The following is a 278,063-nucleotide window of genomic DNA, read 5'->3' as shown; positions in this document are numbered from 1 at the left end:
ATATATACAAATATTAAACTTCACTATAAGACGCACCTAGGTTTTTGAGGAGGAAAATAAGAAAAAAATATTTTTAACCAAAAGTTGTGCTTTTGGTGGGCTTTGAATTAATGGTGGTCTGTGCATGACACTATTATGGGGGATCTGTGGATGACGCACTGTCATGTGGGGGATCGGTGGATGGCACTGTTATGGGGGACCTGTGGATGGCACTGTTATGGGGGATCTCTGGATGGCACTGTTATGGGGGATCTGTGGATGACACTATTATGGGGGATCTGTGGATGGCACTGTTATGGGGGACCTGTGGATGGCACTGTTATGGGGGATCTGTGGATGGCACTGTTATGGGGGATCTATGGATGGCACTGTTATGGGGGATCTGTGGATGACACTGTTATGGGGGATCTGTGGATGACACTGTTATGGGGGATCTGTGGATGGCACTGTTATGGGGGATCTGTGGATGGCACTGTTATGGGGGATCTGTGGATGGCACTGTTATGGGGGATCTGTGGATGACACTGTTATGGGGGATCTATGGATGGCACTGTTATGGGGGATCTGTGGATGACACTGTTATGGGGGATCTGTGGATTACACTGTTATGGGGGATCTGTGGATGGCACTGTTATGGGGGATCTGTGGATGGCACTGTTATGGGAGATCTGTGGATGGTGCTGTTATGGGGGATCTGTGGATGGCACTGTTATGGGGATCTGTGGATGGCACTGTTATGGGGATCTGTGGATGGTACTGCTATGGGGTGGGATATCTGTGGATGGCATTGTTATGGGGTGGGGGGATCTGTGGATGGCATTGTTATGGGGTGGGGGATCTGTGGATGGTGCTGTTATGGGGAATCTGTGGATGGCATTGTTATGAGGTGGGGGATCTGTGGATGGAACTGTTATGGGGTGGGATATCTGTGGATGGTACTGCTATGCGGTGGGATATCTGTGGATGGCATTGTTATGAGGTGGGGGGATCTGTGGATGGAACTGTTATGGGGGGGATCTGTGGATGACACTGCTATATGTCATCCACAGATCCCCCTCATAACAGTGTCCCCCAATACACCGGCCCTCTGCTCACCTAAGTATTTATAAACGTGAATCCTTATCCTGTTATTAAGTTGAACTAACGCTGCGCTCTCCCATGTTCCCCTGAATCCCCACAGCACTTACGAACACGCTTCCATAGCAGGCAGAGCGGACGGCACCAGTAACGTCACTCACTGACATCGCGCGTCTGCTCCGCCTGCTTCATTCATAAAGTGGGCGGAGCAGGCGCTCGACGTCAGTGAGTGACGTTACTGCTGCCGTCCGCTCTGCCTGCTATTGAAGCTTAAGTAAGTGCTATGGGGATACAGGGGAACATGGGAACATGGGAGAGCGCAGCATTAGTTCAACTTAATAACAGGATAAGGATTCACGTTTATAAATACTTTGGTGAGCGGCGGGGCCCGGTGTAAGAGTACAGTGACTGCACCGGGCCCCGCCCCTAGTTACGGAGTCCAGCCCCTCCTCTCTCCCGGCTCATACATAGCAGTCTGCGATGCTGCATCTTTGCCGGGCCGCAAAGATATTCATTGCGGGCCGCATGCGGCCCGCGGGCCGCATGTTTGACACCCATGCTTTAAAGTAATGTCAGCCTCAATCTTGGCAAATCTTTGTAATTTCTGTGCAGAAAATGGAATTTTAAAATATTGCTCCGTGTATGAATGTGTCTTCTGTCCTTAGTGATGATCAACTTACATCCTGTGTGGATGCGAAGCTAGTGTACTAAGATATCCTCTTAAACGTATGTTAGATGTCTCTATATTTGGGTTATTAATGGGTTTGTCCAGCAGGACAATTATTATTTAGAAAAGGGACATGGAATGGGTTAAAAAAAAAAACTATAAAAGAAGTGCTGCTCACTTTACCAATCACCACTGATGTCCCAACACTTATCGGGTCCCCGCTGATCTTTCTCTTCCTGTTCTGATAGACATAAAAAGCAAGAAATGCCCATTCTCCCAACCATGTGTGTCGACATATGACCAGGAAACCGAGACCAATGAGCTCCTGGTAGGCATTGGAATGGGAGCGGTGGGGGATCGACGAGGAGAATATCACTTCTTTTGTTTTGTCTTTTTTTTTTTTTTAATACCTTTCTGGCCTTTTAACCATTTACACATTAAATTGTAGACTCTTCCTTTTCGTTTGCTTCTTGACCACCCCAAGAGAAATTTCTGGGCATGCCCCGGTCTTCAGAATAAATCTTGTCTTAGCTACAGAGACCAGACTCTTCAGAGGGAATGGATCATTGTTGTACAAAGTACAAAAGGTGCAAGTATTGCCAAGCACCTTTTTGCTCCAAAACTTGCAACTTTTTCTCCACCCCCTCGCCACTTTTGAAAAATGGGTATGGAAGTAGGTACAGTTAGCCAATGTTAATTTGTTTCTTTCCAGATTTATCACCGCAACTTTTTTAAAAGTTACAAAAAAGTCAAAAAATACAAAACTATTGTCATGTACTTAGGCTAGTTTCACACTAGCGTTAAAGAGATCAGATGCAACCTGAATGCCTGCCGGCCCCGTTGGCTATATTGGGGACCGGCCGCGGACCACCAAGTATAAAGAGAATCAGCCAATTCTCTGCATATTTTCTAGGTTGAGACCAGATCTCCACCGATCCCCATTACAGTTAATAGGGCTGGCGGGCATTCAGGTAGCATCCAGCAATGCTGGATCCAGAGAGCTCCGGCAAGGAATAGCCTACTGGTTCTCTTTAACACTAGTCGATGCTCCGGCGGCGAGCCCGGCCTCTCTGTTGCAGCTAGGGTCATTCCATTGCAATAGCAACCAGCCCCGGTGACAGTCGGGCTGGTCGGCCTGTCAGGGAGCAAGGACACCAGACCAATCAAGCTCAATGCAGGCATCACATGCAGCTGATGGCAACTGTGATTGGTCTTCTTTGCTTCACTAGCGTGTATTGGACTATTGTTTGGATTCCTGAGATTCTGACTTTTGGATTGTCCCTGACCTTGCTCCTGACCGCTGATTATTCCTTTGACATGATTTCCTGCCACTGATCCAGTCTGGTATTTGACTCTGTGTTTGTATCTTGTGTTAGGTCTGACTTATCTCTCTGGTTTGGACTCTAGCCTGATTTTGAATTCGTTTTTGGATTCTGATCCAGTCCTTGTTTTGCCTGTTTTGACCTCTTTCTAACTACTTTTTTACCCCATTAGGTTTAGGACCCTGCGTTTTGTCAAGTCAGGGACTGTTGTGGTGTGCCATTTAGGGCGGATTGTGCAGTAGGTAGGAACAGTGGGGCAGGCGGAGTCCAGGGCTGCACTGCTCCCTAAACTTTGTGACTTTACAAGCATTTTGTCACGACTGTGACTGATCCAGACAGGTCTGGGAGGAGAAGGTCGCAGCGACTTGCTACTCGCGATAGCTTGTGAGTTTGCTCCGTGGTTCAGGGTATGTCATCTGGGTTTTGCCTTGTAAACCTTTTTGTCCTGACTGGGAGTTTGTAGGCATCCTTCTCAGGTGAGTCCTGTCTGCCACTCCCAGCTACTATATTAGTTTCACTTTCACTTGCAGTCCTTGCCAGATATAGTCCTTACTTCCAGTTCTATTCTGAAGTTTGTAGGAGATCGTTTGATGGTGTTGCTGTGGAGCTCTTGTCCGGCGTGGACTGTCGTGATTGGGATCGCCTTCTCTGCTAGTGACTGGATAAGTCTATCTCTGATATAGTTTGTTTGTTGCTGTCTTCCCCTGCTGTTCTCCTAGACATGAGTGATGGTGACTAGTGCTCCCATCGGCCTTTCCCCACTCTAGGCTTTAGGGTGACTGAGGGTTTAGGCATACTGCTCGCCGCACGGGTTCACACCCCGTCTAGGGTATCAGGGCAGACAGGTGCCAGCTTAGGGTTAGTCAGGGGTGGCCATACTATTCCTATCCGTAGATAAGGGTCCCCCTTCCCCTCCGTCTGGTGCGACACGACTGCTGCTGGGGTAGCGGTCGTGACAGTATATCTGGCCTTTAAAAAAAAAAAAAAAAGTGACATTTCTTTTTTTTTTTTTGCTTGCTGTTTTGCTTTGTATTTTTCTGTTCCACTATGGATCCGGTTACGGTTTTGGCGAAACAATTACAGGGATTATCCCTTGAAGTGGCAGGATTAAAAGCAACAGTGCTGCAGCAGCAGCAGCAGCCATCCTTGGGTTCCACCGTTGCTACGGGAAACCAAGGTACTCCTGAGCCAAAAGTGGCTTTACCTGATAGGTTCTCAGGAGGGAGAGACCAATTTGTAACCTTCAGAGAAGCTTGCAAATTGTTCTTCAGGTTACGCCCTAGATCCTCCGGCGGTGAGGAACAACGGGTGGGTATTGTAATTTCTCTCCTGCAAGGAGATCCGCAGGCTTGGGCTTTCTCCCTACCATCTGACTCTCTGGCCTTACGATCAGAGGAGGAGTTTTTTGAAGCCCTGGGTCTCGTATATGATGACCCGGACAGAGTCTAAGCTACGTGGACTTCGGCAGGAGAACCGGTCTGCTGAACTATATTGTTCCGAATTCCGTAGGTGGGCTACTGATACGTTATGGAACGACTCGGCCCTTAGGAGTCAGTTCTGCCAGGGGTTGTCTGAAAAATTAAAAGACGCGCTGGCGGTATACGAGGTCCCTGGGTCTCTGGAGGCTGCTATGTCTCTGTCCATAAGAATCGACAGACGACTCAGGGAGAGACTATTACATTTTACGGAGGCCTCTATAGGGCAGGGATCGGTTTGTTATGATCCAGTCGAACCAATGCAAATAGGGGGCGCCACTAGACGGGTGAATCCTCCTAAGTTCCGCTGTAGGTCAGAGGTTTGTTTTCGTTGTGGGGGGAGGGGTCATTTTGTAAAGGTTTGTCCCTCAGAACCGAAGAGACCACAAACAAAGGAGCCGACGGGAAAACTAGAGTCCCCAGATTGTGCGGAGGATAACAGTCTGGGCGTATTTGTTTCCTCCATACGCATGTCTCAGTTTTTGTTGTCCGCTACCGTTGAGGCGAGCAATAAGACTGAGATCTGTTCCGTCTTTTTGGACAGTGGGGCGGGGGTCAACTTGGTGGATTCACGGTTCGCTCAGGCTCTGGGTTTTACTCCAGATCCGATACGCAGAACTATTCCTGTTTTTGCCATCGACTCCTCCCCTCTTACTCAGAAAGAGTTAACTCAGATCATTCATAATATCCATCTGCAGGTAGGGGACCTCCATAAAGAGCATATCTCGTGTTATGTCCTGGACGGTCTTCCGGCTCCTATGGTATTGGGGCTTCCCTGGCTGGTGACTCACAATCCAGTGGTGGATTGGCAGGCCGGGGAGATTGTGGAGTGGAGTGAACATTGTAAGGACAACTGCTTGAGTAGTAGGTGCTCTACACTCTCTGTAACATCTTTACCTGCCTTTCTGTCAGATTTTATGGATGTGTTCTCTGAGAAGGGTTGTCAGGGGTTACCACCTCATCGTCCATATGATTGCCCGATTAATCTACTACCTGGGGCCAAACTACCTAAAACCCGGTTATACAATCTTTCCGGCCCGGAGAGGAAGGCTATGAAAGATTATATTTCGGAGAGTTTGGCTAAGGGACACATCAGACCCTCTTCTTCACCTGTGACTGCAGGGTTCTTTTTCGTTAAAAAGAAAGATGGGGGCCTACGTCCTTGCCTGGATTTCCGGGAATTAAACCGGATAACTATCCGAGATCCCTATCCTCTTCCTCTCATTCCCGACCTCTTTAATCAGGTTGCTGGTGCTAAATGGTTCTCCAAAATGGATCTCAGAGGAGCCTATAACCTGGTTCGCATCAAAGAGGGGGATGAGTGGAAGACGGCTTTTAATATTCCGGAAGGGCATTATGAAAATCTGGTCATGCCATTTGGTCTTACTAATGCGCCTGCGGTATTCCAACATTTTGTCAACGATATTTTTAGTCACCTTATCGGGAGATTTGTTGTGATATATCTTGATGACATCCTGGTCTATTCCCCGGATCTGGATACACATAAGATCCATGTGAGACAAGTGCTGCAGATATTAAGGGCCAACAAATTGTTTGCTAAGTTAGAAAAATGTGTGTTCGCCGTAAAAGAACTGCCATTTCTGGGTTATGTGTTGTCAGATTCAGGTTTCCGCATGGATCCAGAGAAAGTCCGGGCGATTATAGACTGGGATCTGCCTGAGAACCTGAAGGCATTGCAACGCTTCCTGGGGTTTGCCAATTTTTATAGAAAGTTTATAAAAAATTATTCCTTGGTGGTCAAACCACTGACGGACATGACCCGAAAGGGATCCGATTTTTCCAAATGGTCACATGCAGCCAAAACTGCCTTTGCATCTTTGAAGGAGAGATTCACCTCGGCCCCTATTCTCGTACAGCCAGATGTCTTGCTTCCTTTTATTGTAGAGGTTGACGCATCAGAGGTGGGGGTGGGAGCGGTACTATCTCAGGGCCCGTCCCCTGGTGAATGGCGTCCGTGTGCTTTCTTTTCGAAGAAATTGTCTACTGCAGAAAGGAACTATGATATTGGCAACAGGGAACTTTTGGCTATTAAGTTGGCTTTTGAGGAGTGGCGTCATTTTTTGGAGGGGGCGGTTCATCCCGTCACGGTGATTACTGATCACAAAAACTTATTATATCTGGAGTCTGCTAAACGTCTCACCCCTAGACAGGCTCGGTGGTCGTTATTTTTTACTAGGTTTAATTTTGTAATAACCTATCGCCCGGGGGCAAAAAATGCATTGTCTCTAAGTTTTCCTGGAGGGGGTGATGTTGAGCTACCAGAGCCCATTTTGCAAAAGGGGGTGGTGGTCTCTGCATTACACTCAGGTTTGGAGGGGAGGGTGTTGGAAGCTCAGGGGGACGCCCCGGCCTCCTGCCCCTCGGGTAAACTGTTTGTGCCAGAAAATTTACGACTGGAGATACTAAAAGAACACCATAACTCCACACTGGCAGGACACCCAGGTAGTAGGGCAACCTCTGAGTTAGTGTCGGTTCTGGTGGCCTAAATGGCGCCAGGAGGTGTTGAATTTTGTGTCTGCATGTGCTACCTGTGCTCGTTCTAAGGTAGATCATACTCGTCCGGCAGGGCGTCTTTTACCTCTGGCCATCCCCAACAGGCCTTGGACGCACCTGTCAATGGATTTCATTACGGATCTACCAGTATCAGCGGGGAAGACTGTTATCCTTGTAGTTGTTGACAGATTCAGTAAAATGGTGCACTTTATTGCTCTTGCCGCATTGCCTAATGCTAACACACTGGCTCAGGTTTTTATTGACCACATCGTGAAGCTTCACGGGGTCCCTTCCGATATTGTTTCGGATCGTGGTACCCAATTCGTTTCTAAATTTTGGAAAGCTTTTTGTTCTCGTTTAGGGGTTCATCTGTCGTTTTCTTCATCTTTCCATCCACAGTCCAACGGTCAGACTGAACGTACCAATCAAAACCTAGAGACATATTTGAGATGCTTTGTTTCCGAAAATCAGGAGGAATGGTCATCTTATTTACCGTTAGCCGAGTTTGTCATTAATAATCGTCGTCAAGAATCCACCGATAAGTCACCATTTTTTGGTGCGTATGGTTTCCATCCTCAGTTTTGTACGTTTAGTGAGGGGGGGCCGTCTGGGATTCCCGAGGAGGAACGATTTGCGTCTTCACTTTCTTCAGTGTGGCAGAGTGTGCAAGAAAGTTTGAAGAGAATTGGTGGTAGATACAAACGTGCGGCTGATAGGAAGCGCTCTGAAGGTCCGGACCTTGGGGTGAATGACTTGGTGTGGTTGTCTACCAGAAATATCAAGTTGAAGGTTCCCTCGTGGAAATTTGGTCCGAGATTTATTGGTCCTTATAGGGTAATTAAGATCATTAACCCGGTGGCTTTTCGTCTGGAGCTACCTCAGACTCTAAGGATCCATAATGTCTTCCACAGATCTCTGCTTAAGAGATATGTAGAACCTCCTGAACCATTGCCACTACCGCCTCCACCGGTGGTTGTTGATGGCAATCTTGAGTTTCAGGTAGAAAAGATTGTTGATTCACGATATGTTCGCCGCTCTCTTCAGTACCTGGTGCACTGGAAAGGTTATGGTTCCGAAGAGAGAATGTGGGTTCCAGCATCAGAGATAAAAGCGGACAGACTCATTCGGGCTTTTCATAGCTCCCATCCGGAGAGGCCTGGTCTTGAGGGTCCAGGGGCCCCTCGTAGAAAGGGGGGTACTGTCACGACTGTGACTGATCCAGACAGGTCTGGGAGGAGAAGGTCGCAGCGACTTGCTACTCGCGATAGCTTGTGAGTTTGCTCCGTGGTTCGGGGTATGTCATCTGGGTTTTGCCTTGTGAACCTTTTTGTCCTGACTGGGAGTTTGTAGGCATCCTTCTCAGGTGAGTCCTGTCTGCCACTCCCAGCTACTATATTAGTTTCACTTTCACTTGCAGTCATTGCCAGATATAGTCCTTACTTCCAGTTCTATTCTGAAGTTTGTAGGAGATCGTTTGATGGTGTTGCTGTGGAGCTCTTGTCCGGCGTGGACTGTCGTGATTGGCATCGCCTTCTCTGCTCGTGACTGGATAAGTCTATCTCTGATATAGTTTGTTTGTTGCTGTCTTCCCCTGCTGTTCTCCTAGACATGAGTGATGGTGACTAGTGCTCCCATAGGCCTTTTCCCCACTCTAGGCTTTAGGGTGACTGAGGGTTTAGGCATCCTGCTCGCCGCACGGGTTCACACCCCGTCTAGGGTATCAGGGGAGACAGGTGCCAGCTTAGGGTTAGTCAGGGGTGGCCATACTATTGCTATCCGTAGATAAGGGTCCCCCTTCCCCTCCGTCTGGTGCGACACGACTGCTGCTGGGGTAGCGGTCGTGACACATTTCTAGACAGCAGTGTTAGGCTTAAAGAAGCACTAAATTTATCAAACACCGTGTGCTATTTGATACATTTGGCATATGTTTCACCAACACAGGGTCAAAGCAAAACTGACTTCAAAAAGACCCATCATCGTACCTTCTGCCCTTAGTGGTGATGTAAGCGGCTGCATGTCTAGGCATCTTGTCTTATTTTTTGGGAGCCGCAGTTGACTGGGGGCATTACAGAAGAAAAGATATTAAAAGGCACAAAGCATTCTGCTTCAATTCCCATCTATAAAATGAATTATAAATCATACACATACATGGGATTCATAGTGAAAGACTCGCAGATGCTTCTTCTTGCTTTTATTTGCATTAGTAATTTGATTTGGTCACAGGACAGCACAAATAAATACATGTAGCAGTGTAGTACGCGCGCACTCTCTCTGGCAGGGTAGAAAGGTATCTTCTCGAGCAGAAAACGCTGAGAGGTTCTACTTCTTGGGGGCAGCACCGATGGCCGACTTCTCTTCACGGGTGATGGGGATGGAGCGTTCAGGAACGTCAGACAGCTTCCTTGGTCCAGTCACGGTCAGAACTCCATCTGGGGACAAAGTTGAGTTGATGGAGAGGGGATCAACATCCAATGGGATTTTATATCTGCGCTGGAAGTCTCTGGAAACATAGCCATGTTCATCCTGGGAAGTGAGAGAATAACCAATGTTAATGGAAATAACATTTCCTAGAGTAAGGATATGTCATCGTGGTGGGATGGCTGATTATTCAGGCAGAAAATCTTCAGTGGAATTCAGTAGCAGCAAATGGGTTAGATTTTAAAGGAGTTTTCCGGGAGCACAATATTGATGGCCTATCCACAGCATGCATGTGGAACCTGCACCCCCTGAATTTTTTGGTAGCCGTCATGGCACAGAACAGGTAGAATTTAGTGTTAGGTTCCCGTCTTACGGAGATCGCCTTGACATGGCGATGGGCCCAAATAATTTTGTACAAAATGTATTTGCCAAGAATCTAAAATTTATTTAGTAAGGATAGCATTAGCATTTGAATACTTTTGTGTACTTTATTTGCTGTTGCATTGTATTTTTTTCTTTGTGTTTTCAGCCATAGAAACATGTACCTGCGCATTGGGATGTGCTGACTGACCCCCCCCCCCTTTTTTTTTTTTGCACTATCCACAGGATAGATCATCAATATCAGATTGGTAGTGGTCCAACTCCTGCCACCCACCGCCAATCACTGCGGCGCTCCAGTAAGTGCTGCGGCCTCCTCACAGCTTGGCAAACACAGTGCCCTGCATTGTATAGTGGCTGTGCTTGGTATTGCAGCCCAGGCCCCATTCACGTGACTAATGAACGTGACACCACTGGCCTATGAAGAGGCCGCAGCACCCACTGGAGCGGGAGTCGGACATGATATTGATGACCTTTCCTGTTTGACTTTTCTAGGGTCCCTGTGTTTTTTTTGTCTCTTGTCCTCCAGTAAAGCCAATCGCACATTACAACGGTCACTTGGGTTAACATGTCATCAATGGAGGCCGGAAAACAGAGGGGAACCATGCGAACGTCACCACGAGAGCACCGATGGATCTGTAGTTGAATACACATTTTTTAACTGATATGATTTTCTGCCTAAGGGAAATTTGCAGCTTTTAAAGGGATTGTCTGCTCTGGTGGTCTCACTCTATCAGCAGTTCCCCTGGTGAAATGCAGATTGCAGGGGGTCTTGTTTGAAGAGTCTCCCTCCTCTGTCTTTGGGCGCCTTCACACGTGGCAGATTTTGTGGCAGAAAATTCTGCGACTGAAAATCTGTTCCATTCACCTTAATGGGGCTTGCAGAAATCCATGTGCTCGCCGCCCCATTCCCCAAAATCTGCTGCGTGTGAAGGCGCCCTTAATGTGGCCATCAACCTTTGGCAAACTTCCTAATGTGTATGCGGGTGTGTATGTGTGTATGTGTGTGGGTGTCTTCACTTTCCTTCAATGGCAGATGTGGAAAAAAAGGATCGAGCTGTTGGACTTCAACATGCCCAATCCTTTCTTTCTCAAGGCTCACTCACACATCAGTTTTTTGGTCGGTGATTTCCATCAGTGATTCTGAGCCAAAACCAGGACTGGAGCCTCCATAGACATAAGGTATAAGGGAAAGATCTGTACTTGTTCTGTGTTTAGAGCCGCACCTGGTTTTGGATCACAATCACTGATGGAAATCACTGACCAAACACTGACGTGTGAATGAGGATTCAGGGAGCCTCCACCAGAGGTATCTGACAGTGACCTACTCTCCACCCCCCATTCTGAACACATGCACTCTCAGCCAGATCAAGCATATACAGTATGTGTATAGAGGGATCAAGCGCAATTGGGGCCAGCTGAGCAGGGCCTCATTGACATTTATCTAAAGTGTATGACCCCTTTAGGATCCATTCACACATCTGCAAATAGTGGACCCGCAAAACACGGACACACATGCCATGTGCGTTCCGCATTTTCCAGATCGCACATGGCCGGCACTATGATAGAAATGCCTTTTCTTGTCCGATTGAAAATGAATGGGTCCGCACCTGTTCCGCAAATTGCGGAACGGATGCGGACCTATTTTGCGGATGTGTGAATGGACCTTTAGGCTCTGTCCACACCAGCATCATGGCTTCTGTTCATAACAAAGCCCTGACTGCTCTGTAAGATGCATTTGTAATGGATCCAAATGAAAACCGGTCTAGAGTCTTGGCATTAATCACAGCTGTCAGGGTCCCGCTACGTTTGATGGCAGGAATAGCGGTATTATTGGCATCAAAGATACCAGAAAGCTTGACAGAGCCTCCCCTAGAATCCCAAAGCACAAGTGTGAACAAAGCCTAAGGCCTCTTGCACACGAATGTTGTGCATCCGTTGTGCGGCGGCCGGGACGGATCGAGACCCATTCAACTTGAATGGGTCCGTGATCCGTCCGCACCACAAAAAAATAGAACAAGTTCTATTTTTTTGCAGTGCGGAGGCATGAACAGAAACACCACAGAAGCACTCCGTAGTACTTCTGTGGGGTTCCGATCCGTGCTTCTGTTCCGCATCTCCGTGATTGCGGACCCACTCAAGTGAATGGGCCCGCATCCGTGATGCGGAGTGTACACCGGCCGGTGCCCGTGTATTGCGGACCCGCCGTTTGCGGGCCGCAATACCGCCACGGGCACACAACGTTCGTGTGCAAGAGGCCTTATAGAGAAGGTTCTAATTAGGGATCTCAACTATTCTAAGCTCCTGAAGATGGAAGAAGGGCTTTCTGTGCCAGGTCACAAGTCATTACCTGACGCTCCTCGTGTTTTCCTTGGATTTCAATGAAATCTCCCATCACTTTCACTTTTAGTTCTTCTGGGGAGAAATGTTTCACATCAAGGTTAACGGAGAACTTGTCCTTTTCCAGCCTGAGCTGTGGAAGACAAGGGAATGTGTCAAATAAAAGTAGACGTCATGGAACTTATCACCATAGTGCATTTATCTAGATTCTAGGCGATGCCCCTTTGGGATTTTTGTGGCTTCTAAAAAACACCCTGAAATTCTGCCACTTTTCAGTCACACATTTTTAAGACCTTTTTTTCCGATAGTGAAATGTATGTAAAAAGCATAAATAGCACAACCAGAGCAGGCGGCCAAGGGAGCAATAAACACCAGTATAAAACATACTGTAAAAGTAAAAAAGAAAAACAGTTTGTGGAGTGTTTTCTGTTATTCAGCATGTAACATCTGGTCATAGTGTTTTTTTTTGCAAAAAAAAAAAACCACCCTAAAATCACGTAGTATGCAATCACCCTAAGGTGTTGTTCACAAGGAGTCTTACGCCAAAATTATATAGCGCCCACGTGGTGTCTGCCTCTCATTGTTTTCAAGGGGGGGTGCTGCAGTTTAAAGCCGCGACCGAGCCATGAAGGGACGTGTCACTTCTTAGCCCATTGTCAGGGCGGATGCCACTTGAAGCCGCTTATAGTCTGCTTATAATTCTGGTGTCAAAAGCTTTTCGAAAACCAGAACCATATAAGTGGAGTATGGATTTTAAGTTATTTTCGATTTTTTTCAATAAAATATTCTTATAACTCAGTTGCAGAGAGAGGAGAACCTCTAGGTGTAATGGTAACGCCCCCGTTGCTCCTAGAGGCTCATTTGCATATATTTAAACATCATTTTTCTCAGCAATGCGGACACATATGAACATGGGACCAACACAGATGCCTTCAGCTGCCAAGCGCACATGTAACAGGTCAGCCAGTGTCATAGGTACAAATCTGCTGAGAGATGAACTTTAAATGGGGGTAATCATCTTCCTGCACTCTTGCTGGGAGATGATTATTAGGCTTCAGTTTGCTGCCCCAGCCCGTCCCAAGGCAAAGTGGCTTGGTGGTTCCCCTTGGTCCTCAGCATTTGTCAGTCAGTGGTAGGATGGACCCTTCGATTGTGACTTAAAGGCTATTGTCCAGCAGTTATCAGAGGTTTATTGTTTACACGGCGGCCGTGTGGTGACCGATGACTTCGCTTGGTACTGATTACATGACTGGCAGAATAGAGATCTTACATCATCCCATCTAATACATTTCATATCATGTGAGGACGGCCCATGACTTATAGTTTACACTTCACTGGCCACAAGAGAATACGAGAACATTTTCAAAGTTCTCTGTTTTTCTGGCATCCCATAAGGGGGTCATTTATCAAACTGGTGTAAAGTAGGACTGGCTTAGTTGCTCATAGCAACCAATCAGATTCCACCTTTCATTTTTCAAAGGAGCTGTGATAAATGAAAGGTGGAATCTGATTGGTTGTTATGGGCAACTAAGCCAGTTCTACTTTATACACTTTGATAAATGACCCCTTTAATATCATGTGCAACACTGGGACAGATTTACTAATCCTGTTTAATATATAGTCAGTCTAAAGATGTACCAGATTTACTAAAGCTGCCGATGCTGGGGATACATTTGCTGCATCGTTAGACACTTTTGTCTAATTTCACAGGTTCTATTGGTTGGCTTACTTTGTGGTGAGATTTTGATGCAATCTTGGTGCCTTTTATCATATGCCCCAAACCGTTCCTAATAAACCACACCCAGTTGTCCATAAACCACACCCAGTTGTCCATACACCACACCCAGTTGCCCCTAAACCACACCCAGTAGCCCATAAACCACATCCCTTTCACACAAAGTCATGCCCCCTGATGAATGAGGCACAAAGGGTGTCTAAAACACATAATAAATGTGGAGCAATGCATGTTCATGATTTTTTGGGGGGCACACATTCTGGGGCATTTAGATATCAATGGTGTAGGCGCAATAATATGTCAGGACAGATAATCCCGAGGTACAGGCATTTATAGGGAAATGTATAACTATAAGGGGTGGTGCTAGCACCCAGATCTTAAAGTTGGCCCAAAAGGTCCCTCTGCCTCATATAAGGAGGTGCGCGGGAGCCCCTGAAGCTTCACGTAAGGCCTTGTCCATAAAATGATTTCACTATCGAAACTGGGGTAACAGATTTGGGCTATATTTACACTGCTTTGGAGTGTGGCACATAGGATAAACATGTCCATAGGTCCCTGTTTCATGGCAGAGCCCATGGGGAGTCCTTTTATCCTCTCTTAGGCTGGTTTTGATCGATATACCTTTTTTTCTCCTGTATGGTATCACCTGCTGCGCTATTTCATACAGAGCCGCCATGTAGAGACGCACAATGTATGTTTTTAACATGGTAGCCTAAAGGTTCCCATACTTATGGGGAGCGCTCGGCTCTCCTCTGACAGAAAAATTCAGTTCCCCCCATCCTTTTTGTTCTCCCACAAGATAAGCGTTTCCTCTCTCCCCATTGACAAGACATGTACACTCAGCTGAAGCAAACATATATGGGTGAGTCGGGCGACATAGATAATTTGGCTGACGGGTGCTTGTGGGGGCAATTTGTTTTTATTATTGCATTGCACTTATTTTGAGCTAAAAAATAATTTTTTCAATTCGTCTTTATTAAAAATATGGCATCCTTTTTTGAGTACAGAGCTGACATGCTATAGTAGCACCCTGTGGATTTTCTATCTTTTCCGTCAGACCAGGAGCTGACGGACTCCTTATCTCTGCTTTCTGACATTATGAACACTCATTAATGATCAATCCTTATCTTACTATTAAAGGGGTTATCCGAGACTAACAAATGCTCCCCCAGATGCCGGACCCCTCACGCTGAATCTACTTACCTCGCTCCCCGCTCCCTGCACCACTCCTGGTCTCCGCACCGCCGCTGCTGCTTCTCACCGTGCGCGGATGAAAACATCCAGTGTTGGGGGGGGAGCAGCCAATGGCAAGCGGTGATGGGGACTATCCTCCCTAATCGGATGTTTTCATCTGTGTTCAGGGAGAAGCAGCAGCGGCGGTGTGGAGACCAGGAGCGGTGCGGGGAGCCAGGTAAGTAGAATCAGCGTGGGGGGCCTTGCATATGGGGGAGCATATTTTAGTCTCAGATAACCCCTTTAAGAACCTGACTTAAAGGGAACCTGTCACCGGGATTTTGTGTATAGAGCTGAGGACATGGGTTGCTAGATGGCCGCTAGCACATACGCAATACCCAGTCCCCATAGCTCTGTGTGCTTTTATTGTGTAAAAAAAACGATTTGATACATATGCAAATAAACCTTAGATGAGTCCTGTATTGCAGATGAGTCAGGGACAGGGCTCATCTCAGGTTAATTTGCATATGTATCAAATTGTTTTTTTACACAATAAAAGCACACAGAGCTATGGGGACTGGGTATTGCGGATGTGCTAGCGGCCATCTAGCAGCCAATGTCCTCAGCTCTACACCCAAAATCCAGGTGACAGGTTCCCTTTAAATAAGTGTTTATGACCTCTTAGTAGTTTAGAGATAAGGGTTATTAGATGACCGGCACAAAGTGAAAGTGAAAGTACCAGTCACACAGCTAGAAAAACAGAGTACTTTCACACTAGCGTTTTTGCTGGATCCGTCATGGTTCAGCAAAACGCTTCCGTTACTGATAATACAACTATCTGCATCCGTTATGAACGGCGGCCGCAGGTGTCCTCTTGAATACAACTGTATTGCCATCCTCAGGACTATGATAGTTACGTACTGTTGGGCGGGAGGCAATATTTTGTGCTGCACTGTTGTATCTGGTTCTGCTGGGGTGGTATTTTGTTCTGCACTTACAGTATTGCTGTTCCCGCCTACTTCTGTTGTGCCGCCTTGTGTCAAAGGTCATTATTATTATTATTATTAACTCAGCAGTCCAAAATGAAAGGTGGAATCTGATTGGTTGCTATGGGCCCCCTTAGTACACACTTATGATCCTAATCATACCTCCTGCCACAAAGAGGAAATACACAGACCTGAAAGCAAACATTACTGCTTAATACAATATCCCGTCAGATTATGTTTCTTTGCTTCATCAGGAAAACTAATTGACGGTATATTTTCGGGTGTGTGGTTGACTTCTAGTCTGAGGTTATGTGTGCTCGCCAATATGCTGTAATGGGATACGTGCGTATTAATAAAGGGTCTTCTATGTGACAACTGATTTATTACCTCAGGATTAGAATGTACTTGTGCGCCCACACTGGGACCAGAACAAGCCTCCATTTATTATCTCAGTGAATCTAAGTTTTTTTAATTTATTATACAGTGTGTGAATAGGGCAAATGGGAAGCCACCCGAAACTAGTTCAAAGTCCTAAATGGATAGGTAGAACCTACAGTATTAGGGTATGTTCACACAGAGTTTCTTCTGAACCCCAAAAAACCTGACGCGTAATCTGCTTTAGATTTTTTCAGATACAATTTTTATTCTGATGTGGTCTTTCACGCATTTTTAAGCAGCTTGTATGTGTTTTTTCATTCCTGTCCATGTCAATGGGAACTCTGGATGCGGATTCCACGCAGAATGGCGTGTTCTTGACGTGTTTTTTTGTTTTTGCTGTGGATTCTGCACCATAAGTTCATCGTGTGAACAGAGAGAAGGTGCCTAAAATGTGCTTGTGAATAAGGGTCCATTCACACGTCCGAAGTTCAGGGTACGCATCCGTTCTGCAATGTTGCGGACCCATTCATTTCAATGGGGCCACAAAAGATGTGGACGGCACACCGCTTGCTGTCTGCATCCGTAGTTCTGTTGCGTGGTCCCGCAAAAAAAAAAAATAGAACAAGTCCTATTCTTGTCCGCAAACCGGTAAATGATACTCAGAAGGTTCACTTTGCTCCTAGTGTTCCTTTATCTAGGGGGCACTTACAGTAAGTATGGTAAGTCGAAATCCTGCCTAATAAAAGCAGCAGGTGAAAAGCTAGAACATGGACGTGGATAAGGAAGGTTAATCTGCCACAGCATAGACCTGAGAGTGATTTTCGACTATGGGTGGAGCAGGGGGTGGTCGCTGCTTGTTTACAAACAGTCCATAGACGTATCCTATTTCCATAGGGATGTATATATGGACGACCAAGTAATTCCCCCACCGCCACATAGCAAAAAGCAGAAAGGTAAGTATTTATAAGCTGTAATCACTCTGTATGTCCGCCAATGTCCCTTTATTACAAGATATATTGCTATTTTGCAAGGGTAATTAGGGGCTATTCACATAATGCAGTTAAGGTGCGGTTCTTGCCAACCAAGCGAGAACTGCGCAAAAAACTGTAAAAAAAATAAAACATGTATTTTTACCACAAATGTCGACTGTTTTGTGATTTTAATGAGCAACATACGTGTTAGATGGCGAACCACAGCACTTCACGGTAAAACGGTATGCAGTTCTTGGCCGCGCAGCCAAGGGAGAAAAATACGCACTGATATCACCCATTAGGCTATGGCTGTGACCCTGGGACTTAAATAGTTAAAAACCTCATCGACTGATTGTCGATTGAAATTACTATTCTCCCGAATGGAATTTAACTTGGTTCTGACCACAAAAATAAACAGCACCGTATCCTAGATCTGCAAAACTACCCATCTTTGTTTTTCGGGGCATACTGGGAGTTGTAGTTTTACTACAGCTAGGCAGCCACCAATGGGAGACCACTCTGGAGGTCAGACTGCATGGAACTGATCATCTAAAGCAGATGGAGCAAACGAGTAGTCACTTACCTCCGACATGCCACTTTCTATCCAAGATGGAAGTCTGAGGAAAGGATATTTGAAGTAAAAAGGGGACAACACCGTTGGAAACAGATCAGCCTCCTGGAGGTGATCCCCAAAACTCTGTTCAAAGATCCTGTTTGGTCCAAAGAAGGAGTAAAATTGGCGGCGGAACCAGGGGTGTTGGATAGTCACATCCATGTTCCTCAGGCTTCTAGTGGTAGCTGCAGGGAGAACTGTTCAGTGTTTGAGGCACCCAACAAACCTAATGGCCTTATATACAGAGCGGTGGATCTGGTGCTCCTCCCCAGCACCCCAACATTGAACTTTCTGGAAAAGTGCTGTCAGATGGTTTCATTCTTCCACACGCTTGTCTGCTCCCATTCACTAGACAGATGAGGATATGAGCAGTGACACATCTTCTGTTCTCTCGGCAGTCCATTGGGTCAGCAAACAGAGGTGCTGATTGTCTCTCTCTGGTCTGTGCACATTGGATTAGCAGACAGAAGGATCATTTCAGCTACGGGACTGCAACATGACATGGGATGAGTTCATCCTGAGATCTGACCGCTGATAATGTGATCCCAGCCTTTAGCAGAGAGAGAGTAGCTTATTATTTCTGAATAGTCCAGCTCTGGCCCCCTCTGCGGGGTCACCGTATATAAAGTGGGATGGAGAAAAATGCATTGTGTCCTCTCCGTCATCTCCGTTTAGTCTGCATGTGTCACCTTCTTATGTGACATTGATATTACAAAACTGCTCTTCACGTACACATTATAGTGTAGAGAAAAGAAGACAATGCAGCAGCACCCTGCATACCAGATAAAGTACAATAATGCCATAGTCACAAAAAATATTATAGTGCTAATGCTACGCTTATTTCTAAAGTGAGATGCCTGGCAAATGCATTTTGTACAAAACCATCTGAGCTCGTCAGCCGAACGTCAAGGCGATCTCTGTTAGACGGGTCCTAACACTAAATACTACCTGTTATGCGCCATGATGGCCGCCATAAAGTTCAGGAAGTGTTGGATCCACATGCATGCTGGGTCCACTCTGCCTTTTACCATTTTTGGTGCCAAACTGGCCTCCTTTACTTACAAGGGATGCAGGTACCAACCTGCATGCCGAGCCCACTCCATACCTTTCCTTGTGCCAGACAGCTTCCAATGAATGTAGTGAGAGCAGGCCACAGCTTTATACTGAGACTAATTAAAATCAGTCTATGGGGCAGACAGGCTAATCAGGAGTGCACGACTCGCTGGAGTGCTACATCTCCAGCACTGTAAATCTGCAAAGAAGAGGGAGTTAGTCAGCACATCCCAGTGCACGCTGCCATGGCCAAAAACAGAGAAAAAAAGACAATGCAACAGCACCTTGCATACCAGATAAAGTACAATAATGCCATAGTCACAAAAAAAATTATAGTGCTAATACTACGCTTATTTATAAAGTGAGATGCTTGGCAAATTAACTTTATGGCGGCCATTATGGCGCATAACAAGTAGTATTTAGTGTTAGGACCCGTCTTACAGAGATCGCCTTGACGTTCGGCAGACGGGCTCAGATGGTTTTGTACAAAATGCATCTCACTTTATAAATAAGCGTAGCATTAGCACTATAATATTTTTTGTGACTATGGCATTATTGTACTTTATCTGGTATGCAGGGTGCTGCTGCATTGTCTTTTTTCTCTATGTTTTCAGCCATGGCAGCGTGCACCAGCGCATTGGGATGTGCGGATTAACCCCCTCTTTTCTTTGCACATTATAATGTGAGATTTCCTCATCTGTGGGTGATCGAATGTTTGTTACTGTTCACCCTTTCAAATACCAAGATACTGTATGTACTCAGTCCAGGTCGGTGAATACACATTGTTCATCAAAAAGATTGACAGGGCTGGACATCTCGCCTTTCCCTGACCTGACAATATCACACCTGCACCACTTCTCTGAGGAGCAGCACAAGTGCAGAGGTTATGCTGCTGCTACCAAAGCAGTGACTGTGTATGCATTTAGGCATTTTGTAGCCATTGTACTGGACAACATAATGGAGCACGCTGTGATATTTTGCACCATCGTTTTGACAGAATTTGAACACGGCCTTTCAGCTGTACAGATGCTGGCAGACATGAGGAGATGCGGCTGTAGGCTCTGCTCCTCAATAGGCAGACATGAGTAAATGCAGCTATAGGCTCTGCTCCTCAATAGGCAGACATGAGGAGATGCGGCTGTAGGCTATGCTCCTCAATAGGCAGACATGAGGAGATGCAGCTGTAGGCTCTGCTCCTTAATAGGCAGACATGAGGAGATGCAGCTATAGGCTCTGCTCCTCAATAGGCAGACATGAGGAGATGCGGCTGTAGGCTCTACTCCTCAATAGTCAGACATAAGGAGATGCAGCTGTAGGCTCTGCTCCTCAATAGGCAGACATGAGGAGATGCGGCTGTGGGCACTATTCCTCAATAGGCAGACATGAGGAGATGCGGCTGTAGGCTCTGCTCCTCAATAGGCAGACATGAGGAGATGCGACTGTAGGCTCTGCTCCTCAATAGGCAGACATGAGGAGATGCGGCTGTAGGCTCTGCTCCTCAATAGGCAGACATGAGGAGATGCGGCTGTAGGCTCTGCTCCTCAATAGGCAGACATGAGGAGATGCGGCTGTAGGCTCTGCTCCTCAATAGGTAGACATAAGGAGATGATGATGTAGGCTATGCTTCTCAATAGGCAAAAATGAGGAGATGCAGCTGTAGGCTCTGCTCCTCAATAGGCAGACATGAGGAGATGCAGCTGTAGGCTCTGCTCCTCAATAGGCAGACATGAGGAGATGCGGCTGTAGGCTCTACTCCTCAATAGTCAGACATAAGGAGATGCAGCTGTAGGCTCTGCTCCTCAATAGGCAGACATGAGGAGATGTGGCTGTGGGCACTATTCCTCAATAGGCAGACATGAGGAGATGCGGCTGTAGGCTCTGCTCCTCAATAGGCAGACATGAGGAGATGCGGCTGTAGGCGCTACTCCTCAATAGGCAGACATGAGGAGATGCGGATGTAGGTTCTGCTCCTCAATAGGCAGACATGAGGAGATGCGGCTATGGGCACTATTCCTCAATAGGCAGACATTAGGAGATGCGGCTGTAGGTTCAGCTCCTCAATAGGCAGACATTATTATTATTTATTATTAAAGCACCATTCATTCCATAGCGCTGTACATATTAAAAGGGGTATACATACATAATAAAGACAATTGCACTAATCATAAACAAGACGAGTTACAAACTGGTACAGAAGGAGAGAGGGCCCTACCCGTGAGGGCTTACAATCTACATGGTATGGGAGAAGGACACAGTAGGTGCGGGTGAAGTTGGTCATGGCGGTATAGAGACAGCAGGGTCACTGGTTGTAGGCTTGTCTGAAGAGGTGGGTTTTCAGGTTTCTTTTGAAGGATTTCACTGTAGGTGAGAGTCTGATATGTTGGGGTAGCGAGTTCCAGAGTGTGAGGGATGCACCGGAGAAATCTTGGAGGCGATTGGGGAAAGAGGTGATAAGAGGAGAGGAGAAAAGGAGGTCTTGTGAGGATCGGAGAGTGTGTGTGGGGATGTATCGGGAAAGTAGCTCAGAGATGTAGGGAGGGGACAGGTTGTGAACGGCCTTGTATGTATTTGTTAGCATTTTGAACTGAATTCGCTGGGCAATGGGGTTCCAGGGAAGGGATTGGCAGAAGGGAGAGGCAGAGGAGTAACAGGGTGGGAGATGTATTAGTCGGGCAGCAGAGTTGAGGATAGATTGGAGGGGTGCGAGAGTGCTAGATGGAAGGCCACAGAGGAGAATGTTGCAGTAGTCTAGGCGGGAGATGATGAGGGCATGTACAAGCATTTTCACAGATTCAAAGTTAAGGAAAGCGCCGATGCGGGAGATGTTTTTGAGTTGGAGGCGGCAGGTGGTGGAAAGGGCTTGGATGTGCGGTCGGAAGGAGAGGGCAGAATCCAAGGTCACTCCAAGGCAGCGGACTTAGTTGACAGGGGAGAGTGTGCAGCCATTGATCGTGATAGATAGGTCTGTTGGGGGAGGGGTTGAGCAAGATGGGGGAAAGATGATGAATTCTGTTTTATCTATGTTAAGTTTTAGAAAGTGAAAGAAGAAGAAGGATGATATAGAAGATAGACATTGTGGGATTCTGGATAGTAAGGTGGTGAGGTCTGGACCAGAGAGGTAGATCTGTGTGTCGTCAGCATAAGAGTGATACTAAAAGCCATGGGACTCTATGAGGCCAAAAGTGTAGATGGAAAAGATCAGGGGTCTTAGGACAGAGCCTTGTGGGACACCAACAGAGAGGGAATGAGACGAGGAGGTAGTGCGAGAGTGGGAGATGCTAAACGTCCAGTCTGTGAGGTATGATGTGATCCAGGAGAGGGCCAGGTCAGTGATGCCAAGAGAAAAGAGAGTTTGCAACAGAAGGGAGTGGTCAACAGTGTCAAAGGCAGAGGACACGTCAAGGAGAAGGAGGACAGAGTAATGTTTTTTGGTTTTGGCTGTTAGTAGGTCATTGGTGACTTTGGTAAGGGCAGTCTCAGTCGAGTGGTGGGGTTGGAAGCCAGATTGTAGGCGGTCAAAGAGGGAGCAGGAGGAGAGGTGAGAGGACAGTTCAGAATGGACATGTTGTTCAAGTATCTTTGAGGCATACGGAGGAAGTGATATGGGGCGATAACTGGACAAAGAAGATGGGTCAAGTAAAGGCTTTTTGAGGATGGCTGTAAGGGTAGCATGTTTAAAAGCAGGGGAAGACACCAGAGGTTAGTGATAGGTTGAAGAGATAAGTTAGGGCTTAGGTGGGATGGGATTGGGTCAAATGCACAAGTGGTGAGATGTGATCTGGAGAGTAGAGTGGAGAGTTTTTCTTCTGTAATGGTGGAAAAGCGGGTTTTGGGAGAAGAGGACTGAGCAGTTGTGTAGAGGGTCTGTGGGGACTGTGTACTGAAGCTATCTCTGATGTTGACTATCTTTTGTTTGAAGTATTTGGCAAAGTCCTCAGCTGAGAGGAGAGGGTGGGGGCACTGGGGGACGGAGAAGGAAGTTAAAAGTGTTAAAAAGTTGTTTAGGGCTGTGGGCCAGGGAAGATATGAGAGATGAGAAGTAGGCCTGTTTTGCATCAGCGAGTGAGGATTTGAATATGAGGAGGGATTGCTTGTATGCGGTGAATTGATTTTTAGAATGTGATTTCTTCCATCGCCGCTCAGCAGCCCTGGAAGCTTGTCTGAGTTTTTTGGTCAGGTTGGTGTGCCAGGGTTGTCTGTTGATTTTTCGGGTTTTGTTGTGTGTGAGGGGGCAACAGTGTCCAGAGGTGTACTTATGGTGGTGTTATATAGGGTGGTGGCAGCATCTGGGTCTTGGAGGGAACAGATGGTAGAGAGTGGGAGAAGAGAGTCAGAAAGCAAGCAAAAGTCGAGATGTTTAAGGTTCCTGCGGGGTTGTGCTAGTGTGTGGAATGGGGGAGCAGTAGAAGAGACCAATGAAGAGAAGGTAAGTAGGTTGTGGTCGGATAGGGGGAGAGGCGAATTAGAAAGGTTATATAGGGAGCAGAGGCGGGTAAAGATTAGATCCAGAGTGTGACCATCTCTGTGGGTGGGAGCTAAAGACTACTGTGATAGGCCGAAGGAGGAAGAGAGTGATAGGAGTTTAGAAGTGGCCGAGTGGCAAGTGTCAATAGGGATGTTGAAGTCACCCATCATAATAGTGGGGATGTCGGCAGAAAGAAAGTGTAGTTGCCAGGTGTTAAAGTAGTCAAGAAAGATGGTGGCTGGGCCTGGGGGGCAGTAAATAACAGCTACTTAAAGGTTGGAGGGAGAGTAGATGTGAACAGAGTGTAGTTCAAATGAGGTGAGCGTAATGGAGGGTGGCAGTGGAGTTGGGCTGTAGGAGCAGGTGTCTGATAGGAGAAGACCAACTCCTCCACCATGTTTGCAGCCGGGGCGGGGGGTGTGAGTGAATTGAAATCCACTATATGAGAGTGCAGCAGGGGAGGAGGTGTCAGAGGGTGTCAGCCATGTTTCTGTGAGACCCAGAAAGGAAAGTTTTTGAGAGATGAAAAGTTCATGAATGTAGGACAGTTTGTTACAGACAGAGCGTGCATTCCATAATGCTCCTGCAAGAGGAACCAAAGGAGCAGAGGTCAGAGAAATGGTTATTAGGTTTAAGGGGGTTACAGAAATTTGTAGAAGGAGATTTGTAGTGGGACATGAAGGTGGTAATGGGGATTTGCTGAGGGGGGCCTGGATTTGGAGAGATATCACCAGCGATAAGGAGAAGTAGAAAAAGTGTTAATAGATGAGAATAAGAGAGGGCAGGAGGTATCTGTGTGTGTTGGGGAAGGAAGTGTTTTATGTTGCCAAACAGGTTTGTGCAAGCTGTCAGATGAGAAGGTAAGATGGAGGAAGAGATGAATAGTTCCTTGCTGGGTGAATGAATGTGGGGGTATTTCAGGAGGTTTTGGAAAAGTGGGAAGAGTAAGATAAAAAAGTGAAACATTGTTTGCATTAAATATTTCTGTAATTATCTGTGGTCCCCTTCTGGTGCCATTCTGGTATAATTTGGTATGTGCACTTAAAGAGCTGCACTTGAAAGATGTTGCATTGAAAAGACCAAGGTCTGAAAAGACCTAAGGACTAAGGGTACTTTCACACTAGCGGTGTCCATTAGGTTAGCCCATCAGAATCATTAATATGGAATAATATGTGGGCTGTATCATGTCTTTTTTCTAGACAGGGGCCTACTGCCTGATATAAGAAAGGTATGTGTGCAGAATTTCAAATACATTTCAAATACATTTATATTAGAAAAATTTATTGTTTCCTAATCTATAAACCAATAAATAAATAAAAAACGTACAAAATAGACAACACCTAAGGGGTTTTACGGAACTTAGATATTCGGATTAGATGTTCAATATAAGATTTGTATGGGTCTGACACCCGACATCCCCACCGATCAGCTGTTTCCAGGGGCAGATTGGCCATAGACCTTACAGGGAAATTTCCCAGGGGGCCCTCCAAGCCCCCCTCTCTGCCGCTGACCGGGTACATAATGAGCTCTCAACAGTAATTAACGCTGTGAGAATCAGGTACTCATGTACCCAGCCAGTTACCGCACATGCCCTCCTGAATTCAACTGCTGTGGCCCGCACCTCACTTCCTAAGCCCCCTGCTCCAAATCCTAATCAAAGACAACTGGAGCAGGGTCGCCAACCACCCACAAATTTCTGGACTTTTTTCTTCTGTCCGTGAACAGAAATGGAGGTGTCTGTGATTTTTTTTCAGGCTGTTAGTACTTGACTAGATTATTTTGGTGGTAATTATCGTCATTTTACAGCTCACAGTAAATGCTGATAATGAGTTCTGATCAGTATATTGAGATATAGACGTGTATTGCTTATAATATTTATCCTTTATTATGGTTTTCCAATTTGTCGATAAAAAAATGTTGGCCGCCCGGCAATGTCGGGTCCGGAGAGCTTCTGCAGGCTGTTCTCTACCGCAGCAGCCTGCCAGAACTACAAACAGAAGAGTGATATAAACCATTTGTCCATATGCCCACTTGTCCTGCTGACTGCAAGGACAGGAACTACCCATTCAGGGTTATGGTTGGTAAAGTCTGTCCTATTGGGAGGAAAATAAGTATTAAATCCAATTTGACCATAAGGAATTGACCATCGATGTCTCTGGTGGTGAGAGGTCCACAGTATCCCTGTAACCTTGTCATTTCAGCGAGCTTTGTTATATGGAGACTGTAGGTGTCTTGTTTATGGAAATGGCACGTGTTAACAAATAGACAAGTAAATATATCATATGACACTGAGATTTCTTTCCGCCAGGAATGTGCTGCGTGTACAGAAATAAACACGTGAACAGAGAGCGACATTGTTTCCTGGCACAATCTTGTTTTGTCAAAAAGCCATTCTAGTTGATCTTGTGCTGTACTTCAGGTTTATCAATAGCTTTAACCTTTTCAGGACCTTGCGATTTTCAATTTTTGCGTTTTCATTCTTTACTCCTGGCCTTCCCGGAGCCAGAACTTTGAATTTTTCTGTTAATATGGCTGTATGCGGGCTTGTTTTATGCAGGACAAGTTGTACTTTCTATTGGAATCATTTCATATTTCATACAATGTTGTGGGAAGCTGGAAACAAATCCAAATGGGGTAGAATTGGGAAAAATAACCTTAAATCTGCCACAGTTTTATGAGTTTTGTTTTTACGGCGTTCCCTATGCAGTAAAACTGACCTGTTACCTACATTCTGTTGTTCAGTATTATTATAACTATACCACATTTATATAGTTTTAGTACTGAAAAAAACCTAAAAACTTTGGAAAATATAAATCATTAGATTGCCACTTGGATTCTGTCATAAATGTCTATCCATTACAGAATACAGAATTCAATATATTCCAATGTAGTGCTGCCACCTGCAGGCCGGCATTGGAATATACTAGTAGTCTGCCTGGAAGCATTGTACAGGCTCAGGCCTATTACTACTATGAAATGCCTTCCACGATCTCAGCCAGGGGAAGTCGTCCTGGGCCAAGAATTTTAGTTCTCTCAGATGAGGTGGCCACATTTGATAATGCTGATCTCAGACATTTACCCCCTGTATCTGTTGTTTAAAACAACAGAAACCCAGTGATTATGTTGTCTGCTGGCACCATCCTTAAAGACCAGACTTGTACGGTGGAGGTGCAGAAGGTATTAAAGGGATATTGCAGGATTACTACAGTTTTTTACCATTAGGCTAATGTAGTTGCTTACCTCATGTACATCTTTCCCATACTTTTTCTTTTACAATTTGGACTCTCCTAACCTGTTTTCACCATGGCTGGATTGATGTAGTAGTTGTGGTCCTCACGGTTCTGATGCTCCCTGGGCCGGCATGAAGTGATGGGAAGGACGTACCTTTTTTACCTTAGAGGCACTCTCTGGTTCTTTGGGTTGTCCTGCCTGATGACGGTTGACGTGTCCTTTGTGGTGAAGGTTTTGCAGTGTAAGGCAGGCAGGGGCAGATTGGCCATGGACCTTATAGGGAAATTTCCTGGTGAGCTGATCCGCAGGGGGCCGCCCAAGCCCCCCATCTCTGCCGCTGGCCAGGTACAGAATAAGCTATCAGTAGTAATTAACTCTGTGAGAATCAGTTACTGATGTACCCGGCCAGCGACATGCGCTCCTGAATTCAACTATGTCCCGCATCTCATCTCCTAAGCCCCCTGCTCCATATCTTAATCAGAAACAATGGGAAGAAGAGTAGAGAAAATGGCCGCTATTGATGGCCAACTCGGAGGGATAGCTTTTAGGGCAAGATATTGTGCTGCACTTTGCTATGTGGTATTTTGCTCTATGGAATTGCTGACCCTCCTACTTTTGTTGCCCCGTCTCCTGTCAATTTAGACCCTCCTACCATATGTGGCCTCTTTTAGGTATTTTTTCCAGGGCCACTTTAGGTTCCCAATCCGCCCCTGAAGGCAGGGTCCCAACATTTTGCAGTGTAGTAGTGCAGGAAGCAATGAGGAGGCCAGATTAGTTGCAACAACTTCACTGTACTTTACTGCAGCAGGCAGTGAATTAGTCACTCAGGCTCCTTACAAGTCAAATGCAGTTTCTACAGTCAGCATATTCAATTCTCTTTCCTTTTCTGGCCTAAGAAGTGCAATCTCTCTTTCTTTGGTTGTGCTTAGATGCCCCAGTATCCTCAGTGGAATACAGTCTCTGGATAGTGGATCCTTTCTGTCCTGTAATATATGGTGGTAAGCTGGAAGTTTGCTATTCTCCCACCACATGCAGAGATGTCTGTAGCCTTAATATAAGTGCATTTACATTTTTCTGACCAAATGTTCCTCAATCCTCCTGTGTGTGGCCACTAAACCTTCTGAAAAGTCTCTTTATTTCCAAGCATTGGCACATAAATTGTCATTTTTTTCTTTTGCAATCCACAGAGTAGGAAGATTCCCTGGGTTTCTGTTCCACACTGCCTTCCTAGCTGCACACATCTGTATCTCACACTATACATAAGCTTCACTTCCTCCTAGAGAGGAAACGATGGAGCCAGCTCTGCCTAGCCAACACTCCCTATATAGTCAAGTGCAGCAAGCCCAGGAGTAGATGTAGCAGAGGACGAGAGTGGTAGTGGTTTTAGCTGTAACAGTCAATCACACTGGCTTTCCTCACACCATTGCTCCCCAGGGCCGTTTAGTGAAAAGAGGGGGCACCCTTTCCTCCTGTAGGGCACACCCTAGTTCTGGGGCTCTTGCCTGATGGTAGATGGTGTGCCCATGATCCTCCAACTGTACACATTGCAATTCTTCCCAGATAGCGATGTATGGATTTAGGCAAAGATGGGAGTTATAGCCCTCTTGAGCAAATGCGTTTGTTCCATAAACTAGATGTTTGACTGAAAATGATTTGAAAATATAACAAGTCAATCGATGTTTGTTTGAATAGCCTTTACATAGGTTGATACCATCTGCCCGGGGAATGAATGATCGTGGCGATGATCATTCATCCTCATACTGTTTGTTTATTGCTCCCAACACATCCACTGTTTACATGGGGTGATGTGCGGTTAACAAACTATAATAGTTTGCCCCTGCACTTGCTGAATACCAGGTTTGCAGTTCTTTCAGAAATAATGGGTGGAGAATAGATGCCATCCACTGCACACACAAAGTAGAGGAGAATCTCCTTCCTAACAGTCTCACAGTCACTAAGAAGCAGCCCCAGGATAATGGAGGACATTGCAGATAAGTACTCACCTGTATTTATGTGACTGAAGCACTTGTGGTGAGCTATAACCTTTTTAGCTCTTGTCTGTACCTATCTCCTCAGCTCCTGCTCACTCCCCACTCCCCTCTCCATAGACTTACACTGACATTGGCAATGCCATCATAAGAAATGCCAGTCTTAATTTATTCCTTCCCAAGGATAGGACACAAGTAATAGTAGGGGAAGAGACAGGTAAGCCAGCCAAGAGGCGGTGCAAGGAAAAGCGTCTGACACGGCAAGGTGCGCCAAATATCACACCTCGTGCACCACTGTGATAAATCTGGTGCAGTTTACACCGGTCCCTATAGTTTAATGTTAGCTAAATTTAGTATAGTCATAATAAATCTGTCTTATTCAGTATTATGAATAGGTTTTATAGTTCATGTACTCTCCATCATTGTATTATGTAACCTTCAGATTATATAATAGTTCTAAGAGTATGTTCACTTTATTGGAGATACAAAAAATGTGGTCACCGTTCCAGCCGCTGGCTTCAGACACTGGACTTTCTGCCAGTTCTAACTTTAAAGAGGCTGGAATGTTGTTTTCTGCTGATTGCACTTTATTTATAGCTGTGGGAAATCAGCCATACACCTGGATTTCTAATTTAACTTAAAATAGACTGGGATAAAATGGTGTCACTTTTAACATCTGCCGCAGCATCATTTGTTGACACAGCCTGCTAGCTAAATTTTCCTGAAACCGAAGGCAGTACGCCTCCGCCTGTGAGGCGTATAACTTTCCGCTACTTGAAGAAAAAAAATACAATGCAACAGCACTCTGCAAACCAAAAAAAGTACAATAGTGCCATAATTATAGAAAATATTCAGGTGCTAATGCTATGCTTATATTGTAAATTTCTGATTCTTGGCAAATACATTTCATACAAACATCAAGGCGATCTCTGTAAGGCTACTTTCACAATAGCGTTTTTTGCGGATCCGTCATGGATCTGCAAAAACGCTTCCGTTACAATAATACAACCATCTGCATCCGTCATGAACAGATCTGGTTGTATTATGTCTTCTATAGCCATGACTTATAGCCATCCCCATTCACTTACATTGTGTGTCAGGACGGATCCGTCTTGCTCCGTACCACACCGCGGACAGAAAAACGCTGCTTGCAGCGTTATACTATCTGTGATGGGAGCACGACCAAACGAAACGGAATGCATTTTGGTGCATTCCATTTCGTTCAGTTCAGTTTTGTCCCCATTGACAATGAATGGGGACAAAACTGAAGCGTTTTCCCCCTGCTATTGAGATCCTATGACAGATCTCAATAGCGGAAAGGGAAAATACTAATGTGAAAGTAGCCTAAGACGGGTACCTAACATTAAATACTACCTGTTACTGTATGTGCCATAATGGCCACCAAAAAATTCAGGGAGTGCGGGTTCCACATGCCTGCAGGGCCCACTCTGCCTTTTACCCCTTTTTCTTGCAGTTGTACTGAGCTGGAGGAGTGGCGGACTCCTGTTGGTCTTGCACTCCTGACTAGCCTGTCTGCCCTATAGGCTGATTATAATCAGTGTAAGTATAAAGCTGTAGCATGCTCTCATTGCATTTATTGGAAGCCATCTGGCACCAGAAGAGGTATAGAGTGGGCTCATCATGCATGTTGGTACCTGCATTCCCTGGATTTAATGGAGGCCATTATGGCACGAAAAATGGTAAAAGGCAGAGTGGGCCCAGCATGCATGTGGAACCTGCACTTCCTGAATTTTTTGGCGGCCGTTATGGCACATAACAGGTAGTATTTAGTGCTAGGTTCCTGTCTTATAGAGATCGCCTTGACGTTTGGCAGACGGGCCCAAATAATTTTGTCCAAAATTATTTGCCAAGAATCTCAAATTTACAAAATAAGTGTAGCATTAGCACCAGAATATTTTCTATAATTATGGCATTATTGTACTTGTATTTGGTTTGCAGAGTGCTGTTGCATTGTATTTTTTTTCTTCGTGTTTCTAGCCATGGCGATGTGCACTTGCGCATTGGGATGTGCTGACTGACCCCCTTTTTCTTGCATTTGAACTTTCAGCTACTGTATCCAATAATCCTGAACAAGTCTGTAAACCCTATTAAAGGAGCCTGTCACCTCTAAAACCAGTTTCAAAGTAGGCATACCACCATGTAGGGTAGGTGCCCCAAAACATAACCATAACTTTCTGAGAAATGCCCCTTTTTATTTTTATTCAAATAAGGTTTTTGGCACATCATGGGCGGGGCTGCTCTGTTCAGTGCATCGCGTTTTCCCTGTGCTACCTCTACCAGCTCAGAAATCTAAGGGATTGTCAATCAAATATGATTCTATATTCTAACATCTTAAATTAGATGTTTGGTAATAAGATATGTTCTGTCCTTGACAATTTCATAAAGAAAGTTCTGTAACTTTTTGATATACTTTGGCCCACGTGTACTATGATTAGTGCACCACTTTTATTATTTAGATGAGTCATGAAGAATAACTTTTTCCAACCAACATCATCGACATTTCCTGGTCTTAAAGGCTGTGCATTTTTTTTTTATGATTGAATTTTACTCATTTTTGGCTAAAGATCATTTTTTTAATTGGCCTTTATTCAAAATATTGAACTGTTCTGTCACAAAGGGTTTACTGTTTTTCTAACTATGTGACTGGTACTTTTACTTTCACTTTGTGCCGTCATCTAATAAACCTTTAAGAGGTCATAAACACTTATTTAAACCACATTATTTTCAATAAGAATAGAATTGATCTATAATGAGTGTTTATAATGTCAGAGAGCAGAGATAAGGAGTCTGTCAACTCCTGGTCTGATGGAAAAGAAAATCCAAAGGGTGCTACTAGACCATGTCAGGAACCTGGATTTTGACATGAAGATAGAAGTATGGTGTGGAGACAATTTTACAGCATTAGGACAGATTTTTAGGGCAGGTGGACACATTTTATCATTTATCATTTTATCATTTATCTTCGTGACTTTTTCCCTGCTGTACTCTTTTGGAGTACAGACTGAGAGAGCCTTAGTAATAAATATGATTAGACTTTAGACTGAAGAATCCATAGGATTGACTTGGGATCTTTTGTCAATTTGTCACAGAACAGTCACTTTGCATTGCTGCAATCATTCCCTCCATGGCGCGTGTTGTGTCATAAGTTACCGTGTAGCCCAAACCCATCATCATTAGAGAGAAAACTATTCCAAAATTCTATTCGGCTGTTTTGTAAAATTTTACAAACAAATTAGCTTTGTGACGAATTACTTTATCACAAAGCACATTTCTTTGTAAGTAGTAGGTGCAATGACAGGGAGCTGCGATTGCCCATCATTGTACCCCTCAGATGCTGTGTTCATACATGATCGCTGCATCTGACAGTAATAACAGTGTAAAATAAAAAATAAAAAATCATACTTACCTCATTCATTTGCTCGCAATGGGCTGTCCGTTGCCATCTGGCGCGAAATATCGCGTGATGTCATACATCACCGTGCACGGGATTTTGTGTGAGATCTTCAAGCAAGATGGCGGCGGCTGGCCCATCGCCAGCAAATGGATAAGTATGATTTTTTTTGTTGCTTTTTACACCATTTCAAGGAAAATCGATTTGCTACCACGAAGCACAAGGTAATTCAGCTTTGCAGCAAATCAAATTTTTCCTGAAATTCGGATCGAAGTTGATTTCGTGGACTTCTATTCGCTAAACACTAGTTATCATGTTGTCACCCCTACGAGGCTTGTTAACCTGCTATACAATCACATGTATCCTTAAAGGGAACCTGTCACCAGTTTTATGGTGTCCTAACTAAGGGCAACATAAATAAGTGACTGATTCTCTTAGCACAATGCTGGGTCACTTTCTTTAATTGACCCAGTCAATCTGCCAACATTTTGTATTGAAAAGCTCCAGCTGATAATGATGAGTCATGAATATTCATGAGCTCCTAACTCTCCCCGCCCACCTGCTGCTGAATGACAGTTTTTTTTCCATATGAATCAGCAGCAGGTGGGCAGGGGAGTGGCTATAGCTCTGAATTAAATATACGCTGGACTCAATGACATCACGCCGGACTCCAATCAGCTCATTAGCATGCGGCATCTTTGTGTGTATATTATGAGATAACCATCTGTCACACCAGTAAGTGAATACATCTAAGGTACTTTTTAGTAGTTAATGATTGTATATAATTAGTTAGATTATAATCAAATATCCACATGACAGGTTCCCTTTAAGCTGGATATAAAATATTATACATTTCAATCTGTTATTGGAGCAATTATTTATTCAAAATGGGTTTTGAAAAACGTTTTTATTTCCCTATAAAGCATTTTTTTTTACTTTGTTCCCTTTACATAAATTAGACACAACTAATTGCATATTGGACCTGGTGACTGCTGCGTGCAGGGTATAAATAGTCCGGCAGCTGTTTGGGCTCTGATCATCCTCTGACATGGACGGGCCCAGGGCAATGACATTTTATAGAGATGACTTTGCATTCTTTAAGTACAGTATGACCCACACAGAACACTAGTGACATTAGAGCAATCCTGTATCTGTAAACGGGAACCCCCCCCCCCCGCCCCCCATATCTTCTATAGGATCCTGGTCTAAACTTGTGCACTGAAAAACAACTGCAAATATGAAGGAAGATGTCTCTCGCTGTGCAGACTGTAAACCTGAAAACCTAGGCTTTTCAAGATGGAGCCCCTCTCTTTTAGGGTGCATACATTCAGCGCAGGTGCAGACACAGGACATCCTGGCCAGTGTGGGGGATTAGCTCTTTTCCAGGGTCATTCTCACAGATACCTTAGCAGACAACAGATTCTCGTGTCCAAACAGTGTTTTTATTTTAACACCAGCACACACAAAACAATACAAATGAACACCTGACCGTCTAGGCCAGGGATCCTCAAACTTTTTAAACAGGGGGCCAGTTCACTGTCCCTCCAACCGTTGGAGGGCCGGACTATAGTTTAAAGGGGTATTCCCATCTTGGACAATGGGGGCATATAGTTAGGTGCGGGTCCCACCGCTGGGACTCGAACCTATATAGAGAACGGAGCCCCGAAAGTGAATGGGAGCGTACCGCGCATGCACTGCCCATGCTCCCATTCATTTCTATGAGGCCGACGGAAATAGCCGAGCCAGCACTCGGCTATTTTTGGCAGCCCCATAGAAATGAATGGAGGGCAGCTGCGCATGCTATATATAGGCTCCGTTCTCTATATAGGTGCGAGTCCCAGCGGTGGGACCCGCACCTATAGGACAATGGGGGCATATCCTAGCGATATGCCCCCATTGTCCAAGATGGGAAAACCCCTTTAACTATGAACAAATTCCTATGCACACTGCACATATCTTATTTTGAAGTGAAAAAACATATTTCCCTACCCCTGAACGTCTCCTTCTCCTTTCTTCTTCTCCAGACTTCCAGTGACGCAGCTACACATGAGGTTCACAGGTCTGGAAGGAGGTGCGCCTGCGCGGCACGACGAATAGAACCAGTGGCGGATCCAGAGCGCCCCAATACTACTGTATACTGCAGAAACAGATAATACCACTGATAATATTAGTGCTACACAGAGCCCCCCATATAAAATACCCCTTCTTTGTGGCCTCAGTAAATGTCCCCATAGTGCCCCCCAATAATGTGCCAGTAAGAGGTGCCCCCATAGATGCCCCCCAATCATGTGCTAGTGAAAAGTGCCTCTCCCCACCACTCATGTACCAGTAATTAGTGCTACTCTCCTCTCTCCCCCACTCATGTGCCAGTCTCCTCTATGCTGCCACCCCCCCATGTGCCAGTAAAAAGTGCCAATTCTCCCCCCCACCCATCATGTGCCAGTCTCCTCTCTGCTGCCACCCCCGATGTGCCATTAATAAGTGCCAATTCTCCCCCCCATCATGTGCCAGTCTCCTCTCTGCTGCCACCCCCCATGTGCCAGTAATAAGTGCCAATTCCCCCCCCCCATCATGTGCCAGTCTTCTCTCTACTGCCACCCCCCATGTGCCATTAATAAGTGCCAATTCTCCCCCCCATCATGTGCCAGTCTCCTCTCTGCTGCCACCCCCCATGTGCCAGTAATAAGTGCCAATTCCCCCCCCCCCATCATGTGCCAGTCTCCTCTCTGCTGCCACCCCCTCATGTGCCAGTAATAATTGCCAATTCTCCCCCCATCATGTGCCAGTCTCCTCTCTGCTGCCACCCCCCCATGTGCCAGTAATAAGTGCCAATTGCTGCCCCCCCCATGTGCCAGTAATAAGTGCCAATTGCTGCCCCCCCATGTGCCAGTAATAAGTGCCAATTGCCCCCCCCCCCCCCCGTGCCAGTAATAAGTGTGGCAGAAAAAATGGCTGATTTAATAAAATAAAAAAACCACTCATATCTGCGATGCGGTGCGATGCAGGCCTCTTCTGGCCTGTGTCCCGCTCTGTACTGCTCAAGCGGCGCGATGACGTCATCGCGCCGCCTGCACTGGCCTCTGATAGGCTGCAGGCCTTGTGCCGGCAGCCTATCAGAGGAAGGGAAAGGGACACGCCTCTCCCTCCCCTGCCACAGCACAGCAATCTGTATCTCTGTCCTGAGGGAAAGCTTATCAAGAGAATGCCAAGAGTGTGCAAAGCAGTAATCAAAGCAAAAGGTGGCTACTTTGAAGAACCTAGAATATGACATATTTTCAGTTGTTTCACACTTGTTTGTTATGTATATAATTCCTCATGTGTTAATTCATAGTTTTGATGCCTTCATAGTCATAAAAATAAAGAAAACTCTTTGAATGAGAAGGTGTGTCCAAACTTTTGGTCTGTACTGTATATGAAAGCTACTGCTTCAGACTAGGCTTTTGGAGTATAAAAGTCTTAGGCTGATATTAACTCTCGCCTTATTCTAACCCGAATTAAAGGTGGTTTTCAGAATCCTTGAACCTCTATTTCCAGTGCTTTTTTGACAGTTGGCCTAACTGTCCTCAGGATTTAAACTGGAGGTGTGGATGCCGGAAGCTGTGTCCTACACCTGATTGCAAAGGTTCCTGGGAAGCCTTTGAGTACGGCCGTTTGCTATCCTTTGACTTGAATAAAATATACTAATCCACTTGAATACTTGCTGTTTGCAGCTTGTCACTGGTCACCCAGGAGTAGCGAGCTGTAGAAGTAGATTTCTCACCTCTGGGCTGAATCTTGTGGCTTTAACCCTGGACTGTAGAGCCAACAGGGAGAGAGCAGAGAGGCAGGAGGCCTCCCTCCAGCAGGAAGCTACATCATGGCTGCTCACTGACTAAACTAGTCTAAAATTGCCTAACTTGGACCTGAGCTTAGCTATATATACACTGTAACACTAGTGTAGTGCGCCCTAACTAGGCCTGTATAAAGGATCTTACACATAGAATCACATAGTGACATGGGAGAATATGACATGAGATGAAGTACAGCATACAGGCATAATATATGACAAAACACAATTAAACTAGTTTGCGGTTCCCACGATCACAAGTGGGACACTGCACATCTTCGAAAGACTGTGGATGCCAGAGCCTATTTACATCATTACCAAATGGGCAACCAGGGGGGATCAGGATAACGCCATGCAGACTAGCTACTTTCACACTAGCGTTTCTAAAAAGCTCCAAAAAGCATTCCGTTCCGTTTGGTTGCGCTCCCATACTGGAGAGCAAACCACAGCATGCAGTGGTTTTCTTTCCGTCATGGGATGCGAAGACTGAGCCGTCATGACCCACAATGCAAGTCAATGGGGACGGATCCATTTAATTCTGACACAATAGAAAACAGATCCGTCCCCAATTGACTTTCAATGGAGTTCATGACGGATCAGTTCATAACGGATGCAGATGGTTGTATTATCAGTAACGGAAGCGTTTTTTGCTGAGCCCTCCCCGGATCCAGCAAAAACACTAGTGTGAAAGTAGCCTAAAGTAAGCCCAGAGGCGACTAGTGTATGGCCTTACTGAAATTTATGTACATACAAAATGGACAACCCCTTTAAGTGTGTTCCATTGCAGTAGCTGATGGGTGTGACTACAGTTAGTAGGTTCCTGTCCTGTAGAGATCGACCTTGGCACTGGCGGACAGGCACAAATAATTTTGTACAAATTTTTTTTGTCAAGAATCTCATATTTATAAAATGAGCGTAGCAGTAGCACCAAAATATTTTCTATAATTATGGCATTATTGTACTTTATTTCTGTTTGCAGAGGGTTGTTGCATTTATTTATTTTTTTTGTCTTTGTGACTACAGTTGGGGTGGATTCACATGTAACATTGCGCCGTTGTTCCCCTGTGTACCGCCGCAATCCCGGGCGCCGGGGTCAGTGGTGATCTGCGGCCGGTGCTTCCCATTCACCGCTGCAGTCCTGGGCTCTGTCTGTGTGGGTGCCGTTGTTCTGGGATATGCTCCACAGTTTGCTCTTAGCCCTGGCCACAGTATGCTTGCTGTTTGTTTCCTGCAGCACTTCCTTAAGGGCCAGCGCGCGTCACTTCCTGGGCTTTATGGGTTAGGCCATGTGACCTCACTTACCTATCCTAGCCCTCCTGCGCATATATTAGTGGCTCAGCCCCCTTTCCAGATGCCTCAGTGTCAAGGTCCTTGTGTCCTGCTAAAGGTTCCTGGTTTCCGCTAATGTTCCTGTGTTCCTGACTCGTATCTGTATTCCTGGACTCTGCTACCTGTTAGATCCCTGTCTGCTTGCCTTGACTCTCCTGTTGCCGAGCTGGATTGCCTGACCTGTACCCGTGCCGCCTGCCATGACCTTTTGCCTGTCTGACTACGCCTTTGCCTCATCCTTCAGTCCTGCACCTCTGGTACCTTTATCAGGTACCTCCTGGTCCACCTGGACCAGCTGCCTTGTGTGCCTATCCTCCTTAAGAGGTAGCGACCTGTTGTTCCCCTCGAGAAAGTCTATCACCACCATCAGGGGTACTGTGAAGATCCAGCGGTTCACTTAGACAACGCCCTTAGAGGAGATAGGACACGTGGCACAGTGGGTTCACACCTGCTGGTTCGTGACAGACATCATTTTACTCCACAGACAAATCTGGCACAACATTGCATTGCAAGGAGTAAAAGCAGACACAAGTCTGCATCAAAATACGAATGGTATAATGAGACCCAGTGACCTCTCTGCTACATAACATCACTGTGTGCTATAAATGACGTGTGATGGGGGGCCGGTTACAGGTATCGCTGGGGGGTTAGGAGTAATCATCTTTGGTACAATTCTGATCAGCAAATGTAATGGAGACAGGACCAGCACTGCATGGATCCCTGAATGGTTATGAGTACAGCAGAGCTGTGTATTCTGCCTTGTTTACAGGAAAGTAATAATTTATTGTAGTGCCCAGGAGCAATGTGTCACGGACGTTCCCGCGACAGGTGGCAGGAGATCGGTGAGACTGGCAACACGTGGTTTGATCTGACATGTTTTCTGTTTGGATCAAATGACGTCTGTGTTGTTTCTGGTGCTTGCCAGACCTTCTTTCCCCAGGTGTGGCTATTAGGGTAATTTAACCTTCTCTATTTATAGTTGCTTCTCCCACAATGCTGTGCGGTTTATAGCTTCAGTTTGGACCTTTTGATAGATTGTGGTTGGATCTCGGCTGAGTTCCTGGTGCTTCCATTGCTCCTTTGAAGTTAAGTCTTTCCTTTCCCTTTTGTATTTCGTTTGGGTTCTGTGTGTTGCATTTAACCATTGTTTGTATTAGACCTGAAGGAGACTCCAGTTCGTCTTTCCTTTAGGAGGAACAGGTAGTCTCATCCCTGCCATTAGTACCAGGGTCCTATAGGGCTTTATAGGACTCTAGGTATTCCTGCGTATGAACTCACCTACCTTTGGGGTCTGTTCATACTGGTAGTCAGTCAGGATTTAGGTTAGGGGTTTTACAAAGAGGTGTCCATTTTCCTTACCTAGTTCTCAGGCCTGATTCCCTGTCCCCCCTTCCCTCCTATGCTCGGTGTGGTGTTTCCCTCCCACACTGAAGCATGACACAATGGTACTTTGGAATATGGATGTTTGTGGATATTTGCTACTATGCAAAGGCATCAACACTACTTTAGTGAACTTGGTAGGGTTAACTTTAACTTTCATTTATCCCACTGTTTACACTTATGTTGTTTTATATTGCTGAACTGCTGAAAAAATACACGCTGGGCTTTTGACTGTCTGGTTTAGCTCATTATGTCTGAAGATTTTTTTATGTATGGAGAAACTGCCTAGTCATTCCCATAGATCTGTACTGAAACTCTATACAAGTCTATGACAGACTAAAACTGTTTAGGCTGTGCTTCTTTGCACTTTACCCCTCCCAATAGAAGGTTCTAGTTCAGTTAGAAACTCTATATAAAGAGAGCAGTCAGGGCCCCTATTTTTCTACAGTTACTATGTTGTTGTGCTGCCCATGACCCGTGGAGGTTGTGCTGGTCTACTGCCTCATAGGCTTCAGGCCTAGCAGTGTAGGATGGGAGCCAGATGCTTCCATGCCCCGTTGAAAACTCCTGCCCCCCTCATCTTGCCTGCAGGAGTAGTGGACCCACTGCATCGCTAACAGATTTGGCTCAGGGCTAAATCACAGAGCGGAGTTTAAGGGATTTCTTCATCCTTAACCCCTGCAGGGGGTATGGACTTTTCCATAAAAAATCTTAAGATCTGTACCCCAGGAGTATTCTCCTGACACAAAGATAGACCGAAGCCACCAATTTGCAGTACCAAGACGGGTCAGTAATCGTAGTCAGAAGGGGCACAGATCAAGACAGGTAGAGTTCTGTCATGAGCAGTAGATAGGCAGAGGTCAGGACAGACAGCAGACAAGAAGGCATGGTCAAAAACACAAGCGGGGTCAAGGAACAAACACACATGCAAATACAGGACCTAAAAGCTCTTGCACAGAGCAATGAGGAAAGGGTCGCTAAGAAGCAGTGGCGTGCTAAGGTGGGGCAGGGGGTGGCGCCCCGCACTGGGTGTCCGCTCTCAGGGGGGTGCCAGAGCCCGGAAGCAATGAGCGTTTCCATCAATACAGATAGAAGCGTTCTTTGCTGGAGAGCCAGGAGCTGCGGTCCTGTCACTCAGCTTCCTGCACTCCGTCTCTCCCACACTGAATGGTAAAGCAGGAGGCCTTCTGCTCCATTCATCCTGCTGGCACAGATCGCGCTGCCGGCCTATGTGGGAGGAGCCTGTAGCCCAGGAATCTGTCTGTGCTCCTCCCATACAGTGCTGCAGAGCGATCTGTGTCTGCAGGGGAGACCTGGATGTGATCATCAGGAAAGGGACAAGGTGAGTAAGTACTGTGTTTATTTTTGTTGTTGTTTTTTAACAGAGGAGGGGCATTTCTACCATGGAGGGGGCACAGAGGGCATTACTACTACAAAGGGGGCACAGAGGGCAATACTACTACAAAGGGAGCACAAAGGGTTTTACTAATGTGAAGGGGGCACAGAGGGCATTACTACTACAAAGGGGCACAGAGGGCATTACTACTACAAAGGGGGCACAGAGGGCAACACTACTACAAAAGGGGGCACAGAGGGCAATACTACTATGAAGGGGCACAGAGGGCAATACTACTACAAAGGTGGCACAGAGGGCATTACTACTACAAAGGGGGCACAGAGGGTTTTATTACTGTGAAGGGGGCACAATGGGCATTACTACAATGGGGGTACAATGGGCATTACCACTATAAATGGGATACAATGGGCATTACTACTGTATAGGGGGCCCAATGGGTATTACTACTGTGAAAGGGGCACAATGGGCATTACTACTATGAAGGGAGCACATGGGGCATTACTATCATGAAGGGGGCACAATGGGCATTACTATTATGAAAGGGGCACAGAGGGCATTACTACTGTGAAGGGGGCACAGACAGCATTACTTCTGTGAAGGGGGTTGACATAACTGTTATGGGGCACAGAGTGGGCATTATTACTGTGAAGAGGGCACAATGGCCATCACTACTGTGAAGGGGCACAGAGGGCATTATTACTGTTATGGGAGCACAGTGAGTGCATTACTACTGTGAAAGGGGCACAGAGAGGGCATAAATACTGTGAGGGGAGCACAATGTGGGTATAACTACTTGAAAGTTGTACAGTGAGGGCATAAATACTGTGAGGGGGCACAGTGTGGGCATAACTACCACGAGGGTGCACATATCTGGACAAAACTACTGTGAAGGTTGTACAATGAGGGAAATACTACTGTGAGGGGGTAAAATTGGGGCGGGGGTGCCAGAGAAAGGACACCCCCCAAGTGCCAAACACCCTAGGTACATCATTGCTAAGAAGTCTTGGGCACATGGGTATTGGATGGAGTCAAGCTTGACCAACACAGCTGGCACATGTGTGCAACTCTTGGGCAGAGCAGCACAGCGCTGGAGCAGAGGGGTGACCTGGAAGAAGATCCTGGACATCTGTAGGGGGTGACAGCATAGTATTATTTGGGCGTGCCTGCCCACTGCCCACTCTCATTACATGATGATTAACTGGCTCATCTTTTGAATGCATGACAGAAGTGAGCTACAGTAAGCAAATATCTTTGCTTAAAGGGGTTTACTGGGTTTTATATGCTGCAATAGATTTTGGACTGTTTAGTAGTTACTGTGGAATAAAGGGAAAAACCTTGTATTTTTCATTGGTAATGTAAAGGACATTTGGTTAAATGGTTAATTTGGTTAAATTACATTAAAGGGTTGTTGTGGTGAGTGCCTGTTTTGCTTCTTTTTCTTTATCTACAACAATTTCTGTGACGAGGTGAGTCACACATTACAGAGCCCCCTTACCAAGTTTGGAAAGGAGGGAGAGCCACTACACATTGTATTTAATTAAAGGGGTTGTGCCATGAAAAATATTCTACATTTTTCAAACCAGCACTTGGGTCTGAATATTTTTGTATTTGGATGTAATTAAAAATGTAGTCTAGCTGGTGAGTTATTAAATAAAATGTGTTTTCCTTATTTCTTGTTCACCTCACTCAGGTGGTCGCACGCGCTCAGTTTAAATCCTCAACTGTCACTGACTATATCTTCATTTAGAAGCTGTGGCATTTACAGGGAAAGATCTACAGCAGAAGGTACATGCACCCTGAGAAAGGACACGCCCTACGAGCTGCCAGGCTGTGATAAATCTAGCAGGTGAATTGGAGCAATGAATGTGGAGATCTCTGGATCCATGTGAGGTACACGGCTGGTTCTAGCTTTGTTAGAAAGAGGTTGTTATGTAATATATGATGTCTGATTTTCATTTTATATATTAATCATAGGATAATCCCTTTAAAGGGAACCTGTCTTCATGAAGATGCTGTCCGGTCTACTGGCATCATGTTATAGAGCAGGAGGAGCTGAGCAGATTGACATATAGTTGTATAGTGAAAAAAATCTGTATAACTTGTATGTTATCCATTTAAAGGGGTTAGCCCATGAGTAATGTAAAAAATTAAAATCATACACAATCTGTGTCCAGAGGTCTCCCCATTTATTGCTTGAATAGATCTGCTAGATTTATTTCAAGCAGTCAGCTTATGGGGTGTGTCCTTTCTGAGTGGTGTTTCCTTTCTACTGCAACTAGTGGCAGTTGAAGGATGGAAATGACCATGTGTGGCCTTCTCGATGAGCAGGGCAGAGAAATTAGGAAAAAAGCAAACAGCAGGTGGCGCTATACAGATAGATTTCATTAAATTACTCTATAGCTATAATACATTTTTAATTACATGCAATTACAAAAGTGTTCAGATCCAGGTGCTGGTTTGAAAACTGTAGAATATTTTTCATGGGACAATCCCTTTAAATCTCTTCTCCTTTTGGGCTTAGGAGTCCAGTAGGCGGTCTTATCAGCGACTGTCAGGTTACCCTGTATGAAATAGCTGTTAATCACTGAGTAGGACTGCCCACTGGACTCCTAGACCTGAATGACCGGAGATTTAAATGTATGAAATTCAAGTTTTTTTTTAAATTAATATTTTCCCACAAAACTATATATCAGTCTGCTCAGCTCCTCCTGCATAGGTTCCCTATACTATATAATCTGTAGCCTTTCCAAAACTACTTGACAGATAAAACATAGTCCTGCTATACACTGGATATTGCCAAAAATATGAAAGAAAGGCTAATGGGGAGATTCGGCGGACTCGCTGGGAACACGGATGTAAGCTATTACTAGGGGGCTGCCTATTCTCCCAGTTACTGCTTTACCTTCCAATATTGCAGCACTTATGCAGCTAATGAATTGGGTTATGTTATTCAATATTACAGCCGTTCATCAAAGAAAGTGTCAGGTCCGAAACTATGTGCGCCCATGAGGCCGACCTCTGTGCCCCCGTGCCATGCTTTCTAAGCAGAAAATATAATTGACTGAGCACGATAACGATCCAGACCTGAGCCCCTCTTTTCTTCTGTAAGATGTAGGAATGCAGGTGTCGGGCCAAAATGTCCGGGTTCCCTGCCAGAGTTTATAGTCTTTTTTTGTCTCTGGTGCTGCTAAAGCAAACGCCTTGATCTGCCTTTGTTGTGCATTTTCTGGCTCTGATGGTGGGACCCACAGATCTCCCAATTTCTCATTTGTATCACCAGACACCAAAACACACACAGGCTGTGGGAAGCCAGGAGATGCCAGTCCCCAGCACAGGTGCATATATATTATACATTTTATTACCATGCAGGGGCACACCACTGATGTATCTAATGGCAGCTTCCTTAGGCCCCTTTCACATGGGCGAGTATTTCGCGCGGGTGCAATGCGTGAGTTGAACGCATTGCACCCGCACTGAATCCGGACCCATTCATTTCTATGGGGCTGTGCACATGAGCTGTGATTTTCACACATCACTTGTGCTTTTGCGTGAAAATCTCAGCAAGCTCTAAATTCTGCGTTTTTCACGCAACGCAGGCTCCATAGAAGTGAATGGGGCCGTGTGAAAATCGTAAGCATCCGTATACTGCATCTCCTGGAGCCTCAGGGCTTAATGCCCGTGTCTGACACTATTAAATCTCTACTCAAGCCCCAACCTTGTGACCTTACTCTTATTCCGCTTATTAATACTTTCATTCGGAAAAATAATTCAAAAGGTGAGTTTTTGCGGCCTCTCACCTGGTTTGAAGCCTTAATAATAAATCCAAATCCTCCAAAAAAAACAATTTCACTTATATATAATAAATTGAGATCTCCTCCCCTAACCTCCAAACCGGCTTTCATTCACTATTGGGAGAAAGAGACGGGCCTGGATATTCCTTTCCAGACCCTTCCTTCATTATTTGAAACCCCCCACAAATCATCCAGATGCGTAAGGGCTCAGGAAAACGGTTACAAGATACTATCACAATGGTACATAACACCTATTAAATCAGCACGTTTCACCAGACCCTCTTCTAATAAATGCTGGAGATGTCAAGATGAACCAGGCACTTTCCTCCATATATGGTGGTCGTGCCCCCCCATAAACAAATGGTGGAAAGAGATCTTTCAATTATGCAATCAAATTTGCTCCTCCGACATGTCTGCTTCTCCATATGGGGCTTTACTTACTCTTTTCGACAATAAAGCTTCCTTAGCTCCTTCTTACCTCTTTAAACAGCTCTTGCTAGCGGCCCGTTTGTTAATTCCCAAATATTGGCTGCAAACAATTGTTCCCACAATGGAACAATGGAGGCTCAAGGTAGACCAAATATACAGGTTCGAAGAACTAGCATCATGGGAGTCAAGAACACACTTGATATTTATGAAGAGATGGGCCCCATGGACAAAATATAGATTCCCTTCTCCTGTTTTAAATTCAGCTTAGATAAAAGATTCTAAACGCACGAGATCACACTGAATTTCCCCTCTAACCTCTAGACATGTCTATATGAAATACTAAGTATTGAGATCCACATCATAACCTACTCCCTTCATGAAGATCCGTAGTGTTAGTCCTTATGGAATCCTGAACCTTCTTTCTCTTCTTCTTCGCTATGTATTGCTTGAGAAATATTGAGCATTTAGGCTGTGTTTTTTGCATACTGAAATGTAACAGTCCTTTGTCTAACTCTGCACAGTCTAAACTATTAATGCTTTGTATCTGTCCGGTACCACTTTACACCACTGTTGGTGTTGTTCAAGTTGTATTTTCCTCAACTGAAAATAAAGCTTTTAAAAACAAAAAAAAAAACAAAAAAAAAAAAAAAATCGTAAGCATCCGCAAGCAAGTGCGGATGCGGTGCGATTTTCACGCATGGTTGCAAGGTGACGATCGGGCTGGGGACCCGATCTGTATTATTTTCCCTTATAACATGGTTATAAAGGAAAATAATAGCATTCTGAATACAGAATGCAAAGTAAAATAGTGATGGAGGGGTTAAAAATAAATAAAAAATAACTCACCGAGTCCACTTGATCGCGTAGTTGCGGATCTCTGTCTTCTTCTGTAATGTTGAGCTGCCGGCTAAGGACCTGTGGTGACGTCACATCACATGATCCAATCACATGGTCCCTCACCATGGTGATGAACCATGTGATTGGACCATGTGATGAGCACAGTGGCGTCATCAAAGGTCCTATTCCTGTGCACAGCTAAGATGAAGACAGAAGAGAAGGCAGGGTGCGCGATCAAGTGGATTAAGGTGAGTTAAATTATTATTATTTATTTTTTTAACCCCTCCAGCGCTATTTTACTAAGCATTCTGTATTAAGAATGCTATTATTTTCCCTTATAACCATGTTATAAGGGAAAATAATACAATCTACAGAACACCGATCCCAAGCCCGAACTTCTGTAAAGAAGTTCCGGTTTGGGTACCAAACATGCCAATTTTTCTCACGCGCGTGCAAAACGCATTACAACGCTTTGCACTCACGTGGAAAAATCGTGCATTTTCCCGCAACGCACCTGCATCTTATCCGGGCAAAAAACATGATGCCCGTGTGAAAGAGGCCTTAAGGCGCCTGTACACGATGCAGATTCTCGTGCAGAAAGACCACAACGTAACACAGTACCAGCAAAGTGTACGGGATTTCACAAACCTCATACACACTTTGCTTTTTCTTCCACGTGGAAATTCATCTGCTGTGTGGATTTTGAAAGTCAATTCTTTTGTGCAGCTTTCACCCTTTTCAATGGAAGGGTGAGATCTGCGGCAATACCACATCAAATCCGCGACAAAAACAGCAAGTAACCCATGGGGTTTTTGATGCAGTTTTGGTGTAGAAAGGCACAGAAAACCATGCGAAAATCTGTGCGGATTTTCTGTTATTACACTTGCAGCCGTGTATAGGTACCCTTAAATGGGTTATCTAAAGTGTTGTCATGCCTTGCTCTGACTATGTGCGGAGGTCGGCCAGAATAGCAGCACGTGTTTAGTTTTCTGTTTTGTTTTGGAGTCGTGCTGGATCCGCCTGTTTTGGGTGGGGTCATTGGTTTTAATCTCACTCTATCCCAGTGTTCTGTGCGGGTTATAGAAATCAGTCTGGCCTTGGAAGCAAGGAAGGAAGGATTGTCTGTTCCAGCTCAGATAAGATAAGTTTGGTTTCTGTTTTTGTTGTTTGCTGTCTAGGTTGTTTGTGTGTCATTTGTCCCCTCCAGGTTCTGAGGGAGCAGGCTGCTCCTATTCCCCTTTTCACCATCTCAGGGATTCTAGAGTATTTTAGCCCAGGCACGAGGACACATTATTCCTACCATCAAGGTCTGAATGTGGGCTTAGCAGTGTAGGGAGAGAAGTCAGGGATTTGCTAGGAGGTGACCCTTCCCCTGCTTCTCGTCTAGAAACTGGTTTGTTGGTTTATCTGTGTATCTGAGATCCCGTCCGCCGTGACAAGTGTAAAACATGCCCCCCAATGCCCGGGCCCCTCATATAGATTTTACTTATATCAGTACCCACGTCGCTCCTGACCCCCGCACGGCAGCCGCTGCATCTCTCCGTCGAGCAGATGTCTGGAGTGTAATGGGGCAGCCAAAAGAACACATCGAAGGGGACGAGCCTCACTAGCATCACAGGTGATCCTATCGCCATATCTTGATCTGCCTGATGGGGAAATGCAGCGGCGGCTGTGCAGGGATCAGGAGCAACGCAGGTGCCAGGGAGCAGGGTAAGTATAATCTATATGAGTGGCCCAGGCATTGGGGGGCATGTTTTACACTTTGGATAACCCCTTTAAGGGTACCTGTACACGGCTGAAAGTGTAATAACAGAAAATCCGCACAAATTTCAGTGTGGTTTTCTGTGCCTTTCTACACCAAAACTGCACCCAAAACCGCATGTGTTACTTGCAGTTTTTGTTGCAGATTTGATGCGGTTTGGCCGCAGATCTCCAATACCGTGGCTCCCGGTGGCCCCTGCTGGACCAGAGGTGACAGGACCTTCTCTTGGTCACAAGACCGCTGAAGCCAATCAATAGCCTCAACAGTTGCATGTGTTAGAACAGCACATCGCTTTCACATTAATGAAATAGAAAGGTTAGAAAGTAAGTATAGTTGAAGAAAGACATATGTTCTCCCGGTTTAAAGGGGTTGTCCGGGATTGGGGACATTGTTGTATATGTACAATAGTCCCCTAAATATTACATTCATGCCTGTCCTACCTTTAACAGACATTTCTGATGCCCCTTTTGCAATGCACAAAATCTCAGCTGGAAGTGCCGTTCTTCTAAGAGTCAGTGACGTACCGGGTCCCTTTCTGCAGAGCGAAGCCTCTTCTTCCGCTTCGCAAGGAGCCCGGTGACGTCACCGTCAGCCAAAGTAATTATTCACAGCGCATGGATTGGCGGTAGCTAGGCGGCAACAAACCGCGCTAAGCCACGCCCCTCTGGTCCGGTGACGTCACCGGGCAGGGCGCTTTATTATCAGTGCAGGAGGCAGAGTTTAGGGGCGTAACTAAGGGTGAGGAATATGTGCGGCAGGAGGCAGCATATGAATCAGGGGGGCGGATGCACGGAGGAGCAGACAGACACCAGAAACCACGCGATGCTGCTCTGCGCTTGGATCCAGAAGCTAGTGCAGCAGGAAGTTACCGCACACATAAACATAGATGTCAACAATCAGTGGGGGACTGTCGGAGCACTGCGGATGTCGAAAAATACATAAAAACATCTGGGGGGACCTTGAAACAGCTATTAATAGTGAGTAAACTGTTTTGTAAAAAATATTTTGATCCCGGACAACCCCTTTAAGTGACTGGAGTGCTGCTTATGATTTGGCCTCTCGTTGAGCAGCCGCTCTGTGGTAAAGCTGACCGTTGTTGCAGCACCCATTACCTCTGTGCCATGAATTCGGGACTTGATAGAACTTACATTGCATGGGAACAGGACCGGCCCTTCAGGCGCCTGACCACGACTACACAGTATTGTCTCACATGTTGTCGATGCTGAAGACTCATCACTGGATCCTGGAGATCAATCATGACCAGCTATGGTGACATCACTAGGAAGAACATATCACTGCAGTTCATGCTCCAGGGTAAAACCAGACACAGGGGCCTGCAGAGCCTCGCGGCTGGAGTGGAAGGAACCTGAAAGAGAAAGTATACTGAAGATCCCAGAATCCCCTTTTCATGTAAGCTTCATTCTTTTGTTCTTATACATGAATATACATAGGTCATACTGTGCCCAGGTGAAAGCATCAAATGGGAGTCAATTCCAGTTCCTGTGATGAAGTAACGCATGGCCTTCTCTGCATAGGAGCGTAACTAAAATCTCATGAGCCCAGGGCGAGGCTGGAAGGGGACCTAAAATCAGCCCTGGCATTTTTAAGCACACAGCCCCATCTTTATATGTAGCCACCAGTGTCGGATGGGGTACATGGGACCCACCTTTTAGGTACAAAAAAACATTTAGGAAATTAATAAAAACCGGTATAAAATGAAAAACGAACAAAAACTGCATTTATTTTCTAGAGGGTCTTTAACCCTACGCTAGTTCTCGTAACTCTCCCATGTTTTACATTAAATCCAATATTCTAACTTTTGCATTGCCCGACAGGGTTGCCAACCAGAATTTTCCAGGACAACTTATCCCAAAATCACGGACAGCCAATATATTTTACCGACAAATTGGAAATCTATAATGAAATATAAAAATTATGCGTAATACATGTCTACAGCTCAATATACAGATAAGACTTCATTGCCAGCATTTACAGTGAGCTGTAAAATGACGATAATTAACACTAAAATAGTCTAGTCAAGTACCAGCAGCTTCCAAAAAATCATAGACACATCCAGGGCCGGCGTTAGGGGGGGCAAACTGGGCAATTGCCTAGGGCCCCCATTTTCTAAGGGGCCCCCTACTTTAGTGTTCAGCTGAACATCTGAGGAAGCAATGCAGTGTAAGGTCCCCTCCCTCACATATAAGGCTACTTTCACACTGACATTTTGGCTTTCCGTTTGTGAGATCCGTTCAGGGCTCTCAGAAGCGGTCCAAAACGGATCAGTTTTGCCCTAATGCATTCTGAATGGATAAGGATCTGCTCAGAATGCATCAGTTTGCCTCATTTTGCCTTCGTTCCGTCTCCATTCCGCTTTGGAGACGGACACCAAAACTCTGCTTGCAGCGTTTTGTTGTCCGTCTGACGAAACTGAGCCAAACGGATCCGTCCTGACACACAATGTAAGTCAATGGGGACGGATCCGTGTTCTCTGACACAATCTGGCACAATAGAAAACTGATCCATCCCCCATTGACTTTCAATGGTGTTCAAGACGGATCCGTCTTGGCTATGTTACAGATAATACAAACGGATCAGCGATAATGTCAGATGCAGGAGGCGGAGCTCAGCAGAGAAGAGGGGATGAAGGACCTGCGATGACCTCACCATCATATGACCAGAACAGGAGGCGGAGCTCAGCAGTGCAGTAAAGTAAGGCTACTTTCACACTAGCGTTTTGAGCGGATCCATCATGGATGGATCCATTCAGATAATACAACTGTCTTCCTCCGTTCAGAACAGATCAGTTTGTATTATCTTTAACATAGCCAAGACGGATCCGTCTTGAACACCATTGAAAGTCAATTGAGGACGGATCCGTTTTCTATTGTGCCAGATTGTGTCAGAGAAAACGGATCCCCATTGACTTACATTGTGTGCCAGAACGGATCCGTTTGGCTCAGTTTCGTCAGATGGACACCAAGCGCTGCAAGCAGAGTTTTGGTGTCCGTCTCAAAAGCGGAATGGAGACTGAACGGAGGCAAACTGATGCATTCTGAGCGGATCCTTTTCTATTCAGAATCAATTAGAATGCAAACTGATCCGTTTTGGACCGATTGTGAGAGCCCTGAATGGATCTCACAAACGGAAACCAAAATGCCAGTGTGAAAGTTTTCTAATAAAGAAGAAGACCAGCCATGCATGTGAAGAACTATAGATTCAACGTAAGTGCCAGGGAAATGCTGGGAGTTGTAGTCCTCTCCTATTATACTTCATGTTATGTAATATCAGAGTACATTACAAGAGGAGGTATGAGGAGAGGACTAAAACTCCCAGCATGTCCAGGCCATTATTATATAATATCAGGGTACATTACAACACCCTGGATATGCTGGGAGTTGTATACCTCCTCTTAAAATGTACTCTGATATTACATAACTTCTTGGACATGCTGGGAGTTGTAGTCTTCTCTTATGCCTCCTGTTGTAATGTACTCTAATATTACATAATAACGTCTTGGACATGAGGGCAGTTGTAGTCCCATCCTCTTATACGTCCCCCTGTAATGTTCTCTGATATTAAATAATAATGGCTTAGACATGTTGGGAATTATAGTCTTCTTCTGTTATACCACCTACAGTAATGTGCTCTGAATTAGGCCTCATGCACACGGCAGTTGTGTGGCCGTATTGTGGCCCGCAAACATCGGGTCCGCAATATGCGGGCACTGGGCGTGTGATCCCTGCATCACGGATGCGGACCCATTCACTTGAATGGGTCCGCAATCCGGAGCGGCGGTGCAGAGCGGAGGCATGGAACCCCGCGGAAGCACTACGGAGTTCTTCCGTGGTGTTTCTGTCCGTGCCTCCGCACCGCAAAAAAATAGAACATGTTCTATTTTTTTGCAGTGCGGATGGATTACAGACCCATTCAAGTTGAATTGGTCTCAATCCGTCCCAGCCGCCGCACGGACATCCCCCGTGCATTTGGGACCACAAATTGCGGTCCCCAATGCACGGAACGGCTGTGTGCATGAGGCCTTAGGGCCAGGACGATGGATAGGGGAGGGTAGTCATCCACCTAGGGTGCCACTTCGCTACCCATAAAGGGGGGCGCACTCCCAGCAGTCCAAATTCACAAGCCTCAGGCCGCTAGGCCTCAAGCATGTGAGGCATTAGAACAGAGCAAGAAGCCGCAATGACATCACTGCAACCTCCTGTTCTGGGTCTCGCATGATGACGTCATCACTTAAGACCCGGAGCAGGAGTGGTGATGTCATTGGGACTGCATGCATCAGGACGAAGCAACACAATCCACAGATAAAACTGTGGTCAAGCGTTTGGAGAAGCTCATGACTTCCTCTTCTGTGCCTTTGCCCAAGGGGTAGGCCACCGCCTTAGAGCCATTTAGCTACCCATAGTGATCGTGCTATTTTCAGACTTTGGTGCAGAGAAGTGAATACAGGATAAAGCCACCCTTCCATTTTCGGGCATTTCATTACACAATGGTGGGATGCTGGAGCTGCCTGGGACTTACCACTTGTCCTACCTGGGTACCTAGGATACATGACACCAGAAGTAGGCCATTAGTATTAAGCGTCCGCAGAGGCAGTCCGTTTAAAGAGAACAGAGGTGTAAGGCAAGGCACGCAGAAGCAATTTCACAAAAAGTGCATAAAGGTCTATAAGGGATGGTTTACTTTTAGGGGGTTGCCATCACAGATTACTTCACCAGACAAGGGTAGAATGTCCAAACTCGTGTTTTATTCCGGACGTTTCAGCAAAACAGGTTATGAAGTCGCAGCTTCAACTCATCGCGCGTGACAGACACTTGCCCGTCTAGGCTCTAACTAAACATATGATGTGTCTCTCTGACTCACCTATACATCACAGTTCACACACTGTTTCAGGTGCAGCTTTCTCAGCCAAATAGTCCAGCAGCCTCCAGGCTGTAGCAAATACAAGTCCCTTTGGGGGATTGTGGTCCAGCAGTCCTACCGACTCTGGCCTTGTGCCGCAGGCGTCACTGCATCCCCCAAATTACAGGCTGTCACTTAGCCTCGTGGTCCCTCAGCCTAGCCCGGCTGAGACCACACACGCAGAGACTTAACAGGCCTCTGTTTCCGGATAACACCCTCCCCAGAGTGAGACACACTCAGGGTTAAATAGGATCCCTGGATTAAATAGCAGGATTAAATAGGATCCCTGGACATGAGCATGCCTCAAGTCCCGGACTGGAACCTGGGGAACAGGCACCCACCCAACACATTGCCTGTTGCCAGTAAAAGCCCGCCCTGAACTAGCTGAACCAGCTACACTATCAATATGGTGTCCCCCAACTATTTTAGTGGACACCTGAACTAGGGCTTTTACTCCACCAAGGCCGGGTCCCTTGGTGACACGCTCCCGATGCACACAACACCCCTTTTATCCTGCTTCCCCTGGACTTTACTGCACACCTCAATGTTCACATTGCCACAGGTCACATTGCGGCACCTAGAGAAGAATACACACATCGGGCATATGATGCTTGAACGTTGCATAACCTGTAAACATATTGGGAGAAACAGTGCAAAAACATTATGCATTTATTAGTGCAATCAATATTATCATAATATGCTCAAATATGACGTGAGCCCATTTTCTTGAAGTGCTTGAAGTAGAATCCTCTGGAAACAAAAGTCACTTGTAATCCACGGGAAACAATAGACTTAATTGTAATCCAATAGGAGGTATATTTGTAATCCAAGGAACATTATAAAAACACATATCAAATAGCAGCATGATGAGAACCATAGTTCCATGAGGTTCTCAAGTAACCTGAAAAAGGGGGTAAAACAATATGCAACCTGGAGTGTAAAAGGTTATTGAAGATGGGGGGAGTCCTTACAAGAGTGGCCATCCAGCTGAGGCTCTAACTAGCGGCAACGGAGACAACAAAACTGGCCCTCAGATTTCAGGACCAGTCCACACTGTGACTTCCATAAGTTCTTTATTTTTAAAGATAAAGAGGTATTTAAAGAAGGACTTGCAGGTCCACCTTACTACTTGAGCTGCTAAAGCTCATCAGGGGGCGCTCCTGCTTTTGGTAATTAAAAGTCGCAGCAGTTGTGGTGCGCCACTGCCCTCTCTGGTTTTTTTTTGTACTGACTGTGCAGTCAGCCTGGTGAATGCTGTGGTGACCTGCTGCAACCCGGAATCCCTAGTCGGTGCAGAGGTGGACAAAACCTCCGGCTGGTGAAACTCTGGAAGGCAAACTGAGGGTGCCTGTGGGAGCTTCCATGGCAGGATGTACGGTTGCACCCTGGGATTAAAGATTAATACAGAGTTATTGATCTGGCCCACCCGTAGTGTTGGGGGTGCAGCCAGGTCAGGGATAAGGGGCTCTGGCTCAGGTTGTGCCCGTTTCATGAATCTTAATTGGCCATCTGGGGTCTCTTGCAAACAACGGACCCTCCCTGCAGAGCCTGGGTCTTCCTGCCAGGACGGGTAAATGCAGGGCATAGTGGCTTGGCCAGGAGGGTCACTCCTGCGGCAAAGGGGCCTTGAATTGACCTGGTCCCCCACATACAAGTTGTGTAGTTATCCTGGAGAAACCCGACGCCTCTCTCTACTGAGAACCAGAGTACAGTTCCCATGCGTCTGGTAAGTTTGGGGTCAGTGGCGTTGCTAAGGCTGGTGTCACCCGGTGCGGTAGAAAATGGTGTCACCCCCCCAGGATGAGTCACGTAGGGGACGTCCTTCAAGCTCCGCCGCGGTGCCGCTGACACCCCTTACGTCCTTCACTGAGCCTGCCGACTGACCCAAGCGGTAATGCGGGGGGGGGGGGGAGGGTTTGGATAGTAAACAGACCGCTGACGTGGGAGGGGGGGGGGCTAAGCAGACAGATTGCCAACAGGAAGGGGGGTTTGGGGTGCTAGCAGGCAGATCGACAACTGGGGGGGGTCGGATTAAAATTTTTGAGAACAGGTTCCCTACTACGGCGGGCGCGTGGCGTCGGGACACGTACACCATATATATCCAACACACATACATATAAATACACCATATACATGGTACACATACATAAATACACTATACTATACAGCAGCACATACCTCTCACATCCAGGGCCTCCCAGGTGACGTCTCCTTCGATGTAGATCTTCTCTGTCATCATCTTCTCCGTTTGGTCCAGACACTTCTTTCAGCCGCGTCTCGTCTCTGCAGAGTGTGAAACACGGACATCTTAGTGTCCTCACTTTTCTATCTTCATCCCCCAACCTGGAGTCCCCACAGTGTTATCCTGCTGCTCGCTGTGCTCCCCAATACCTCCAAATACTATCCTGAAGAAATAATAGTGCCCCCATAGTAATTGTCCTCCTCATAATCCCACCCATAGTAATTCCCTTCTAGAGTTCCATAATTAGTAATACTGCCCCCTACACTGCCCCACATTAAGTAATATGCCCCCCACACTGCCCCACATTAAAGGGGTTCTGCACTTTTTTTTTAACTGATGATCTATCCTCTGGATAGATCATGAGCATCTGATCAGCGAGGGTCCGACACCCGGGACCCCTGCCTTTCAGCTGTTTGAGAAGGCAGCGGCGCTATAGCAGCGCCGCGGCTTTCTCACTGTTTACCGCTGGTCCAGTGACGTCATGACTAGTATCACTGGCCTGGGCGGGGCTAAGCTCTGTTCACTTGAATACAGCTTAGCCCCGCCCAGGCCAGTTGATACTAGTCGTGATGTCACTGGGCCAGCGGTAAACAGTGAGAAAGCCGCGGCACTGCTATAGCGCCGCTGCCTTCTCAAACAGCTGAACGGCGGGGGTCCCGGGTGTCGGACCCTCGCTGATCAGATGCTCATGATCTATCCAGAGGATAGATCATCAGTTAAAACAAAGTGCAGAATCCCTTTAACCCCTTAAGGACACAGCCTTTTTACACCTTAGGACCAGGCCATTTTTTGCAAATCTGACCAGAGTCCCTTTAAGTGCTGATAACTTTAAAACACTTTGACTTATCCAGGCCGTTCTGAGATTGTTTTTTCGTCACATATTGTACTTCATGACAGTGGTAAAATGAAGTCAAAAAATTATTTTTTTTTGCACCAAAAAATACCTAATTTAACAAAAATTTGGAAAAATTTAGCAAATTTCAAAGTTTCAGTTTCTCTACTTCTGTAATACATAGTAATACCCCCAAAAATTCTGATGACTTTACATTCCCCATATGTCTACTTCATGTTAGAATTGTTTTGGGAATGATATTTTATTTTTTGGGGATGTTATAAGGCTTAGAAGTTTAGAAGCAAATCTTGAAATTTTTCAGAAATTTACAAAAACTAAATTTTTAGGGACCAGTTCAGGTCTGAAGTCACTTTGCGAGGCTTACATAATAGAAACCACCCAAAAATCACCCCATCTAAGAAACTACACCCCTCAAGGTATTCAAAACTGATTTTACATACGTCGTTAACCCTTTAGGTGTTGCACAAGAGTTATTGGCAAATGGGGATGAAATTTGAGAATTTCATTTTTTTGTCTAATTTTCCATTTTAACCCATTTTTCCACTAACAAAGCAAGGGTTAACAGCCAAACAAGACTGTATCTTTATTGCCCTGACTCTGCCGTTTACAGAAACACCCAATATGTGGCCGTAAACTACTGTACGGCCACACAGCGGGGCGTAGAGGGAAAGGTGCGCCGTTTGGTTTTTGGAGGGCTGATTTTTATGGACTGGTTTATTTACACCATGTCCCATTTGAAGCCCCCTGATGCACCCCTAGAGTAGAAACTCCCTAAAAGTGACCCCATCTAAGAAACTACACCCCTCAAGGTATTCAAAACTGATTTTACATACGTCGTTAACCCTTTAGGTGTTGCACAAGAGTTATTGGCAAATGGGGATGAAATTTGAGAATTTCATTTTTTTGTCTAATTTTCCATTTTAACCCATTTTTTCCACTAACAAAGCAAGGGTTAACAGCCAAACAAGACTGTATCTTTATTGCCCTGACTCTGCCGTTTACAGAAACACCCAATATGTGGCCGTAAACTACTGTACGGCCACACAGCGGGGCGTAGAGGGAAAGGTGCGCCGTTTGGTTTTTGGAGGGCTGATTTTTATGGACTGGTTTATTTACACCATGTCCCATTTGAAGCCCCCTGATGCACCCCTAGAGTAGAAACTCCCTAAAAGTGACCCCATCTAAGAAACTACACCCCTCAAGGTATTCAAAACTGATTTTACATACGTCGTTAACCCTTTAGGTGTTGCACAAGAGTTATTGGCAAATGGGGATGAAATTTGAAAATTTCATTTTTTTGCCTTATTTTCCATTTTAACCCATTTTTTCCACTAACAAAGCAAGGGTTAACAGCCAAACAAGACTGTATCTTTATTGCCCTGACTCTGCCGTTTACAGAAACACCAAATATGTGGCCGTAAACTACTGTACGGCCACACAGCGGGGCGTAGAGTGAAAGGTGCGCCGTTTGGTTTTTGGAGGGCTGATTTTTATGGACTGGTTTATTTACACCATGTCCCATTTGAAGCCCCCCTGATGCACCCCTAGAGTAGAAACTCCCTAAAAGTGACCCCATCTAAGAAACTACACCCCTCAAGGTATTCAAAACTGATTTTACATACGTCGTTAACCCTTTAGGTGTTGCACAAGAGTTATTGGCAAATGGGGATGAAATTTGAAAATTTCATTTTTTTGCCTTATTTTCCATTTTAACCCATTTTTTCCACTAACAAAGCAAGGGTTAACAGCCAAACAAGACTGTATCTTTATTGCCCTGACTCTGCCGTTTACAGAAACACCCAATATGTGGCCGTAAACTAATGTACGGCCACACAGCGGGGCGTAGAGTGAAAGGTGCGCCGTTTGGTTTTTGGAGGGCTGATTTTTATGGACCGGTTTATTTACACTGTGTCCTGTTTCAACCCCTCTGATGCACCCCTGGAGTAGAAACTCCCTAAAAGTGACCCCATTTTGGAAACTACGGGATAAGGTGGCATTTTTTTGAGGACTATTTTTAGGGTAAATATGATTTTTGGTTGCTCTATATTACATTTTTGTGAGGCAAGGTTACCAAAAATTTTTATTCTGAAATTTCATCTCCATTTGCCATTAACTGTTGAGGAACACCTAAAGGGTTAATAAAGTTTGTATAATCAGTTTTGAATACCTTGAGGGGTGTAGTTTCTTAGATGGGGTCAGTTTTGGGGAGTTTTTACTCTAGAGTGCATCAGGGGGGCTTCAAAAGGGACATGGTGTCAATAAAAAAGGCCATCAAAATCGGCCTTCCAGAAACCATGTCGGTCCTTTCCTTTTGCGGCCTCCCTTTTACTGATACAGCAGTTTACGACCACAAATGTGGTGTTTCTGTAAACTGCAGTATCAGGGTAATAAATATTAAGTTTTGTTTGGTTGTTAACCCTTGTTTTGTTACCGGAAAAAACGGATTGAAATGGAAAAGTGCCAAAAATAGCGGTTTTGGCACCGTTTTTTTTTTTTTTTTAACCGTGTTAATCTGGGGGGTTAGGTCATGGGATATTTTTATAGAGGAGATTCTTACGGACGCGGCAATACCTAATAAGTCTACTTTTTTTACAATTATTTAGGTTTTTGACTATATTATCTTTTTTGATACAAATCTTTTTTTTTGGGTATCTCTAAAGTCTAAGGGTCATTTTATTTTTATTTTTTTTATCCAATTATCTCATGTGGGGGCTCATTTTTTGCGGGAGGAGCGGACGGTTTTATTGGCACTATTTTGGGGGCTATATGACTTTTTGATCGCTTGATATTAAACTTTTTATTATGTAAGGTGACAAAAAAAAAACTTTTTTTGCACCTTTTTTTTTTTTTTTTTCTTGACCGTGTTAATCTGGGGGGGTTGGTCATGGGGTAGTTTTATAGAGGAGATTATTACCGACGCGGCGATACCTAATATGTCTACTTTTAATAAATTATTTTAGTTTTTTTGGGTGTCTCAGGTCTGAGAACCATTTTTTTTTATCCGATGTCAGTGCTAAATTGGGATATAAATTTAGTACTCCATGGAAGTGTGATACTCCCTGAAGCAACCGTCAATGCAGAGGCCCGGATGATCGGGGCACGTGTCGCACTGAGTAGTCGTGTCCTTCCGTATCCCCCTCCTGCGACACACTCTGCACTTTTTTTGGGTTCGTCCCTTCTTTCCAGTATGGGGGACCACACCTGGAAAGTGTTGGCCAGGGACGATCCGGGCACCTACAGTTCCCGAGGTACTCCGGCCTGCTCTTTCCCGGTCCGAAAAGATCAGGGCCTTGAGGACTGCCTCATAGAACTGGAGGAATGTCCCTGTGCTGCCAGCGCTTCGGGATAGTACAAAAGAGTTGTACATGGCAACCTGCACCAAGTAGACCGCAACTTTTTTGTACCATGCCCGGGTTTTGCGCATGGCATTATATGGCTTGAGGACTTGATCCGAGAGATCAACTCCTCCCATATACCGATTGTAGGCGACGATACAATCGGGCTTGAGGACCGTTGCCGCGGTACCTCGCACAGGGACAGGGGTGATGCCGTTACCATGAATTGTGGACAGCATAAGGACATCCCTCTTGTCCTTATACCTGACCAGCAACAGGTTTCCAGTGGTAAGGGCACGGGTCTCACCCCTGGGGATAGGTACCTGGAGGGGGTGGGCAGGGAGGCCGCGTTGATTTTTCCGCACGGTCCCACAAGCGGACGTGGATCTGGCGGCAAGGGACTGGAACAAGGGGATACTGGTATAAAAGTTATCCACGTAAAGGTGGTAACCCTTATCCAGCAGTGGGTACATAAGGTCCCACACAAGTTTCCCGGTAACACCCAGAGTGGGGGGACATTCTGGGGGTTGAATCCGGGAATCTCGCCCCTCGTACACACGAAATTTGTAAGTGTACCCTGAGGTACTCTCACAAATTTTGTATAGCTTCACGCCATACCTCGCCCGCTTGGAGGGCACATACTGGCGGAAAATGAGTCTCCCCTTGAACGCAATGAGAGACTCATCAACCGCGACCTCCCTTCCAGGTACATAGGCCTCCATGAATTTGGCCCCAAAGTGATCGATGACCGGCCGTATCTTATACAGACGGTCATGGGCAGGATCACCTCGGGGGGGACATGCTGCATTATCGGAATAATGCAGACATTTCCGGATGGCCTCAAACCGGGAGCGTGTCATGGCTGTACTGTAAAGTGGGGCCTGGTATAGGACGTCCCCACTCCAGTACAGCCTGACACTGGGTTTTTTGACCAGGCCCATATGCAGCACGAGGCCCCAAAATATCCTCATTTCGGCTGCACTGACCGGCGTCCAGCCACCGGGCCTGGCCAAAAAGGAGCCCGGGTGTTGAGCGACGAACTGTTGGGCGTACAGATTCGTCTGCTCCACCATCAGATTTACCAGTGGGTCACTGAAAAAATGACAAAAAAAGTCATATTCAGTGTAGCCCACTGTGGAAATCTGGATTCCTGATTGGCCTACAAAATCAGGAATCACGGGCTCGTATCGCTCTGGGCTACACCAGACAAGTTCACCGGAAGGGGGCTCCGGTGGATTTAACTGGTGGGCCGGGAAACCAGTACGAGCCCCAGAGCTGCTCGTACTAGTGTGGGCCACAGGGTCCCTAACATGGCGGTCCCCTTGCTCCGCCTGGCGGCGTCTCCGCCGCCTTGGGGGCTCATCATCATCGCTAGATGATGAGGAGGATGCGGATGACAACAGGAATGTGGGGTCATCCTCATCCTCACTGGGACTCTCGGAGTCGGAGGCAAGCTGGGCGTATGCCTCCTCGGCCGAGAACGTCCGGCGGGCCATAGGGGAGTGTGTGTCTGCGTGTATATGTGCGTGTGTGTAACTCTTTATTTTGTGTGCGTGTGTGTGGGGGCACGGGTGTTCACGAACTCACCCTAAAACTAACAGAAAAAAAATAAAATAAACTAACTAAAAAAAGGGCAAAAAATGTGGGGGAAAAAAATCAAAACCGCTGATCAACTGTCCGAAGTTGATCAGCGGTGGGGTGTGCGATGCGCTAACAGTGGCCGGACACTAAGTGCCGGCCACAATCAGCGTACAAAAAAAAAAAAAAAAAAATGCACCCCAAAAAAGGTGGGGGGGGGGAGGGGGTGGGGGGGGGGACAAGTGGCAGCACCCCTGGGGGGGTCTAGGGTCACACAGCTGTGCTGTGGACCCCAGACACCCTAACTTAGGGTGATGCAATCAAAGTAAGAAAAGTTCAGAAACTAACTTTCCCTTTTTTTTCCCTGCCTAAAACAAACTTTCCCTATGCTGTCCCTATGTACCTGATGGGGGGTGCTGGGGCACAGATCGGGTCCTGGGGGCACAGATCGGGTCCTGGGGGTGCTGGCAACGATGGTGGGCACACGTGCAGGCAGCTCCTCTCTCCTCCGGCTCCGGAACACAAAAGGAGGAGGAGAGGAGCGCCTGCCTCTTTTGAATTTGGCGCCGGACCGCCCACAGACCAATCGGAAAGCGATCCTAAGTGGTGATGTCACCATCACCACTCAGGATCGCTGGATGGTGATTGGTGGGGTGAAATCACACCACCATCACCATCCTGTTCCGGGTTATCGGGTCTTCAGAGACCCGAACAACCCGGAAACGCAGAAAACCGCAGGTCTGAATTGACCTGCGGTTTTCTGCGATCGCATACATGGGGGGGTCACCGGACCCCCCGGCGCATTTGCCCCAAGTGCCTGCTCAATGATTTGAGCAGGCACGGGGTTCCGATCACCGCCCGCCGCCCGGCGGTGATCGAAAATACACAGGGCGTACATGTACGCCCTGTGTCCCTAAGTACCAGGGCACAAGGGCGTACCTGTACGCCCTATGTCCTTAAGAGGTTAAGTAATATGCCCCCCCACACTGCCTCACATTAAGTAATTTGCCCCCCACACTGCCCTCCATTATGTAATTTGCCCCCCCACTAAATAATTTGCCCCCCCCCCACTGCCCTCCATTATGTAATTTGCCCCCCCCCACTAAGTAATTTGCCCCCACACTGCCCTCCATTATGTAGTTTGCTGCATTTCCAGGAAATGCACTTTAATGCTCCATGAGTCATAGAGCATTAAAGTGCATTTCCACCTTCTGTTTAAGCTTTAACCTGGCTGGACCTGGAGGCCCCAACCCCCTGCCCCCCCCCTAAATTTAATAAATACTATAATGGGGTATTAAATGAAATCATCTAAATATAAAGTCAATATGTGCTCTCTGCGCTACCTACCACACCTCCTCCTCCCTCAGGCGCGGCAGTGGCAGGTCTGGCTGGCTGTGTGAGTGAGTCACTGCTGTCACGTGACTCACCACCCAATCCATTAGCTCCAGACTCGAGTCCTAGGCCTGCTGGCTGCTCCTGCAGTGCATCCGCCGCGGCGCCACTCATCAGGCAGTCACACCCCCTTCACCACGTGACGGCCGGGCAGACGTGCTTGCGAGTAAGTAAGGAGAACAACGGCGGCCAGCGGGTGACACCCCATCAGACTGGTGTCACCCGGTGCGGCCCGCACCCCCCGCAACGCCACTGTTTGGGGTCCCTTGGCCGGGGGTCATCCTGGACCTGTTTCACCCACTCCTCAACGGCTGTCTTATACTGCCACTGGCTTTGGGCATGACAGATGATTTCTAATGGGATGTCGGGATTGAGGTGACTGGGCCTGGGTTCACTCTTGTTGGGCAGCGGAGTGGAAACTCCTACCGTCTTCGCCGCGGGGCCTCTATGGGTTTAGCAGAGATGTCGGGGACCACCGGGTGCAGTGCAGGGGCAGCTACGGGCTGGACCGGTGCCTCAGGGAGCGGGATGGCAACAACCTGTTGCGGCCGGGTGGCCGGTACAGGTGCCTCCTGCTGGTGCTCCGCGGTGGTCGCGGCTGTCTCTGGAGCTGGGACGTCGGTCACTGGAGGCATAGATGCAGTCTGCGATGCAGAGGCCTCTGAGGCCTGGACAGCTTTGTGGCTGGTGGCTTCCGCGGGAGCAGGCTTGTCGTCGGCGGCCATCTTGGAGGACGTCTGGTCTGCGTGTTCAGCCGTCGCAGAGGGATCCACAGCCTCCGGGGTCTGGACTGTAGTCTCAACGTCATCTTCCGAGGGAGCGGGTTCAGGAACGGCGGCCATCTTTACTTGAGCAGCGGCGGCCGTCTCACCACCAGTTGAGGAATCCACAGCATCCGGGGACACTCTGAAGGTGCTGCGGCCAGTTGGGAAACTCGGATCTCCAGTGGGTGAGTCGCATAAACTGGTTCTCCTTGCACAGACATTTGGTCCCACTTGGGTTGTGGGAGCGCCATCTTCCTCGGCTGCTCGGTCAGGATCCATGCAGGAAGTGAGGGTGGAGCCCATGGGGAGGAGTCTTTGCTCCCTTGGCTCACATTACAGAGTTCTTGGTGGGCAGTCTTTAGTTTTCCTGCTTCCAGGAGGGCGTAGTCATCATTTTCGTGCTCTTGAGAGGGCGTTCCTGTGTTTTCCCGCGTCCAAAGGGCATGAAGAAGCGGCGCCATTACAAAAATATGGTGAATTAACCCTTGGAGTGCTGGTGCGCACGGTTTAAAAAAAAATATTTACAATTGGCCACTCGGACCATCAGTGTCCCTTGGTTTACACATGTTACTAATTCTAAAAAATAACTTTTATTACTTGTCCTTAAAATATTTGCTTAGAACTCTATATTATCTTATGATTAAAATTGTCAGCGTAGCCTGCCTGCCTATTATTGTGCTCACAGTCGGGTCAGTGATTATCGAGTTCGTCCACTAGGTGGCTCTGTACATTTACAATAGCTTATTGCATATGTGCTTTATTGTGCAGACGTCTCTCTGTTTGTCTATTGCACGCTGTTATTCTCACAGCGTCTGATTACTGTGCCACCTTCTTGGACTAACCGCCTATCCTAATATCTTTCTTGATACATAATTTTGGGCTAGGCTACCGCTGGCTAAAATACTAGGTTCGCTATCTGCCCCCCGACATGTTTCGCCAACCAGGCGTCTTCAGGGGTTCGGGCAGAGAACTGAATGTTGGGGGCGGAGCCAGGTTTATAAGACCTCCCTTGTCTGCGTCATAGCCGTGTTGCCCAATGAACTTCTTCCTAACTGTGGGCCTTTTCCTTTTTGACCACTCATAGCGCCTCTACTGAATAATCCCAGGTATTAGCTCCTCCCATGTCATTCTGACTGGCTGTCCTTTGAACTGCGCACGGTTTAGCGCTGACTGGCACCGCAATAAAGGCAATAAAGTAAATTTTCAGGGTTTTTAACACAGTTCTTAGGCTTTGTAATAGTGATAGGCACACAATTCGATCCTATTGTAGCAGGGATAGGCACACAATCCGTTCCTGTTCGGGGACGCCACTTAACGCAATGGCCAGGACTGGGCTGTTAATGTTCTGTATTTGTCGTGACTCCAACTGCAGCGTGCGCAGGGTACTACCCCAGGGCCCTTCCAAGGAATTATAAAGCTCGTCCCAGATTAGTTATGCCAGAGTGGTGTAATGGCCTATAATGTCTCTATAGGGTAGTGGTAATTGTGTCAACAGTGTCTCCTACCTGGGTACGGCTGGACTCCTGGAACCTGGCTCACTTGCAATAAATTTGAGTGTAGTGATAGTAGGAGTAATAGAGGAATTTTGCAGAAGAAATGAGGTCCAGACCTTTAGATGAAGTTCAAACGTTTCTTTACTGAAGATAATTTGTATCCAAGCAGTATACAGCTTTGGTCTCTGGTCCCAGCAGGTTTTAGCAATGATTGGCAGGAAATGATGGCTTCTGCTCTTTAATGTGAGTTTGCAGGATAAGTCGTCTGCTTGGTAGCCCTGTAATTGTGGCAGGAATTAATCTTCTGCACTTTTATGTAACTTCTGCTTTGTGGGGACAGACTAGCTGAGGAGGAATGGCTTCTCCTAGGTCTCTGGACTTAACTCACAGATGATTCTCAGGGGATGCTTTCTTCCTGGAACCCTGGACGTTGTCTGTGGTTTTCTGCTTCTTTTTCATCCAGCTGAGCTGAAGGTGCTCAGGCTGGGTATTTAATGAAGTCTCAGCCGAGACTTGGTCCTTGCTGTCTTCCCAATACAGGGGTAAAACTAAACTGGTTTTTCCCTCCCTTGCTGCAGGAAGATGGAATCCTCCACTTCTTTTCAGCAGGGGGGCAGAATAGAACAGGATCATTCCACTCTGAACGGCCATAACATTAAAACTATCTATACCAATAATGCTGCCACCTGCTGGTATACCAGGAAAATGACTTGCACAATTGCATTTAACATAGATTTATGCACATTTGTGGAGGACATAAGCAAAATCACATTTGATGACAGTATAAAGCTCTTAGAAGATAGTAGCGGGGTAGAGGCGTGTAGTAACACAACTCTGGGGTGTTACAGACGGGCCCAAATAATTTTGTACATAATGATTTGCCAAGCATCTCAAATTTATTAGCGTAGCATTTGCACCAGAATACTTTCTAATATTTTGGCATTATTGTACTTTATTTGGTTTGCAGAGTGCTGTTGCATTGTATATTTTTTTGCCTTTGTGCTTTCTGCCATGGCAACGCGCACCTGCGCACTGGATGTGCTGACTGACCCTCAATTTGTCTTTGCTATCTTTAGGATAGGTCATTAATAATAGATTGGCGGGGGTCTGACACCCGTCACACCCAACGATCAGCTGTTTGAGGAGACGGTGTGCGCTGTGTGGACGTGCCCTCTCCCTTCTCTCTTCCTGCTCTGCCGCTGTATTTCTATGGGACAGCAACAGTGAACAGCACGCACCATCTCCTCAAACAGCTGATCGGCGGGGTGTGTTTTTAGCACATTATTACAAGATGTGGACCCCCTCTTTTGATTTTGCCCAGGTCCACATTTTGTCTAAAATCAGCCCTGGACACATCAATTTTTTTTCATGGACATAGGAAAAAAGTTGGCTATTTTTACGCACTGTCCAGAAATTTCCGGACAGTTGGCAACCCTGCTGCGCAACCAAAGTGCACTGAGGACAGCAGTGGAGCAGAACCAAGCGGCGGGAGTTCTGGACAACTCCTTTGAACCTCTTTCTGTTGGTCAGCTCTCTAACCTTCCAGTCTCTGCTACGTACATAAGCCCATCCATCTGACCCAGGCAGAAGAAATAAACCTCTGGTGCTTCACTCACCAGAATCGCACCTTGCAAGGACTGGTTGATGAGTCTCTTTTTCTGCAGCTGTGCCCTTGTACCAAGCCTCGCATCGACAAGGCTCATTTAACCAGGGCTAAGCTTCATTTCTATAGGCAGGACAGAGAATGGTTCTCCTTTTCTCCATTGATAAGCTGGGCAGTTATACAGAAAACAAGTCTTGTGCTGTTGGACTGAGGCTCGGCTAACCAGCGCGATCCTTGATTTTGGCACTGCTCCATGGTCTTATTGCACACAGTACACAGCACAGCATCTCCTGGTAAGATGCAGTTTTGAACACCAGGGGGCAGCAGCGACTCTGATGTGGAAGCTTCAGCCCACCATTGTCTGATTTCTGATTGTCCATCTTGGGCCCTGGGAAACATCTGGACCCAGGTCCCACAAATTTTAATAAATTGCAGATGCAGTTGAATTTACCGTAGAACTCGTCCGGCTTTCGCTCTGGGCCTGGTCGAGGTCGCACCCGCTGCTCCTGCCATAGTCACATCCCTGGTTTTGGATGGCATGAAATAAATCTGGCTCATTCTGCAAATGTACTTTTTATGACCTATTCTATTTGTACAAAAAAGACTATCAGGATAATTTCAATACCTCAGGCGTTCAAAGAGGAACAGGTTAATGTTTCTTTTAATATGTTACCCATGAAGCATTGCTGGAATTCCTGTGGCTGCAATTAATGTACAAAAACAGTGAGATTGGATTAACTTCACTTCTCAGTAAAATCCTCTTGCATCTGTCCAGCCGTCAGTTCTCATAACCTTCAGGGTTACATAAAAAGAGGTTTCTTGTAGAAAAAAAGATACTTCTGAAAATCAATAGTTGAAATCAAGTAGATGAAGATCTCATGTAATAGAACTAATCTTCTCCAGAAAAGCGCATTAGAAGGTTATGGTGGTCATTTTATGGGATGCCTCGAAGAAGAACTAAGCTGCCCGAAGGGGCAACAACCCTGCCCTCCTGCATTATCCCTCTTGCCAGGCAGTAGACTTTTACACACATACCTAGGGTTTAGTCAATGTCATCTCTGAATTTATTGCACCAGACTTTTTTTTTGCCACAATGTTCGTGAAAAATTATTAAAGGCGTTGTCTTATTTCATCAAATGACATTTATCATGTAGAGAAAGTAAATACAAGACACTTACTAATGTATTGTGATTGTCCCCATTGCCTCCTTTGCTGGCTGGATTGATTCATTTTTCCATCCCATTTTACACGGTTAATTTCCAGAGGTTACGACCACCCTGTAATTCAGCAGCGGTGGACATGCATGCACACTATAGGAAAAAGCTCCGGCCTATGTGCACTCCCACACTCCCAGCCACCAGAAAGACCTTTTCCTACAGTGTGCAAGCACGACCACCGCAGCTGGATTACAGGGTGGTCGTAACCCCTGAATATGAGAAGTGTATAATGTGATGGAAAATCGAATCAAGCCAGCAAAAGAGGCAATGTGGACAATCACAATACATTAGTAAGTGGCTTGTATTAACTTTATCTACATGATAAATCTCATTAGCTGAAGTGAGACAACCCCTTTAAGTTGCAAATCCAGGGGCATAACTAGAAAAAGTTGGGCCACATAGGACATTTTTGAAGCTATGTGACATCCTTTCCGTTCATTCTCCACCCGAATATGGCAGCTGTTAGCCACCTCACCAGGCAAGAACATGGGAACTCTGGGACCTGTGCCTACAAGACATTTACTGAATGTCATCTGTGGATATTCCATAATTGTCTGCGTTGGGAACAAACTTTTAATTGCTCTATAGAGCTTAGTATTATGTACAGATGTTGACATTTTACTCTTAAAACTGTCTACAAAGTTTAAAGATGTTGGGCAAGTCATCACCGCAAAGATACTGGTGGGGAGCACCAAGAGGACAGAGTTGCATTGTCGGGGGATAGGACTAGTAATTAAGGATGGTTTCGTTATTCTTTAACACTCCTTGGCAGCATCGGGCTGGCCCACCAAAATAGTAGAGGATCCTCCAGTGGGCCCAGACTCCAATATCATAGTGGGCCCCAAAGGTAACATAGTAACAAAGTACACAGTAACATAGTACATAAGGCCGAAAAAAGACATTTGTCCATCCAGTTCGGCCTGTCATCCTGCAAGTTGATCCAGAGGAAGGCAAAAAAAAAACCCTGTGAGGTAGAAGCCAATTTCCCGACTCCAATCAGGCAATCAGAATAACTCCCTGGATCAACGACCCCTCTCTAGTAGCTATATCCTGTAATATTATTACACTCCAGAAATACAAACCGGATTCCAAAAAAGTTGGGAATCTATACAAATCGTGAATAAAAACTGAATGCAATGATGTGGAGGTGCCAACTTCTAATATTTTATTCACAATCACAGAGGGTCATATAATATTCTGAAAAGCTATCATCAATACGTCACAGAAATTATAAGCTATTCATTTAAAATTTAACTTTTAATAGATAATATTAAGAGAGGTAGAATTTTCCAAAAATTTCTTGATATATAATCACTTGATATATTATCAATTGCCAGAATAAAGGTAGAATCAAGACCCACCGTGGACTTCAGTGCAGTAGGTCATATGATAAGAGGGTAAGAGGTGTAGCACTTACAGTTAGATGTTTCATAGGTGAAATCCGGTGAGGTCAGGAGGAAAAAGTATCCCTATTGATACCCTAAGGTGTCTACCCCTGCCTACAGGCAGAGCACCTGCCCCGAAAGGGGCGACCCCACCTCTCGGTGGCTAAACCCTTTGCTTACCCTCACGTGACCCTGGATGTTACCTCACGGTGGGTTCAAGGTTCTCCTCTGTTGATTTAGAACAAGGATGTCAGTCCTAAATGATGGAAACTTGTAATTGTCCCGACGCGTTTCCCCAAGTCAGTCCTTGGTTCCTCACGGGACCATGATGGTGATATTCACGTAGCCGAAGGATGGTGGCTATATGCTGGCAGTGGCTGATGATGCGCAGCCTCTATGTCTAAAGAGCAGGGTTTAAATAGCAGAGTTTGGCGCCGGATAAGCGGTGCCGCCCCTTTTGATTAGGGAGTGATTGATGTCTGTGAAGGCCAATCGTTAATGATGCCCCATTAGATTAGTTAAGTCATTGGTCTAAGGTCGGTATTATGGGGTAATGACATACCTGTCAGCCAGTCCCGCTTGCTCACTTGCTCCGAGAGCGCCGGTAACCCTATGCGTCATCTCCGGTCATGTGATCGGGAGCTCAGCCTCACATGATCACTACTTCCTCTCTGTGGAGCGCAAGCTTAACCGGCTGTGGAACGCAACATGCGTTACTTATATTAGTTACTGTAGTCAGTCTGATTTCACCATTGGCACTATAATCCCTGCAGTTATATACAGAAGCTAAATTGGAATAATTATGATAATCATTAGATATCTCGAATTGATATATAATATAGGAGGATATATAAGACTCATGAACCTATTACGGTTCAGATATGCTCTGGAGTCCTGGTCTTATTAATACATTTACGGATCCTGTGTTCAATAATTAATTTGACCAGAGACATAATTAGAACAGAGGGGAGGGGGGAGGGAGAGGGAAAGGAGGGGGAAAGAAAAGGAAGGGGGGAGGGGGAAGAAGGGAAGGGAAAAGGGGGAGGGGGGGAGGGGAAATGGAAAATCACATTAAATAAAGCATGTGTAGGAAATTTGGTCATTGAGTCCCTGGGGGTAGACTGTCTTCAGTCTATGGATCCACTGGGCTTCTTTTCTAAGAATTTTGTTATCCCAGTCGCCACCCCTGGGTGACTGTCTCACTACCTCAACCACCTGAAACTTAAGTATTTTTGCATCCCCACCATGATATTCGTTGATATGGCGTGCTATCGGTTTGTCCCTTTTGTTCCTTATATCACCTAGGTGTTCGCCTACTCTACGCCTAAATTCACGTTTGGTTTTACCAATATAGTTTAATGGGCAGTCACATGAGCACATATATATAACTCCTTGAGTGCGACAGTTGGCAAAATCATAATTTCGATATGTGATACCTGTACTGCTGCTACTAAAGGAGTTAGATTTTAGTATATGTGGGCAACAGACACAGTCATTGCCACATTTGTATGTGCCTGGAGGTTTATTCCCAAGCCAGGTGGGATCACTTCGTGGTCTTTGATAATGGCTGTGTATTAGTCTATCCCGTAATGATCTGCCACGTCTATACGTGATGGTGGGTGTAGTTGGTAGGAATTCCGCTATGTCAGGGTCAGAAAGTAAGATACCCCAGTTGTTACTCAGGATATCTCTCACTTTTTGACTTTGTTTGTCAAAGGTACCGATAATTCTTGTAACCGTTTCAGTTTGATTAGAGGGGGCATTTGTAACAAGAAGAGAATGACGGTCTCTCTTGTTAGCATGTTGAAATGCCTCCCTTAGTACCTGATCCGGATACCCCCGCTGTAAAAACCTATGTCGTAAATCAGCAGATTGTTTGTAGAATGCAGAGTGGGATGAGCAGTTCCTCTTCATGCGTAAATACTGCCCCCTGGGGATACCTCGTTTGAGGCTTACTGGATGGTAGCTATCCCACTGAAGTAAACTATTGGTGGAGGTGGGCTTCCTCTAGGTTTCAGTATATAGTTGACCCAGATGTTTCGATATGCGAACATCAAGGAATGCCAGGGTTTTCTCGCTAATTTCAGATGTGAATTTAAGGCCAATCTCATTGATGTTTAGATGTTCCACGAAGTGAGAGAATTCTTTTTCATTACCATCCCATAAAATGAACACGTCATCGATGTAGCGACCCCAATATATAATATTGGGGGCCCATCGATGACATGATTTATTGAATACCAACGTATCTTCCCACCAGCCCAGGAACAAATTAGCGTAACTGGGCGCACATGGGCTACCCATCGCTGTGCCCCTGAGCTGGTGGTAGAAGCGCGTTTCAAATAAGAAATAATTGTGCGACAATATAAATTCCAGGATTTTGATGATAAACTCTGAATGACATTGGTATTGAGTACCACGAGTGCTTAGATAGTACTTAATTGCAGAGATTCCACAGGAGTGGGGTATGCTGGTATATAGTGCCTCAACATCTATAGAGGCCAGATGGACGGTATCTGCAACTTCAATATTCTCAATTTTGAGCAATAAGTCTGTGGTATCTCTAATATGGGATGGCAGAGAAAGAACAAAAGGTCTCAACACTTTGTCAATATATGTGCTGACGCCATGTGTCAGGGAATCCACACCAGAGACTATTGGACGTCCCTTCAATGGTGGGTATCCCTTGTGGATTTTGGGAAGCGCATAGAAGGTTGGGATTTGTGGGTGACAGGATAACATAAAGCCCATTTCTTCCTTAGATATTAATCTCTCGTCAAGTGCTTGGACCAATATGGTCTCAAGTTCATCATTAAACTTGACCGTAGGGTTTGAGGGTAAGATGGCATAACATGTGGTCTCATTAAGTAAGCTTAGGCACATATCCCTATACATATTGTGATTCATAATGACGACGTTGCCGCCTTTGTCAGATGGTTTCAATATAATTGTAGGGTCTTTTTCAAATTTAATTAGGGCCTGCATTTCATCTTTACTCAGGTTGCTGTCCTGGATCTTTTGTGACCTCTCTAATTTATTCAATTGGTCTGTTACCAATTTGACAAATAGATCTATGACTAGCGTATCCTGAGGGGGTGGGGTCCTTCTACTTTTCATTTTCAGGTCGGTGAAAGGACCTTGACCACATGTTAATCCATCCTCCTCTAATAGGGAACTTAGAACTCGTACCCCTTCTAAATCGGATCTGGAGATACCAAGTTTATTACATTCATCCTCATCATGATTTTTAAAGAACTTACGCCATTTAATCTTACGGATGAACAGATTTATGTCTTTAATCCATTCAAATGAATTAAAGTTAGTTGCTGGAACAAACGAGAGGCCCCTGCCCAGGAGATCAATCTCCCGTTCCGTTAAAGGTCTATCCGTGAGATTAATAATTTGATTCTGAGAAGGCGTTACTTGGTTCTGTTTGTTCGTTGTGAGGATGCCTGTTCCCTGTCTCTTAGTTGGTATGGAAACTGGTTCCCCCCGCTTGCCATGTCTAAAAAAGTGGTGGTATTCTGCATGGACTGTGGGATTTGGGAGCCAGAAGATGTTGGTAAGGGCAAGGAGGAGCAAGCTTGTGATGAGAGTGGTTGGTCCAGTGTTCCTGTTTGTTGATACCGATAGGGGGCCCGTGTATATACACGATTTAGCTTTGGTGGCCATTTCTTGTTTCTACCCCTTCCTCTATTGTTACCTCTGCCCCGAGATGATGTTACCCCTCTCTCCGTGTCAGAGGATTCAGGGTCAGTCGAGGACACGTCAGTTTGTGCAGAGTCCTGGGGGTTTGTTTGTAGGATATTAAAGGCCCGTTTGTCACGGAACTCCCCTAGGTCACAAACAAATTGTCTATGTTTGCGGTCTTCAAGAACAATTTGGTATCTCTCAATGTTTATTCTAAGTGTACTCTCACGTCGGCCGAACTCTGGATCTGTTTTAAAGTTCAGAGCAGATTCAATTAATGAGTTAAGATGATTGGAGGCTTTCTCTAAAATTATGCGTTCTTCCTCCAATAAAATTTCCATGAATCTGATTGAACTTGAAATGAGTTCATTCTCCCATTTTTCCAAGAGTTTGGCCGATCGTGACCGTTCTGCTGGTACTACGTTAACCCTAAGTCCCTTAGGTACTATTTTATTTTTAATGTAATTTTCCAGCGATTGACACTCCCACCACGATTTAAGATGATCCCTATAAGCCTCATAGAGATCCTTAAATATGGTTTTCAGTGATGGAGTTTTGTCTGCACTCTCGTCCCCCTCTTTTTCTGAAAATGCCTCTAGTGCATCACTTAACCAATTGTTAGTGTCCACAGGTCCTGTCAGGAAGCCAGCCATAACAATATAGAACACAATAGTTTGTTCCCCTCTTATCATATGACCTACTGCACTGAAGTCCACGGTGGGTCTTGATTCTACCTTTATTCTGGCAATTGATAATATATCAAGTGATTATATATCAAGAAATTTTTGGAAAATTATACCTCTCTTAATATTATCTATTAAAAGTTAAATTTTAAATGAATCGCTTATAATTTCTGTGACGTAATATTTTATTCAGAATAGAACATAAATCACGGAACAAAAGTTTAAACTGAGAAAATGTACCATTTTAAGGTAAAAATATGTTGAATCAGAATTTGATGGTGTCAACAAATCCCCAAAAAGTTGGGACAAGGCTATTTTCACCACTGTGTGGCGTCTCCCCTTCTTCTTACAACACTCAACAGACGTCTGGGGACCAAGGAGACCAGTTTCTCAAGTTTAGAAATAGGAATGCTCTCCCATTCTTGTCTAATACAGGCCTCTAACTGTTCAATCGTCTTGGGCCTTCTTTGTTGCACCTTCCTCTTTATGATGCGCCAAATGTTCTCTATAGGTGAAAGATCTGGACTGCAGACTGGCCATTTCTGTACCCGGATCCTTCTCCTACGTAGCCATGATGTTGTGATTGATGCAGAATGTGGTCTGGCATTATCTTGTTGAAAAATGCAGGGTCTTCCCTGAAAGAGAGGACGTCTGGATGGGAGCATATGTTGTTCTAGAACCTTAATATATATTTTTCTGCATTGATGGTGCCTTTCCAGACATGCAAGCTGCCCATACCACACGCACTCATGCAACCCCATACCATCAGAGATGCAGGCTTCTGAACTGAGCATTGATAACAACTTGGGTTGTCCTTGTCCTCTTTGGTCCGGATGACATGGCGTCCCAGATTTCCAAAAAGAACTTCGAATCGTGACTCGTCTGACCACAGAACAGTCTTCCATTTTGCCACACTCCATTTTAAATGATCCCTGGACCAGTGAAAACGCCTGAGCTTGTGGATCTTGCTTAGAAATGGCTTCTTCTTTGCACTGTAGAGTTTCAGCTGGCAACGGCGGATGGCACGGTGGATTGTGTTCACTGACAATGGTTTCTGGAAGTATTCCTGAGCCCATTCTGTGATTTCCTTTACAGTAGCATTCCTGTTTGTGGTGCAGTGTCGTTTAAGGGCCCGAAGATCACGGGCATCCAGTATGGTTTTACGGCCTTGACCCTTACGCACAGAGATTGTTCCAGATTCTCTGAATCTTCGGATGATGTTATGCACAGTTGATGATGATAGATGCAAAGTCTTTGCAATTTTTCGCTGGGTAACACCTTTCTGATATTGCTCCACTATCTTTCTGCGCAACATTGTGGGAATTGGTGATCCTCTACCCATCTTGGCTTCTGAGAGACACTGCCACTCTGAGAAGCTCTTTTTATACCCAATCATGTTGCCAATTGACCTAATTAGTGTTAATTGGTCTTCCAGCTCTTCGTTATGCTCAAATTTACTTTTTCCAGCCTCTTATTGCTACTTGTCCCAACTTTTCTGGGATTTGTTGACACCGTGAAAATTGGAATCAACGTATTTTTCCTTTAAAATAATACATTTACTCGGATTAAACGTTTGATCTGTCATCTACGTTCTATTACAAATAAAATATTGACATTTGCCAACTCCACATCATTGCATTCAGTTTTTATTCACAATTTGTTTAGTGTCCCAACTTTTTTGGAATCCGGTTTGTACATCCAAGCCCCTCTTGAATTCCTTTATTGTACTCACCATCACCACCTCCTCAGGCAGAGAGTTCCATAGTCTCACTGCTCTTACCGTAAAGAATCCTCTTCTATGTTTGTGTACAAACCTTCTATCCTCCAGACGCAGAGGATGTCCCCTCGTCACAGTCACAGTCCTGGGAATAAATAGATGATGGGATAGATCTCTGTACTGACCCCTGATATATTTATACATAGTTATTAGATCTCCCCTCAGTCGTCTTTTTTCTAAAGTGAATAACCCTAATTTTGATAATCTTTCTGGGTACTGTAGTTGCCCCATTCCAGTTATTACTTTAATTGCCCTCCTCTGGACCTTCTCCAGCTCTGCTATGTCTGCATTGTTCACAGGAGCCCAGAACTGTACACAGTACTCCATGTGTGGTCTGACTAGCAATTTGTAAAGTGGTAGGACTATGTTCTTATCACGGGCATCTATGCCCCTTTTGATGCAACCCATTATCTTATTGGCCTTGGCAGCAGCTGCCTGACACTGGTTTTTGCAGCTTAGTTTGCTGTTTATTAAAATTCCTAGATCCTTATCCATGTCAGTGTTACCGAGTGTTTTACCATTCAGTATGTACGGGTGACTTGCATTATTCCTTCCCATGTGCATAACTTTACATTTGTCAGTGTTAAACCTCATCTGCCACTTATCTGCCCAAGCCTCCAATCTATCCAGATCCCTCTGTAGTAGTATACTGTCCTCTTCAGTGTTAATTACTTTACACAGTTTAGTGTCATCTGCGAAAATTTATACTTTACTATGCAAGCCTTCTACAAGATCATTAATAAATATATTGAAGAGAATAGGGTCCAGGAGAACAAAAAAAATTGGCGCTGCCTTTGGAGCCAATCATTTGCCACTAGGGTCTATTTCTTTGAATCAAAACCTATTAGACTTTATTGATGATAAAAGGGTTGGGCCCTAAGAATAATTTCCTCTGGTGGGCTCAAGGAGCTCCCATCTGACACTGCTCCCTGTGTTTACTTTTTTTTGTGGGATCTTGAAAAATCCCTTTATGGCCTCTTTCACACGGGCGTCGCCTGTGAGGGCCGGATAGGATGCGGGTGCATTGCGGAGAAATCGTGTGATTTTGCCTGCGAGTGGGGTGAGTTTTGTATGCGATTGCTTTGCGTTCAGTTTTTTCGGCGCGAGTGCAATGCATTTTGCATGCACGTGAGAAAAAACTGAATGTGGTACCCAGACCCGAACCCGAACTTCTTCACTGAAGTTCGGGTTAGGTATTCTGTAGATTTTAATATTTTCCCTTATAACATGGTTATAAGGGAAAATAATGGCATTCTTAATACAGAATGCTTAGTAAAATGTAGATTGAGGTGTTAAAAAACTAAAAAAATTTACTTACCTGTTCCAATTGATCGCGCAGCTGGCATCCTCTTCTTGCTTCTTTCAGGATCTGCAAAAGGACCTTTGGTGACGTAATCGCGCTCACCAAATTTAATAAATCTAAATTGGTTTTAAGTCTTAATATATTAATTATTGATACATATGATTATTTATTTTGATGGCAACATACATTAGTCTCTGTACAGCATAAGGCAAAAAAGTTTTGATGAAAAATGTTGATGTTTAAAAAGATGGATCGAAAATATAAAGAAGGAAAAAAAAATCGCATATGCGGTTCTCTGCGACTTATATAATATATGAGGGAAATATACTGAAAGTATGGAAATCGCATATGCGTCTCTCTACAAGCACACATCTGAACTGTTGTAAATTCGAATTTCATATCCAGGTCTTCTAAGTCCCTCACTGTCCCAGCATGCAATTTACCAATTAATGATAATATAAAAAGGACATTTGGTCATCACTGTCGGTAGCACTGAGGAAGGGGCTCCTTTACCCCGAAACGCGTATGGTAAAAAGACAGTGAGGGACGATAAAAGGAAGAGACTTAAATCTACATTTGGACGCTAAACAAATTTGAAAACCCCGCCTGGAACTGAAAATCACCTGACCATCCAGCAAACCACGTGGGACGCCACAAACAGGTCCTGGAAGGCCAAAGCGGCAAGATCGCTGCAAACGAATACCCAGGAACACGGGGGATCTCCACAGATAGACCTGATTCACAGGTCCTTGCAGCTCATAATAGAGCGTTACATTGCAATATCTTCGGAGCACAAGCGGCCCATAGGAGCAGTAAAGTACCCTGCAAATATTAGAGAAATATTATCGACTTTTTTATCATTTATGTGACGCACAGTCACTATGCAAGTTTCTGATGATTACTACCTATGCCTCTGAACTAAACTGTTGAGGACAATTGATAACAGTTAGGCCCACCAGGGCCTCAGAGACTCAGTGCCACTGATTTTTGTCATTTTAGGTGAAGTTTTAGATACGTGATATTTTAGTGTGTATTGTTTTTACCTTAATGATTTTTATGCAACATGTTGTGAAAATTTTAAAGTGTGATATATATAAATAATTTTCAGACATCACCCTATTTTGTCTATTTGATTGCCTGATATTGAGTGACGCCCAACCTTACTCAAATTCAAAGTAAAATGTAGATTGAGGTGTTAAAAAAATAAAAAAAATTAACTTACCTGTTCCAATTGATCGCGCAGCCGGCATCCTCTTCTTGCTTCTTTCAGGATCTGCAAAAGGACCTTTGGTGACGTAATCGCGCTCACCACGTGGTGAGCGCGGTGACTTTAGCGCAGGTCCTGCTGAATGAAGATAGATTTCTCATCTGTGTGATCATGAGTGATGCTCATCTGAACAGCCCCATTGAAGTGAATGGGTCCGGATTCAGTGCAGGTGCAATGCGTTCACCTCACGCATTGCACCCGCGCGGAATTCTCGCCCGTGTAAAAGGGGCCTAAGGCCTCTTGCACACGACCGTATGTATTTTGCGGTCCGCAAAAAATGGATCTACAAAAAAAATGGATGACATCCGTGTGCATTCCGTATTTTGCAGAACGGAATAGCTGGCCCTTCATAGAACAGTCCTATCCTTGTCCGTAATGCGGACAATAATAGGACATGTTCTATTTTTTTGCGGAACGGAAATATGGACATACGGAAACGGAATGCACATGGAGTAACTTCTGTTTTTTTTGCGGACCCATTGAAGTGAATAGTTCCGCATACGGTCTGCAAAAAAAACAGAACGGACACAGAAAGAAAATACGTTCATGTGCAAGAGGCCTAAGAAGCATTAAAACATGTGAGCAATACTCCTTCAGTCATTTATTCACCCAGTTACAAATTCCCACATAATGATGCCACATACTATATGTGACACCTTCCTATCTAAGAGGCTTTCTAATGGCTTCTGCCGTTATGCTTCACCATCAACCATTTAGATGGGGTATACTGGTTTACCCTATTTTATGTTATAATATATGTTATATTACATGTTACAATTTGTAATACTTGTGTTCTGAGCCCCCCCCCCCCCTCCTTTCCCTCTGCCTTCCCTCCCCCTTCCTTTCCTCACCTTCCCCATACTATGGCTGTCATGCTTTAACATACCTATTTATGTATCCATACAGATCCAAGAATGACCCGCCTTAATATTGTCTCTTATAATGTGAGAGGCCTCAACTCTCCATCCAAGAGAGGTCAGGTGATTTACTTCCTTAAAAAAAATAAGGTCGACATATGCTTATTACAAGAAACACATTTTAAGAAAACAAACATCCCTTCCGTGAATAGACAGTATTTTTCCACTTGGTACCATTCGGGTTCAGACAGCGGTGCGTCGAAAGGCGTCAGTATCGGCATTAGCAAAAATGAGCAAAATAGGCAACTCCATGTTTACGCTAGGTAACCTATACACTCCTATCAAAAATCTGATCCCCTGGCTTCTCAAGGCCCTTATAAAGCTTTCCAAGTTTTCAGAGGGTACTCTAGTTCTGGGTGGGGACTTTAATGTGGCTATGAACCCATTAATTGATACATCTACCTGTAGATCCTCCTTACGATTTCAAGCCCTGGCAAAACTAAAATGTCTTCTCTGCTCATTACAACTGACTGACGTCTGGAGGGCCCTACACCCATCCAATAAAGATTACACACACTACTCCACACCTCGTAACTCATATCAGAGAATTGATGATATATTTGTCCCTATCTCCCATATACAACATTGCCTCTCCTCCTCCATGAAATCCCAGGTTCTTTCTGATTATTCTCCAGTAGAACTTATATACACAATTCCCTTCTCCCCCTCTACCTCCAGATGTTGGAGATTAAACTATATACTACTGAAACCCCCTATAATGTTGAAAAACTTAAGAAGCGACTAACAGAGTTCTTTGAGACTAATGACAACGGTGAGGTTTCCATGCAGACACTCTGGGAAGCCCATAAGGCAGGGGTCCTCAAACTTTTTAAACCGGGGGCCACTTCACTGTCCCTCAAACCATTGGAGGGCCGGACTATATTTTTTAAAGGGGTAATCCCATCTTGGACAATAGGGGAATATCGTTAGGTGCAGGTCCCACCGCTGGGACCCGCACCTATATAGAGAACGGAGCCCCGAAAGTGAATGGGAGTGTACTGCGCATGCACTGCCCATGCTCCCATTCATTTCTATGAGGCTGGCGGAAATAGCCTATTTTCGGCAGCCCCATAGAAATGAATGGACGGCGGCTGCTTATGCGCAGTGCGCCCTCCTTCGCTTTCGGGGCTCCATTCTCTATATCAGTGCGGGTCTCAGTGGTTTGGAATGGCTATATAAGCAGGAAGATCCTTTCCATGGGACAACCATGACACTAAAATAGGATCTTCCTGCTTATATAGCCATTCCAAACCAGAACCCCCACTTACAGGCCTCTGCCCCCCGACGTGGACACTTACCTCTTGCAGGCTTTTCTATGCAGACCAGACGGACGGGGTTCTCCCTATATAACGGGCCTGAAAGGAAATGCGTATATAAGTAGGATGCTATTTTATTATCATAAAATTGCCCCATGGAAAGAAAACTGGCAGTTGGCTGGATTGGCATGCTCTCAATTTTTTCCCAAAGAGACTTGGATAATGAAATATCAGGCTGCAAGTCTGCATTTCAATAGGTCAGATTCTGATTTATTCAATTGCAGACCGGCACCCTGATATTTCATTATCCATTTGTCACTCTGACTGACCTGTTGACAGTCTCTTTGAGTATGAAATGAGAGCATGCCAACCCAGCTAACTGCCCGTTTTCCCACTGTCACAGTGGCCACCATTTTCATTTGCCCCACAGACAAGTGGCTGCCATTTTAATGTCCCCCGCATCGGCCCCGCCACCCCCCCATTGTAAAAAATGCCCACCACACACTGTCTCCCCATTGTTGAAATTCAAATGCCACACTGACGCACCCACAGTTGTTCCGGCTGTTCTTCTCTCTGCTCCGGGCGGTGATGTGAGAAGCTGGCGGGCGGCGGCGGCGCTAACTCACTCACTGTAGGTCACGCGCCGGGGTAGCCTGCGTCACCTGAGAGAAGGCGCGTGACGTCAGTGACGTACCGCCGGAGCAGAGCTGACATCGGAGGGAGGGAGCAGATGTGCGTAGGCCTAATGTTAACTGTTAAAGACCCGGTGGGCCGGATCAGAGTCCTCGGCGGGCCGCATGTGGCCCGCGGGCCGTAGTTTGAGGACCCCTGCCATAAGGCCTCCTGCACACGACCGTTGTGTGCACCCGTGGCCGTTGTGCCGTTTTCCTTTTTTTTTTACGGACCCATTGACTTTCAATGGGTCCGTGGAAAAAACTAAAAATGCACCGTTTTGCAGCCGCATCCGAGATCCGTGTTTCCTGGCCGTGAAAAAAATATGACCTGTCCTATTTTTTTCACGGCCAACGGTTCACGGACCCATTCAAGTCAATGGGTCCGTGAAAGAACACGGATGCACACAAGATTGGCATCCGTGTCCGTGATCCGTGGCCGTAGGTTACTTTTTATACAGACGGATCCGAAGATCCGTCTACATAAAAGCTTTTTCTTAGCTGAGTTTTCACTTCGTGAAAACTCAGAACCGACAGTATATTCTAACACAGAGGCGTCCCCATGGTGATGGGGACGCTTCTAGTTAGAATACACTACAAACTGTGTACAAGACTGCCCCCTGCTGCCTGGCAGCACCCGATCTCTTACAGGGGGCCGTGATCAGCACAATTAACCCCTTCAGGTGCGGCACCTGAAGGGGTTAATTGTACTATCATATCCCCCTGTAAAGGATCAGGGCTGCCAGGCAGCAGGGGGCAGACCCTCCCCCCCTCCCCAGTTTGAATATCATTGGTGGCCAGTGCGGCCCCCCCCTCTATTGTAATAATAGGTTGGTGGCCAGTGCGGCCCCCCCTCCCTCTATTGTAATTATTTGTTGGTGGCACAGTGTGCGCCCCCCCCTCCCTCCCTCTATTGTAATAATTCGTTGGTGGCACAGTGTGCGCCCCCCATCGGCCCCCCCCTCCCTCTATAGCATTAACAACATTGGTGGCCAGTGTGCGGCCTCCCATCTCTCCCCCCCCCCATCATTGGTGGCAGCGGAGTTCCGATCGGAGTCCCAGTTTAATCGCTGGGGCTCCGATCGGTAACCATGGCAACCAGGACGCTACTACAGTCCTGGTTGCCATGGTTACTTAGCAATAGTACAATAGTAGAAGATTCATACTTACCTGCTGGTGGCTGCTGCGATGTTCGTGTCCGGCCGGGAGCTTCACCTACTGGTAAGTGACAGGTCTGTGCGGCGCATTGCTAAATGAACTGTCACTTACCAGTAGGAGGAGCTCCCGGCCGGACACAGACATCGCAGCTCCCAGGTAAGTATGAATCTTTTACTATTGTACTATTGCTAGTAACCCGCTGCCACCAATGATCGGGGGGGGGGAGATGGAAGGCCGCACACTGGCCACCAATGTTGTTAATGCTATAGAGGGAGGGGGGGCCGAAGGGGGGCGCACACTGTGCCACCAACGATTTATTACAATAGAGGGAGGAAGGGGGGGGGCGCACACTGTGCCACCAACAAATTATTACAATAGAGGGAGGAAGGGGGGGGGGGGCGCACACTGTGCCACCAACAAATTATTACAATAGAGGGAGGAAGGGGAGGGGGCGCACACTGTGCCACCAACAAATTATTACAATAGAGGGAGGAAGGGGGGGGGGCCGCACTGGCCACCAATGATATTCAAACTGGGGAGGGGGGGGGGGTCTGCCCCCTGCTGCCTGGCAGCCCGGATCTCTTACAAGGGGATATGATAGTACAATTAACCCCTTCAGGTGCGGCACCTGAGGGGTTAATTGTGCTGATCACGGCCCCCTGTAAGAGATCGGATGCTGCTAGGCAGCAGGGGGCAGTCTTGTACACAGTTTGTAGTACATTCTAACTAGAAGCGTCCCCATCACCATGGGAACGCCTCTGTGTTAGAATATACTGTCGGAAATGAGGTTTCACGATCTAACTCATATCCGACAGTATATTCTAACATAGAGGCGTTCCCATGGTGATGGGGACGCTTCAAGTTAAAATATACCATCGGATTGGAGAAAACTCCGATCCGATGGTATAAAGGGACTCCAGACTTTACATTGAAAGTCAATGGGGACGGATCCGTTTGAAATGGCACCATATTGTGTCAACGTCAAACGGATCCGTCCCCATTGACTTGCATTGTAATTCAGGACGGATCCGTTTGGCTCCGCACGGCCAGGCGGACACCAAAACGACTTTTTTTTCATGTCCGTGGATCCTCCAAAAATCAAGGAAGACCCACGGACAAAAAAACGGTCACGGATCACGGAAAAACGGGACCCGTTTTTGCGGACCGCAAAAAAATACGTTCGTGTGCAGGAGGCCTAAAGCTCATGTCAGAGGGGAATTAATATCCCTCACAGCATATGCCCATAAAAATAGGAAGATTTCTGACCTTCAATAGAAGATCTCGCGCCTAGAGTGTCTACACAAGAGATCTCTACTAGCTTCACATCTTGCTGAGCTGTTGACCCTCCGAGAAGAACTTAAAAACACCCTTTACCTTAGCTCGCAAAATACAAACATTATGCACATGGAGATAAACCAACTAGATTTATACTGTCACAGATAAAAAACAGGAAAGCTGTCTTTTATTATTGAGCTTAAGGACTCTGCTGGTAATTTGCTTCATACAACAGAAGACATAGCTAAAGAATTTAGCACCTTTTACACTCGACTATATAACCTACAATCAGCCCAGGCAGATTCTGGTCCTCAGGGACACACAAACCTAACATCTGACTTTCTATCTTCCCTCTCACTCCCACAAGTAACCCCTTCCCAATCTCAGAAGCTCTGCTCACTTATCTCAGATCAGGAGATTAAAGAGGCAATAAAATCTTCGCCAAAAATAAATGTCCTGGTCCTGATGGCCTTTTCTCTTTTTCTATTATTCCACTTGCTTAGAAACCTTACTCCCATACCTCGGCAAACTTTATAATTCAGCTTTATCTGGAACCCCATTCCATAGACAAACACTTGCGGCACAGATCTCAATTATTCATAAAGAAGGCAAAGACCCAATGTACTGCGATAACTACAGGCCCATCTCTTTATTAAATGTAGACCTCAAGTTCTTTGCAAAGATTTTAGCCCAAAGACTACAAAAGATTCTTCCCTTCCTTATCTCTCCAGACCAAGTGGGATTTGTGCCTGGTAGGGAAGGGAAAGATAATATATATAGAGTCATTTAGCTCACCACCTATGTAAAATCTGCGGCTAAACCTTTAATATTGTTAAGCACAGATGCCGAAAAGGCTTTCGACCGAGTGAACTGGAGTTATCTAAAAGCCTCACTAGCGGCCTTCGGAATCCCGCACATATTCATAGACGCTATCTTCACAATGTACACAGACCCCACCGCTAGAGTAATGGTCAATGATACGCTGTCATCTGTGTTCCCCATCTCAAATGGTACCCGCCAAAAATGTCCTCTATCCCCTCTATTTTTCGTGCTCACAATGGAAACATTGTTACAAAACATTCGAGTAGATAAACGTATACAGGGTTTTTACTGTGGCGGAAGGGAACACAAGGCTGCGGCGTATGCAGACAACCTTCTGTTGATGTTGACCAACCCTTCTGTCTCTCTCCCCATCATAGAAACTTTTTCAAGAATTTGGTCAGATCTCAAACTTCAAAGTGAATATGAGTAAATCGCAAGTTCTTAACATCTCCCTACTCAAACATATTAGCACTACTCTTTCCTCTAATTCCCCCTTTGACTGGTCCCAACCCACAATAAAATTCTTAGGGAATAAAATCTCCTCGGACCCTGCCCATCTATATAAAAATAACTTCCCTCCACTCTTACAGAAAATCACCAAAATCCTATCCTCGTGGCCTACCCCGTATATTTCATGGTTCGGACCTAAAAACATAGCTAAATGCCTTATTTGGCCTAAAATAACATATATCTTACAAACTCTTCCCATACATATACCCAAAGTCTTCTTCTAATAAGATCTTTTCTAAATACATTTGGGACCACAAGAAACCCAGATTTAATATTCAACGCTCCAAATTCCATCTAAATTTGGAGAAATCGATTTACCCGCTCCGCAGACGTTTGTTAGAGCAGTTCACCTACACTGAATTGTAGACTGGATTAGGCGCCTACCTCACAAGCTCTGGGTTCACATAGAAGAGGAACTGGCAGGATACCCGCTCAGATCCTTTGTGTTCTCTGACCACCCCAGGTTGGTAACTATTAAAACACACAACCCGCTCACAACTGAGACTAGACGAATCTGGAATCTCTGAGGTTTGTTTAAAATGTTCCCCCTTCCCATCTCCGTTACCAGAAGTCAAAGACTTTCTGTTTTGCTCTGACCGAACCCGCAATAATACCATTCCGATTGAAATCAAAAATGACATCTCGACTATCAATTTCTTAATCTCAGCTGGACTAATCACTTCCCTAGACACACTCTCTAAACTGCTTAAATGCGCAGCACTTTCACAGCTACTGTATAATAAGTTCATTCACTCCTTCAAACAGATACTTTCATCAAAAGACGTAAACAGACCAGTAACGCAGTTTGAATCCTTTCTCACTAAATCAAAAACACTTAAGTGATCTCGACTTTATGCAAACTGCTTCTCTCCCCATCCTCAGACATTGAGCATTCTTTCATTAAAGCCTGGGAACGTGATCTTGAGAAGACATTCTCAAAAGATGATTTACAAAAAATATTCCTCATACCCAGGCAGACCTCTAGATGCGTGAAGATGCAGGAAAGCGGTTATAAAATTTTGACCAGGTGGCATCTCACCCCAGTACTACTGCACAAATATAATCCTAATTATGACCCTATCTGCTGGAGATGCAAACAACATCCAGGCAATTACTTTCACCTATGGTGGACTTGTCCCAGCATTATCCCATATTGGAGGTCTGTTCTATCTCAGATCAATTTAGTCACTGGCCTACACCTGCCTCTGACCCGGAGCTCTGCCTATTACATTTATTCCCGAACAAAATCCCCAAATGTAAGCTAAAGCTAGCTACTGTAGACACCTCCTAGCAGCTGCTAGAATAATGACCCCCACATTCTGGAAGTCGGACTCTCCACCTACACTTCCGCAGTGGACAGAGAAAGTTGACTCCTTATATCGTCTAGAAGAACTGGCCGGTTGGGAATCACGATCCCATACCATCTTTCAGATTACTTGTTTCCCCTGGGCAAAATATAGACATTTTGAATCCTAGAAGCTTCCATTGTATACACTTATAGGCATATATATGGGGTCCCGTCTTCTCATTTTATTTTAATGCTTTGGCCCTCTCACGCTTACCTCTGTTGTGGAAATTTTATTAGTCGGACATTTTATCTTAGGATGTGTTTGTGTTTTTATAGATTGTCATCTGTCTCCCTGTGTCGGATTTAGCCAAAGAACGCTCTAGCAGAGGGTACTTGGGTTGAATCGGGACCAGTGGTAAAACTTTGAAAAGAAAAAGAAAAGAGCCATTACTCTTCTCACTCAGAAATTTGGGACTAGTCATAGTCCACCCAAAAAAATCTACAACTGTTAACTTACCTCAGAGACAGTAGAAACGTGTTCAACATCTGGCTGTTTCTAGAGTAGATGGAAAAAGGAATATCTTACTCTTCTTCAAGGATGAAGAAAATGTCACGCCAAGCTGAACATACAGGTAGAAGATCTTGTTTTCATGAAAGACCAGAAAGTTGCATTGCCCATGGGACTTATGTCTATGATCTTTTTCCATGAAGACGGCAAGATATGCAAAGTGGGAGTTACCACTGCAAAACAAGGTGACTCCAAATCTTTCATCAGGCCTATATCCAAGGTTGTCTTGCTCTTATCTGTTGAGGAGTAAATTGCTGTCAAGTTAGAAGGACCCTTCAAAGAACTTTCAGTGTTCATCCTTGGATATTTACCCCACCCTTGACCACTGGACAATGACTAGCCTAGTGTAGCTTCTTCAATATTCAGAGGTAGTGTTGATCGCAAATATTCTAATCGCGAAATTCTATCGCGAATATTGGCACTTTGAGAATTTGTGAATGTCTAGAATATAGTGCTATATCTTTAATCGCAAATATTCAAGTTTTTTTTTTTTCATCAGTACCCATAATCCCCCACTGCTTCTTGTTTGTGGGCCAATGAGAAGGCTGCAATATCTTTGACTTTAGGAGTAGTGTTGATCGTGAATTCTTGTATCGCAAATTTTTATCGCAAATTTTCCGATTGACGATTTTCGCAATCAAGAAAATAATGACTGGAGATAACGAATTCGCAAATATATGATGAATATTCACCCAAATATTCGCGAAATATTGCGAATTCGATTATTGCCCCTGCCGCTCATCACTGATTCAGAGGTGCAGCTAGCCTTTTGCTGCCTGAGGCAAAAAAAATTATGACTCCCCTTGCCAAATTCTCAATCCAACCCCTCCCCCTAGCCCTACTTTTAAGACATATGGAGATGGACATTACATACAGCTCTACGAAACATATGTAATGACCCAGAGTGCCATTACCACTCTTTTTCACCTTCTACTGTCTCTAATATGCTAACTTATGTCACCAGAATGTTTTTTGTATCATCCCTGAATTAGGCTACTTTCACACCTGCGTTCAGGTGTCCGCTCGTGAGCTCCGTTTGAAGGGGCTCACGAGCGGTCCCGAACGCAGCCGTCCAGCCCTGATGCATTCTCAATGGAGGCGGATCCACTGAGAATGCATCCGCCTGCCAGCGCTCAGCCTCCGCTCCGCTCAGTGAGCGGACACCTGAACGCTGCTTGCAGCGTTCGGGTGTCCGCCTGGCCGTGCGGAGGCGAACGGATCCGTCCAGACTTATAATGGAAGTCAATGGGGACGGATCCGTTTGAAGATGACACAGTATGGCTCAATTTTCAAACGGATCCGTCCCCCATTGACTTTCAATGTAAAGTCAAAACGGATCCGTTTGCGTTATCATGAACAAAAAAAAAAAAAAAAAAAACTTGCTATATTTTACTTTTCTACTGGTCCTGAGGGTGGGACCTGGGGGTGAGCACCTGTTCCGTATAGAGAGAGGGTGAGCCGCTGTATTCTTCTTTTTTTGTTCATGGTTATGCAAACGGATCCGTTCTGAACGGATGCAAGCGTTTGCATTATAGGAGCGGATCCGTCTGTGCAGACACCAGACGGATCCGCTCCTAACGCAAGTGTGAAAGTAGCCTAATGTGCATATTTATTCTTGTGTAACTGTTCATGTTCAGGCAATTGCCTGGTTCACCAGCAGGTGGCAGCAACATTGGCAGTGTGATAGTTTCTCTGGAGAGTAACCTTCCTGTTCCTTCTAGCCCTCTCTAGAGAGGGAGGAGTTTAGCTAGTGCAAGGCAGTCTAATCTACCCTCCTAAGGCAGTGGTGGGCAAACTTTTTTGTCAACTGAGCCAAATATCGCCAAAACCACGATTGAAATTTCTTTCGAGAGCCACATTTTTAAAACCTAAAATATTGCATCAACAGTACCAGTGAGGACTATTAGGGCTCATACACACGACCGTGTGCCCGCCGTTGCCATATTGCAGGCCGCATACGGCGGGTCCGCAATACACGGGCACTGGCTGTGTGCAGCCCGCATCAAGGACCCATTGACACTACTTTTTTGCGGTGCGGAGGCACAGCCAGAGGCACCACAGAAGCACACTGTAGCACTCCTATCCCGGATCCTGGACCCATTGAAGTGAATGGGTCCATGATGCGGGCTGCACACGGCCGTGTGCAGCCCGCATCATGGACCCATTCACTTCAGCATGCGCTACTTTTTTGCGGTGCGGGCAGTCGGATGCGGATCGCGAACCCCATTCAAGTGAATGGGTCTGCGATCCTCATGCAGCTGCCCCATGGTCTGTGTCCGTGCATTGCGGACCGCTATTTGCGGTCCGCAGCACAGGCACGGCGCCCTTACATTCATGGGCATGAGCCCAGAATGTGTTTTTACATAATTTTATATGTACTTTCTTTTATTTGGATGTTGATTATTATTTCATTTTATCTTTATCATTTTTTACTTTTATTAAACTTGTCTGCAGATGTGGATGTAATGTGGATGACGCACTTATGGGGGATATCTGTGGATGACGCACTTATGGGGGATATCTGTGGAGGGCACTTATGGGGGATATCTGTGGAGGGCACTTATGAGGGATATCTGTGGATGACGCACTTATGGGGGATATCTGTGGATGACGCACTTATGGGGGATATCTGTGGATGACGCACTTATGGGGGATATCTGTGAATGACGCACTTATGGGGGATATCTGTGGATGACATAAGATGCTATATATGTGTCATCCACAGATATCCCCCATAAGTGCCCTCCACAGATATCCCCCATAAGTGCCCTCCACAGATATCCCCCATAAGTGCCCTCCACAGATATCCCCCATAAGTGCCCTCCACAGATATCCCCCATAAGTGCCCTCCACAGATATCCCCCATAAGTGCCCTCCACAGATATCCCCCATAAGTGCCTCCACAGATATCCCCCATAAGTGCCCTCCACAGATATCCCCCATAAGTGCCTTCCAGTAAGTAAAGTAATGTATTAGTGGGGGGAAGGGAGGAGGCAGGGACACTTGCGGCGGGGCCGGTGCAGTGCCCGGTGCTGTGCACACACCGGGAGCAGCTCCTACCTTTCTGCTGCAGGACATTTCGCTCCTCCTGAGCGGCGGCCTCTTCACCACTCGTCACATGGCCAGCAGTGGGCAGCCGAACTAGAGCGCCGCTGCCCGCGGCCGCCCTTCTGCTGCTGTGCGCAGCGTGACATCTCTCCCTCCGTCATGCGCCTCCTGCCCCTCCTGCCTGCTTCATTCATAAAGTGGAAGGAGCAGACAGATGGGGCAGGAGGCGCATGACGGACATTTTGCAAGCAGCTTGAGCGGCGCGATATGGCTGCGCGGCCGCCCACCCGCCAGCCTGCACCAAAGAGCCGCATTGAAGGATCTAAAGAGCCGCTTGTGGCTCGCGAGCCGCACTTTGCCGACCACTGTCCTAAGGGAAAGGCCCTGCCTGCAACTGCTACATGGTTGCTTGTCCTCTCCTGGGCTTGCATTGCCTATAACCCCAAGCCAAGTAAGCTTGAAGCCAGGAAGAAGTGCCTAGGATTAAAGTAAGAGACATACTACTCAAAGCTAAGTTCCAGCAGAAGAGGAAAAGTTCCTATTTACTCCAGCATAGCAGAGTTGAGAAAGCTAGAGCATAGCAGAGCTGAGATTGTTGCAGAAGTGTTTGTCTGCCAGAGTTAAGCCAATACCTGCTGATGACCAAGATAAAGTCTGGAAACTGTTAGGATTACCGTTTATGCCAAGTAAAGCTGTGTTCAACGTTAATACCAAGTCTGGACTCCGTTTATTCTACTCCCTTCATCATCCAAGTTATTCTTCCCCTTTTTTGCAGTGCTTTATCCAACCACATCTGGGATCCAAGGATATCCAGGTAGGAGCACCATGACACGTGCTTATAACATCTACAGGGACATTGTAGGCCCACCTACACCACTCTGGCAATCCTACCTTGGGTACTGACACTACCATCCACAAAGGGGACTCCATGTCCTCGTTGCTTAATTGCAACTGGCGTCACGACTACTTGCTCTATAAGAGGGACATATTTCGTAGAAACCTCCTAAGGGGCAAGGGATACCCCAGATGCTTGAAAGTAGGCCGTTGCACATACAGGTTAATGCAGCACCACTTACCTCTTACATCGAGCGATGTCTCCTCTGATGTAGATGTTTTCTTTCCAACTCTTCTTCATTAGGATGAAGTTTGGCACACAGATATCTTAGGTTCCTCAATTTTTCATCACCCTTATTCCTGATGTCCCAACATTGTTATCCTGCTGCTACTACCCCCACTACTGTGCCTGTTGTGCACCCCAATGCCCCTAAATACTATACTGCAGAAATAACAGTGCCATACAAATAGTCCCCAAAGTGCTCCCAAAAGTCCCACCAATAGTAATAATTCTATCCCAGATTGCCTTCACTAGTAGTAGTGCCCCCTACAGTGCCCCCATTAGTGATAATGATCTCCAAGAGTTCCCCCATTAGTAGCAATACCCTCCATAATATGCCCAATATTAATGCCCCCATAGTACCCTAGTAGTATTGATCCAGTTATAATGCCCCCTGTACTGACCCCAGTTTCTAAAATACCCCAGTAGTGCCACCAATATTTAATGCCTCCTTGTAGTGCTTTTAGTGTGTTTAACTTCACCAAGCAGTACCCCTGTATTTATGTCACCCCAGTAGTGCCCCTCTGTTTTTATAATGTCCCCCTGCAGGGCCCTCTTTTTTTTATAATACCCCCATTTGTACCCAGCAGTTCCTTCGCTATTTATACTGCCTCCCGGTTGTGCTCCCTTTTTTATTTATAAAGTCCTCTCCTCGGTTCTGCCCCCAGTATGGCTATAATATCCTCAGGAGTGCCCCCTTTATTGTCCTCCCCTCTTTACTGTGTTCCGAAGTGCCAAGTGAAAAAAAAATAAAAATGTACTCATCTCACTCCGACTCCCTATAGTCATCTAAGACGTTTCACATGTGTCCCAGGGCAGGTGACGCGATGATGTTATCACATCAGCTTGCGCTAGGATGCAGGCCGACTACGTCATGCACAATCTAAGACCCGGGGCAGGAGGTCGCGTTGACTGCGATCACCTGCGCCTCTGTACTGCCTCATAGGCTTCAGGCCTGAGAACTACAAAGTGAACAGTGGGGACGGGAGCTCCTGTGTCCTGCGGAAAGATGAGGCACTATCTGACTCGTCTGTACAGGGGCTCGGAGAGGCCCCATGGCAGGCGGGGGGCCCAAGCAATTGGGTGGTTTGCATAGTGTTCAAGACCGCCACTGCATATGTATAATGTCCCATTATAGTGATAAAATATATAATGCTCTACTCCCCTGTAGTCCCCCCAGTAGTTCCAACATGGCCTGAGTTGCCACTTCCCAGTACAGTCGTTTGCGATGACATCACTGTGACCTCCTGTGCCATTCTACTACCTCATAGGCTTGAGGCCTAGTAGCCTGCAGCATGTGAGGCTGGGCGGCAGGAATGGGAGCTATAGGCTACCGTTCCCCGCTGTAAACTGTCGCCCCCTCAGAGGCAGGTTGTTGCTCTGGTTGTTCTGGCCAGGCTCTATTTACCTGTCTGCAGGGAAGACGTCAGGCCAGCAACATGTGACCACTGCAGCCAATCATCGGCCTCAGCAGTGCACTCGAAGAGGCCTGCAGACAAGTGACAGCTGATTTCTGTAATTCTGTCTCTACTTTATGTGGCCCTCAGTGAGTCCTTAGAAAACGGGAGCGTTGCCCAGTGTGCTAATTTACAGAGTACAATACCCCATACATAACTACCAGCCTATTGTCATCAGTGGCGACGGCGTACCTTCAATGGAAGCTGACCATGCAACACTACATTTTATGCAGCCACCACTAGGGGGAGCTCAGTGCAAAGAGATGATTAAAGGGTTTCTGTCACCCCATTAAACCGTTTTTTTTTTTTCTTTACTAATATTCCCTATAGTGCGATCTCATGATACATAAGCAAATTAATCATTTTGGTTCAGTAGAATTTGCTAAAAATCGATTTTTAAAATATGCTAATTACCTTGCTACCAACAAGTAGGGCGTCTACTTGCTGGTAGCAGCCGCATCCTCCTCTGGTAATGACGCCCCCTCGGCATGCTGATTGACAGGGCCAGGGAAGGGAATCGTTCTCTGCTGGCGCTGTTAGAATTTGAAATCTCGCGCCTGCGCCGTACCTGTCTTCAATCGGCGCAGGCGCACTGAGAGACGGCCGCTCGCTCGACCGCTCCATCCTCAATGCGCCTGCGTCGATGACGTCATCAAGTACACCCGGAAGAGAAGACGCCGGCATCGCTGGAAGGAGGCGGAGAGTCTGGTGACGTCGCTGGATGCTCGAATCAGGTAAGTATGTACATAATAAGCATGCTGCCACAAAAACCACCAATGAAATGGGAATAAATAATTTTATAAAAATGACAGTTATTAACACTATACCACCAACGATTATTAATAATAAATCTCTTCCGGGTGTACTTGATGACGTCATCGACGCAGGCGCATTGAGGATGGAGCGGTCGAGAGAGCGGCCGCCTCTCAGTGTGCCTGCGCCGATTGAAGACAGGTACGGCACAGGCGCGAGATTTCAAATTCTAACAGCGCCAGCAGAGAAGGATTCCCTTCCCTGGCCCTGTCAATCAGCATGCCGAGGGGGCGTCATTACCATCGGAGGATGCGGCTGCTACCAGCAAGTAGCCGCCCTACTTGCTGGTAGCAAGGTAATTAGCATATTTTAAAAATCGATTTTTAGCAAATTCTACTGAACCAAAATGATTAATTTGCTTATGTATCATGAGATCGCACTATAGGGAATATTAGTAAAGAAAAAAAAAAAAAAACGGTTTAATGGGGTGACAGAAACCCTTTAAAGCTTCCATTTCATTTAATAGTAACTGCGTAAATTCCTATGTACTGAGCTCCCCCTAGTGGTGGCTGCAGCCAGCCAGCTTTGTAATAGACGATGAGCAGGAGATTTGTCCATGTATTTATGGTTGTCTGGTGTGAATCAGGCAGAAATATAGGGGTCAGCCTGAGCGCTGTATTTATGAAATTTTATTTACATTTAGTCAGATGACTAAATAACATGGAGCAGGGACTTCATAAATACAGTTTTTTTTTACAGTCTACAATACCCTGCACTTGTAGAGGCACTTTTACTTTAAAAACATTTAGTCAGATGACTATTGGTTGCCTGCTCTTGACAAGTGCATTTGTTAGTCTCGGCTTGCTTAATTAAAATTTAGCTTTTATTAATGATTTTTTTAAAACAAAAAAACTAGTGAATGAATTTTTAGTCCTAACCTACTATGTTTTAAAACTTTCATCAGTCGGCCAGTAGTGTGCTGTGCTTGACTTATATTTGTTCCTTGATATTCTCTATTTGTATCAAGGAACAAATATAAGTCAAGCACACTACTGGCCGACTGATGAAAGTTTTAAAACATAGTAGGTTAGGACTAAAAATTCATTCACTAGTTTTTTTGTTTTAAAAAAATCATTAATAAAAGCTAAATTTTAATTAAGCAAGCCGAGACTAACAAATGCACTTGTCAAGAGCAGGCAACCAATAGTCATCTGACTAAATGTTTTTAAAGTAAAAGTGCCTCTACAAGTGCAGGGTATTGTAGACTGAAGCAGAGGGTGGCTTTTTTAATTACAATTTTATTATGTAAATTTATTAGGAATAGGGTGCATTGTGCTTTACATTCTGCATTGCTTGGAGTAAGGTATGCTATGAGGCTCTAAGAAATCTGTGTTGGCACCAAGCTCTGTACTGTACATCCTGTTATTGGTTGCACATTTAGTCAGTTACTGTGGCCAGCGCTGTGTATCTAGGTGACAGTACACACACAGCCGGCTTCTCCCCGTTATCAGTACTTAAAACGTTTCTTCCTTAACATTTGCATATCCCCGCCCATAACCACCTGACACCCCGCTCCTCACAATCACATAGCGGCAGAAAGTAGTGTATTTGCATATCCTCACCCACAGCCACCTGACAGGTCCCGCCCCCTACTAATCTTATAGCGGCAGAAAGTCGTGTATTTGCGTATCTCCGCCCACAGCCACCTGACCCCCGCCCCTTCGCAATCACTTTGCCTCACAGTGAGGGGCATCTGCCTGGCAGGCCACGCCCACTCCGCCTCCCGTACCAAGCGCCGCACAGACCAGGAAGCCGCTGGCGCTCCATGGAGGTGGCCGGGACGAGATGGGGAACAGCAGCGGCAGTAAACACTTCTGGCCCCCGTCGTAAGTAACGCACCGCAGCCTGCGCGGGGGGGGGATTGTGCATGGAGTATGCGGGTATACATGGTGTGGGCGCGCTGCTGCAGCTCTGGGCTTCTTACTTCTGCACCTGTTGTCCTTCCCGGAACGAGCATTTGTTATAATGGGAGAGTCTGAGAACTTCTCCCACTGCGGAGGCTGGAGACCTACAGCAAGTATACAGGACTCTACACATTAAACCCTTCAGGGCTGAGCTTATTTTTAAGGATTGCAGGAATTTTAGTTTTTTGCTTTATTGACTTGATTTTTCCACTGACAGCTGTATGGCGGTTGTGTTTTTTTTTCAGTGGCGCTATTATGGGGTACATATCAGTTTACTGATTGACTTTTCTGAACTTTTTGTAAAGTTTGCGATAGTTCCATGCAGTGTTATTACGTGGGGCGGCATATACAGGTAGGATGTTCTGCAAGAGGTGGGCGCTCACGCAGGGCGTCTCTCCATTCACTTCTAGGGGTGTTCCTGCGCAATTTCAGGTGGAGGGGAAAACAAAACAAAAAAAAGAGTAAAGTGCACCTTCTTTACACAGAATCCGTGGCGGGGTGCCTGCATGTGGATTAGTATAATTAACCCCTTCCGTCCATCCGGGTGGATGTTGGATCTTTAAAGGGAACCTGTCATCAACTTTGTGCTGTCCGTACTAATGGGATCATAAAGTACAGACAGGTGAGTTGGTTTCAGGGGTCTGTCATTTATAAGTTAAAAGTAAGTGATTGCCGAGAACCAACATCGCAATAATTGCAGACTGGGCCTGGAAAAGAGTCCCGGCCACCTGAGAAGAGTCCTGATTATACATGACTTCCTGCTCTCCTGCCCACCTGCTGATGACTGACAGTCTTCTACCTAGTTTTCTCCCTTTCTCTCTAGCAGAGAACTGCCAATCATCAGCAGATGGGTGAGAGAGCAGGAGATTATAATAACCAGGACTCTTCTCAGGTAGATTTGACTCTTCTCAGGCCTGGGCTGCAATGATTATGATGCTGGTTCTCAGCAGCCACTTACTTTTAGCTCATGTGTGACACACCGCTGACATCAGCATTTCTGTCACTAATTTATGCTGCCATCAGTGAGGTCAGCATAAAGTTGATAACAGGTACCCTTTAAAGGAGTTTTCAGACTTTTTTTTTATATTGATCACCCATCCTGTGGATAAGTCATCAATATTGGATTGGTGGGGGCCCGACCCCTGGGACCCCTGCCAGTCAGATGTTTGAGGAGAGTGCCGCTGCCTACTCGCAGCAAGCGCAGTGCTGTATATTGTATAGCGGCTGTGCTTGGCATATTGGACAGAGCTGCTCCTAGGCCACGTGACCAACACGGTGGCCAGCTGATCGGCAGGGGCCCCAGATGTCAGGCAAAGTCCATGATCAGCGATAACGCCAATCACAGACAAACCCGTCAGATGCCATGGCACCTCAGAGGTGTTTTTCTGGGATCGTAGCACTTCAAGGCACCAAACAGCTTCCCTTTGTGGAGATCGGGCGAGAATTCCGCGCTGGTGCAATGCGTTAGGTGAACGCATTGCACCCGCACTGAATCCGGACCCATTCACTTCAATGGGGCTGTGCAGATGAGCAGTGATTTTCACGCATCACTTGTGCGCATCGCAGCAGGTTCTATATTCTGCGTTTTTCACGCAACGCATTCCCCATAGAAATGAATGGGGCTGCGTGAAAATCGCAAGCAAGTGCGGATGCAATGCGATTTTCACGCATGGTTGCTAGGAGATGATGTTAGTAAATTGATTAAAGTCTATTCACTGTATTATTTTCCCTTATAACATGGTTATAAAGGAAAATAATAGCATTCTGAATACAGAATACTTACTAAAATGTTGCTTGAGGGGTTAAAAAATAAAAAAAATTAACTCTCCTCATCCACTTGATCAGGCAGCCGGCATCGTCTTTTTGCTTCTTCTTTGAGGACCTGGAAAAGGACCTGGGCTGACGTAATCGCGCTCTCCGCGTGGTGACATCAGCGCAGGTCCTGCTGAATGAAGATAGAAGGATCTTCTATCTTCATTCAGAAGGACCTGCGCTGACTATGGTGAGCGCGATTACGTCATCAAAGGTCCTTTTCCAGGTCCTCAAAGAAGACGATGCCGGCTGCCCGATCAAGCGGATGAGGCGAGTTAATTTTTTTACATTTTTTAACCCCTCAAGCAACATTTTACTAAGCATTCTGTATTAAGAATGCTATTATTTTCCTTTATAACCATGTTATAAGGGAAAATAATAACATCTACACAACACAGAACCCAAATCCGAACTTCAGTGAAGAAGTTTGGGTCTGGGTACCACATTCAGTTTTTTATCATGCGCATTGCACCCGCTCGATAAAAACTGAACAACGCAATCAAAACTGACTGAAATTGTGTTAGCACTCGCGCAGGTTTCTCGCAATGCACCCGGAGCAAATCCGGGACGCCCATCTGAAAGATGCCTTACTATGGCAGCCTCAGGCCCTCTGAAGGATCCAAGGTCTGCCATAGTGAATTTCCTATGGATCTGATGATTACATGTTTAAATTCCCTAAGAGGACTTAAAAAAAAAAAGTGTAAAAACATAAAAAAGTTAAAGAAAATAAATAAAAATTCTAATTACCCCCTTTCCCAATATTAAAAGTAAAAATAAATAATGAAAAAATAATGTCTGTACTATTAAAATATAAATGTATTTATCCCGTACGGTGAACACCATAATGAAGAAAAAAAATCTGGCCGATTTTCTGTTTTTACTTTTTGGGGGCCTTCTCAGATGCCGTGTTCTCATTTGATCACAACATCTGAAGGGTTTTGTAACGGAACGCCTAGCACCCCGACCGGGTACCTCCGTCGATAGTTGCTCCTAGTGCTTCCAGAGGACTCCAAGCACTCCACTTGACACCGTCAGCGCTGCAGACCCCACGAACCGCCGAAGCTTGGTGGAGGTCTCGCCGTCTCCTACCCACCCTGGACCTATGACAAGGCTCCAGGCTCCAGTGGGTGAACCTCTCCTAAATCCAGAGACAGGAACCAGGAGCAAGCTCTTACAAGAGCTTATACTCAGGGGAGTATTGTGATATAGCAATCCCCAAGAGTGTAGTTATCCCATGAGCCAAACATGAGCCAAGACTTCATGAAGGTATAAAACAGGAACTCTCTATTGAGGGCTACCCGTCCGTATTTATGCAGGTCCCTATCTGGTGGACACGCCCCTAGTGGACCAGAAGGAAGACTGCGACACAGGACAGATATGCAGCAACTCAGGATACACAGACACAACACATCCCCACAATGCATCATGTTTTCCTCCTCTCTGCCCTGGAGACACCCGAGGAGTAATCCAATTATCTCTCAAGACAAAGGGAAATCGCCAATACACATATGGGGACAACCGGACAGAAATCACCACCCAAACACCCAATGTCACACCCCCACAGCAAACACAGACATTTAACATATACCCAGATAGCTCAAGTCTGAGTGCATATCATTAGGTGAATGGCACTCAGAATACACAAATACAATACAATTAGCTATCTGGGTACCCTCACATAACAAAATACAATTCCAAAGACAGATTTAAGCTGTGCGGCCGGTCTGTCTTCTCCTTTAAAGTTAGTATGGGCCATAATCCTGAGGCAAGAGGCTGATAAACAGCCCCCTCCAAAACCCAGTGGCGAGGTTGGTTTCGCCACAGGTTTAATGTCTGTGACTTGTGTTATCAACGATTGCAGACATTGGAGGAAATTTATCAAACTGGTGTAAAGGAAAACTGGTTTAGTTGCCCATAGCAACCAATCAGAGTCCACCTTTTGGTTTCCAAAGGAGCTGAAAAATGAAAGGTGGTATCTGATTGGTTGCTATGGCTGCCACTCTACTCAAGAACCGGAGCCATCTTTAAAGACCCAAAAAAGGGTTAATTACAAAAGCTACCATTAAGGAATTTTAAAGGGGTTTTCCTGGAATTACTTAAAATTGCTGCCATCCATGTGTCCCAGAATAAGAGCAGGACTGGTTGCCACCACTTGCAGAGCTGCTTAGGGTGCCTCACTACACACTATGCCCTGGCACTTGCATATACTACATATTGGTAAGTGTTCCTGTCAGGCTGCTCAGCCATGATGGCATATCATAGGCAGGATCACATAATTAACCTTTATTGTATAGTGAGTCCTCGTCCCCTCACCCCCACTAGGCAGCTCTGCAAGTGGAGGCAACCAGTCCTGCTCACGTTCTAGGACATGTTGCTGGTGGCCATTTTAAATCAGTCCCAGAGGACCCCTTTAAAGGGGGATGGCCACTTTCTGGTTATTTTTGAGCAATGTGCACTTACTAATATAGCCTTTATTTAAATTCTGCACAATTTTCTATATTTAATAAGGTATGCCCCCTGGTTTACAAAGTCTTTTGTGCCGACCACACAGAGCTCCTGTCCATAAGATGGCTGCTGATGGAGGGTCATGAGACCACACAGAGCTCCTGTCCATAAGATGGCTTATGATGGAGGGTCATGAGACCACACAGAGCTCCTGTCCATAAGATGGCTTATGATGGAGGGTCATGAGACCACACAGAGCTCCTGTCCATAAGATGGCTTATGATGGAGGGTCATGAGACCACACAGAGCTCCTGTCCATAAGATGGCTTATGATGGAGGGTCATGAGACCACACAGAGCTCCTGTCCATAAGATGGCTTATGATGGAGGGTCATGAGACCACACAGAGCTCCTGTCCATAAGATGGCTTATGATGGAGGGTCATGAGACCACACAGAGCTCCTGTCCATAAGATGGCTGCTGATGGAGGGTCATGAGACCACACAGAGCTCCTGTCCATAAGATGGCTGCTGATGGAGGGTCATGAGACCACACAGAGCTCCTGTCCATAAGATGGCTGCTGATGGAGGGTCATGAGACCACACAGAGCTCCTGTCCATAAGATGGCTGCTGATGGAGGGTCATGTGACCACACAGAGCTCCTGTCCATAAGATGGCTGCTGATGGAGGGTCATGTGCGCATGTGCTCTGCTGCTCTTTTCAATCTCTGTGGGACTTCTGGAGATGGCTGAGATCAGGGTGCATGCTCGGCCTGTCCCTCCGTCAGAATGGGTACATAAGGCCCCCGTTCTCAGGATCGGTGTGGATCCCAACTAGGGATGAGCGAATTGACTTCTGATGCTTCATCTGAAGTCTATTCGCATAAAACTTTGTTTGAACACTGTACGGAGCAAGTGCTCAGTACAGTGTTAGAATGTATTGGCTCTGATAAATTAGATGTAGTAATAGAGTAATGAGCGAGCACTCATACACTTGGCAACCAGATTGACATATGCAGAAAATATTTATTATATCCCCATAAAATACAAGTAATAAAATTTATAAGAACAATGTAGCAATAATATACAACATTACAATCACATATATTGTGGTAGATATGATCAACACTATATTCATATGACTCAATAGTGTCGATAAATTCAATAATATATATCACACCAAGAAACTTCAAGTATATGCTGTTATTTGGGAAAGAGGGGGTATTATCTTCTAGCGCTCTATCCCAATTTGGGAAACTGAATGTCACTGAAAATGTTGTAGGTGTATTCACTGGGAGCGCAATATGTTCATAAAGTGTCCACAGGAATCCTGATAATGTGAAAAGTCTCTTATAGCATATCCTTTTAAGCTCGATATGAGCTTTGGATTGGAGAAAACTTTAAATCGATGTTTGGCTTACCGTCTAGCGTCTGCTGTCTCCCTATTGCTTCAATGGAGCTTTAAATATTTGCCGGCTTATTCAGTCGCTCCATACAGCAAGCTGGTTTAAATTTCGCAGGAGTTCCAAAGATCGCAGGAGTTACCACTCTGTTCCGCAATTTCCTTTGGTGCAGCTTTCGACGATAAGAATAGTTAATCCTTTACTGTAGAGATTTTCTTCTGTATGGCCATACAGTATTATCGGAGGCTTTTCAATGCAGGTACATCACTTGTTTCACCATACGCGTTACGGGTAGATTCACTCTCCCTTCCTCAGTGGTGACCACTGAGGAAGGGAGAGTGAATCTACCCGTAACGCGTATGGTGAAACAAGTGATGTACCTGCATTGAAAAGCCTCCGATAATATTGTATGGCCATACAGAAGAAAATCTCTACAGTAAAGGATTAACTATTCTTATCGTCGAAAGCTGCACCAAAGGAAATTGCGGAACAGAGTGGTAACTCCTGCGATCTTTGGAACTCCTGCGAAATTTAAACCAGCTTGCTGTATGGAGCGACTGAATAAGCCGGCAAATATTTAAAGCTCCATTGAAGCAATAGGGAGACAGCAGACGCTAGACGGTAAGCCAAACATCGATTTAAAGTTTTCTCCAATCCAAAGCTCATATCGAGCTTAAAAGGATATGCTATAAGAGACTTTTCACATTATCAGGATTCCTGTGGACACTTTATGAACATATTGCGCTCCCAGTGAATACACCTACAACATTTTCAGTGACATTTAGTTTCCCAAATTGGGATAGATCGCTAGAAGATAGCGCCCCCTCTTTCCCAAATAACAGCATATACTTGAAGTTTCTTGGTGTGATATATATTATTGAATTTATCGACACTATTGAGTCATATGAATATAGTGTTGATCATATCTACCACAATATGTGACTGTAATGTTGTATATTATTGCTACATTGTTCTTATAAATTTTATTACTTGTATTTTATGGGGATATAATAAATATTTTCTGCACATGTCAATTTGGTTGCCAAGTGTATGAGTGCTCGCTCATTACTCTATTACTACATTTGCCTTTAAGAGAGGGTGGGGTGATTCCCTCTATATGAGCTTGCAGCACCATACCTTAACTACTTGCTAGTGAGCCACCACAACCTACCACTTTTTTCTGATAAATTAGAGTTATTACTTCCCAAAGTCTCGCGAGACTTTGTGTAATAATTTCGGAACTTAATTTCTACTGTAAAAAACTCGGTTCTGTAGCAAAGTTTTTTTTACAGTAGAAATTAATTTGCATCCGAAGTCGATTCGCTCATCCCTAATCCCAACGATCGACTAGTTATCCGCCATCATGTTGAAGCATGACATGGCGGTTGAAGCATGACATGGCGGCTAGGGCTGCAGTTAACGATTATTTTAGAAATCGAGTATTCTATCAATTATTTTTACGATTAATCGAGTAATCTAATAAGAAAAAATGAATTAATAGACTGTTTTCCTTTATAAAAACTCATCAGACCACCTGCCATCAGTCCCCAACACCCTTTGTTCCCCCCTGTGTGATCAGCCCAAGTGCTTCAGTTCCCCCCCGGTGCCATCAGCTCCACTATCCCCCAGTGCCATCAGCTCTGTTCCCCCAGAGCCGTCAGCTCCCCCTCTCCCCCCACCCCGGAGCCGTCAGCTCCCCCTCTCCCCCCCCACCCCAGAGCCGTCAGCTCAGGTCACGGCGTGCGTACGTCAGGAGGTCAGTGCAACACGGGACCATGGATGTGCTGTGGAGTGTCCGGAGGCCCCCTGCTGGAAAGGTGAGTATTGCGGGCCAGCGGGAGACCACGGAGCGGGAGTAATAGCAAGCGCTTTACTCCCGCTCCGTGGTCACGTGACACACACTAATCTTCGATGCGAAAAATTTGCATCGAGGATTTTTTTGTGTCGAATTGCTCGATTCAATCTAGTAATCGTTGCGGCCATTCAGAACGACTGAAGTCCACCACGTCCTGAGCTACTCGTACAAGCTGCCGTCCGTTCTGGGTCATAGGCGGGGGTTTAAAGCAGGGGACCACCTTCTATGATGTTTATATGTTGTCCTAATGAAGCAACCCCTTTAATTGACTGGGGAAAATCCCTTCAAAGCCTCATGCACACGTCCGTGAAACACGGACCGTGTGATACCGGCCTGGATTTCTTCTGAGTGCAGGAGCGCACGGCGTCATTGGTTGCTATGACGCCGTGCGCTTCCTGCTGCCGCCGCAGTACAGTGATATGATTTTATACCTGTGTATTACTGTACTGCGGCGGCAGCAGGAAGCGCACGGCGTCATAGCAACCAATAACGCCGTGCGCTCCTGCACTCAGAAGAAATCCAGGCCGGTATCACACGGTCCGTGTTCCACGGACGTGTGCATGATGATGAGGCTAAAGAAAGGAGGATTGGTTATACGACACTTCTGTGGTTTCGGCAGGTTCAGGTAACGCCTAAAAAACAAACCTTGCTTTGAGTGCTGTTTCTTTGTGAGGTTTCCTCATGTGGGTGTGAATACTTTTGCTTGCAGCTCAGTTATCTCCAGTGAATTATGTCTGTAGATTTCTTATCTGCGTATTTCTTTTAGCTGACTTTTTTTTCCTGGGTAGAATAGTGAAATGTTTTCACACGTTGGTAAGGGTACCTGCATGCTGGCCATTCTAATGCAACTAAAGGGGTCAGTCATCAATATCTGATCGGGGTAGAAGGGGTCCGACACCCCGCACCCCTGCCAATTAGCTGTCTAGCAGTAGCTCTGGCACCAGAAGTCTGCACAATTATAGAACATGCCCTATTCTTTTCCTCATTACGGACAAGGATAGGACTGTTCTATTATGGGCCGGACGTTCAGTTCCGCAAAATGCAGAACGCACATGGCCTGTATTCGAGTTGCAGACTGCAAAACAGCCAATGGTCGTGTGCATAAGGCCTAATTAGTATACACATAAAATTGTGGCACAAGTGAGCTGAAATTAGGCACGTCTCCATGAAAGTGCGACTCCGTAGGCAAAATGTTCCGCAGCTCAACTCTCAAAACACACAGAAACGTATGCCAGCCCTGGAGTGGAGCAGAAATTAGACTGCAAAATAAGGTGCACCTACATAAATAGGTCAGAAAATAGGCAAAAAAGTTAGAAAACCTCTGAATTAGTCTAAAAAAATATATCAAAATACGCAAACGGGTCGCAAATGTCTCCAAAACAGGCGCATTTTTACAGTTTTAAACAGTTGCAGAATGCAGATACTATAGTGAATGTGCCCCATTATGTGTGGTTGATACAGCTGGTTACTGCAGCGCTGCTCCCCTTCCTTCAGTGGTAACCTGCCCCCTACAGCACCAACTCCTGGTGTCAGACTTAGGCCTCTTTCACGCAAACGATACGAATTGTGTCAGGATGCGTTCAGGGTGCATTCAGTGAAACTCGCACCATTTTGCAAGCAAGTTCAGTCAGTTTTGTTCCGCGCGGATGCGATGCGGGAGGTGAACGCATTGCACCCGCACTGAATACTGACCCATTAATTTCTAAGGGGCTGTGCACACGAGCGGTGATTTTCGCGCATCACTTTTGCGTTGCGTGAAAATCGCAGCATGCTCCTCTTTGTGCGTTTTTCACGTAACGCAGGCCCCATAGAAATGAATGGGGTTGCGTGAAAATCGCAAGCATCCGCAAGCAAGTGCGGATGCGGTGCGATTTTCACGCACGGTTGCTAGGAGACGATCGGGATGGAGACCCTAACCTTATTATTTTCCCTTATAACATGGTTATAAGGGAAAATAATAGCATTCTGAATACAGAATGCATAGTAAAACAGGGCTGGAGGGGTTAAAAAAAATAAAAAATCATTTAACTCGCCTTAATCCACTTGCTCGCGATGCCCGTCATCTCCGTCTGACTCTTTTACTGTATAGGACCTGTGGAGAGCATTAACTATAGTTTAAGGACCTGGGATGACGTCACTCCGGTCATCACATGGTACGTCACATGATCTTTTACCATGGTGATTCACCATGGTAAAAGATCATGTGACGTACCATGTGATGACCAAAGTGACGTCATCCCAGGTCCTTAAACTATAGTTAATGCTCTTCACAGGTCCTTTACAGTAAAAGAGTCAGACGGAGATGACGGGCATCGCGAGCAAGTGGATTAAGGTGAGTTAAATGATTTTTATTTTTTTTAACCCCTCCAGCCCTGTTTTACTTAGCATTCTGTATTCAGAATGCTATTATTTTCCCTTATAACCATGTTATAAGGGAAAATAATACTATTTACAGAACACCGATCCCAAGCCCGAACTTCTGTGAAGAAGTTCGGGTTTGGGTACCAAACACGCGCGATTTTTCTCACGCGAGTGCAAAACGCATTACAATGTTTTTCACTCGCGCGGAAAAATCGCGGGTGTTCCCGCAACGCACCCGCACATTTTTCCGCAACGCCCGTGTGAAAGAGGCCTTACAAGCAACATCTTCTAGCAACCATCAGTGAAAAACGCATTGCACCCGGACTGCATCCGGATTACACCCGGGTGCAATGCGTTTTTCACTGAAGCCCCATTCACTTCTATGGGGCCAGGGCTGCGTGAAAAACACAGAATATAGAACATGTTGCGTTTTTCACGCAACGCAGAACTGATGCGTGAAAAAAAAAAATGCTCATGTACACAGACCCATTGACATTAATGTGTCAGGATTCAGTGCGGGTGCGATGCGTTCTTTTCACGCTTCACACGCGCACGGAAAACCTGCTCGTGTGAAAGCGGCCTTAGGCCCCTTTCAGATGAGCAGGTGTCATGCTGCGGACTCGAAATGCTGCACCCATCCTGACTTCCCAGCACTGACGGGGTTGCATAGCATTATATTGATTTATTATTCTATGTAACCCTTATAGTTCTGGAATGTATTAGTTAACACTGACAGCATTATGTCAGTGTCATCTAATACATTCCAGAACTGAAAGGGTTACATAGCATCATAAATCGGTGTAATGCTATGCGACCCCGTCAGTACTGGGCGGTCAGGACGGAGCTGTCTGATACTCCCTGCTAGTCTGGAGCGTGACACTCGCTCGTGTGAAACCAGCCTAACAATTCAAGTGTAACATTAACATAAGGGACAGAGGCGTCTGTTATGTTGCTAAAGTTTCCTGTAATTGTTGTAAAAAAAATAATATATAAAATGCCAAGAATTTCAGAATTTTATTTTAAAAATCATTTTGGTGGCTTTTTTTATTATCATTTTATTGATATATTCTTTTTGTTGCCTTTGGAACATGCATTTATTTCTGTTTTTGAAAGCGGATCTGTCACATCCTCCAGCAATGTCAGCTGTCCGTTTGCCTACAGCTGCACTATGCACTGGAAGGTGACTTTGGCATAGGAATTCCCTCAGAAACCAAAGAAAATATTTGCTGTGAAAGTTGAGAAATGCATAACTGCGTTGATATTTTACAATTTTCGTCTGGAAACTCTCATTGATTCCAACCTGTCCTGTCTACTTTCACCATCATATGAAGCAGCTTTGTAACAAATGTTAATTAAAAACTTCTGCCTAGGAGCTGTGGAAACAAAAGAATGTGTGTCTCCATGGTAACAGACAACAAACAAACTGTGTAGTCTGATCCTGTATGGGGGCACATTTATGAAGACTAGCCGGTCACCCAGGCAGCCCCCCTGATGTTGGCATTGGGGCATCTCATGCTCCGATGCGCTCCGTTGCCCTGCGCTAGATTGCGCAGGGCACGGGCTCTTTTGTTTATCATAACACACTGCCGGGCGGAAGCTTCCCGCCCGGCAGTGTGTTTGGTGACGTCAGCGGCTCTGATGGGCGGGCTTTAGCGCTTCCCTAGCCGTTTTACTGGCTAGGGCAGTGCTAAAGCCCGCCCATCAGTGCCAGTGACTTCACCGGGATTCCTGGCAGTCCTGTGGAAAACCCTGTTACGTCACCGGAACTCCTAAAAATGCCTTTGCCCTGCGCTATTTAGCGCACGGCAAAGGAGAGCATTGGAGCATGAACTGCTCCGATGCTCAAGTCAGGGGGGCTGCCTGGGTGAAAATGGAGGTATGTCCGGGTTCAGCTCTGAACCTGGACAACCCCTTTAATAAGCCGTGTACCTGGCGGTGGATCTGCCAGAGTTATGAAGAGGCGCCTCGTCTCCATAACTTTACCAGATCCTCCGCTAGTTCTAAATGTAAGAGAGTTTCCGAGCTGTCTTACATTTAGACCATTTTCTACGCCTAAAACACTTTTTTTTTTACCTGGCGTGAGCGGGGAGAAGTCGCAGATTGCGGCGCAAAGGATCTTTGCGCCGCAATCTGTGCCAGAAATACACTTAATTTAGGCGTATTTCTGTTTATTAAATGACCCCCATGGTCACTCTCTGTCCTCTACTAGAGGCTACACTACCGTATGTATGCTAGCACAAAGTAGGGGGAAGAGTGGGTTAGATTATAAGAAAAGGATTACATGACCCAGAATTTGCGCCGAATTGGTTTGCCGTCTTCCACCTAGGAGGCGTATAGGAGACGGATCTGTTCTTGCAATGCATTTGTATGACGGATCCGGATCTGTCTACAAATGCTGATCCGGCGACGGAACTGCTTGTCGGATCAATCTGCCGCAAGTGTGAAAGTAGCCTAACATGAGACACTTCATAAATGTGACATAAAGTACAAGAACACAGACTGAAGCAAAACTGACTTCAAATATTCCCCTCCTAATAAAGTCCCCGCCACAAAATAAGAATCAAAATCTACTGCAAAGTTGCTTTATTTTTAGATTTGGTTGTGTTGGAAGGTGTAAGTAGTGTTTTTAATATAAAAACGGTGACAAGCGACACTAATTGTCTCCTGGGTTAAGAAGTGAGAACCCAATGGAGGAGCGTGTCCGGTTTGTCTCGGCTTCTTGCTCTGCAAACTGTAAATTTCCAAGATTTTAAACCTGAATGCAGGTTCTTGTCCTGCTGTAGATGAGATCTGATGAGCACACAAGCCTTAGCCATTCATTGCCATGCAGGGGGAATAGTCCCTGATCCCTTTATACGGAAGTGACCTGTCTGCTGAATGTCCTACATCTATTTGGTTTATTACTTGTATTATTACCGTACATTAATGTATACGCCAAAAATATAACCTTCATATGGAGGGGGCGATCACGTCGCATTCATACCTGGTTAAACCAGTCCTGTGTCCATTAATATTAACAGTCTTTACAGAATATCTGATAAGATGGCAGTCCTATGTCATTGTGCAATGTCACATGCAGATCATTAGTGAATTCTGGTGTAATTGCTCTATGACTTTTCTCACTTCTCCTTCCTTTTCCTGCTGTTAAACCTTGATTAGGTGACTGCTCTTTTCTTACGCTTTGTCAGGGTGTCCCTGTTACCTGCATCATTAGAGAGTTACTGTACTTTCACTCAATTTCATTGAATACAGTATGGTGTAATTTGCAAATTTCTAAATCACTTCATTTAAAAAATCTGCTTGCATCCACCTGAAATAAAAGCTGTAAAGTCCTGGCCACTAGTGGTCTCATTTCCACCTAATTTACAGTCCACTGGCAAGAGCCATCACTAGTAATAGAGACACAGAAGACAGCTCACAGGAAGTGGGGGCATGCCAGAGCTAGCTGGGTGCCTGACCCTGATAATAGAACTGCTTCTGAATTCACAGGAGCCTCCTGCCTTTCTGTAAGTGGGATTTCACCCTCCTTATCTGTTCTGTGAGCTCCGACGCTGAAAACAAGCATAGTGGGAAGTAAGGAAAAGGACGTCACAGCAGTACAGTGCTGACAGATTTCACAGAAGGTAGACATGCCCTGCTTGTGGGAGAAATGCATCCAGCTGTGCAATTGAAAGATGAATCGGGGAAGCGCAAAAAAACACCTATTCTTTCACGGTTATGATCGTACAAAGAAGCACAGCCATTATGCAGACTTTGTTTTGAAAACTTGGGTACGCTTTAAAGAGAGTCTGTCACATTGTACGTGTTATCTGATCTGCGGGCAGCATGTTATAGAGCAGGTTGATAAGGAGTTTTGTACAAAATATTTCCGTACATGTCATTTATTCATATCAATCTACTCAGCTCCTCCTGCTCGATACCGTGATAGGTTCCCTTTGAAGGGGATTTCTGCTTACTATTGATGGCCTGTCCTCAGGAAAGCCCATCATATCTGAACGGTGGTGGTTAGACTCTGGACCTCGACCAATGAACTGTTCTGCAGTAGCTCTGGTGTTGGAACTACACAGCTCCATCCACTGTGTAGTGGATAGAACTGGTTAATGCAGCGCTGCTTCCTTTGAAGAGAATGGGATCCATTCTGCAGTAACCAGCCCCATCCACTGCACAATGGACATAGCTATGTAGTTCCGGAGCTACTGCCGAACAGCTGATCAGCAGGGGTGCCGGGAGTGTGACCACCGCCGATCAGATATCGATGGGTTATTCAGATAATAGGCCATCAATATTAAAACCGTGCACAATCCCTGTGAAGGGGAAAATACTGTACTTGAAGTGTACCTGAGTTTAAAAAAAAAAGTTTGCATAATGGCTTCCCTAAAGTCTCTTTCAGCTACATAATTCCCTGTTTCAACTGCACAGGTAGATGCCTTTCTCTCAGAAGCAGGATGTCTCCCTTCCCCCAGTACTGTATGCAGTGATCTTACTTCCCACTATGTTTTTTCTTCTAGTGAGCTGAGAAAGCTGATAAGGGAGTAACACACTTAGGGCTCATGGACACGACCGTATCTATTTTGCGATCCGCAAAAAATACAGATAACATCCATGTGCATTCCGTATTTTGCAGAACGGAACAGCTGGCCCCTAATAGAACAGTACTATCCTTGCCCATAATGCGGACAATAATAGGACATTGTTCTATTTTTATGCGGATCGGAAATATGGAAACGGAATGCACATGGAGTACCATCATTTTTTTTTTTGCGGACCCATTGAAATGAATGATTCTGCATACGGTGCGCGAAAAAAAGCTGAACGGACATGGAAAGAAAATACGTTTGTGCGCATGAACCTTTACAGAAAGGCAGGAGGCTCCTGAGATGTTCAAAAGCAGTTTTTCTATCAGGCTCAGGAGTACAAAAATCAGGTTTTTACACAAGAGGTGTTTTATACAAATATTGTATTCATCTGTCATCTTCCTCCTTGTCAGAGCATTGATAAGGTCGTAGACCCGGACGCATCTGTTCTAATGACGAGTCAACTTCACAAAGTTGCCGCTCCATAGAAATATGTGGGAGGTACAGAAGCCATAGAGAAGCTACCTGTCCTTCACATTGTCTCTGGTCGTGATCTAACCTCCTGTAATCTGATACATTCATAACCAGGTACACAATAGGAAAGTCTAAAAATCTCAGCGCGCAGTAACCTCGTACTACCTGTTTACTACTCCAACAGCCGGGGAGAGTCAGTGCCTCGCTGAGCGTACTGTGCCATCAAAGGAGCATTTATTGTCTTGTGTCATTAATTTAGGAGCAAATAAGCCCCCCTTCAGATGTAAACAAACCTACCGTTCATCTCAAGAGACCTTTCATGCCCCAATACATGTAATTCCGTTGATGAATGACGGCTATGAGCCGAGTTTCATAAAGGGATCTTTATTCTATTTCAACGGTTATTCTAAGCTGAATGTACCTGCGCTCGTCAGATCGCAGAAGAGAAGCAGCTTAAGGCTGGGCAAGTACCAGCTTGGGCGACTGGTTGGAAATCCCTGGTTCCATTGACTTAGCTACTAGAGAGGGGTTGTTGATCCAGGGAGTTAGGCCTCCTGCACACGACCGTATGGCTTTTTCAGTGTTTTGCGGTCCGTTTTTCACGGATCCGTTGTTCCATTTTTTGTTTCCGTTTCTGTTCCGTTTTTCTGTTCCGTTTTTCCGTATGGCATATACAGTATACAGTAATTACATAGATACAATTGGGCTGGGCATAACATTTTCAATAGATGGTTCCGCAAAAAACGCATTTCCGTATGTGTTCCGTTTTTTTGCGGACCCATTGACTTGAATGGAGCCACGGAACGTGATTTGCGGGCAATAATAGGACATGTTCTATCTTTAAACGGAACGGAAATACGGAAACGGAATGCATACGGAGTACATTCCGTTTTTTTTGTAGAACCATTGAAATGAATGGTTCCGTATACGGACTGTATATGGAACGCAAAAAACGGCCAGTAAACGGGGGGGGGGGGGACGACGACGACGACTGTCGTGTGCAGATGGCCTTAGTCTGATTGCCTGATTGGAGTCGGGAAGGAATTTTTTATTCCCCTAAAGTGGGGAAAATTGGCTTCTACCTCACAGGGTTTTTTGCCTTCCTCTGGATCAACTTGCAGGATAACAGGCCGAACTGGATGGACAAATGTCTTTTTTCGGCCTTATGTACTATGTTACTATGTAAATTAGTGAGGAATATATAAAAGGCGTTCCCTCATATCCGGGAAATCCTACAACAGGTGCATCTTATGGGTTACTCAATGCAAGCTAGATAAGTGAAGATGTGTGTAAGGCCTCATGCACACGCCCGTATTTTCTGTTCACATCCGATCTGCATTTTTTTGCAGGTCGCTCGCGGACCCGTGAAAAATGAAGACCGTACACAGATGTCATCCATGTGCTGTCCACATCCGTGTCGCAAATTATGGACCATGTCCGATTTGGCGCAACTTGCTCCAGCGGGCTTTTGACTAAGTCTGGGTATCCTAATCAGCGATTGGCTGCCTACCCTGCACAACTATGTACAGAGACAGTTAGTTGTCAATCACTAATAGGACACCGCCCACTGGACTCCTAGACTCAAAATGGGCACGGATTTAACCACCTCAGCCCCCAGTGCTTAAACACCCTGAAAGACCAGGCCACTTTTTACACTTCTGACCTACACTACTTTCACCGTTTATTGCTCGGTCATGCAACTTACCACCCAAATGAATTTTACCTCCTTTTCTTCTCACTAATAGAGCTTTCATTTGGTGGTATTTCATTGCTGCTGACATTTTTACTTTTTTTGTTATTAATCGAAATTTAACGATTTTTTTTGCAAAAAAATGACATTTTTCACTTTCAGTTGTAAAATTTTGCAAAAAAAACGACATCCATATAGAAATTTTGCTCTAAATTTATAGTTCTACATGTCTTTGATAAAAAAAAAATGTTTGGGTAAAAAAAAAATGGTTTGGGTAAAAGTTATAGCGTTTACAAACTATGGTACAAAAATGTGAATTTCCGCTTTTTGAAGCAGCTCTGACTTTCTGAGCACCTGTCATGTTTCCTGAGGTTCTACAATGCCCAGACAGTACAAACACCCCACAAATGACCCCATTTCTGAAAGTACACACCCTAAGGTATTCGCTGATGGGCATAGTGAGTTCATAGAACTTTTTATTTTTTGTCACAAGTTAGTGGAAAATGATGATTTTTTTTTTTTTTTTTTTTTTCATACAAAGTCTCATATTCCACTAACTTGTGACAAAAAATAAGAACTTCCATGAACTCACTATGCCCATCAGCGAATACCTTGGGGTCTCTTCTTTCCAAAATGGGGTCACTTGTGGGGTAGTTATACTGCCCTGGCATTCTAGGGGCCCAAATGTGTGGTAAGGAGTTTGAAATCAAATTCTGTAAAAAATGACGAGTGAAATCCGAAAGGTGCTCTTTGGAATATGGGCCCCTTTGCCCACCTAGGCTGCAAAAAAGTGTCACACATCTGGTATCCCCGTACTCAGGAGAAGTTGAGGAATGTGTTTTGGGGTGTCTTTTTACATATACCCATGCTGGGTGAGATAAATATCTTGGTCAAATGACAACTTTGTATAAAAAAATGGGAAAAGTTGTCTTTTGCCAAGATATTTCTCTCACCCAGCATGGGTATATATAAAATGACACCCCAAAACACATTCCCCACCTTCTCCTGAGTACGGAGATACCAGATGTGTGACACTTTTTTGCAGCCTAGGTGGGCAAAGGGGCCCATATTCCAAAGAGCACCTTTCGGATTTCACAGGTCATTTTTTGCTGAATTTGATTTCAAACTCCTTACCACACATTTGGGCCCCTAGAATGCCAGGGCAGTATAACTACCCCACAAGTGACCCCATTTTGGAAAGAAGAGACCCCAAGGTATTCGCTGATGGGCATAGTGAGTTCATGAAAATTTTTTTTTTTTGGCACAAGTTAGTGGAATATGAGACTTTGTATGAAAAAAAAAATAAATAAAAAAATCATCATTTTCCACTAACTTGTGACAAAAAATAAAAAATTCTAGGAACTTGCCATGCCCCTCACGGAATACCTTGGGGTGTCTTCTTTCCAAAATGGGGTCACTTGTGGGGCAGTTATACTGCCCTGGCATTTTCCAGGGGCCCTAATGTCTGGTAAGTAGGTAAATGACCTGTGAAATCTGAAAGGTGCTCTTTGGAATGTGGGCCCCTTTGCCCACCTAGGCTGCAAAAAAGTGTCACACATCTGGTATCTCCGTACTCAGGAGAAGGTAAGGAATGTGTTTTGGGGTGTCATTTTACATATACCCATGCTGGGTGAGAGAAATATCTTGGCAAAAGACAACTTTTCCCATTTTTTTTATACAAAGTTGGCATTTGACCAAGATATTTATCTCACCCAGCATGGGTATATGTAAAATGACACCCCAAAACATATTCCCCAACTTCTGCTGAATACGGAGATACCACATGTGTGACACTTTTTTGCAGCCTAGGTGGGCAAAGGGGCCCAAATTCCTTTTAGGAGGGCATTTTTAGACATTTGGATACCAGACTTCTTCTCACGCTTTGGGGCCCCTAAAATGCCAGGGCAGTATAAATACCCCACATGTGACCCCATTTTGGAAAGAAGACACCCCAAGGTATTCAATGAGGGGCATGGCGAGTTCATTGAAAAAAAAAAATTTTGGAACAAGTTAGCGGAAATTGATTTTTTGGATTTTGTTCTCACAAAGTCTCCCTTTCCGCTAACTTGGGACAAAAATTTCAATCTTTCATGGACTCAATATGCCCCTCAGCGAATACCTTGGGGTGTCTTCTTTCCAAAATGGTGTTATTTGTGGGGTGTTTGTACTGCCCTGGCATTTGAGGGTCTCCGCAATCATTACATGTATGCCCAGCATTAGGAGTTTCTGCTATTCTCCTTATATTGAGCATACGGGTAATGAGATTTTTTTTTTCCGTTCAGCCTCTGGGCTGAAAGAAAAAAATGAACGGCACAGATTTCTTCATTCGCATCGATCAATGTGGATGAAAAAATCTCTGCCAAAAAAAGAAAAAGGAGGGGAAAGGCGTCTGCCAGGACATAGGAGCTCCGCCCAACATCCATACCCACTTCAGCTCGTATGCCCTGGCAAACCAGATTTCTCCATTCACATCAATCGATGTGGATGAATAAATCATTGCCGGGATTTTTTTTTTTATATATACAAAGTGTTTGCCAAAGTATATGAACACCGCCACCTCCTCAGCTCATATGCCTCGGCAAACATATCTTTTACTGCTGAGGAGAAATCTCGTCTTGCAGCGCCGCATACACCGACTTGCGTGTAATCTGACAGCAGCACAATGCTTCTGTCCGAATGCACATCAGTGCTGCAGCTGGTCGATCGGTTGGTCCACCTGGAAGGTAAAAAAAACAAAACAAAAAAGAAAAAACCAGGCCGCAAAGCAATAACTTTATTAACTTTAGAACAGAACATATTAACTTTTTTAAACTTTTTTAACTTTTTTACTTACCGGTAATTTTTTTTTTGTTTAGTTTTTTTTACCTTTATAGAACAAACCTCTCCTTCCCCATGGGACAATGTGCAAAGCGCAAATCGCCCAAAGATGTGGCGAAGTACGTTATGCACTTTATCCCAGGTGAAAGGAGAGGTTTGCAGCAGCTGAGAGTAAAAGGGCCCTAATAGCCCTGTGTGCCTGTCCTGTGAGATGCAATCCCTATGCTAGGTGTACCTGTGTGTGGTACTTCCGGAAACACTCTCCATAGCATAGGGCAGGGTGGTCAGCACAGTCAGGACAGAAATAGCGGGTGTCACGCCTTATTCCACTCCTGCTACAGACACGACATCTTTTTCGGGGTGACGGTTGGGTTGAGGTACCAGGAACGACACTGGGGAAATGTCGCTCGTGTAGACGGCTAACTACACTGGGGGATGGGGCCACGGAACCTCCTGGGTAAAGGAGGTTCTCGATGATCTCTTCCTGGAATTTGAGGAAAGATCGTGTTCTCCCAGCCTTACTGTAGAGAACAAAACTATTGTACAGCGCCAATTGAATTAAATATACAGACACCTTCTTATACCAGCGTCTGGTTCTGCGGGAAACTAAATACGGAGACAACATCTGGTCATTGAAGTCCACCCCTCCCATGAGCGCATTATAGTCGTGGACACAGAGGGGCTTTTCAATGACACGGGTTGCTCGCTCAATTTGGATTGTCGTGTCTGCGTGAATGGAGGAGAGCATGTAAACGTCACGCTTGTCTCTCCATTTCACCGCGAGCAGTTCTTCGTTACACAAGGCAGCCCTCTCCCCCCTTGCAAGACGGGTGGTTACAAGCCGTTGGGGGAAGCCCACGCGACTAGTTCGCGCGGTGCCACAGGCGCAAATCCGTTCTAGAAACAAATGCCTAAAGAGGGCCACACTTGTGTAAAAATTGTCCACATAACGATGGTACCCCTTGCCGAATAAGGGTGACACCAAGTCCCAGACTGTCTTCCCACTGCTCCCCAGGTAGTCAGGGCAACCGACCGGCTCCAGGGTCTGATCTTTTCCCTCATAGACACGAAATTTGTGGGTATAGCCTGTGGCCCTTTCACAGAGCTTATACAATTTGACCCCATACCGGGCACGCTTGCTTGGGATGTACTGTTTGAAGCCAAGGCGCCCGGTAAAATGTATTAGGGACTCGTCTACGCAGATGTTTTGCTCGGGGGTATACAAATCTGCAAATTTCTGGTTGAAATGGTCTATGAGGGGCCGAATTTTGTGGAGCCGGTCAAAAGCTGGGTGGCCTCTGGGACGGGAGGTGGTGTTGTCGCTAAAATGCAGGAAACGGAGGATGGCCTCAAATCGTGCCCTGGACATAGCAGCAGAGAACATGGGCATGTGATGAATCGGGTGCGTTGACCAATATGACCGCAATTCATGCTTTTTTGTCAGGCCCATGTTGAGGAGAAGGCCCAAAAAAAATTTAATTTCGGAAACTTGGACTGGTTTCCACCGGAAAGGCTGGGCATAAAAGCTTCCCGGGTTGGCGGATATAAATTGTGTGGCATACTGGTTGGTCTCTGCCACGACTAAGTCCAAGAGCTCCGCAGTCAAGAACAGCTCAAAAAATCCCAGGGCCGAACCGATTTGAGCCGTCTCAACCCGAACTCCAGACTGGGCGGTGAAAGGGGGAACTACAGGTGCGGCTGAAGTTGGTGACTGCCAATCAGGGTTTGCCAGCACCTCAGGGATTCTAGGGGCTCTACGGGCCTGTCTTTGCGGTGGCTGCGACGGGGTAACTAGTGCACGTGCCACCGTACCAGCTTCAACTGCCCTTCTGGTGCTCGCCACGTCACCATGTTGTACGGCAGTGCTGGTACTAGGTCCAGGGAGGGCTGCGCTGCTGGTGTATGCCTCACCACGTGATCCGGCAGCGACAGCCCCACTCTGCTGCTCTTGAAGCGGATCCTGCATAACCTGTGGTCTAGCGACATGGGGCCGGGTACGCCTGGTGCTGCCAGGGACCTCCACCTCCTCGTCCGAACTTTGGGTCAGAGAGCCACTGCTTTCCACAGGTTCATATTCTGACCCGCTAGATTCGTCAGATGAGGGTTCCCACTCCTCATCCGACTGGGTCAGAATCCTGTAGGCCTCTTCAGAAGAATACCCCCTGTTTGACATTTTGGACTACTAAATTTAGGGGTATTCCCTGAGACTACCCAAGAAAAAAAGCAAACCTGTCTTACAAAGGGGAGGCTAGCGAAGTACCGGAGGCTGCTGCGGTTGATAAAAAATATCAAAACTGATTTTTTCATCGCCGCAGTGCGTGTAAAATGAATGTGCAGTGATCAAAAAATATATTTTTTTTGTCACTGCGGTGGGGCGGGCGTGGGTGAACGCACGTGTGGGCGACCGATCAGGCCTGATCGGGCAAACACTGCGTTTTGGGTGGAGGGCGAACTAAAGTGACACTAATACTATTATAGATCTGACCGTGATCAGTTTTGATCACTTACAGATACTATAAAAGTACAAATGCTGATTAGCGATACGCTATTCAGCGAATAAAAGTGACTGCGGTGCGGTGGGGTGGGCGCTAACTGACGCTAACTACCTAACCAAGGGGCCTAAACTATTCCTAAAACCTAACAGCCAATACTAGTGAAAAAAAAAAAGTGACAGTTTACACTGATCACTTTTTTTCCTTTCACTGGTGATTGACAGGGGCGATCAAAGGGGTGATCAAAGGGTTAATTGGGGTGCAGGGGGGTGATCTGGGGCTAAGGTGTAGTGTTGGTGCTACTCACAGTTCAGTCTGCTCCTGTGCTGGATCCAACCGACGAAAAGGACCAGCACAGGAGCAGAGAAGCCATATAACAGATCATATTTACTAATATGATCTGTTATATGACTTGTGATTGGATTTTTTAAAAATCGCCAGCCTGCCAGCCAATGATCGTTGCTGGCAGGCTGGTGACGAACTTGTTCTTTAACTTTTGCCGGCCCGCGATGCGCATGCGCGGGCCGGCTTGGAGCGAAATCTCGCGTCTCGCGAGATGACGCGTATATGCGTGACTGTGCGCAGCGCTGCCACCTCCGGAACGCGAATCTGCGTTAGGCGGTCCGGAGGTGGTTAAATGAATGAAGTACAGGTTATACCTAGTCTTCTCCCACAAAACTATATATCAATCTGCTCATCTCTTCTTGCTCATGACCGTATCCGTCTTTAGGTTCGCAAACTGTGGATCCAGTACGTGTGCATCAATCAATTTTCGCAGGATGCACTGGAAAAAAAATTGTCTATTCCTGTCCACAAAAAGTACAAGAATAGGACAGGTTCTATAATTTGCGATGGGTGACATCAGTGTGCTGTCCCTTCTTTTTCCGGACCCATAGAAATGAATGGGTCCGTGTGCGATCCTCAAAAAATGCAGATCAGACACAGATCAGAACTACGGTTGTGTGCATGAGGCCTAACATGCTGTCTGCTGAGCGGACTGCATTTTCATGGGGACTGGTTCGCCCCTAGTGAAAATCCGAACTTCCCAAACCACAAACTTCTTATTGAAAACTATTTTCCTGCAGACATTCTACTTCGAGCCCCAACTCTGGGATTACCCCCCTTATTTGGAAGTGAGCCTTCATTATTTAGCTGCCAGGCTGGTTGCCTAGTCTACAAATACCATTTGGAAGCCGGACTGTGTAAGTTGGCAGGAGCTGCAGAGTTGCGGTCATGCTTTTCTCCTTGAATCTGGGTGACAAGTTCAAGTTGCAGTGAGCGCCAACATAGCTGAGTGTCTAGAACTGCTGCCCATGGTGAAGAATCAGGCCAGCATTTGTCTTCGGTTACTGGGTTTTTTTCTTTTTTCTTCCCTGTACCGCTCTTGTGTATTATTGCTTGACGTGAATTCTAAAGTAGAACCCTACCTAATCCCCGTGAATTCAACACCCTGATCTAAAATGCATTCTGTCACCGAATTAAAATGCTATGGAGTGCTCGGCGAACCTTCATCATCATTGCACACTTTAGCCCCGAGGATATTACGGAGTTGGTCAAACCCTTCCAGTATACCTCCTGGTACCTTAAATCATCTTTATGTGACACCTTGGGTCCCCTGGCAGTGTAGCCCTGCCCTTTCTTTTCCCCATGACCCCCTCTCCCTGCCCTTTCTTTTCCCCTTCCCGATTCTTGATCACTGTTTTATTTCTAAAAAAAAAAATGCAGTCAGATACGCGTGTGTAAGGCTCATGATCCTTTAAATTCCGTACTGACTCCTTTGTTCTCGTAGTGGGAACATGGGGGATACATTGTTGTATGATTTGTATGTACATGACCCTTGTTCTTGTCATTTTGCGGATCTGCTTTCAATAAACAGAATTAAAAAAATGCTATGCACATAGGAAGTGTCAATTATACTCAAGCCCTTCCTACAGCAAAATACAATGCATGTGAATGGAATTTTACAAAACCTGTTCACACACACATACCTATTTTGTTCTGAAATTACAAAGACACAGATCTATGTCAAAGGCCATATGCCAAACAAGTGCATTTTGGGCAAATGCTTAACAGGTTATCATTTGTGTTACACACAGTCGCATCAGTGTTTTGCGTCCAGTTGTGAATACAACTTTTTAGTGAGAAAAAAGGATGATATAAAATCTTGATAAAAACATTTCTTTTGTGGAATTCCCTTTAGGAGCCAAGGAGATAAGAGATATGCTACTACCCACTCCATCTCAGGCTGTATAGCAGCTAGACGTATGAAATCACAGTTATTATTTTCAAGGGGGGACTGATAACATGCATAGAAGTTCATGTTATACCTCCCCTGATTTTATTTTTATTTTTTTCTTTCCCCTGGCTATCATGAACAGATCTGTAGTTCTCCTTCTCTCCTGGCAGCACCATCTCCAGCTAGGCAGTGAGGGAACAATGGCCTGTTAACCATAGATGCCATAGTTCTGATGACCCAACCAGGACCATCCAAGTAACTGGCGACTATTTCCAGGGACACTTTTGGCTCCGCTGCTAGGTCTAAGGTTCCATACTGTTTGTGAGAACGATGAAGTACTGCGTTGGTTGATTTGGATGCATAACGTTGTAATATGGTGCTTCATGGAGGACCCTACATGATGTGCCTACTGCTCCATAGTATAGAGCCTCTTGGACACAGCATGTCATGGCACTACTGTGTGCACTTCAGAACTGACATGTCAGGCAGGTCGCTTTTGGTTTGTGAATATTTTCAGGTGAAGTTGTTTGCTTTCTTTCAATCGAAACTGTGCAGTCTACTTCCTCCCTGAGCTGTCAGGATCCTCAGAGCCTGGATGTGTGACAGGAGGAGAGGCCGAGGTCAAAGCGTTCCATTGTAAGGACTAAACCAGGCAGAAGATATCAGACATACCCTCAGCGCACTTATGTAAAAATGTGTGAGCCAAACCAAAGAGCAATTACTAGCCAAAGTCCTATTGTAGTCAGCAGGTTTGCCAGATTTGGACCTTATCAAAAGTGTACCTGTACTTAAACAAAACTTTTTGGTATGTCAAAGCAACATAGTAATGGTTTTGATCGGTGGAGGTCTGAGCGCTGAGACCCCCACCGATCTCTAGAACGAGGAGAGAGAAAGCACTCACACAGTGTTCTCTCTCCTTACTTCAGGAGACTGAATCAGTTTTATGCCTTTTTTGGGTGTAAAATTGTCGCACTACCCATATTTTGCAATATTATTTACGCCTCATTCAACACATAGGATTGGCGGGGGTCGGGGCCAGGACTCTGGTATCATCAAATTTACTAATTTTACCCCAGGAAAAAGCTGTAAACGTTACTGGAAAGCTATGCCAGCCCCGGCAGGGGAAAGCACTACCAGAGATGCGCCTGATTTCTGATGAGCACACCCCGTCATCAATTGGGCGACTCTCCCAGCAGCAACGCTGGTATAAAAAACACAAAAAAGACTGTAAAAAAAATAAAATAAATAATGGTCTTAATAAATGAACCTCATAAACTTTCTGTTGAGTCTGTCTCCTGCAGTCAGGAGAGAGACAGCGATATCAGAGCGTTTCTCTCCTTATTCTAGGAAGCTATGAAAATCGCAGCACTTCACTGATCAAAAGTATGACATATCAAAAGTTTTTTCTAAGTACAGGGACACTTTAAAACCGTTTAGTCCCATTATTATGACTACGTCCTACGTTCAATGTCGTCATCCTGTAGCTCACAAATGAAGTCATGTGGTGAGCTGGCTTGGTGGGTATATATGGTGTGGTGAGCTGGCTTGGTGGGTATATATGGTGTGGTGAGCTGGCTTGGTGGGTATATATGGTGTGGTGAGCTGGCTTGGTGGGTATATATGGTGTGGTGAGCTGGCTTGGTGGGTATATATGGTGTGGTGAGCTGGCTTGGTGGGTATATATGGTGTGGTGAGCTGGCTTGGTGGGTATATATGGTGTGGTGAGCTGGCTTGGTGGGTATATATGGTGTGGTGAGCTGGCTTGGTGGGTATATATGGTGTGGTGAGCTGGCTTGGTGGGTATATATGGTGTGGTGAGCTGGCTTGGTGGGTATATATGGTGTGGTGAGCTGGCTTGATGGGTATATATGGTGTGGTGAGCTGGCTTGGTGGGTTTATAAGGTGTGGTGAGCTGGCTTGATGGGTATATATGGTGTGGTGAGCTGGCTTGGTGGGTTTATAAGGCTACTTTCACACTACCGTTCAGAGCGGATCTGTCTGATGTCTGCCCAGACGGATCCGCTCATATAATGCAGACTTGGGATCCGTTCAGAACGGATCCGTCTGCATTATATTGTAAAAAAAATTCTAAGTGTGAAAGTAGCTTCAGACGGATCCGTCCAGACTTTACATTGAAAGTCAATGGGGGACGGATCCGTTTGAAGATTGAGCCATATTGTGTCAACTTCAAACGGATCCGTCCCCATTGACTTACATTGTAAGTCTGGACGGATCCGTTTGCCTCTGCACGGCCAGGCAAGCAGCATTCAGGTGTCCGCTTGCTGAGCGGAGCGGAGCGGAGGCTGAACGCGCCAGACTGATGCATTCTGAGCAGATACGCCTCCACTCAGAATGCATTAGGGCAGTACGGATGCGTTCGGGGCCGCTTGTGACCCCCTTCAAACGGAGCCCACAAGCGGACACCCGAACGCTAGTGTGAAAGTAGCCTAAGGTGTGTGATAGGTTGTCTGCACCCATATCCCTCGTTACTGTTATGGGTAAAATTTATCAGAGTTGCAAAAAGGATGATTATTGGCTTTCGGGCCAAAGGCGGCCGAATTTCTGAAACTGCGCAGTGTGAACTGTTCTTGTGCTGCTGTGGTGAAAGTGTATGGTGAGAGGACAAATGGTACCATAGCCAATAAGTAATGTGGAAACTGCGGAGCACCATGTTCCGTCGATGTGAGAGGTGAATGTTGGCTACGAAGGTGCACAATGTCCGGCCAACAGACACTCTACAGTGGAGCAACTTACTGCCAAAATGAAGCAGGATGTCTAAAACAACAGTTCAGACTCTACTGCGTATGAGGCTCTAAAGCAGACACATGGTCACTGCAACTATGCTGACGAAGTTGTATCAGCAGAAAATATTATTTTTGCGCGAGTATCGGAATCGGACCTCCACTGACTGGCAGAGTGACGTTTTCGGCTTAGAGTGGATGGATGTTGGCGTGTCAGGCGAGAAACATCAGAGAACAAACCTCCTGCAACCATTGCTGGAAGAACACAGGCTGGTGGTGGCAGCTTTATGGCCTGGGGGATGTGACATTCTCTGGGCCCACCCATCCATGTGGAAGGCACCCTCAACAGATTTGGGTATGAATCCATCCTTGCAGATCACGTACACCCGTACATGCTGATTGTCTTCCCTGGGGCTGATGGGATCTTCCAGTAAGAAAATGTCACATGGCTAGAAATGTCCAACATTGGTTGGAAGAGCATGACCAAGACTTCAAGTCCTACCCTGGAGCGCCAATTTCCAAGACTTGAATCCAATTGAGTGTCTGTAGGACCACCCGTATCGTCGTGTTCGCTCCCCAATGCACCCTCCAGCAGCTGTGAGATGCACTGCAGTCAGCATGGCTCCACATACCTGTGACCACCTACCAGGACCTTATTGAGTCACTCTCTGCCCGTCTAGCTGCTGTCGTACCTTTTTAACGCCACCATTTAATGTCATACAATGTAGTAGGAAGTGGGAAAAAATTCCAAGTGTGCTGGAATTGGAAAAAGAATGCAATTCCTCCACCATTTTACAGTTTTTTTTTTTCCCCCACAGCGAATATGTATAGGTTTTTATGTCTACACAGTGAAAAAATAAATGTAAACTTTGAGAAAAAAATAAAAATTTGTAATTTTTTTTTTACATCACCATATTCTGTCCCCCCCCCCCCCCCCAACTTTTTATTTATAGTTATATCTACTGAGCTGTGGATAAACTTTTTTGCGGGACATTGATTGATACCACTTTGGAGTGTCTGTGACTTTTTGATCACATTTTATAACATTTTTTTGGGTAAGAGAAGTCATGAAAAAATGGCTTCTTTTTTTTTTTATGATTTTGAGGCTCGTATTTGAGCCTACAAAATCCAATAAAAAAAAAAATTCTGAACAATTATGGATTTTTTAACATCCATTTATTGTTCAGAATTGCTCATTTCTTATGTTGGCCTGCCACCTGCTGGCCAAAATAAGAATTGCTGCTTTAATGACCTGGGTCTCTTCAGTGAGACCCAGTGCATTAAAATCAATTACCGTCATCCTCATTGGCTGCAGAGGATGACCGCGATCAACATTATTGCTGGTCGTGGTCATTAGCCGCGGGTCTCTGCTGTTTGAAACAATGGAGACCCGCTGGCCATGACGCCGGCTGCACGCACGAGCGGGCGCCATGTTTGCTCATCTTAGCCAAAGGGTTAATATCTGAGTCATGTCTCAAGGCCTATGTAAAGGGTTGAACGTTGACTTATAGGATAGCTGCCTTACATCTGGTGGCATCAGAGGCAGAGCTTGTTAAGAGCTCATTTGCATCCCTTTCCTCCCAGAATTCCAGAGGAGCCTGTATGGCCTATAAGTCTCCTCATGCCGATTAAGGCGCTCTCTCCCCAAGGAGAGATAGTACCCTCCACGAACAGTACACAGAGGGAGACCGATTAGTAATGAGTTGCAGTAGTCAAGACGAGAATGAATCAAAGCAACAACAAGAGTTTTTGCCGTTTCCACTGTAAGAAAAGGGCGGATTCTTGATGATAATAGCTGAAAGCTGTGGCAGCTGCTGTAGATTTCAGTTTGGCGTGTAAATGACATGTCTCCTTCGGCAGCGTAGGCCTCATCATGACCGGCGCTTGGGTCGTAGTGCGAAACAACCCCTAAAGGGGTTCTCCTGGACTTTTATATTGGTGGCCACTCCTTACGATGGGTCATCAATATCAGATCGGCGGGGGTCCGAGTCCTCTGCAGTAGCTCCAAAGCTAGAAGTACACAGCGCCATCCTCTATGTAGTGGACGGAGTTGGTTACTGCAGCGCTGCACCCATTCAATTGGACTCAATAATAAGTGTGGGGGGGGGGGGGGGGGGGGGGTTATATACTTTTGGCTATACACCCTGTACAGAATTATTAGGCAAATGAGTATTTTGACCACATCATCCTCTTTATGCATGTTGTCTTACTCCAAGCTGTATAGGCTCGAAAGCCTACTACCAATTAAGCATATTAGGTGATGTGCATCTCTGTAATGAGAAGGGGTGTGGTCTAATGACATCAACACCCTATATCAGGTGTACATAATTATTAGGCAACTTCCTTTCTTTTGGCAAAATGGGTCAAAAGAAGGACTTGACAGGCTCAGAAAAGTCAAAAATAGTGAGATATCTTGCAGAGGGATGCAACACTCTTAAAATTGCAAAGCTTCTGAAGCGTGATCATCGAACAATCAAGCGTTTCATTCAAAATAGTCAACAGGGTCGCAAGAAGCGTGTGGAAAAACCAAGGCGCAAAATAACTGCCCATGAACTGAGAAAAGTCAAGCGTGCAGCTGCCAAGATGCCACTTGCCACCAGTTTGGCCATATTTCAGAGCTGCAACATCACTGGAGTGCCCAAAAGCACAAGGTGTGCAATACTCAGAGACATGGCCAAGGTAAGAAAGGCTGAAAGACGACCACCACTGAACAAGACACACAAGCTAAAACGTCAAGGCTGGGCCAAGAAATATCTCAAGACTGATTTTTCTAAGGTTTTATGGACTGATGAAATGAGAGTGAGTCTTGATGGGCCAGATAGATGGGCCCGTGGCTGGATTGGTAAAGGGCAGAGAGCTCCAGTCCGACTCAGACGCCAGCAAGGTGGAGGTGGAGTACTGGTTTGGGCTGGTATCATCAAAGATGAGCTTGTGGGGCCTTTTCGGGTTGAGGATGGAGTCAAGCTCAACTCCCAGTCCTACTACCAGTTTCTGGAAGACACCTTCTTCAAGCAGTGGTACAGGAAGAAGTCTGCATCCTTCAAGAAAAACATGATTTTCATGCAGGACAATGCTCCATCACACGCGTCCAAGTACTCCACAGCGTGGCTGGCAAAAAAGGGTATAAAAGAAGAAAATCTAATGACATGACCTCCTTGTTCACCTGATCTGAACCCCATTGAGAACCTGTGGTCCATCATCAAATGTGAGATTTACAAGGAGGGAAAACAGTACACCTCTCTGAACAGTGTCTGGGAGGCTGTGGTTGCTGCTGCACGCAATGTTGATGGTGAACAGATCAAAACACTGACAGAATCCATGGATGGCAGGCTTTCGAGTGTCCTTGCAAAGAAAGGTGGCTATATTGGTCACTGATTTGTTTTTGTTTTGTTTTTGAATGTCAGAAATGTATATTTGTGAATGTTGAGATGTTATATTGGTTTCACTGGTAAAAATAAATAATTGAAATGGGTATATATTTGTTTTTTGTTAAGTTGCATAATAATTATGCACAGTAATAGTCACCTGCACACACAGATATCCCCCTAAAATAGCTAAAACTAAAAACAAACTAAAAACTACTTCCAAAAATATTCAGCTTTGATAGTAATGAGTTTTTTGGGTTCATTGAGAACATGGTTCTTGTTCAATAATAAAATTAATCCTCAAAAATACAACTTGCCTAATAATTCTGCACTCCCTGTATATTTCAGCTATGCATGTATATCAGTGTAGTCCTTAAAGAGGACCTTTCACCAGGATACATGTATTGTAGGGCTGCAGTAAACGATTATTTTAGTAATCGAGTATTCTATCGATTATTTTTTACGATTAATCGAGTAATCTAATAAGAAAAAAATAATAGACTGTTTTCCTTTATAAAAACTCAGACCCCCTGCCATTAGTCCCCAACACCCTTTGTTCCCCACTGTGCCATCAGCTCTCCCCACCCAGTGCCATCAGCTCTCCCCACCCAGTGCCATCAGCTCTCCCCACCCAGTGCCATCAGCTCTCCCCACCCAGTGCCATCAGCTCTCCCTCACCCCAGTGCCATCAGCTCTCCCTCACCCCAGTGCCATCAGCTCTCCCTCACCCCAGTGCCATCAGCTCTCCCTCACCCCAGTGCCATCAGCTCTCCCTCACCCCAGTGCCATTAGCACTCCCTCACCCCAGTGCCATCAGCTCTCCCTCACCCCAGTGCCATCAGCTCTGCCCCCTTGTGCCATCAGCTCTCCCTCACCCCAGTGCCATCAGCTCTCCCTCACCCCAGTGCCATCAGCTCTGCCCCCTTGTGCCATCAGCTCTGCCCCCATTGTGCCATCAGCTCTGCCCCCATTGTGCCATCAGCTCTGCCCCCATTGTGCCATCAGCTCTGCCCCCATTGTGCCATCAGCTCTGCCCCCATTGTGCCATCAGCTCTGCCCCCATTGTGCCATCAGCTCTGCCCCCATTGTGCCATCAGCTCTGCCCCCATTGTGCCATCAGCTCTGCCCCCATTGTGCCATCAGCTCTGCCCCCATTGTGCCATCAGCTCTGCCCCCATTGTGCCATCAGCTCTGCCCCCATTGTGCCATCAGCTCTGCCCCCATTGTGCCATCAGCTCTGCCCCCTTGTGCCATCAGCTCTGCCCCCTTGTGCCATCAGCTCTGCCCCCCTTGTGCCATCAGCTCTGCCCCCCTTGTGCCATCAGCTCTGCCCCCCTTGTGCCATCAGCTCTGCCCCCATTGTGCCATCAGCTCTGCCCCCATTGTGCCATCAGCTCTGCCCCCATTGTGCCATCAGCTCTGCCCCCATTGTGCCATCAGCTCTGCCCCCATTGTGCCATCAGCTCTGCCCCCATTGTGCCATCAGCTCTGCCCCCATTGTGCCATCAGCTCTGCCCCCATTGTGCCATCAGCTCTGCCCCCATTGTGCCATCAGCTCTGCCCCCATTGTGCCATCAGCTCTGCCCCCATTGTGCCATCAGCTCTGCCGCCATTGTGCCATCAGCTCTGCCGCCATTGTGCCATCAGCTCTGCTGCCATGCTCCTCCTGACACCCGGATTGCACAGCGTCACTGGTTTCTATGACGCTGTGCACTCCAGGCGCCTGGCCTTAGTTGCGCCCCCACCCCCTCGGTTTCACCAACTTACCTTTCCCGCAGGGGTGCTGCCGACACTCCATCGTTCTGCGCTGCTCTGCTCCTGACGTCACACAGTGCGTCAGGTCACGGCGTGCGTACGTCAGGAGGTCAGAGCAGCGCGGGACCATGGACGTACTGTGGAGTGTCTGGAGGCCGCCTGCTGGAAAGGTAAGTATTCCAAGCGCCGCGGGAGACCACGGAGCGGGAGTAATAGCAAGCGCTTCACTCTCGCTCCGTGGTCACATGACACAAACGAATCTTCGATGCAAAAAATTAGCATCGAGGATTTTTTTTGTGTCGAATTACTTGATTTAATCGAGTAATCGTTTCAGCCCTAATGTATTGAAATAGTTATATTACCTTACAGTGCGGCCCCCAGTGATGTCTTTCCCCTCCTTCTTTTTTTAATTTTTTTTCACAGGAGAACCCCCCTTCCTTTCGTCCGCTGTGGTACCCGTTTGTTTTGGCGCCTCTTATGCTAATGAGGCGATTCGGTTCAACTAGGCGGGGACTTGAATTTGTCCTGAGCGCGGTTATCTTCTCCCTGGCTGCGAGCGCTCCGCTCTTAGCCAGGGAGAAGGAGCTCAAGTTCTCGCGAGAGTTCTCCCATATGAGCATCTGAGGCGCCAAAACAAACGGAGACCACAGTGGATGAAAGGGGGGTCCTTTTGAAATAATTTTTTTTTTTAAAAAAGCGGAATGACATCACTGGGGGCCACACTGTAAGGTAATATAACTATTTCAATACATGTATCCTGGTGAAAGGTTTTTGTCTTAAACCCTTTATTATTTAGGCCCAGGACTGTGTTGTACCAAAAATAAAAAATGCGTTTTCCTGGTCGCCACTGCTCCATTTCACAATGCTTCCGGTCCCCGGCATGTAATCTTCCTGATGGGCTCGCGTGTGCCTTTGCAGCTATTTATTGGCTTCAGCGGTGGCTTGTCCCCAAGCGGTCACTGCTGGGTCACTCACGTCATGAGCTTTTTTGATTGCATGCTGCTGAGGGTGGCCCCGTGGCTCCTTACACCCCGGAGCATGTAGTTACCAAACACAATAAAAATGGGCTGATTGTGCACTTTTGTGTCTAAGCGCAACGTACAATACGCTGTATAATAGACAAAAGGCCATAAATTCCTAGGGACAATCCAGACCTGCGCTGAACCCCTGCTAAAATCTGCCAAAAATACATGACACTAAAACTTACCTGGATTTTATATTTTTAAGGCGGGTTTAGCGATTAGTCAGACGGGTTTCACCGTCACAGGTTGCTTAATCCTCGGCTTACTTCCTCATTCTTCTTATAACCTCAGATACCATTCCGAGATTCCCCTAACTAGAGGTCTCTGCACAGTGCTCTGGGGGATGCCTCAGGGCCGTGCCCAAGGGGAAGGCGCCCCCCGCCCCGAAAAATAAAAAAGTACTGCAAAAATAGAAAACCAGTGAAAATATTACTTGAAAATCCACAGAATCTCTCACCTCTCCTGACATGCCTGTTTTAGTTGTTTCCCCCATATTATAACAGTTGTCGAGCTCTGTTCCTCTATTACGCCTACTATAGATTTATGAATAAATTGCCAGGGAAGGCGTGTCACTGCGCACTCTCAGATCGTCCAATCCATGTTGCCAGAGCCAGACTGTGCAGATTCGCCCCTCTGGTAAAGAAAATGTATACCGTACGTTTCTAGGAGGAATAAGAAAGGAACTGCATAACCGAGAGTTATAAATATAAGATATTCCAGAATTGTAAGTTTTACGGGGAAAGCGCATATTTACTAAAAACAGACATGGCAGGAGAGGCGACAGGTTCTCTTTAAATCTAGTTCTGGAGAGGGGCTACCAATACAGCTCCCATAATAGCTAGTCTTCAGCCCTCCTATAGTCCGCTTTCACACACTCAGGTATTTGGTCAGTATTTTTTATCCGTTTTCGTGCATAGCTCTGTACTTTTAGCAGTAGCTGTGCCTGACATTACAGATTATGCAAATAGATGAAGCTGTAAAATGAGGCACGGCCGCTACCGAAAGTACAAAAGTGTGTCTGTTACACGGGGAAGGGGACGCAGGGCTCACAGGAGTGATGTGGGTGACTCTCCAGTTAGGATAGGCCAATCATTTTAAAGCACTGAAAAACATGCTGCTAATGTAAACCTTTTACATTTTCAATACACAGTTTGGACAGTAGAGGGCAGCAGAGCAGTTGTCATTTGCTTTGTTATAGCGTGATTTTTTTTAAAATTTTTTTAAATTTTAGTATTAAAGAGATTCTGTCACCTCTTTTTAGCCTATAGAGATGCGGACATGCACGGCTAGATCGCCGCTAGCATGTCCGCAATATACCTGTCCCATATCTCTGAGTGGTTTTATTGAGTGTAAAAAATGATTTTATATATATATGTAAATCCGCCAGCACAGGGAAGGAACACTATGCCGGCACTGCGCATGGGCAAGCTCGTGCACCGCTAGATTACGGCGATCTGACTTTGTGAGCAAGGAGGAGATTCCTGGGTGCAGGCGGTGCGGACTCCTTCACAGGGGTGTGTGGCTGGGCTCCAGAACGGTTAGTGCAGCCCCTTGGGCTCCTTACAAGGCTGATTTACATATATATAAAATCATTTTTTACACTCGATAAAACCACTCAGAGATATGGGACAGGTATATTGCGGACATGCTAGCGGCGATCTAGCCGTGCATGTCCGCATCTCTATAGGGTAAAAAAAGGTGACAGAATCCCTTTAAGGATATGTATAAATCTTTCAGTTTATCCTCCGTTTATTCCCAAATTATGTTTGCATATAAGGGTACTTTCACACTTGCGTTAATGTTTTCCGGTATTGAGTTCCGTCCTAGGGGCTTAATACCGGAAAAGAACTGATCAGTTTTATCCTAATGCATTCTGAATGGAGAGCAATCCGTTCAGTATGCATCAGGATGTCTTCAGTTCAGTCATTCTTACAGTATTTGGCCGGAGAAAATACCGCAGCATGCTGCTGTATTTTCTCCGTCCAAAATTCCGGAATACTTGCCGGCATTATTTTCCATTGAAATGCATTAATGCCGAGTGTTCCAGCAAAAGGGATCCGGTTTCCCAGTCTGCGCATATATAAATACCGGATCCGTTTTTCTGGATGTTGCTGGAGAGACTGTTCCGGCGTTTCAATGCATTTGTTAGACGGATCCGGATCCGTCTACAAATGCTATCCGTTTGCACACGACGGAACTGCCTGCCGGATCTTCACAACGCGAGTGTGAAAGTACCCTAAATTTGGAAGAACAGTATAGCCCCTGAGCAGACTATGGGTGCTGTATGTGGAGCCATACAACAAGGACCCAGAACACAGTGGTGGCCTAAGGCCCAGATGCTGGTGTGCACGTCTGCTGTGTTGGTGTGATATAATAAATATGATAACTAGAGGGGTCAAATAAGCATCAGGACTAACCTTGCCAAAAATTTGTTTTGCCCTGAAGTCTTGTGGTGAGCATTATAGTAGGTTTGGAAATGGAATCTGACCAGGACATCTTCCAGGACAGGTACTAATGTAAAGATTTTCTGTGGAGGACAGATAAATATGCTGATGTTATGTAATCCTGGGAATATAATAATTTGGACACTGAGGTTTATTGAAAAATAAGTTTTGTTCTTTTACCAGTAGAGGGCGAGAAGTTCCATGTTTTACCAATGTCTTATCCATGATATGGAACTTAGGACTCATGCACAAGACCGTGGTCGGCCCGGGAAGCACAGTCCGTGTATCGGCCGGAGCTCCCCTGACCAGAACTGTGTTATAGTAATTTATGATACAGCCAGTCTCTATCTGAATTATAAATGACTATGATACAGTCAGTTCAGGACAGGGAGCTGCGGTCAGCACACGGTCATGTGCATGAGCTCTTATACTACGATTAGTTTCCTATGATATTGGACCAGTGTTGCATACGGATACCTGAGAGCCTCATTAGAGGCAAGGACTCATGTGAGGGCATCGTCTGCAGAACATGTTGGTGTTATATCATTAAAAAATTTTTTTAAGAAGTCAAAGATAAATTCTGTCTGGTCGGTTCTGCACCTTTTGTGGCAGGAAATTTCTGCTGTGAATAATGCTGTGATTTAAGTTAGTAGGATGCAGCCTGATAACTTGTTTTTCACAGGAACAATTCACAGCTCCAGATTATGTGGTGTTGACTCAATATTTTCTTCATTTCTTTACAGAAAACTGTTTAAAAGGGAGAGTAAGCACAAAGGTAATTTCAATTGTGCATGCTGTAGATATGGCCATAGACACATCTTCAAAATATGAAATGTTCCTCATATGGTATAATTATTTATTTTACAGTGCCATTAATTTAATTTCAAGGCGCTGTGCATATGAAAAACCCCTTTGCTGCCAAGAAAGTATGTCCTATGTCCTTGGAGGGTGGCACGTCAGTAGGCAAAGACATATGAAATACCTTCTTGCTATTAAGAGGTATCTCTCCCAGGCTATATCGCAGCCTGATATCGGGGGATGATAACATGCACAGAAGTCCATGTTACCCCTACTCCTGGGGTCATGTACGGTCATGCAGGCAGAGGAAGATCTGTGCCTCTACTCCACTCCCTGCAGTCTGTCAGTACATCCCCCACTAATCCTCCTCCTCCAAGCTGGCTGAGATCATAGCTCGCTGAAGCGAGGGGCTGCTTGAACCTGGACTGTCTCAGGCTGTACAGCAGCTAGAGATATGAACTAAAAACTGATGCTTTAAAACCTGACCAGGATCACGATTCTAGCCATGATACAGTGTGGTGAAGTGGGAACTGCATATACCTGCAGCTTTCACTCCCATATCTCATTTTCTGTTGAGATTTAGAAAGTGGGAGAATAAGGAGAACATGGCGGCTTTCTTCAAGTGTTTCTTCAATATTTGTGGCATATCACAAATGTCAGATAGCTGCCATGGGACGTCCTCCTATCTCCAGAATGGGCCCCCTACAGTGAAGGAAGGTGTGTGCTGCGTCCTCTCCATTCACTGCTGTGGTACCTCCGAAAATAGCCGGCTGTTTTCGCAAGTCCCACAGCAGTGAAAGGAGTGCAAGCTGCACAAGCGCGGCCACCTCTCCATTCAAAAGATAGAGGGATTTATCTTTAGACTTCCTGGTACCAAATGTGCAGAGGTGCTGGTCTGCAAAACTGATATGGCCGTGTGAATGCCCCCTAAGGTAGTAGAAATACCCCCTAAATAGCCTCATCAAAAGTCCCTTTATAACCTTTGCCTGTATAGAAAGGCAATCAGAAATATTAATTTTGTGATTTTTTTTTTTTCTGTAGATTTAAAGAACAGGAAATCAAAGCCCAAAAGAGTAAATGTAAGTGCATCTGTAAATCATAGACATGTGAAGATACTGAGAACTATGGCAATGCAGTCAGGTGGAAAGACCAAAGAGATTCTGTGCTGCAACGGGAAGGAGCGTTCTAAAGACTTGGCCGCATTTTATGTTGTGCTGCGGCACAAAACCGGATCACAATCACAAGGCCGAATGTACTAAACAAGGACTAGTTACACAGGGCTCAGAAAAAGTGGCACATGGGCTTCATAAATAAGACCATCGGTCTGTATGGCCTGGTTTTCTATATGTATGTATATGATAATCTGCCCCAATGGTTTGAGTCTAAGGACCTCAGGATAGGTCATTAATAAAAATTGCGACTCCTGGGACGCCCTCCAATCAGCTTTTTGAAAAGGCTGCGGCCTCTTCCTAGGCCAGTGTTGTCACATTCATTGGTCAAATCACCTAGGAGCAGCTTAGTCCCATTCAAGCGAATGGGCCCGAGCTGCAATACCAAGCACAGCCACTATACAATGTTTGGCGCTGTGCTTGGTAAGCTGTGAAGAGGCTCCAGCAATCACGCCTTCAAACAGCTGATCGATGGGGGTATTGGGAGTTGGACCCCCACCGATCAATCAGATACGGATGACCCATCCTGAGGATAGGCCATCATAATCTCAGACATCCCCTTTAATGTGTTACCACAGCTTTCCCACTACGCAGCCCGAATGTCAGTGTTTTTCTGTTCTTGTCTCTTAGAGCGCTCCTCCTGTAGCCCCAATGTACGACACCGTAGCGGATGTGCCCGTCTATTCAGTCGTGGACAAGAACCGGAAAAGAAACATCAAAGTCGAAGATGACGTGCAGTATGCAGAAATAGAGGTGGTGAGACGACCAACAGCGAGAAAATCTCAGAAGAAGCCTGTCAACTGGCAGACGCCAGAAACGTCAGAATACGCCACCATAAGCTTTAACCCACGGGAAAACCGTACAAGCAAAAATATTTACGTCTATCCGCCGAGCTCTGTCCACCACAGCAGTTCTGCCCGTCCGATGAAGGCTTCTCGGAGATACAATTCTGTTAATGGTACCTTGGTGTAGAGAAGTCCACCCGGAATCTACCGGACTGAATTGCAGAGCACGGAGCGGAAAGACTCGTAGTCCCCTTTTATAATGGTTACATATCAGCGCGTATGTGGGCGTTCTCTGCAGAGGACAGTGGACGTGGCGATCTTTGAACAAATACTTTTGTATTAGACTTTATAGATTAGGTCACGAGTCAGTTATGTCGTCCTTTCATCTACAATACAGCCAAGGTCCGGTCGCGCCATGGGGGTAGATGAATGAATTTGGCGCATCTTTAGACTGTCTTTAAAGTGGCTCATGCTGGATGATAAATGTTGTATAACTTTACACCACCCATTAGTCAGCTTGCGGTAAATCATAAGCCACTCCCCGTATCCCATGACCCTATAACGAGCCACATAAAGGGTCCACAACACCTAATCAATGTAGCGCAAAGCATGTCCACCAGTTGTGGGGGGGGAGGGGGGCAAATGAAGCCACAGCTCTTGCGCATTTTACCTAGTAGGGTCTTATTCACATTACCGTCTTTGATGAGAGACTGTTGGGTCCCATTCACACAAACCACAGGTCCGCAAAACACAAGCACCAGCCGTGTGCATTCCGCACCTTGTTCTCTCTTTTGTGGTGCGGAGGCACAGTCCAGGAAGGGCTTCCACGTTCTTCCAGGTCTGTGCCTCCACGGTGCAGAAGATGGAACATTTCCTGTCTTTCTCAGCATCTTGCTTATCGTGGACCCCTTGAAGTCAGCGAGTCGGCACTGCGATGCCGAGTGCACACGGTTGTGTGAATGCAGCCTTATGCAAAAGCAGGAGCAGATCTGCTTCTGGATGACCATCACTGATGTGTGCACGAGGCCTAGATGTGCCCCATGGTTTCTCAGAAGCTCCATTTGGGGTTGCACAGTTGGACATTTATCAAACTCCACAAAAAAAGGGAAGGTGTGGCCCTTAGCAATCGCTCCATTCACGGGCGTCCTACTGAGGCGGTGTTTACACGGCTATTAGCCTGGTTGATACTCATTCACACGTCTGTGTCCATGCTTAAATCCATGAAAAGGTGGTCAGGGATGCGTCCGTGAAGATGTCCACGATGGGTCTGTGTGTCAGTTTTTTTGCTGTCCATGTGTCATCCGTGTTTCTCGGACACTGCACAACTGAAAAATAATTTTTAATGCATCTCTTCGTAATGATCCGTGAAAAACGGATGGCATCAGTGTTTTTTACGGACCCATAGACTATAATGGGCGTGATGGATCCGTGAACGGACAAAATAGAGCATGCCATCCGTGCTAAAAACACGGACCCACAGACAGTGGTAAAAAAAAATACAGATGTGTGAATACACACATTAAAATGAATGGGGATGTGTGCTGTCTGTGGAGAACACGTACAGCACACGTATGTGAAACACTGACGTGTGAATGAGGCTTTATCCAGTTTATTAGACTGGTTGGTTGATACCCCCTTATCTCATCTATTTTAATTGACAACTTGGTGGACTGACTAGGGAGAGACCCTTATGACAAATTCCTAAATTTCCAGGAGGAATAACAGAGCAATACCCATATTTATTGCTGATTTTAAGTTTTTATAAAAAATAAAAAAAAGTATATAAATTCCCTAAGACTGAGTGTTCCAGATCTTTCTCCTTTGGTCTAGGCTGTTGATTTCCGCAGGCTGTATACCGGTACAGAACAACCTACCTTTATGGACACTAACTTAAATTACCTGCTGATCAAAATGTTGTTTTGACAAATGTGTATAAACTGAGCACAAAGAACAAGATTCACAGTAATTTTAAAAGGGTTGTCCCATTGCAGCAACTTAACCCCCATCCAAGTGTCTGATTGGCGGGGTTCCGACCTCCGGGGCCCCCATCGATCATGAGAACGAGGGATCTGAGTCCCCCCGTTTTAATGGAGTGGCAGACATGCATGTGTGGCGCTGCTTTATTGAACTGTATGGCACTGCTGGAGATAGTTGAGTACAAGCACTTGGCCATCTCCGGCAGCCCATAGAGCTGAATGGAGTGTCCGCCGCTCCATTCAAATGGGGGAACACAGTCCTCCATGATCGGCAGGGGCCACAGAGGTCAAACCCCACCGATCAGACACTTATTCCCTATTTTGTCAATAGGGGATATGTTGTAGTGGGACAACCCCTTTAAGGCTACTTTCACAGCTGCGTTAGGTGTGGATCCGTCTGGTATCTGCACAGACGGATCCGCACCTATAATGCAAACGCTTAGATCCGTTCAGAACGGATCCGTTTGTATTACCATGAACAAAAAAAATAAATATTTATTTATTTATTTATTTTTGTTCATGATAATGCAAACGGATCCGTTTTGACTTTACATTGAAAGTCAATGGGGGACGGATCCGTTTGAAAATTGAGCCATATTGTGTCAAATTCAAACGGATCCGTCCCCATTGACTTACATTGTAAGTCTGGACGGATCCGTTTGCCTCCGCACGGCCAGGCGGACACCCGAACGCTGCAAGCTGCGTTCAGGGGTCCGCCTGCTGAGCGGAGCGGAGGACAAACGGAGCCAGACTGATGCATTCTGAGCAGATCCGCATCCACTCAGAATGCATTAGGGCTGGACGGATCCGTTCGGGGCCGCTTGTGAGAGCCTTCAAACTGAACTCACAAGCGGAGCCCCGAACGCTAGTGTGAAAGTAGCCTAACGCTGTAATTCTGTGTACTCTATTGTTAGCTGTTACTCTCATTTCACTCACTTAAAGGGGTCCTCTCACTTCAGCAGATGGCATTTATCATGTAGAGAAAGTTAATACAAGGCACTTACTAATGTATTGTGATTGTCCATATTGCCTCCTTTGCTGGCTGGATTCATTTTTCCATCACATTATACACTGCTCGTATCCAGGGGTTATGACCACCCTGCAATCCATCAGTGGTGGCCGCGCTTGCACACTATAGGAAAAAGCACAAGCCCACCTCCCACGGTCTGGCGCTTTTTCCTGTAGTGTGCAAGCACGGCCACCACTGATGGATTGCAGGGTGGTCATAACCCCTGGATACGAGCAGTGTCTAATGTGATGGGAAAATGAATCCAGCCAGCAAAGGGGGCAATGTGGACAATCACACTACATTAGTAAGTGCCTTGTATTAACTTTCTCTACATGATAAATGCTATTTCCTGAAGTGAGACGACCCCTTTGTCACCATATGTTCGACCAGAGCTCACTCTGCAACGTTACATTTGGATCCTTCTTGAGCATTTCATATATAGATATTATATTTTATACATTGTCTGTAAAGCCATCTAAGAGTGCATCCACGTGTAGACTTGACTGTGGATAGGTGCATCCATCTGCCCCTCTTGTTCTATAAGGAGGTGTTTGGAGAGGGACTAGATTTAGGATTTATAATCCACCCGCTCTCACATAATTACCATTGCTTTATAGCTAATTAATTAAAGGGGTTGTCCAGAATTTTAATACTGATGGCCTATCCTCAGGATGGTCCATCAATATCAGATCGGCGGAAGTGGACGGAGTTGAAAACCACAGCACCACTCCCACTGAAGTGCATGGGAGTAGTGCTGCAGCTACAAGCTCCATCCAGTACACAATAGATGGCGCTGTGGAGCTCTGGAGCTGACTTTTAGCCGATCATCGTGATAAAGGGTGTTGAACCCCCGACGATCATATACCAATGGGCTATTCTGATGATAGGACATCAATGTTAAAATCTTTAACCCCTTGAGGACCGGGCTCATTTTCACCTTAACCACTTCCCATCTGGGCCCTTTGCCCCCTTCCTGACCAGGCCTAATTTTGCAAAACTGACATATCTCACTTTATGTGGTAATAACTTTGGAACGCCTTTATTTATCCAAGTCATTCAGAGATTGTTTTCTCGTGACACATTGTACTTCATGACAGTCATAAATTTGAGTCAATATATTTCACCTTTATTTATGAAAAAATCCCAAATTTACCCAAAAATTTGAAAAATTCGCAATTTTCTAAATTTCTATTTCTCTGCTTTTAAAACAGAAAGTGATACCTCATAAAATATTTATTACGTAGCATTCCCCATATGTCTACTTTATGTTGGCATCATTTTGGAAATGTCATTTTATTTTTTTAGGACGTTAGAAGGCTTAGAAGTTTAGAAGCAAATCTTCTTCAAATTTTTAAGAAAATTGCCAAAACCCACTTTTTAAGGACCAGTTCAGGTCTGAAGTCACTTTGTGGGGCCTACATAGTGGATACCCCCATAAATGACCCCATTCTAGAAACTACACCCCTCAAGGTATTCAAAACCGATTTTACAAACTTTGTTAACCCTTTATGCGTTCCACAAGGAAAATGGAGATCAAATTTTAAAATTTCACTTTTTGGGCAGATTTTCCATTTTAATCCAATTTTTTCTTTAACACATCGATGGTTAACAGCCAAACAAAACTCAATATTTATTACCCAGATTCTGCAGTTTACAGAAACACCCCACATGTGGTCGTAAACTGCTGTATGGGCACACAGCAGGGCGCAGAAGAAAAGGAACTCCACATGGTTTTTAGATGGATTTGAAGCCCCCTGATGCACCCTTACAGTAGAAACTCCCAAGAAGTGACCCCATTTTGGAAACTAGGGGATAAGGTGCCAGTTTTATTAGTACTATTTTTGGGTACATAGGATTTTTTGATCATTCATTATAACACTTTATGGGGCAAATTGGTTGTTTTAGCACAGTTTCTATTTATTTTTACAGCGTTCATCTGAGGGGTTCAGTCAAGTGACATTTTTATAGAGCAGATTGTTACGGCCGTAGCGATACCGAATATGTATACTTTTTCTCATTTATTAAAGTTTTACACAATAATAGCATTTTTGAATGTGAACTTTTGTGATGCAAGGTGACAAAAATTGCTTGTTTTGACAGTTTTTTTTATTATTTTTTTACGGTGTTCATCTGAGGGGTTAGCTCATGTGATATTTTTATAGAGCTGGTTTTTACGGACGCGGCAATACCTAATATGTATACTTTTTTTTATTTGTTTCACTTTAACACAATAATAGCATTTTTGAAACCAAAAAAATGATGTTTTAGTGTCTCCATGTTCTAAGAGCTATATTTTTTTTTATTTTTTGAGAGATTTTCTTATGTAGGGGCTCATTTTTTGCGGGATGAGGTGACTGTTTTATTGGTACCATTTTGTGGGACATACGCGTTTTTGATCACTTGGTGTTGCACCTTTTGTGATGCAAGGTGACAATTGCTTGTTTTGAGACTTTTTTTTTTTTTTTTTACGGTGTTCATCTGAGGGGTTAGGTCATGTGATATTTTTATAGAGCTGGTTTTTACGGACGCGGCAATATGTCTATTTTATTTTTTCTATTTTTCTATTTTTTGTTTTTTATTCCTTACTTGGGGACTTTTTTTTTTTTACATGTGAAACTTTTTTTTATTTTATTTTTTTCCACCCTTTATTTATATATTATTTTTTTTTTACACTTTTCGTCCCCCATAAGGTCATACAAGACCTCTGGGGGACATTTGCTTCACTTTTTCTTTTTTTTTTCACTGTTGATTTCTCCTGTAACAGGGGCTGACATAGTAGCCCCAGTTACAGAAGAAATGCACCCCCCAGAGAGGCTGTACAGCATAATACTGCGCTGTACAGCCTCAGACCGCCGGGCCGGAACAGGAAGCACATAACGGTGAGCGCTGTGTATACAGCGATCCAGAAGGCAGGGACACCTGGGAACTGTCCCTGCCTTCTCTCTGGGTTGCCCTGCTGTCACTGACAGCGGGCAACCCGATCAGCAGCTGCACGATTAGCGTGCAGCTGCGATTTCTGAAAGGACGTTTTAAAACGTGCTTTCAGAAATAGAGGTCCACCCATAGGACGTTTATATCCTATGGGCGGACGTAAAGTGGTTAAGGACCAGGCCATTTTTTGCAAATCTGACCAGTGTCACTTTATGTGGTGATAACTTTAAAACGCTTTTACTTATCCAGGCCATTCTGAGACAGTTTTCTCGTCACGTATTGTACTTCATGACAGTGGTAAATTTGAGTAAATAATTAGCTAATTTCCAAATTTCTATTTCTCTTCTTTTATAATAGATAGTAATTCCTCCAAAAATAGTTATTACTTTACATTCCCCATATGTCCACTTCATGTTTGGATCATTTTGTGAATGCCATTTTATTTTTTGGGGACGTTAGAAGGCTTAGAAGTTTAGAAGCAAAACCCACTTTTTCAGGGCCAGTTCAGGTCTGAAGTCACTTTGTGAGGCTTACATAATAGAAACCACCCAAAAATGACCCCATTTTACAAACTACACCCCTCAAGGTATTCAAAACTGATTTTACAAACTTTAACCCTTTAGGTGTTCCACAAGAATTAATGGAAAATAAAGAAAAGTTTCACTTTTTTGGCAGATTTTCCATTTGAATACATTTTTTCCAATTACAAAGCAAGGGTTAACAGCCAAACAAAACTCAATATTTATGGCCCCGATTCTGTAGTTTACAGAAACACCCCACATGTGGTCGTAAACTGCTGTACGGGCACACGGCAGGGTGCAGAAGGAAAGGAATGCCATACGGTTTTTGGCCCATTTGAAGCCCCCCTGATGCACCCCTAGAGTAGAAACTCCAAAAAAGTTTTAGAAACTACGGGATAGGGTGGCCGTTTTGTTGGTACTATTTTAGGGTACATATGATTTTTGGTTGCTCTATATTATACTTTTTGTAAGGCAAGGTAACAAGAAATAGCTGTTTTGGCACCGTTTTTATTTTTTTGTTATTTACAACATTCATCTGACCGGTTCGATCAGTGGTATTTTTATAGAGCAGGTTGTCACGGACGCGACAATACCAAATATGACAACTTTTTTTTGGTTGTTTGTTTGACATAAAGCATTAAAAAAAAAGATTCTTTAGTGTCTCCACATTCTGAAAGCCGTGGTTTTATTTTATTTCTTTGGGCGACTGTCTTGTGTAGGGGCTCATTTTTTTCGGGATCAGATGACTGGCACTATTTTGGGGTGCGTATGACTTTTTGATTGCTTGCTATTACACTTTTTGTGATGTAAGGTGACAAAAAATGTTTTTACACCGTTTTTATTCTTCCATGCCATCGGGTCCCCATTACAGCAGCACGGGGACCCTATGGCAGCGCCGATCCCCGCCGTAATGACCCGTAAACGCTGCAAACCGCAGGTCTGAATTGACAGGACCCCCCGCGGCATTGTTGCAGAGTGCCTGCTGAATGATTTCGATCAGACATTGGGGGCATATCCTAGTAATGTCCAAGATGGGACAACCCCTTTAAGGTACGATCACATCTATAGCATCCCGGATCTGGCAGGCTGTTATCTGGACCCGGCATACCCAGATATTGCAGCGCACCGCCGGACCCCGATCCGGCCACTTTTGGGTGAAATGCTGGCTTTTGGCTGGAAAAAAAACCCGTTGCATACACCCATGCTGGGAAGCGGCCGAATCCAATTATAGTCTGAGGGTCCAGGGGTGCGTGGCACTATCTGGCTAAGCCGGATCCAAATAACAGGCTATTCTCTGTGGCACAGCTTGCCAGATCTGGGATGTCAAGGGAAGCATACTTACCTGCTCCCTGACACTCCTTTTTGTCTCTATTGGTTCACTACTGTCTTCACTGTGATTTGATTCCCACGTGTAGGCTTCCGATATAGACGAAAGTCATGTGACACATCACTGCTGCAACCAGCTATTGGCTGCAGAGGCGCACGTGACCACCGTCCATTCCGGAAATCTACATACAAGGACCAAAGCACAGTGAAGACAGCAGTGGACCGACAGAGCCGGAACCAAGTGTTGAGGAGCAGGTACGTATGCTTTAGTTGACAGGTCCCGCTGGGTGGGTAGGTTATTTAAAATAAACATAGAAGTTGGACAGCCAATTTAATCTGCTTTAGATCAAACTGATCAAGAGCCATGTAAATATATGTACTGTATATCCATCAAAAGGATTTGGCAGATAATGGGGGCAACCTACGTAACAGGGTTATCCCATGATTAATGTAAAAAGTAAAAACCAGACATCATATAGTACATGAAAATCTCTTTCTAAGAAAGCTAGAACCAGCCCTGTACCTCACATGGACCCAGAGATCTCTCCATTCATTGCTCTGCTAGATTTATATCAAGCTGACGGCTCAGGGGCAAGCCCTGTAACTGTTACAGCTTCTAATAGAAGATATGGCTAGTGGCAGTTAAAGGATGGAACTGAGCATGTGTGACCACCTCTGTGAGGTGGACAGAGAGATGAGGAAAAGAAGAAACAGCAGGTGGCGCTATACAGTTTACTGAATAACTCAGTTGCTATACTAGATTTTTAATCACATGCAATAAGAAAAGTATTCAGATTCAGACATTCATTTGAAAAATGTAGAATATTTTTTGTGGAACAACCCCTTTAATATCTTGTAACCTTACTAGATCATTGACCAATTGCAATGTCTTCAGACATAATGTGAGTAGCAGAACTAGTTAAGGCATTGACCAGGTCTCCTGTTGCCAGTTCTGCATTTGGTACAAATCTTTCTGCACTAGTTCAGTGTGAGCGTCACCGCGGTATCTGCCCAGCTCCATATCTATTAATTCAAGGTTACTATGTTTTTTTTTTTTTTTTGATCCTTTGAATTTTCTAATAAACTTTCGTTCCTCAATTATTAATCTCAGTGTAAACCGCACTTTATCGAAGAGCAAAGACCGCCATTTACATTAGGGTGCAGTCGGTGGGGTACTGTGATGTAGTACCCCGCAGTCGGATTGGTCATGTTTGGTATACTGGTTGCCCCCCTGACATCACATTTTGGAGGCAGTATGGACTGACCATGTGGAAGTATAGTCTCTGTATGTGACTTACAAGGTACTGGTATCACTAGAATGCTAGTGATGGGGAATCGGGGCATGATATCTGTCATGTAATGTTACGTATGTGTTCATTAAATATCTTTCCTAAATTGTCATTGTAAATTTATTCCAAACTTCATCCACAAACATGTCTGATCTTATTTGTCAGCAGGTTCACACTGCCCTAACCACATGGGCTTTTTTATGTTTAAATCACCAGCAGATGGCAGCAAAGTACAGTGACAGACCTGCGGAGTTCATCTGGGCTAGTATTCCGTACTTTTATTGAGCCTCTAAGTGCTTGCCAGTGCTGCGAGAGAGATGAGTCAGATGAGACTTGTGGCCACGCCCTCCCCTACCGCCTGAAAGAAACCTGCCAGTCATAGGCAGGAGGCAGAGAGGGCGGGGCCATAAGTCTCATCGGACTCATCTCTCTCACAGCGCTGGCCTTTAGCGAGGGCAGCATAGTAGAGGTGACCGGTTCCCTTTTAATAAGGTGGTTGCACGTCCGGGTTTTTGAGCTCCTAGATGCGGTAGTCACATTTGACCACGGCATCTAAGGGGTTAAATGTGTGGGATCACCGCTAATGGCGATTGCATACATTAGCCCCGGATGCCTGCTATTTAAAACAGCTATGTATTTAAATATCCAACTGCATAATTTTACGTTGGGCAGTCAGGAAGGGGTTAAAACACCGCTTGGAGTTGTTTTTTGTCATCTGCATTTTTTACCACTTTTTTTTTTTTTAATTTTTAATTTTTAATTTTTTATACACCATGTATTCTTACCACTAGCGTTTTATTCATGGTGTTTTTCCCCTGCAGAAAAGGAGTCTGCGTTTTTTTTTTTTTTTTTAAGAAGCCAGAAAGACAAGAACGCCAGTAAAGAGGAAAAAAAAAATGCTTGTGTGTCCTACTTTGATATTTCCCATAGAACTTCAGCTAACATCTGTAGCAAAAAAAAATGCGAGTAAAAAAAAAACAGTCTGAACAGTTAATGACCCTGTTGACTCCACTTGGGCATTTCCTGATGTGATAAGACCGCCAGCCGGTGTCTGAAAAGATCGCTATACTGTTCTGTCCAGTGAAAAACAAAAACAGATGAAAACAGAAGGTGTTATTTATACTTTAACCCGTAGGATACCAGCGCCGTAGCTGTACGGCGCTGGAAACCGGGTTCAAAATACCAGCGTGTTCACCCGATCCCTGAGCGAAATCGCTTGGCAGCCATCTTCCGGAGGGGCAGAGGGAGGTTTTTACGCCCCCCCCCCCCACCCTGCAGCATCGATCGCTGTGATTGGACGATTTCTGCAGACCGGCCAATCGCAGCTCCGGATGATTCATTCATCCAGGAAGCTGCAGGGGGGTGGAACAGGGTTTGTACAGGGGTGACTGGTGCTGAACTTGTCAGCACCGCCCCCCCCCGGGTCAGGCAGGGGACATCAGTGTTTGGCGTCCCCTGCCAGTGCTGCTATTGACTGTAACAACGCTCCAGCCAATGGCAGCGCTGCAGCTGCACAGGAAAGGGCAGATCCTCCCTGCATGCAGCCATTCTAGCTGGTGACTGCATGGAGAGTGGACCTGTGCCCCTCTGTGCTGTATCTGACCTGCTGGGATTTGTGGTTCCACACCACTGCGCTTTTCCTGCGTTTCTACCTGCTGAAAGAAGAAGAAAGAAAATTAAAAGAACATCTGGAACTGCTACAGTGATTTTTTTTTTTTTCCATTTGCAGCAGTTCCAGATCCCTAAACCACCCTCCGTCCCTGTTCCTTCCTGCCCCCGCTCCATCCCCCATATCCTTTTTTTTTACGGACGCCATTTGGTCCGTGCGCTTTATTTTTTTATATTTTTTTTTTACAATTTTCCAGCTCTGCACAACTTTTTTGCGTGCGAGCTGTGACCGTCAAGTGCTGGTCAGTACATACCTGCCGGATCAGCACCTGGGAATTATTTTTTGTGTTTTTTTTTTTTTCCATTTTTTCTTTATTTCTGGTTAAAAAAGAATAAAGTCTAGTTAGGGGTTTATATAGATATATATAGAGCTCTATAGTTATATATATATATATAATGTAAAATTTTTAGCCAGTGTTCACTTTTTAACCACTGTAGTGAATTTTTATACTACAGTTTTGGCACGCACGCACGATTTGTGTGCGTGCGTGAGTGCGTGCTGCAGAGCACCGATAACTAGTTTGCTCATTTGCATCTGTACATTTTTGTGGTTTTTTTTTTTTAACATTTTTTTTCTGTGAAAAAAGACCTGCAGTTAGTGGTAGGTAGGTAGTTATAAAGACCTGATCAAAAGTTTAAGACCACTTGAAAAATGGCAAAAAATCATATTTTACATTGTTGGATCTTAACAAGGTTCCAAGTAGAGCTTCAACATGCAACAAGAAGAAATGAGAGTGAGAGAAAACATTTTTTGAGCATTCAATTAATTGAAAATAACGATTAAACTGAAACAGGCTGTTTTTCAGCTGATCCAAATTTTAGGACCACATGCCTTTAAAAGGCCAAATCTGTGCAAAGATGTGGATTCATTGTCATTTTCTGTCAGGTAGTCACACGTTGTGATGGCAAAGGCAAAAAAACTCTCCCTTTTTGAACGTGGTCGGGTTGTTGAACTGCATAAGCAGGGTCTCTCACAGCGCACCATCGCTGCTGAGGTGGGACGCAGTAAGACAGTCATTTGGATTTTCTTAAATGATCCTGAGGGTTATGGGACAAAAAAGTCAAGTGGAAGACCCCAAAAAATTTCTTCAGCACTGAGCCGGAGGATCCAATTGGCTGTCCGTCAAGACACTGGACGATCCTCGACCCAAATTAAGGCCCTTACTGGTGCTGACTGCAGCCCCATAACCATCATACGGCATCTGAGACTCAAGGGCTTCAAAAACAAAAAACGTCTTCAAAGACCTCGTCTCCTTGAACGCCACAGAACTGCTCGTTTGGACTTTGCAAGAGAGCACCAAACATGGGACATTCAAAGGTGGAAGAAAGTTTTATTCTCTGATGAGAAAAAATTTAACCTTGATGGTCCTGATGGTTTCCAACGTTACTGGCATGACAAGCAGATCCCACCTGAGATGTTTTCTACGTGCCACAGTGGAGGGGGTGCAATAATGGTCTGGGGTGCTTTTTCCTTCAGTGGAACAATGAAGCTTCAGGAAGTGCAGGGGCGTCAAACGGCCGCTGGCTATGTCCAGATGTTGCAGAGAGCATTCCTCATGACTGAGGGCCCTCGTCTGTGTGGTAACGACTGGGTTTTTCAACAGGACAACGCTACAGTACACAATGCCCGCAGGACAAGGGACTTTTTCCAGGAGAATAACATCACTCTTTTGGCCCATCCTGCGTGTTCCCCTGATCTAAATCCAATTGAGAACCTTTGGGGATGGATTGCAAGGGAAGTTTACAAAAATGGACAACAGTTCCAGACAGTAGATGGCCTTCGTGCAGCCGTCTTCACCACTCAGAGAAATGTTCCCACTCACCTCATGGAAACGCTTGCATCAAGCATGCCGAAACAAATTTTTGAAGTGATCAACAATAACTGCGGAGCTACTAATTACTGAGTTCATGTTTGGAAGTTGGATTTCTGTTTTGGGGGGGTTTCGTGTTTTTTGGAGGTGTGGTCCTAAACTTTTGATCAGCTGAAAAACAGCCTGTTTCAGTTTATTCGTTGTTTTCATTAAATTGAATGCTCAAAAAATGTTTTGTCTCACTATCATTTCTTCTTGTTGCATGTTGAAGCTCTACTTGGAATCTTGTTAAGATCCAGCCATGCTAAATAGGATTTTTTGCCATTTTTCAAGTGGTCATAAACTTTTCATCAGGACTGTACATAAATCAATTTCAGTTAGTGTCAGTTTAGCATTTTGCACGAACGCACCATCTGCGTGCGTGCATTTTGAAACCACTGAGCACCGAATAGTGTCCATTACTGATCGCGTCTGCTCATTTTTCACAGTTTCTTCTTTTTTTGTGCAGAAAAAAACATTTTTTTTTGCACATTTTTCTCCCTTTTTTTCTCCTAAATTTAATTTCCAATTTATTACAAGCCACTTCACGTGTGAAAGCACCTCATACACACCCCACACTAAATAAAGTTTTACATATTTCACATGTTACACCCCAATTAGGGGTGCACCGAAATGAAAATTCTGGTCCGAAACCGAAACTTCAGGATGCCCTTGACCGAAAACCGAAACCGAAACTGCCTTTTTGCCCAAATACTTTAAAATAACTTTTTTTTTAATGATTTTATTAATAATTCTTTTTCATGAATGAAATTCATCTGTGGGTGGTGCTGTTATGGAGAGGGGGATCTGTGGGTGGCTCTGTTATGGAGAGGGGGATCTGTGGGTGGCGCTGTTATGGAGAGGGGGATCTGTGGGTGGCGCTGTTATGGAGAGGGGGATCTGTGGGTGGCGCTGTTATGGAGAGGGGGATCTGTGGGTGGCGCTGTTATGGAGAGGGGGATCTGTGGGTGGCGCTGTTATGGAGAGGGGGATCTGTGGGTGGCTCTGTTATGGAAAGGGGGATCTGTGCACTGTTATGGAAAGGGGATATGTGCACTGTTATGGGCATAACAGTGCACAGATCCCTTTCCCCCTAACAGTGCCATAGACCGATCCCCCTGCCCATAACAGCCCCGGCCCTGCTGCTCACAGCATCACTCACTGCATTTTTACCTTACAATCGTGACGCTCCAGTAACAACTCTGCAGGCAGAGCGGAGGGCGGCGTAACGTCACTTACTCACGTGACGCACCTGCTCCGCCTCCTTCATTCATAAAGTGGGCGGAGCAGGCGCGTCACGTGAGTAAGTGACGTTACGCCGGCCTCCGCTCTGCCTGCAGAGTTGTTAGTTACTGGAGCCTCACGATTGTAAGGTAAAATAAAGATGCAGTGACAAAGTAAACCGCCCGCCCGGCGCCCGCCCGCAGATGGTGGGTGACAAATCCCACACCCCATATTTTCGGCCGATATGTAACAATATCGGCCGAAGTGGATTAGGTGCATTTTCGGCCGATATTTTCGGCTGCCGGAATTTCGGTGCACCCCTAACCCCAATAAAATAAAAATGGCCCGTCCGTCCCAACGAGTATACTCAGCTGAAGAGGCATACATGTATCTTGCCTCTGATACTGAGTCGGCCAGTGAGGGAGAAGAGGATGCCACTTTCCTCTACTCGTCTACCCCCTCATCATCATCATCATCCGGTGATAAGGGACCCTCTAGAAGGTGCCCCAGGGTAGCAGGGGAGTGACCCCATATGGACCCCACCCCCTGAGGATTATCAGCCCCAAATTAATGAGTTTGCAGCTCAGGAATTCTGATAGATTGTTCGGGCTTCACAGAATCTTTCTCTGAAGATTTTATAAGTTTGATGGTAACCCAAACACATTTATACGCCTAGCAATTTATTTCCCAGAACCCCACAACACCATACACTAGACCCCAAGGTTGGACCCCAGTAAATGCAGCAGGAGGGTTCTGGGGGTTCCCAGTACTTCTGTAAGTTTCCGTGCCCGAGTTGTACCAGGGCAACATTTCCCTGGTGAAGTCCCCCAAACAGCGAGAACGGGAAGGACCAAAAAAAGATGCAGGGTTGTTCCAAAAGGGGGATAAGGAAAGACACCATTCACCATTGCGAAACCTGCCCTGAAAAACCTGGCCTGTGCATCAAAGATTGTTTCAGAATTTATCACTCCTCCATGGAATAATTTCATCCTTGATGTACCCTGTAATTTTGCCACCTTATATCTGATTTTGTCCACAGAGCTTTTCACCAACCACTACATATTAATTTCTGTGAGACATCTGTTTGGTCAAAGGTGCCCTTTTCCACCACTTAAAATGTTCGTACGGGGGTGCTCTTTCCAAAATGGGGTTACTTCTTGGGGTTTTTAATTTCTGGGGACCTCAGGAATTTTTTTAACATGCGACATGGCACCTAAAATTTCCTAATTCTGTGAAACGCCTGATGGGTCAAAGTGCTCACTACACACCTTGAAATACTCCTTGAGGGGTCTAGTTTCCAGAATGGGGTTACTTTTTGGGGGTTTCCACTGTAGGGGTACCTCAGGGTGTCTTTATATGCGACATAGGTCCAAAAAGCCAATGCTGAAAAATCTGTCCTCCAAAAGCTCTCTGGTGCTCCTTCCCTTTTAAACCTTGGCATGCACTCAAAAATCAGTTTTTGAGCACATATGAGGTGTGGCCGTATTCAGGGGGAAATGGGTAACAAAATGTGGGGTGCATTTTGTCCTGTTACCCCTTGTGAAAGTGAAAAATGTGGGTGTAAAGCAACTTTTTCTGGAAAAAATTGTAATTTTTCATTTTCGCAGCCAAGTATTTCCTAATTCTGTGAAATGCCTGATGGGTCAAAGTGCTCACTACACACCTTGAAATACTCCTTGAGGGGTCTAGTTTCCGGAATGGGGTCACTTGAAATTTTAAAATTGAACCTCCATTTTCATTTCATTCTTGTGGAACACATTGAGGGTTAACAATATCAGTTTTGAATAATTTGAGCGGTGTAGTTTCTAAAATGGGGTCAATTATGGGGGATTCCATTACATAAGCCCCTCAAAATCACTTTATAACTGAATTGGTGCTTAAAAAAATGGTTTTGGAAATTTTGGTGAAAATGTGAAAAATTGCTTCTAAAATTTGAAGCCTTCTAACGTCCTAAAAAAATAAAATGACATTTATAAAATGATGCCAACATGAAGCAGACATATGGGGAATGTTGACTGATAACTATTTTAGGTATTTTAAGGTATTACTATCTGACTTAAAAGTAGAGAAATTCTAATTTAGAAAAATTGTGAATTTTTCCAAATTTTTGGTAAATTTGGGATTTTTTCAGAAATAAAGGCGAAGTATATTGACTCAAATTTATGACTGTCATGAAGTACAATGTGTCACGAGAAAACAATCTCAGAAAGGCTTGGATAAGTAAAAGCGTTCCAAAGTTATTACCATAAAATGACGCATGTCAGATTTGCAAAAATCCACCTGGGATTTAAAGGGGTATTCCCATCTGAGACAATGGGGGCATATCGCTAGGATATGCCCCCCATTGTCTGATAGGTGTGAGTCCCACCTCTGGTACCTGCACCTACAAGGAGAACGGAGCAGAGAAAGTTGAGGAGGGTGCACTGCGCATGCGCAGCCGCCCTCCATTCATTTCTGCATGCGCGGTGTGCTCCCATTCACTTCAATGGGAGAGGCGGGGAGCTGCGCTTGGTGGTGGACGGACCCTGGTACACCCGGGGTCCTCCAGCCACAACTCTCCCCGGCTCCGTTCTCCTTGTAGGTGCGGGTCCTGGAGGTGGGACCCGCACCTATCAGACCATGGGGGCATATCCCAGCGATATGCCCCCATTGTCTAAGGTGGGATAACCCTTTTTAAGGTGAAAAGTGGCTCAGTACTGAAAGGGTTAAAAACCAAAGCCGTGAACAGAGTCCTAACACCTTCGCGCCCTCTGCCGCACATGTATAAAAAAATATATATATAAAAAAAAGCCATAAAAAAGCTTGTAGAAAAAAATGCATGAATTTAAAAATAAAAATAAAGTGTAAACCCAGCCACGTGACCAACACATAAAAACGCACCAAAATGTGAGGGAAAAAGCCCACACAGCGCGTTTCCTAGTTCTGCATTGCCTTGCACTTAGCTTCTAGCTTTTTGGGGCGAAAAATGTGCAACACGTTATGTGTGAGACATCCCACAATGTAATAACACACAATGTGACGTCGCCGGGTGTCTCGTCAAGCACCAGCCGTCACACAAACAAGTCGCCATCCTACGTGGCCGTCAATCATCGCGCTTAATGCTCTCTGCCAATCACACGACGACTCCTAGTCCCGCCCCATTACTCCTTTCGCCAATAAGGTACTAGGGGCGGGGACAAAAATAGAGGGCGGTGCGGGCGGCGCAGATTTCCCATAGGCTTCGCGCATGTTGATGGCCACGCCTCTATCGTGGCCAGTGTATTGGTTGCTATAGTAACGGCAGCACGCCGCAGCCCTGGGAGAGGATGCGCCTGTTATCAAGCACTTTTCCAGACTTGTGGCAGCGGTCGGCCAGCTTCTCCATCTGTGTGCCCTCCAGGCATGGGACCCCGCCATAAGGTGAGTGCTGTGCGCCTGCATGCTGCTGCCTTCCCATTGGCTCTGGCTGTCTGGATAATGGATGCTGTATAATAATCACATTGGAAACAAGGGGCAATATCTGGCAACAGTGTAACAAATATATATCCAGGTGCCAGGTGTGTGCACAAAGACCTGTACTTGTATTGGATACAAGATGAGATACGGTTGGTCATGGAGACCTACATGTATGGTATCCTGCAGCACATTCGCCCACAGATGTTACAGCCTGGCCTGTAGATCCTGCACACTCGTAGGTTGCTGAAGCTGGCATCCCAGCTGGTCCCATAAATGTTCGACTGGCAATCCATCTGGTGACCGGGCAGCCATGGAAGTGTTGTAATCTGGAGGAGACATTCCTGGGAAACCCTTGCTGAGTATGTGGGTGAACATTATCCTACTGAAAAATGCCATTTGGAAGCCCTGCCACGAGAGGAACACATGTGGTCGCAGGATGTCCTTCACATATCGCTGAGCTGTGTCCCCCATATCACTGGTAGGGGTGACCGACTGTCATATACGATGGCCACCCAGATCATCGCACCAGCAGATGGGGCAGCGTGTCACTCCACAGCAAAGACGATACGGTTCCAGTCTGTGGACGGTGGCTGGCTGTCAGTGGCAGGACACCAAATTTCCTTATGTTAAGCGCTGAGCAGAGACAGCGGTATGTAATGAAGGTACCACCTCTGGATGGGAGCTGCTCATGCTAGGTCTAAATTACCATCCCGCTTCTCTCAAGCTAATGATCTGCCCCCTCTCTGGCAACTCGGCAAAATGTCTTTAAGGGCGTCATAGAGGCATGTCTAGCAGGCAGTGATCGCTCACCAAGAAGTACGCTACCCAAAAGTAGCCTCAGCAGGCGACCAAAGGAGCCAGAACCCAGCAGCGGGGAGCAGGTAAGTAAGCATGGGGGAGTCAGGCCGAAAGGCCCCCCGAAGGTGGACAACATGTTTATGGTGTCCTTGTGCTTTCAATAGCCGTCTTCCTGAGCCCCCTATACACATACGTTCTGAGTAGGGAGCGGTGCGTAAGTCACTGGCGAACACCTCTGGCAACATCTTATCTCCCCTGAGAACAAAGGCGTCGGACATGCTGGAAACTTCTTTCCCCTGACAGATGAGTAGGACACCCCCATACACGTCAGATAGCCTTACCGCCGACAATCCGTTTGCCAACTTTTAACAGGAGAGATCCGGGCATTGACGTGCCCCCGTTTTAGTTGACGCCTCTTTTGATAATAGCCTACATTCTTTTTGCAACACACCCTGCTCCCTCAATGCAATGTTTGTGGTTCTAGGGCATCCAAGTGCCACATATGGTCAAAGTTCATGCTCTTCAGAGGGTCTTGGAAGTTCCCCGGTTTTCCTCAAGAGTTGCCAAATATGAACTTAAAGAGGTATTCCGGTTGGTTGAAGTTATGTCCTATCCTTCTGCTGGGACCCCCACCGATCACGATAACGGGGGGCCTAGTACCCCCTGCAGCCCTTGAAAAAAACGGAACGGCCGGTTGCACGTGCGCTCGGCTATTACCGGAATTCCCATAGAAATTAATGGAGCGGCCATGAGCATGTGCTCTAAAACCAGGAGTGAATATAAAAGGCATGGGAACTATAAAGAAAGGACTTCTCCTTCCTGCTGGATCCACTTCTGGCTTTGGCGCATATGGTATTCTAGCCTGAATGATGAAACTGGTGTGTGCTAAGAGCTTCCTCTATACAACATGCAGAAGCAGCTTTTGGAGACTTTATACTGTGCCTGGCATCCAACTGAAAAGGACATTAGCAAGACATTGTGGATTGCTAGTTCTTAGCCAGCAGACCTGTAGGGCTCTCCTCGCAATGCTCCTCCCTGATGTATTTTTCAGCTGGATGCCATATACAGTATACAGCCTCCCAATATCTGATGTGTGGGCTCTTAAAGGGGTGTTCTCATCTTATTGTTTGGATATGCTCTCAATTTATGATCAAGGTTGGTCTGACCTCTGGGACATTTTGTGAGGGGAATAGAGTGCCACTGTGCCACCTCCACAGTTTGTTGACCTGCACAGTGCCCTCACCACACATTGGCAGAGAAGGGAACACCAGGAATGCCGCTGTGCAGGGCAAGATGTGGGCACAGTACTAAATCAGTGCATACATCTCCTTCATTCTCAGGAGCAGCTGGGATCCTAGAGGTCATAAAGTCATGGTGTAGCCTCATCATAAGATAGAAAAACCTCTGTAGCACCACTGAGTTTAACCCTCTGTGAGCATGTGGAGGACGCCCTTCTGCTTTATAAACCGCTCATGGACATTATTTTCTGTTTGTGGATCCTGGTGACCCCAGCAAGGTCCACATATCTTGTGTCACAGTGCGTCCTAATGGTTGTCAGCAACTTTTTAATCAAGCTACTGGTTTGGAACATGATTTGACCTCTTGAATATCGCGGTGAACTTGCTGCCCCTCATCTGACCTAAATAGATTGATCATGAAGATTTAACATGGCAAAGAACTTCATGAAGACGTCAAGTGAAGTCAGGGTGAAATCCTGAAGCAGCCCACCCCTCACTAACACCCCCTTCAGCCTTCTGATGGCCAGCATATTCTTTTTGTCTGCTGACCCCATAGTTTGGCCTCTGTTCACAAAGATTGATGAGCAGTGGGGGAGGGATGGACTCATGTCCATTTATGAGACCACTGGCCTACAAAGGATGACGTCTTTGGTACAGGGTTTCTTATTTATCCTCTTTATTGTGAATGCACTTGTCAGATTTGGTTCCTTAGCCTTGTGGCGTGAGGTGGTCGGACCTTCTACGTTTGCTCATAATGTCCAAGACGCTTAGCCTCTTTGGTCCTGCTGGATCAGGGGCCGAGAGCACAAACCCTTGGACACCATCAATAAGTGCTAAATGGATTCGGCCCTCACCGGGACAGTTGACCTGAGCACCAAGAAGAATGGTGGCAAGTCCACCTTCCTGGATGCATTAGGGCTCATACAGGAGCCTGCATGGTCCTGTACTAAAGAAGCCGTCTATGTAAGACCTTGTGTGTTCGGAAATCTTCTCCACTGCTTTTAATTCAGAATACCTTCTTTTTTTGCAGGTTCATATGAAATCAGATAGGGAAAAAAAACATTTTAAGGCTCCATATGAAATCGGTAGAAGGTTCCTGCATCTCTGTGGAAGCCTTAGGTTATATATATGCTGCATAGGGGATAGATGAGGGGTACAACACTGGGGCCCCCACTGATTATCAGAACAGGGGAGTCCAATGGTCCATTCCTTCCAGCTGCTAGAAGGAGTAATGGTTGAGCCTCCCGCTCCATTCAAGGTTTACATCACTGACAAGGAGCTCGGCCTTCTCCTAGACTTTGAGTAAAGCGGCAAGATTCATGCTTGTTCGCCATGTCATTGACACAACTTGTAGCGGGGAGATCGGGATCATCCCCTGTGGATCTGGCATTCATCTCCTGTCCAGTGGACCAGAATCCCATGTGCATGAGCCATGATTTGTAATGGAAACCTTCCTTGTGTAAATTGCGTGTGACGCTGTATCAGTATGATTGTTCCTTTCAGCATCCTTGGCTAAATGTAGTTTACATCCTAAGGTTTATTAATCGCCACCCAAACCCCTACTGCCCCACCCCCCGCCAGCATTAACAAGTACTGATGTTTTTGAGACACGTATGTAACATGTGGCCTATGTTTTCTTTATGTTCTAGGACTAGTTGCGAACTCACAGCCTCTGTTGAGAAAATTATGGGGACTCCGACTTCAAACGTTCCTCCATCAACATATGTAAGTACTCCAAGCCAAGAGTCAGTCCTGCCAATGTTATCGGTCTGTCTGTCCGTGGGTGTCTTACCACTGGGACCCTTGTTACCTGAGCCCCTGGAGTGAATGGACCGAAGGTGAAGCCTGTGCACTGCTACTCCATTCAACTCTATGGGATTGCTGAAGAGAAGCCAAGTAGAGCCATCAGCTATCCCCAGCACTTCATAGAGATGAATGGAGCTCAGCGTGCATGTGTGACCATCGCTCCTTTCACTCAGTGGACCTCAAATGATCACATACTTTTGGATAGGTGATAAGCTGTTATGGTGGGGCAACCCCTTTAGATTGGATTGATGATTTAGAATCTCGGACTCTGGACCCCCATCTGTTAGCCGGAGTGGAAAGTAACTAAAAAGATTGTCTATGGGAGGACACAACAGGACTGTGCATTGCATAGAAAACCTTGGAGGAAAGGGATGCAAATGAGCTCTGCCTCTAATGCCACCAGATATAAGGCAGCTATCCTATAAGTCAATGTTCAGCTCTTTAACTAAGCCTTGAGACATGACTTGGATATTAAATAAGCCAGCACCTCATCTGCAGACAGCTGTGTCGGGGTGATTGGTGCAGAGCAGAGAGTACTGGCTTGCTGGGTGAGAGGCCTGTCAGGGTTAGGGGGGTACTATCTCTCCTTGGCCTATAAGTCTCCTCGCGCTTTTTAAGGCGCTCTCTCACTAAGGAGAGATAGTACCCCCCCTAATAGAAAAACCTTTTAATTTCAATAGCCAGCATGCAATACTTTTTTTGCCCTCTGGGAGTGCTGCAGGAGGATTGAGGGGTTGTTGACAGGTTTTCTCAGGATTACGGCTGGAGTTTCCAGCATCAGGACAACCTGTGATCAGCCTATTTTCATGTGTCCAATAACAAGTTGCCCATGTGCTATGATAAGCGGACAGAAATGAGCATCTATCTGTCATGGCGGTTTATTGATAAGAACATGGACGTTACATTTAGAATATGGTATGTAGCTCTACAAAACGGAGCACTTAGTGAGCTGCTGGGAGAAGAGCAGCAGGCAGAGCAACGTGACGAGGAGATTCAGGCCTTTACTAAGTGGATGTAGTCTCTCTGATCCCTTTGATCTGTCATGGAGATACGCCCAGCTCAGTGCTTGTAAATGTTCAATAATGCAGGAGCGTGCCGGCCAGACTGGCGTGGGAACATCCGCGTCCTGCTCAGGTATAGGGCTAATTATAAGGTTATAGATCATGAGCGTAAAAAAATGTGTTTGGTTCTGTTCACACGCTTATATCAGGTTGTCGTTTCTCTTTGAGATATATATATATATCCACTAAAAAGAGCCAAACTTTCCCGAAACAATGATTTGATAGTACTGATTTCATGTTACATGTAGTATAGGTAAAGGGCTTGTCCGGCCATCCAACCGACAGCCTCTATCATCCGGACCTGTGCACCTGAGCATAAAAAAAATAGACTCACTTGCCCACAGTACCCCAGCAGTCCTGCTGCTGCTCCGTTCCTGGCTGCTTCTTGGTCCTGTGAGGTACAGTTCAATCCGATGTGACCGCAGAGGCCTGTGATCAGCCACAACAGTCACCGGTCCCAGCCTCTTCCTTGTCCTGCAAGGATCAGGAAGCGGTCAGGAACGGAGCAGTGGGAAGTACATGGGCAGGTACCGTCATTTTCATCCTATAAGACGCACCGGCCCATAAGACACACCTAGGTTTTAGAGGAGGACAATAAGAAAAAAATATTTTTTATTAGACCTCAGATCAGCAATCAGACCCCTAATATTAATCAGACCTCATCTGACAGCCCCAATCAGACCCCCAATATTAATCAGACCTCAGCTGACAGCCCCAATCAGATCCCCAAAGTTAATAAGACTTCAGATCAGACCCCAATATAAAGACCCTCAATAAGACCTCATATGAGACCCCCATGCCTCATATCAGCCCCCAGCCATGTATAAGCAGCCCCCGGCCATGTATAAGCAGCCCCCGGCCATGTATAAGCAGCCCGCGGCCATGTATAATCAGCCCCCGGCCATGTATAAGCAGCCCCCGGCCATGTATAAGCAGCCCCAGGCCATGTATAAGCAGCCCCCGGCCATGTATAAGCAGCCCCCGGTCATGAATAAGCAGCCCCCAGCCATTTCTAAGCAGCCCCCGGCCATTTCTAAGCAGCCCCCGGCCATTTCTAAGCAGCCCCCGGACATTTATAAGCAGCCCCCGGCCATTTATAAGCAGCCCCCGGTCATGAATAAGCAGCACCCAGCCATTTATAAGCAGCCCCCAGCCATTTATAAGCAGCCCCCAGCCATTTATAAGCAGCCCCCAGCCATGTATAATCAGCCCCCAGCCATTTATAAGCAGCCCCCAGCCATTTATAAGCAGCCCCCGGCCATTTATAAGCAGCCCCCGGCCATTTATAAGCAGCCCCCGGCCATTTATAAGCAGCCCCCAGCCATTTATAAGCAGCCCCCAGCCATTTATAAGCAGCTCCCAGTCATATATCAGCCCCCAGCAGTGATATTTCAGCCCCATCTGCCTCAGATCACAAAATAAAAAAACACTTACCTTTCCTGCTCCTGGACGCCGCCGCTCCTCACCCACAGCGCGATCCTCTTCATTTTGCCGCCGGCTGTGCTGTGAAGGCTGCGCACATCGTGAGATCACAGAGCGCACTCACGCTGTGCGCAGACAGCACAGCCGACAGCTGAGGACCAGGAAGCGGTGAGTACAGAGCCTTCACCGCTTCCTGGTCCTCCGGTACTAATGAGCGCTTCCATAATGGAAATGGCTCATTAGTATTCGCCCCATAAGGCACAGGGGCATTTTCCCCCCACTTTTTTTTGGGGGGGGGATGTGTCTTATGGGTCGAAAAATACGGTAAGTCTCCTTTTTTATGTTCAGTAGCACAGGTCTGGACGATGGAGGTTGTCGGCTCCGAGGCCAAACAACCCCTTTAAGAGCTACATTGACAATTCTGCAGGCTTCAGAGCTGAAATCTTTCATTATCCCTTTCTGGACAATGTTTAAAAACTCCAGACTCCTGTGGTTAAAAACGATGGTGGCATTTTTTTTTCTTTTTAGCATTTTATTTGGACTGTTTTCATATACTATTCAACAAGTCCAGTAATGCAGAGTATTTGGTAATCTGGCATCTACCAAGACCCTTTTATGCTGAATTAAACTCATTTTACTCCTTTTTTAATATTACTTTTATGCCTCTTGTGCAGCTTTTCCTATTTCCCTTGGCAGCTCCTGAGCGCAGTTTATAGTGTTTGCTTGACGATGACGTGTTCACGGGCTGGTATATTAATTGCTTGAAATTCAGTAAACCTACATAATTCCTCTAAATGCCATAATCGCTAATGTTCTAGAAAGTACAGGTTAATTGATAGGGTATTTACAGAGCAATTTGCTCTTTCAGTACAGCAGGTTACAGATATTTTTCTCTTGGAAATCTGTGGATATAGAAAAAAGTATTTTTGGGGTATTTTTCTGTTTCTTGGAATTACATGATATTACAATTCCGGAGGGTTTGACGAACAACCACCTTCTACAGCAACGTCAGAACATGAAAAGCTTATGATTCAAATAAAGCTTATAATTGCATTCTGTGCCATGTATCTTTCCTTACTGCAGAGGGTTAATGCTCAGTGACGTCACATTACAGGGATGATGCACACAGTGATGTCACAGCATAGATCTAATCCACTCAGTGAGGTTAAAACAGAGAAATCACATTCGCAGTAATGTCACAGGTCACAAATAATAAACCGTGCAAGGATAGTTTACTAAGTGATGTCACAGTGCAAGGATAGTTAGCGATGTCATGGGGCAAGGAAAATCTGCTTTGTGATGTCACAGTGCCAGGATAATGTACTCAGTGATGTCACAGTGTAAAGATAATCTACTCCGTGATATCATAGCGCAACGATAACCTTCTCAGTGATGTGGCAGTGCCAGGGTAGCCTACTCAGTGATATCACAGTGCAAGGATAAGCTTCTCAGTGATGTCACTGTGCAAGGATAACCATCTCAGCGATGTCACTCTGCAAGGATAACCTACTCAGTGATGTCACAGTGCAAGGATAACCTACTCAGTGATGTCACAGCGCAAGGATAATCTACTCAGTGATGTCACTCTGCAAGGATAACCATCTCAGTGATGTCACTCTGCAAGGATAACCTACTCAGTGGTGTCACTCTGCAAGAATAACCTACTCAGTGATGTCACAGCGCAAGGATAATCTACTCAGTGATGTCACTCTGCAAGGATAACCATCTCAGTGATGTCACTCTGCAAGGATAACCTACTCAGTGATGTCACTCTGCAAGAATAACCTACTCAGTGATGTCACTCTGCAAGGAACCTACTCAGTGATGTCACAGTGCAAGGATAACCATCTCAGTGATGTCACTCTGCAAGGAACCTACTCAGTGATGTCACAGTGCAAGGATAACCTTCTCAGTGATGTCACAGTGCAAGGATAACCTACTCAGTGATGTCACTCTGCAAGCATAACCTACTCAGTGATGTCACAGTGCAAGGATAACCTACTCAGTGATGTCACTCTGCAAGGATAACCTACTCAGTGATGTCACAGTGCAAGGATAATAACTCAGTGAGAAGGGGGATAATCCACATAACAGGGGCGCAACTAAACTTGAATTGGCCCCCTTAGTTACTGGGCCCGATAGCAGCTGCTATACCTGCTGTCCTGGTAGTTACATCCAGGGTCATCACCGAGATTTGCTAGTCCAGTGCCATGAGTACATAGCATATCAGTTCAGGACTCTAGGAAAGTTAGGTGACCAGCCCTTGGGATTCGTAATGTCAGCCAGCCTGGTTGTCACCCAGCTTTCCCAGAAACAGATTTACGTAACTAGAAATTGTCTTAAAACAATTTGACAGAAGATAACAATAGAGCTTATCTCTCATAGAGATGCAGAGAGGGACCAGAGAGGTCCAAACTAATGTACCCCCCTCTCATGTGGACTTAACGGGTCAACCAGTTCTACATGGCTTTCATACCAGATTTTCAGGACCTGCCGACGTGACCCATATTTTTTAGCTGTTCCAGTATTTTTTATTGATCTGGCATCAAATGATTAATAGTTAATACCTGACATTAGTGTAATAAGGAACCTGCCACATCTACAGTAAGTTCTTACAGCTTCAGGTCCTCCTCTTACTCTTGTCTTCTGGTGGAAAGACTTGTTTGCCGACTCCAGGAAAGTCCCAGCACGAGGACTGAGGCATTCCTTCAGGTTTATGTACACATATAGCTCACCCGCGTCTCAAGTTTCCATGTGGGGGCAAATGGATTTAACCTCCTAGAAAAGAGTAGCCCAGATGTTCCTAGAAGTTATTACCCTCCCTCCATAGGAACAACAGGATGCGTCCCATGGGCTGCTGACTGGAGCCGTCGATAGCTATGGTGGGTGCGGAGGTAGCATTCCCACCCTGGTGCTTGAGGGGGCACATGGTAGGTGGCGGTCCTGGTACTGAATCTGCATTGGGGACCAAGAGCTTCAAGTGATGACTCTGGTGAACAGCTATGTCTATGACCAAATACAGCCTGTTTATCTCAGTTATCAGCTGTTTCAGGACATATCTGCCCGGATGATGACTACTACTTTATCTCCCACATCTCCAGTTCTCAGAACCATGTTATCACACGCTTATTTCCCCTTGAAATATAAAAAGCACACCCATCATCTTCACTTCCCTTTCTCCAGCTGTCCCTTGGTCCTATCTTCATTCTGGGTCATAACCAATATGGCTGCACTTACGGCTGCTACATAGGTGGACACCCAACTTTCCCACATTCCGGAATGGCATTTCACAAGATTTGGATTGCCTGACCGTAACGAGCATTCATACGAGAAATCGGCAGGCGTAATACAGGCTTAAGCCGCTGCCAGACACCTCTTACTCCCTAGACCATGATGGCATATCCCTAGGATAGGCGCGGGTCACACCTCTGAAGTAAGGAGAGCATACTGTGCGTGTGCCACCTTCTCTCCATTAATCACTATGGGAGTTCAGAAAAAGACCAGCAAGCACACTCGGCTGTTTTTGGAAGTCCCATAGCGGCAAATGGAGAGTGCACCGCACAAGTGCAACAACCTCTCCATTCACTGCTAGAAATAGCGGAGAGCGCTTGCTCAGCTATTTTTGGCGCTCCCATAGCGGTGAACAGAGGGTGGTCACACTCCTCTGTTCACTTCGGAGGACCCATTCTGGAGATAGGAGTGGGACCCAGATGATATCCTAGCGATATGCCATCCGTGTCCTAGATGGGCCAACCTCTTTAAAAATTACCCTTTAAAAGAAGAGGATTGGGCATGTTGAAATCTAAGTGTCTGATCTTTCTTTCCCCCAACATCTTCCATCAGTGAAAGTTCGGCCGCCATACACCTTCATTGGTCAGCTGCTCCCACCGCCATTCACCTAATCTGTATGGCCACCTTAAAGGGAACCTGGATTTTGTTTATAGAGCTGAGGACATGGGTGGTTAGATGGCTGCTAGCACATCCGCAATATCCAGTCCCCATAGCTCTGTGTGCTTTTATTGTGTAAAAAAACTGATTTGATACATATGCAAATTAACCTGAGATGAGTCCTGTCCCTGACTTATCTCACATACAGGACTCATCTCAGGTTAATTTGCATATGTTTAAAATCGTTTTTTTTTACACAATAAAAGCACACAGAGCTATGGGGACTGGATATTGCGGATGTGCTAGCGGCCATCTAGCAACCCATGTCCTCAGCTCTATACCCAAAATCCCGGTGACAGGTTCCCTTTAAGAGTTTGTACGCACGTGACTGAAATGCTGTAAGATTGCCGTTGTGGCTTGTACCGTACCAGCAAAGTGGGGGACATTTTAAGAAATCTTAGGGCTCATGCACACAAACTTATTTTTTTTCCTTTTCTGTTTTTTTTTTCACTTTAATTTTAACTGAAAATGACTCCGCATGCATTCCGTGTCTGCATGTCCGTTCCACAAAAAAATTAGAAGATGTCCTGTTCTTGTCCTTTTTGCGGATCCACAAAAAAAAAAAAAAAAAACGGATGCAACACAAATGTCACCTGTTTTTTTTTTTTTTTTGCGGATCCGTGTTTTGCGGACCTCAAAAACATACGGTCCTGCGCATGATCCCACTGCGTAAAAAAATGCTGTGTAAATTGACCTGCAGGGCAGATCAGAAATACGTCGGATATTTTGCAGATCTCACCCCTTAGAATGAAGAGGGTGAAATCTACAGTTATTTCCGCAGCAGACTTTTCCGCTGTATTTTCAGTCCCCAGGGGGACATCCGCAGGTGCATGAAATGCTGCAGAAGAAAATTTGCAGCAGAAAAAACCCCACACCAAATCATGTGTAGATTTTGTTGCGCGTCCGTGTTTTGGCGGATCCACTATTTGCAGACTGCAAAACATGTACAGCCGTGTGCATGAGACCTAATCCGCATCATGCGCAGGTACCCCCCTACACCGGGGCCGCGCGTAACTAGCTATGCATTTGCCATCGCGGATTTTCATGAGGCAAATCCGCAGCGTTGTACAGTATTCACAAAGTGGATGGGAATTTCAGAATTCTCATCCACATGCTGCGTAAAAAAACGCAGGAGAACAGCTGCGGTATGACGGTTTTGAAATCTGCCGCAGGTCAATTTATACCGAGGACTTTTATGGCGGATTTCCCCTTTCTCATTGGAGAGGGTGAAATCTGCTTTTTATTTTGGGCAATTTTGTTGGTTTTTTTTTTTGTGCAGTTTTTTTGCTGCGGAAACGCAGTAAAAAACCGCAGGGGATTATTTTTTTTCGCTGTATTTTCCGTCACGTGTGTCCCTGGCTGTACGGTGTCTGTGTTAGGGCTCATGCACACGAACGTTTTTTTTTTGCGTTCCGTATACGGCCCGTATTTTGATTCCGTATACGGAACCATTCATTTCAATGGTTCCGCAAAAGATGCGGACAGCACTCTGTGTGCTGTCTGCATCCGTTACTCCGTTCCGTGGCCCCGCAAAAAATGACGAGGCCTGTCCTATTCTTGTTTATTTTGCGGACAAGAATAGATATTTCTAAAATGGGCCTCCTGTTCCGTTCCGCAAATTGCGGAAGGCACACGGGCGGCATCTGTATTTTTTGCGGATCCGTTTTTAGCGGACTGCAAAATACTGAAAAAGCCATACGGTCGTGTGCAAGAGGCCTTAGGGCTGCGGTACCTGAACTTCTCTTACGGTTCTACAGAACTGAACTTGGATCACCATAGAAATCTAAATTGACCTTTAGATGTCGGGGATCCGCTGAGTGACGTCTGCGTGAATACGGCTGACAGTATATGTGATGAATATGCCCATGTGTCTGATTTAGGGGGGGGTATGCGGCGTGTCCCATATACAGCTGCCTTGGTTTGGCTCTGCTGGGTCCTAGCAGTCGCAGCAGTCCGCTTTTACAGAGCTTTGCATCTGTTTTCTGTTACTTCTTCCTGTGTCTCCCTCCTATAAAGTGCTGCTCGTCTGAGTGATGTCAGGGCTGACAGCGCACACGCTGGTAGGAGATCCGTCCTGAGCATGCTCAGTGCCCCTCTGCATCTCCCCCCCTCACCCCTCCCTCCCTGCAGCTTTGCTTCTGGTCTCAGATGAACAGGCGGAGAGGACCAGCGTTATCCCCCATGGCTACTAATTCTTTGTGCATGGAAACAGCCCGGACCCCCTGCAAACTGCGGAGGGATTAAGCCCAAGAGACAGTCCATTGCCGCCGCGGACGATGATCGCCTATCTGTCCCGGGGAAATCTGCAGGATATATTAAATGAAGGCTTCCCGGAGGTAAGTGCGCCCTTTACGAATGCACAGCTGCATACGGAGGCTGACCTGACATTGACGTGCCGCTGGGGAGAGTTTGGAAGTGCGGCTGAAGTTTGACGGGGGTGATCGCTCTCACAGCGGGGTCCGTCATTTCTGTGTCTGGCACACGCTCACTGCGAGGCTTCAATCTGAACAGGATATGGAGAAAAAGTGAAACAACGGATATAGCAGAGCTGAGTTTGTCACTTGGTTTAGCCCTTTTATGACATCTGAGCTATTTCAGCTCTGCTACAATGTATATAGCAGAAAGGTGTGTGTTGTAATGGGACTCCGCTCATTCGCTGTGTCAGAATGTGAATTATGGATGAAGGTGTCGGTGTAGAGGAAGCAGCGTATGGGGCATCATTACATTTCATGTCGCCTCGTGTAAGTGCGTTCCTGGGTACAGACGATACGTACGGGCACATAGACCCTTGTAGGGGGCCCGGAGATGTGGTATGTAAAGTCCTAACTTCTGAAGCCGGTCAGCGTGGTGCAGTGAACTGATCAGGTGATGGAGATTTGTATGGTTCTGTTCACACATCACTGCCGTTTTCTCATTTTTCGGATAAGGGTTGTATAGCATAGGAGTTGGAACGGTTCTATAGGGCGGGTCCACATGCCGTGGTGGCATCCCGGGCAAAAAACACGTAGCTTGTCACAGTTTTTGCAATGCGGTTATTGGGCATCCACTTTCCACAAGTGAAACACGTTAAAGGTGTTTTCTGAGATTTTTTTTTATCCTGTGGTCATCAATATCTGATTCGTGGGGGTCTAACATCCGGGACCCCCACCGATCAGCTGTTTGAGAAGGCTGTACTCCTCGGTCTTCTCCGTGCTCACCAAGCACAGGGCCGTACATAGTATAGCGGTTGTGCTTGGTATCGCGCTCAGCCCCGTTCACTTCTATGGGGCTGAGCTGCGCCTAGGCCATGTGACCGATGAACGTGTCGTCATTGGCCTAGGAGAAGCTTAGAGAAGGCTGCGGCGCCACTTCGAGCGCCAAACAGCTGATCGGCGGAGGTTCTGGATGTTGGACATCCACCAGTCAGATACTGGTAAGCTATGTAGAGAAGAGGTCATCAGTGAAAAAAACTATTGGAAAACCCCTTTAAGGAATTGTGTTTCACATGTAAAAAACACATGGACGATAACCGTATCTCAAGACTGTGCCAATTTGTGGTAGCACGCGTGTAGTTTGGCCACATGGCTCACTAAGGCAACCAGAGAACATACAGCAGAAAAAAACATTCCCTTGGGCTCATGCACACAAATGTATATTTTGTCCGTGTCCATTCCGTTTTTTTTTGTTTTTTTTATGGCCCGTATGCGGAACAATTAATTTCAATAAGCCCGCAAAAAAACGGAAATGACTGTGTGCATTTTGTATCCGTATGTCTGCAAGCCTGTTCCGCAGAAAAATAGAACATGTCCTATTCTTGTCCGTTTTGGATCCACAAAAAAAAAACCGGATGTAACAGGGACGTCACACGGATGTCATCAGTTTTTTTTTTTCGAATCCGTGTTTTGCGCACTGCAAAATAATTACGGTCATGTGCATCAGCCCTAGGGTTTTGCACCTTAAGGCCCCCTGCACATGAACGTATGCACCCCGTGCGAAGTCCGTGGGGCAGCCGCAGTGGATCGTGACCCATTCACTTTAATGGGTCCGCGATCTGGCCGTTCCGCAAAAAGATAGGACATTTTCTATCTTTTTGCGGAACGGAAGTACGGGACAAAACCCCACGGAAGCACTCCATAGTGCTTCCGTAGGGTTCCGTTCCGTGCTTCCGTTCCGCACCATTCCGCATCTCCGGATTTGCGGACCCATTCAAGTGAATAGGCTTGTGAATGGACCCTAAGGCTACATGCACACGACCGTATGTGTTTTGCGGTCCTCAAATTGCGGATCCGTGAAAAAAACTGATGATGTCCCCTATGGCATCCGTTTTTTTTGCGGATCCATTGTAATAATGCCTATCCTTGTCTGCAAACTAGAAAAAAATAGGACATGCACAATTTTTTTAGGCGGAGCAACGGAACGGCTATACTGATGCGGACAGCACACGGAAACAAAATACAGTCGTGTGCATGAGGCCTAAGGCCTCATGCACACAGCCGTTGTTTTGGTCCGCATCCGAGCCGCAGTTTTGGCGGCTTGGGTGCGGACTCATTTACTTCAATGGGGCCGCAAAAGATGCGGACAGCACTCCGTGTGCTGTCCTCATCCATTGCTCCGTTCAGTGGCACCGCCAAAAAAATATTAGGCCTCATGCACACGACCGTTCAGTTTTTTGCGGTCCGCAAACCACGGATCTGCAAAAAACGAAAGCCGCCCGAGTGCCTTCCGCAATTTACGGAACGGGCGGCCCATTGTAGAAATGTCTATTCTTGTCCGCAAAACGGATAAGAATAGGACGTGTTCTATTTTTTTGGCGGACCACGGAACGGAGCAACGGACGCGGACAGCACACGGAGTGCTTAGAAAATCAAACAGCGGTGGCAGCATCTCCCATGATTCCATCTTTATTAGAGCTTCACAGCATACAAAAAATCAGCAACGTTTCGGCTGTGCAACAGCCTTTGTCAAGCATAAAAAACATATGGCAAAATTGCCATATGTCAGAACCAATTAAACATAGCCATATCATCCACCCATCCCATTACCTTTCTGCACACAGACTCCTATACTAATCACATCACCTGTAGTTACCCTCTTCTTATCTGCAATGGTTTCAGCTGTGGTCCGCGTCCTCAAAACCACACTGCGCATGTCCATGTAGCGACTGGCCCCGCTCCACGTCACACACGCGCGCCCGGACAGAAGAAGGAGCGCCCGGCGGCCACGGCGCACGTGAGTATAATGCTGCTCACTAACATACCATGGCAGCCAGGACTTCAGTAGCGTCCTGGCTGCCATGGTAACCGATCGGAGCCCCAGCATTACACTGCTGGGACTCCGATCGGAACTGCCCACTGCCACCAATGATGGGGGAGAGAGGAGGTGGACCCTGTGGCCACTGCCACCAATGATGGGGGAGGGAGGAGGTGGACCCTGTGGCCACTGCCACCAATGATTAATACTAGGGGGGGGGGGGTTGAGTTACCAGAGGGGGCTGATAAGAGGGAGAGGCTGGGGGGCACATGAGAGGCTGGGGGGCACATGAGAGGCTGGGGGCTGTTTTTTGGACTTTTGGTTGGTCAGTGGTCACAAAATAAATGTGTTATTTATTTAATTGTTATAATTGGTATCGGTACTTGGTATCGGTGAGTACTTAAATAAAAGTATCGGTACTCGTACTCGGTCTAAAAAAAATGGTATCGGGACATCCCTACTAAAAACACTATCCATATAGAACACTGATGAGGATCATCCACCAACCTAGTCAATACTGGCTACATTAAACTCTAGATTCAGCCCATAGGGCTGTAGCGATCTCATAGTATGGATCCATTTCAATTCCTTCCTCCTGAGTAATTAATTTTTATCACCTCCCCTCCTTAATGGCCCCACAGAATCTATTGCACGAAAACGGAGCTGGTTAATGGAGTGTCCGCAGTCAATGAAGTGTTTCGCTAGCGGTTTTTCTATCATGGCCTTCCTAATGGTGCTCTTGTGTTTATTTATTCGCTCCCTGAGCTCCATAGTGGTTTCCCCCACATAGATGTAGCTACAGGGGCACTGTATCATGTAGACTACGTCTCTGGATCTACAGGTGTAGTGTTCCCTAATCTTGAAGGTTTTCCCACTATATGGATGGGTAAATACATCACCTTTCATGATCCCACTGCAGTTACAACATGATAAACATGGAAAATTACCCGTTTTCCTAGGTGCCAATAGGGTCTGTTTTTCTGTCCTAGCTCCGCCCACATCGGATTTGACTAGTCTGTCCCGTATACAGACACTCCTTCTGTATGCCATCATCGGGGGCGATGCAAATTCCCTCATATCAGGCATTCCTCGATGGAGGATATGCCAATCCTTCCTGAGGATATTAGATATCGCACCACTATCGCCACCGAAGATGGACACAAACGGAATCCTGTTCTCAGTCCCTGTCCGTGTGGATCCACTCAAAACCGTTTCACGATTGACCGCCAAAAATGACTCCTAGTCCTCTGCAGTAAGGTGCGAGGATAACCCCTTCTCATAAACTTCCTGCACATCTCATCTGTTCTGGTAAGGAATCTGTCATCATCGGATACTATTCTTCGTACACGTAACAATTGGCTCTATGGTAAAGAATCCACCATGCGTCGGGGAGGATTACTGTCGTAAATCAATAATGTGTTTTTGTCGGTCACTTTTTGGAAGAGATCAGTCCTGATTTCTCCATTCTCAATGTATACACCTACATCAAGGAATTGTAACTCTTCCATTGATGCCGTCAATGTGAATTCCAACCCCGGGACACCACTATTCAAATGGAGGTGGAATCGCTTAAGATCATAAGATTTATGACGTGTGTCTGTTTTTTAGATGAGTTTTTCACTGGCGTATTTGATTCGTCGGTATGTGCCTTGCCGAGTATTTCTGATGAGGCACAGGACATGTGATGAATTAATCGTGGGGTGTTTTTATTCATCAGTTTTACCGTGTATCTAGTCATTTCTGTCTAGCTTGGTACATCTGCGTACAGAAAAATCGCAAATGTGCCCTAGAAAAGTCAAAAAAGTCACATCTTATGTTGTAATTATGACTTTGTAAATAAAAAAAGTTGCACAATACTTTTTAGACCTACCGAGGAAAAGTACGCCACCCATGAAGCAGCATATAAATTAGGCCTCTTTCACACGACAGTATGTCTTTTTCAGTGTTTTGCGGTCCGTTTTAAACGGATCCGTTGTTCCGTTGTGTTTCCGTTTCCGTTCCGTTTTTCCGTTCCGTTTTTCCGTATGGCAAATACAGTATAAAGTAATTTCATAGAAAAAATTGGGCTGGGCATAACATTTTCAATAGATGGATACGGAAGACATACGGATGCACTTCCGTATGCATTCCGTTTTTTTGCGGACCCATAGACTTTAATGGAGCCACGGAACGTGATTTGCGGCCAAATATAGGACATGTTCTATGTTAAAACGGAACGGAAAAACGGAAATACGGAAACGGAATGCATACGGAGTACATTCCGTTTTTTTGCGGAACCATTGAAATCAATGGTTCCGTATACGGACCGTATACGGACCGCAAAAAACGGCCCGCAAAACAGAAAAAAAAAACGGCCGTGTGAAAGAGGCCTTAGGCTGAGTTCACATCACCGTTTAGCTTTACGTTCTTCTGATCCAGTAAAAAAAAAACGTTCTTCTGATCCTGTTGCACCAGTTGTCATCCGTTTGAGCCATTTCCATCTGAGATCCGTTTTTTAGACGGTAAAAAAAGTCCTTTTGTTTCCGTCTACCGTCTAAAAAAACGGATCCTATGCAATCCTATGTATAACTGATGCAACTGGATTATTTTTTTTACAGGATCCTGTTTTTTTTTCTCTCTCTCTTCTTCTGACGGATCAGAAGAACGGAAAGTTAAATGGTGATCTGAATGCACCCTTAATTTGCGACTAAGGCTACTTTCACATTAGCGTTTTCAATTGTGCTATTGAGACCCGTCATAGGATCTCAATATCGGAAGAAAACGCTTCCGTTTTGTCCCTATTCATTGTCAATGGGGACAAAACTGAACGAAACGGAGTCACCAGAATGCATTCCGTTTCGTTTGGTTGCGCTCCCATCCGCGATGTTGTGCGGAGCAAGACCGTGTCATAGAAAACGATCCGTCCCTATTGACTTACATTGTCTGTCCGTTTTTTCTGACACCATAGAAAACGGATCCATCCCCCATTGACTTTCAATGGTGTTCATGACGGATCCGTCATGGCTATAGAAGACATAATACAACCGGAACCATTCATGACGGATGCATGCGGTTGTATTATTGTAACGGAAGCTTTTTTACAGATCCATGACGGATCCGCAAAAAAATGCTAATGTGAAAGTAGCCTAAAACAGCTACAAAAAAAAGGCAGAAATACATAAATCACACTAAAAAACAGACGAAAAACCAGGCGCAACCACTAATGGGGTCGTTTATCAAACTGGAATAAAATAGAACGGGCTTAGTTGCCCATAGCAACCAATCAAATTCCTCCTTTCATTATTCACAGCTCCATTGGAAAATGAAAGGTGGAATCTGATTGGTTGCTATGGGCAACTAAACAGACCAGTTTGATAAATGACCCCATATATGCAACTAAATAATGAAGACAATAGAAAACACTAAAAATGAGACAAAAAAGGAGCAAACAATGATGATAAATGACCCCCATGTCTCAATGTTGCAGCTCTTTTGGTGGCACAAGAGGACCTACTCAGTATTTTAGGTTTTAATGTTATGGCTGATCAGTGTGTGGGGCGGCAGTGCCAGTGACATCATTTGATCCAGTGGTGTCTCCTATGTACTATGACTCTTGTTGCTAAGCAACAGCCTAAACATATGTGACACATGTGAGGAGGCCGGGGGAAAATGACTCTTTAGGGAGACTGAAGGCTTCCCTAATGAATAAATGTAATGTGAAAACCTGTATTTAACAGGATTTACAGCAGGAAGCGTCAGCCATATGTGGTGCGCGGATACGGGAGACTTCCGAATACTCTCTTACATGGTGTCTGGACGATGAAGGTGATGTCAGGGGCAAAACCAAATGGGCAAATTGCCATCAGCACAATTTGCCTTTTGTATTGTATGTATTTTGTGGTCCGCAAATTGCAGATCTACAAAATACGGATACGTCCGCGTTGCATCCGCATATCCTGGTATAATATTCTGTCTTTGGACATATGGATGTGAAAAGCACATGGATCATCCCTGCGCTCTCTGCATCCAAATGTCCGTTGCACAAAAACATGTGCAGAATTTGGACTCATTGAAATCAATGGGTCCGCACAAAAAAAAAACGGACAGCAACGGACCGCATCCACATCTGTTGCTCCGTTCCGTGGCCCCGCAAAAATTATAAGGCATGTTCTATTCTTACGAAAAATGCAAATGTGATCGCACACTACATCCAACACATGTTCTATTCTTGTCTGTTTTTGCGGACAAGAATAGGCATTTCTATAATGGGCCTCCTGTTCCATTTTCACAAATTGCGGAAGGCACACGGGCAGCATCCGTTTATTGCAGATCCGCAATTTGCGTACCGCAAAAAACGGCACGGTCGTGTGCATGAGCCCTAATATTAATTAGTCGGCGGATCCGGTATAGCTTCCTTAAACATGGAGGCCGCGCTGTGAATGTGAACAGAGCCCTCGCCTTATTTCTCTCCATCCCCCCATCTGATCTTTCCTAGCAGAGCTCTGTAGTAATACCGGTCAGTCCCGCAGCAGGAGAAGCGCCGGTGACCCTTGTCTGTACGCTCCCCTATACCCGTGTGTCACACTGTTGTGGTCCCGACACGTGGGGAGAGGGTTAGATTACAGAGACTCGTCAGGTTAGCAGAATAAGCCTCGTATAATGAGATCCACACGTGTCGGGGCGGATAAAGCGAGCGGCGCGCAGAGCCCGCTGTGCACACGTATTCCCGAGCTCTAGACTCCGAGAAGCAGGTGAATTATCCCCGGTTTCTTTGATTTTTAGCATTTTATTCTCCTACATCCTGAGTCACTAGCATCGAGGGTCCCCCACAGACATGGTGCAGAGGATATTTTGGAGTACCTGTGGCGCACAGACCTGTCTCATATGTACATGCAAGGTAAGGGTCCCTTTGTCCTCTTCTACATTATGTTTTCTGTGGCCGTGACTATGTGGGACCTAATAACGGTCTTTTGTAGTAGAACTTGTGTCTTGTCTGTGAGCGTGGAGCACGAGTAACATCTAATTTAAGGGGTTGCATGAAGTTGGTGGCTTGTGGTTAAAGTGGATCATCTGAAAGCAGATGTGAAGGTTCCTGTGTACTCTTGATAGCTGTTGGTTCTGCCGAAGGCTAATCCTTCTGATTTTGACCCTACACACATGCACACTCTGCAGAGCGTGCATGTATTTTTATTAGGAAGAGGGGAATAAGCAGCCATGAGACATCTCATTTAGGCCTCATGCACACAACAGTGTTTTTTCACTGTCAGTGATTTGGCTTCAGTGGTCCATGTACGATTTTGCTTCAGTTGTGTTTCCTTGTGTCTTCCTTTTTTTTTGTCTGACAGGGGAAAAAAAAGGAAGGTTAATGAAAAGTGTAATTTTATATCACCAAGGTTTTGTAGAAAAAAACGGACACGGACACAGATGACATACCAGTTTTGCCTTGCCTTGACTTGAATGGGTCCGTCCTCCGTTTTCCATTGACAAGAATAGGACAGGTTATATTTTTTTGACGGACTGGAATCACGGACGCGGAGAAAAAACGGAGGACTATCAGTTTTTTTTCACAGCTCCATAGAAATGAATTGGACCTCCGCTAAACTGTGAAAAATGACGGAACGGACGCTGATGCACAAAACGGTCGTGTGCATGAGGCCTAACCTTCAGAAAAAAACAGGATCGGGCATGTTGAAATCCAACATTCTTTTTCTTCGACATCCATACACATCTGATGGTCATCCAGTCCCACCTGACGTTTATCTAATGCGTTTGGCATCTTGAGCGTACGGCCACATGGTCAGGTTTCTGCATGCAACATTGGAAGCCAAGACCAGGAGTGAGTTCAAAACGGATAAGAAGCCGTATCCATCCTTTATACATTCTCTCCTTTTATGATCCACTCCTGATTTTGGCTTCCAAAACTGTTTAATCAAACCTGACCGTGTGGCCGTACTCTTAGTCTACACCAGATTTAGATAGAGAAATTAAATCGGCCTATATCCTGAAGTAAAGGACTAATACTTTTATGTATATCTTATTCCTCATGGATATACTAAGGGTCCATTCGCACATCCGTATGTGTTTTGCGGACCGCACATTGCCGGCACTCTCATAGAAAATTCATTTTCTTGTCTGCAATTGCGGACAAAAATAGGACATGTTCTATTTTTTGGCGGAACGGAAGTGCGGATCCACAAATGTGGATGCGAACACCACATTCCGGCCTCATTGAAAATGAATGGGTCCGCACCTCTTCCGCAAAATTGGGGAACGGATGCGGACCCATTTTGCGGATGTGTGAATTATTGAGGAGAACCTAGATCCAATAACCTATGATGCGTAGCCCATAGTTCAGAAGATCTCAATATATGTATGACATTAAGGGTCCTTCTACATGAGCAGATCTTCTGGCCGTAATGAGCACTGATCCACTATGTGCAGGCCGATGGTCGCTCATTATTACTGTTTTCCCTGTTCTTTGATTGTGATGGGGTGACCACCTCCTTCTTTCCCTCTCATACAGCACATCCTCTGTTAGCATGGTTTCGGGATCTGTCCTTGAGGGTGGGGTCAGCAGTGATACAAAACACGGGCATTCATAGTTTAAAGCTTAAATAAGGTTTATTTTGCCACAGGGCATCCAAGTTCAATATTCATTTGGGTGAATAGACGGCACAAAAAAATTAGTACATAAACACAATACCTGCCCCTCTGGGCACTAACTTGACAGACAGTTACCTTACCTAGGTACTTCAGATCAAAGAGGGGATCAGGCTTTGCACAGCTACCACAGGTCCTGCAGTCTCCAAGCTGTGACCAGGAATGAGCATTTAAAGCTTGTATTTATCCTCACCGTAATGAGCCCATCAGCTACACCTGGGTTCGTCTCAGGCTCGGGGAAAATGTTGCACTGGAGTGGGAGGGAATGGTAGGTCCCTCTCCCAACCTACTCACTATTCCCTAAAAATCCAGGCCCATAAAACACTTTAAAGAACCTCACCTCAGCAAACACAGCGTATAGTGTGATTTTATTACAGCCTAAAAGTATTGTATGGATTGATATTATAATGACGAATGCTGCTTCAAGGGTCTGGAGTCTGGATGATTGCCTGTCCAGGCAGGGCATGCTTACCAACATTTGTAGAGGTAAAAACGGAGTAATTAAAGGGGTTTTCCCATCTCAACATTTAGGGCATTTTGCTAGGATATCCCACAAATGTTAGATTGGTGCAGGTCCCAACTCTGAGACCCGCTCCTATCTCCAGAACGAGACCCCCTATGCGTGACCACCCTCCGTTCACCACTATGGAAATTGCAGCAATTTTCTTAAGTCCCAAAGCAGTAAATGGAGGATTCAGGCCCCGTTCTGGAGATAGGAGTGGGACCTGTCCCTATCTGACACTTGTGATATTTCCTAGAGATAGGCCATAAATATTTTGATAGGACAACCCCATTAAAGGGGTTATCCAAGTTCTCAAACAGCTCTCCCATGTGCCGGGCCCCTCACAGGTAATATACTTACCCCTCTCCCGCTCCTGGTCCCCGAACTGCTGCTTCTCCCTGTACACGGATCAAAACCTCTGGTGTGGGGAGGGGGGGGGGGGGAGTCGCAGCCAATGGCAGGCGGGGACGGGGCCGAGCCTCTCTGGCGTCACCCGCGATGCTAGGGAGGCTCGTCCCCGTCTACCATTGACTTCTCCCCCCCCCGACACCGAATGTTTTTATCCGCTCACAGCTGCAGTGGCGGTGCGGGGACCAGGAGCAGTGTGGGGAACGGAAAAAGTATATTACCTGTGAGGGGCCCGGCACATGGGGGGGCTGTTTGAGAACTTGGATAACCCCTTTAAGACTAGCCCCAAGACACACCCCATATCTGTCCTGAATACCTACTTACTATACGGGCAGGGTTTACACAAGTCACTCCCATTTTCGGATTGGGACAAGCTGAATTTGCTGGGATTGTCTCTGAAAATTCTGAACGGTTCCTGCGACCATTGACCTAGGATTGAGCAGATGCACTGGATATATCAGTAATGGACCCCTGCACTGTAATCACAGGACGGATAATCCGCCTGACACAGATGTAGTGGGGGTGTACACCGAGCCCCCCAGCCAGATTAGTCATGGTGAATACATCATCTCACTGATGAAAAGACACAATTAATATGTGAAATGGCTGGGAAGGGATTTTGCGGTGAAGTGGATATAACAAAGGGCGATCCGTGAACCTGCGTTATCCATGTGATATCCATCATAGCAGTCAGTCCTGTAGACACAGCGCAGTTGTCACCCTTCTTCTTCCTCCACTTAGAATGATGTCACCGTCATGAGTTTCATTAGTAAAGTGGCTGTCAAATTGAAGAGAAAAGCCCCAAACCTTTTGTTTTAGTAAAAAATAAATAAATATGTGAATTTTAAACTTTACGGACTGGTTATGGGGTGATCTCACAGCCCCTTGACAGCATCTATAGTCACCTGAAGGAAAACCCAAAATAATAATAGGTAGTAATGGCACCTAGTATGTATAGCCGGCTGTGTAGCCCTCACCTAGTACCGCATAGTTCCCCTGTAGTAATACTTTTTTAGGCCTCATACACCCGACTGTATCCGTTTTTGCGGTTTTCCAATTGTGGATCTGCAAAACACGAATACCAGCCGCGTGCATCACGCATTTTTCATTCTGTAGGTCCCGCAGTGTGTTTCAAATGACTGTTCTTGTCAGCAAAATGGGACTTTTTGGACACATTCTATTTTTTATTTTTTTGGGTGGCCGCAGAACGGACATACGGATGAGAACATCTCACGGTGTTTGGTCTGCATCTTTTGTGGCCCCATTAAATTGAATGGGTCAGCATCTAATCCGCAAAAAATGTGGATCGAATGAGAACCAAAACTTCGATTGTGTGCTAAGTTTTTATGTTTAACATATTTTTAAAGAATTATTGATTGTTATTTTTTAATTTTCTATGTATTCCATATATTTAAACAAAAACCATAAAGTCTTGCAGCTTTTGCACTGGCCACTTCTTGGTCTGTACAGATCACTTTACTGCAGTTATCTGCTTATCTGTCATTCTAATCCTGCCTGTAATGATATCACCTTTATGTATAGATAAGACGGGATCCATCATTCACAATAGGTGATTGTCAGATCTTGTCTATTCTTTCCTTGTACAATGACCTCTGCACACGTCACAGAGCATAGAAGACTCTCCTAAGGTCTCCTCCTGACCATTCTGTCTATAGGCCGTGAAGCTGCTGTAAAGCAAGTTTCTCACTGCTTTCTAAGTGCTGTTAAGAACAGCTCAGGCAAGATGGCCGCCCCCATGATCATGTTCAGCAATAAAAATCTTTAATCGGTAAATAAAAAGAGATTAGAAGAAAAGGATGTGTGAGGCCCTCAGATAACATTTTTGGGTAGGTTCACACCTCCATTACTGCTCCGGATGCTGTTCAGGTGTAGAACAGCCTTCCAGAGTTCACCAGACCCTTTGACTTTAATGGGATCCGGCGCTGCTTTCCGGAAAATGCCAGAAAGATGCCGGATCCTTGTAGTTCTGGTGACAGATACCGCCAAACAGCTTAATGTGCGGGTGCGGGGTGTCAGACCCCCGACGATCAGCTAGCGATGGCCTATCCTGAGGATAGTCCAGTACTTAGTAAAGGCTGCTTTTTGTATTATATGAGGGAATTGCACTGTGAGTATTTGCCCAGTGCGTTTTATTATTGGAACCTCTCCCTTTACGAGCAGCACAATACAGCCGCTGTTTATGACAGTCTGTAGTCTGTGCGCACATTACCTCAGTCTATTCACAGAGTACAGGCTGTAGTGAATGGCTCTGTGTTCTGCTGGCGGGAAACGGGCAGGGAATTGCCCGCAGGCTTGTTAGCAGAGGTATGTCATTTGTGTACGGATTAGATTTTGACAGTTTCATGTGTGCGGTTTGCTCACTATGCAGCAACTATAATAGAAAAGTTAAAGGGGTCCTGTTGTTTTAGTAAATACTTGTGTTCCCCATTAAATAGCAATTCTGGAGCATCTTTCCTTATAGAACCCAATGGTGTGCTGTACCTCTGTTATTCCTCCTAGAAATGAATGAAATTACAACTGTGTGTTCTCATCTGTGGGTGTGTCCTTTCTGACTATGTGCAGTCAGTTCTGACACTGCCAGACTGGGTAGGTACACACAGCCTTTGACAGGGCAAATGATAATACCCAATTGTCAATTCAATAATAAACTTTAAGGAGAAGGTACAGGGGAACACCGCAGCATTAGTGGTCCAGTGCTATATATGCTATATGCAGGGGTGCACCACCAATGAGGCGAGGTGAGGTGATTGCCTCAGGCAGCACCGGGTAAGGACAATAGGGGGCAGCAGAAGGGGGATTATCTGTTTCTGCAGTAGTATTAGGAAGCACAGGGGGCACAGTATGTGGCGCTGTATTATCCTGTATGTTTTGTAGCTCTGTATGTAATGTTCTCCAAGTATGTCTTTAACAGTAGGGCTGGAGGGAAGGGGATAGGTGAGGAAATGGGCATGGGGGGGGGGGGGGGGGCCATTTAATTTTTCGCCTCAGGCAGCAGAAAGGCTAGGTGCACCCCTGGCTTTTTTGAAGTCATTGGTGCAGGTAGTAAATAATACTTACCTTTCCATCCTGCCGGCTGCTTCACACGCAGCAGAGGAGCCAGCAGGATGGAAAGGTAAGTATTCTCTCCTTCCTGCACAGCGCTCACTCCACTGCCACCAATCCCTCCATATTGCATACATAGCACTGGACCGGAAATGATTATCAATATGTCACAGCCGCAGGCACCATTACATGGGGTTGTCAGCCCTGTCAATCAAAGCTGATGGGGGACGAATAATGAGTACTGGAGCTGTAGTGGTGCTCCAAGAGCTCCTCCAGCCCCTTGGTGCTCTAACTGCTGATTTGCGTAAAGATAAAAGTGCTCATTTCTCCACAACCATGCATGCTACACAGGAGATTAAGGTATCATTTTCTTCAGCTATATACTGATTTAATAGGGTGGATCATGCTGACGGAGGCCTTTTAAAATCAGTGGATATGTGTGTAGAGCATGGACAACACGCATTTGTGATTTACTGACGTATAATGGAGGCAGCTGTTTTTGAGCTTGAGGTTTGGGGTAGCGTTTAATTCCACGGCACGGCTAAGCTCACAGCTTATAGTATCAGGGGACATCCTGCCTGACACTAACCTGCAGGATGTGCCGCCGAACGCAGCAGCAGCCACATCCTGCTATGTAGAGACCTGTAAGCCCACTAGACGTGGCTAGAAATGCACATTTACATAGCAGCAGATGACCTGCTGAGTGCATGGCATGTACCCCGCACTCCAGACAGCGCATGTTCACACAGACACCCGCGGTGGTCGCGTTATCAACTGTACGGAAGCTGGCTAAAAGAAAAACATCTTTGCTGTGGATTGGTTGCTATGGGCAACAAAGATTCTTTTTTTAGACCGTTTTAAAAGGGCCCATTTTTGTACATGTCCTACTGGGAAACAATTCATTAGGGACACCTTAAAACTTCCTAATGTTTTTCTGCTCATTTTTATGAAGGCTGCTTAAAGTGGTTGTCCAGAGTAAAAAAAAGAAAAAAAAAAAGTAAATTAGAGAACACTCTCCTTAATTGATTCACCGACACTGCACTTACCAGGTCCGCCCCGATTTCCACTTCCTCATCCAGACTCGAGAGACAGTCCGTGATTGGCTGAGCGGTCATTACATGCCATTTCCTGTGTGTCAGGCCTGGACCAGGAAGTGCAGAGCAGCGGTGACCCGGCAGCTGTCAGAATGGCACTGGCGGGAGGTCAGTGAGGGATTTTAGCACTTAACAGGGTTACTGTGCTTTCAGAAAACTTTTCATATATTATAGGGACTTATAAAAAGTTTTTAATCAGTTGGGGTTAAGCGCCGAGACCCCCACGATCTCTAGAACGAGGGGAGAGAAGTGCTAGAGAGTCCAACGAGCGCTTCTACCCCCTCGTTCTAGAGATTGGGGGAGGGGGGGTTCTCAGCGATCAGATCCCCACCGATCAAAACTTTTGATTAGCCCCTATGACAGATCAAAAGTTTTCTGGAAACACAGTGACTCTTTAAGGGGCTCGGCAATTTTTCGAGGTCGCTTAGTGGTTGTGGGGTGGCTGCACATACGAGACGTACTCTCCGGTCACATCGGGCCCCTATCCTGGAGATAGGAGCGGTTCCTAGCAGTGGGACCTGCAGCAATCAGACGTGTATAATATATCCTATCGATATATGTCTCAGATGGGAATACCTGTACTTTATTGTCCAGATATGTTGCCTAGAAACCGAAGTAAGGGGAGGTGGGTGACAACCCTGGTGTGCTGCTAGCGTTGTCACCTGGCTGTTCTGCATGCAGGATTTCGGGGATTCACTTTGGTCGTTAAACAGTTATGGTGGGGACCTGTCTGCCGTGGTGAGGATTATAATAAACATGTCAAGAGAGGTGACGGGTCTACTTTAAACCATCTTGAGCTAGTTGATCAAGGACAGAAATGAATAGGAACCTTCAAGTTTGACCCTAGCCTGAGGCTGTCCATACAGTACTGATATCAGACCGCCATGGAGGCAGATTTAGAGCATTTGCTGACAACACCGCTTTCTTGTGTTTGGGTATTTTTCCAGTTGTTGTCGGCACCATTATTGGTATAACTGGCATATGCCTGGTGTTTTCTGCAGGTTTTATGCCCCCATAGCAAACATGAAATTGGACCCGCCAGTATAATGTTGGCTTTTTTGATCCAAGACAAGTGCCCCTGGGTATTTTCCCCTCTGCGCCATTTCTGCGACCACTGTACCCCTCTCTATGGTAATAATGCAGTTCTTGTGGAGAGGGAAGACCTGCACGGGTTTCATCGTCCAGTAGGAAAAGGGAAGGAGACCATCCAGGGCTGGGGCCCCATGGTCCTTCTAGCAGCCGCTCCTCTATGGTACGTAGGCTCTTGCTGGCATGGGCCCGATTCATGTGTAGATGATGTAACCTGGCATCACCAGTGAGCTCTCTGCCCAGCAATAATCACGTTACTCTAATTCAAGTAAATACGGATTAGGTTTATTCATCACCGTTCCCATATAGATCAGGAGATTACTTCAGGTCACAGCGGAACCTCACATGGTTGTTGACATGTCTTAAGCCTTATTCACACGTCCATGTCCGTTTGACGTCAGTGAAGGGTCCCTTTATGGTTCTTGTGTCCATTTTTGTCCTCCCGTGTTTCATCCGTATTCACATCATCCGAGCGTCTGCTATCAATAGTCCATGATCATGGATAGCATGGTTTTGAGGGACCTGTAGTTCTGTGGGCCTGTTTGGTGGTCCTCAAAATTGACCTACTGTGTGAACAAACCCACTAAGGCCAAGTTCACACATCACTTATTTGGTCAGTTATTTCCATCCGTGATTGTGAGCCAAAACCAGTAGTGAAACCTCCGCAGAGATCAGGTGTAAGGGGAAGATCTGCTCCTGTTCTGTGTGTTGGACCCACATCTGGTTTTGCATCACAATAACTGATGGAAATAACTGACCAAATAACTAAAGTGTGAACTGTGCCTAAAATCAATGGAGCTGTATGCTGTCCGTACTGTGAATGGAGTAAATAAGACTTGAGCAAATCCCATGAATATAGCAAGAACCTGATTCTGGACAGAGATCATTTTTTCCTGTGGTCTCATGTCTTCCCAGCGGTGATTCATGTGCTGTCTGGCGGTGACATCATCATCCAGAGTGTGTGCACTCTTCTGTGGAGTCCGGTGCACCCCCTACCCTGTGAGGCTTCTCCTCCCAGTATTGGTTTTCCATACCACAGCAGCTACCAGATAGGAGGTTGTGATGTCATAGCTACAGTACTTACCTGACTAAAATGTACCTGTGTTGTCACAGATGCTTACTTGACAAAAACTGGTTTTGATGTCACAGAATGTTACCTGTTATTAACACAGCGGTTTACCCTACAATTGTGATGTCACAGACACTGATAGCCGTTTAACTCAGTGAATCCTGCTTGTATTGTCACAAGTGCTTGTGATGTCACAGCCCCTCACCTAACAGAACCACAGTTGTGATGTCACAGCCCCTCACCTAACAGAACCACAGTTGTGATGTCACAGCCTCTCACCTAACAAACACAGTTGTGATGTCACAGCCTCTCACCTAACAGAACTACAGTTGTGATGTCACAGCCCCTCACCTAATAGAAACACAGCTGTGATGTCACAGTCCCTCACCTAACAGAAACACAGCTGTGATGTGACAGCCTCTCATCTAACAGAAACACAGTTGTGATGTCACAGCCCCTCATCTAACAAACACAGTTGTGATGTCACAGCCTCTCACCTAACACAGTTGTGATGTCACAGGCTCTCACCTAACACAGTTGTGATGTCACAGCCTCTCACCTAACACAGTTGTGATGTCACAGCCCCTCACCTAACAGAACTACAGTTGTGATGTCACAGACCCTCACCTAACACAGTTGTGATGTCACAGCCCCTCACCTAACAGAACCACAGTTGTGATGTCACAGCCTCTCACCTAGCAGAACCACAGTTGTGATGTCACAGCCTCTCACCTAACAGAACCACAGTTGTGATGTCACAGCCCCTCATCTAACAAACACAGTTGTGATGTCACAGACCCTCACCTAACAGAACCACAGTTGTGATGTCACAGCCCCTCATCTAACACAGTTGTGATGTCACAGCCCCTCACCTAACAGAAACGCAGTTGTGATGTCACAGACCCTCACCTAACAGAACCACAGTTGTGATGTCACAGCCCCTCATCTAACAAACACAGTTGTGATGTCACAGCCCCTCACCTAACACAGTTGTGATGTCACAGCCCCTCACCTAACAGAACCACAGTTGTGATGTCACAGCCTCTCACCTAACAGAACCACAGTTGTGATGTCACAGCCTCTCACCTAACAGAACCACAGTTGTGATGTCACAGCCTCTCACCTAACAGAACCACAGTTGTGATGTCACAGCCTCTCACCTAACACAATTGTGATGTCACAGACACTGATAGCCGTTTAACTCAGTGAATTCTGCTTGTATTGTCACAAGTGCTTGTGATGTCACAGCCCCTCACCTAACAGAACCACAGTTGTGATGTCACAGCCCCTCACCTAACAGAACCACAGTTGTGATGTCACAGCCCCTCACCTAACAGAACCACAGTTGTGATGTCACAGCCTCTCACCTAACAGAACCACAGTTGTGATGTCACAGCCTCTCATCTAACAGAACCACAGTTGTGATGTCACAGCCCCTCATCTAACAAACACAGTTGTGATGTCACAGCCTCTCACCTAACAGAACTACAGTTGTGATGTCACAGCCCCTCACCTAACAGAAACACAGCTGTGATGTCACAGTCCCTCACCTAACAGAAACACAGCTGTGATGTCAGTCCCTCACTTAACAGAAACACAGTTGTGATGTCACAGTCCCTCTCCTAACAGAAACACAGCTGTGATGTGACAGCCTCTCATCTAACAGAAACACAGTTGTGATGTCACAGCCCCTCATCTAACAAACACAGTTGTGATGTCACAGCCTCTCACCTAACACAGTTGTGATGTCACAGCCTCTCACCTAACACAGTTGTGATGTCACAGCCCCTCACCTAACAGAACTACAGTTGCGATGTCACAGACCCTCACCTAACACAGTTGTGATGTCACAGCCCCTCACCTAACAGAACCACAGTTGTGATGTCACAGCCTCTCACCTAGCAGAACCACAGTTGTGATGTCACAGCCTCTCACCTAACAGAACCACAGTTGTGATGTCACAGCCCCTCATCTAACAAACACAGTTGTGATGTCACAGACCCTCACCTAACAGAACCACAGTTGTGATGTCACAGCCCCTCATCTAACAAACAGTTGTGATGTCACAGCCCCTCACCTAACAGAACCACAGTTGTGATGTCACAGCCCCTCACCTAACAGAAACGCAGTTGTGATGTCACAGACCCTCACCTAACAGAACCACAGTTGTGATGTCACAGCCCCTCATCTAACAAACACAGTTGTGATGTCACAGCCCCTCACCTAACACAGTTGTGATGTCACAGCCCCTCACCTAACAGAACCACAGTTGTGATGTCACAGCCTCTCACCTAACAGAACCACAGTTGTGATGTCACAGCCTCTCACCTAACAGAACCACAGTTGTGATGTCACAGCCTCTCACCTAACACAGTTGTGATGTCACAGCCTCTCACCTAACACAGTTGTGATGTCACAGCCTCTCACCTAACAGAACTACAGTTGTGATGTCACAGCCCCTCACCTAACACAGTTGTGATGTCACAGCCCCTCACCTAACAAAACCACAGTTGTGATGTCACAGCCTCTCACCTAGCAGAACCACAGTTGGGATGTCACAGCCTCTCACCTAACAGAACCACAGTTGTGATGTCACAGCCCCTCATCTAACAAACACAGTTGTGATGTCACAGCCCCTCACCTAACACAGTTGTGATGTCACAGCCCCTCACCTAACAGAACCACAGTTGTGATGTCACAGCCTCTCACCTAACAGAACCACAGTTGTGATGTCACAGCCCCTCACCTAACAGAACCACAGTTGTGATGTCACAGCCCCTCACCTAACAGAACCACAGTTGTGATGTCACAGCCTCTCACCTAACAGAACCACAGTTGTGATTTCACAGCCTCTCACCTAACAGAACCACAGTTGTGATGTCACAGCCTCTCACCTAACAGAATCACAGTTGTGATGTCACAGCCTCTCACCTAACAGACCCACAGTTGTGATGTCACAGCCTCTCACCTAACAGAACCACAGTTGTGATGTCACAGCCCCTCATCTAACAAACACAGTTGTGATGTCACAGCCCATCACGTAACACAGTTGTGATGTCACGGCCCCTCACCTAACAGAAACACAGCTGTGATGTCACATTGTACCCCCCTTTCCAGCAGTTATGCCCATATGTACATAGAACTTGCTGACGAGAATCGGTGCGGTGGAGCCGATAACCTGAACCAATGGTGAAAGGACAAAAAGACAAACAAACTATTCAACAATAGCTGATTGCAAAATCCTATACTTTAAAGACTGAACCAAAGATCTATGTTGTAAAGATGAATTCAGGACCTCAGTGGATGCCGACTGTCCTGGCTGTGCTGTCTATTAACCCCTGGAGCCCTGGAGGACTTTTACAAAAAAAATTTTTTGCCTTTCCGGAGCCATTTTTCCCATTCACATAACCGTGTGGGGGCTTGTTTTTTTGCGGGATGAGTTGTACATTTTAATGGAACTATTTAGTGTAACATGCGATGTAGTGGGAAGCTGGAAAAAAAAATCCAAATGGGATGGAATGGAAAAAAATGCAAATAAAATTTGTTTTTACGGCATTCCCTATGTGGTAAAACTGACCTGGGTTAATACGATTACAATGATAGCACATTTATATAGTTTCTTATGATTTTACTGAGAAAAAAAATACAAAAAAATATATTTTTTCTTTTCATCGTCATATTGTGACTCCCATAACTTTTTTTTATAGCTATGTCTACGGAGCTGTGTGAAAGCTCATTTTTTTTTATTAATACCATTTTGTCGTGTGTGTGACTTTTTGATAATTTTTTATTCCATTTTTCGGGGGAAGTGAAGCAGGGAAAAAGTGGTGAATCATTTAGATTTTTTTTCCGTTACGGCGTTCATCATACAGGATAAATACATTTATGTTTTAATAGTTTGGGCATTTTAGGACACAGCAATGTCTATTTTTTTTATTGTTAATTTAGCCCTAGGAGGCTAGAATATGGTATCTTCAGATCGCTTTTAGATTATATTGCAGTGTATTAGCACTGCATGGTATGCCCTATTTGCTGTTATCCTGTGGAGTGCTTCCACCTGCAGGCCTCCATAGGAACTACAGCTCTTCTACACTGGGTTTCTTCAGAGAGACCCAGCACATCAGCGCTAACACACGACTCCCTCGATTGCCGCCTGGGGTTGCTGTTCCAGGCCCGGAAGTGCAGTGCTTCCGGGTTTTCAGCCTTCTGATTGGAAGGGATTGAATGTATGCAATCGGCATTATCGCCGATTGCAGTCATTAGCCCTTGTCCTCTGCTGTTTGAAACAGCAGAAACCCAGTGGCAATGGTGCAAGCAGGTGCCATATTTAAATAGCGGTCGTCTAAGGGTTACGTTGGTATTTATTTGTTGCTATTGACTGATTGTTATGGTTACATTCATTGTCATTTATATTCTTGCGAGAATGCAGCGTGATCTCTTACTGGTTCCCATGAAGAACAGGACCCAAGGGAAAGCGAGATGCAGTCATGGGTCCTATTACAGCACCCAATGTTTGGGCAGGACGATTTCAGCGAACCGTAACCTTCTTATGTGTATGGGGGCTGTCAGGGTTGTTGGAGGTGTCTGACAGGGTCTTTCTCCGATGTATGGGGGCTGCGAGGCGTTGTGGGGGATAGCTGCATATCTACAGGGTGTGGGCAGCCAAACTTTTAGGGTACCTGCACACGAGAGCAGATTTCAAAAGTGTAGATTTCTGTGCATATTCACACCAAAAACCATATCTGCTATTTGGTATTTTTTGGTGTAGATTTGATGCGGTTTTGCCGCAGCTTTCACTCTTCCATTAAAAAGGTTGAAATCTGCGCCAAAAATCGCAAACATAATTGACATGCTGCATATTTAAAAATCCACAAGGCATGGTCAGCAAAAAAGCAAAGTGTACGTGAGATTTTTTTTTACACTTTGCTGGTACTGTATTACGCTGCGGTATTTCTGCACAAGAGTCTGCACGTAAAAACCGTACGTGATCCATGTGTAGGTAGTCTTAGGGTTATTGTTAATTGATGCAATGTCGTTGTTGATGCCTGGTTATATCGTACAGCGGTATCAGCAGCTGCTCTCATACGTGTCTGTATTATGTACATGGCTATAATAGGGCCGCCATAAACACTCATGTGATCTCAAAGATCCCTGCACACAAACGTATTTTCTTTCCGTTTTTTTGTTTTTTTTTGCGGACCGTATACGGAACCATTTATTTTAATGGGTCCGAAAAAAAAATGTAAGGTACTTAGTGTGCATTCCGTTTACATATGTCTGTATTTCCGTTCCGCATAAAATTAAAACATGTCCTATTATTACAAGGATAGTACTGTTCTATTAGGGGCCAGCTGTTCCGTTCCACAAAATACGGAATTCACACTTACGTCATCCGTGTTTCTCACGGATCCGTTTTTTGCGGATACATATGGTCGTGTGCATGAGGCCTAAAAGTGCAATCGCTCCTTCTCGTACAGCTGCATTGTTTCTGGGCAGCAGATCGCTGTTTGGACAGTACTATTTGCTTCCCCAAAACAATAATTGGAGTGTCTGCACCAATAACAGGATCGCCTAACGAACGAGCGTTTCGCTCATTCATCAGGTGGTCGGCAGCACCTTTACACAGACAGATTGTCGGGAACGAACAGTGCCCATCTAAATCCACATTAGTCTCCGATCTCATATTAAGGGTCCATTCACACGTCCGTGTGTGTGGATCCGCGAAACACGGACATCGCCGGCACTTAATAGAAAATGCCTATTCTTGTCCGCAATTGCGGACAAGAATAGGACATGTTCTATATTTTTCGGGATCGGAATTGCGGACCCACATCGTGCTGCCCCATAGAAATGAATGGGTCCGCAATTCCGTTCCGCAGAATGCGGAACGAAATTGCGGACGTGTAAATGGACCCTAATATGGAATGGTTTTTGTATAACACAATCAGTCACTCCTGATCATATCTGGGTGTTGTCTGTAGAACATACAGCACCCGTCCCGACCCATCATAGTCCATGGGTCTGAGAAGATCGCAATGTGCCCCATCCAGGTTTCCGTATGCCACCATATGAAATCTCAATATCTCCATATGAAGCCCCAGTGTACCGCCATAGATACCCTCCATACAAAATAGAGCCATACTATAGCATCTGCATGAGGCCTGTGGCTGGCCATATACAGTAATAGGCTTCTGGATGCTATGACAACCTCTTGGCACCATGTGATTGCGTCTCGGGGGTTGGGGTGGTGGATGCACTGACAGAGTTAGTCCCCTCCTCCTGTCAGATATCTTAGGTGCCGCGGTCACTATTGACAATGGCATCTAAGAGCAGAGGTTCTTCTAATCTTTCAACAGTCCCTCATCACTGCTGATTTGATGCTACTTTGGTCCCCGCACCTCTCCACTTTCTAGTCCTGGCTCAGTTCCCAGAAAATGGCTAGAAATGCTTTCTCAGTCATTGGCTAAAGAGGGGGGTGAGTGGCCATTTTTCAGCCTTTGTTAAGCGGGGACCAGGGGGATGGGCTCAGCGCTACAATGGCAGTGGTGACGAATCGGCGATGTGAGCACTCATTATTTTTTTATGCATTCTGGCCGGTTAAAAAAAGAAAACTTCGCCATTGGAGAACCCCTTTAAGGATGTTTTTGAGTTAAAAAAGTGTGAAGGGCCTTGACAAGAGAAGACGGACCTGTGGAGGATCTGAAAAGGACCTTAGGCCTTTCTCTGCTTTGCATCTGTTCATGTCTCAGGCTTAGGCTTCACACCTCAAAATCAGAGCTCATCTGGCGGGTAGATCCTCTGTGATCCTCACTACCGACCTGGACCCACATGACCCTGGTCTGTGCGTCCGATTTCTTTGCCGCCGCGGGGGAGCAGATGGAGACGTGCACAGCGAGTGTTAAAACATTTATGTGCTCCTCTGTAGCGTATGACGTGACCTGGACAGCTCTTGTCTTCTGGATGACTGCTCCACGTCTGAATCAGCTTATTCCACTGTGAAAACAGGCCACGTCTGGGCCGGCGAATACAAGAGCTGTTTATATCCGGAACGGAGCAGCAAGTATAGAAGTGACAATTCTGACCCAGACACGCAGCACGTTCTTATGTCTAATGCATCTTCATTACAGACAGATGTCTTTATACTCAGGATAGGTCATCAATATCAGATTGGTGGGGTCCGACACCCGGCACCCCCGCCGATCAGCTGGTTGAAGAGAAGGCCGCGCTCCTTGCCAGCGCAGCCTTCCCTTCATTGTTTACCTGCTCAACATCGACATCGTAGCGGTGAGCAGGTGTAATTACAAGCTGCCCCTTTCACTTCTAGGGCTCTTTCACACCTGCGTTCTTGTCTTCCGGCATAGAGTTCCGTCGTCGGGGCTCTATGCCGGAAGAATCCTGATCAGGATTATCCCCATGCATTCTGAATGGAGAGAAATCCGTTCAGGATGCATCAGGATGTCTTCAGTTCCGGTACGGAACGTTTGTTGGCCGGAGAAAATACCGCAGCATGCTGCGCTTTTTGCTCCGGCCAAAAATCCGGAACACTTGCCGCAAGGCCGGATCCGGAATTAATGCCCATTGGAAGGCATTGATCCGGATCCGGCCTTAAGCTAAACGTCGTTTCGGCGCATTGCTGGAGCCGACATTTAGCTTTTTCAGAGTGGTTACCATGGCTGCCGGGACGCTAAAGTCCTGACAGCCATGGTAAGTGTAGTGGGGAGCGGGGGAGCAGTGTACTTACCGTCCGTGCGGCTCCCCGGGCGCTCCAGAGTGACGTCAGGGCGCCCCAAGCGCATGGATCACGTCATCCATGCGCATGGGGCGCTCAGACGTCATTCTGGAGCGCCCCGGGAGCCGCACGGACTGTAAGTATACCGCTCCCCCGCTCCCCGCTCCCCGCTCCTACTATGGCAACCAGGACTTTAATAGCGTCTTCAAATGCTTTCAGTACACTTGCGTTTTTCCGGATCCGGCAGGCACCTCCGGCAACGGAAGTGCATGCCGGATCCCAACAACGCAAGTGTGAAAGAGGCCTAAGGGACGACTCTGTAGTATTCACTTGTATAGGAAGGAGCCGCCCCATAGAAGTGAATGTAATTACATCTGTTCGCCGCTGCGATGTCGACAGCGAGCAGGAAAACAATGAAGGCGTGGCCTTCTCTTCAACCAGCTGATCGGCGGGGATAGGTCATCAATATTCAAAACCCCTTTAAATCTTAGTTTCATATAATTCAGCTTAAAAAATGAGTTACTTTTGTAATTTACTTTCTGTGCTCCGATGGTGAGATACTTTGATTTTAATGTTGTGTAATCTGTATACTAATGTGCACCTCCACCTACGGAGGTGGACTCCCTCTCAGCTATATGTACTGTTAGAAGCTGTGAGAGTCAAAGGGAGAAAGCTGCAGCAGAAAGGACATGCCCCCCACCCGGAGAAAGGACATGAGGTGATGAGGACATGCCCCCCCACCTAGAGAAAGGACATGCCCCCCACCCAGAGAAAGGACATGAGGACATGCCCCCCCACCTAGAGAAAGGACATGCTCCCCCACCTAGAGAAAGGACATGCCCCCCCACCTAGAGAAAGGACATGCCCCCCCACCTAGAGAAAGGACATGCCCCCCCACCTAGAGAAAGGACATGCCCCCCCACCTAGAGAAAGGACATGCTCCCCCACCTAGAGAAAGGACATGCCCCCCCACCTAGAGAAAGGACATGCCCCCCCACCTAGAGAAAGGACATGCCCCCCACCTAGAGAAAGGACATGCCCCCCACCTAGAGAAAGGACATGCCCCCCCACCTAGAGAAAGGACATGCCCCCCCCACCTAGAGAAAGGACATGCCCCCCCCACCTAGAGAAAGGACATGCCCCCCCACCTAGAGAAAGGACATGCCCCCCACCTAGAGAAAGGACATGCCCCCCACCTAGAGAAAGGACATGCCCCCCCACCTAGAGAAAGGACATGCCCCCCCCACCTAGAGAAAGGACATGCCCCCCCCACCTAGAGAAAGGACATGCCCCCCCACCTAGAGAAAGGACATGCCCCCCCCACCTAGAGAAAGGACATGCCCCCCCCCACCCGGAGAAAGGACATGCCCCCCCCCCCCCACCCGGAGAAAGGCCAGACCAATTAGAGGAAAGAATGAGGAGATCTCTGGATCCATGTGAGGTACAGGACCGGTTCTAGCTGTGTTAGAAAGAGGTTGTCATGTACTATGTGAGGTCTGATTTTCATTTCTTACATCAATCATGATACCCTTTAAGCTGGCCGGCACGTTAGATAAATGTGGTCTGAATCTGCTGAATTTGGTGAGACAGCCAATTGGTGACTGGCTAAGTGGCCATTTCCAGCCATCCTCTGTGTTGAGTCGGGAACAAGAAGTGGAAGACGGTGGGGATCGGGGCAGTACTGAAATTGGTGGGGTGAGCAATAATTATTTTTTAACGCTTTCTGGCCCTTCAAAAAAAATAAAAAATAATTTCCCATGGAGAACCCCTTTAAAGATGTTTTTCAGTTGAAAAAGTGAAATGGGCCTTGACATTAGACTTGAGTGTCCTTACCACCGGTGAGGTCAGACTAGTAATACTAGTCAGATGGGACTAACTAGTTACAAGTGTCCCTAAAGATTACGTATCTGGTGATGTGGCTTAGGTGGGTACATACATAGGATACCTGTCCAATGTCCATCATTCAGCCGATAGCCATCAGTCCCAATTATCATGCATGGAATAGGGGAAGATAAGCTGCTGCTGTCATCTCTAGTGCCGCTTATCTCCAGGGGAAACATTAGGATCAGATAGAAAACAGTCAGTCTCTTCAGATCCATGTTTTCCTGCAGACATTGGGGTAGTTGCTGTCTGCACCCACAGATATTATACTGCATATAATGACGCATACAGGACTGGATGAAGAAGACGTCCCCATCACAGAGGGTCCACTGCTGGAGAAGTGAACGCCTCATGGTGTGGGCAGGCAGCTGCCTTGCACAGTTGGATCGATGGCTTGTCTTCCCGCACTTGCCATTGGCTTTGTAGCTCATGTACCGTCAGGGGCATCATTGAACCCCATGACAAGTGTGGCTAATGGTGATGTATGCGGCTCTGCTGCACGTCTTGGTTAGATGTGATTGCTGAAGGTAAGATGTATGGTTTGGAAGATTTTGAGTAAGGGTATCTATCAGTCACATGTGATGAGGAGACCAGGTTTTTGATATTTCATGGAACTTAAAATGTAGTTCTGCTTTCAAGAACATTTCATGGTTTTAGGGTTTTTTAGCAAGAATATTAGACCTTATAGATGTCCCAGGGTCGGACTGGCCCAGCACAGTACCAGAGCTCTGACAATAATGGACCCCTAATAAAACAGGACCCTTAAGATCCTGTATACACAGAGGGTGGGCCCTCAGAATCATTTCCTCTGGTGGGCCCAAGTGACTTCAGTCCGACGCTACGCTTCTACTCGGGATGCCTTTCTATTAGCCAGGACAAGACAGTGGCCCTGGCAGACACGGCCCATTCATGTTCTATATGCACAGCGGTTTGGTTGATTGGATGCCATGTAATGCCACATTTTTCCTGCGGAAAGTCATCAGAGGTTTATGAAGCCAAAACAACTGATCACCACACCATCTTCGATATAAAAGTGGGTTGTCTTGAAGAAACAAAGTCTATATGTCCACCTATAAGGTAGAGAGAGATTACAAACACTTTTCACTGGTGGGATCAGATCCTGTCAGATCCATGAAATACCACCAAGGTCTGTGATGAGACTACAGTTTGAGGACCTGGCTGAGGTAAGTACCATGACTGATTCCATCTTCAGACATAGCATGCTTGGGGGATGTAAGTGACCATGCACTAGTCACTTTCCATGGCAGTCCCTGATATTTGCCATCATAGGCTGCTTCGTGATGTCTTCCTCGTGCAAGACGCTAATTATAAGTAATGACCTCTCTTTCTTAGCTGAGACCTCAATAGTCAACAAAACCCTAAACACCAGGAAATACAACTAAAGTCCTGTCCGAATGAAAGAAGAACACATTTAATGTGCCCACGTGGAGGGCTTGTGTTATGGTGGATGTGAGGTCTTTGCTTGGTTAGACCTCTTCTTCATATAATTGGCTTTGTCTGTTCTTTCTTTCTATGTCTTTGGAGCTCTGAGACGTTTGCCGATATCTTTTATCTTACTGTGGAAAAATATACAGAAAATATATAAAAAACACGCGTTGAACTTTGATTTTTAGTTATAAAGCTCTTTAGCGCTGCCCAATGCTTAGTCTTTCTGAATAGCTGATGCGTAGGAGTAGAAAACTATTGAATCTCCTGATTACCCCAAGTAAATGGTTAGATCTCATTGCTTCAACCTAATTGAGTTGCGTGGTTTGTTGGCTGAAACCGTGCCAATTTCCCATGGTAAGACACTGCGGGGAAGTTCTGAGTAGAGAATTTTCTTCAGTCATCAAGCAGTTCCCTTGGGAATTTCTAGCTTGTCCACAAGCACAAGGAAGACAAGGCATTGAATAGCATTTACTTGAATGATGCCATCTGAGGACAAGGGAATGTTCAGAACTGAGAAGGTCCATCATAAGATCCCTGAAGGTAAATTTGTAAAAACCTGCACAGATCATCAATATAGCGAGTTTCAAAACACAAACATTTCGGGGGACATTTACTAAGGCTGGCAATTTAGACGCCGGTCTTAGTCCCTGCCCCCTGGCGCTTGATGCACCTAAGTTACGTAGAGGCACCAGCCTCTACCTAACGTAGGCGCTTTACGTGCAACTTGCTTAAATCTAAGCCAGCTCCTTTGCTGGTGTAGATCGGAGTCATTTTCTACCCCACAAACAGCTGTAGAAAATGATAAATGAGACGGGCTGGCCGGCCAGCCCCCTTCCCCCACCTCGGAAAAGTGGGGTGAGCGGAGGAAAGTCGCAGATTCGGCCACAAATCCCCTTTGCGACCAAATCTGCGACAAAAGTACGGCAAAAAGCGGCGTACTTCCCCTAATAAATGACCCCCTTAGTGTATATTACCTAAGACGTGCAGCTTCTGGCTGCAGATATTTACATGGTCAATGATGGGAACCATGGTGCGAAAAATGAGATCCATCATATTTCATCTTCAAGATTGTTGAACATTTAAAGCGGCTCTGTCACCAGGATCACCCCTATTAATAAAGGCACAGAGCCTGGTAGGGGTGATCCTGCAGTTTAAAAGGGTACCTTTCTCCTCACTGTCGGCGCCACAGTTGTTGATAAAAATCGTACTTTTATTCCTTTTATCAACGACTGTGGCGCCAGCAGTGAGGAGAAAGGTACCCTTTTAGACTGCAGGATCACCCCTACCAGGCTCTGTGCCTTTATTAATAGGGGTGATCCTGGTGACAGAGTCTCTTTAAGGGCTTAAAGAGACTTTTTGAGATTTTGATATTGATGGCCTGTCCTCAGGATAGGTCATTAATATCTGATCGGTGCGGCTCCGAGACCGATCAGCTGTTTGAAGAGGTCACGGTTCTCCAGTGAGGCCTCCTCTTGATGGACTCTAAAACCAGGAGAGAGGTCACCCGCAGCCTTAGGAGAAACCAACCCTTCATTATTCCAGTAGTAACTATCGATGATCTGGAGCCTACACATGACCAGCACCATCTTCTCCCACTTGTCTTGAATTCTAATGGAAGTGGCTTCAAGGTGACAAGCTTCTGACACATAGACATCTTTGGCATCTTGAGGTGACCTCTCGTGAGTTCAGCGTCCCCAGTCTCTCCAAGACACCTACTGATAAGATACTGGGATACAGAGCGGTTACAGGTCGGCTTCCTGCTCGTATTGATTTTTCCTTCGCTTTATATGTTATCTTAAGTAATTGTCGTATGGCGGCTCAATATCTGAAACCGAGCCAAAGCCTGGAGAGCGTCCCCAGGAGACGAGAGGCCACAATGTCTGCAGTGTGACCGGCACAGATGAGCCATTCAGGAGCAGAGCCGCAGACCTTCTTCTCCCATGCAAAAGAGAGGCTCAGCTGTGGTGACGGCGGGGCCTGTTCGTCAGTGTCAGCATATGCCTGACGGCTGTGACCTCAGTCCTGCCGCGGCAGCCGGCATTTGCAAGTAAAATGTATTGCTACTTTGGGTAAGAAAACCTTTACCCTTGTGCTAATAGGGATGTACAGTGTTTACAGGTACTCTCATGGACATACAACATGGCAGACCAGAGCGAGTAATCCGGAGAGTAACAACTAGCATTACTGGCACTAAATGAAAGGGAATGTGTCACCAAAGTTTTTTTTCTGCCAGTTCAAAGCACATAGCGACACATCTCCTTTTTTTCTAATCACTTTATTTTTTTTCTGATTACAGATGTTTTTATTCCATTTCCTGAACATGATTATGGGGGCGGCCATCTTGCCTGAGCTGTTATTAAAGGGGTTGTGTCCCTTCAGCAAATAACATTTATTATGTAGAGGAAGTAAATACAAAGCACTTACTAATGTATTGTGATTATCCATATTGCCTCCTTTGCTGGCTGGATTCATTTTTCCATCACCTTATACAGCGCTCATTTCCATGGTTACGACCACCCTGCAATCCATCCGTGGTGGTCGTGCTTGCACACTATAGGAAAAAGCGACGGCCTCTCTGATGGCCGGTACAATGGGAGCTCACGTAGGCTAGTGTTTTCTCCTGTAGTGTGCAAGCACGGCCACCCCTGATGGATTTCAGGGTGGTCGTAACCATGGAAACAAGCGGTGTGTGATGGAAAAATGAATCCAGCCAGCAAAAGTATTAATATGATAATAACAATACATTAGTAAGTGCCTTGTATTAACTTTCTCTACATGATAAGTGCTATTTGCTGAAGTGAGACAACCCCTTTAACAGCATTTAGAAAGCAGTAAGGAAATTGCTTTACGGCAGCCCCATGGGCCATAGACACAAGGGGGCCACATTGACTTGTATGGGAGAGTTTAGTAGGCCTGCTCTGTGACCTGTGCAGAGGTCATTGTACAAGGAAAGAACAGATAAGATCTGCCAATTGCCAATTGTGAATGGTGGATCCTGTGTTAACTATATACAAAGGTGATATCATTACAGGCAGGATTAGAATGACACATAAGCAGATAACTGCAGTAAAGTGATCTGTACAGACAAAGAGGTGGCGCTTATTATTAGGCATAGTTAGCACATCACAAGGCTATGCCGTCACTTACTCATCATGGGGTTCTGACTCCCCCCAAAGACACTGATGTTACAACACAGCTCCATTCACTTGGGTCCCAAAAGTCAGATCCATCACTGACCAAAAAGTGATTAGAATATCATAGAAGGAGACTGCCCCTTTAAAGTGGACCTCTCACTTCTCCTGACATGTCTGTTTAGGAACTAATTGCATTCCCCATGTAATTATTCTGAGGCGTCTGTTCTTATGACTCCATGCTGTGCCATTCCTCTGCTATTCCTTTTAGGAGTTTATAAATGAATTGCCAGCAGTCTGCAGTAAAAGTCCAGATGGGTGTTACCAGTTGGGTTTGTGTACTGATTGGATAGTGTCAGACTGTGCAGGGACACACCCCAACCGATAACACCCATCTGGACCATTATGCTGGCAATTCAGTCATAAACTTCTAGAGGGAATAACAGAGGAGCGGCACAATATAGGATAATATGAAAAGATGCTCCACCATTGTTATTCCCCGCTCCTATCTCCAGAACAGGGTCCCCAAAGTGAAGGAGAGCGCACTGCTTATGAGTGGCGTACTCACCTTTCACTGCTATGATTGGCTGCTCTCCCATTACTTTGGGGGGGGGGGGGGGGGGGGGCCCAGTCTAGAGATACAAGAGGGTCCTAGCCTTATTTAATCAATGTCTGACATTGGAATACCCCTTTCAGTTGGTTTCACAAACAGCATTTTGCAGAAAAAAAAACCTTTTCCATGGTTTTTTATTTTTTTAGCTGAAAACGCTGCACTTAGATTTCACTTTAGAATATAATCCGCTCGGATTTTTTTCCAGGCTGTTTTCCATTGGCTTTTCTATAGGAAGTTAAAAATAAAAACAGGAAAAACAAGCGTGCAAAATGCCACTAAATAAAAAAAAATCCACTGCAAACACCATCAGAAAGGCTGTTAAAAAAGCAAAAAATCTGCAGAAAACACTGTGTGACGGTGCCTTTATAGAGAATTACAGATGTGACACAATAGACGACAGACTCGCCTCTGCTGCATCTGTAGAATAATGCCCGGTATTTTATATCCCAGTGAGCAGCGGACGCATTGTAGTAGTAGGACAGTAGGTTTACCATCCATTCTCTGGTCATGTTCCTCTATTACACCTACAGACCGCTGGTGGTATGTGTGACCAGTGCGGCAGCGTGTACTGTATGTACAATGGATCTTTTCTGCCTTGTCTTCAGTTTCCTGTTATTCTGTGAAAGGTTCATTGTCATGTGGACATCCGGCTGACTCAGCATCTGCGATTATACCGCTATACAGTGCACCCGACCCGGGATTTACCAGAACAATCACTGATCCGTGACCTCAGTGCATGTGGTGATTCCCATCACAGGAACTAGATAAGCTATAGGAACCTAATGGCTCAGGCAACCTTCGAGACTTGGTTAATAAGGGTCCATTCACACGTTCGGATCCGCAAAACACGGACACTATCAATGTGCATTCCCATTTTTCGGACCGCACATCACCAGCACTCTCATAGAAAATGCCTTTTCTTGTCCGCAATTGTGGACAAGAATAGAACATGTTCTATTTTTTGGCGGAACGGAAGTGCGAATGCGGACAGCACATTCCGGCCCCATTGAAAATGAATGGGTCCGCACCTGTTCTGCAAAATTGCGGAATGGATGCGGACCCATTTTGCGGACGTGTGAATGGACCCTTAGAATCGCACAACTGATGAGGGCTTATGAATGAAGGCTCTTCTAGGTACCTATAAGGCTCCATTCACACGTCCGCAATTGTGGTCCGCATCCGTTCCGTAATACACTACGGATGTGTGAATGGACCCTTAGGCCTCTGTCACACGACCGTTTTTTTTTTCCGTTTGCGGAACCCTTCATTTCAATGGTTCTACAAAAAAAACTAACGGAATGTACTCCATATGCATTTCATTTCCGTATTTCCGTTCCGTTGAAAGATAGAACGTGTCCTATTATTGCCCGCAAATCACGTTCCATGGCACTATTCAAGTCAATGGGTCCGCAAAAAAAAAGGAACACATACGGAATGCATCCATATGTCTTCTGTATCCGTTCCATTTTTGCGGAACCATGCATTGAAAATGTTATGCCCAGCCCAATTTTTTCTATGTAATTACTGTATACTGTATATGCCGTACGGAAAAACGGAACAGAAACACAACGTAAACAAAAAACGGAACAACGGATCCGTGAAAAACGGACCGCAAAATACTGAAAAAGCCATATGGCCTAACTCTTACAATTGGGGTCGTGACCGGTATCTGTCACATTGACTGGATTGTTTCTGTTGTGCATTTCTATGGCTCCTATCTACGATGCCCACCATGGACGGTATTATACTACACACGTTCTATGTTTCTATGTCACATTTGTTAATATGTTTATTCTGCATATCTGATTATATTACAGCAGCAGCTGCAGGCTTACGTCGCCTGGGTGAACTCCCAGCTGAAGAAGAAAGCAGGGGTTAATGCCGTCCAGGACCTGCGGCTGGACCTGCGGGATGGGGTGGTCCTGGCTCATCTGATAGAAATAGTCGGTGAGTATCAAGTACTAGGTGGATCTTACTGAATTCACATTTCGGAGTCTTCCTTATACAGGGAGTGCAGAATTATTAGGCAAGTTGTATTTTTGAGGATTAATTTTATTATTGAACAACAACCATGTTCTCAATGAACCCAAAAAACTCATTAATATCAAAGCTGAATATTTTTGGAAGTAGTTTTTAGTTTGTTTTTAGTTTTAGCTATTTTAGGGGGATATCTGTGTGTGCAGGTGACTATTACTGTGCATAATTATTAGGCAACTTAACAAAAAACAAATATATACCCATTTCAATTATTTATTTTTACCAGTGAAACCAATATAACATCTCAACATTCACAAATATACATTTCTGACATTCAAAAAAATAAAAAAATAAAAATCAGTGACCAATATAGCCACCTTTCTTTGCAAGGACTCTCAAAAGCCTGCCATCCATGGATTCTGTCAGTGTTTTGAGCTGTTCACCATCAACATTGCGTGCAGCAGCAACCACAGCCTCCCAGACACTGTTCAGAGAGGTGTACTGTTTTCCCTCCTTGTAAATCTCACATTTGATGATGGACCACAGGTTCTTAATGGGGTTCAGATCAGGTGAACAAGGAGGCCATGTCATTAGATTTTCTTCTTTTATACCCTTTCTTGCCAGCCACGCTGTGGAGTATTTGGACGCGTGTGATGGAGCATTGTCCTGCATGAAAATCATGTTTTTCTTGAAGGATGCAGACTTCTTCCTGTACCACTGCTTGAAGAAGGTGTCTTCCAGAAACTGGCAGTAGGACTGGGAGTTGAGCTTGACTCCATCCTCAACCCGAAAATGCCCCACAAGCTCATCTTTGATGATACCAGCCCAAACCAGTACTCCACCTCCACCTTGCTGGCGTCTGAGTCGGACTGGAGCTCTCTGCCCTTTACCAATCCAGCCACGGGCCCATCCATCTGGCCCATCAAGACTCACTCTCATTTTATCAGTCCATAAAACCTTAGAAAAATCAGTCTTGAGATATTTCTTGGCCCAGTCTTGACGTTTCAGCTTGTGTGTCTTGTTCAGTGGTGGTCGTCTTTCAGCCTTTCTTACCTTGGCCATGTCTCTGAGTATTGCACACCTTGTGCTTTTGGGCACTCCAGTGATGTTGCAGCTCTGAAATATGGCCAAACTGGTGGCAAGTGGCATCTTGGCAGCTGCACGCTTGACTTTTCTCAGTTCATGGGCAGTTATTTTGCGCCTTGGTTTTTCCACACGCTTCTTGCGACCCTGTTGACTATTTTGAATGAAATGCTTGATTGTTCGATGATCACGCTTCAGAAGCTTTGCAATTTTAAGAGTGCTGCATCCCTCTGCAAGATATCTCACTATTTTTGACTTTTCTGTGCCTGTCAAGTCCTTCTTTTGACCCATTTTGCCAAAGGAAAGGAAGTTGCCTAATAATTATGCACACCTGATATAGGGTGTTGATGTCATTAGACCACACCCCTTCTCATTACAGAGATGCACATCACCTAATATGCTTAATTGGTAGTAGGCTTTCGAGCCTATACAGCTTGCAGTAAGACAACATGCATAAAGAGGATGATGTGGTCAAAATACTCATTTGCCTAATAATTCTGCACGCAGTGTATATTATTATACGGGGGTAATCCGGCTCTTTGGTATTACATTTGGGAGCATTATGGGGGTCAATTGCTATCCAGAAATACTCCTATATTAGGCGCATTTCTGGCTCAGATTGCGGCGTAAAGGTTATTTGCGCTGCAATCTGCGACTTTTTCCCGCTCACGCCAGGCCGTGGCATAGACGGGGAAGGGCCGGCAGGCCTGTCTCATTCATCATTTTCTACGCCTGTTTGAAAATTGTCTAAATGTAAGCCAGCAAGGAAGCTGTCTTACATTTAGACCGGCGGTGGATGCGCCAAAGTTATGTAGAGGTCGGCTGCCAGCGCAGGGGATTATTAAAGGGAGTCTGTCACCTCCATATGGCCATATACAGTGCTTACATTGCCCTATCGCACACCTATACATGAATGTAATGGTACCTTTGTCTTTAGACTTGCAGAAGCTGGAAAAACGAACTTTGATTGATATGCAAATGAGCACTCGCAAGGGCCCAGGGGCGGCGTTCACCGTGCTGGTGCCCAGGCTGCCCTGCCTTTTTTCATTGTTCCTCTGCCTATGCCCGCCCTCCTATTCCCTTGCGTCATCCTTCGGTCCGGCCGAGATCTCGCGACTGTGCACTGCCTCGCCGGGCCATTGTGGGCACGACATCGCTCTAACTACTGCGCATGCGCCGGCGAACGTCGCGAAACCAGCGGCAATGTGGCATTTGCCGGCGCATGCGTAGTAGTTAAAGCGATGCTGTGCCCACAATGGCCCGGCGAGGCAGTGCACAGGAGCGGAATCTCGGCCGGACCTTAGGATGACGCAAGGTAATAGAAGGGCGGGCATAGGCAGAGGCCGGGCGGGGAAACAATGAAAAAAGGCAGAACAGCCTGGGCACCAACACGGTGAACGCCGCCCCTGGGCCCTTGCGAGTGCTCATTTACATATCAATCGGAATGTGTTTCTCCAGCTTTTGCAAGTCTAAAGACAAAGGTACCATTACATTCATGTATAGGTGTGCGATAGGGCAATGTAAGCACTGTATATGGCCATATGGAGGTGACAGACTCCCTTTAATAAATTACCCCTATATTTTTAGATTATTTGTCACATGATTGTTCATTTTTATTATAACTAGGAATGAGCAAATCGACCTTAATTCGCATAATACTTCGTTTGAATACTGTACAGTATTAGAATGTATTGGCTCCTATGAGCCGAAGTTAGTTGTAATATATGACCAAGTGTAAAATAAATATGTATTAAAAAAATATCAAACTGATTTGGTAATTCTCTCCAAATGTAGTGTATGCGTTATTTGGTGTAAAGAAAACCAGGAGGACTCATCACCAGGATTCAACAATGAATAATGAGATTTATTTTCGGTCTTCATAAAAGTTGATTACTTACAGAAATAGTTTAGGAAAAGTCTTAGTCTATTGTCCATGCTTGAATATGATCCTTGTTGAAGGTCAGGAATCCTCTTCTCAAGGCTCCACGTGTCTTCATCTTCTTCACAGAGTGTGAGAGTGAGAAGACCACCCCCTTGTCTGTCCCTGTCAATCATTTATTCCATAGATACAGGCGTATCTTACTAATGTATGGGCTTATACATTGTCATATATGGTAGACTTCAAATATAGGTCCTCATACAGACATCCCATCGTCCTTGTGTATCACTATAGATGGTGTCCGTGTGCAGTGTAATACATCCTTTATATTAAATACCAATTATTATTATTATATCACATATTATTTAACATTATTACTTCGCGAGACTTTGCATAATAACTTCATAAATTAATTTCTACTGTAAAAAAAACATTTCCCGAACTCGGGTTCTGTTCCAATGTACCATCGTAGCCAATACATTCTAATACTGTACTGAGCGCTCGCTCCGTACAGTATTATGTGAATCATCCGAAGTCGATTCGCTCATCCCTAATTATAACCTCATATATTACACCACTTGTCTAATGTAGTTAGTATAGAATGAAGGGAGGCGTAGATAATAATCAGGCGGCACTGCATACACTGATCACGCCGTATTTAGACCGAACCAGATGCAGTGAGAAACACTTCTCAACGTGGTGCTCAGCAGAAAATACTTTGTAGTAGAAAAATGGCAACTTGAAGAGAGGAATAGAAATAAAGTTGCGGCACTCACCGAAATGTATCAAAGGTGTCTTTTATTGTGGCTTCCTCAACAGGTAGCAGAAAGGATCCGGGGCGGACACATAGTTGCAAGCAGCGACGGCCGTTTCGCGCGCAAAGACGCGCTTCCTCAGGCCACTGATTACGTCATTGCGCATACGTGCGCTTTATACGAAGTGGGTAGGGGGACGGCCGACGCCGTCAGCAAGTATCTCACTCCCACGGATGTGACGTGGTAAAAATACATGCAAAACAACAGGTAAGATTTCAATCCAATGGTTAATTGAGCCAAAGACAAATAAATAAAGAAAACATACAGAGGAAGGACGAGTATTACAGTGTACATATAAGGCAAGCGGCAAAATCACATCTCTGTATCGGGATTAAGATGGAACGGCTGGCCTGGGCTACGGTAGTAAATTGGAATTCCTTGATATGGACCAAGGTCCACGATATATATATAAGGCCTAATCAAATAGGCAAAATGTATTTATAAAAAAGGGGCAGAGGGAAAGGATCTGCTTCTACATGGGAAAGACAAGTCGCAAAAAATCCCTCCAAACATGAGCGCATGGAGTCTCACAAAAATACAGACATGTCATTTCTATCATTCATTCCTACCGCATGCATGGCCTCCGTGCGCATAATCCACCTTGTCTCCCTCTGCAGGAGCAGGCGATGCCGGTCACCACCCCGAGGGATGGGGCGGACATGTTCTATGCCCGCAAAGGAGAGGCAACGTGGATACGCGCCGTGGGCCGTGCGGACATGTTCAATGAGGCGTGGACTGCCTCTGCCTGATCGAATAGAACCAATGTGTTCGCGAATGCGCTCAAAGAGGGGGCGAATTGTCTTTCCAATGTAGAAGCGTCTACAGGGACAGAAAACCACATATACCACATAGGACGTACGGCAATTAATGAAGTCCCGTACTGTGTGTGATACACTGCCTATTTGTAGATGCCTAGAGCAGACATTAAGTGCGCAGAAGGAACAATGGCCACATCTAAAATTGGTTGAAAAAACCGACGGGCAATTTTAGATGTGGCCATTGTTCCTTCTGCGCACTTAATGTCTGCTCTAGGCATCTACAAATAGGCAGTGTATCACACACAGTACGGGACTTCATTAATTGCCGTACGTCCTATGTGGTATATGTGGTTTTCTGTCCCTGTAGACGCTTCTACATTGGAAAGACAATTCGCCCCCTCTTTGAGCGCATTCGCGAACACATTGGTTCTATTCGATCAGGCAGAGGCAGTCCACGCCTCATTGAACATGTCCGCACGGCCCACGGCGCGTATCCACGTTGCCTCTCCTTTGCGGGCATAGAACATGTCCGCCCCATCCCTCGGGGTGGTGACCGGCATCGCCTGCTCCTACAGAGGGAGACAAGGTGGATTATGCGCACGGAGGCCATGCATGCGGTAGGAATGAATGATAGAAATGACATGTCTGTATTTTTGTGAAACTGCATGCGCTCATGTTTGGAGGGATTTTTTGCGACTTGTCTTTCCCATGTAGAAGCAGATCCTTTCCCTCTGCCCCTTTTTTATAAATACATTTTGCCTATTTGATTAGGCCTTATATATATATCGTGGACCTTGGTCCATATCAAGGAATTCCAATTTACTACCGTAGCCCAGGCCAGCCATTCCATCTTAATCCCGATACAGAGATGTGATTTTGCCGCTTGCCTTATATGTACACTGTAATACTCGTCCTTCCTCTGTATGTTTTCTTTATTTATTTGTCTTTGGCTCAATTAACCATTGGATTGAAATCTTACCTGTTGTTTTGCATGTATTTTTACCACGTCACATCCGTGGGAGTGAGATACTTGCTGACGGCGTCGGCCGTCCCCCTACCCACTTCGTATAAAGCGCACGTATGCGCAATGACGTAATCAGTGGCCTGAGGAAGCGCGTCTTTGCGCGCGAAACGGCCGTCGCTGCTTGCAACTATGTGTCCGCCCCGGATCCTTTCTGCTACCTGTTGAGGAAGCCACAATAAAAGACACCTTTGATACATTTCGGTGAGTGCCGCAACTTTATTTCTATTCCTCTCTTCAAGTTGCTAATGTAGTTAGTGTTCTATTGTACAGCATTTTAACCCCTTCCAGACCCTGGAATTTTCTATTTTTGCATTTTTCGTTTTTTACTCCCAGTCTTCTCGGAGCCATAACTTTTTTTTATTTCTGTTCGCATAGCCGTATGAGGGCTTGTTTTTTTTCCGGACAAGTTGCACTTTCTATTTAAAACTTTCCATTTAATATTGCGTAGGATGTAGTGGGAAGCTGAAAAAAAAATCTAAATGGGCTGAAACTGGTCAAAAAGCCAATTTCACCGTAATGTTATGTGTTTTTTTTTTGTTTTTTTTTACAATGGTTCCCTATGCAGTAAAACTGGCCTGTTCTCTTCATTCCCTGGGTCAGTATGATTACACAGATACCACATTTATATAGTTTTTCTTGTGTTTTAATATTTAGAAAAAATAAATCTTGGGAAGAAAATTACTTGCGGGAGAGAAGGATCAGGCGAAATGAGTATTTTCGCTCAATCATTTTGTTCTCCCTGGAGATGAGCCATGGACAGAAGTGTCTACATTGGATTAAATTACATGTTACCCTAGAGAAGACAGCTCGGCTAAGGGAGAGGAATAAGTCCATATCAAAGTGCTCTTTGTTCTCCCATGAAAACCTATGATTGGGCATGATGAAATACAGCATGCCTGATGCTCCCCCCCCCCCCCTAACATTTGCCATCAAGGAGTTAGGAGGCCCCTATATATGTTAGATGGTTGGCCAGTTTCATCTAAGTTGGTCCGGCCTGGAGGCCAACAGCCCCTATCGTCCAAACATGAAAAAGTCTGCCGTCCCGCTGCTCTCCGTTCCTGACCGCGTCCAGTCCCCACGGGACCAGTAAGCAGCATGGTTCTGCGACCACTGTGACCAATTACAGGCCTCAGCATTATATTGGCTTGAATGATACTTCACAGCTGTGACGTAACATACAATGCGATGTGACCTCTGAGGCCCATGATTGAGCACAGTGGTCATGGGAGCAGAGGCAGGCCTCCTATTTTATGTTCAGGGACACACGTCTGACCAATGGGGGTTTTTGGCTCCAAGGACCGACAACTCCTTTAAAGTGGAGCCAACAACCCCCATTGTCCTTACACTTCGCTGTCTGCGGTTCTGCCATGCCCCATGCCTGGCCACTTCCTGGTCCTGCTGAGGCTGGAAGTTGACGGCTCCTAGGCCAGACAACCCCTTCAACGCTTGCTTACACGAATCATTATTGTAGGATAAACTTGTCTTTGGACTATGTATTTTCAGTGCGCTAATCATTAATTAATAAAATCAAGGATATGATGATCTTTAAATGGAGGGGAGCAATATAAGAAGTTATACTTAACTGATTCCAAGTCCTCCGCTGCCACTCTGACCCTCTCTGCTGCAGCAGCCATGACGTCCTATCATGGGCCTCAGCAGTATACAGCAGAAGATTGCTGAGGCCAGGGACTGGCTGCAGTGGTCACATGCTGTGTCGGGCATGTCACCGCTGCAGTCATGGAAACAAAGACTGCTTGGTAGGATTGGAGCGGTAGGGCTGGAGCAGAGGGGATGAAACCAGGGGGTATATGTTATCTTACTGTTTTAACGCCTTCCCTGCCCTTTTACCTATTTTGTTCAACCTGGACAACCATTTTAATAACTATAGAATCATGAAAATTAAAAATAAAACTGTCAGAAAACTAAACTGCTTTCTAATGTTGGATCTATTGCATTTTCTGAGGAGACCTCATTTTGAATATGGGGTCACAAGGTATTGGGATTGACATTAAAGATGTTCTCCAGTTTAGAAGCCCCACTTTTAAACACCCTGTTAGGGATTTCTTTGTTAATAGAGGAGGGGGGTCCACTGTTCGGGGCCCTCATCTCTTGGTTAGTATAGAGAGCAGTTACAAAAAGAGCTCTGGAGGACGTTACACTGCTAAACCACACTTACAAGGTGTAATGCCTGATCTCCCCTGTGGGGGCTCTGCAGGAGAATTGAAGACTTGCAGCCAAGTTTCCCCACAGATAACTGATTACTGGGGCTCCAGTAGGGGGACACTTTGTGATCTGCTTATTGTCAAGGGTTTGTCCATTGTGGACATCCAGTGTAGAGGTCATCATTTGGACAGAACGGATATTTTGGGTACATGTAATAATCATTGTTCTCCTCCTCTGCAGCCGGTGAGAAGCTGAATGGGATTCACTGGGATCCAAGCGGCACGCAAGAAATGAAGGACAACGTAGAAAGAGTTTTGCAGTTTGTGGCATCCAAAAAGATCCGAATGCATCAGACATCAGCCAAAGGTGACTATTACTGAGGACCTGTACACCCCAGAGTCCATCTATGTACTGTACGCTGCACATTGCACTTTGAAGATTTGAAAAAACTTTTGATATGTCATAGTGACAGACCAAAGGTTTTGATCGGTGGGGGTCTGAGTGCTGGGACCCCCACTAATCGCCAGAACTAGGAAAGAGAAGGGCTCACGTAGTACTCTCCTTGCTGCAGTAAGGAGAGAGAGTGCACTATGTGGGAGCTTCTCTCTTCGGTTCTAGCGATCTGTGGGGGTCTCAGCGCTTAGACCCCTACCAATCAAAACCTTTGATATGTCTAATGATCCACCAATCAGCCTTTTTGAGAAAGCCCCAGTCCTGCAGTGAGCCCCACGGCCTTCTCGCTGCGTACCCAAGGCCAGTGACTTCACGACCATCGGTCACGTGGCCTCAGGATAGGTAAACAGTTACAACCCCTTTAAGCCTGTGTCGGTAACCCCCATAGCCTGTAATGGAAAGAGTTATACACATGTGCAGCCTGCTCTCCTCCACATCTACTCCGCAAAAGGTGGGGAACCCAGGTAGACCTCCACACATGTACCTCCTCACAGTGTGGCACATTTACTAAGGGACTTCAGACACTTTTAGATTTAAAAAGTGTTGCAAGTCTCCTTTTCTGTCCAGTTTTGCGCTGTCTTTGCCAGTTGGGTGTGACAGACATTCCTTACATTTGGACCTGGAAACTACAGGCGCACGGACTGCCACAGATGCGTCTAATTTATGACGGGGCGCGCGCCTCCTCATAAATTAGACAAATCTTACGGCAGAGGAGAGAACTAGGGCCGGCGTAAAAAGCCGGTCTTGGTAAATGTCCCCCAATGTGTGTGCCATTCTCATGAGAGATAACCATAGACCAGGGATGGCCAACCTGAGGCTCTCCAGCTGTTGCAAAACTACAACTCCCAGCATGCCCACACTGCCTACAGCAGGTGGGAGTTGTAGTTTTACAACAGCTGGAGAGCCGCAGGTTGGCCATCCTTGCCATAAACCATACCTACTTTCACTAAACATTGGGCCGTTTTCCACAATATTTGAAAATTTTGGTAAATGAAGTGAAAGAACTGACATTTTTGTGCAATTTTTGCCACAGTTTACACTAAAGACTGGCAAACATAACTGTGCATCATAGGTCTAATGGGAGTGTATGGAGGGAGCTCAGGAGCGCACACACCCAATTGATACCCTCCTACAGTGGCCAGGATCAGGGAGAACCCCAGTCCCAGCTGTTTAACCCCTCAGATACCATGGTCAGCCACATGTCTTGGCACCTGGAGGCCTAGTGAAGGCGCCATCTGCCATATTAGGACCCCTTTTCTTCTCACCTTTTGCGGCATCCTTTGCTCAACTTTCAGTGTACAAAAGGGGTTTTGGGACCACATTTCTCATAGAAGATGGGGATCCCAGGTGAAACGGGAGACATTTATGGTATGCATTGGTACATATGGCATACATGTGTGTATACATTCAGTGCGTGTCTGTTTACAGTGAGGGGGAGGTGGGTCACTTATTGTGACTGACAGCAAGGGAAGTCTGAGAAAAGAAGGAGAACAATATTCTGTGTCTTCTGGAGACACAAGAATATAAGGACAGGAGAAATCAGAGACCGAGGAAGTTCAGAAATGAATGGGTCCGCATCCAAGCCGCAAAAACTGCGGCTCGGATGCGGACCAAAACAACGGTCGTGTGCATGAGGCCTCGGGCCTAGTTTACACATCAGTTATTTTCATCAGTGATTGTGAGCCAGAACAAGGTATAGGTCAAAAACAGAACAGGTGAAGATCTTCCCCTTATACCTCATGTCTGTGGAAGCTCCACTCCTGGTTTTGGCTCACAAACATTGACGGAAATCACTGGCGAAAACACTGACGTGTGTACTAGGCCTAGGGCTGGTTTTAGACAAAATGTGGCCCTGGGCAAAGTCAAAAGTGGGGCCCCAAATCTTGTAATAATGTATTAACAGCACAGTTACATTCTATCAATTTCGGCCCTCCCTCACAGATTTACACCCTGTAAAGCTCCTCACACAGTTCTTCACTCTCATGGTCCCAGAATACGCCCCATGCCCCTTCCCTTCACAGCAATGAGTTCCCCTCACTCATGGCATCTAAGAGTGTTAAAAACCTGAAGTGCGGGATTCCTCTTCAGGCGCGCTTTCCCCCAGCGGAGATCAGGGAAAGCACCCTGTTCTAAAAATTAGCCGCAGCCTGTTCTAGTTTTTTTTTTATCACTTCATCTCCCTTGAAAATTGAATAAAAAGTGATCAAGTCATAAACAACCCAAAATGGTATTGTCAAAAAAGACATATCGTCCCGCAAAAAATTAGCCCCCACACATCTTCGTGGACATAGCTATAAAAAAGTCATGAGGGTCAGAATATCACGATGAAAAGAAAAAAATAATTATTTACGAATTGAGTCCTGATGAGGCTTAGCTTGCTGCAGTGAGTGGGCCTATAGAGGTCCTGAGCGGAGGGGGGCTGTTAGGGCTGCCACCTTTCCCCCAAAAAAATACTGGTTACGCAAGTTAAAAAAGTTGGTGTGGGTTAATACGGGTGCTATTTGATCATATTCAATTTTTATTTAGCCTCTATTTTTAAAATGTTTCTGTGGGGATTCGAACTCACAACCTTCTACATTAAAAGCAAAAACCTTAACCACTTGGCTGTAGAGCTCAATACTATGTTATTGCTGAAAAACCTCATAGAAGTTTATCTTGTGTTAAAAACCTTATGGAAGTTTCTCTTGTATTCTACAAGAGAAATTTCTATGAGGTCTTTCAGCAGTAATTTAGCATTGAGCTCTATAGCCCAGTGGTTAAGATTTTTACCTGTAATGTAGAAGGTTGTGAGTTTTAATCCCTACAAACATTTTAAAAATACTGGTTACATAAGTTTAAAAAGTTGGTGTGGGTTAATACGGGTGTTATTTGAACATATTTTACGTTTTGCTCCATTTGTTTCTTTAAAAAATTAAATTTTTCACTGTATTTAAGTTTTATTTAATCTCTATTTTTAAAAAGTTTCTGTGGGGATTTGAACTTACAACCTTCTACATTAAAGGCAAAAGCCTAAACCTCTGGGCTATAAAGCTCAATGCTAAGTCATAGCTGAAAAACCTCATAGAAGTTTCTCTTGTGTTAAAAAACGCATAGAATTTTCTCTTTTGTTATACAATGATTTAGCATTGAGCTCTATAGCCCAGTGGTTAAGGTTCTTGCCTTTAATGTGGATGGTTGTGAGTTCAAATCCCCACAGAAACAATACAAAATTTGAGTCTAAATTTGATTTAGATGCACAGTGTGCCCCTAAGCATAATGACCATGCTTGGGAATACTGACTTCATATATGGAGTCAGAGCAGGGACTCCTAAGCCAGGAAATTCCCCACTCTGGAGTCTGGACTGCGATCTGTTGGCAATTGCCCAGTTTGCCCCCCGCCCTGACTAGGCCTTAGGCTGCATTTACACGGCAGTGAAAGAAAGTATTGTCAGTCTTTCATGGCCAGCTTTTCATCCATTTTCTGGCCACATGGCCATTTTGCATTCCTTTGCATGGCCATTCAAAAGTGGATGATTTTCATTGGCTTTTTTTAGTAAAATCCCAACCCCTGCAATACACATAGTGGCCCCAGTAGTAATAATGTCTCCCATAGTGGCCTCAGTATTAAAAATGTCCCCCATAGTGGCCCCATTAGTAATAATGTCTCCTATAGTGGCCCCCAGCAGGAATAATGTCCCCAATAGTTGTCCTCAGCTGTAATAATGTCTCCCATAGTGGCCCCAGCAGGAATAATGTCCCCGATAGTAGCCCCCAGCAGGAATAATGTCCCCGATAGTGGCCCTCAGCTGTAATAATGTCTCCCATAGTGGCCCCCAGCAGGAATATGTCCCCGATAGTGGCCCCCAGCAGGAATAATGTCCCCAATAGTTGTCCTCAGCTGTAATAATGTCTCCCATAGTGGCCCCAGCAGGAATATTTCCCCGATAGTGGCCCCCAGCAGGAATAATGTCCTGAAGAAAGTAGAAAGAAGAGGAGATCCGCTACGCGATCAAGTGGATGGGGTGAGTTAAGTTTGTTTATTATTTTTAACCCCTCAATGGACATTGTACTAAGCATTCTGTATTCAGAATGCTATTATTTTCCATTATAACCATGTTATAAGGGAAAATAATAAAGATCGGGTCTCCATCCCGATCGTCTCCTAGCAACCGTGCATGAAAATCGCGCCGCGTCTGCACTTCCTTGCGGATGCTTGCGATTTTCACGCAGCTCCATTCACTTCTATGGGGCCTGCGTTACGTGAAAAACGCACAATATAGAGCTTGCTGCGATTTTCACGCAACGCACAAGTGATGCGTGAAAATCACTGCTCATGTACACAACCCCATTGAAGTGAATGGGTCCGGAATTCTCGCCCGTGTGAAAGGGGCCTTAGGCTACGTAGATGCAGTCGGTTTTTGATGCGTTTTTCACGCGTGTGAAGAAAAATTGAAGATTAACAACGTTGTTTGTTTCCGTTCCATTTTTTTTGCGGACAGCACACTGTGTGTTTGCCGCATCACTTTGTCCCTTCCGTAGCCCCGCACAAAAAATAGAACATGTCATATTCTTGTCCATTTTAGGCATTGTTACAATAGATCCGCAAAAAAAAAAAAACGGATGGCAATTTGCAGACCGCAGAACACATACGGTCTTGTGCATGAGGCCTAACACTCAACATCTCCTAGCGACCATCAGTGAAAAACACATTGCATGTCTTCTGTTGTTAACACAATCCCCAGCCAGGGCTGAGTGAAAAACGCACAATATAGAACATGCTGAGATTTTTCCTGAACGCATTGTATTCGCTGTGGATTCGTGACAAGATCTGCTTGAGAGGAAATCTGTATGTGTGGCCTTACCCAGAAAATAGTACGTAATGAATATTCAGATGACCCCTAATTATTTTCTAAGCTGTAATTATTTTCTTGTATTATAGATATAGTGGACGGGAACCTGAAGTCTATCATGAGACTGATACTTACCTTAGCGGCTCACTTCAAACCAGTTTCTGGGCGATCCATGAATCATGGTGCGTTGGGCGTGCCAGGAAAGAGCCAGCCGGCTTATTCTGCCAATCACAGACCCCACTCCACCACAGCCATGGCACAGGGTGCAGCCGCTGCCCTCGCAGACGTTCGTCAGGACATGTCTCTCTCAGGACGAGATGTCTTCCGCTATCGACAGAGGTAAGTGAGTGACAGCATGAAATGCTCATTACACAGGGTATATATATCACAGTACCTGGTTGTCACACCTGTTCACACTTCAGTTTCTTCTACAAACTGCATAGTGTAGCATATGGAAACCCGATGGACCCTTTATAAGTCAGTCCACTAAAATGATTAATGATCTGCTTTATCCGTCGTGGCTCCTGTAAAGAAAGACGCCAACGAGAAAAATCGTCAGAGAAGAGAAGGTCGGGCATGTTGGATTTCAGGGCCCTTTACACAGACAGATTCTCGGCCAGATGATCGCTAACAAGCGTTTTGCTTGCTCATCCTGTAATCGGCGGCACCTTTACACCGCCAGGTAATCGCAAATGGTCATTCCTATGAACGCTTGTTAGCGATCATCTGGCCGAGAATCTGTCTGTGTAAAGGGCCCTGAAATCCAACATGCCCGACCTTCTCTTCTCTGACGATTTTTCTCGTTGGCGTCTTTCTTTACAGGAGCTCGTTCATTGGGTAATCGCATCATTCATGCGCTCACAAAAATAATTTTACGATGGCTGTGTAATCATGATCTGCTATCGGTAAACAAGAAGTCTGTATGGAGAAGAGCGATGACATTAGCGATCACTCCTGCCCATACTGTGGAGGAGATCGCTGCATGTAACTGACAAACAGAAGCTTGTCGGAAGGAACACTTCCTTCCCGACAGTTGCCTGCAAAATTGGCCCGTGTAAAGAGGCCTTTACATGCCGTGATCCCCTCCACAGTATAGGGAGGAGTGATCGTTAATGCCGTCCCCATACAGACTCGTTGTTTGACTCGCTGTTTACACAGTACGATCTGCTGCCGGCAAACAATGATTTTTGTACCGTATGAACGAAGCGGTTACCCATTGAGTAAGCATTTTACACATTTATTGAGTAGTTGGCGTCACCTTTCCACCACCAGATATTTGCTAACGAGTGTCACTATGAACTCTTGTTAGCGATCATCTGGACGAGAATCGGCCCGTGTAAAGGACCCTTTAGGCCAGTCGTACACATAATATAGATTCCCCTAGAGGTAAATGGAGTGGCAATGTGCTTGTTGGACCTCTTTCCCATTTGCATGAGAGGACACGTGATCAGTGTGGTCCCGTTGTTGGACTCCCAACAGTTAGGCCTCTTTCACACGGGCGTCGCCTGTGAGGGCCGGATAGGATACAGGTGCGTCACAGGAAAATCGTGCGATTTTGCCTGCGAGTGGGGTGAGTTTTGTATGCGATTGCTTTGCATTCTACAGTTTTTTCCGCGCAAATGCAATGCATTTTGCACGCGCGTGAGAAAAAACTGAATGTGGTACCCAGACCCAAACCCGGACTTCTTCACTGAAGTTCGGCTTTGGGTTAGGTATTCTGTAGATTTTATTAAAATATGATAGCATTCTTAATACAGAATACTAAGTAAATTAGGGATGGAGGGGTTAAAAAAAAAATTATAATATTAAACTCACCTCATCCACTTGTTCACGCTGCCCGGCTCGTCTTCTTTCTTTTTCTTTGATGACCTGGGAGGAAAAAGACCTTTGGTGACGTCACTGCGCTCATCACATGGTCCATCACCATGGTGATGGATCATGTGCTGGACCATGTGACGTCACCACAGGTCCTTTCCCTCCTGCACAGCAAAGAAGAAGACAGAAGAGATGCCGGGCTGTGCGAACAAGTGGATGAGGTGAGTTAAATTATTATTATTATTTTTTTAACCCCTCCAGCCCTATTGTACTATGCATTCTGTATTAAGAATGCTATTATTTTCCCTTATAACCATGTTATAAGGGAAAATAATAATGATCGGGTCCCCATTCCGATCATCACCTAGCAACCGTGTGTGAAAATCGCACCGCATCTGCACTTGCTTGCGGATGCTTGCGATTTTCACGCAGCCCCATTCACTTCTATGGGGCCTGCGATGCGTGAAAAACGCAGAATATAGAGCATGCTGCGATTTTCACGCAACGCACAAGTGATGCGTGAAAATCACCGCTCATGTGCACAGCCCCACAGAAATGAATGGATCCGGATTCAGTGCTGGTGCAATAAGTTCACCTCACGCATTCCACCCGCGCGGAATACTCGCCTGTGTGAACTCGGCCTTAGTAGTGTGGAGGGTGTGGTTAAGGGTCTGTCTCCCCTACAAATTAAACAAATTTACGCCTTGAAAAAAGTGTACATGTTGGTAAAGAACTACTCCAGGCAGGAGTAGTTTTTCCGTTAGGTGACGAGGCCCACGACCTATCATAAGTTATGCACATTTTCCGGCAGCAATGCCATTGCGACGTTAAAGTCTGTCTGAGTAAATAACCCCCAGCTCAGCCCCAGGCATAGACACTGCCATACCCACATAGCTGTGCCCGTAGGACAATGAAGTGGCTGGAGTGGCAGCGCCCCTTTAATTAGCTCATCATGGGGGTCCTGGGACGTGGACCTTCACCAATCTGATCAATCCCAATGCTAAGGATAGGTCATCAGTGTCAAAGCTCGGTGTGTTCGCTATACATAAGAGCTAGATGTCATCAGGATCATCCAACAATGTAATATGTATGATGGCAGGCTGGCTCTCCCTCGCTGCCTGCTCTGGAAGGAGCCAAGAATTACCCAGGTGTCCAGGAGCAGCTAAGCCCAGCTTCCCTCTACTCACTCAGCCCATCCAAGCATGCAAGTTGATGTAACGCCATAGGATGATATGCAAACCTATTATCTTATGTCAGTCCTTGCTTCCATTCCAATGATGAATAACGAATTCAGCTCTGCTACATCCGGATACAATATTACCATGAACGTGGCAGAATTTCTTTATGGATTGGCTGTGACTTTCTTGACTTTCACCTTGTTGGCTTTCTGCCCTAACTGTTCTCCTGATTAATTGATTTTCTAGAACGCGTCAGGTTGGGAGCAGATGCTTTGTCCTGCTGTTTGCTTCTTCTCTGACATCAGCGCTATAATTTACGTTGACATCAGTGGTGTGATGGGGGTGGTCTGCAGTGTTTCCTATAGCGACAGGCGGCCCGATTCCCCCCGGATGAATCACCCTCTGCTATCTGACGGCAGGGACATTTTGTTCTCTGTGAGACTCTCAGCAGCTGAGACGTATACGGCTTTATCACTACGAGGTGGCGGCTTTATTGTCTGGTTATGTTTATTCCAGTGTTATCGCCACTGTGTAGAAATCACCACTGTAATGACTGCACCGGTGAAGGATGGACCTCGAAAAGCATCTTACATGAAGGCTTCTCCATATTTGTTTTTTGCATTTAAAGGGCATCTGTCAGCAGTTTTGTACCTATGACACTGGCTGACCTGTTACATGTGCGCTTGGCAGCTGAAGACATCTGTGTTGGTCCCATGTTCACATGTGCCCGCATTGCTGAGAAAAATGATGTTTTAATATATGCAAATGAGCCTCTAGGAGCAACGGGGGCGTTACTGTTACACCTAGAGGCTCTGCTTTCTCTGCAACTGCCACATTGAAAACTCCATCACACCTGGCCCTGTCAATCAAAGTGCAGAGGACGCGGCAGTTGCAGAGAGAGCAGAGTCTCTAAGTGTAACAGTAATGCCCCCGTTACTCCTAGAGGTTCATTTGCATATACTAAAACATCCTTTTTCTCAGCAATGCGGGCACATATGAACATGGGACCAACACAGATGCCTTCAGCTGCCAAGTGCACATGTAACAGGTCAGCCGGTGTCATAGGTACAAAACTGCTGACAGATGCCCTTTAAGGTGTGGTAAGGAAGATCAGTATGCCACATACCCCCCTGTTTTTATCATGAGACTGGGGATCCGTGGTGACACCACAGAAGCATGTCCTATTTTTGTCCGTGATTACAGATCCCTTACGCACATTGTCCACATATGGGTCCGTGAAAACCATGGACACAACACCGATACCATCTGTGTTTAGTCCATGGTTTTCACAGATTTTTGCTAGAAGAAGCTCCGTAAATTAATTTTCGGCCTAGTTGTGTCTGTGGAAAATTGAAGGGCAAAATATACACACATGGGGCAAACGCGGATCCTTCATGGACAAATCACTGACCATCTTGTCACGGATTTCATCACAGACATGGACACGTGACCTAAGGGTCCATTTACAGATTATCTGCACAGTTATTAAGAATGAATGTTTGTACGAATGCCATTCCCAATAATTGCCCCATGTACAGGTGCCCCCGATTACAGGTAAAGCACTTGTTGGTCATGTGATAAGACATTTATGCGGCACATAAACTCCTCATTTGTCGGCAGGACATCGCCTTGTGTGAACCGGAGCGACCCTTCATCACCCTATGAGTGCTGCATGTATGTGCAGCTCTAACAAGCAGGCAGTGGTCGGGACAGACGGTTCCTTCCCAATCATTGCCTTGTGTACAGGTCCATGTGATGGGCCCTCAGGCTCTGCTCACACCTGCCTCCTTGGTTAATTCGGTTCATCACAGGAGCAGAACAAAAATAATGGAAGTGCTGAATCCCTGACGTGATGGACCCCAACACTGCCTGACGTCTAACGGTCTACAGGATAGGCGATAACTTTTAGATCAGTGGAGGTCCTACGCCTGGGACTCCCACCAAGTTCAAGAACAGGACCCTGTACCCCACGGTGGCCCCAAAAATGAACAAAGTGGCAGTTCGAGCATACTCAGTTGCCTTCCCTGCCGCTCCATTCATCTCCATGGGAGTTCCAGAGGTGGCCAAGTACGGCGCTTGGTTATTTAGAGAAGAATAGAGCGGCAGTACGCATGCCCAACCTGCCACTCAGTAATTTTGGGATGTTGGGGTACGGGGTCTCTATTTTTGTGATCAGTGTTGGTCTCAGCGGTAGGACCACCAGCAATCCAATAGTTATCCTCTACCCTGTAGCTAGGGGCTAACTTGCTACAACCCCTCGTGACCCTGCGGTGTACCAATTTCTGTGCCGCTGTCCAATGCTCAGTCAGGTTACCTATGTACAGAGGTCTCCCCTAGAAGCCACAAAAAGTCTGATTAGCACGCATGATCAAATCTGCTGTAAGTAAATCCCCGGATATTTGACCAATTAACTAACAATTTCTACCGATCTTCAGGAACAGCAGCATGGACGAAGAGATTGGAAACCCGTACTGGAGCGTGCGGGCCATGGTGCAGCAGTATGAAGGTCACCAGCCTAGTCGCTCTCCATCAGAGTCATCTAGGTAAGATGCATGAATAGTTGAACAGAACATGGGTTTTATATGATAAGACGTGCCGTAGCTAAAGGGCTATGCCACCTACTACAGGATTGTAAGGTAAGGTGGCATTTATGTGATAGACGACCAGTGGTTGGCATCTGTGGGAGACAGAGGTGTAAGATCTTGTACCAGCTCAGGAGTTTCAGGAGTTGTCGGGTTTAGAGACAAGTTAAAGTGATATTCCCATCTTGACATTTATGGAATATCATAAGATACATCATAAATGTCCTATAGGTGCAGGTCCCACCTCAGGACCTGCGCATATATCTCAAGAGTGGAGCTCTGCCTTGGATGGAAAGCACGCCACGTATGCTCGGCCACCTCTCCATTCAATGCAATCTGAAAGGAGCCGCATCTCCACTCCCTTCATTTTCATGACCCATTATGAGATAGGAGTGGGTTCCAGGGATGGGACCAACACCTAAAGGACATGTATTCATGACCAGATGGGATCAACTTCCTCCACTCGCTACATCCCCATCCTGATCACGTCCGGTATTCTTGGTGGCACGTGTTAGCAGGATTTTGTGTCTGTTGTCTGTTCTCTCATGTCCAATGCGAATGCCCGCACTCAGTGGTGTGTCTGCAGAAATTGTTAGTTTTACTCCCCATTTATTTTAAAGGGGTTTTCCAAGACCTTTATACTGATGACCCATCCTCAGGATAGGGCCCCGAGACCCCCGCCGGTCAGCTGTTTGAGAAGACCCTGGTGCTCCTTCTCTCTACTCACCAAGCACAGCGCCGTCCACTGCACAGCTGCTGTTCTTGGTATCACACTCAGCCCTGTTCACTTGAATACGACTGCGCTGCGCCTAGGCCACGTTACCAATGAACGTGTCGTCACTTGCCTAGGCAAGGATGTCAGAAGGCCGCAGCGCTACTGGAGCCCCACCGATCAGATATTGATGACCTATCCAGAGGACCCTATTAAAAACCACATGTAATATCTCAAACATTTTGGAAAAACAAAATTACAAATTATGGGGGTCATTTACAAACAGATATATGCCACTGTGGCATATATCTGGCGCAGATTCTGTCTTTTTATTTTTATTTTTTTTCCCGCTCACACCAGGTCTAAAAAAGGGAGCATGACGTGGGTGGGGAAGCGGACATGCTGTCTCCATTGACTGGCATTGCGGGTCATCACGGATCAGTTTTGCTCTGCATCCCATGACGGAAAGAAAACCACAGCATGCTGGGGTTTGCTCTCCGGTATGAGAACGCAACCAAACGGAACGGAATGAATTTTGGAGCACTCCGTTCTGTCCAGTTACGTTTTGTCCCCATTGACAATGAATGGAGACAAAGCGGAAGCGTTTTTCTCCGGTATTGAGATCCTATCACGGATCTCAATAATGGAAAATGTAAACACAAGTGTGAAAGTAGCCTAAAGGCGTAGAAAATGGTCTAATTGTGAACCAGCAAGAAAGCTGTCTTACATTTATAATCGGCGTGGATACGCTGAAGTTATGTAGAGGACGGCGCCAACACAGGGGCTTATTAAGACTGGCGTCTGTGTGTGTTCCGCAATTTGCGGAACGGCGCGGATAGCCAGTAATATAACTGCCTAATCTTGTCCGCAAAACGGACAAGAATCGGACATGTTTTTTTTTTTTGGCGGACCACGTAACGGAGCAACGGATGCGGAAAGCACACAGAGTGCTGTCCGCACCTTTTGCGGCCCTATTGAAGTGAATGGGTCCGCATCCAAGCCACAAGTACTGCATCTCCGATGCGGACCAAAACAACGGTCGTGTGCATGAGGCCTTAATAAATGTGCCACTATGTGTCCGTGTTTTTTGCCTCATTTTTTTTATTGTGGCAAAGGTGTAACCAGTTTTTTTTTTTTTTTACAATGTATTAGGCCACGTTCACACTACAGTAAATCACGGATGTGGGCTGTCCATGTCCCCCGCGGGCAGCACACGTACCCATTGATGTTTTTCACGGACCACTGGTAGAAGATGCGCTGGAAATAGATTTTCAGCTGATCAGTGTCCGTGGAATACAGATGACGCAGGGAGGGATTCTTCACCATCTTCTTCATGGATAAAACAGGGATTGATTTTCCATGGAGCTCTTGCCTTTCGCGGTTATACATGGGCGAATGCAGAACCATAACGAGCATAGGGCGACCATTAAACAGGTCGATGAACGTTAAAGAGCCTTCCCAGCGGCTGATGGAAACTGCAGGGGGGGCGCTGTTTGTCCCCGAGTAGTTTGCTTTATGTTGGCCCTTTTTGCCCACCCTTGAGCTCTGACTTTTGGCGGGTTATCGCTGCCTGTTTACACTGGACATTGATCAGGAACTAGCGGTTTTATGAACGCCCATCTGCCCGATCATTGACCTGTGTCCATATAGGTTTTCGGCCTCTGAATGTCATCAGTGACTGACAGACTGCTGTGTAATGTATGGCATCATGTCAGTCACCAGCCTGGGGGGCACTCTCATCGTGAATACATCAGACTCCTAAATGACAGTATGTGTCCAGTGTATTCTTCCAGTGCTCCTAGTAGCCAACCAGTATAACTATTTTGGCTACTAGTAGTGTGGACCAGTAGCTGGGGTATACCGGGGTGACATAATAAAGTGACGTACGCAGTTTCAGCAGTTGCACCATGTGTCACTATGTATAAAACCCCTTAGAGACCTGTGCTTTGTCTGCCGAGCTTCCCCGTCACAGATAATTATCTTAATTACGACCATGGATACGTTTCGCTATTTAATTAGGATTTAATTGAATTCTGTAAGGGCTCATTGCACACAAACATGTTTTTTTTTCTGTGTCCGTTCTGTTTACCGTATTTTGTGTCCCGTATGCGGAATCATTCACTTCACTGGGGCCGCAAAAAAACGGAATGTCCTCATGGCCGTTACGCAAAAAAATAGAACATGTCCTATTATTGTCCGCATTATGGACAAGGATTGGATTGTGCTATCAGGGGCCAGCTGTTCCGCAAAATGCGGAATGCAGAAGGCCGGTATCTGTGGATCTGAAATTCGCAGACCGCAAAACCTCTAACGGTCGTGTGCATGAGCCCTAAGGCTGACTGCTTCCAATTAATCAGAATGGACATGTCATGAGGCGACACAAACATAAAGTCACCCATAGCGCGGATTATGGATTAGACGTACCATGCTGGTTCTCTAACTCCGAGTCCGACCTGACCTCACTCTATACGAATACCTGCAAAACAATCCATAAGTAGACCCACATTACCTGTGTGAGGACTGACGCAGTCAGATACGGGGTAGCTTAAAAAATTGGGTTTTCCGAATAATAGGGAATTCTGCATAAGAAGATGGAGGTACCGGGTTTAGGACGCTCATCTGGCTGCAAACAGCAGCTCTGGCCATGGAGGACTGCATTACACAGACAGACCATTCACTTGAACAGGGACGGTGTAATGCTTTGTTTCCCCTGGGGAGGAGCTGTAGAGAAATGTAACAGCTGTTGTCTCCCACAGAAGTTCCAGCAGTGGGCAGTTTATAAAAGGGCTTGCCCAAACCAGACAATCCCTTTAAGGGCTCTTGCATTCGACTGTGTTTTTTGTCTCCATCCGATCCGCATATTTTGCGGGTCGGATGCGGAACCATTCACTTCATTCGGAGTGAAAAAGATGCGGACAGCACTCCGTGTGCTGTCCGCTTATGTATGTCCATTCCGTGGCCCCTCAAAAACATAGAACGTGTCCTATTCTTGTCCGTTTTGCGGACAAGGATAGGACAGTTCTATAGAGGGCAGGACGTTCTGTTCCACGAAATGCGGAACGCACACGGCCAGTATCCGTGTTTTGTGGTTCCGCAATTTGTGGACCACAAAAAGGCTACTGCGGTGTGTATGAGCGCTAAAAAAGAGGATCCCATGAGGGAGGGCCTCATTATAATATTGCATTAATGATTTGCACAGCTTCTTACAGCCATCTTAACTAAATAATCATCTCATTTGGAGGGAGTTTAAGTCAGAAAATAACTTAAATTAGGTTTTTATGTAACATTTTTAGTGATTTTTTTTTGTTTTCATTTTCAATGTCACTATATTTTACTTTAATCTTCAATCACTGGCAACTGAGCCTCATAATAAACTGACCCTAACTGTTCTGTAGAGTTCACTTCTCAGCAGTCATCTCATTATCTTCACAGGCAGAATTACAATGATGGATAACAAAGGATCCACCACTGACCATAGGTGAAGGTCTTACCTACTCCCCCTCCCTGCATAGTGACCTCTGCACAGGGCACAGCACATGCCCACAACACCATCCCATAGAAGTCGATGAGACATCTCCAGACTGCTATTTGATATGTTCAAGAGGCTGCCATAAAGCATACCTGTGAGGTGGTGTGAACAGCAGCTCAGGGAAGATAACACCTCCTCAATAATCACAGAAAATAGAATCAAATAATCTGTCGTCAGAAAATTATATACAGATCAGAAAAAGACTCTGAATCAGTATGTGACCAGGAAAATGTGTAACATAAAGAGAAAAAGGCACTTACTTATACACCGCTGCCCTGAGGCTTCTTTACCACCTCCTTCTAGTCCCCGGCAGACTGCAGGTCCGACCGCTCGGACCCTCAGTGATCCCCAATATGGTGGATCCTCTGTCTTTTTATCTCTATGCTCATGTCATCTATCTATCTGCTTTTCTGTCTGTCTGTCTGTGTCTCTCTATCAATCTTTATCTTTATAGTTATCTACTTATCTATCTCATATGTATCTATCTGCAGTATTTATATATCTTCTGTGTATCTATATCTCTATCTCTTTCTCTAGTTATCTATCTGTCTGCCTATATCTGTCTTTCAGTTTGTCTATCTATTATCTATCTACCTTTCTGTGTATCTCTCTATTTATCTTGATAGTTATCTACTTATCTATCTCATATGTATCTATCTGCAGTATTTATATATGTTCTGTCTATCTATCTATCATTCTATCTATCTATTTATCTCGTATCTATCTATCTATCTATCTATCTATCTATCTATCTATCTATCTATCTATCAAATCAAATCAAATAAGCTTTGTTGGCAGGAGAAAATACATTTTAGCATTGCCAAAGCAAGTGGGAAATAATTGGGTAGGGTTGGGCGGTGGGGACACGTCCAGGGTGGGGATAAAGGAGTTCATGGTATATCAGGCTCCTCTCAGTCTATGGCAGGCAGTAATATATTGTGCTGCTATGGCTGCTGTGTTCTCCTCTTCCCCCAGCAGTATGGAGAGTCTCTCTTCCTCCTCCATGGAGATGAAGTCTGGGCAGAGATCAGACAGTCTCCTGAAGTGAGTCTCCCTCACTGCTGAGTATTTGGGGCACCGCAGCAGGAAATGAGCCTCATCCTCCACGGCCTCCTGGTCGCACTGCTGGCACAGTCTGCTCTCCCTGGGCTAGGGTTGTTGCGGGTATCGAAATTTCGATACCCAATCGATAATTTTGTCCTGGTATCGATACGATACCGGGATTTCCATTTTTTTCGATACTGGGCTGCGCTTCTGCGCAGTCTAGTATCTCTGAACATGAGCGCGCTGCTCTCAGCGTGCTCATGTACCCTCAGCAGCACAGGGGAGAAGGAAGCTGACCTCCCTCCCCCCTGTGCTGCCGCTGCCACCAATGAGAAGAGAGGGGCGGGCGCACTGCGCCACCAATGATAGGACTTTTCTGACACAGAGCGGCGCCCAGAGATGTCCCAGCACTTACTATTAGTCCTGGGCGCCGCTCCGTTCGCCTGCTGTGCCCCATTACTGTCTCCTCTCCTGCTCCATATGCCAATTACTATCGGAGCAATGGGGAGGAGACATCAGCTTCTCTAGTGGGCTTTCCTTCTCCCTGCGCTGCGATTGGACAGCGCTACAGCCAGGGAGAAGGAACGCCCACTAGAGACGCTGATGTCTCGTGGGCGCTCTGATAGTAATTAGCATGTGGAGCAGGAGAGGAGACAGTAAAGGGGCACTGCGGGCGAACGGAGCGGCGCCCAGGACTAATAGTAAGTGCTGGGACATCACTGGGCGCCGCTCTGTGTAGCCTAATACTTAAAGTCTGGACCCACATCTTTAACACATAATAATACAGGAGGCAGGTTCCAGCAGCAGAATCGCATTGCCGGCACCCTGCCCCTGACAGGGAGCTGCGATCAGCGGCAGTTAACCCCTCAGGTGCGGCACCTGAGGGGTTACTTGCCACTGATCTGCCAGTACCCGCCTCCTGTATTAAGGAGTAATTATCATTGGTGGCGCAGTGCTCCCTCCCCCCCTCCTTCCTCAACCCCCCACCCCATTAAAATCATTGGTGGCACAGTGCGCCAGCCCCTCTCAACCCGCCCAGTATTAAAATCATTGGTGGCCGTGACCACAGGGTCCCCTCCCCCTCATTGGTGGCAGTGGCAGCTTCTGATCGGAGCCCCAGCTGTGTAATCCTGGGGCTCCGATCGGTTACCATGGCAGCCAGGACGCTACTGAAGCCCTGGCTGCCATGGTAACATCCCTGATGCTGTGTGCACAGAGCACAGGGAGAGTGTGAAGTCCTATTCACCCTGATAGAGCTCTATCAGGGTGAATAGGACAAGGGATGAAAAAAATCCCAGGTTCTGGCCCCTAAGGGGGGGAAATAGTTATTAACCCCTTAAGGACTTAGGACGTACCGGTACGCCATGTTTCCCGAGTCCTTAACTTTAAAAATACATTGCGGCACGGCGGGGGTTAATCAGAACAGGATGTCCGCTGAAATCATTCAGCGGGCATCCTGTCACAACGCCGGGGGTGGTGCAAACCGCAAGTCAATTCAGACCTGCGGTTTGCGGCTTTTACCTGGTGCAGCGGCAGCGGTGCCATCGGGTCGCCATGGGGCTGTAGGGGGGACCCGATGGCATGGAAGGCAGCGCGATGCCTTCCTGAGGCATTGCCGCTGCCTTCCTGTGACGTGCCTGTGAGATCCAGCCCCCTGGATCTCACAGGCCGGAAGCTGTATGAGTAATACACACAGTATTATTCATACAGCCAATGCATTCCAATACAGAAGTATTGGAATGCATTGTAAAGGATTAGACCCCCAAAAGTTCAAGTCCCAAAGTGGGACAAAAAATAAAGTTAAAAAAAGTTAAAAAAATAAAGTTTTCCCCCCCAAAAATTAAAAGTTTCAAGAAAAAATAAACAAAAACGTCATTTTCCCCAAATAAAGTTAAAAAAATTGGTATATCTACATATTAGATATCCCCGCGTCCGTATCGACCGGCTCTATAAACATATCACATGACCTAACCCCTCAGATAAACACCGTAAAAAATAAAAAATAAAAACTGTGCTAAATAAACCATTTTTTTGTCACCTTACATCACAAAAAGTACAACAGCAAGCGATCAAAAAGGCGTTTGCCCACCAAAATAGTACCAATCTAACCGTCACCTCATCCCGCAAAAAATGAGCCCCTACCTGAGACAATCGCCCAAAAAATAAAAAAAACTATGGCTCAGAATATGGAGACACTAAAACATCATTTTTTTGGTTTTAAAAAAGCTGTTATTGTGTAAAACTTACCTAAATAAAAAAAAAGTATACATATTTAGTATCGCCGCGTTCGTATCGACCGGCTCTATAAAAATATCACATGACCTAACCCCTCAGATGAACACCGTAAAAAAAAAAAAAAACTGTGCTAAATAAACCATTTTTTGTCACCTTACATCACTAAAAGTGTAATAGCAAGCGATCAAAAAGTCACACGCACCCCAAAATAGTGCCAATAAAACCGTCATCTCATCCCGCAAAAATCATACCCTACCCAAGGTAATCGCCCAAAAACTGAAAAAATTATGGCTCTCAGACTATGGAAACACTAAAACATGATTTTTTTATGCTTCAAAAAAGAAATCATTGTGTAAATAAAAAAAAAGTATACATATTAGGTATCGCCGCATCCGTGACAACCTGGTCTATAAAAATATCACATGATCTAACCTGTCAGATGAATGTTGTAAATAACAAAAAATAAAAACTGTGCCAAAACAGCTATTTCTTGTTATCTTGCCTCACAAAAAGTGTAATATAGAGCAACCAAAAATCATATGTACCCTAAACTAGTACCAAAAATACTGCCACCCTATCCTGTAGTTTCTAAAATGGGGCCACTTTTTTGGAGTTTCTATTCTAGGGGTGCATCAGGGGGGCTTCAAATGGGACATGGTGTCAAAAAAAACAGTCCAGCAAAACCTGCCTTCCAAAAACCGTATGGCATTCCTTTCCTTCTGCGCCCTGCCGTGTGCCCGTACAGCGTTTTACGACCACATATGGGGTGTTTCTGTAAACGACAGAATCAGGGCCATAAATATTGAGTTTGGTTTGGCTGTTAACCCTTGCTTTGTAACTGGAAAAAAAATGATTAAAATGGAAAATGAAATTTTGAAATTGTATCTCTATTTTCCATTAATTCTTGTGGAACACCTAAAGGGTTAACAAAGTTTGTAAAATCGTTTTTGAATACCTTGAGGGGTGTAGTTTATAGACTGGGGTCATTTTTGGGTGGTTTCTATTATGTAAGTCTCGCAAAGTGACTTCAGACCTGAACTGGTCCCTAAAAATTGGGTTTTTGAAAATTTCTGAAAAATTTCAAGATTTGCTTCTAAACTTCTAGGCCTTGTAACATCCCCCAAAAATAAAATATCATTCCCAAAATGATCCAAACATGAAGTAGACATATGGGGAATGTAAAGTAATAACTATTTTTGGAGGTATTACTATGTATTTATAGAAGTAGAGAAATTGAAACTTTGTACTTGATTTTTGGTAAATTTGGTATTTTTTTATAAATAAAAATGATTTTTTTTTACTTCATTTTACCAGTGTCATGAAGTACAATATGTGACGAAAAAACTATCTCAGAATGGCCTGGATAAGTCAAAGCGTTTTAAAGTTATCAGCACTTAAAGTGACATTGGTCAGATTTGCAAAAAATGGCCAAGTCCTTAAGGTGAAATAGGGCTGAGTCCTTAAGGGGTTAAATAAAAAGTGTAAAAAAATAATAAAAAAAAGTAAAACAAAACCCCACCAAAATATTAAGTATGAATCACCCCCTTTTCCAATTTCACATATAAAATGTATAAATAATAAACATATTACATATCGCCACGTCAGAAAAGTCCAAACTATTAAAATATTAAAAAAATCTATGCGGTGAACGGAACAGAAAAAATTAATAAAAACTGCGTGATTCGCTATTTTTTTAAATGCGGAATGCACGTGGCTTTTTTGGTTTATTTTTTTCGCGTGGTATTGAATGGTATCGAGTATCGCAATACTTTTTCATGGTATTGAAACCGAATCAAAAATTTGGTATCGCAACAACTCTACCCTGGGCATGTACCTCTGTCGGTGACGCCCGGATTCAATGAGCAGGCTGTGGGCGCTCAGTTTGTACCGGCTCAGGATCTGTCGGTCTCTTGAATTGGGGATTTCTCCAGATATGGGGCCAGTTTGTACTCCCTCTGCAGGCTCTGGTATACTGTCTCCTTCTGTGATGTTCGTATGTCGTTCCTCCAGACGCTGATATACTCCTCTTTGCTCTTGTGTATCGTCCTCTGGACTTCCCCCTTTGCCAGGCTGTATTGGTTGGTGGCTTGGGCAGGCTGGGTTTGGGTGACTTGTTGCAGGGTGTTTTGTTTTTCTGGGTCTTCTTAGTGTAGCAAGGCTTTGTGATGGTAGGAACTGGGACTGCTGCTATGCAGATGGGCTCTGAATGATAGCGCCCTCTTCTGGACAGCAAAGTAAAGTGGGAATCTGCCCAGTTCTGCTCGACAGGCACTCTCGTATCTATCTTTCTATCTATCTATCTATCTATCTATCTATGTGGCGTTTCAAAAGTCAGCTATATACAATCACGCACCTGTGTAGAGCAACCTCTATGCGCACGGGAGTGACTTGTTGAATTTGACTTTCTCCACTTACACCTTACGCATCAGACACCCAGGCGTTAATCAAGTAGCCTTTCAATCCGGAGATTGTATTACAAGATGTTGCAGGTATCCAGATGGTAAAAGAATTATGCCAACAATAAACTCCTAGCTCACAAAATTGATGCTGCTACTCAGAAAGCTGAGCACACTATGAGCAAGGCATCACTGGGAAAACAGGGAGTGGCTAGGCTAAACTAACTAGAAGGGGGGGGAGAGAGGAGCATACCAATACACAATGCAAGATACTGGAACAGAACAATCTATCTAACTATTCTCTCTGGTATCTATCTATCTATCTCGTATCTATTTATCTATCTATCTATCTATCTATCTATCTATCTATCTATCTATCTCGTATCTATCTATCTATCTATCTCGTATCTATCTATCTGTCTCGTATCTATCTATCTATCTATCTATCTGTCTCGTATCTATCTGTCTCGTATCTATCTGTCTATCTCGTATCTATCTGTCTCGTATCTATCTATCTCGTATCTATCTATCTGTCTCGTATCTATCTATCTATCTCGTATCTATCTGTCTATCTATCTCGTATCTATCTATCTGTCTCGTATCCTATCTATCTATCTATCTATCTATCTATCTATCTATCTATCTATGTATCTATCTGTCTCGTATCTATCTATCTATCTCCTATCTATCTGTCTCCTATCTATCTGTCTCCTATCTATCTATCTATCTATCTATCTATCTATCTATCTATCTATCTATCTATCTATCAATTCTCTCTATCTATGTAGTCTATCTATTCTCTCTGGTATCTATCTATCTATCTATCTATCTATCTATCTATCTATCTATCTATCTATCTATCTCTCTCGTATCTATCTTCTATCTATCTATCTCTCTCGTATCTATCTATCTATCTCTCTCTCTCGTATCTATCTTCTATCTATCTATCTCTCTCGTATCTATCTATCTATCTCTCTCGTATCTATCTATCTATCTCTCTCGTATCTATCTTCTATCTATCTATCTATCTCTCTCGTATCTATCTATCTATCTCTCTCGTATCTATCTATCTATCTCTCTCGTATCTATCTATCTATCTCTCTCGTATCTATCTATCTATCTCTCTCGTATCTATCTATCTATCTATCTCTCTCGTATCTATCTATCTATCTATCTATCTATCTATCTCTCTCTCTCGTATCTATCTATCTATCTATCTATCTATCTGTCTATCTCGTATCTATCTGTCTATCTCGTATCTATCTGTCTCGTATCTATCTATCTGTCTCGTATCTATCTATCTATCTGTCTCGTATCTATCTATCTGTCTCGTATCTATCTTCTATCTATCTATCTATCTATCTATCTATCTCTCTCGTATCTATCTATCTATCTATCTATCTATCTATCTATCTATCTATCTCTCTCGTATCTATCTATCTATCTATCTATCTATCTATCTATCTCTCTCTCTCGTATCTATCTATCTATCTATCTATCTGTCTATCTCGTATCTATCTGTCTATCTCGTATCTATCTGTCTATCTCGTATCTATCTGTCTATCTCGTATCTATCTATCTGTCTCGTATCTATCTATCTATCTGTCTCGTATCTATCTATCTGTCTCGTATCTATCTTCTATCTATCTATCTATCTATCTATCTATCTCTCTCGTATCTATCTATCTATCTATCTATCTATCTCGTATCTATCTATCTATCTATCTCTCTCGTATCTATCTATCTATCTATCTATCTATCTATCTATCTATCTATCTATCTCGTATCTATCTATCTATCTATCTCTCTCGTATCTATCTATCTATCTATCTATCTATCTATCTCTCTCGTATCTATCTATGTTCATATGTATTACATTTTTATCACATAGTCACATAGACGCCTCACATCACGCTTTTCCCTTTATTACACGATCCCTCTTCCCTCCTGAGGTGCTGTGTATATAAATTATTCAGATAAGAGATGCCAAAAAATAAAAATAAAATCCCCCTTATTCCCCGGGTACCCAGCCGTCCCCTCTGCCTATTGGATAATGAGGACCTCCCTGCCCCTCCCCCGGAGCCTGTATTCATCCTCTGGTGACGCTGGGTGGGAAGAATACTCTGCAAGGCTCCGGGTGACAGAACGAGGGAAGCCGTCAGCTCTGGGAATAATCCAGAGGAGCCTGGCTGCGATCAGTGCATTGTGACGCCCCCGCTAAGGAGATGCCGTCCATTTCTCCCCCGGCCGCGGTGAAGGCAGCGTCTGCTCGCACCTAGAACCTACCCCGAGCAAGCAAAACAAGCTGGAGGAGGGTGATGGGAAAATGCAGAGTGGCATGGAGCTGGGAGCTGGCAGTGATGTGCGGAGACAGGAGGCTGGAGGGATGCTGAGGATGGAGGAATCGCAGCATCGCCGGGCGCCATAAACAGGTAGCAGCGTCTGGAGAGGACGAGGCTCGTAGACCACGCGAGGCTGGCACAGCTGCATGGCTCCAGAGCCTTGAACCATGGGAGGCAAGCTGGTGAAATGGTGAGGAACATGTCGGGTACCTGCCCACGTTCACTCTATGGTGGCGTCCAGGACACGCGATAATGCGGTTTCTCCGTCATTTGTGATCTCAGTGAAAGTTGCTGCGATGGATTTGGGAATATTTGCGCAGATTGCACCCCTTTCCATGTATCTAGCCATCTTCCCGCATGAGTATGGTTATAAAATCGGCACCCAGAGCGCCTTCTGGCGTCATACAGTTGCCATGGTAACCATCCTGCCCTGTTGACGTGGCATTTCTGGCCTCGAATTGCAAATTTTCAGCAAAAAATCGTGCCTTCGATCTCTGCAGAACAGCAGATTGTGACACGCGGTTTTCCTTCTGTGTGGCGCCACCAGGTGTGAACGCGGCCTGTGCGGTTTTCAGGCACAGCTTTCAGACGTACCTGGGTTCAGCTGGAAGCATGGGCGTGCATGATGTGTGCCAACCGAGGGGCACGCCAAATATGTGGGTAGTCGATACGGTCTGTATACCATACTTACTTCTGATAAATGGTGTTACGAGCCGCTTCTTTGTACGTGTGCCATTAAAGGGGTTATCCCATGTTTAGTATAAAAAATGTAAATCCGGTATCCTATAGCACATGACAGTCTAGAAACGGCCCTGTACCTCACATGGATCCGGAGAACTCCACATTCACTGCTCCTATTGCTCTGCTAGATTTATTTCAAGCTGGTAGTTTAGGGGGCGTGCACTCTCAGGGGGATGTCCTGTCTGCTGCACATAAGGGGGTGTGCACTTTCAGGGGGCATGTCCTGTCTGCTGCACATTAGGGGGCGTGCACTCTCAGGGGGCGTGTCCTGTCTGCTGCACATTAGGGGGCGTGCACTCTCAGGGGGCATGCCCTGTCTGTTGCACATTAGGGGGCGTGCACTCTCAGGGGGTATGTCCTGTCTGCTGCACATTAGGGGGTGTGCACTCTCAGGGGGCATGTCCTGTCTGCTGCACATCAGGGGGTGTGCACTGTCAGGGGGCATGTCCTTTCTGCCGCAGCTGGTGGCAGTTGGAAGGATAGAAATGAGCATGGGCTTCCATCTCAGTGAGCAGGACAGAGAAATTAGAAAGAGAGCAAACAGCAGGTGGCGCTACACCGATAGATATCAGTGGATAGCTCACTAGCTATACTCCATTTTTAATTACACGCAATTGCAAAAGTATTCAGACCCAGGTGCTGGTTTGAAAGCTGTAGAATATTTTTCATGGGACGACCCCTTCAAGCTCTACAGATACTTGTGCCATGTGATAACTGGCCCAAGGATGTCACACAGCATGAGAGGTGATCCTATCCCCATTGTCTGAGATGGGAATACCCCTTTAACTGTGTCAGTTTCCATTGATTTCTATGGAGCACAACAGTTGTGCAGGATTGGATTGTGCAGATTTGCATCCTGACATGGTGGCTGCCGTGTGATGGGCACGCAGAGCCGTGGGCATTGTTTACATGTCACAGTGCCTTAAAGGGGACCTGTCTCATCTCCTGACATGTCTGTTTTAATAAATGCTTGGATAATAAAAAAAAAATCTGCAGCACCTTCTTATATCACTCTGTGTTGTGCTGTTCCTCTGTTATTCCTGTTACCAGCTGGAAGGGGGCACATCTCTTTGACCCAGGGAATGACACCTGATTGTCAGTGTAGTTATATATTTCTAGGAGGAATAACAGAGGGACAACAAAAGGCACACTTTCCGGTATGCTCCAGAATTGTTATTTCATGGGGAATACAAGTATTTAGTTAGCCGGGAAAGGCTTAAGGTCTTCTTTAAAGGGGTTATCCAATATCATAAACTGCCACCCCATGTGCCAGGCCCCTCACAGGGAATATACTTACCCGGGCCTCCGCTCCTGGTCCCCGCACCACCACAGCTGCTTCTCCCCGTGCGCGGATGAAAACATTCAGTGTCAGGGGGGAGCAGCCAATGGCAGGCGGGGACGTGGGTGACGCTAGGGAGGCTCGTCCCCGTCCCCGCCTGCCATTAGCTGCTCCCCGCCGACACCGGATGTTTTCATCCAAGCACGGGGAGAAGCAGCAGCGGCGGTGCGGGGACCAGGAGCGGAGCAGGGAGCGGGCACCCAAGTAAGTATATTCACTGTGAGGGGCAGTTTGTAATATTAGATAACCCCTTCAAGGTACAGCAGCATTCATACAGATGTGCCAGCTATATGGGCACCTGTGGGCGCAGGACGTGCCATGCTGTAATTGATGACCTGGCCAGAACACAGATGGGCCGTCATATTTTACAGCTAGATCATCCGTGTCTAATTAGCCATATCCCTTAATCCTGACCTACCTAATGCCACGGTACAGGCCCGACGCCAAAGCAGGCATTCTGATTAATTATATGCGTACCCGTTAATTACTACCACATTCAGTCTCCATTTCATTTACTCCCCCGATTTTGGTGGATTCTCCGCCTCTTCGGCCTGTTTGCTTGTTGCCTGTAAGATAGGAATTCATCCCCATTCACACACTGCAGGTTTAGGCCTAGTCCACATTTCTGTGTCATGTCCGTGAAAAAAAGCATACGTGTTTCATCCGTGAATCTGTCCATAAAGGATCCCTGGGTTGGTCCGTGTGTCCGTTTTTACCATCCGTAATTTACTGACGTTGCTCAGCTGATAATTAATTTCCAAAGAATCTCCTATAAGTCTTCAGTGAAACGGATGCCATCCGTGCTGTGTCCGTGATTTTCACGAACCCATAGACTTCAATGGTCCGCATTACGGATCAAAGCAGTGCATGTCGCCGTGATTTTTTTGGAAATTTGAACAGACACATTTAAATCAATGCTGTTCGCGGAAAATGCGGACAGCAGATGTCAACGAAAAACGGAAATGTGGACGAGGCCTTATGCCGACAGTATACAGCAGTTTTAGAGCATGATGATGGCTTTTGTGTCTTTTTTACTGGGCAGTGCCAGTCAGTAGTGCCTGTAAGTAATCCTGCTAAAAGGGAAAAGGTATAAAAATATTTAGAAAGGAAAGGGGGGAAAAAAAGGTCAACCAAAAACATAAGTGACCGGAGAGGATGGGAAGGGGGTTCACCGATGGTGACACAATTACAGGTCCAGCATGGCTAAATAAAACAGGGCAAGCTCGTCCCTCATATAAAGTGTCCATGACTTTGCATTGCCAAAACCAGGGGCGGAATGGGAACTTAAAGTGGCCCCGGAAAAAATACAAAAAGTGGCCCGTTTTGTAGTCGCGTCCAAATTGATGGAAGGCAGAGCCAGCAATACCATATTGTGGCACATTATACCACCCCGACAGAGCCAAATACCACAGTCCATCACAAAATACTGCCAGCAGCACAAAATACATCCCCAAAAACTTCCTCTGGCCGGCAGTGAAGAGGGTCCAGACGGCCTCCTGAGCATCAGTCCACCAGGAAATTTCCCTGTAAGGTCTATGGCCAATCCGCCCCTGGCCAAAACTGACCTCCCCAGAGCGGTAAACCTTGAAGATATCTCATTGAAGTGGCCCAGACCTGGTCAAAGACTTTACGGGTCCATTAAAAATACGGACACTGACCATGTGTGTTCCACACTTTGCGGACCACACATGGCCGGCAGTATGATAGAAATGCCTTTTCTTGGACGTGGCTTTAGACAAAAATAGGACATGCTCTATTTTTTGGCGGGGCCACGGAACGGAAGGGCAATGAATGGGTCCGCACCCGTTCCGCAAAATTGTGCGGACGTGTGAAGGGACCCTAATGTGCACGTGGTATCCGTAATCATGGATGAAAAGAGGCGTGCTTCCACAGTGTCATCAAGCCACTGATGTGTGAATACACACATTAAAGTCAATGGCTACGTGTGCTGACCATGGAGACCACGAACAGCTTGCGTCCACCATTCACTGACGTGTCGAAGAAAGAGGCCTAACTAGAGGAAACAGCGGTCATATCCTAATCTGTGCGTATGGGGTCTTCATACAATGTTCTCACGTCACTGGCAGTGATCAATTATAGGGGTTTCTTTGATCTCCTGCTTTTTTCTTCATTGATTGGTGGCCCGGACATTGCGTGTTGGGGGTCAGTAAGTGACAGATGTGCGTGTTGGGTCGGTAAGTGGCAGATGTGCGTGTTGGGGGTCGGTAAGTGGCAGATGTGCGTGTTGGGGGTCGGTAAGTGGCAGATGTGCGTGTTGGGGGTCAGTAAGTGGCAGATGTGCGTGTTGGGGGTCAGTAAGTGGCAGATGTGCGTGTTGGGGGTCAGTAAGTGGCAGATGTGCGTGTTGGGGTCGGTAAGTGGCAGATGTGCGTGTTGGGGTCGGTAAGTGGCAGATGTGCGTGTTGGGGGTCGGTAAGTGGCAGATGTGCGTGTTGGGGGTCGGTAAGTGGCAGATGTGCGTGTTGGGGGTCAGTAAGTGGCAGATGTGCGTGTTGGGGGTCAGTAAGTGGCAGATGTGCGTGTTGGGGGTCAGTAAGTGGCAGATGTGCGTGTTGGGGGTCAGTAAGTGGCAGATGTGCGTGTTGGGGGTCAGTAAGTGGCAGATGTGCGTGTTGGGGGTCAGTAAGTGGCAGATGTGCGTGTTGGGGGTCAGTAAGTGGCAGATGTGCGTGTTGGGGGTCGGTAAGTGGCAGATGTGCGTGTTGGGGGTCGGTAAGTGGCAGATGTGCGTGTTGGGGGTCAGTAAGTGACAGATGTGCGTGTTGGGGGTCAGTAAGTGACAGATGTGCACTATGGATCCTCTACTTACAATCAGGGGCACATTCACAAGGGAGCTGATCAAGCACCAGGTCCTAACCCATCATCCAGAGGTCGTAGATGTTCCTCATGTCCCTTTGGGTCCTTAATCAGTGGGGTCATACTGCCACCTTGTCTTCAGTGGTGACCATGGTGAATTTAGTCACTTGAAAGAAGAACTGTAATGTTGGTATCACTTTATGCTTTAGTATAATTTTTTCAACCCATGGTCCGTTTCCTTCAGCCAGATTGGACCCTTATCGTCGGTGCAGTTTTTGTAGTCGTCAGTACTTACGACACTTTCCACTTAGGGTGACATCATTCACATTACCAGAGGGTCATGGATTTTCCATTTATCAGGGCTCAGTACCACCCATGTATCTTCACTATCCATCTGATTGTTATCCCTCTTGGCAATGTGTAAATTAACATTTTAATGCCTGACCTTATGTCTTCCTGAGCTGCTGTCAGCAGCCTTTGGAGATAAGCTTTACAGCAGCCACCTGGCCCATAGGCACAATGGATGGAAGGGGGCTGATTGACTGCTATGGGAGAGGCTGGTCTTTGTAGGCTTGCTCTGCGACCTGTGCAGAGGTCATTGTGCAGGGAGGGGGAGGATAAGAGCTGTGATCATCACCTATTAGAAACACTGTGTTATGGGTATTGGTGATATCTCCCTGTGATGATAATGAGATGACTGATAAGAATTGATCTCTTTAGAACAGGAAGTCTCCACATAGTATTAGACTTAGTGGCCAGTGCAAAAGCTGGAGGATTTTTTTGATTTAAGGCTCATGTACACGACCGTTGTTGTTTTGCGGTCCGTTTTTCACGGATCCGTTGTTTCGTATCTGAGTTTTTTTTTCCCTTTTCGTTATTGCACAAAGCATATCCGTATGATTTCAGTATTTGATCCGTTTTTTGCAGATAGAGTTTCGGATAGAGTCGCTATCCTTCGTCAAGAACCATTCCTGATGAAGGATAGCGACTCTATCCGAAACGCGTCGAGGCTTAGTGGTATCTGTGACTACCCACAGTCACAGTAGTGACGTCACTCCTGCTTTGTATGAGCGTGAACCGCGAGATTAAACTAAAGTAGCCGCGCTGCCGGCCGGGGCGTGTCTCCAGGTTCAAGACACTCTGACCTGACCTGTGCCTGCAAAAAAAGCTCCAAACACATCCCAAAAGGACCTAGGACTTGGGAGAAAAACATCTAGAGTAAAGGTAACTCAGATTTGTGACGTCCCACAGCCTAGTCCGTACGGAGGGTGTGAGGGGGGCTTATTCACATTGCAGCTAAAATTGACGGAGCGCGGTATCAAGATTCTTTTATTTATTGCTTATTTTCTGTGGCAGGCGTCTTGCGGTCCTACTAGGATACTGCAGCTTCACAGCGAGGAGGGGGAAGAGCGCTACTAGAATAAACACACAGCTCTTTAAAAAATTCAATATGTTTACTATAAAAAATTTAGTTAATAGTTAATTTTCTGATGACCATACTGGGGGAAATGTATCGAAACTGGAGTAAAGAAAAACCGGCTTCTACAGTACCTTTCATTTTCCTAAAGAGCTCTAAAAAATGGAATCTGATTGTTTGCTACGGGAAACTAAGGCAGTATCAAAAATGAGCCATTATAACTAATGAAAGGTATTTGGTAATATATTTATAAAGAAGTAATATTTAAGTATTTTCATTTTCTTAATTCCCAGAGAACCCCTTTAACTAAATTTGTTCCCTCCATAAAATGCAAAGTATGATGCATACCATTATACCTGCCACATGCACAGTACCGCTATACCTTACGCATTCAGAATACAGCTATGCTGCACACAAACATTGTATTGCTTTATGATACAACCTACGTACATTGCTTACACACTGACAGGGGACGGGCTGCCTGGATCAAGTTACAACAGCCGGTAGGAAGCTCCAGCTGCTGTAACTTAAAGGAACAGACAGGAGAGAAGAAAGGATCTCCCAACTGCCTTAGGCCTCTTTCAGACAGGCGTTGCGGGAATAGGTGCGGGTGCGTTACGGGAACACCCGCGATTTTTCAGCGCGAGTGCAAAACATTGTAAAGCGTTTTGCACTCGCGTGAGAAAAATCGCGCATGTTTGGTACCCAAACCCGAACTTCTTCTCAGAAGATTGTGTTATTTTCCCTTATAACATGGTTATAAGGGAAAATAATAGCATTCTGAATACAGAATGCATAGTAAAACAGCGCTGGAGGGGTTAAAAAATAAAATAAAAAATAATTTAACTCATCTTAGTCCACTTGATCGCGAAGCCAGGCATCTCCTTCTGTCTCCTTTGCTGAACAGGACCTGTGGTGACGTCACTCCGGTCATCACATGATCTTTTACCATGGTGATGGATCATGTGATGACCGGAGTGACGTCACCACAGGTCCTGTTCAGCAAAGGAGACAGAAGGAGATGCCGGGCAGCGCGATCAAGTGGCTTAAGGTGAGTTAAATTATTTTTTTTAACCCCTCCAGCACCATTTTACTATGCATTCTGTGTTCAGAATGCTATTATTTTCCCTTATAACCATGTTAGAAGGGAAAATAATAATGATCGGGTCTCCATCCCGATCGTCTCCTAGCAACCGTGCGTGAAAATCGCACCGCATCCGCACTTGTTTGCGGATGCTTGCGATTTTCACGCAACCCCATTCATTTCTATGGGGCCTGCCTTACGTGAAAAACGCAGAATATAGAGCATGCTGCGATTTTCACGCAACGCACAAGTGATGTGTGAAAATCACCGCTCATGTGAACAGCCCCATAGAAGTAAATGGGTTGGTATTCAGTGCGGGTGCAATGCGTTCAACTCACGCATCGCATCCGTGTGGAATACTCGCCCGTGTGAAAGGGGCCTTATCCTGCACTCCCCTCCATATAGCTACCTAACATGTAACCAGGGCAAGTGCCATTCCAAATCCCCCCCCAGCTACCTCTCTGCACGTGGAGTGTCTACAGCTTTAGAACATGGAACAGTAGGGACTTTTTTGCACTTACTGGCTGCTTAAAAGTGATATTATCACTAGGAGATTTATTATTACTCTCTGTAGAATTAAAGAGCTTTTTCTGAGTTAGAGTGAAAATGGGTTAAAGGGGTATTCCCATCTTAGACAATGGGGGCATATCACTAAGATATGCCCCCATTGTCAGATAGGTGCAGGTCCCACCTCTGGGAAATGCACCTACAAGGAGAACGGAGCGGAGAAAGCCGAGGAGGGCGCACTGCGCATGCGCAGCTGCCCTCCATTCATTTCTATGGAGCAGCCGAAAATAGCCGAGCGCTGGCTCGGCTACTTCTGTCGGCCCCATAGAAATGAATGGGAGCGGTGGCTGCGCATGCGCGGTGCGCTCCCATTCACTTCAATGGGAGAGGCGGGGAGCTGCGCCTGGTGGTGGACGGACCCCCGGTAACCCGGGGCCCTCCAGCCACAACTCTCCCCGGCTCCGTTCTCCTTGTAGGTGGGGGTCCCAGAGGTGGGACCCGCACCTATCAGACAATGGGGGCATATCCCAGCGATATGCCCCCATTGTCTAAGATGGGATAACCCATATACAGTATACTGTATAAACCTGGAATATCTAATATATAAAGCTGAGTGTATGTGTGTCCACTAAAGGAATCTGCACCGTCGTATTTACAATCATAAAATTTTGCACAGCCGCCTCCTGTGACTCGGGGAATCTTATAGACTATGTTTTGAGTGGAAATTTTGACCCCGCGCTTTCCAATTATTTACCAAAAAACACGCTTAGCAACCTAACCGCCAAACTCCAGGAGCCATTGTCTGTTGGCTGTTGTGGCAGTCAGCCTGGCTATTCATCAGGTGGCATATAGCAGCCAATCACAGCTCAGCTTCTATTTTGCTACAGGTCATTAATATGAGCTCTGATTGGTTGCTATAGGCAACGAAGGACATTCTTAGTATAAGAATACAGCTTATGTGTGAGTTAATATGATTTCAATTGCGACGCTTAGCCAACGTTGTTGTCGAGGCTAATGTCACTCACATGGCCTTAAATACAAATTCTGTGGGGTTTTATATACTGTCCCGCTGTGGAGGTCTGTGTTAGGGGGGCGGGTGGGGTGTTGTGAAGGTCAAACTTAAGGGGTGGGCTGCTGTGGAGGTCCCATTTTAAGGTGGGGGGTCAGCGTTAAGGGGTGGGGTATGTAGAGGTCACTGTTAAAGGGGCGGGGTGCTGTAGAGGTCACTGTTAAGGGGGGGGGGTGCTGTAGAGGTCACTGTTAAGGGGTCGGGGTGCTGTAGCGTTCACTTATGGGGGATACTGTCGATATCTTTTAATGACACACACAAACATGAAATGAAATGAAATATACCCGTGCGAACCCGGGTCCTTCAGCTAGTATATATATATATATATTTATTTTAACACACAATTTAAACATTGATTTTAGTTCCAAGTTGATTGTGATAACTAACCCAATCTGTCAGCCTAAATCATGATTTATACATAAAGCCGGGGACCTTAGTTTCTGACATGTTCGAGGCAATTTGTTCCTGCAGATTGGTAGTGTAATAAATTGTATCAATTATTTAACCCGGGCTGAGACCGCTTAGAGAAAAGACATTGCACGTGAAGAACCCCCCAGAGGACAGTTCTCCGCCAGTGTCCCCCATACATAATACATCAGTATTTTACATTGTCTGATGAAGATGTAAATAAGAACTATGGGGGTCGTTTATTAAGACCGGCGTTTTAGACCTCTGCTGGCTTCTGCATAACTTCGGCGTATCCACCGCCATCTTCCTTCCTGTCTTACATTTAGGCCATTTTCAATGCCTAAAACAGGCGTAGAAAATGATGAATGAGACGGCCTGTCCCCTACCCCGTCCACTTATTTAGACCTGGCGTGAGCGTGGAGAAGTCGCAATCTGCGCCTGAAATACGCCTCGTATAGTTGTATTTCAGGTTAATAAATGCCCCGCTATATGTGTCAGCTTGTGGTAACCAGAAGGGGTTCGTGGGAGGCTTATGCTGCGCAGGATCCACTGCTTTTGGTTACACAGGTTCGAAGGGGAATGTGTATAGAAATGAAAAAGAAATTCCTCTTGAATTGTGAGACCCCCATTGTGCCAGGCATCCCAAGGTTACAGGGTAGCCCAGCTTCTTGTACTATAGATCTTCTAGGCAAGGGCAGTACTATGGGGATAGCAATTTTTAAGGGGATTTAATAGAATTTTTTTTTACTGTTTTTGAGCTGCAAAAATTGTTTATTTTTTTTCTTTTTTAATTTAAAGGAAACTTCAAAAAACACTTTTGGGATTTGAATGAGCAATCCTTTAATCGTATCTGTAATATACTACATTACTTCCTGTCAGTATAAGGGCTCATGCACACGACCGTATGCCCTCCGAGACATACGGTCCGTGAGCGGGCCATATGTCCAGGAGCGGCATACATTGTGCGCACGGGAGTACACAGCATCATAGGATACTATGATGCCGTGCGCATCGGGCCGCCCGCGGGGCTATTGTCCCACACTCCTAATATCATATGAGTGCAGGGGTCGGGGTGCGGTCCCCAATGCACAGAACGGCCGCACAACAGCCGTGTGCAAGAGGCCTTAGGTTGAGTCTAATAGGCTCACACATATAGAAGACATACAGTCCTTTGTAAGGCCCACGAGTGCCATGCCAACCTATTGGCATCTCCTAATAGCACTGCAGGGGGCACTGATGGGGTGACATAGGTGCTGTGGTTGCACTTGTGCCATCAACATGACTTAAAGGGGTTATCCCATGATTAATGTAAAAAATGAAAATGATACATCATACAATACATGACAATCTATTAAAGCTAGAACCAGCCCTGTACCTCACATGGATCCAGAGATCTCCACATTCATTGCTCCAGTTGCAGGTGGCGCTATACAGATACAGTTATTGAAAAACTCACCGCCTATACAAATTTTTTAATTGCATACAATTACAAAAGTATTCAGACCCAGGGGCTGGTATGAAAACTGCAGAATATATTTCATGTGACAGCCCCTTTAATAGTTGGGTTGTTCACTGGATTGATCTGCTCTTTTCCATCATTTGGCATAAAGGGGTTAAAAAGGCATGGGGCAGCAGGACTGAATACAGATATATTTCTACATTGGCATACCTAAAAATGGCGGATATGTTTTTTTGCCCTATATAATTGATAGAGTTGTCTTTCGTCTAGGCTGGCGCATTCATTATAAAGAGGACCTCTCCCATCTCCTGACATGTCCAGTTTAGTAAACGATTCTATTCCCCATGAAATAACAATTCTGGAGCTTCTTTTTTTCTATCTCTGTTATGCTGTTTCTGTGTTGCTCCTACTAGAAATGTATGGAACAGGCTTTTTTCGTACTAGCGTAACAGGTCTCCGGCAGGCTGTTCCGGCAGAGATCAGCTTGCCATAGCTCTCCGGATCCAGCATAGCTGGATGTTACCGCAGTGCCGCCGGCCCCATTGATTATAATGGCAACTGGTGGAGATCCAGCCGCTACCCGGCAAATATACTGGGATTTGGCCGAACAAAAACAGTTTTGTGCTCTCTATGCTGGACCCAGAGCGCTCCGACAGGCTGTTCTCTGCCGGAACAGCCTGCCGGAGACCTGCAACACTAGTGTGAAACTAGCCTAAATTGATAACTGGACATCACCATTCCCCCATATCAAAGGTGTGTTCCTAACACAGTAATTGGATAGTGTCAGACTGTGTATGGACACGTCTCCAAGTGCTAACACCCAACTGTCAATTTAGGCTACGTCTACTTGACGACATTTGTCGCGCAACTATAAGTCGCGCGACAGATAGGGCACAACTACACTGCAACATTTGTAGCGCAACATTTTGTAGCACCAATGTCGCGCAACAATTTTTATAATGGCAGTCTATGGTGTCGCACTGCAGCATGCAACACGCTGCGACCGCGACACAACAGTCGCAGAAAAATCCATCTCGAATGGATTTTCTGCGACTGTTGCGTCGCAGTCGCAGCATGTTGCATGTTGCAGTGCGACACCATAGACTGCCATTATAAAAATTGTCGCGCGACATTAGTGCAACATAATGTCGCGCGACAAATGTCGTCGTGTAGACGTAGCCTTATTCTTACATTTCTCGGAGGAATAAAAGAGGAAAGGTGCAACGTCAAGATGAAGGATACAAGTATTTACTAAAATGACATATCAGGCACCAGAGCGATGCCTTGTTTATTAGGTATGGGGTTGGGAGGTAGTAGGCTGGGCACGCACCACAGATAAAGCGGACATTATTTCAATTAAGTCTTCATTCTGCTTCAAACAAAAGTCAGATAATAATGCCTGGTTTAATTCTATTTGTTTTTGGCTTCAAAACAGTTAATCATAATTTTTCTTTAAATTCATTTTCGTGGAAGCCCCATCTGCCTGCCAGAATTAATGAGCTGCATGGCCTTCTAAGCTGTTGAATACAAGGAGCGGTCTTATCAAGATAAGAGCGTTGTGCCGCCTGATCAAAAGCTGCCACCTGGCGAGCTGTCACTTCATATCTGGATTTATAATCTATTCCACGGCTAGAAATGTTTTCATACCTCTCCACAGGGACCGTGACATTGGAATTGTCTTTTAATAAGCACTGTATTAGAAAACTGGGTGCTTATCTGGGCTTCTGCCACCAGTTATGGGACCGCATATGTGCATGCACGTGTGCGTGTGCACCGTTTTTTTTTCTCTTTATAAGATGCACCTAACCATAATATGCACCTAGGTTTTAGAGGAGGAAAATATGAAAAGAATATTTTTCATCAGCAGATCAGACCCCTAATCTTCATCAGACCTCAGATCAAATCCCCAATCTTCATCAGACCTCAGATCAGATCCCCAATCTTCATCAGACCTCAGATCAGATCCCCAATCTTCATCAGACCTCAGATCAGATCCCCAATCTTCATCAGACCTCAGATCAGACCCCCCAATCTTCATCAGACCTCAGATCAGATCCCCAATCTTCATCAGGCCTTATATCAGACCCCCAATCTGTATCAGATCCATAACCTTTATCAAACCCCAGAACAGATTCCCCCCAATCAGACCCCAAATCTTTACTAGACCTCAGATCAAACCCGCCAATCAATCAGACCCCCAATCTGTATCCAACCTCAGATTAGACTCCCCGGTCTGTATCAGACCCAGATCAGACCCCCTCCCCCAAATCCTCACCAGACACACCTACATGCACTATGTCCTGACACTATACACAGGAACTGACTGCATCATACATTACTATAAGAGAGTCAGTTTGGGTCAGGGGAGCCGCTGTTGGCCCAGGAGATGCTGGCCATACATAGACCATGTTTCCAGGCCTGAGGAACATCTCTACTTCACTCTGTGGTTTCAGACCCTCCTGCTCCTGCCAGGATATTGCTATAGAAAATCATTGGAGGAGTGGAGGGCTTTTACAGAACGTTCTCCCCACTGTGTACCTCTTTATACTTCCTATAAGTAATAAATGGGAGGAAGGATCAATAACTGCATTAATTAGGTCCTTCCTGGGCTGCCGTCTTCTTAGCTTGGCTCCTACCATTTCTTACAGGTTCCTTTTAGCTAATGTGTCCATCTGTCTTGGCAAGAGGTAAATCGTTAGCGCTGGTCTAGGTTGTGTTTTAGCCCAGCAGATGATCAGGGTCTCTCTAGAAAGGATTAAACCCCACTAAGCCCCCATACCCCATGGAGACTAATGCGATTGCACCGTCTGATCATTATGGATGAATTGAAGCCCGTCTGACAGATGCAATTTTCCATAATTCAGTAGGGACCCATAAATAGAAGAAGCCTAACAAGTTAAAATGAATACCGCATAAATCACATATTCTCTAAATGCCTGCGTATGGGAAATTAACCGCGTTACACTTCTCTTGGGTTCACGTGATAATGGTGAAGTCATTCCAACTATTGAAGTCAATGGAGGAGAAATGCCACCTAATGGCATGTAATAATGTAAGGAATAGGGCTTCAGTATCGGTCGGTGTTAACCTTTCCCTCCATTTGCTTTCAGCCTGGCGTCGCCAAGTCCTGTGCACAGCTCAAAGTCAGAGGTGAACGGAGTTCAGTGCGAAGAGAAGGCGGAAATCACCATCATACAGTGCGAGGAGGCCATCTCTAAGAAAGGTGAGGTGGTCCCGTCCTCGCCTCTGTGCAGATACAGTGTAATTGACTGAAGTGTTCTTTAAGGGGTCATGCACATGACTGTATGTATTTTGCGGTCCGCAAAACACAGATCTGCAAAAAAAAAGGGATGACATCCATTATTTTTTTTTTTTGCGGATCCATTGTAACAGTGCCTGTTCTTGTCCGCAAAGCTGACGAGAATAGGACATGTTTTATTTTTTTGCGGAACGTACTTGTAGACATACGGATACGGAATGCACACTGAGTCATTTCCATTTTTTTGCGGCCCCATGGAAATGAATGGTTCCGCATACGGGCGGCCAAAAAAAAATAAAAACTGAGTGGACACAGACAAAAAAATCAGTTTGTGTGCAAGAGCCCTAAGAATGAGGCCACACGTGGCAAATCTACGACTAATCCACGGCAAAATCCACACGAGTTACTGTACAATTTGCTGTGGATTTCACCCTCTGCATTGCAAAGGTGGCATCCGTGGTGAAATCTGCAGCAGACAGTAAACCGACATGCTGTGGATTTATAAACCGCAACACAGGTCAAGTTATACATGTGTGGATTCTATTGCGGAAATTTTCTGCATTGTGTGGATGAGATTTTTTAAAATCTGATGCACTTTGCTGTGGCTGTAAACGCTGCAGATTTACCTGCGAGTTGTCTTTACTATTAAAGAGGACATTTTGACTTGGGCAGATAAAGCTAAGGTCCCATTCACACGACTGTATGTATTTTGTGGTCTAGAAAATACGAATGACATCCAAATTCCTTTTTTTTTTCCAGTGGTTCCGTGGTCCACAGATATTGGCCGCGTGCATCCCGTACTTTCTCGGTCTCTATTACAAAAATGCCAAAACAGACAAGAATAAGACATGTCGTATAATTTGCGGAACAGCTGCAAACAGATGATCCGTGTGCTTTCCACGTCCATATGTCCATTCCACAAAGAGATAGAACCTGCATTATACTTTGCCGAGAAGTACGGACCCATTGAAGTAAATGGGTTAGCAAAAAATAAATAAAAAAAATGGATGCCACATGGACATCATCCATAATTTTTTGGGATACATACGGTCCTGTGCAAGTCATCTGTGTGCTGTCCGCATCGGTTCAGCTGTTCCACAAATTATAGAACATGTCCTACTAGTGTCCATTTCTATAATAGGGACCAAAAAAAGTTCAGGATGCACACAGCCATTATCCGTATCTTGAGGATCTGCAGTTTGCGGACCCCAAAATACATACGGTCATGTGCATGTACCCTTATACTTATTATACCTAGGTCATGTACCCTTATACTTATTATACCTAGGTCATGTACCCTTATACTTATTATACCTAGGTCATGTACCCTTATACTTAGTATACCTAGGTCATGTACCCTTATACTTAGTATACCTAGGTCATGTACCCTTATACTTATTATACCTAGGTCATGTACCCTTATACTTAGTATACCTAGGTCATGTACCCTTATACTTAGTATACCTAGGTCATGTACCCTTATACTTATTATACCTAGGTCATGTACCCTTATACTTAGTATACCTAGGTCATGTACCCTTATACTTAGTATACCTAGGTCATGTACCCTTATACTTATTATACCTAGGTCATGTACCCTTATACTTAGTATACCTAGGTCATGTACCCTTATACTTAGTATACCTAGGTCATGTACCCTTATACTTAGTATACCTAGGTCATGTACCCTTATACTTAGTATACCTAGGTCATGTACCCTTATACTTAGTATACCTAGGTCATGTACCCTTATACTTAGTATACCTAGGTCATGTACCCTTATACTTAGTATACCTAGGTCATGTACCCTTATACTTAGTATACCTAGGTCATGTACCCTTATACTTATTATACCTAGGTCATGTACCCTTATACTTATTATACCTAGGTCATGTACCCATGGTTTTATAGACAATTCAGCACTAGCACTGCCGCCCCTTTCCATTTTTAGACAATTATTCTAAACCATATATTACTGCCATATAGTGTCAACACAGTTCTGCCAGACACAGCCCACATAATGCTACAATATAGTTCCCAAATAATATATAGCATTAATCACTGCATAAATCAAAAGCTATACCACTTTCTCATATACTTTGGGGGATCATTTGTTATAGCTCTGTGCCAGCTTTCTGGCGCACAAAGTGCCGCCTTGTATAACAGTTTGCTACTTTTTTTCCTTTTTTTGACACCCTCACCACTTTTTCAAAATGGGTTGGGGCATAGGTGGAGGTAGCGGGATTTTGGGAGGGACCTCCACGGTTGTACTCATTTAACAACATGTGCGCCAATTTTCTACTCCAGTTCCTGGCTGGAGTAGATTTCAGTTTTGGTGCACGGACAGCAGAAGATGCGACAAATTTATTAGGATGTGTGCGCCTCTTGGTCAGATCTTCCTCAAGAGTATTTTTTTTTACTAAGACTGGTGTCAGGATAGGTGATCAGTATCAGATCGGTGGGGGGTCCGACAGTGAGCAGGTAAACAATGAAGAGAAGGCTGCGCTGGCACGGTGCTGTGCGTTCTCTTGAACCAGCTGATCGGCGGAGGTGTCGGACCCCTGCCAATCTGATACTGATCATCTATCCTAAAGATAGGTCATCAATATTAAAATTCCAGAAAACTCCTTTAAAAACCTACATATAGTTCCCACATAATACTGCCATATGATTCACAAAAAGATGCTAGCGCACAGTGCCGGATAATACTGTCTGGCCTTAGTTTGCTTCAGGAGTTTCAGTCTTTTATTCCTGCGCTCTGTACAAAGTGATTTGTTTTTCTTGACCACAGAAGAAGGCTCCATACCTCCACCTGAATGTCAGCCCTCCAGCCGTACCATATGCCCGGACCTCTCATGGGAGGACCATCTCCTGGAGCAACAGGATCATTTAGAGAAGGAGATGGAAGAAGCCAAAAAAATGATATCTGGTTTACAGGTGTGTACCGGTACCTTTGCAGCATTTCGAAAGTGCACTTGACCTTCTAAAGTGCTGCAGTCAGTGGAGAGTGCTGTAGAAGGCAAGATTCCCAACTCTCCTGTTTGGCGGTAAACCTCTGTCAGCATTTTAAAGGCTATGGACAGCTTTGGGGGTAATTTTTATTGTTTATTTATTATTGCATTTAGGGGCGGACTGGGCGAAAGTGGCCCTAGAAAGAAAACATAAAGTGGCACCGGGGCGGGGGGGCGTTCTACATTGACAGAAGGTGGGGCATCACAAGTAGTCAGAGACAGCAGAAGTGGGCGGAGTCGGCAGTGCCGTAGTGCAGCACAAAGTACCGCCCCAGCAGAACTAAATACCACAGTGCAGCACAAAGTACCGCCCCAGCAGAACTAAATACCACAGTGCAGCACAAAGTAGTACTGCCCCAGCAGAACTAAATACCACAGTGCAGCACAAAGTAGTACTGCCCCAGCAGAACTAAATACCACAGTGCAGCACAAAGTAGTACTGCCCCAGCAGAACTAAATACCACAGTGCAGCACAAAGTAGTACTGCCCCAGCAGAACTAAATACCACAGTGCAGCACAAAGTAGTACTGCCCCAGCAGAACTAAATACCACAGTGCAGCACAAAGTAGTACTGCCCCAGCAGAACTAAATACCACAGTGCAGCACAAAGTAGTACTGCCCCAGCAGAACTAAATACCACAGTGCAGCACAAAGTAGTACTGCCCCAGCAGAACTAAATACCACAGTGCAGCACAAAGTAGTACTGCCCCAGCAGAACTAAATACCACAGTGCAGCACAAAGTAGTACTGCCCCAGCAGAACTAAATACCACAGTGCAGCACAAAGTACTGCCCCAGCAGAACTAAATACCACAGTGCAGCACAAAGTACTGCCCCAGCAGAACTAAATACCACAGTGCAAACACAAAGTACTGCCCCAGCAGAACTAAATACCACAGTGCAAACACAAAGTACTGCCCCAGCAGAACTAAATACCACAGTGCAAACACAAAGTACTGCCCCAGCAGAACTAAATACCACAGTGCAGCACAAAGTACTGCCCCAGCAGAACTAAATACCACAGTGCAAACACAAAGTACTGCCCCAGCAGAACTAAATACCACAGTGCAAACACAAAGTACTGCCCCAGCAGAACTAAATACCACAGTGCAGCACAAAGTACTGCCCCAGCAGAACTAAATACCACAGTGCAGCACAAAGTACTGCCCCAGCAGAACTAAATACCACAGTGCAAACACAAAGTACTGCCCCAGCAGAACTAAATACCACAGTGCAAACACAAAGTACCGCCCCAGCAGAACTAAATACCACAGTGCAGCACAAAGTACCGCCCCAGCAGAACTAAATACCACAGTGCAGCACAAAGTACCGCCCCAGCAGAACTAAATACCACAGTGCAAACACAAAGTACTGCCCCAGCAGAACTAAATACCACAGTGCAGCACAAAGTACTGCCCCAGCAGAACTAAATACCACAGTGCAGCACAAAGTACTGCCCCAGCAGAACTAAATACCACAGTGCAAACACAAAGTACTGCCCCAGCAGAACTAAATACCACAGTGCAAACACAAAGTACCGCCCCAGCAGAACTAAATACCACAGTGCAGCACAAAGTACCGCCCCAGCAGAATCCGTTCAGTATGCATCAGGATGTCTTCCGTTCTGTCCCTTGTACGGCATTTGACTCTCCTACATTAACCCTGAGAGCATCAGATCGTTATGTACTGAGCTGGCGGCCCTGAGGAGGGCATCGGCCCACAGGGAAATTCCCTGTAGGAACTATCTACAGACTGCATCTACAGACGGGTTTAGTTGCCCATAGCAACCAATCAGATCCTTTCCGTTGCGGCCTGCTATTGGCTTACCCCGCCCCTCTCCCCAGTTGTCAGATGTTTTCATCCGCTTAACGGGGAGATGCAGTGGCGGCTGTGCGGGCATCAGAAGCGAGGTAAGTACAATCTGTGTCAGGGGCCCGGGCATTTGTGGGGGCATTATAGGGGTTGGATAACCACGTGTTACAGTCTCCTGTATATTTCATGTGCTACCCAAGAATTTATCCAATTCCTTTTTTGTCTGTTTTGCCACTGACCTTTCCTTTTGTATGTTTTTTTAGCATATTACTTCTCTATTTTCTGGTTTATAAGCATCATTTGCATAATTTCTCATTTGTTCCCAAAATTCTGCTGTCAGATGCTTTAAAGGGCATCTGTCAGCAGATTTGTACCTATGACACTGGCTGACCTGTTACATGTGAGCTTGGCAGCTGAAGGCATCTGTGTTGGTCCCATGTTTATATGTGCCCGCAGTGCTGAGAAAAATGACGTTTTAATATATGCAAATGAGCCTCTAGGAGCAATGGGGGCGTTACCATTACACCTAGAGGCTCCGCTCCCTCTGCACTTTGACTGCCAAGTATCTACACATCTACATGTCTACACTGCCACGCCCCCGCTGCTCCTAGAGGCTCATTTGCATATATGAAAACATCATTTTTCTCAGCAATGCGGGCACATACGATCATGGGACCAACACAGATGCCTTCAGCTGCCAAGTGCACATGTAACAGGTCAGCCAGTATCATAGGTTCAGAACTGCTGACAGATGCCCTATAAAGTGGCCCTTATATAATACATTTACACAGTGATATCAGCATTATTTTAATATGTGCCTAAGGACGTAGCGGATATAGTCCTGTCATTAATAGACCTCCTCAAACATCTCCTGAGGATTACATCTACCACATGAGCTGTAATACAGCAGTCCCTCAAGTTGTAATATTAATTGGCTCCAGGACGACCATTGTAAGTTGAGTAATCGGTTCCAAAGCCCCAAAATGTCATCCAAGATAAGAGAAAATGAAGATTTAGGAAAAATAAGCAGATAACTAAGACATATAAACAGTCAGGATTATCTGCTACTAATACGGCTATTCTACCAAAGAAGTGGCCTTGATGGGTTGGATCTGAGTCTGAGGCATTGTATGTCGAGTCTGGTTTCAATGTACGATGGGTCAGAAAAGACCATTATATACTAAAAATATTGTATCCTGAGGCCATTGTGTTTGAGGGATCACTGTACTGTGCTTGGTATGTACTGGCTTTGGGTTGTTGCTGCTTTTCCACTGATCACATATGACATGTACTAAGCTGTAGTTTTGGTGACAAGGCGATATAACGGGAATACAAAATGTGGCCGAAATTAGCACTTAAAGGTGTGAACAGAAGATGCTTGAGCGTGAAGTCCTTGTAATACATGTGAAGCCTGTAAATGAGGAGGGATCCGAGTATAGAGAGCATTGTGTAATAAGGCGCTCGCTTCTGTTCTAATTATCATGTGAATAGGACCATAGCGGGCGCCTCATCTGCCGTGTGAAACCCTAAATAACAGTCCGCCATCACTTCATCAGCGCACGGCGGAGGGGAACGTCTCACTCTGTGGAATTGGATATGTCCTCTGTATGGGGTTAGAGTCACAAATCATCCAATGTGGCGCCATAAATGCAGGACCTACCTATGGAACCCACAGCCATCTCCAGGAGTGGGGTCACCTGAGCTCCTGTGAATAGAAAGGTGGCCACGTATGCTCTGCTCCCTCCAGTTATTTCTATGGGCAACATAGTACCTGAATATCTAAGATGGGAATATCCAGGAAGCACATGTTGCTGACCTATCATCATCAGTCTCTGGACGCTGGTGGTCCGACTGCCGGCACCCCCACCGATCAGCTGTTTGAGGCAATTGTAGCAGAGGAGCGCTGTAGCTTTTTCTTAGTATGCCAAGCACAGCGCTCGTTTTATGTAGTGGCCGTACTTGGTATTGCAGCTTAACCTTCATCGGTCACATGGCTTTTATCCAGCTAAATCCCTAAGCACCGGGCTGCAATACCAAGCACAGCCTCTATACAACGCACGGCGCTGTGCATGGTGTGCTGTGAGGAGGCCGCAGCACTCCGCCGCTTCAGACAGCTGCCAGGAGTCAGACCCCCACAGATCTGATATCGATGACCCATCCTGAGAATAGGCTATCAATATGCTGGAAATGCCTTTAACCCTAACAGTATATTTTCCCCATGTTTTCAGACACGAATAGCTGCTATTACATCTGCTCTAGGGCCTGTCACCCATTTTCCAAGGCTAATAACAGCAAAGCTATCTATACAGTGATATAGAAACACAGATTTATCACCGTGTAACGTGGATTTGCAACCCCCCCCCAGCAACTTCTTTGCAACCCCCACTCCTGTGGCTAGTAAAGATTGCTCTCTCAGACCAGGCCCGCAGATGCTCCATCCTTTTCCTATACTGTATATTCTGTATATAATGTCATTGTATAGCACTGTTGAGGGGACCCCGATTCTAAAATCCTTTAGTCCTCCTCCCGGCTGGGTCCCTATTAAGTCCGGGCCCCAAAGCAGCCTCTTCCCCTATAGCTACGCCCCTGTTTCTATGATATCATGGATTTCAGTGAATATTACACAGATTTTACTGAATGGTCTGATAGGGCAAGAACTTTAGGTCCCCATTTACTTAGGAAAGCATGTGGGTCACATGAGACATCACACGGTTTTTGAAGGAAAGAAAAAAAATGATACAAAAATGTGCAGCCGATTTTGGGGTTAAAGGAGTTATCCGTGATTGATGTAAAAAATGAAAATCGGACACCATATAGGACATGACAATCTCTTTCTAACAAAAAGAACCAGCTCTGTACCTCACATGGATCCAGAGATCTCCAGATACAAAGCTTCAATTGGCGCTGCAAGATTTATTTTAGCCTTGCAGCTCAGGAGGGTGTTTCCTTTCTGCTGCAGCTCTCTCCCTGTTACAACTCAAGGGGGTGTCCTTTCTGCTGTAGCTCTTTTGCTGTAAATGCCGCAGCTTCGAATGGAAAATATGGCTGACGGCAGTTGACGATTTAAACTGAGCGCGTGCGGCCATCTCAGTGAGGTGGGAAAGAAATTAGGAAAAGAACAAACAGCAGGTGGCGCTATACAGATACCTTTTATTGAATAGTTCAGTGGTTTTACAAAATTTTCAATTACAGGCAATTACAAAAATATTCAGATCCCGGTACTGGTTTGAAAAATGTAGGATATTTTTTCGTGGCACAACCCTTTTGCGGGAGAGTTCACATCACCGTTATTTTTCCATTCTTCTGACCTGTCAGAAGAACAGAAAAATACGGAAAAAAAAGTCTCAGATCAGTTTTTTTAGACGGAAAAAAATACTGCATGCGGGACTGCGGATCAGAAGAACGCAAAAATAACGGTGAACTCTCCCTGATAGTAGTGATGAGCGGCATAGGCAATATTCGAATTCGCAATATTTTGCGAATTTTTTCGAGAATTCGTGATCTCCAGCCATTATTTACTTGATTGCGAAAAAATCTATAAAAATTTGCAATTAGAATATTAGCGATCAACACTATTCGTGAATACGAATATATAGCACTATATTCTAAATACTCGTGAATTCTCGAAGTGGCGATATTCGCAATTAAAATTCGCAATTCTAATATTCGCCTAATATTGGACTGAACCTAATGAAGTGAAAAATAAAAGCTGTGTCTGTCTGGACAGTGGAGCTCTGTGCTCTCACTCACGTGGTCTCCAGTGGCGGGGGGGAAGGCCCTTCTTTTTCTCTTGGTTACAGTATTGTGTTTCCTATTCAGGCCTTGCTGCTAAATGGATCCCTTCCCGAAGACGAACAAGAGAGCTTGTTCTGCCTGCGTGAGGATGGGGCGTGCCCAGAGGAACAATTGGTGAGAGCATACCTTTCCTCGCTGTCCGCCCTCGATACAGGCTGGCACCTCTCTGCTGGACACTAATGAAACCTCTCCTTTCAGGTCATCATCAAAAGTCGCCTTGACCAAAGTATGAGTGAAAACCAGTCTTTAAAGGTAAGATGTGAAGAAATACTTGATTTGATTTTAATATAGAGCACAGGGGCGGCTTAATGTGCTGTAAATCTGCTCGAGGAACACAAAAATATTGATTCCTGGGCCTGAACTTTGCGCTGTGGTCGGTGCAAGTTCCTTTGCATGACTGGCAGCCCCCTGGTGGTGGTGTTGGGAGGTGTTGGTCATTTACATGTGTTACTCCATGTCCACGGGGTATCCGGTTTTAGTTTGCATTCAGCACTCTTCTTTATGACGCCATGCCTGCTTCCAGTGTTTTGTAGCGGAGGACGGCTCACCAGATATACCGTATCACACTAGTCGCCTCCGATCCTCTTATCTACAGCTTTTATGATTGCACAGTAGCTTAACTTATCTGTACAATCAGACCCATAGTTGGTGTGTAGAACAAAAGATCTGTGTGTGTAATTGGCCATCTGACCAATGATTGGTCAGAAAATCTGTCAGATAATCTGTCGGTGTATTACAGCCCTAAGGTACCTTTACATGAGCCGATTATTGTGTAAATTGTCATTAAATCAAAACTGCACAATTGTCGAGCAGTGTAAAAGCAATGCACGATAGAGCGACCACCGACAATCGGTAGATCGTTTGTGTGGGCAGAAAAATCATCATTGGACATTAACGATTTCATACGTGTAAACAGGAATCGTTCACTGCACGCGCGATTACAATAATTTGGCTGCAACACAATGCAACTGACTGCTTTACAAACGATGGAAAATGTGATCGAAATTACGTTTTTGTGAACGATTATCGGCTTGTCTAAAGGGTCATTGTTGAAATGTTCACTACATCAAGAAATGACTCGTTCGTCGTACCGATCATTAGGCAGGGAGTCCTGTATGGAGACTTACTGGAAGTACTGGAAGTCTTATTGGCAAAGCTCCATGGGAAACTAAGAGGTGTCTCCCAAGAAAGAGAACCATCCTGTCAGCGCTACCTCTTGGAAGTGGCTCCCTAGAAGTTAAAATCCGACTTTCCAACAAGCCTTGGGATTTGACCAGGGAATATAGATAAGCCAAATATCCATCATTTAACAGCTGTTTCAGGGTTCTTGCCCCTCATCAGTTTCTGGCTCGCTCAGGTAGTCCCCTAGGCATCAGCTACTCTTTATGTCAGAGGTGACAGCTCCCCTTTATGTCAGAGGTGACAGCTCCCCTTTATGTCAGGAGAGGTGACAGCTCCCCTTTAGGTCAGGAGAGGTGACGGCTCCTCTTCAGGTCAGGAGAGGTGACGGCTCCTCTTCAGGTCAGGAGAGGTGACGGCTCCTCTTCAGGCCAGGAGAGGTGGCGGCTCCTCTTTATGTCAGGAGAAGTGACGGCTCCTCTTTATGTCAGGAGAAGTGACGGCTCCTCTTTAGGTCAGGAGAGGTAACGGCTCCTCTTTATGTCAGGAGAGGTGACGGCTCCTCTTTAGGTCAGGAGAGGTGACGGCTCCTCTTTATGTCAGGAGAAGTGACGGCTCCTCTTTAGGTCAGGAGAAGTGACGGCTCCTCTTTAGGTCAGGAGAGGTGACGGCTCCTCTTTAGGTCAGGAGAGGTGACGGCTCCTCTTTAGGTCAGGAGAGGTGACGGCTCCTCTTTATGTCAGGAGAGGTGACGGCTCCCCTTTAGGTCAGGAGAGGTGACAGCTCCCCTTTAGGTCAGGAGAGGTGACGGCTCCTCTTTATGTCAGGAGAAGTGACGGCTCCTCTTTATGTCAGGAGAAGTGACGGCTCCTCTTTAGGTCAGGAGAGGTAACGGCTCCTCTTTATGTCAGGAGAGGTGACGGCTCCTCTTTAGGTCAGGAGAGGTGACGGCTCCTCTTTATGTCAGGAGAAGTGACGGCTCCTCTTTAGGTCAGGAGAAGTGACGGCTCCTCTTTAGGTCAGGAGAGGTGACGGCTCCTCTTTAGGTCAGGAGAGGTGACGGCTCCTCTTTAGGTCAGGAGAGGTGACGGCTCCTCTTTATGTCAGGAGAGGTGACGGCTCCCCTTTAGGTCAGGAGAGGTGACCGCTCCCCTTTAGGTCAGGAGAGGTGACGGCTCCCCTTTAGGTCAGGAGAGGTGACGGCTCCTCTTTATGTCAGGAGAAGTGACGGCTCCTCTTTAGGTCAGGAGAAGTGACGGCTCCTCTTTAGGTCAGGAGAGGTGACGGCTCCTCTTTAGGTCAGGAGAGGTGACGGCTCCTCTTTAGGTCAGGAGAGGTGACGGCTCCTCTTTAGGTCAGGAGAGGTGACGGCTCCTCTTTATGTCAGGAGAGGTGACGGCTCCTCTTTATGTCAGGAGAGGTGACGGCTCCTCTTTATGTCAGGAGAGGTGACGGCTCCTCTTTATGTCAGGAGAGGTGACGGCTCCTCTTTATGTCAGGAGAGGTGACGGCTCCTCTTTATGTCAGGAGAGGTGACGGCTCCTCTTTATGTCAGGAGAGGTGACGGCTCCTCTTTATGTCAGGAGAGGTGACGGCTCCTCTTTAGGTCAGGAGAGGTGACGGCTCCTCTTTATGTCAGGAGAGGTGACGGCTCCTCTTTATGTCAGGAGAGGTGACGGCTCCTCTTTAGGTCAGGAGAGGTGACGGCTCCTCTTTAGGTCAGGAGAGGTGACGGCTCCTCTTTAGGTCAGGAGAGGTGACGGCTCCTCTTTATGTCAGGAGAGGTGACGGCTCCTCTTTATGTCAGGAGAGGTGACGGCTCCTCTTTAGGTCAGGAGAGGTGACGGCTCCTCTTTATGTCAGGAGAGGTGACAGCTCCCCTTTAGGGGAGGCTCCTCAGAAGACTGGCTGACACCCTCTGCTCTCTAGCATTGCTTGTACTGATCTCACATGTTAAACTTTGTCATTGCAGAAGGAACTTCAAAACTGCAAGCAGGAAAATCGGAACCTGCAAGCCATAAAGGTGAGGGGGGTGGAATAATGTACCTGCTTGCTCCAGGCCTGGCAGGGGGCGCCGCTGCTGTGTGATGTGGAGCTAATCCAGCGACTATTATGTGGGACTAATACTTTATTGGAATTTGGGAAGGACTGTTATCTGCTTACTGTGGGTTTAGCTGCTGAGAAGCATCAGGTTACGTCTTGTACGTCATTTTAAAAAAACAACTAGTTCTGAGAAAGACGTCGAATGCTGTGATTTTCTCAGGACAAATCGATGATCAGGGATAACAATCATTGACTTGTTCAGTCCGAGTGCTGTCCATGTTAAACTTGGAGGGTATCTGGAAGAAAAAATCGTTTATCTGAATAAAGTGCTCTAATGTATATATTTTTTTAAATGTGGTCTGTGATGGGGAAGCTCAGGTCCCACAGCAGAGGACATGACTGCGCATGAAGCCAGCATGATCTGTAGACCATTACAATCACCTACCAGAATGTGGATCCTCTAAGTTGCAGTCAGTTTGGCCCTAGCTAAACTGAGGTGTGGAAGGGATCCCCTGGTTGTCCATCTAAGCCGACTTTTCTGCAGGAAGATCCCCAGGTGGCAGTCCACTGAACAATCAGATATTAGTGGCATCAGCGCTGACGTAGTAGGAGCTTAGAGGAAAAAAAGAGACAATGCAGCAGCACCCTGCAAATCAGATAAAGTACAATAATGCCAAAAATGATAGTGCTAATGCTACGCTTATTTATAAAGTGAGATGCCTGGCAAATGCATTTTGTACAAAACCATCTGAGCCCGTCTGCCGAACGTCAAGGCGATCTCTGTTAGACGGGTCCTAACACTAAATACTACCTGTTATGCTTTTTATCATTTTTGGTGCCATAATGGCCTCCATTAAAAGGGAAGCAGGTACCAACATGCATGCCGAGCCCACTCTATACCTTTCCTTGTGCCAGACAGTAGTAGGAGCTTAGTCAGGACAGGAGCCAGGAGAGCGGTCAAGAATATGACAGGCGAGAGGACGAGATGGAAGCACGGTGAGGAGACAGATCCAGGAGTATAAAAACAGGTACCAGGCAAACAGGAGGAGCCCAGTCAGGACCAAAATCAATCTTAGGAATAAACAGGAGCAGAAACAGAGGAACAAGACTTAGAATAAGATAAACTTCCAACACCAGGAATGGCTATCAGGACCATTCCCTTTTAAATAGGACATAAGGCGTGACATCATGGTTGCACTTTGGTTGCCTTAGGAAGCATACAGTGGGATGCGAAAGTTTGGGCAACCTTGTTAATCGTCATAATTTTCCTGTGTAAAATGTTATTAATGCAATAGAGGGAGGGCGGGGGGGGCGCACACTGTGCCACCAATGTTATTAATGCAATAGAGGGAGGGCGGGGGCGCACACTGTGCCACCAATGTTATTAATGCAATAGAGGGGGGGGGGGCGCACACTGTGCCACCAATGTTATTAATGCAATAGAGGGAGGGTGGGGGGGCCGCACTGGCCACCAATGAAATTTAAACTGGGGAGGGAGGGGGGTCTGCCCCCTGCTGCCTGGCAGCCCCGGATCTCTTACTGGGGGCTATGATACGCACAATTAACCCCTTCAGGTGCGGCACCTGAGGGGCTAATTGTGCTGATCACGGCCCCCTGTAAGAGATCGGGTGCTGCCAGGCAGCAGGGGGCAGTCATGTACACAGTTTGTAGTATATTCTAACTAGAAGCGTCCCCATCACCATGGGAACGCCTCTGTGTTAGAATATACTGTCGCATATGAGTTTTTACGATGTAACTCATATCCGACAGTATATTCTAACATAGAAGCGTTCCCATGGTGATGGGGACGCTTCAAGTTAAAATATACCATCGGATTGGAGAAAACTCTGATCCGATGGTATAAAAGAGACTCCAGACTTTACATTGAAAGTCAATGGGGACGGATCCGTTTGCAATTGCACCATATTGTGTCAACGTCAAACGGATCCGTCCCCATTGACTTGCATTGTATTTCAGGACGGATCCGTTTGGCTCCGCACGGCCAGGCGGACACCAAAACAACTTTTTTTTCATGTCCGTGGATCCTCCAAAAATCAAGGAAGACCCACGGACGAAAAAACGGTCACGGATCACGGACCTACGGACCCCGTTTTTGCGGACCGTAAAAAAAAACGGTCGTGTGCATGAGGCCTTAAAGAGAGCTGTCCATGCTCGGAAGCCATCAAACCTGAATGAACTAAAGATGTTTTGTAAAGAGGAATGGTCCAAAATACCTTCAACCAGAATCCAGACTCATTGGAACCTACAGGAAGCGTTTAGAGGCTGTAATTTCTGCAAAAGGAGGATCTACTAAATATTGATTTCATTTCTTTTTTGTGGTGCCCAAATTTATGCACCTGCCTAATTTTGTTTAAACAATTATAGCACACTTTCTGTAAATCCAATAAACTTCATTTCACTTCTCAAATATCACTGTGTGTGTCTCCTATATGATATATTTAACTGACATTTTATATCGTAACAACCAACGATTTATACAGGAAAATCATGACGATTAACAAGGTTGCCCAAACTTTTGCATCCCACTGTATACTAAAAAAGTATTCAAAGCAGGAATGGGGTAATGTTTGCTCGCCTAGGAACAGACAAGGCCATTGGCAGCAGCCAGTGACGTACATAGAGAAGTAAGGGCCCCATAGCAAGGATCAAACCAGGCCCCCCAAACAGGACAGAAGGGTTTCCTCCTAAACCCTTTTCAATGACCCTTGGGCCATTTTCCACTGCCTCATTTGCTAAAAGTTGTTCCTTTAGAGGGTAGAGTCCTGATTAGATTATCACCTCCAGTATAGAAGGAGATGATCCCAACTAAGACTGGGCCCCCTCTTGCCCTGGGCCCCATAGCAGTCACATGGTCTACCACTATGGTAGTTACGCCCCTGGCAGCAGCCATAGCTTCCCGGCAGAATGTGGCGCTGGAACCGGGCGAGTTGAGTAACATAGACATTGATCTCTGTGTACTTCAAATTCTGCCGTGATTAGAAATGACCAGTCCTTCAGGAAATTTCCAGATGACTGGTAGAAAAGTGAAGCTCGTTCTTAACTGCTCATGTGCTCAGTCTTAGGGCTCATGCACACGGCCGTAGTTTCTGCCCGCATCCAAGCCGCAAAAAATAGAACATGTCCTATTGCTGACAAGGATAAGACAAGGATAAGTTAAAAAATAAATGGTGGCATACACTCTGCTGGGATCCATGTTTTGCGGATCCGCAATTTTCAGATCACAAAACACTTACGGCCGTGTGCATGAGTCCTTATATAGAAGATTTTACTGGTGACACATGATGTCTGGTGAATTCACTGATTCCTATGAAGATGTACTCTTAGCACTGGTGTCCTCCTTCTTACAGGATGCCCTGCAGCAAAGGATGGCTCAGCAAGAAGGCGTCGTACTTCAGCTAAAGCAAGAACTGCTGAGAACCAACATGGACAAAGATGAGCTGCACAATCAAAGTGTAAGTCATATGTCCCAAGCCTGGGCACTGGGGGGCAGAAGAGAGGTACATGGAACACTATGGTAGATCGCTGCTGTCCAACCAGTATTTACAGGAAGCGTACAGCCATGCACATGTGGCGGATACGGGGTGGAAAATCTGCAGTGGAATCGAGTGCAGATAATCTGCATCGCAATACAGTAGTTACAAATCAGATTTGAAAAAACTTGAAAATTGCAGTGACGGATCCACACATAATGACAATTTATGTTTCAGATTCCTAATCCAGATTTCACACTTTAAATTGCAGACGTGCAACATTTCTGCCGATTGTGCTGCTGCAGTACTCCAGCAGATATGCAGCACATTTTCCGCTGTGGAAAATTCACAGTGGAACCATCTTGTGTGTGGCAAAACCAAAGAATAGGAGAGATTAAGAATTTAAAGGGGTTGTTCGGGATTTAGATAATTTCTGGCCTGTCCTCAGGATAGGTCCTCAATATCAGATGGGTGGTAGTTTGATTCTGGGCACCTCCGCCGATCAGCTGTTTGAAGAGTCCGCAGAGCTTCAGTGAGTGCTGCGGCCTCCTCACAGCTTACCAAGTACAGCGCCATACATTGTATAGTGACTGTGCTCGGTATTGCAGCTCAGCCCCATTCACTTCAGTGGGACTGAGCTGCATCTAGGACATGTGAGGTCACATTCTTTGAAGAGGCTGCAGCCTCTTCAAACACCAGATCAGTGGGGGTAGCAGGTTTCTGACCCCTATGGGGATTCGCTCTGGTAGTTAGGATTAGCGGGTGCCGCACAGAGGGAAAGTACAAGTTCTTGGTTCAAAACATCAGTGTTTATTCACACGTGAAAGCAAAACAAAAACACAAGTTGCTTGGTGATCGTTCACACACATGAAAAGTTCATATACAAAACAGTCACCTTTTCTCCTGGGTGTTACTTCACACCATGTTGGAAGTTCTGCTTTGTCAAGTTCACAGGCGTGAGGCGGCCTGTTCGCCCTCTGTCAGACGGCGGTAATCCTCTCACCTGGCAGGGCTGGCTGGTTTTTATGCCTGGCAAAACCCGGCCTGGAACATGGGGAGTAGTCACCCACCCAGCACTTTGACTACTCCCAGTAAGAGCCATCCCGGATCAGCTATTAAAGCCATACTAAGTATCAAGGTGTCAAACAGCAACTGCTGCTAACACATAAAAACCGGCTCTTACTCCACTGAAACCAGAAACCTCGGTGACACGTACCTATCATCCACGATGATTCCTTGTACCTTCTTACACCCCCTACAATCAGATATCAGGAGAATAGGCCATCAGTATCAAAATCCTGAATAAAACCCTTTAAAAATGGCAAAACTTTGGTAAAGATTTAAAGGGGTTATCCAGGAATGGACAATAATGACCTATCCTCACGATAGGTCCTCATTATCACATTGACGGGGGTCAGCTGTTTCACGGAGCCGCCGAGTTCACCAGAGCTCTCCAAGCACAGTTCCATACATTGTACAGTCGTGGCCAAAAGTTTAGAGAATTACATAAATATTGGAAATTGTAAAAGTTGCTCCTTAAGTTTTTATAATAGCAATTTGCATATACTCCAGAATGTTATGAAGAGTGATCAGATGAATTGCATAGTCCTTCTTTGCCATGAAAATTAACTTAATCCCAAAAAAAACTTTCCACTGCATTTCATTGCTGTCATTAAAGGACCTGCTGAGATCATTTCAGTAATCGTCTTGTTAACTCAGGTGAGAATGTTGACGAGCACAAGGCTGGAGATCATTATGTCAGGCTGATTGGGTTAAAAGGGCAGACTTAACATGTTAAAAGGAGGGTGATGCTTGAAATCATTGTTCTTCCATTGTTAACCATGGTGACCTGCAAAGAAACGCGTGTAGCCATCATTGCGTTGCATAAAAATGGCTTCACAGGCAAGGATATTGTGGCTACTAAGATTGCACCTCAATCAATAATTTATAGGATCATCAAGAACTTCAAGGTAAGAGGTTCAATTCTCGTTAAGAAGGCTTCAGGGTGTCCAAGAAAGTCCAGCAAGCGCCAGGATCGTCTCCTAAAGAGGATTCAGCTGCGGGATCGGAGTGCCACCAGTGCAGAGTTTGCTCAGGAATGGCAGCAGGCAGGTGTGAGCGCATCTGCACGCACAATGAGGCGAAGACTTTTGGAAGATGGCCTGGTGTCAAGAAGGGCAGCAAAGAAGCCACTTCTCTCCAAAAAAACATCAGGGACAGATTGATCTTCTGCAGAAAGTATGGTGAATGGACTGCTGAGGACTGGGGCAAAGTCATATTCTCCGATAAAGCCTCTTTCCGATTGTTTGGGGTATCTGGAAAAAGGCTTGTCCGGAGAAGAAAAGGTGAGCGCTACCATCAGTCCTGTGTCATGCCAACAGTAAAGCATCCTGAGACCATTCATGTGTGGGGTTGCTTCTCATCCAAGGGAGTGGGCTCACTCACAATTTTGCCCAAAAACACAGCCATGAATAAAGAATGGTACCAAAACACCCTCCAACAGGAACTTCTTCCAACAATCCAACAACAGTTTGGTGGAGAGCAATGCATTTTCCAGCACGATGGAGCACCGTGCCATAAGGCAAAAGTGATAACTAAGTGGCTCGGGGACCAAAACGTTGACATTTTGGGTCCATGGCCTGGAAACTCCCCAGATCTTAATCCCATTGAGAACTTGTGGTCAATCCTCAAGAGGCGGGTGGACAAACAAAAACCCACTAATTCTGACAAACTCCAAGAAGTGATTATGAAAGAATGGGTTGCTATCAGTCAGGAATTGGTCCAGAAGTTGATTGAGAGCATGCCCAGTCGAATTGCAGAGGTCCTGAAAAAGAAGGGCCAACACTGCAAATACTGACTCTTTGCATAAATGTCATGTAATTGTCGATAAAAGCCTTAGAAACGTATGAAGTGCGTGTAATTATATTTCACTACATCACAGAAACAACTGAAACAAAGATCTAAAAGCAGTTTAGCAGCAAACTTTGTGAAAACTAATATTTGTGTCATTCTCAAAACTTTTGGCCACGACTGTACAGCAGATGTGCTTTGTATTGCAGCTCACCCCCATTCACTTCATGTGACCAATGAACGTGACATCACGTGACCAAGGAAGAGGGGGCATTGCTCACAGAAAGCCGTCCACTTCCAACAGCTGATCAGTGGGGGGTCCCAGGTGTCGGACCCCCACCTATCAGATGTTGATGACCCTTCCAGAGGATAGGTCATCATCAGTATAAATTGCTGGATAACCCCTTTAAGCTGTAAAAGGTTGGGGGCAGTACTTTTTGCAATTAGTGACCAAAATTTGGAATTAACATTTAGTAGCATGTTGTATCCATTTAACCAGTAGTAACATTTTACAATTTTTTTAGGTTGATTTGCAAAGAAAATTGGAAGAAAGAAACCAGTTTATTGCAGAATCTAAAGTATGTTGCAGAATCTAAAGCTTTATTATATTAATTACTTGAATGAGTTTAATAATATACTGTATAGTAAATATATTAAATCATATATTTATACTGAATTTTTTGACCTATAAGATGCACCAAGGTTTTAGAAGAGGAAAATAATAAAACAATATTTTTCATTAGACCTCAGATCAGACCTCCAATGTTAATCAAACCGCTCAGAGCCCCAGTGTTAATCAGAACTCCAATCAGACCACAGCTAAGACCCCCAATCAAACTTCATCTCAGACCCCCAGTGTTTATAAGACCCCCAGTTAGACGTCAGATCAGACCCCTAATGTTAATCAGACCTCAGCTCAGAGCCCCAATCAGACCCCCAATATTAATAAGATCAACAGACATCATCTCAGACCCCCAATGTTTATAAGACCCCCAATCAGACCTCAGATCAGATCCCTAATGTTTATACGACCCCCAGTCAGACCTCACATTAGACCCCCATGTTAATCAGGCCTCAGATCAGACAAAAAAAATACAAAAAAATCAGCTCGCCTCTCCTGTTCCGAATGCAGCCACCAACCCTTAGAGCCAGCGCGCTTCCTGCCGCGCTGTCACCTGACGTCGCAAAGTGTGAGGTCACAGAGCACGTTTAGGTCCTGCAGCGCTTGCAGTAGAAGACCAGAGAGCGGTGAGTACAGAGCCAGCACAGTGAGCGCTGCATTCACTGCTCCCTAGCCCGGCTGTACTAATGACCACTTCCATAATGGAAGCGCCTATTAGTATTTGCCCTATAAGACGCACTGACATTTTTCCGCCACTTTGAGGGGGGGGAGGGGAGTGCATCTTATAGGGCGAAAAATACGGTATATGTAATTTACTATGGAATGTGATTAAGAATTGGGGGGACGGGGACATTTATTAAGCGAGTTACACCACTATAGAGGTGTATTAAATTTGCATTGTTTTGCACGCCGGTACATTTATCTTTATTCACACCAGTGGCGTGCGCCTCTACATAACTTTTTCCCATTCTTCGGCAGTGCTGCGAATCAAGACCAGCGGGAAAAAAATGTAGTCTTGATAAATGTCCCCCATGGTACTTTTCTGTATGATGTACTGTGTTATAGTTTATGCATGCATCTTCCCCACAGAAAGAAATTGCGCAGAAAGATAGGCTCATACAGCAAATGCAAGGGAAACTGGATGATGCACATCGGAAACTTTCCGAAGCCAATTATCAAAAGGTATGGTCATCCTGGTGAATGTATTGCTGAGAGGTCAGGCTGTATCATGTCATGGTCTATGATGTCAACGGTGTCTTTATTCAACCTTAGGCTACCTGCACACGTTGCGGATTACGCACGGTTTTTGTTCACAGATTTTTGCACTTAGTTTTTTTTTTTCCATATGGAAATTGACCTGCTGTGCGGATTTAGAAATCTGCAGCATGTCAATTGTTTGTGCGATTTCTTTTGTGGATTTCACATTTTCAATGCAAAGGTCGAGATCTGCGGCAAAACCACAACAAATCCGAATTTGGTGCAGAATTTAGGCAGGCTGAATCTCCGTGCAGATTTATGTGTGTTTCCGCACCAAATCCGCAGGAAAAACTGCATGTATTTATTGCGGTTTTCAGAGTGGATTTAATGGCGGTTTTGCGGCAGGTCTCATTCTTTCATTGCAAAGACTGAAATCCGCTCAAAAGAACTGCAGATAGAATTGACATGCTGCAGATTTCAAAATCCGCCCGGCAGGTCAATTTCCATACGGAACAAAAAAGCAAAGTGTACATGACATTTGTGAAACCTCATACTCTTTGCTGGCACTGTGCTAGGCCTCTTGCACACGAACGTGTGCACCCTGTGGCCGTGCTGCTGCAATGCACGAACCCCGACCATGGGGCAGCCGCAGCGGATCGAGGGCCCATTCATTTTAATGGGTCCGCGATCAGGCCGTTCCGCAAAAAGATAGGAACGGAAGTACGGGACAAAACCCCACGGAAGCACGGTTCCGTTCCGTGCTTCCATTCCACATCTCCGGATTTCTGAACCCATTGAAGTGAATGGGTCCGCATCCGTGATGCGGAATGCACACCGAACGGTGCCCTTGTATTGTGGATCCGCAAATACGGCCACGGAGCGCACACATTCGTGTTAAAGGGGCCTTACTCTGTGTTTTTTCTGCATGAGAATCCGCATGGAAAAAGCGTACATAATTCGCACTGTGTGCAGGTAGCTTTAGATATCCTACGCATACAGGTCTAGTTATATGTCCTGGTGTGTTTTACAAGCACCAACAAACAATCATATAAACCACACAAATGGGTATGAACGGGTTCTCCTACCCACAACCAATGACATATCTATCAGATTTCTCATAAAAGTCTAAACCGTAGGGGTTCAAAAGCCGTACCCCTCACCAATAATGGGGTCCCGATTCCTGGCAGAGAAGTCCTGATTGGTGGGCATCTGGTGGGGGTGTCTAGTCGGTAGGCCATAAAAGAAGGTCTTTGGTGGGACCCTGGAGAAAGCCAATCAATGCCTTATAAATATCTTCAGTTCACAGCCTATGTCCTATCACAGTGAACTTCTATCTGATATCCAGAGCTGGACGTTCATTTTGTAAAAGAGGAAAGCGAAGAAGTTAGTAGAGCTTCTAAAAATGGGAGCTGGAATCTGATAGATCTCCCTCGGTGTACCTAAAGGTGCCTACCGTGTGCAGATTTACCATGTATTTTCACCTTTCACCTGTAGAAAACATGTAGCCACAAAATGCACAACCCCGCCGACACTACTATAAAGTGTATGGCCCCCCCTCATGGACTTCCACTAGATGCATGTGCCAATTATATAATAATGACCAGTGTATATTTAAGGGGATATTCATATGGATTTAGGCTAGGGCTACACGGCGACACTGGTCATGTGACAGCCACCGTGAACAGGTTCGTCGAGTAGCGGTGATCCCAGAGAAATGAATGGGATCGCCATGCCCAACACTTTGGATTTCTTGCAACGGGTGCGGCAATCCCATTAATTTCTGTGGGATCACCGCTACTCAGCGAACCTGGCCGCGGCTGCTGTCACATGACCAGTGTAGCCCTAGCCTTAAAGTCAAAATACAGGTGTGGATCATAATCTGAATATATGGTAAGAATACTGCGGCAGTGTGAAAGAACATAAAGCCACGGCCCCTAGGCTCCATAAGCCATTTACCAGCCCCCGGCTCTCCATTACTAATTGTCCTCCAGCTGTACCCATGTAAATGCCTGCTCTCCAGATGGTGCCTTCCTGTACAACCGATGAATTATTCAGTCCTGTTTGTGTGATTCCCTTCATGATCAGACCATCAGCCATTAGAGGGAACCTGTCACCGTGAAAATACAATGTAAGCTGCAGGCAGCAGGTTGTAGACCAGGAGGAGCTGAGCAGACTGATATATAGTATGGGGGGAAAAGATTCAGTACAACTTGCATTTAATTCATTTAAATTCCTGCTCATTCTGATCTTTGCAGTCCAGGAGGCGGAGCTATCAGTGATTGACAGCTCTCTGTACACACAGTCATAGAGGGGAGGCTGTCAATCATTGATAGGACCGCCTCCTGGACTTCAAAGATCAATTTAAATGTACAAATTACAAGTTTTACTGAATCTTTTCTTATAAAACTATATATCAATCTGCTCAGCTCCTCCTGCTCTATAATATGCTGCCTGCAGCTCACATACTATGTTCAATGTGAGATGTTCTCTTTAAATCATAGATCCTCTTCAGGCACAAAAAGATGAAGAACTTATTACGGTAGCACAGTTCTGACATCTTTCATAATCATGTCCAATTTTACTTTACAAGAGGAGAATCTTAACATTTTTCATGATCATTTCCGGTTCTAAGTCTCTATACTAGTAACAAATGTAGCAGAGCTTAGGCCTGGCGTCAGATGCCTACCTCCAACATAAGCCTTCCGTGCAGGCTCTCACCGCCGGCTGCGCTGTTCTGTACAGTTGTGCCGATGGAGGACACTCTTTGGTCTCTTTTGGGTGACTGGAGGCCTGTGGATGCAGTTAAAGGGGTTTTCCATCTCAACATGTGTGGCATATCGCTAGGACATGTGACAATATCTCTCGACTATTTACTGAGGTCTCACAGCAGGGAATAGAGAGGACGCCGCGCATGCGCAGTATGCTGTCTTTCTCTTTGGGGGCCCCGTTTTGGAGAGAAGAGCGGGTCCCAGGGGGGGGGAACCCAAGTCTATATGACATATGTGGCACCTTCTAGTGATATGCCACAAATGTGGAAAAGGGAAAACCCCATTAACACAAAGTCGGGAGATTTTTCTCCCGTATATGCACAGTGCTGAAGACGAAATGTGCGCCAAACTTAATGGCGACATAAGTATTATCTTTTCTTCTCCATAGGGCTGCAGGCAAACCTAAAGGGGGGCATAGTCTTCACTTAAAAGAAACTATCAAATGACTAATTAAACTCTGCTACATTTGTATATGAGATCATTACATGGGTAGGGTACGGCCATGCAGTTTTTGAAGACAAAATCAGGGGTGGATCATAAAAGGAGAACAAATAGTAAGTACAGATACGACTTCTCATCTTTTTTGTTATCCGCTCCTGATTTTAGCTTAAAAAACTGCATCATGCCCTCATCGGCACTAAGAAACCATATTCTGTTAAGGGGCTTTTAATATTGATGACCTATCCTCAGGATGGGTCATTAATATCAGATTGGCGGGGGTCCGACACTGTATCAGCTGTATGAGGAGACGGCACACAGTGTGTACATGCCTCTCCCTTCCCTCTTCCTGCTGCTCCTATGTCCATCTCAAAGCAGGAAGAGAGACGGGAAACGGTACGTGTGCAGTGCATGCGCCGTCTCCTCATACAGCTGATGGTGGGGGTGCCGGGTGTTGGACCCCCGCCAATCTGATATTGATGACCTATCCTGAGGATAGCTCATCAGTATTTAAAGCCAGGAGAACCTCTTTAATGCACCGTGGAGAGTAACTATGAGGCATTCCATTTCTCCATCGCCGCCCTCCTATATGGGAACTGTGTGTTAGGGAATTTCCTTTGATGCAATCTATTACAATCCACATTACACTCACGAGCAAAGCCTAATTAGGAAGAGTTCTTCTCGTAAGTGTCCTCGGGTACCTGAAACATATATGCCTTTGCTTCTCCATGCAGAACGATCTTCAGAAAGAGTTAGACAACAGGAAGGTCCTGCTGCAGCAGCTCTTGAGCCGGGAGGACGACCAGGTAGATCTCATCCCTCCAGTCATAGTGCAGTCTCCATTTGTTGATTTACTAATGTGTCCGCAGGGAGAAGCTGTCCTACAGTATATAGGGACAGTTATGTACTATATACTATAACTGTCCCTATAAACTCTGCCTCCTCGCATTGACAATAGTGAGCGCTTACTGCTCGCTGTCACGTATTGACTGGCGGCTGGTTAATTACTCAGCGTGCCGAGAATCACCGCGCTGATCAGGGAGAGGGATATATATTTAGGGGATAGATATTAATATACATTGCACTATGTGAGGGATCGGTGAGGACAGACGCCCAGCCGTCTTCACACGCAGTGCTGCACTGTACTCTCCCTTCAGCAAATGGCATTTATCATGTAGATAACGTTACTACAAGGCACTTACTAATGTGATTCTCCATATTGTCCCCTTTGCTGGCTGGATCCATTTTTCCATCACATTATACACTGCTCGTATCCAGGAGTTATGAGCACCGCCGCTTCTATGCCTAAAATAGTCATAAGTCCTTTAGTGAATGTGCCCCAATGAGTGCAAGGGGCATGGTGTGAAAATCCAATTAGTCAGACTTACTAAGACCACCTTGACACACTCAGTGTTTGATCAGTATTTTGTGTCAGTATTTGTCAGCCAAAACCAGGAGTGGATCCTACAGAGAAAAGGTATAATGGAAAGATGTGTTGGACTCACTGTAGGTTTTGGCTTCCAAGTACTGATACTACTGACTGTGTGCAGACGACCGTGTCCATAAAATACAGATGCAGTCTGTGTGAAATCCACATTTTTTTCTGTGGACCTATTGTCACGATCAGTGTGGGGGAAAACTCCACACTAAACACAGGAGGGAAGGGGAACAGTAACTGGGCCTCGATACTAGGGAAGAAACAGGTCACCTCCTAAAAAACCCTAATCCGGGCCCTGACTACCTATCAATATGAATAGACCTTGAAGGTAAGAATATTCATATGCAGGAAACCAAGGCACTGATTTCTCTGTAAGGACCAGAGACAACCCATTCCTCCCCAGATGGACGAATGGAAGTCTCTGTCTCAGGCCCAGATACTAACAGGGAATACAACAAACACAAAACAATAAAAAAAGACAAGACTTATCTGAAAGTAAAAAAAATGGCAACTCCAGAAGCACCACAGGGTACAACCGACCAGCTAGTAAGAAGGCAGGAAGAAAATCTATAAACCGCACCTCCAAGAGTGTGGCATTCACCAAAACACAGACACAATAAGATCCACAGTGAACTTGTCAATTTAACCAATGAGTTGCCAGTCTCTCCGATCTCCTGGTACCTGCCACGGGAACTTTTGTGACACCTATTGGCTTCAATGGGTCCGTGGTCCACATTTTGCGGACGTACTCTATCTTTTTGCAAAACAGACATACGGATGCGGAAAGCACATGGATGATCTGTGTGCATGTCCTGTACTTGGCTGCAAAATGCGGACCACAAACCCATTAAAGTCAATGCGGATGCAACAGATATGTGCGGTATATCTATGTTGCTCATCTGCCTTTTTTGGACCGCAGAATACATACGATTATGTGTATGAGGCCTAAGCGACTCTTATCTCAGGGTAACAGTAACTGGATGTTTATTACGGGCATTGTTTCATCCTGATAATCTATAGGAGATGATAGGTAAGATACAGGAGCCAATCACATGACATTTTTATTTTTCTGATAACGCTGCATGAACCAGCCATCCCGCCAGCATGTATGCAAGCACCGGAATAATAACTGCTACTATGCTGTGTGTCAGGTACATGTTCATAGTAATAGCACCCTCCATGACTAGGCCTATAGTACCCTCCATGACTAGGCCTATAGCACCCTCCATGACTAGGCCTATAGCACCCTCCATGACTAGGCCTATAGCACCCTCCATGACTAGGCCTATAGCACCCTCCATGACTAGGCCTTTTTAGCACCCTCCATGACTAGGCCTTTTTAGCACCCTCCATGACTAGGCCTTTTTAGCACCCTCCATGACTAGGCCTTTTTAGCACCCTCCATGACAAGGCCTTTTTAGCACCCTTCATGACTAGACCTATAGCACCCTCCATGACTAGACCTATAGCACCCTCCGTAGCTTCCTTTTTAGCCCAGAAACATTTACCTGTATGTTATGTAGAAATAAATATATAGGTGGGATATTTCCTTACTTCTTGGTTCTGGTGTTCACAGGTCACTGGTTACATCAATCACCCCTCACAGACTAATGGATTCTTACAGACGTCTGGCAAAGGTCCTACACGAGATCCAGCACCTCAGAGGACGGTAGGTAAAGCAGTCCACTGTGTGTATTGCTATATAAGTGTGGTACGGTATATTACATGTGGCCCAGAGGAACCCTCCAAGATGATGCCTAAACATTCAGTTCTTTGTGGTTGACACTCATTGGTAATACAGGGTCGGACGTTCTAAATCTGAGGTGGACACTGAGCCTTTTTGAACCACAGCTACAGCATGATTTTCATGGGCTATTGGTTCCTGCACTTATACTGTAGGATGAGTCCACCTTAGGCCAAGTTCTCACTTCAGTTATTTGTCAGTTATTTCCATCAGTTATTGTGAGCCAAAACCAGTAGTGGAGCCTCCACAGAGATCAGGTGTAATGGAAAGATCTGCTCCTGTTCTGTGTGTTGGACCCACATCTGGTTTTGCATCACAATAACTGATGGAAATCACTGACCAAATAACTGAAATGTGAGCTAGGCCTTACCTGAATAAGCTGACTGCATCAGTGGACCTTCCCGGCCAAAATAATTGCTAACGGTTCAATGCCTCCCTTTTCCACCACTGCCTATTCTCTATAGTTGGTAACTAGGGATGAGCGAATCGACTTCGGATGAAACATCCGAAGTCGATTTGCATAAAACTTTGTTTCAATACTGTACGGAGCGAGCGCTCCGTACAGTATTAGAATGTATTGGCTCCGATGAAGTTTCGCGAGACTTCGCATAATAACTTTAGTAATTGATTTATACTGTATACCAAGTGATACCTTGCAAAGAAAAAGGGGGTCAGTCAGCACATCCCAAGGCGCAGGGGCACGTTGCTATGGCTGAGAACAACACTGTAGAACAAAACATACCATGCAACAGCTCTCCGCAAACCAAATAAAGTACAAAGATGCATAAGGATTGCTAGTGCTATACTTATAATTTAGAGATGCTTGGCAAATCATTTTGTACAAACGAACCCGAGTTCGGGAAATGTTTTTTTACAGTATAAATCTCAGTATAATTTCTGAAGTTATTATGCGAAGTCTTACGAGACTACGCGAAGTAATAACTTCGGCTCATCAGAGCCAATACATTCTAATATCCGTACAGTATTGAAATAAAGCTTTATGCGAATCGACTTTGGATGTTTCATCTGAAGTCGATTCGCTCATCCCTACTGGTAACCCCTGATAGCACCTTGTATAATCCTGAAGTTCCCTACAATGCACTTTACATACTGGACTATGGTAACTGAAATATAAATGTAAGTACCTGAAGTGACTTGGGTGACTACCAGTAAGGCCTCATGCACACAACAGTATTTTTTCACGGTCCGAAAAACGGGGTTCCGTTGTTCCGTGATCCATTTCCGTTTTTGTTTCCGTGTGTCTTCCTTGATTTTTGGAGCATCACCAGACATGAAGGAAAGTGAAAAAAAAGTCAAGTTTGCTATGCAAATGATAGGAAAAAAATGGACGCGGACGACAATCTTGTGTGCCTCCGTGTTTTTTCACGGACCCATTGACTTGAATGGGTCCACGAACTGTTGCCCATGAAAAAAATAGGACAGGTTATATTTTTTTGACGGACTGGAAACACGGATCACGGACGCGGATGACAAACGGTGCATTATCCGAGTTTTCAACGGACCCATTGAAAGTCAATGGGTCCGCAGAAAATCAGGGAAAACGGAACAACGGACACAGAACACAACAACGGTCGTGTGCATGAGGCCTAAGGCTGTCATTACAGCCAGGTTTTATTGTCTGCTAGAGTGAATGGAAAGAAGTGTCTTATTAGACAACAGTGACCCCTGCAGGTGGAGGGTGCAAAGAACAACATAGAAACATAGAATGTGTCGGCAGATAAGAACCATTTGGCCCATCTAGTCTGCCCAACAATTACACAAAGTTTCATTTGTATCTATCTGTAAAGCCTCATTCACACGTCAGTGATTTCCATCAGTGATTGTGAGCCAAAACCAGGAGTGGAGCCTCCACAGACATAAGGTATAAGGGGAAGATCTGCACCTGGTTTTGACTCAAAATCACTGACTAAAACACTGATGTGTGAATAAGGCATAATAGCGTAAAATAACGACGATTTTAGGTAATTTAATATAAAAGTTCATCTGTCAGTAGATTTGTCCCTATGACACAGACTGATCTGTTACATGTGCACTTGGCAGCTGAAGACGTCCGTGTTGGCCCCATGTTCATATGTGCCCGCATTGCTGAGAAAAATGTCTCAATATATGCAGATGAGCCTCTAGGAGCAACGGGGGCGTTACCATTACACCTAGAGGCTCCGCTCTTTCTACAACTGTCACTTCCTCTGCACTTTGATTGATCAGGGCAGGTGTGATGACACTTTCACTGCCTGGTCCTGCCAATCTAAGTGCAGAGGGAGCGCCAGTTGCAGAGAGAGAGCAAAGCCTCTAGGTGTAACGGCAATGCCCCTTTGCTCCTAAAGGCTCATATCATGATAGGGATGGCATTTCACTATGATATACTTCATGATTGGAGGGGTACTACCTCTGGGACCCTCACCTATCCTGAGAATGATGGGGCCTCCGGTTTAGGGCTGTGTCTCCATTCAATGAATGTAGCTGGGCTGCAGTTCCCTGCGCAGTGGGTGGCTAGGGCTAACCCTGCAGCCAGAAAACAGAGCGCCTTCATTGTCAGAATCAGTGGGAGGTTTAGAGGTTGGACCCCATCGATCATACAATGATGGCATATCTTAGTGAGATAATCCTATTAGATAAGATTAATGGAGGTCATGACGCCAATGTAGACGCAGGATAACACATATGTCATCTTTACTTTGTCCTGTTCTCATAAATTTAGCTGCTTGTCTCATGAGATATAATTCGGATTTCTATCCGTGTAGGCCAATGATCTGCAGCTGGTCCGCGATGCTCTGCGCAGTCTAAGAAATAGCTTTAGCGGTCACGACCCTCAGCATCACACTATAGACAGCCTGGAACAGGGCATAGCAAGCTTGATGGACAGACTGCACGTCATTGAAAACCAAAGGAGACAAGACCGGAAGGTGAGCCTTGTATTGACCACTTGAGATGGAGGCTGTGGTCCTCAGACTCTCATCTGGTTCTCCCATATTCACTTTGTCACCTCTCCCATATCTAGACACGAGGAAGGCTGTCAGGAAATAAAGAGTTAAATGAATACAGAGACTCGTGGCCTCCAAACTCAAGTAAGCCGACCTCAACAGATCCTTTAAGTGAAATCAAGTGTGTCAGCCTGTGTGTAAATGTTGGTCTTTTTTTCTTCTGCCCGTAGTTTTCGGGCACAAAACTGGTATTTATGCCAGAATCCAGGCTGGCCCCTTATAGTGAATGGGATCTCTTGTGCCCCGGCGGGCACAGTAATTGTACCGGAGCAGAATACCAGAATTCCAACCACAGATGTGGACATAACTTAAGCTTGTATCGCTGGGCGGCTCAGTCGTTAGCACTGGTGTCCAGGGTTCAAATCCGACCAGTGGACAATATGCGTGGGTTTCCTCCTGGTACTCTGGTTTCCCCTGGGTACTTGTGTGTTGGGGTTGAGCTCCTGTATGGCAGCCGCTGACTTCCCAGCAAGTTGCCCCAGCCACAAAACTTACCCCTGCACTTTGAGTCCCTGTGAGAAAAGCGCATTACAAATGATGGAAGAATTTCTGGTCAGATTTGAAAAAATTGTAACTTGAGATGCTTTCCACATTCAGCTGATGAGGCGGAAGCAGATGGTGACGTCATAGTGGTGTTGCATTCGCCCATTGACTGGCCTGCCTGGTGAACTTCTCCTGGGGGGTGCGGAAGGATTTCTTATTGTTTGCTGGGCTGCTTACCAAGCGTAGTCTCACACCATAAGACTATACCCATTATGTTATCTCCTATTGTTGTACCCCTGAGGACACACTATTGGTCGTATGTGTGCAGAAACGCGTAGGGTCAGAGACAGGGTAGGTGACCAATTTTTTTTGCAATGTATCAGTGCAGTGACTTGTGTGTGCACCTGTGTGGTAGGTGGTGCGTCTCCCAAAATGTGGCCACAGATGCATGGGGGTACTGTGATCATGTTCTAGTATCACACACTCAGCTGTTTTTGGAACTCCCATAGCTTAGAAGCTCCCTCTAGTGGTGACTGCTGATGACAGAATTTTAATATATGAAGATTCATTTGGATTATTGTATTTTCTTACAGAGATGCCCCATTCTCAAAGTGCCCCAGTAATGGGAAGTAGTAATTCCTGCACCAAAGTGCTGTATTTTACAGATCGCTCGCTTACACCCTTCATGGTCAACATACCAAAGAGGTAATTCCGTGTCTGTGTGTATCAATGTGCTTCAGGTACCAGATCTCTCCACTTCCATTATCGGGGGTTCTGAAATAGGCCATTGGCTTCTCGAGACCACTGTGTCCTGGAATGAGCTGATGGTAATTAAGATATTTTGGCAGAAATGATTGTGAACTATACAGAATGCCAGCACCTACGTCCTCAGCACTAGTCCCCAGTCTACTGTTCATTTACTGACTACTGATATGTCCTGCAGGTTGGGGGAGGTGACACTGAAGGACTTCAAGACAGCCATTGACAGAGAAGGAAACCACCGATACCACTTCAAAGCTCTGGATCCAGAATTTGGAACAGTCAAAGAAGAGGTAAGTACCTTAGTTCTTGTGATCAGCATGGGTCTCAGAAGTTGTCTAGGAATGTTATGACTGCAGGAACCATAAACACTGACAAGGACCCCCTTCCTCCAAGTGATTACAGGCAACAAGTCTCAAAGCAGGGGTCGGTCACAGCTCTCTTGAACTCTCTATGTGATATTAAAAGGATTGTTCACCCTGGGGACCTTTTCTACAGACCCCACAGTGTTGATCATACTTATCTGATTCCTGCAGCTGGCTTCTGGCTCCATCGCTGCCCCGCCAGCTCTGCAGGTCACAGGTCTTTCCACATCAACATCTGGTTTGAGACAGATTTACGTGACTGCTGTAGCCAATGACTGGCCTCAGCAGTGACGTGTCATGTCCTTGGTTCACGTGACGCATGGGTGGTGCATCACTGCCGCAGCCAGCCATTGGCTGTAGTGTTCACGTGACCTGGTGTCAAACCGGAGTTTGACATCGTTAGACCCGGGAGCTGCAGAGCCGGCGTGGCATGGAATAGAGCTGGAACCCAAATGTGTCGGGATCAGGTAAGTATGATTCCTACCGTGGGTCTGGCCATAGTGTGAAGTCTGTAGAACAGATCCCTAGGGGGTGAACAACCCCTTTAATATGATAATCAATGCTTCTAGGGGAGAATATCGCTCTAAATGTGTGTGTAAACTGGATGGCAAATACTAGTCTAAAGCGTGGAGCAATCTGTACATACATCAGGTTGGTTTCTAATCCTGGTTCTAATGATCACCTCTGTTCTTATCTCTACTCACAGGTATTTCACGACGAAGATGTAATTCCAGGGTGGGAGGGTAAGATAGTGGCATGGGTGGAGGAAGACCATGGAAGCACCTAAATGTGGTGAACACTCTTAACTTCTTGACCAGTAGAGTGGACAAGTGATGGACTCATTTTGTGAGTGCATTATTCTTCAAGCTGCCAAAAAGGTCCCTATGGGTACCAAAAGAACCTTGTCTATACACGAACGAGGGATGAAGACGGACAAAGGAAATTGCCGGCACTGTATATATAGAATCTACTGCGTATTAAACGCTGTGGACAGTTTACAGAGGAGCTCGTCCTTGACGTATGGATAGCACAAGCTTCTTCACGTGTACATATCCTGATGGAGAAAATTCAGTATTTTTTAAAAATGGGTAAATTCTTGCGTTTCACTAAGGTTTTGGAGCGTCCTATTTTGATAGCGTACATATTAGTTTTCCTATAGACACTTAAAAGACGTCTGCATTTTGACTGACAATATGTTTTTTTTAGAATAAGGTACTTTAATGGACATTTATTTACAGCATCGTAATATTTCAGAACCAATGCCAATACTGTTGTTATGATGGCAAAGCTGGAGGCCAATTCTGAGCGTTTGATTTACATAACACTAACTTTTTGGAGAGAAGGACAGCAATCTTGCAGGTAATAGTAGGAACCTTGGCTCTATAGGACTAAGTTGCCGCGAACTGCACATAAAAGCGTCACCCAGAGCTAAAACGGACATGTAGGAGGAGGTCTCTGTGCTGGTGCCTGGATTCGTAGTCTGACTACCTCTGCTCATTGAACTTCATATTCCCTCCATTAAAGGAGATTTCAATAAGATGACATATCAGATATCTCATATTAGGATTTGATGAAATATCCCTGTGAAATATTTAGGTTTTTATATTTATTTTAGATATTAGATTTTCACAAGTCAATTCTCATCCTGTAATAATATCAATAAATTGCAGGGGGGGGGTCACCTATAAATGTGAGGCAGAGCTCTATAAAAGTGGTTTTCTGACCAGAGGGTGATAAGACATGTCATTTTTGTTTTGGTCGCACCTCCGGGTCCTTAAAGGGGTTGGCCCATCTGGGACATTGATGACATATCTCTAAAATATGCCATCAATGTTAGATAGGGGCAGGTCCCACCTCTGGGAGCCTCTCCTCTCACCAGAACAGAGCCCCTAAAGTGAACGGAGAGCAGCCGTGCATGCGCAGCCGCCCTCCATTCATCAAGTGCTAGCTCGGCTATTTCCAGCAGTCTCATATCGGTGAATGGAGAGGTGGCTGTGCTTGCGTAGTGTGCTCTCTATTTATAGTTATATCACTTCCGAAAACAGGCAAGCGCTCTCACTCGGCTGTTTTCAGGACTCCCAGAGTGATGAACGTAGCGCATGTTGTGCATGTGCGGTGTGCTGTCCTTCACTTCGGGGCCCCTGTAAGGCCATAGTAGGAGGTCACACAGGTCGGACCCGCACCTATCTGACATATGCCATCAATGTGCCAGGTGGGAATACTCCTTTAAAGGGAACCTGTCACCAAGTTTTCTCCGTATAAACCATTCCCACCACAAATCTCCTACACCGTATACTTTTCAGGTATCCTGTGTCACTTAAGCTTCTTTCACACTGGTGTTAGGCTTGTCCGGCAGGGGAACAGCCTGCCGGATCCATACTAACGTTTGCACACGTGTGCTGCCAGAAGTCCGCCCTGGCCCCATTCACGCTGCGGTTTTTGTCCAGCCGCCTCTCGGCATGTGTCCCATCCCCATTATAGTGAATGGGGCGGGGGCGACTTTCCGGCAGCACACGTGTGCAAACGTTAGTATGGATTCAGCAAGCTGTTCCCCCTGCCGGGACAGCCTTACAGACATGCCTAATGCCAGTGGGAAAGCAGCTTAAGCCATTCCCTGTTTCGTCGACTGATAAGGATGATGTCTCCGACGTCATCCACAGACCACGCCAGCAGAGAACCTGCACATACGCATTTGGGGGGGGGGGGGGGGGGGGGGGTGGAGATATAATTTACCAGTGCATGCGCAGAACAACATTGATTTCTCGGCACAGGGGCTGCGACGATTCAGCAGGATGCTTGGAGGGTCCGGAATATGCTCCAGTCTAATTAGTATATGACACAGGATTTTTCTGACGTATAAAGTGCGCAGCGCTACTGGGGACCAATAGCTAAAGGTTTAGAGATGTCTTTTTATATCGTACAGGATGGTGAGAATGGTTTATAGCAGTAAAACCTGGGGACATGTTCTCTTTAAAAGGACTGCCTGGTTTGATAAACCCTTTTTCGGACACCCTATATGAGGGTGCCCCGTGTTCAGGAGCCTCCTCTATTACCACGGCAGAAAGAGCGTTTCCAGCTCATGAGGACCTGGCATTACATGAGCGACCATAGATTTCAGTGGAAACTGTGTCAAACTTAACCTCCCCTGGTTTTAATGATTTCAATATTAGATTGCACTGATATATCTGACACGTCCTCACTAAACATCATTTGGGGTGCACATATTATGGCGGCGCACAGCTCAGGGCTGAGGAGTTTTGCAGAATTGTAGTCAGTACAGCCAGGATTATGGGTGTTTAACGCTGGCCAAGATCCCAATGTAGCCCGAATTATGCATGATATCCGGGTGGACATTTCATGGCTACGTTCTACTTCTGTATGCACTCCTAGTGATTGCTTTCTACTGGTTTCTGGGCCTGGATATTGCCTTTACTGTCATGTACGTTTCAGTCTAGACACTTTAGGAGCTGACAGAACCCATTGTACCGTGTGGTCGAGGTTAACATTTCTTGATGTATCTGGGGATAGTTCTGAGATCCCTCCTCTCTTGTTATTAGATACCCCTATGTTTATGGCGTGCCCATAATTCCCCCATCAGTAGAGCCTTTTCATGATCTGCTTTTAGGGTCCAGCATGCAAGTGTCATTTAGCCTCGGTACATGGATGAAGGGGATCGTTCGGTACTGCACTATGCTGGATTTCTGTAGACCATGGTTGGCTCCTCAGATCGAATCTGCTGCTCTTTATAAATCAGAACCGCTCACATCAATAATGTAATAAATCACAAAGAAGGCAGTGCTGCCGGTGTAGCGGTCCTCCTGAGGAGGGGCACGTGTCTCACCATCATTCTGTGCTGGTGGGACAACTGGCCGGCTATGGCCTCCTATGAATGACACTTGCCTGCAGGAGCCCTTGTCCTGACTACCTCCTAGTCCTTCCCTGCTTGCTGCTATATTCATCGTGACATCACTGGTAAGGGTACATATAGTCATTAGATTTACAAGACCCTTCCATAAGTTCATCCTTAAGCTGCTGCTACAAAAACCCGCTATACCTCATACCCACAAACGTCCCCCGTGTTCTGTGGGGTCCATTACATGAAGTATTTTGCACCAAGAACCGCTCCGTCATATTTGAAGGCTATGGGCACCTTTTGGGAGCATTTTCTTAACGAATGTATTTTTTTTAGCTTCGGCAAGTTCTGTGCATCGCAGAACGGCATTCGTAGTCTAACCGGTCATACCAGCTTACTGACTGCTTGGTCTTCAGCCCATCTCTTTCCTCTCTTGAATGATCATCTATGTTCATTGAGAGGCTGCAGAAGCCAAATAGTTGAACATTTTTAATAAAACCCAGTTACAAAAATGCTTTTTAGCTAAAAATACATCCATTTAAAGGGGTTGTGCAAGAAATGAGAGGTTTTTGGCAACCCCACCCTCCCCCACTTGGCCAGACCTGTAAAGGGAAGCTTACTTACCTGCCTCTCCACTCCTTCTCCTCTTGGACGGCTCCTGCAGCCAGTCACTGGATTCAGTGGTGACTGGATCCCCTTAAGTCATGACGAAAGGGGATCTGGTCACCACTGCGGCCAGTGATTGACTGCAGGTGGCGTCAAATTGGATGTATTCAGCAAGAAGGAGCAGGAAAGTACGGTAAGCTTTCCTTTACAGGTCCAGCCAAGGGAGGTTGCCAGGACCCCACCCTGATTCTTGCACAACCCCTTTAAGTAGAAAATGCCCCAAAGGTGTCCATAGCCTTTAAGGCTAATTGTATTACCATGCTTATAAAGTTCTTGATGGAGCTGGCTCTCCCACTCCTCCCCATTACTGTATACAATGGTAGATATCTATTCCCAAACCTCTATTACCTATAATTCAGAAAGTATTCTAAAGCTTCGGGCGGAGGAGAGGAGACGGTTGGGATTTTGGAGAAGTGATGGTTAATACAAGAAGAATGTTGCAGAACATTCCCAAGATATCCAAAGCCAAATCTATATCAATTATCTACAGATTTTATTATATTGTCTATGTCCTTGACCACATTTAGTCTGACTATATTCGACGCCTACGGCTCTTTGGTTTCGAGGACTGGAGTCTCTTATGCATTGGCAGCAATATAGTGGCCGTGTACACGGTGATAGAAGAGGCCACACGTGGATCAAGTGCCTGCACAGTCTGCTCGTTTTCAGAAAGTAAAAAGGAATTACGTGTTGTACATATTTCTATTTTTTGAGTGGTGTATAGACCTTGTACGATTTGTGTAGAAATTGTGATGTGTGTGACGCGTTGGCTGTAAATGTCAGGATCACATGAAAACGGACATCTTATTTTGAGATTTGCTGAGTTTCCCATTGTAATGATTAATTACAGCGTTTTCAGAATCATTGGTTAGTGAATACGTTCCAGTGGTTTGGTCCGCTGCCTTAGCATACGCTCGGGTAGGACCAGCGTGGTCGCCTCTGTTACAGAAATGCTGGGAGTGCACAGTCCACCGGCAGAATAAGGTGGTCGTGAGTCTGTGGACCTAGAGCAGGAGATGTGGATGGAAATTCGGACCCTGTCATGTGAAATATGATCTAGTGCATAGGGATTACAGGGCAGCTCAAAGGAGTTGTACGCGATGAAAGGGGTTGCACAGTGATATAATATTGATCACCTAACCCAGTAATGGGCAAACTGCGGCTCTCCAGCTGTTGTAAAACTACAAATCCCATCATGCCCTGCCGTAGGCTGATAGCTGTAGGCAGACTGGGAGTTGTGGTTTTACAACAGCTGGAGAGCCGCAGTTTGCCCATCCCTGACCTAACCTTATGATCAATATCAGATTGGATGGGGTACAACAGGTAATCAATATTACTCCACTGCACAACCCCCTTAGTGTGGCTGATTTCTTCTACAGACAGCGCCACTCTTGTCGAGTGGCTGTGTCTGTTACTACAGCTCAATGCTATTCACTGGAGATGAGCTGCCAGACACATCCCATGTACAAGAGAGGTGGCAATTATTTAATCCCATAGACCCCTTTAAAGGAGTATTCCAGGGATTTAATATCGATGGCTATCCTCAGGATAGGTCATTATTATCTGATTCTGATCGGCGGGGGTCCGGTACCCTGCACCCCCATGGAGCAGCTGTTTCCGAGTAGTAGCCCCGGCGCTGACTTCACAGCTCTGTCTATTGTGGCCGTGGATGGATCTGGTCACTGCGTCTCTGCTCCCATTCACCTCAATGGGAGCCGTCCCTGCAGTAACCAGCTCCGTCCACTACACAAAGGATGGAGCTGTATAGTTTCAGAGCTGGAGGTACTCTAAATCAGCTGATCATCGGGGGTGCCGGACCCCTGCCGATCAGATATTAATGACAAAATTAATGATAATGAAGTTTTCCGAAATCTGTGAAAATGGACGGCTGGAAAGGGTTTGACAAAGATTAGATGAATTTCAGCAGAACCTGTCAAGTTCAATAGACCCTCCTGTGTGTGCAGTGGTGTTCCCAACTCCTCTCCCCAAGAGGAAATGTTAGGGAAAAGTTGGATTTCAACATGCCCGATCCTTGGTAGCGCCTTACTCCCCTCTACCTGATGAGAAAACAGGCATGCTCGGCCAAGCCAAGCATACATGTGTGCGGAGGGAATAGATGTATATAATGACTGTCCAGTCTTCAGGTTTATCCAACCCACAATGTGCTGACCGGGATCTGCACATCCTATCATTACAGGGAGGTTCTGGTTTTAAGTAATTAAAGCTTCTTCACTGTATAAATGAAAACGTTCTAAAAAAAACGTTGCGTTTCAATTTCTCACTACTTTCACTATCTTTGCTTGACGTCAGTGAATAGAAACAACTTTGTTTACATCCAAAGGCTGAAAAGTCATTCCGACTTTAACACCAAGTGCATCTAGTGGAGATAGTCCTCAGGATCATGGGGGTCCGAGCTACTGTACACTCTACCGCTTTACACAGCTAGTACAACATCAACCGTACACCGTTATATAGAGGCGGTGCAGAAAATACCACTGCCATATTTTATTTCTATTTTTTTATTATTAATGTTTTATGGTGCTTGCTTTCCATCAAAAGGATCATTTCCAACCAATGGAAGTATTCCTCCTAAAATGTATCTCCAGTGGCTCAGTGGTTTCCTTGCTATTATCACTGCTAACTGGTGTTTCCTATGTTGGTCAGCAATTCTTTTTAAAGGACAGAATAAATAATGGGGTTGTCCGGCTGGTTATTTTTATATATATTTTTACTTCTAAAAGGGTCCAAATGGCTAAAAAAAAAAAAGTCATGCCAGTCCTCCACCACTCCCGTTTCCAGGGTTTCCCGACGGCCCCTCTCAACACACAGAAAGTGTGCCCTCTCAGCCGATCC

General features: G+C 45.6%; 2 protein-coding genes across 4 annotated transcripts; one reads left to right on the top strand and one right to left on the bottom strand.

The window, feature by feature from the left end:
• Nucleotides 1–9,215: 9,215 nt before the first annotated feature.
• On the bottom strand, nt 9,216–18,584 carry CRYAB (crystallin alpha B). The gene is made up of 3 exons (XM_040426392.1): nt 18,018–18,584; nt 12,202–12,324; nt 9,216–9,578 (listed from the first exon to the last, which is right to left on the bottom strand). The coding sequence occupies exons 1-3, from the start codon at nt 18,207–18,209 to the stop codon at nt 9,375–9,377; spliced, it is 519 nt and encodes a 172-aa protein (XP_040282326.1). The 5' UTR covers nt 18,210–18,584; the 3' UTR covers nt 9,216–9,374.
• Nucleotides 18,585–148,552: 129,968 nt separating this feature from the next.
• Nucleotides 148,553–271,760, top strand: DIXDC1 (DIX domain containing 1). 3 transcript variants are annotated; one of them, XM_040426360.1, is made up of 21 exons: nt 148,553–148,636; nt 152,358–152,433; nt 194,659–194,788; nt 202,781–202,906; nt 207,912–208,161; nt 213,251–213,358; nt 239,607–239,719; nt 242,547–242,692; nt 248,397–248,486; nt 248,571–248,624; nt 251,464–251,514; nt 254,903–255,007; nt 258,400–258,453; nt 259,587–259,679; nt 263,635–263,706; nt 265,915–266,007; nt 268,845–269,006; nt 269,102–269,168; nt 270,161–270,272; nt 270,511–270,619; nt 271,398–271,760. In XM_040426360.1, the coding sequence occupies exons 2-21, from the start codon at nt 152,395–152,397 to the stop codon at nt 271,476–271,478; spliced, it is 2,055 nt and encodes a 684-aa protein (XP_040282294.1). In that variant the 5' UTR covers nt 148,553–148,636; nt 152,358–152,394; the 3' UTR covers nt 271,479–271,760. The 3 variants fall into 3 exon arrangements, with proteins under 3 accessions (XP_040282294.1, XP_040282285.1, XP_040282301.1); XM_040426351.1 differs by lacking the exons at nt 148,553–148,636; nt 152,358–152,433 and adding an exon at nt 161,088–161,281; XM_040426367.1 differs by lacking the exons at nt 148,553–148,636; nt 152,358–152,433; nt 263,635–263,706 and adding an exon at nt 161,088–161,281.
• The last annotated feature ends 6,303 nt before the right edge of the window (nt 271,761–278,063 follow it).

This window comes from Bufo bufo, chromosome 1 (assembly GCF_905171765.1).
Source record: "Bufo bufo chromosome 1, aBufBuf1.1, whole genome shotgun sequence".
NCBI classification, from domain to species: domain Eukaryota; kingdom Metazoa; phylum Chordata; class Amphibia; order Anura; family Bufonidae; genus Bufo; species Bufo bufo.
This window is presented reverse-complemented; position numbering and strand designations above follow the sequence as displayed.

Excerpts from the sequence above, each read along its gene's own strand:
- DIXDC1 (XM_040426351.1), top strand. The coding sequence starts at position 161,222 with ATGATCGCCTATCTGTCCCGGGGAAATCTGCAGGATATATTAAATGAA. Across the intron at positions 239,720-242,546 it reads GGAGGCCATCTCTAAGAAAG|AAGAAGGCTCCATACCTCCA; the intron begins GTGAGGTGGTCC and ends TCTTGACCACAG. Across the intron at positions 270,620-271,397 it reads TTGGAACAGTCAAAGAAGAG|GTATTTCACGACGAAGATGT; the intron begins GTAAGTACCTTA and ends CTCTACTCACAG.
- CRYAB (XM_040426392.1), bottom strand. The coding sequence starts at position 18,209 with ATGGATGTGACTATCCAACACCCCTGGTTCCGCCGCCAATTTTACTCC. Across the intron at positions 12,325-18,017 it reads TAGAAAGTGGCATGTCGGAG|CTCAGGCTGGAAAAGGACAA; the intron begins GTAAGTGACTAC and ends TGTCTTCCACAG. Across the intron at positions 9,579-12,201 it reads GAAAACACGAGGAGCGTCAG|GATGAACATGGCTATGTTTC; the intron begins GTAATGACTTGT and ends CTCACTTCCCAG.